A 255046-nucleotide genomic window follows, 5' to 3' on the forward strand; every position below is an offset into this window, starting at 1 on the left:
AGATGTGTTAAAGCTAAAATCAGTTAACAAGACAGCTCTAGAGATGGACTCCTGGCAGACATGATCTGGGGTTGGCAAGGAAAATAGGACTGAACTGTCCTCTTTGTCCTCACTGAGAACAGATTGAGAGGACACAGGCTAAACCCACAAGAAGGAAGTTGAATAATTTGTATAAGATTTCTAATGATTGAAGGCTATTTGACCCTGCCAGGCTTGCAAAGGGTGAGCTAGGTAACATTCTTCATAGAAGCAGGTTGGCCAAACTGACCTTCCAGGGTCACCCCTAGCTTGGCTTGCCTTGAGTTGAGTATAGACCCCTCTGGTTGTATGGGAGAGCCAGAGGGGTCTAGTTTAGAGATAGAGGAGTAGAACCAGGTTAGACAGTGCCTGTGTGCACATGGTAGATGTTCACTGAGGGCTTGCCAAATGACAACTAATACTTTGAATGTGAAAAACGAGGGGGCTGGACCAGATAACCTCAAAGCAATAAATCTGTAACTGATTAAATCATGGGGCTTTAAGACTTGCAATGCGTTTTTTCTCTACTATAAGTATCTCCATTTTACAGATGAGAAAAGTGGGGAGGCAGTGTTTGAAGGGTATTGGTCCTGGAGTCAGAGGACCTGAGTGGGTTCAACTCTCCCCTTTGATGCCAAGTTTTCTCAAAAGCAAAATGAGGTGATAGGATTAAATGGCGTCCAAGTTTCCCAATAGCTCTAAGGCTATGAGGCTCAGGGAGGGTAAATGATTTGCCTACAATTGTCTAATCAGAAAATGTTGAAGGCAAGACTTCAACCCAGGTTCCCAGTGGAATAGTTAGCCCTGGATAAAGGGCATGTTGGGGGAACAATGACCTGGTAGACTGTAGGAGAGGAGCCTGACCTTAGGAAGGGAGGAAAAGGTTCCCCATTTACATTCCAGTTTCTTACTTGTACCAATCCCAATTCTCCCAATACTCATCCCTCCAGAAGATGCCCTGCCCATACTTAAGGCCCAGATTCTCAGTGGCCTATCTGGACAAGTACAGCTCTGTCCTGGTAGTGTTTGTAGGGCGGGTGTGGAGAGAGAACAAGTGACATGGATGCCCATTCTGGTAGGCCAATACCCTAATTCTGCTCCCTCACACAAGCACCTCCAGAGCCCTGGACTATGGGTCTAAAGTACCTCCCCACACTCTTGCTCCACTCCCATACTTACGACCCCACTGTCTATACCTCTTCTGACAGTTCTTTGCCCTTGGTTTTGCATTCTCCCATTCTATATCTTCCTCTTTCCCCCAGGAAAAGAACTAGTTTATCAGATAGAAGCATGACTGGAAAAGAAGGTGTGTTCACTAAGTAGTGAGATGGAAGGATAACTGATAGACAGCCTGCTTGCTCGACCAATATCCATGCAATTTCAAGAAATCCAAAAGAAGGCCCACTTACATCAGGTGGGTCCCCTCCAATGGCCTGTGGGAAGACATGGTTGAGAATTACACAGGATGAAATGTCATGGGAAACTTTCCAATGAACTTGGAGTGGGCAAGGGGGTTCCAGAGTTATGTAGAAGCCATGCTATACATATAAGCTAACAGGCTGAGAAGTTAAGTGATTTGCTCAAAATCATATACTATGAGAGCCAAAGTAGAATCTGAGTCCAACATTCTTTCTACTAGACCACAACACTAATTCTTCCAAATCTGCCACAATGGCTGTTACATATATTACCTATCCCAAGAAAGAAACATAGTCAATACCTTAGACCTTGACTTTAATGGTGAAGTTTCACGCACTGAGGCAAGCTAACATGGGAGACCTTTTTTGCAATATTTGGAGAGATGTTAACCCCCAAATCTTATACCATATTGAAGTCTATCAATTCTAACTAAGAGTAAGGCTGGATTTGTTTGCTTAATAATGTATACTTGTTACAAGGAGAGAAAATAAATGCCTTGATTGAAAAATAAAACTTTTTAAATGGTAGCAATTGGGTTTTCTCTCCCCAACCCTCTCCCACACCCCTATGGAGTTACACATAGACAGAGACAAACATACACATACCTTTCTATTCAGTCTGTGCAGTTCAGCGTCTAGCTCCACCCATCCCCTTGTTCCTATCGGGGAAATAGAAATGAAACAGCTCTTTCCATAAGAAAGAAGTGTCAGTCCCTCCCACTCTATTGCTGACTGACCCAAACCGGGTTAGTATGCCTCCCTTAGAGGGGACTGTAGCTTTCTTGAGCCTGGAACAGGGAGAGCTAGAGGGGGTAAATGCCAGGCTGAATTTCACCTACTACCTATAAGGAGGCACCAGAGGCCTCAGATGGACTTTCTAATCCCATAAACCACAAGTGGAAGGTAGGCCCCCACTCAAACCTCTGCTCTTTGGCCAGGTCCTTTGGTCAAAGGTCATCCTTGCATCTGACCTCTACTTCTGTTGTCACTGAAGACTGTCTCCTCATCTTTACAGGGAAGACATCTGCTAAAGATTGGGATAGAGGCGGTGGCAAGGACGGAGAGAATTCAGTGAACTCCTTTCCCCTATTTCGACCCCAAGCAGACCTCAGGGCACACTTTAGACCATTTTTCAATCCATCTTTGATGCTAGAATCACTTGTTTTCAGCCGTTTCTCTCCCTTTTGGCCTGGGCACTGATGTAACCTTCTTCCTTCTCCACCTGCATGAGGTGTCGGGGGAATGGCAGAATTCTGTCACTCACCTCCATCCTTTCCTTCTTGTGCCTCTCTTTTCTGGAATTCCCCCATTTCCTCTGAGAAAACAACCCTCCTTCTGGTTAGGGGTGTGCATCCAGCCACTGTTGCAGCTCCTCACTGCCACCCAAGGAAGAAGCGTCTCCCCACTACCCTCTATTGGCCATACTTCTATTTTCTCTCCTCCCCACCCCTAGTCAAGAGCTTTCCTTGGCTGGTGGGGGAAGGAGCAGGAAGGTTCATCAGAACTAGCCAGGTCTGCCCCTTCACCATATTAGGGTATCACTGTAATTTCTATTGGGGGTGGGGGGAAGGCTCTGAAGTAGAAGAAATGCTTTTTATTAACTGGAATGTATTGTAGCCTTTCTGCTTTCTAATTAAAAGTTCAATTTTGGTGAGGGGGTGGCCAGGGAGGGCTTTTTTCCTGTCACATTTCCCCCTGAGAAGCAAGTGTGTAGATCATACCCAAATATGGTGTATGCATTATAAAAATCACTCAGCACATAAAGACCAATCACACACTGCATCCTGACAAATCAGTGTCTTCCCCAACCTTCCAAAGCATAGCTCAAAAATGAAAACATGCTGAGATGAGGCTTCAGCAAAGAAACTGGCCCTGAGCAGTACTGCCTGCTCTACACCAATGTTGGAGCTTCTCCCTCCCGGGATCCTTGTGCCCCTTCTAAGTGGGAGCTGTGGGAGCTCTCTCTCCCTCTATAAGTGCAGCAAGCTAAGGAACTCTTTTCTTGAGTGGGCAAGGCTCTGGACCTTAGAAACCTGGCTTGTCACAGCCTTCATCACTGGTCAAAATGGAGTTTTTACTGGGAAGCTAAACCACCTCCCTGATTAATCTCTGGCATTCTCATAACCTAAAGCACATGTCTGTCTGTGTCTTCTCATCATACTAGCTCATGGGTTCATATAGCTCTAGTGTTTACAAAGTGCTTCTCTCATAATTCTAGTGTGTGGGGAACAGGAGAGGGAGGGAAGAAGGGAGATGGAGATGATGATGATGATGACGACAAAGATTATTCCCCATTTTACTATGAGGAAACTGAGCTTCAGATGGGTGACGTGGCTACCAAGTGGCAGAGCCCAGCTGGGAACGTGTGCTTCCTGACTCCAAGCCCAGGATCTTTCCACTGCAAAACAACTCAACTCTTTAAAGAGCCAGAGAAAGGTCTGAAGATAACACTAGACCAGAGAGACATGAGTATCTTCTTTTACCATCTCTCTCTTGGTCCTTCTGCCTCTTGAAAAGACAGAAAAATAATTTTAAACTCCAAACAGCTTCCACATTCCCAAGAGTCTTTGCCCATGGGATGTTTAGGACTGAAGTAGACACTGAAACAAAATTCTGCTTTATTCAGATAGCAAAAGGTTAAGAATCAAATCTATTTTTTAAAAAAACAACAACATTCTGCACAGATCTGAAACAAGGATAGTTGGAAAAGACATCACTGGGTCCCCTTCCCCCAATGCCCCCACTTTGTGGATTCTGGGCTGAATGGACACTGGCATGCGTTGGGTTGTTTTGGCTGTCTTTACTGTCATCCGGATGATAAATACTCACAAAACAAGGAACTCTCTGCCAGGACACACTAGGACTGACAGGAGTGAACATGGCTGGCACATGGATAGGTAGGAGAAAAGAAGTGGTAAAACTCCTCTTTCCCAGCCCCAATTCTTATGGCTATTGATTAGAGCTACTGGTTAGAATGCTGGTTACTCAGAATGTAGTAGACATCAGTCATGGAGAAGGAGATATGCAGTAATATGCATATGGAAATATACTGATGGTAGAGGTCCCTTTAAGGAGGGGATTACAGCCTGGAGCCTTATCCAGGGCAAATGTTGGCTGCTTCCTTAACCATCTGTACAAGCCACTTGTGACACAATAGGAACCATATCTATTAAATTGAATTTCCAGGGCCCAGTTTCCAATGCAGAGGATGAAAGTCATATTGAGAATAAATTTGAGCCTCAAGGCTTTCTCCGGGGCCATTTCTGCCAGAGAACTTTCCATTCTGAATATTCAAGCAAAAACTTCATCAAAGGTTCCTCTGCTTTTAGTTAATTACAGAATTCTAAGATGTCTAGCAGAAAAGGTACCCCTTTCTTCTGTAATTCCCATCCTACATAAAGGAAGCTTATGTAATTTGTACACTACAATCACTGCTTTTCATAAATAAATAGCATTTTCGGTCACCACAGTCTGAGGGCCGACCAGCTCAAAAGGCCAGCAATGGACAGCCTCTTTCAAAGTGCATCCAACTAGAAATTCAGCAATGGTATCGGTCCTGACAAGACCCTCATAGGTTTCTCTAGCATGGTTTCCACCTCTGATCACAAATTCATCTGACAGAGGAAACCCCTTGTCCAGTATTAAAGATCAAACTGACCTCATGCCCTGGTTTGGGCACTCAGAAGACCAAGGTTGGCAAGGTGTTTGTGAAGAAAAAAGAGCAGAAGACATCAGGAGGATAGGAATGGGAGTCAAACCCCAGGATGGAAGGAATTTTCTGGAACGTCACTCTGGAACTAGCTCATGATCACTGGGGATTGGGCACATGTCGATTATCACCACTCACCATAAAGACCTGGGGCAGCCACTTTTGTCTTTCAGCAATCCATGCCCAATCCTCAGAAGCCCATTTATACACCTGAGATTAATTCCCAAGCTCCTCAAACAGACTCACTAAATCAACATGGGTAAAGGTGAGGACTGCGGCTCCCAATCCAGTTATGCCGAAAAAAGCAGCTTGAGGCTTAGAGGACAAGGTAGAGCTCGATCCCCTGAACCCCTCTGGTTGAATGAGGCATTTTGATTGGGTTACAAGAGAGAAATGTGGGACAGAGAAAGGGGATGGTACCTAAGGCCGAGAGCTCAGTCAGGTCATGAAAGTTATGTCTGCATAGTGAGTGGCACGAGGTGCCAAGGAGTAGATGTTCTCAGAGAGACTTCGTGTGCCTTGGGAATAAGGAATAAATCTATTAGGAAAGGGGCCATCAATCTGGGTAAAAATAACCTTACAATCAATAGCGAGAATTGCAGTGGACAGAAGGCTCTTATATTTAGAGGTGGCTTCTGCTGTTGGCCTGTATTTATAATCAGTGATGGCAATGGGTGTGGCATTACTTCTGATCCTGATTTGAAACAAGCTGAGTCCAGGGCCCAGATATGTCTCTCACTTTCACATTAGTCCTATTTCCCAGGTGGGAAAGTTTGGGAAAGTGGGGAGGCCCTATTCATAGGCAAGGAAGGGTTAAGTGAGATACAGCAGGAGCCACACCTAAGGCTAACCCTAAACCTCCAAGCAGAAACTGCTCCTAGGGATAATACAAATGCTCACTTTGCTCAGAAGACATGAGCCCTTCCACGTCAGTGCAGGGATATGCTCGTGGAAAATTTAATTGGACTAGAGAGGCATAAAGTTAATACTTTTTGAAGCATTACCAACTGAAGGAAATACCAGTCAAGGTCGAGAAACAGGACTACGGTTCCACAGGCCCCTGGAGACAGCCAGCATTATGCCTGCTATGGCACAGATGATAGAGCTCAGAGGTGCACACAAGAGAAAGGGAATAACCTCGAGGGAGCCAGGTGACCCAGCGGAATGAAGATCCGACCCCACTACCTTCAAACTTGCAGCTTCTACACAAGTCCATTAGCTCATTCCAGCCCCACCCCCTGCAGGTGACTGGTCCTTTCCCTAGCTGGGGACAATTCTCCCTTGGTCAGGTTCAGGCTCACAATTAGATGTCTAAACCCACCCCAGAACTGAGGAGGCCCCTAATTCCCCGCCCTAGAATAGTTACACTGGAAGCCCTATAAACCAGGCATTACCCTCTCACACTGTGGCCCCTATTCCAGCCAAGTTCTCCCCCGCCTTCTTTACCAGTGCAGTAGTACCCATGATGCAAGTGAGCAGCAGCTTCCTTGACATATTTCCCACTGGTCCCTGGGAAAAAAGTGCCCAGGTCCCAAACAGTCTCTACTCAGACAGATTTTCCTATGCTTGAAGCTCTTCCAGTTATGAGGACAAGTCCTTCTTGACAAGGCGGGTGCCTGGGGCTTTTAAAATAAAACATTTCCCTGCACGTTAACCCTTCAAGGACTTGCCCTGCCAAGGTGGCGCTGCTAAGCCTGGTGAGTTCCCAGGAGCAGGGCTCTAGTCAGCCTGCAGCTGACCAGTGCCCACAAGGAATTTTTGGATGATCTCTCTAGAAAACCTGTCCCAGTGATCCCTGTCTTTTACCCCAAAGCCATTTAAGTGGCTCTCTGGGGCAGCCCCTGGCTTTTCTGCTCCCAAAAGATCTTGTCCTCGTTGGGACAGCTCTGGAGTCTCTTGGCTGCTGTGAGGCACCTCAGTCCATTCACTGAGTCCGTGACATAATCTTGTGGCATCCTGATAGGCTTCCTATAGGCCCGCACAGCTGGCTCCTGGGCCATAAAGAGAGTTCCCATGTTCTCATTCCTGAGCTCAGCACCTAAGGGGAAGAAGAATCTGTAAGTGGCCCGAAGGAGGAAGCCAAGAAGATAACCACCTTCCCTTCTCCCATGAGCCCAAAGCTGGGCTGGTGAAAACCACATAAAGTAGCTCCCAGAAAAGCAGGGCCAGTCCTGCGAAGGCCGTCCCTAACTCCTGCCACCAGGGCATGAGCATCTTGATCACGTCCCATCGGGCCGTCCTTCCTCATCACTTCCCATGTGTGCATCTTTCTCCCTGATACTGAAAACTCCATGAAAGACAAGACTGTATCTTCTGCTTCCATACACCCACAGTCCCCAAGCACGGAGCTGAGCACACGGGCTGCATAGTGCAGATGTCTGATCCAGCTTGTCAGTTCATTCCTAGTTCTCCCCCTGCTTATCCTGAAAAAACTCCAGCTTCAGCCAGTCTCTCCTCCTCCTCTTCACACCTCGACTCTTGGGCTTCTCTTGTTCACTTCCAGGGTCATCAAGCTGGAGCCTTTGGAGCTATTCTAGCTAGGGCTCTGAGGATCCCTACAGAACAGGAATCAACTCTGGGACCCAGCCTTACAGTTAAAGTCTCGGAGGAAAAAGAGGGTCATTGGAAACAATGGGAAAGGCAGGTCGCAACACTGTTAGAGGAGGAAACTATCTTTCAGGCTTGGCTTGTGGCCCAGGCTCCTAAAGAACCCCATTAATAAGGTTAGTTGGTCCACAGAACCTTTCAGATAATGAAGCTTTAGGATACCAGAATCTCATCGATCCCTTTATTTTACTACCATCACAAGTCCATGACACTCTTCCCCATCCTCTCTTACTTACCTACCTGCATCAGAGCGAGGTGGCACTTGGGCACAAGTGTAGACATGGCTGAAGCGTCGGCCTGAAGAGGTCAGGTACCAATGCTGTATGGCGGGCTGCGGGTCATACTCAGTGACCGCCACGCCATTCACGGCTGTCATCATAAGCATGTTGATGACCTCATTGGAGAGCTTGGTCCTCTCATCTGTCTTGATCCGGTTCATGGCGCTGAAGCCCCGCTCACAGCAAGAAGTAGAGATGGGGACACAAACTACCACTGCCACAAGCTGGCTCAGCAGCGGGAACCGGGAGTGCTGGGAAAGGGCATTCTTGCACAGCATGGAGAAGGGAAGGTTCTTGGCAATGGTCTTCAGGCCTAGCCATTCATCTAGCAGGTCTTCTTCCCTGTAGCCTGGTGGGAGGGAGAGCTCAAAATGTCTGGCTAGATTAAGGATTTCACTGTTCCCAAAGTTAGCCAGTTCAATGCCATCTGGCCAGGCCATAGTGTCAAATACCTCCATGTTCTTGAGCTGGGGTGACCGATCAGCACCAAACCTTCGTTGGAGGTATCCAATCCCAGTTACAATCATCTTCTCTCTGTCTGCCTGGAACCGCTGTTCCGCCATTTCCATCCTGTCTAAGGGAATGCCATGGAGCTGACCTTCCTTGAAACTGGTGTTGAACTCTTCCTCTTTGGGCCCCGCCTGGTGGAGGAGGGTTTCCAAAGCAACGTAAGCCCTGTCTAGTGTAGAGTTTACCTCTGTGATCAATACGATCTCTTTCTGGCACACCTCAGACACAGGCCGGTAGATGCTTAGGAAGTCCAGGAGGAAGTGGCAGAACTTAATGAAATGAAAGCTCTTCATCAGCTTCAGCATACCCTTGGCCCTGTGCCCAATCTGGCCCCCAGCTTCTGCCACGCTCTGCAAGTGGCTGGCCAGGGCAGGCCAGCTCACAATCAGTGCATTCAGTGTCCGTCTTTTGCTCGCTACCCACCTGATGGCATTCAAGTCCTTTAGACGCACGATTTCTTGTTCTAGGGCAGCCGCACCCACCTGTAACTCATTCAGCCTTTTGTTTGAAGACTGGTAAAACTTAAACACCGTCCGAATGTGCCGATCACACTTCTTGACCAAGTCAATGCTTCCACAGGCATCCACTACTGCCAGGTGGAGACGGTGGGCCACACAATGGACAGGCAACAGCTGAGGGATGATTTCTTGGAACTTCTCTACCAGACCTCCCTTACAGCTCAGCATGGCTGAACCATCAGTCCCCAAGCCTACGACCCACCCAGGCTTCCGAAATGGTATATCCAGTTCATCCAGGGCAGAAATGATTGTTTCAAAGTAGCCATCCACTGTCTCACTGTAGAGTGGGGCTAGTGTGATGTAGGACTCCTTCACTTCCAGCTCTTTGAAGTATCTTATGTAAATGCCCACACAGGACTGGTCTGAGGAATCTGTGGAGCTGTCCAACAACACACTCACACAAGGGGAATGACGGATATCATCCAGGATCTCCTTCTTCAGTGTCTCAGAGATGTACTTAATGAACTGGGTACAGGCAGTACGGTTTCGATACTTGCCCAGGATCATGGTTCCTGTGCTCTGCAGAAGCTGCAGAACCTTTTCAAAGTCATTCAGTGGCCTGGAGTGGTAAGCGATGGAGTAAGCAGCATTGAAAAAGTGTTCCATGTTTGCCATTAAGTCACTAGAAATCTCTGGCACCGCTGGGACGAGGGCAGCCCGGGGAGCATCTGCCTTGACCTCTGTTGTGTTTACACAAAGTTTATGGGCCTTGCTGACCTCATGGTACTTTAAGGTCTCCACTTTGAAAGGCCCTGTGTACCCCTTAACCAGTCTGGAAGATTTGTCATGGAGGGAAGGGTGCTCTTTGCAAGCTGAGCAAAACAGCGTGGTCTCTTCTGGGTCACTGATCAACCAAGAAAACTGCCCAAACCAAGATTTCTGGATGGAGCGGGGTCGGTAAGTCTTCTTGACTTTCCCAGTCACATCTCCTTCAGTTTCACCATTTCCAGGATTGGGGGAGGAGCCACAAACTTCCACTAAAGGAAGCAAAGGAAGCCCAGCCTCTTCAGCAGAGGCTGGTGTGTCAAGCTCTTTGGTGGTAACGACAGTCTTTTTTTTCCCTTTAGAAAAAGATTAAAATGTCAGTTTTGTTGTCCTGACCTGTATAAAGTCTGCCAAAGAGGTCTCACTTTTCCCCCTAAGATTCCCCTATTAGCTCAGAGACCCCAAACCAAGAAATGTACCACCTGCCACAAAGTCAGAGAAAAAAAGATGAACCCAAGAAAAGGTGGACGCCTTCCCAGAGAATGTCCTTGGCCACAGATTTTTTCATCTGTCTTCCCTGACCTCTAAATATCCATGAAGTTCCCCACAGGTTACTTCTCCAGTCCCTAGAGATTCATCTACCTGACATCCTCCTTGGTGTCATCTGACACCAAACCCAAGGACAAGCAATTAAATCAGTTAGAGGGTGCTGTTAGCCATTCTATACTTCTGGGGGACACCAAGAGAAGAGGCGCTTGAGTCTGACCGCCACAGAATTCTATGCACTGGAAGACATTACTGGTCAGAGGCAAAAAGCCTTACAGATGACATTTCCTCCTCACAGAGCCTAGAGATCTCCACTAATAATAAGAGCTAGTATTTAACGATCACTTTGAGGTTTGCAAAGCCCTTCTTATGTGTTATCTCATTTGATCTTCATGACAACACTAGGAGGTAAGTGTGATGATTTTCTCTATTTGACATATGTGGAAACCGAGGATGAGAGAAGCTAAGTGACTTGTCCAGGCTCACCCAGTTAGTTAAGTGCCTGAAGAAGCATTCAAACAGAAGTCTTCCTCACCCCAAGGCCAGCGCTCTATCCACTGCACCAACAAAAAATAGTTTCAGTTGTGATCTTGGGAGGAAGGCTTACACCGCTGCAGATGGAGAACTGGGGACCTAAGAAGGTTGTCTGGTGCCCTCACAACCTCTTGTTGCTTCCTGTCTGCCTCTTCGAATCAGCTACAAGACCCCTTATAAAAAGTGCACTGAGGGGCACTGGTCCTGGATTCAGGAGGACCTGAGTTCAAATCCAACCTCAGACACTTGACACTTACTAGCTGTGTGACCCTGGGCAAGTCACTTAACCCTCATTGCCCCACGCAAAACAAAAAAGTGCACTGAGCTCAGGTCCTTCAACCCCAATTTCTCCTCATCCTCTTCCACTGGGACCCACCCCCAGTCCCATAATGTGTAATGTTGCAGTTGTGAAGTTAGGACAGAAGCCCTGGTGTGAACTTCCCAGGCCCCACCTTTGGGGGCTCATTTGTTACAGACTCACCTGGGGGGCGACCTTTCCCCCACTTTGGTCCATTGGGATCCTTGATCCAGGGAGCTGCCCTACGCTCTAGCTTTGAGATCAGGTCTGGCTTGGCAGCGGCAGGTCCTGTTCCAAGTATAGAAAGTCACATTGAGATTCTATTCACAAGTGGCTAATCCAGTGGCCCATCTATGATCCCTACACATACACACACACACACACACACACACACACACACACACACACACACACACACCCTGAAACAATACTTGGCTTGAAAACAACCTCAACAATGACCATATCTCCACCTCTAAGTACCCATGAAATTGGGTCAGAGTAGGAGCTAGGGGCAAGATAACTGCATATTCTAAGATTCTAAGTAGTTCTCTATAAACAATGGGAGGGCTAGGCAGGTAAGAGTTCCTCTAGCCATGGAGACCATGAAGAATCAACCTCTTTAGCTTGAAGGATTACCAACAGTACTAAGCAGTAATCTATAAGGGCCACTGGCAAGTGTAAAGTAATAAGAAAGGAGAGGAGAAAAGCAAATGGAGGAAGAGAAAGGAAAAAGCAGAAGATGAAGGGAGAAAAGAAGAACAGAAAAAAGAAAAGTAATAGAACCATATCATCAATGTCACAAATCCAAGGTGAACATGGGAACAGAGCATTCAACAACTACTCAATCTAATGACTAAAAAAATGACAAAAAAAAAAATGACAGAGGACAATACATTTAGTAAGCACCTATTATACAAATACAGGATGGGCCAAAAGTCATGAAGGGGTCTGATATTTTAATAACTTTTTGAAAATTATTTTTATTTTTTGTCTTTTATGAGATTTGATTTTTCACACGTAATATAAATTCATTTCCTATATATACTATATATGATGCTATGGTGTTATAAATTAAAAACAAAAATAAAGAAGTTATTAGATATTCGTGATTTTTGGCCCACCCTGTACAAGGAATGAGAACATTTCTACTCTCAGGGAACTTACTTTTTAACTTTGAGATTAACTCAAAGAGCTATGTGTCAGGCCAGGGTGCTTACTAGTACTTATTTGCCAGGTAGGCAGCTAGGTGGCGCAGTGGATAGAACACTGGGCTAGGATGCTGTGAATTAATATCAGCCAGGATAGGGGTGTGTTTAGTTTGTTTTTGATTAACAATTTTCCATCTCTTCTACCTCCTGCTTCCACCTTTCTCCATTGGAAAAAAAAAGAAAACAAAAACCCTTTACAGTCATGCAAAAGAAATTCCCAAACTGGTCATGTTCAAAAATATATTTTTCACTCTGCACATGAGTATATCACCTGTCAGGTGGGGGGTAGCATGCTTCATGACAGGTCCTCTAGAATTGAGTTTGGACATTGGATTGATCAGAGATCTTAAGTCTATAAAAGCAGTCTGTCCTTAAGGTGCTGTTATTGTATAAACTATTCTGATTCTACTAACTTCACTCTGCATCAGTTTATACACATCTTTCCAAGCTTCTCTGAAATCACTGCTTTCATCAAAGGGGTCAAATTCCCCCCACTGGCAAAATTCCCCAGTATTGCAAGAACCATATTAAATGTTTTTGTTTTTGTATTTTTGGTGAGGCAATTGGGGTTAAGTGACTTGCCTAGGGTCACACAGCTAGTAAGTGTTAAGTGTCTGATGCTGGATTTGAACTCAGGTCCTCCTGACTCCAGGGCTGGTGCTCTATCCACTGTGCCATCTAGCTGCCCCAGAACTATATTAAATGTAACTGGGAAATGTTTAACAATATAAACAAAGACCCACTATAACATAATGTTAATTTGTGGGTTTCTAAGTCAATATGCAGAGGCAGTGACAATTTCTATTTGAGCTTGACACCATTGGCTTTTATCATTTCTTATGAAAACCTGGGTGTTCTGGATTTTGGCTATAATATGCCAGGGAGTTTTCATTTTGGGGTTCTTTCAGGAGGTTACTAGTGGATTCTTTCAATTTCTACTTTGTCCTCTGGTTTGAAGATAGGTAAACAGTTTTCTTTTGTGATATCTTGAAATATGGTGACTAGGGTCTTTTTTTGTTCACAGCTTTCAGGTAGTCCGGTGATTCTCAAATTATCTCTCCTCAATCTATTTTCTAGGTCAGATGTTTTTCCTATAAGATGATTCACATTTTCTTTTATTGTTTAGTCTTCTGACCATTTTATTGTTTCTTGATGTCTCATGAAGTCATCAGCTTTCATTTCGCCATTTTTCAAGGATTTTGTTTTCTTCAGTAATGGTTTATATCTCTTTTACTAAGTTGTTCATTCTCTTCTCATATCACTTGCATAACTCTCATTTCTTTCGTCTACCATTCTTATTTAGTTTTTTTAATCACTTTTTGCTCTTTTTTTAAACACTTTAACTTTTCTGGGAATTCTTCTTGGGCTTGTGTCCAAGTTGCATTTATTCTTTGAGGCTTTACTGACAGATACTTTCATGACATTCTCTTCTGTGTTGGTCTCTTGAGCTTCTCTGTCACCACAATAGCTCTTAATGGTGGGATTGCTTGTTTGCTCATTCTTCCTGCCTACTTCTTGATTTTAGACTTGATATTAATACTGGGTCCTTGGTACTTTTTTGACGTGGGGAGATCAGGGAAGAGATGAATGTCTGGTCTGGGCTTCTATCTTTTATTTTTTGGTGAGGCAATTGGGGTTAAGTGACTTGCCCAGGGTCACACAGCTAGTAAGTGTTAAGTGTCTGAGGCCGGATTTGAACTCAGGTACTCCTGACTCCAGGGCCGGTGCTCTATCCACTGCCAACTAGCTGCCCCTGGGCTTCTATCTTGATATCCTGCTGCTATCACAGCTCAAACCAAGGACCTGCAAATTTTTATTTCCAAAGTAGTAGGATCCAGGTAGGCAGCTAGGTGGTGCAGTGGATAGAACATTGGGCCCAAGACATCCTTACACATTCTATTTGTCTCAGTTTTCTCATCTGTAAAATGAGCTAGAGAAGGAAATGGCAAACTACTCCAATATATTTGCCAAGAAAACCCCAAGTGGGGTTGCAAGAGTCACAAAGTGCAATCCAGAGAGAGATCCATTCATACCCCGCTTGGTCTGACCTCTGCAAGTTCCTGACCCAGGCTTGGGTACGTTGGTTTGTGTACAGCTGTGTTGTGGTGAGTGTCAGTTGACTGCTGCTGGACTCACAATTACTGGGAGGCTCTGTAGGTTGAGAGTGACTGATGCAGGCTCCTCTTTGGTCTGGGACTCCTGCCCTGGTTATTTCACTGCAGGCTTACCCATTGAGCTAAAGGCTAGAATTGAGTCGAGGCTCAGATCCTGGGCTCAGAGCCAAACTACTTTTCAGTACTTATTCCTGCTCAACACTCTGCCAGGGCCCTGATCTTAATTGTTCCATTTTGCCCTGGATTTGTGACCCAGAACTGGGTGATGGGAGACAGAGCTGCCAAATGGCCCCAGTTCCTGAACCCAGCACTGCTTGAGGGATCCCCCTGATCTCTTTCTGTCCCTGGTGCTCTGCCTCAGCCTTGTTTCCATCTCTGAGCTCTAGAAGATGTCCTGTTCCTGCCCCCACTGCTACTACTAGCATTGGCTATTTTTGCTGAACTGGTTTTGGTTTTGGTTTTTTTACCCCTCTTCTTTAATCTGTTTTAAGAGAGAGCTCACTAGGAGAGAAAAGGAAGAATATGGTAAGGAGTGTGGATGAGATAAAAATTGAAGATATCAATAAAATTTTATTTAAAAAATAAAAAAAGGAAATGAGAGATTCTACTCTACACAAGTACCCTCAAATTCTAAATTTATGATGCTATGATTGTCTGGTTGAGTGATTTTTCAGTCATGTCTGACTCTTCATGACCCCATCTGGGGTTTTCTTGGCAGAAATACTAGAGTGGTTTATCATTTCCTTCTCCAGCTCAATTTACAAATGAGGAAACTGAGGCAAAAAGCGTTTAAGTGACATGCCCAGGGTCACACAGCAAGTGTGTGAGTCTGGATTTGAAGTCACATAGGTGAGTCTTCCTGACTCCAGTCCTGGCACTTTATCCATTGCACTACCTAGCTGCCTTTATGATGCTGTGATATCTACTAAATTGAAAGCAAGTGATCAGACTTTAGAGACTACTAAAGTTTGACCTCAGTATATATAAATAAGCCCACTTTAATCTCTAAATCACAGGAAGTTCTATTAAAACATTTTTATAGAACTGAAAAGATGTGATATATCAGAGGCCTCCTGTCGCCTCTAGGATCAAATACAAAATGCTCTGTTTGGCCTTCAAAGCCCTTCATAACCTAGTCCCCCCCCTTTAAGTTTTCTTACACCTTACTGCCCAACACATATTCTTCCATCCAGTGACACCGGTCTCCTGGCTGCTCCATGAACAAGACACCCCATCCCTTGGCCGCAGGCATTTTCTCGGGCTGCCCCCATGCCTAGGATGTTCTCCCTCCTCCAACTACTGACCTCCCTAGTCTCCTTGAAGTCCCAACTAAAACCCCACCTTCTACAGGAAGCCTTCTGCAGCCCCTCTTAATCCCACTGCCTTCCCTCTGGACCCTATTTGTCCTGTACATAGCTTCCTATTGGTTTGCATGTTGTCTCTCCAATGGAGGGCAGGGACTGCCTTCTGCCTCTTTTTGTTTCCCTAATGCTTAGCATGGTGCCTAGCACAGGGCAGGTATTTAATAAATATTGATTGATTGATTTATAGTATACCGGCAAATTCTTTAAATGTCATAGTTATTAGAAATGCACATAATTAAAATGTACATATTGTCCCAGATTTTATTTCTTATAAACTATTCTATCAGAGCTAAACAAATGCACATTAACTAGTCTAAAAAATTCTATACTACCATCATCACCAATAATAATTAGATAACTTTGTGGGGCGGCAGAGGGATAGAACATTAGCTGATATTATAACACTCAAAGTAGGGCTGGGAACCCCAAACCTTAGTATCTAATGGTGTGTTTAATATTTGTAAGTTATCTCAATGCTGGTTATAGGCATTAATCTACATAACTGAATAAGATAACCAACATACAATTCCTTAAAAGAATCACCACAGCCATGCAAAAAGAAAAACCATATTTGTAAAATATTAAATCAGTTCCTTATATCTACACCAAGATGAGAAACAAAGAGCATCAAAAAGTCATTGGTTTCCATATTTTCAGGACATCAATGCTTCTAACTGGGAATAAATCCAAATGCTTTTAAAATATGGAGGACAAATTCACCTTTGTATCTTCAAATAGTATTTTTAAATGGTAGGTATATTGCTCAGTAAGAAAGAGCTATTTAAACGATTAGAAAATGTTGTGGTTCCACAATTTGATTTCTTAAAAACTCTGTATTTTATTGTAACATCAGGGTTTTATAGATTATAAAAAAGATATTTCTAGAATTTGAGAAATTAATAGTTGATAATGTTGAGTGCCTCAAAGACACTGTCTCTAAGCTAAACAAAAGTATACAGTGATAATAGGATCCTACATAAATATATCACAGACAAAAGAGGTTAGTTACAAACTAGATATATATACTGGCTCAATTTCTGACCATTAAGTCATTCATAATTGATTCTCTTGGCCAGTAGTATAAAGCATCTGATGGATTCTCTGACATAAGCCTCAATTCTCAACAAATTGTTGAAGAGCCTATATAATGGGGGGGGGGGGGCGGAGTGCATGCACATGTACATGAGAATATAAGATCTGAGGGGAAGGGGAATGGGGTTAGGATTATGCCCCCAATATAATTAAGTCTAGATACAGAGTAATTCACTACATGAAATCCATTACATTAAAAGCTGCACTGGGTCAATATCAGTGAATCACTAAAACATCATAACAATTAGGAAGATCATCTATTCCAAAGTTCACATTTTACAGATAACTCTGAACATATTCAAATACTACCAAATATTATGAAATGTGTTCAGCAAAAGTTTTTTGGTTTGCTCCTAACCTATGCAAAATTCTGCATGGTTAAACAATGGGATTAAAAGCATTTTTACAAATCAAAGGTGTTTGCTAAATTATGGAAGGTTGTGATACAAAGACAAATTGCCATTACAAATAAAAACATTTTGTACCTCACCTACAGTAATCCCTCCTTAAAATATTAGATGGCACTTTTTTTTACATTTGTAGAAGGAGAAAAAACCCAACTACATACTATGAAACTACAGGATCATAGAATTTGAAAGGTATTAAAGAAAATTGAGTAGCCGTGCAGTCCAGCTAATGAAGCCAGTGACAGCAAACTCCACTACACCACAGTCAACAAGTAGTCATCCAGCCTGTGTGAAGCCCTGTAAGGAAGGGGACCCCAGCACCTCTCAAGGCAGCCCGCTCTCTGACATCCAGCCCAAGCTGGCCCCTGCAGCTCCCTGCCACTGCCACCACACCTGCCTGCTCCGACCAAACAAAACAAGTCCAGTAAATGATTCCTTCTGCACAGGACAGCCCTTCACATACTCAACCATAGCTACCATGTCCTTACCGAGTCTTCTCCAGGCTAAACGTGCCTGGTTCCTTCAACCAATCCCCCCAGGTCATGGGCTCAAGGCTCTTCACCAGCCTGAATTGGGCTCCTCTGGGCCTTTTCCAGTGTGTCGGTATCTTTAATCTGAGGTGTCTGGAGCTAAACATGATGTGGCAGAGAAGGAGGCAGAGGGACTATCACCTTTCTCTATCAGGAAGCTCTGCCCCTCTTAATACAACCCAAGACTGCCTTAGGGCTTTTTGATAGCCACATCTCCAAGAGAACTCTTAAAACTCTCACCTATTTTAGCAACACCATGCTAATGAAGTTCATTTGTATTTAAATGTAAGCCTTCCTTTATCTGAAGTTTTGTTTTTGTCTGTTTTCTTTCACAATCTGGCTAATGTGGAAATGTTTTGCCTGACTATTTATATATAACTTATATTAAATTGAGTTCTCCGGGTTGGGGGAAGAGAATTTGGAACATGAAGTTTTTAAAAAATTGATGTCAAAATTTGCTTTTACATGTAATTTGGGAAAAGAAAAGAAAGAAATGTAAGCCTTCATATTTTGCCTAACTACAGGTCACCTAATGCTTTGGCCTCTCAAGATCCTTTTGGGTCCACTGTGCTAGCTCTTCTTCCCAGCTTTGTGTCACCTGCAAATGTGATGAGTATACAATCTACATCTTTATCCAAGTCACCGATAAAAATGTTTAAAAAAGTTAAACAGGGCCAAGCACATAGATCTCTGGGATTTTCCACTGGTGAGCCACACTGATGCTGAACCATTAATAACCGTTTCTTGAGGCTAGCTATCCCACTGGTTCTGAATCCATCTACCCATATTTTCATCCAGTCCACCTTTCTCCATCTTCTCCACCACAACAGTAGGAGATACTTTAGCAAAAGCTTTGCTAAAACAGAGGTAACCTACATCCACAGTAGGTGGTATCTACTGGTATCCCAAATGGCATGAGGTAAATCAGGCATGACCTGCTGCTGATGGAACCGTGCTAGCTCTTTGGGATCACTACTTCCCTTCCTTGAAGAGTGCCAACTGTTTCTTTAAATGATCCATTCTAGGATTTTCCCAGGAATCAAAATCAAACTCAACAGTCTGTAGTTTGCAGAATTTGTTTTTTTCCCTTTTTTGTTAAAGAGAACTTGCTTTTGCCCAGTCTTATGGTACCTCTCCCATTTTCCATAATCCTTCAAATATCCCTGACACTAGCCCAGGGATCGCACTTGCCCGCTTCTTCAGGGACGCGCCTCATCGGGACCAGCTAAGTGCTCTCTTACTCGTTCCTTATGTGTCTTGAGTGTCCACTGCCTGGGAGTCACTTTTGCTTTGTTATTTCTTGACCCTTGGTAAGTTGATGATGGTCTCTGTGTCTCAGTTTCCTCATCTGTAAAATGAGGAGGAAGGATTCGGCTCTCCATCTGTGATCCTACGATCCTTCCTATCTTTAGGTAGCTAACCTATAGCCTACAAACTCAACAAGGGTCAGTGTAAATAATGCACATGGAAATCAAATGAGCTGTTCTCAAGATTATCCCTGGTGGCCAGCCTTACTATCACACTAGTGTATGTGGACTAGCTCCCAGAGCCTGGTGCCATGCTTTGTTACCAGTAGACACTGAATTACAGCAATCTCTGCTCTGTGTTTTAGTTCGCTAATTCTGTTAGTTCACATAAGAAAAAAAGGTTGGAATGTGATCTTAGCAAACGAGATTGTCTTTCTTCCTGAGAAGCCAGCTGGTCCAAGAGCGTTAAATGAAAGTGGGGCCTCCAAGGAAGAGGCAGAGCACAGATATATGTCATCATCTTTACAAATCTGCTACTGACCAGCTTGGTGATACTTAGGACACAGGTTCCCGTAACTGAACAGCAGCAGTGAGAATGTCCTCAGGGAGCCAGCTGCTACGCTGGCCCTGAACTGAGATGCAGAAACCCATAACCGCAGGGTTTCCGAGGCACCGCCATGTCAGTGCCTCTACTGATAGAAGAAGAGGAATGGAGCAGGAGGGAGGGGCCGCTGTGGCCCTGACAGAGAGGGACAAAACTCACAGGGGAGCCTTTACCTAATGAAGCCAGCAGCTCATAATTCATGCGCATCACATCTCTGTACAGCTCCTTCTGCCGCTTGTCCAGCATTGCCCACTCCTCACGGGTGAAATACACCGCCACATCCTCAAACACCACTGGCAGCTCCTCAAACACCACCGGCATCTCCTGCAACAAAGAGCACCTCAGGACCCCTGGAGGATCAAACACCCTTCAGGACCAAAGGAAGGGACTGATCCAGGAGAGCTCCGTGATTGCCCTTCTCAGAGCCTGTCCTGTCCTCTGACACCACCCAGAAGTCCTAGAAGGTGCCAGAAACTCCCCAGAGTTCCCATGGTCCTAGTTTATTAGCATCAGAGTATTCTGAGGCTTGTCATTAAAGTAACTCACTTGGCAGGAAAGAAGAGAAGTGGCGAACAAGAGTACGCCTTCCTAGCAGCGTATTCCTGTGACACACTCCTGTTTCTAAAATCTTGAGAAGTTCCTTCCCGACCATGATTCCCAAGCTTAACTGTGAATGTGCCCTCTGGAGCACCTCTTAAGTCTCTCCCCAACCTCTTGAAATCAGTGCCCCAGAAAAGTGGGCCTCAAAGCTTTCTTAGAACCAGGAAGACCAAGACAGCACAGACATAGGGGCCTGGATGGAGGGAGCAAGGCTCAAGCTCCATGGCCTTCCCTGTTCTTTTTTTTTTTTTTTTTTGGTGGAGCAATGAGGGTTAAGTGACTTGCCCAGGGTCACAGAGCTAGTAAGTGTCAAGTGTCTGAGGCCAGATTTGAACTCAGGTCCTCCTGAATCCAGGGCCGGTGCTTTATCCACTGTGCCACCTAGTTGCTCCTGGCCTTCCCTGTTCTTAACCAGGGGCCAGCCTCCCTTAGGGGCCATCTTCCTTCTAGACTGTGGATGTTCTTTCAGAGGAAAAAGGAAAAGTAAGAACTGCCCTGGTGCTAGGTACTACTCCCTTTTCATAAAGAAGCCTTACTATATGCTAGACACAAAAACAAGGCAGAGAGCAAGGTAGGGATGCTCCCTTCTTCCCTTAATGAATCCCCTAGAAGGGGCCTTTCCCATTTTGATGCTCCCCTCATGGCTTCTGTGGGAATTCTGAGCCAAGAAAGCTCCTTGATATAATATAACCAAAGCTGAAGGTATAAATGATCACACAGTCATGGATTTCTCCAACTGGAGTCCAACAAACCTTCAACTATACAGTTGAAAGAACTTGGGCCTAGAAGCGTTAATGATTTGCCTGAGGTTCCACAGCCAGAGCCCTAGAAGGCAAGGAAGGTCTCCAGATTCCCAAGCCAGTAAGTACTCTTTCCAGCACCCTGTAGGGCTCCATGCAGACTTTGGTTCACACTGACAACCACTACCTGATAAGACTAAGAACTGGTCCTGGTAACATCACTCACTGCTGAGACACTGAATGCAAATCCCACACTGGCTGGATCATCCATCATTAAGACAGCTGGGGATGCAAAGGGCTAGGCTTTCTCCCTACTTCCTATAACAGTAGCACGGATAAGAAGTTAAGAGAACTGGACAATATGAACACTGGAGCAATCTTTCAAAGGGATAAAATACTTTTCGATAATACTGCCCTCACGTCAACTCTATAAAAGGTGAAAAGACAGAGATCCACTCTGGGAATCAAGAGATTTGTTTTCTATATAAAATGGCATGCTTCACTTTGAAAACAAGAAAAGTTTCAAGAATCATCCTACTACCCCAGGCAAGAATTATACAAGACCTTTGTAACAAGATCTGGCAATGTTTGCCTTTTTGCAACATTGCTACAAAGGAAACTGAATTTTGCTTCTTAGGGTGTCTGTCTCCTAATTCTTCCTCATCCTTCTGCTTTTATCCCTTACTTAACCTCAACATTAAAATATTAAAGTATCTTTCTCAAATTTATTCATTTTAAACTAAATGAGTACAACCTTTTGTATTTCTCTATCAGAAAATGACACGTTGTTTTCACTGATGTGTCTTTCTATAAAAGACTCGCTATCCCTATTTTAATGCTTACTGTTCAGACTGACTTCAAAGCATGTTCCCCGTGGTCCCTCCAGCTAGAAGCGCCTGAGATTCTCTGAGATTTCCTTCTCCCTCCTCCACATATATCTTGTATATGCATACTTTCTGATATACTATCTCCCCATTAGAATGAATGTAAGCTCCTTGAAAGCAGGGTTTGTTTTTGCCTTTCTTTGTTTCCCTACCACTTAGGACAATGCCTGGCACAGAGTAAATGTTTAATAAATGCTTGCTGACTGATGAAAGAGATGGAAAATCATCCAAACTTGGTACCTGACAAAAGAACTCTGTGGAATCGTCAAACAAAACATTAATGCTTGACGAGGTACAGATGTCACTGACAGCATCCTTCTGCCTCGCATCCGAAATACAATCCAAGTAGAGAGCTGGTGCTGTTCCATTTTCAGTGGCTTCTCCAAGCTCAGGTCTGGAGTTTGGCAAAAGCTCAACCAAACTGTCATAATCACCCAGGGATCCTGGTGGGTAGAGCACAGGATAATCGGCATTGAAGAGATGCTCTGCACTGGTCAGCACATCCTCAGGGGTTTCTCTGATGCTCTCAAAACGAGCTGCCCAGATGGGGTCCCTTGCAGCCAAAGCATTAACACAAAATTTGTGGGCTTTACTCTTTGCATGATACTTGAGGGTCTCTACCTTGAAAGGTCCCGTGTAACCCTCTATTAACCTAGACCTTTTGTCCCGAACAGATGGGTATTCCCGGCATGCAGAGCAAAACAAGGCTGTTTGCTCCTCATTCGTGATCAACCATGGAAACTGTTGAAACCAAGTCTTCTGGATGGAACGTGGTCTTAATATCTTTTTGGCTTTTCCTATGGAATCGTCTTCTATGCTGTCACATCCTGACTGACTGAAGTGGGAAACACAGGCTTTCTTCCGTGGTGGCAGATACAATTCAACTTCTCCAGTGGCTCCCTGTATGTCTATTTCTCCCATGGATCTCCTCTTCTTATTCCCTTTAGAGAAAGAGAAAAAAGTATTTTTTTAAAAACTTAATTTATATCTAGTAGAATAATATAAGTTCCTTGAGGGAAGGGACCATTTTTTTGTCTTTATATCCCCAACACCAAGCACAATGGCTGGCACTTAGTAGGCACTTAATAAACGTTCACCTTGAAATGGGCCTGTGGCAATGGGTCTAACACAATCCTTAAAGATCCTGAACAGCAAATCTCGGTAAGGCTGAAAGTGATCCATTTTTTAACTGTACAAGAAGTAGGCCAGAGTCTTTGCTCTAATTCTTTCCCCTTTAAAGGAAAACAATTCAGCAATAAGATGGGCCATAAGGGGGCAGCTAGGTGGCGCAGTGGATAATGCATCAGCCCTGGATTCAGGAGGACCCAAGTTCAAATCTGACCTCAGACACTTGACACTTACTATCTATCTGTGTGACTCTGGGCAAGTCACTTAACCCTCAATGCCCCACCAAAAAAAAAAAAAAAAAGATGGGCCATAACCAAGATTTTCATGCTTGTAAAAGGTTAAAAGACTACTTTTAAGAACAGAAGCATTTGGTATATACCACATCTGTATACAAGTTACACTGTACTGCAGTGCTGACCATTCCCATATGGTTTAAAAACTATTTCTAGATGATGGTTTAGAATCTGAATCTGGGGGTTAGAATCGTAAAATGTCAAATTAGGAGAAAATGTAGCAATAATTTAGGTCAATCTACTTGTGAATATCTTCTGCAACAACCCTAACAGATGGCTATCCTGACTCTATCCAAATAGTTTCAGTAATAAGTAGTTTCCTATGTCCCAAAGAAATCTATTCCATTGCTGGACAACTTGATTCATCAGAAAGTTATCTTTATATTCAGCCCAAATTTGCTTCTTTTTAATTTTGATCCGCCAGCTTCTAATCAGGCCTTCTGGAATAAGATAGATCAAATTTGTTCTCTCTACCACATGACAGCACAACAAATTTTTTTTTTTTTTGGTGAGGCAATTGGGGTTATGTGACTTGCCCAGGGTCACACAGCTAGTAAGTGTCAAGTGCCTGAGGTCGGATTTGAACTCAGGTCCTCCTGAATCCAGGGCCAGAGCTTTATGTACTGTGCCACCTAGCCTCCCCCAGCACACAACAAATTCTTGAAGACAGCTATCATGTCTCCCTAGTCTTCTGTCCAAAATAAATGCCCCCAGTTCTTTCGATTGTTCTCGAAGCCTGTGTCAGACAATCCCACTATTCCTCTCATCCAGGATCTATGTAATTGGCATTGGGAGAGGAGGGAGAGAGAAGAGGGAGTATTTATTTAGTAATGTATCAATACCTGCCCTAAGCAAATCAACAGTCTACAAACTTTTACCTTCTCCCTTGACAATCCAGCGCTATTACAGAAGAATCCATAAAAACAGAGTTGGGAATCCAACTAGGAAGGAAAACCTAGATCCCATTCACTACAACTCAAATCTTAAACAAAAAGCACCAGGATCCTCTGGGTCAACTTCAGAGAGATCTGAAGAAGGCTGGAGAAAGGGATACAAAGAGGACAGTAGGATGAGCAAAATGATTCTTTGTGGGAGGGTTTCTTTAGGGTTCTCTCATTTAGCACCTTTCTTTCTCAGAGCAGAGGCCAATCGCTCAAGGCAGAGGAACACTACTACTTGTGCCATCTCTAGACACGAAACTGTCCCAAAGAGGGAAGTTACCAAGGGGAACAAGGCAGACAATGAAGAATCCCTGAAACTGAGCAGTCAGCTGCTCCTACATGCTTATCAATATCACTGTCATTTACTGAGCCCCCACTATATTCTAGCATATGGCTAGGTCCCAAAGATATCAATGATTTAATCCTTGCTCTCCAGGAATTTAAAGTCTAACAGTGGAGACAGGGTAAGCTGAAATAAAAATTAAAGCAGATGTCAGAATCAAATACAGAACCAATTAGAATCACATAAAATATACACTTACTAATGCTCACATGAAGAAATGGGGTGATTTATAAATGAGTTGCTCTATTTGCAAATTGACTCAAAGGAAATAAAAATTTGATTCAAGAATTAAACGTATTAAAAGAAGCATATTAAACATTAATTTGTTAAAGTTTTACTTTCATAAGTTAAAACATTGGGGCAGCTAGGTGGCGCAGTGGATAGAGCACCAGCCCTGGAGTCAGGAGTACCTGAGTTCAAATCTGGCCTCAGACACTTAACACTTACTAGCTGTGTGACCCTGGGCAAGTCACTTAACCCCAATTGCCTCACTAAAAAAAAACCAAACCCCCCCCCCCAAAAAATAAGTTAAAACATTCATTTTTTAAAGTTTCAATTTCATTAACAATGAATTTTTACCTTTTTCATTATTGTTTAACTACAAAAATACATTTCTTTAAAATTAATGCAATTAACTTACTGTTTTAACTCAATTACATGGATTTTAGATAACTCTCTAAGACCTAAAATCCCAACTGGATTTTCTCATCCAGGCCATATGTAAATCAACACATTGCTACAGCCATATGTGTATGTATGTGTATACATACACACACACACGCACACACACACATACAACAAACATACAGAGACAATTTTTGTGTCCTCAGAATTCAGCAACTTTACAACTTTTATATATATTTTATAATGTATAATACTATATATGTGTGTATATTCATACCCACACCCATACACATACATCTAGTATAGCTGCTGAAGTCTGAGGATACAAGAACTGTCTCTACCATTTTTCTAGCTCCTCCCATCCCCACTGTTCCAGTTAGTCTTAATTGTCGATATACTTGTGGTGTACAAAGTATTCTGTCACTGGAGACCTAGAGAAGCATAGCCCCTTATTTCTATGTTACTTGGTGGTATCTCAGTACCCAAAATGACACAAGACACGGGAGCCATAAGGATACTGACTATGGCCCTGCTTCAGACTGACTATGAAACTCGGTGGAAATAGGAATGCCTGGGGGGAGAGTAGGGAGAGTTATGAGCCCAAGGAGGGATCTAGGAGCCCCAACTTTCCTCTCCTGATCCTCAAGCTCACTAACCTTTTCCAAAGGCAAGTCCAAACTTACCCAGGTGATGATTCAGGAGTTCCCTCCGGCCCGGGGCATCTCCCAGCCATGGTTCTACCCCTCTTTCAAGCTTACAAAACAACTCCGGGTTAGCAATGGAGGTTCCTATTCCAGAGAAGAGAGAATCACAGTGAGGTCTTGAGTTCCAGAGGAAGGTTTTCTAGAAAGAATATTCCTGGAAATTTGAGACATTCTCTGGGAATTGACAGTCATTTCTTAATAGAAGTAGGAGGCAAATAGTGACTTCTCTTCATGGGTGAGTGGTCAGGAAAGGGAGCATGTGCTTTGAGATAGTTGGGAAGAAGAGGAAGAAGGCTCGCCACTGCAAAGAGTAAGAGATCCTGAGAGTTAGTGGACACAACAGAGGTTCCAGGGGAAGTTCTATTCAATCCACATTTATTAATGAGGATTGCTCTTTGCAGTAAAGGCAGTCAACTATACTAGAGTGTCAGAGATTGCTGAGGTGGCATGGTATGACACAGATAAATCACTGGACTTTATCATGATTGTGGCATTTTCATTACTCAGGAAAGACCAGAGAGCTGTGTTCATATGTCAACACCAAACTATGCTACATGAAAATTCCTGATAGTTAAGAAGGGAGAATGCCAGATATAATCTGATCTATACACCAGTCTTTCAGTCAAAGAACATCTACTTATTAGGTGCCTACTATGTATAAAGCATTACGCCGGGCATTAGGTATGCAACAACGAAAAGGAAACTCCCAAAGTCATTTACATTCTATTAATGGAAACAACATGTCCACAGAAAAGTAAACATGAAATATAAACAACATATATGCAGGGTCATTTCTTTTTTTAAGTATTTTATTGTTTTCCAGTTACATGTAAAGATAGTTTTCAACATTTGTTTTCATAGGATTTTTAGTTCCAAATTTTTCTCCCTCCTCGCTCCCCAAGACAAAAAGCAATCTGATATAGGTTATATATGTACGATCTCATTAAACATATTTCTGCATTAGTCATAATGTGAAAGAAGAATCAGAATACAAGGCACAAACCTCAAAAAAGAAAAAAACACACAAAAGTAGAAACAGGATGGTTTAATCTGCATTCACAGTTCTTTTTGCTGGATGTGGAGAGCATTTTCCATCATGAGTCCTTTAGAATTGTCTTGGATCATTGTACTGCTGAGAAGAGCTAAGTCTATTGATCATCACACAATGTTACTGTGTACAATGTTCTCCTGGTAAACTGGTAATAGAGGATGCATAGTAAAGTATGACATGATCTTAAAGGAATAAAGTCAGGAGGCCTAAAGCCCAGAAACAAGCTGAGGTTTGCACTGAATGCTACACAAAACAAAAGGGATTTTTGAACCCTATTTTGGGAGACCTATGCTTAAATATGTGAAAAAACTGGGGATTTAATAGACTTCAAGTTCAATAGGATAAGGAAGTGAAAGATACAGAAGCAGAATTTTGATATAAGGAAAAGCTTCTAAACACTGGAAGCTGTCCAAGAGTGGAATGCTCGGTCTCATGAAATAGTGAGTCCCCCATCACTTAAGGTCTTCAAGTCATAGATAAATGACCTCTTGCCAGGGATGTTGTAAAGGAGAGTCCTGCTCATATACGCATGGAATAAGGGTTGTCAGAGGGCAATCTCAGAGGTCCCTGACAGCACTAATATTCTATGATTTGATGAATGCCTACTATATGCAAGATACTGTGCATACATATGGGCCTCTTCAATGACCAAGGCAAATCCCACACGGAGGAGGAGGTATGACATAGTAGGAAGAACAGCAGAGGAAATGATCAATAATTAAAAAGAGTAAAAAAAGACAGGCAGTAGTAATTCACATCCTTAGAGGTATACACACAAACATGAGTAATAAATCAGTTGGTCAGTATGGACCCCTTGTGTCATATAATAATTATTTATTATATATTTGTGCCAGACACTGTGCTAAGCACCAGAGACACAAAGAAAGGTAAAAATGATTCCTGCCCTCAAGGAGATCACATTTTAAAAATCTTATCTGGGGAGAGGCAATCAGGGTTAAGTGACTTTCCCAGGGTCACATAGCTCATAAACATCAAGTATCTGAGGCTGTATTTGAATTCAGGTCCTGCTGACTCCAGGGCCTATGATCTATCCATTGTGCCATCTAGCTGCTCCAGGAACCCCCATTTTAATGGGAGAAACAATATATAAATAACTATATAGATACAAGATATATTCAAAGTAAAATCAAAAGGAAAGATACTGAGGGGCTTGGGGAAGAAGAGAGAGCAACTGGAAAATCAGAGGGCAGGTTGTGGCTGTGTCAAAGGAAACCAGAGAAGCCAAGAGGAAGGAGAGAGGAGGAAGAAGGGCCTGGGGGATGGCCAGGGTAAAAGCAAAGAGTCACAAACTGGAGTGTCTTGTATAAGGAACACAGTTCCTTATACAAGGCTAATAAAGTACAGGGGAGCCAGAAAGGTAGAAAGGGGCCAGGCTATGAAGGGCGTTAGATGATCCACAGATGACTTTACATCCAGCACTTAGCACAGTGCCTGGTACATAGGAGGTGCTTAATTAACATTTATTGAATTGAGTTGAATTGAATGGTTGATCCTTGAGGTAACGAGGAGCCACTGGAGTTAATGAGGCAGGAGGGTGAGATGAGCAGAATCGCACTTAGGAAAAGTCCTTTGGCAGCTAGGTGAAGGATGAATTGGAATGGGGAGATACTTGAAGCAGGGAGACCAGTGAGAAGGAGAGGTGATGAAGACTTATGTCAGGGTGGTGGCCATGTGAGTAGAGAGGAGGGGATATGAGAAAAATGACAAGGTGTGACAACAGACTGGACATGTGGGGCAAGGGCAAGAGAGCGGTCTAGGTCCACATTGAGTGTGGGAGCCCAGGTGTCTGGGAAGATGGGGGCATCCTCAGTGGTGAGAGGAAAATGGGAGGACAGAAGGGTTGGGGGAGAAAGATAACGAGTTCAATTCTGCCATATTAAGTCTGAGATGCCTAAGGGGCATACAATCCAAAACGTCCCTACTAAAGGATGCAGGAATGTGGGTCAGGAAAAAGACGAGGACTTATTGTAGACACCTGAGGATCACCTACATAGAGGTGATAATAAACCAGGTAAACTGGAGAACTTAATGGAAAAAGCTCAATTTGACCAAAAGAGGTATTACTGAGACCTGAGTGCAATGTGACTTATAGTTATGACCAGCAGGTAGAAGATAGACGTGATCATGGTCAAGGAGAGGCTGCTAGGGGTGTCTGTGCGTATATATTCAGAAATATTTTGTACAGACAGAATTTTTTCATAAAGCCAGGATAGATGTTCCTTAGGAGACAGATGACAGGCTATGTCTCCTAACCCCTTCTATTTCCATCACCTCAGACAAACCTCTCAGAGTAAGTGCCGTTGCCAGAGAGAAGTCTTCAGAGTCAGCTCAGACACTTCACCTCTTGGTGAACCAGCTAACTCTCAAAGCCTAAAGGCTGCAATACAGCTGATCATTTGTATTGGGAGAGGGAGATTCCACACCAAGAGTTCCTTAGACTGATAAAGTCACAGGTCAAAATAAATAAATTCATAGATTTTAACATTGAAAAACGCCTTTGTGCCTCTTTTTTCTTATCTGAAAAAGGGGGAGGAGAGTTGTATTAGCCCACTCTTAAGGTGGTTCTGGGTCTAAAATTCCAGGTCTGTACGGTGTGGTTGGGGGTAAAGTTGTAGCCAAAGCAGTGTACATCATGAAGAATAGTAAGGAAAGTGGGGAATATTCTTACCCTCTCTCTTGCCAACCCCTTAGGTATTCCAACAAATTCCCAGCTAAGCAGCAGCAGAGAAATGTTACCCTGATGAGACCATAGGAAAACAAATCTGAATTCCTACCCAGCGGCGCCACCAGCTTGTCAGAACCACAGATCTCCTTCTGCTGTTCTCCCAGTAGCATCCATTCCTCCTGAAGCAAATACACTGTGATGTCATCGAATGTCACCAGCATCTAGGAACAAAAAAACACTGACTTGAGCATCTACCTTTTACTTAGTTTTACTTTCCTGACCTCCCTAAGCCTTTTCCTTCTGTTCTATGCCACCTATCCTCCATGACGCCCTATTAGTCACTGCCTAGCCCCCGACCCTTGGCTCTAGCCTGGGCCACATCCTTTCAAATATTCTCAATAGTGACAAATTGGCCTGTCAGGTGGGTATACTTTTTGGTAACTGTCTGCAGTCATTCAATACCAAGACTGTTGAATAAAGTAGGTGTTCAAATTGATGAGGGTCAATATTGTTTATGAGTAAGGTATGACTATAGAGGGGAAAAAAAACAAGCTGATTTCATGTGGGTGGCCCATAAAATGTGACTCTGAAGGATATACAAAAGAAATTCCAAAAAACAAGTTTTGATCAAAGGAAGCCTTATTAGAGTAAGTGTATAGCTTCCCAAAGGGATAATCATGGAAGATAGCATTTATAAGTTTAAGTATATTAAAAATCAGTTTGCTTACTTCATTAATATGACCATCCAACTATATCAGAGATGGGTTCATTTGTTTTGCAAGTTCCCAGATGAGCTAGTCTTTTCTCTCTTCTATCCCCTCAACACTAATGTACAAAGTACAAGAGCAAGCCCTTTAATAGGGGCTCAGGAAATAGTGATGACAGCAATATTGTCTCTTCAGCTCCAGTCTCTCCTGCAGAATAACACCATCAGATTAAACTCCCTAAATTTAGTGCCCATTTTCATCATGCTGTTCTACTGCTCGGGAACCTTAAGGGGGCACTAATCATAGTAGGAATCTGAAACTAGGGCTTAGGACACAGAAAGTGGGAACATAATCAGCAAATAGTTCAAAATGAGCAAATCCACAAAAGAAACAGTCGAGAAAGGAAAAGGGTTTAGCAGAAAACACCTTCTGTATACAAGCAATCAATGCAAGCAGATTATCTTTCAGGAAAGAGCAGCAAGCTTAAGATGTCACAGTTTGTAGATGAAGTAACGGGTGAATCTGCATGACTCAGAAAAGAAAACCAAGCTCAAATGGTGACTTATTCACATCCACGTATTGAACTCCTACTATGTGCCAGTCACTGTGCTAATTATGTTGAGGGGAAAGAAACATAATGAAGAAAGAGGACTAATGGCCACAAGGACTTTATAATTCTATACCTAAAAGTTTTCAAATATACAATACAATTTCTGGACTAAACTACTGTGTTGTATAGGCCACAGCAAATAACACTATGGGGTTAGAACTGATTTACAAGAACTGAACAGCTTAAAAAAGAAGTAGAACTCGGGGCAGCTAGGTGGCACAATGGATAAAGCACTGGCCCTGCATTCAGGAGGACCGGGGTTCAAATCCAGCCTCAGACACTTGACACTTCCTAGCTGTGTGACCCTGGGTAAGTCACTTAACCCTCACTGCCCCGCAAAAATAAAAAATTTTTAAAAAGAAGTAGACCTCACATTAAGACTGGAAAATGAGTATGTTAAACAATGAAATCATTCTCCATGTTCCCAAAGACCAGAGGAACAGATGTCAAGAAACAATACACAGAATCTGATGGCAAACTGCCTAGTCCTGCTGCATAGTACCTGTATAACCCCAGACTTCTATAGGCCTTAGTCTCAACTGTAAACTGAATTAATAATAGTTAAGCATTTATACAGATAGCACTTTAAGGTTAGCAAAGTATTTTACATACATTATCTCATTTAATCCTCACAACAACCCTGTGAGGCCGGTGCTATTGTTATCCTCATTTTTATATATGATTAAACAGAGGTACATAGAGGTTGAGTGACTTGCCCAGGGTCACCCAGCTAGTAAGTATCTGAGGCATCTTTCAAACTCAGGTCTTCCTGACTGCAGACCTGGTGCTCTCTCCACTGGGCCACCCAGCTCGCCTCTAGGTTAGATGATCTCTAAAATCCATTCTGTCTCTAAAGCCTCTGTTCCTACTTTGCCCAAATCTTCCAACCAGAAGAAAGGGAAAACCTAATAATAGTAAATACACGCAGAAGAAGGGATGTATGTGCATGTGCATGAGAACGTAATGAATTTAGTGTCTGTGCAAACATATACACATACATCTGTATGCACACATGACTTAGATACACACACATGTGCATCCAAGTGATGTTACTGCAAGGTTCCAAGATCAGGGACAAAACACTGTTCTGCTGGGATGGTAAGATTTGGGGCCAGAGGGGCCCTCAGAAGTCAGCTAGCCCTATCTACTCCCTTTTATAGATGGAGAAACCGAGGCCTAGTGCAGTGAAGTGACTCACCCACATCTCACAGGTAATAAATACAAGGGCTAAAGTTTGAACCCAGAGCCTCTGACTCCAAATTCAATGCCCTTATTTCTACCAAACTGCAGTCGTTGCTGCTATTATGGTATACTATATCTGGACAGTGGTTTACAGTTTCCAAAGGACTTTTCCAGGTTATCTCACTTGATCCTCATGACACTGTGTGGAAGGCAAGGCAAGTATTATTATCCTCTTCATTTCAGAGCTGAGGAAACCGATGGTCTCAGAACATAACTTACTAAGGTCAAAGAGTAAGGGAATGGCCCAACCAGAAGACCACAGGCCTTCTGGTTCCTAATTGAATTCCATTTCCACTATATCACCCGTAAACTACCAGAAGACCTACATCAATTTGCTTAACAACACACTGGTGGCAACATTTTTTTTAAATAGGGCTCTGCTACTAACTAGGCAGGTAACCTGGGCAAGTTATGTGACTGGGCCTAAGTTTCCTCATCTGTAAAATGGGGTGAGACTAACTGACCCTTGATTCCTTCTAACTTTGTTTTCTTTCCTTCTAACTTTTATATTCTTTGTGATTTTAAGTTCTGGTAACAACAAGAACTGACACCCAGTCTTCTCTTTGTTGGTGAATATTACATAAAGGACAGATTTACCTGCAAAAGATGCTCAAGCAGAGGTTGTCTGTCTTTTTCAGACATCTTTTTCATGTCTGTCATAGACCCCTTTGAGCAGTGGACCCCTCCTTGAATGCATAAAATAAAATATATAGGATCGCAAAGGAAACCAATTCTATTGAAATAGTAAGGTCTTTAAAAAACATTAAAGGCTGAAAAGGGATGTGGAATTCAGGATTCTTATCAGAGAGGTGAGATTTTTTTAAAACTCAGCAAAGAAAAGAGAAACAGTAAGAGACTGATCTATGTGCTCATGTGATAAGCCTATGCTGCGGCTCCTGGGTGAGACTTTGTTTTGGAGATTCCACCATTATTAAGAATTTCTCCCCATTTTTCTGCCAAGGTTCTTAACTTCTCTTTTTTTGGGGGGGGCAGGGCAATGGGGGTTAAGTGACTTGCCCAGGGTCACACGGCTAGTAAATGTCAAGTGTCTGAGACTGAGTTTGAACTCAGGTCCTCCTGAATCCAGGGCCGGTGCTTTATTCACTGTGCCACCTAGCTTCCCCACTACCAAGGCTCTTAACCAAGGCCCTATGGTCAAAACTGGATGGCAGATATTCTAGAGCCTAGCTTCTTAAACTGTGGGTCATGACCCTTTTTCACCAGAGAAATTCTTCCCCAACCCCCGGTATGTAGGGATAGAAAACAGTATACAAATCAAACATTTATTGATAATTTTTCTCGACCTCCACGTTCAGTTACATGACTCCATATGGGGTCATGACCCCTAGTTTAAGAAGCTAGGCTCTACAGTGTCAGAAAAAAGGGGAGGACAGAAGTGTTTTAAAGTGAGAAAATGTCTTCTTATTGAGAGTTCAGGTTTACAGAGTTCTGGTAAACCTCAGTTCAAACCCTAGCTCTTCTACTCACTAGGTACTTCACTACAGAGGCAGCCGCTACTACAGTGGGTAGAGGACTGCACCTAGAGTTAGGGAGACCTGAGTTCAAATTTAGCCTCAGACATTTACTAGCTTTATGACCCTGGGCAAGTCACTTGACCTCTGTCTGCCTCAGATTCCTCATCTATAAAATAGGGATGGTAATGGCACCTACCTTGCTGGGTTCCAATGAGACAATATTTGTAAACATGCTTAGCATAGTGTCTGACACATAGCAGAAGCTGTAGAAAGGCTTATGCCTTAGGACAGCTAGGTGGCACAGTGGATAAAGTGCTGGCCCTGGATTCAGGAGGACCTGAGTTCAAATTGGACCTCGGATACTTGACACTTACTAGCTGTGTGACACTGGGCAAGTCACTTAACCCTCACTGCCCTGCCCCCCCCCCCAAAAAAGGCTTATGCCTGGTATGTGATTTTGACAAGGTGCTCAATCTTCCAGATCCCCAACTTCCTCAATTCTAAAATAGGTATTAGAATAATAGTACTGACTTCCTCATGGGAGGGTTGTTGTGAGGATTGACTCTGATAGGGGATGTAAAGTGCTTGGTAAATCACAAAATGCGACATAAAATTGGCCCTTATGACTGATAATTATTCTGAAAATGGCACTATGTCCAAATTATTTGCTCATAAAAAATGATGAAGAATTTAAAATGTTCATTAGGAACTTCAATAACTTTCTCAATGATCCATTAAGGTGGGGAGGGGAGGACTAGCAGGTGAAAGATCCCTTTCAGGAATAAAATTCCATCATTCTAAATGCTTAAGGAAAAGCCTGACAGGAACAAAGTCATGACATGATGTGACATGACAAGGCTATCTTCTTTGGCTCTACTTAATTATAAATGATTTCAGTGTCAACTGATTACTGAAAAATCTCAAAAGCCAGAGGGGTAGGGGCAGCTATGTGGCACAGTAGATAAATCACCTGGCCTGGATTCAGGAGGACCTGAGTTCAAATCCAGCCTCAGACACTTGATACTTACTAGCTGTATGACCCTGGGCAAGTCACTTAACCCTCACTGCCCTAAAAAAAAAAAAAGCAAGAGGGGTTCCAAAGCATACCCATCTGATCACTGGGACTTGAAAAAGGCCCCCCCCAAATGCTAAATTTTTATTAAAGTCTGGATTAAACAACAGCAACAACTAATTAATAGTAGGTTTAGTTTATGCTCAGGACCAAATAACATATAATTAAGTGTTAAACGTTTTAAAGTTTACAAAAAAGTGGGGTACAAACAATGGCTAACTGGTAAAGACATGAATGTAGGCATAGATGCAAAAATGGATAAATATGTCCCACTCCTAATCAGCAGAGATGTGGACTTCAGCTTGCACTTCATTGGTTCACAGAATCGAAGCACAGAAAGCTAGTGTATTCATCTAGAAAAACAACTTATTTAATCCTAGTACATTTTAATTTCAACTCTTTGGGTGAGATTATATCAACAAAGAGCAGTAAAAGTCAGGTTATGTCTGGGTCTCCATCCTCTTCCAACCTATCACAATCATTTGAAATTTATAAACTCCAAGACCTCCCGTTTCTTGGTGATCCAGTCACAGAAAGAGCTAGAGGAAGTCCTTACACACTTAACAAGAAATCTCCATGACAAGGTGGATTTACTGTAGAATTTTACTTTATTTTTTTTTTAAACCTCTGTCAGCTAGTCACAGAATATCAAGAGTTGGAAGGGTTGCCCTCAAACTGAAGATTTAGTCTAATCCTAACACACCTGAAATAAGAATCCCTTCTAAAGGATCCCCAACAAGTAGCCACCCAATCTCTGCATAAAGCCCTCCAGTAACGGGAAACTCTTCCTTTGACAATTCATTTCATTGTGGGTCAGCTTAGTTAGGGAGATTTCCTTTATATTGAAGCAAAGTCTGCTTCCCTGTTGCCCAAATTCTGTGCTCCTGAGTCAAGAACAAGTATAATACCTTTTTCACATGGCAATTGCTCAAATATTTGAAGGCTGTGATGATGAAAGTTGTGGTATCTTTAATCATGGCTTCTAGTACCCTTGCCACCTGGCTACCCTCCTCTGGACCTGTTCCAGCCTGTCAATGAAGTTCCTAAAATACAGTGCCAAAATGGGATCCAAAACTCTAGTTATAGTCCGACTAGGTAAAGTACGGTGGAACTATCATCTCCACTATAGTTTGGTTGGGATAAACTAAGATCATATTATTTTGTCTGCCACATCACACTATTGCCTCACATTGGTCTTGCAGACCACTGAAAACCTCACATCTTTTTCACATGAATTGCCATCTAAACACATTTCCCTGAGTCCTAATTGATATTTTGGGCCAAAGTGCTAGAACTGACAATGAGTCCAATAAAAATTTCATTCATTTCCTTGTGTATATAATTTTAGATCCAGTTTTGTTTCATCCAAAAGTATGATAATTATTCCATCTATTTTAATCCAAGTTACCAATAGAATTGTTCAGTTGGACAGAAGCCAGGGCAGAGTCCTGAGATACCCAACTAGAGACTGCTCTTTGGCTAACACTGATCTATGACTTTTATGCCTGCCTTTGCAAAGTCAGTCGAGCTGGCTCCAAATCTTTTCTCTCATGTACATGGCTTTTTTTTTATCCAATCCTGTGTTTTCACTGATGTGGGGCTCCTAGTGTGGAAACTCCTACCAATACAGATCAGCCACTCTTCTACAACTCAGTGCCTGAGGAACCAGGAGGCTAAGTATTCACCCAGGGCCAAACAATCTGCACATGTCAGAGTCAGGACTTAAACCAAAGATTTCCTAACTCTGAGACTAGCTCTCTTCCAACAAGGTCACCGTGCTTCTCACACTACAGACTGATCTATATATGGCATAAAGATAGGCTGGAAGAACATACGCATCCATAACTTATACATGAAATATCCACTTTTGGTTCAAAGAACAGGTACCCCCTCTCTTCTCTGGGTATACTTTACAATGCCTAGGATCTATGAGGTACTCATAGTTGCTCACTATTGAACAGTTTCTCCTCCCAGTCCTACGCCAATGCAAGGCATGCAGAGTGAGACCCTCACCCTCCAAGACCTGTTGCTGCTTCAGCTCCTCGTGCAAGTTAATGCACATGAAGAGGATGTAAAGTGTTTTCATCTGAGCCTTCCTCAAATCACTGTGCCCATGCTGATGATAGATCTGTGTCTATATCAACCATCGGAGAATAGGAACTTCCTAGAGAGGACCAGATCTTTGACAGATTTCCACTATTCTGCTAGTACATCATCAGGCCCTAAAGCTGCTGCTTATGAATAAATGACACCAAAGAGGGACTATTATCTTTGACTCTGAAAGCAACAAAGCTATCATCTCAAGTGAGCCTCCAGCCTCCCCAATAGCTGTGTGGAAAGAAAATTCTTATGAGATTTGAACACCTGAATGGAATACCTTCTACCAGTACCAATAGGCCTTAGGAGCTGTCCTTGGTTTGCAGGGCAGCTTACACAGGCATTTTATTTTGCAATCACTTTCACTCATTAACTCTCTAGGATAAAAATCTTATTTCAAAAGATACTGAGAAGAGAGTCTTGTCCAAGGTCATTCTTTGAATCAAGATTAGAATCAAACATGAAATTTATAGCCCTGGGAATTTGTAACTGCTCCTAATAAAGGTACTAAGGATTCTTTGCACATCCAATCTAAAAAGTACTGTCCCAGGGCATTTTCATTTATTTCCTTCCAGATCTATATGCCAAGGGAATGGAGCTATGCAAACCAAGATGGAAACCAGTCAGACATGAAAGGATGAAGGTCTGAGTCTAACAAAGGAAGTAATTACAACTTTCAATTTAACTTTTTTTCTAATCTTCTTTTCCCCCTCAGATACACACTAAAAAACCATGTTATTGATACGATGTAGGGAGATGGAATTACAAGTTTCTCAAATATGGGGACTGCTTTGTGCATCTCTAAATTCACAGGACCACAAATCTAGAGCTAGAAGGGGCTTTGGAGGTTATCTCATTTTAGAAATGAAAAAACTGAGGACTCGATGGGTAAAACTTGTCCAGGCTCACACAAGTGTGTTAAATATTTCTTCATAATCTCTAATGAAGAGCTGAGCAGGTACCGGCTATTCAATAAATGATAGATACCTGTAAGTTGATGAAGTTACACTGCGTCAATTTGGCAAATAAACTGCTACCATGGAATATATAATAAACTACCTAAATTAGTGATGGGAGAAGGGGAGAAGTTCAAGAAGGAAAGACTCCCTTAAAATATAAATACTCTCCCTTTAGGATATGTTACAGGATTTCCCTCAGCATCAATATAAACCATACCATCTATTCTCCCTTGCAAGCCGAGTGTCTAAGACCTAAACCACCTTTTCAAAGGTGGTTGCACTTTGGTTATATTATAAGGAGAGTGGGGAGACCGGCAGTTCTTTATATCAAGGAAATATCTCAACTTTTGGAAAACGCGGCAGCAGCAACAAAGCAGAACTTGACTTGGGGAACAGGAGTAGCCGCAGTTCCTCAACAGAACTTGGTTGTGCCCTAAACAGTCCAGATGCCCATGAACAGCTTGCTCCTTCCTCTCCTGTCCCACATCCCCATTCCCAAAGTAGCTCCTCCTTTCTTCCCAAACTTTACAACCTCTCCCCAAGGCACTGGGAGACCAAGATGACCTTCTTCGGAAGGGTTATAAAGAAATTGTCCACCAGACAACTAACAGGGAAAAGGCGTCTTCTCTGTGACCGTAGGATTAGAGCTGAAGAGCAAAGGGCTTAACGTTCATTGAATCGAACCCTCCAAAAGTCACACTGCCTATATTCAAACCCAACGTCTTCTGTTACCAAATCCAAAGTAACCGTATGCTACAATCTGACCTGCTGCCAGCACCCTGAGAGGCAGATCGGTTTTTCCAAACCCTCGTGGGGGAAGGGAGAGAGGAAATTCCTTCCCATCACCCCGCCTTCTCTCCCGGGGAGTCACTCGCCCGACGAGTTCAGCCAGCAGCTAGAGAAGGTGGGGTACAGAGCTGGGTAAACGTGCTGACCACTGCCCTGTTCCCTCTCCCGTGTCAGGGGGCTCGGAGAAGCTGCGGCAGATCAAGGGGAAAGCAGCTGCACATCCAGGAGGCAGCAGAGAGCAAAATCCGATCGGGCCTGTGGGCGGGCGCCTCTTTCCCTGCAAGGCAGGCTCACCCAGCCAGCCAGCGGGGCTCGGGCTTTCCTGAAGTAAGGGAGCTGCGGGAGGAGGAGTGAGGGGGTTCCCGCGCCCCTTCCCATCCTACCTGCCCTGACTCCCTGGACTCCATGGCCCCGCTGTCCTCGGGCTGCGCCGACCCCTCCACGGGACCCCTTCCCCCCAAACCCTCCCGAAGACCCTCTCTTCCTCCCTCCCCGCCCCGAGGCCCGGCCAGGGATTGGGCTCCCTCGGGAGCGGAGAGCGCCGGGGAAGGGGCCCCGGCCCAAGGACTCAGGCAGCCGAGACCCTAGCGGGGGGTGGGGGGGGAAGGGGCGGGCAAGTGACCACGGCCCCGAGGGGGGTACTAAGCAGAAGCGAGTGTCGCGCCCAGCGCGTAGCTTTACGGCATCGGCCGCAGCCTCACGGGAGGCGTAGTTCGGCCCAAGCAGGCAGCCCCTCAAAGTGTTGATTGGCTACGGCGAAGCGCCATCCTGATTGGGCCTAGAGACGTTTTACTCCCGCCCCGCCATCCCCCACCCCCACCTTCGCCTCAATGCGGGACACGATTTTTCGTTGCTAGGTAACCGTCCCCTACTCCCAACACTCTGCTGCTCCGATCCAGCGTCCGCGATTGGCCGCTGGAAAGGCGATGTCTGGAGTGGGCGGAGAGTTTTCTTTTGGTTTGGCGCACCCCCTTATCCGCTTCTGCGCATGCCTTTCTGCTACTAGGCAACCGTTAGGCGTTTTAATGCTGGTGATTGGCTTCCCCAGCCCCATCCCCAGCCTGGAAAATCTTGGAAGAGCCTCAGTGGCCTCGCTCTGCCTACCCGCTCCGAACCACGGGATCCAAGGAAGACTAGATAGCTAAATCACAGAATATCAGAGCTGGAAGAGACCAGCTGGGCTAAACTTCTTATTTTACAGACAGAAACTGAGGGCTAGGGGAGGAAAATGGTTTGCCTACGATCACACAACTAGCCAGGGAACGAAATAAGAAGGACTGTTAATAATCCTCCTTTCTTTTCTCCCCTCCCTTGGAAATAATGATCTTAATGGTTTACAAAGTGTTTCCCTCATAACGAATCCTTAAGGTAGGAAGTTTATTATTACTCTCACTCTGCAAATCAGAAAACTAGGGTTCAGAGAAGGACATGGTTTGCCTGAGGTCACACAGCAGGACCGTATTGCCAGGTAGAAATAAGGAAGCCCTGCGTCCGTCTGTGTTCCTTTTGACAGAGCAAGTTCTTTCCTTCATAACAGCTCATCTGTGATGAGAATTACACACATAGACACTATGATGGGCCCTAGATTTAGAAACTGACTCAGAACAGTAGCTCCCAATTTATTTATTTTTTCAGTCTGGCACCTGACTGTTTGGGGGTACCATTTCACATTTCCTTACTATTACCATGTTAATGTTTGATCTTCAGACTTGCCCCAGTATTACACCTCTCCTTAATTATTTTTCCTTTTTATTTTTCTTTTTTAAGATTAGGTCTAACTAAACTCACCCAGGTGGCAAGTGCAGGGGATACTCATGGGTCCAATACCATCACAGATTGGCACTTTGAAATTCTGTTTCTCACCTGGGTCTCCTGCCTCTCCTTAGGCAGCTGGTCCCTGCCCTCCTCCCCACCCCACCCAGGCTCACATACTGCTGAAAGTCTTATTTTGGATACCCGATTAACATAATCCACTGCAGCCAAGCACTCCTGAGCCTTAAAAGACCTCACGTTGGGGCAGTGGATAGAATGCCGGTTCTGGATCCAGCCTCAGACACTTACTAGCTGTGTGACCCTGGCGAGTCATTCTGTTTGCCTCAGTTCCCTCATCTGCAAAATAGGAATAATAATAGCACCTACCTCAGGGTTGTTGTGGGAATCAAATGAGATCAAAACTGTAAAGTGCTTAGCACATAGGCTGGCAAATAGTATGCACTATATAAATGTTAACTCATTATTATTAGCTGGCAGCAGGAATTACAGTCATATCTACACCACACCTGGCACCTCTTTCCCAGAAATAAATAAGTGGATAGATGATCGATAGATTGATAGATAGAGAGATAGATAGATGATTATAAGTTTTTACTCTTTTCCCTTGTAAATGTCCCCAACCAGTCTCTTTATCCTCACCTTTCTACCCCACTTTTGGCTTGTTAATTAATCACTCTACCAATTTTTATTGAACATGTTCTATATGCTACATGGGACTTCTCCACTATGGAGGAATCCTCATATATCATCAGTATCTCAATAGATCTCATCAATATGGATATTCCCTCCACCAATGCAGATAGCAAATCCTCCATGTACCCCATGCAACACTTGTCCCTGTTCTCTCACAGATTCTCCATAGAAAATTCCCCAGTCTTCTGTAGACCTTCCTCTATTTTTTTTAAATGTTTTGTGGTTACCAAAGCAGCTTTCAAGCTTTCCATCCTTTCTACTTTATCCTTTCTATATAATCATCCCACTTCTTTGCCCAGTCATATATTTCATAAATGATATGCCTTACATCAGTGGTGTCAAACTCAAATAGAAACGGAGACCACCAAGCCATATTAAGGATTCCTAGGGGCCCTATATGTTTTATTATATTTTTATTTATTTTGTTAAACATTTCTTAAATACATTTTAATCTGGTTCAGGTGGTACTCAAGAGTATTGTGAGCCATGCATTTAACACACCTCTGCCTATAGTCACTTCTCTTGCATCACTGGAAATATGCTACACAGTACTTGCATCCATTATGTGTCTCTCCTTCAATTTTTGAATCATGTGACTTTTCAAAGAAAACTGTTCCAATGCCACAGGTGGTGCAAAGCCACATCCATAGAAAACATCTCAAATGCATCTCTTCCTCTGTCCCCATCCTCCTGCTCTGTTACTCCTATTCAATCATGGGCCTAACTCATTGTCCACCACAGTGCCTTTCCCACAAACATGATGGCAGAGATGATTATCAAACCACAAATATGTGATCTTTGATAAATCATAAAGGATGAGAGAACTGCAGAAAGGAGTGGAGAAAGACAAAGTTTATCAATATTTTCAGAAAGAGTGAAAAGTATGGAGTCTTTGAATTATAGAGTAGTCATCTTGACTTTAATTACTGGCAGAATTCTATGGTAAGCTAACAAAGGAATAGTCATGAGCCTCTTGTGATCACAAGTGATCACAAACAGAATGGCTTCATCAAAAGTTGATCTTGTCTTTTTAATATCGTTTCCTTTTTTGACAAGATTACTAGACTTGTAGATCGGGGGAATGATATAGATATACTCAAATTTCAGCAAAGCATTTGATCAAGGCTTTCATGTTGTCTTTGAAGGAAATGTGGAGAGATGTGCCTAAACAAACTGGTTGGGGCTGGTTGAATAACCAACCCTTAAAAGTAGTCATTCAATACCAAAGAACTCATGATGGAAAATGTTCTCCACATCCAGAAAAAAGAACTGTGGGGTTCCTAATGCAGATTGAACCATACAGTGAATATTTTTTGTTTGTTTTTTTCTTTTTTGAGGTTTTTCCCTTTTGTTCTGATTCTTCTTTCACAACATGACTATTGCAGAAATATGTTTAATGTGATTGTACATATATAATCTAGATCAGATTGCTTTCTGTCTTGGGGAGGGGAGAGGGAATGGAGGGAGGGGAGAAAAATTTGGAACTAAAAATCTTATGAAAACAAATGTTGAAAACCATCTTTACGTGTTCTGGAAAATAATAAAATACTTTTATGATTAAAAAAAAAGAATAGTCATTAATGGCATTGGGGCAACCAGGAAGATGGAGTACTCCAGGGATCTGTCCTTGGTCCTTTATCAAAGACTGGGATAAAGGCATTAACAGCTTGCTTATCAGAATTAAAAATGATACCAAGTCACACATTGCATGGCAGAAACAGAATACAAAATTATCTCAATAGTCTAGAATGTTGGGCTGAATTTAATAAGATGAAAAATAACAGATCTAAGTTTAAAGTCAGTGTACGGAATTATACATCTATATATCACAGAGACCTTCTGGCTGAGTATATAGACTTGGCTCCAAATTCTGTCTCTTATACTTACTAGCTGTGTCACTGTGAACCAATCACTTAGAGCCTCAGACAACTCTCTATGACTTCACAGTTCTGTCAGCCTCATTTGAGAGAAGGAGTTCCCATTTTGGGAATTCCTAGACCTTCGGCTAATTATATAATTATAGTAATGTAGTATATTATAGAAAATTGTTTGCAAAAATCTGCCTGTTACCTTCTCTCTTTTTTTTCATTGAAGATCTTGCATTGGGTAGTGTACAAATCATTATCACAAATGTGTTACATGGAACTGGTGGCTCAGGCACCCACAAGGATTCTGGGTTCATACAAACTGGGTTTGATTGAACTAGGTACCTGCATGGTTGTGGAAAAAGAATACAAAGCAGAAGAAGAAAATACCATCCACCTCCAGAGAAAGAACTGATATTGATTGAACACAGACTGAAGCAGGCTATTTTGTGCTTTCCGTTTTTTTAAACCTGAGTCTTTTTATGTAAAATGACTAATCTGGTAATGTTTTACATAATTGCACATGTGTAACCTATACTAATTGCTTGCAACCTTGGGGAGGGGGAAGGGTAGAGAGGGAGGGAATGAAAGAGAGATAGAATTTGGAACTCAAAACCTTAAATGAATGAATGAATGAATAATTAAATAAATAAATGGATATATAGATAGATGAATAAGTAAATAAATAAATAAAAGCTTTTTTTAAAAAGGCAGAAGAGGCAGCCAGGGACTTGAGGCATAGTCTCAGGCTTGCCTAAGAAAGCATGTACCCTCATTGCTATGTGCTCTTAGTTGCTATGGCCACTACAGTGGGAGAAAGAAAAAATTTATGCCAACCTTCCCCATGACTGGAAGTCCAAATAAAGAACTCCAAAGTGACAATCTCAAAAGAAAGAAGTGGAGAGTGTGGTAGGGCCCTCATATATCCTCATATATCATACTCTACTCCTTGGGCAGCAATTCCTGGCTCAATTGTCAATCATCTTTGGCACAACCTCCTAGTCCTGGAGGCAAATAAGGGATTGCTGAATGATCCCAAAGCACACATCCCTTATGACTTCGTCAAAGCAATCTATCCCTGGAAAAATCAGAGCAGGTATGCCCTGCTCCAGGGAAGGTGTCCTTAATTAATCTGTTACATATTTTGTACATTTTTGTCCACCAAGTAGAATGTAAATTTCTTGAGGACAAAGACTGGTCTTTGTCTTTGTATCTTGGAGCCTACCACAGTGTGTGACCCATTTTTGGTGCTGGTTGAGGCAGCTAGGTAGTGCAGTGGCCCTGGAATCAAGAGGACCTGAGTTCAAATCTTATCTCAGACACTGGCTGTGTGACCCTGGGCAAGTCACCTAACCCAAATTGCTTTAAAATACAGTCATCTTGATATATATCTTGCCACTGGACCCAGGTGGCTCTGGAGGAGAGAATGAGGTTGGTGACCTTGCACAGCCCTCCCTCATTTAAATGTAACTCACTGCAAGTCATGACATCACCCCGATGCCATGGTGGTCCTCTTTGAGAATGAAGGACAAACAACAAGAAGATGGTGCTGAATAAATGCTTGTTAAATTAAATTGTTACTAAATCTACCCTTTTAGGCTGAGGGAAGCAAGATTAATCTCTCTTTTATATGACTAATCATCAAATACTTGAAGAGGTGGTGGTGCAGTGGATAGAGTGCCAGGGCCTAGAGTTGGGGGTGAATTCAAATCCAGCCTCAAACATCTAATATCCACATGACCTTGGACAAGTCGTTTAACCTCTGTCTGCTTCAGTTTCCCCAACTGTAAAATAGAGATAATAATACAAGTCCTGTTGTGAGGATCAGATGAAATAATATTTGTAGTAAGGGGGTGAGCAGAATACCTGACACAACATAAGTCCTGTATAAGTGCTAGTTAGCTATTATGACCCAGATTTTAATTGTCTTGTGTTATATTTACTTATGTAGTATCATTTTCACTGGACTAAATTATCAATTCCTTCAAGATGAAGGCTATCTTTGGGGGGGGGGGCAATGAAGGTTAAGTGACTTGCCCAGGGTCATATAGCTAGTAAGTATCAAGTGTCTGAGGCTGGATTTGAACTCAGGTCTTCCTGAATCCAGGGCCAGTGCTTTATCCACTGCGCCACCTAGCTGCCCCCTAGGCTATCTTTTTTAACCTTTTTAAATCAGGAGCTAGCAACATCCAGCATTTTCCTAGTTGTTATATTTGTCACTCTGATAGGTATGAGGTGGTACCTTAGAGTTATTTTAATTTTCCTTTCTCTCATCAATAGTGATTTAGAGCTATCCAGAGGATTTTTAGTAAAAACCAAAGATCCCAGCATCACAGAATCTCAAAGTTGGAAGGGACCTCAGACACAATCTGGTTGAGCCTAATAAGAAATCTCTCTACAACATAACTCATTCATAGCCTATAGAAATATTTTCCAATTTGCTTTCACATATATTATCACTTCACGAGATTCTCACGTCATCTCTGTGAATTACCTGGGTCAGATGTTAATTACTCCTGTTTTATAAGTGAGGAAACTTAAGTCTCGGAGAGGCTAGATGCTTTGCCCAAGGTCATACAGCTAATTAATGGTACACCTGGATCATGCACAGGTTTCCTGAGGCAGCCCAGAACCCTTCCCATTGCTTTGGTTTGTTGATTAATCCTGGATTTCAGAGCTGGCTTTCTAACTCCCCATAATTAGTCGTGGACTAGGGATTTAAGAAATGCCTCTCTTCCTGTCCTACAGAAGGGACTGCTCCTGCCCCAAGGTCCTGTCCAAAGCACAGATCTACCACCTACTTCCCCAGAACCCTCAGACAGAGATCACACACACACACACACACACAGAAGTGCTGACAAATTCACTTTATTAGGGGGTGAGCTGCCCCTGCTCCATAGCTCCCAGGCCCTTCATGGTTCATATGCACAGAAATGGTCATGCAAGCCTGTTGGCTTCACGAACAAAGAGGGGGAGTCTACCATGACATGATTATGGTAGACTATATCTTTCCAAACCCCAAATTCCAGAAACGCAGTCTATATGACAAAGTATATTCCTTCAGCTAAGCCTTGTTAAAAATGCATTTTCTTGTCTTGAGATGAGGACTGTTCCAGACAATACAGGTCATACGGGTGAACTAAGTATGTTGCTGACCAGTCCAATCCCTTCAGCGCTTTGATAAATCCCCTCCTGTGAATGAGACCATGGCAGAGAGAGAGAGAGACAGAGACAGAGACAGAGAGAAGAAAGTGGCAAATGACAAGGTAACCCTAGGTGGCTGGGACAGGAAGGGGCTCTGGGCAGCAAAACTGGAAGGGGAGAACAGGGTGGGGAAAGGGGTTTTGTTTGTTTGGGTGGGGGTAAATAGGGAAAGTCTCCCTGAGATCAGACCAGAACAGACTCTGGCCTTGTCTTCTCTGTACCCCCTGGCCCTGGCATGCTATCTTTGGATGGCAGGAAGGCCCCTCTAACCCAAGCACAAAACTCCAACCGGATCTTGAATCACCACCAAGCACCATCCCCCCTCCACTAAATCACACACACACACACACACACATACACACACACACACACATCCATACACGCATGCAGACTCTCTGCGCCCTCACCCTGGCAGGCACTGCACTGGCAGCTGTGGATGACCGGAAGTACAACAGGCTCTGTATCACCCCCAGGGCAGCGCAGATTCAAGACTCGGACCGGATTCACAGGGTCCAGGAGGTAACTGCAGCAGTCACACACGCTCTGCAGGTATGGCTCCTGGGAGCAAAAGGAGAGAAGCTGAGTGAGAGAGGGAGCCAGATGGGATGGGGATGGAGCATGGGGTTATAGAAGGGTATCAACCTCACCCACACCTCAGACTAGCTCCCCTAGGCCATCTGCCCACCATTACCAGTTCCCTTATTCTCAAAAGAGAAAAAGCAAGAAGCCTGGAGTTGTAACCTCCAACTTTGATTCTCCCCATTGGCATGTTTAGCCAGGCAGAGGAGGATAAGAAACATGCAACAGAGAAAAGGCCCCCTTCAAAGCTCTATGACATCTCCTGGGTAGTATGATCAATCAATAAACATTCACTAGGTGTCTGCTAGCTAAGTGGTGCAGTGGATAGACTGCTGGGCCTGGAGTCAGAAAGATTCCTCTTTGAAACTTCAAATCTGTCTTCAGATACTAGCTGTATAACCCTGGGCAAGTCACTTCACCCTGTTTGCCTCAGTTTCCTCATCTGTAAAATGAGCTGGAGAAGGAAATGGAGAACTTCTCCAGTATCTCTGCCAAGAAAACCCCAAACGAGGTCATGAAGAGTCAGACATGACTGAAATGACTGAACAACAACATCCAGCCTTTGATGGAAGACCTCCCATGAGGGAAAAACCGACTTGCTCTAACAGCAGCCCCTTCTTCTCCTGGATAGCTTTCATCACTAGGAAGTTTTTCCTTATGTCAAGCCTAAGCCTCCCTCTGCATCTTCCATCCTTGTTCCTAGTCCTGCCATCTGGGTCCAAGAAAAGCAGTTATACTCCCTCTTCCACATGAAAGCCCTTCAAATGCTTAAAGACAGTTATCAGACCTTCCTAATGTCCTTTCTTCTTCCCAGTTTAGCCAGTGTCCATACGGACCTGGCCATCATCCTCTGGGCCACCATCCAGCTTGTCAATGTTCTCCCTCTAACCTAGTGCCCAGAACATAGATGAATGAAAGGGTGTTCAAACAGAAAAAGCCATGGTCAGCTGAGGAATGGGAAGTGGGTATTTGGGCCAAATGGAAGCCACCTGTGGATGACATGAATTAGTAAAACAGAGCTTGGAGCCAGAGTGTCACAGTGAGGGAGCTCAGCAGAACCTAAAAGGAGAAAGCAGATGTGGCAACCTGTGCGTGAGCATGTCAAAACACATCAATCAGGGTAGAAGAAGGAGGATGCAATAGGAGAGAACAGAAGGGACCTGAGTTCAAATCTGGTCTCAGACACTTGACACTTACTAGCTGCATGACCCTGGGCAAGTCACTTAACCCTCATTGCCCCACCCCCCCCAAAAAAAAGAACTATTTATCCAGGTGAGAACGAAGGGCCTGTGGTCAGGTCAGAGAGAGCTCAGACAATGAGACAGAGATGATAATGATGAGCTTGAAGAAAGCAACTTGGATTTTTCTAGCAGTTTGACATTTGCAGAGCACTTTTCTCAGAACCTTTTGAGGTATAAAGGGGAGTGTGTGTATATCTGCGTCTGTGTGTGTGTTTTGCCCATATAGGTTCCATGTGTCCATATTAATTATAGGAGTGTTGCTGTGCCCAATTTGTCAATAAGGAAACAGGGTTAGAAAGGACAGATTTATTAAGCCCAAGAATCAGAAACTTTTAGGAAAGGCGTAAAGAACATCATCATTACAAAAATCATTTGGGGTCAAATATCAATCACTAGGGGCAATAATCCTGTTTGGAAAGTCCTTTTCTACCTCAGGAACCTGGCTACTACCAGGGTTGGCCCAGAAATGGTGGAGGGATGTCTGCAGAGTAAAGTGAAATGAAGGCTGGAGCTAGGGGAGAAACCTGGGGTTTAAATCAGGGCCAGATTAGACCTCATCAAAAGGAAGTATGTGGGCAGGATTGAGCCAGGCTGTCAAGTGCTAAGAATCAAGAAGATAATTAGGGTAAGCATCTGAGATATAGTACAGGGCTGGAGCCCAAAAGGAGGCAGGTGGCTCAGTGGACAGAGCACCAGGTCTAGAGTAAGGAAGACCTGAAGTCAAATCCAGCCTCAGACACTCGTTAGCTGCGTGACCCTGGGCAAGTCATTTAACCTCTGTCTGCCTTAATCCACTGGAGAATGAAACATCAAGAAAACCCCATGGACAGTACTGGTGTATTATGGTCCACAAGGTCACAAAAAGTCACATATCACTGAATAACAAGAGCCCAAAAGAAAAGACTCCCCAAACAATGTGGAAGTCACACTTCAAACCCAAGAAAGAATAGAGTGAAATAAGCATAGAGTGTTATTCATCTGGAGCCCATATAAGACCCAGAGACAGTTTAGTTTTATGCCACTGGGTTTTCAGACTCTATATAGTATAATGGAAAGGGCACCAGATTTGGACTCAGAAGTCCTGGGTTCAAATTCCAGCTCTGCAATTTATTAACTGAATGACCTTGGAAAAGTCATATAACATTTGTGAGTCCCAGTTTCCTCCTCTGTAAAATCAGTAGGTTGACTGAAGATGCCAGATCATAAAACCTAACTCTCTCTCTTTCCTCACTACAGTGAGGTGGGTTCCTGCTAAAGTAGAATATGAGCTATGTGGTCAGTCCATCAGTGGCTTTTCTTTGTCACCAAGGAGTGTTCAATCTAGATAAGGGCGGGCAGTTGAAACACTGTAGTGTAGACAAATGGCAAAACTAAAATGTATTTTAAATTGTTAACAATCAAAGGAGTTAGGTTGGATTGGAATAGACAGGGGTCCTTAACCTTTCTTGTGTCCTGGACCCTTTTGGAGGTCTTTCAAAGTTTATAGATGCCTTCTCAAAATAATATTAAATAGATAAAATAAAATACAAAGGGATTACAAAGGAAACCAATCATACTGAAATATAGTTTTCAAAATATGACAATATGACCCCAGGTTAAGAACCCTTAGACTAGATGATTTCTCAGGACATTTTCAGTTCTAAATCATATTCTCCAGCAGTGGTTAGTGGTAGCAGTCAGAGGCCTAGTGGCCACACGCAAACAAAGAGCCATGGTAACTAGCCCCAGATATGAAGGAAAAGGGAACTTCAAAGGTAGATGGATACTTCTGTATACTGTGGTGAATTTGTCCTTTTCATTTTTGATACTGGTAATGTGGTTTTCTTTTTTCTTTTTCTTAACCAAATTAATCAAAGGCTTACCTATCTTATTGTTGTTGTTTTTTTTCATAAAGCCAGCTCTTAGTTTTATTAGTTCAATAGTTCTTTTACTTTCAATTTTATTAATCTCTCCTTTGATTTTTAAGATTTCTAATTTGCTGTTTAATTAGGGATTTTAAATTTTTTTCTTTTTCTAGCTTCTTTAGTTGCATGCCTAATTCACCGATCTGCTCTTTATTTTATTGATGTAAACATTTAGAGATAGAAAATTCCACTCCTTTATACTGTGAAGAAATGACCTTCTTGTGTACTTGAGAAGATCATGGAAGTTAGAGCAGGAGGAACTTTAAAAATCATCAAATTCAAGCCCCTCATTTTACAAATGAAATATGGATATGATCTGAGACATGACATACATGTGATAATGTAAACCTATAAATGTTTTTCAGTGGGGAGAAGAGAAATATTTTCTCAGGGAAGAAAAAGAGGAGTGTGGATGGCAGTTATCACTCTGGTAGAGCAGACAGAAGGAACTATACTAATAGGGTACACCATGAGTTCTTGTTGGGGAACTGGTAGGCAAAGCCAAGGTTAGTGCAGGTGTTCTTGGGAAGAAGAAAAGCAGTCAGATCTAGGTCAAGCTAGAGGGATGAAGCCAATGGACTTGTTCCCAAACCAAAATGGCCACACCATGAGGCATAGGACCCAGATTCTGACTGTAAGTAAGGAATATTCCATTCATCAAAGCTTGTCCTGGATATTTACGGGTCATATAAGAAGGAACCTCTGGCTAAGATTACCTGAATTCTGTGCTAGGTATCTCTGTAACTCTCCAGAGACTGTAGACATTTACCTCTTTACATGAGTTGCTAATAAATGTCTCAAAACCCATTTCCAGGATGGATGTGTTAGGAAGGGGAAAGAGTCTGTTGATTTGGCAAAATAACAATGGCAAAAGGTTTAGCTAGAAGGGCTATACCCTAAAGTAGCTCTCCTGCATAGCTAATTGCCAGCAATTATTTGTTTTGGTTACAGAAAGACCATAATAGAAGAAAGAGTAAGCTGAACAGGATTTAGGCCACCCCACCCCCCTGCCTCAGTCTAAGCCAGATGATTTTTTTCACTAACACTAATTGTCTCTCTCTGTCTTATTAGCATATCCTTTTCCCCCTCCAATTTGGTAGGAATTTCTCAGGAAAACAGAACCTTCTCTGGTTGTATTAGCCACAGTGTCTGGCCCAAGGTGGGACAGTTGTAAGTAATCAGTAAAAGTTGCTGACTCCATTCCATCAATTCTCCTGCCTCCACAAGACACTCTCCCTCGACCATACAGCAGGTAACGCATTGCTTCAGTCTTCCCTTGATAATGTTCTTGTCCTTCTTCCCCCAGTACCTCGCCTCCCCGCCCTCCCTCTTTCTGGAGGACCTGTCACTCACCTCAGGAATGACGTTAGTGCTGGAAGGGCAGTGCCCACTACAGTAGCTCACCTCCACCTGGTGCAGGTGGCAGGAGCCCTTGGTGATGTTTCGAAGCTCGGTGAGGTGCTTGCAGGAGACTGGTGATTCCTCTGTTAGGAAAAGGGAGGGAGGCAGGTAATGGGCATAGAATGAGGGAAGATAGGAGGGTGGGATCTAGGGTGAGAGCCGGAGCAAGATGTAGAAAGGCAGAAGTGTGGCTGGGCCTATCGACAGGCCCTCCCCTGAGGGACATCAAAGTACTAGAAGGGGTTGGGGCTGCTACACCTAGACCAGGCCTACAGACAGGCAGAGCCAGCAGAGCAGGAATGGGGACCGAGGGCAGCTCAGGCACTGTGAAGTAGGCCCTAGTTTTATCTAAGACTTCTAGTGAAAAGAGGAAGAAGTGAGACAATCCAGACAGGACTACAGGGCTCAGGGAGCTGAGGGAAGGGAAGAAGGGTGGGGCATAAAGACAGGCAGACCACGGGACCCCCTGAGCATTCACACTGTACCTGGTGCCTCCTGCTGGCATACAGGGCAGCAACTGTCTGGCCTCTGTACTTTTATCTCACCCTGTAGGAATGAGCAAACACCCGACTTGGAGAAAGAATCCCACCTCAACTCCCTGGCCGTCCAATAATCCCGAGTGAAACCCACATCCTGGATGCCCTCCTCCACAGAGTGTCTCCTTCCCCAGAGAAGCACATTAGCTCCTTCAGAGATGCCTCAAGAGGGGAGAGTTCAGGAGGCCAGGCCTGGCACAAGGAGGTGGCAGTACCTGAGCACAGCTGATGAGGGGACAATTCCGGGTACAAAAGCTCCTCCCATCGATGCATCTGCACCACTCACAGTCTTCCCGCCACTCAGCCCCAGGCTGAAAGGAAGAGGATCATTATGGATCGAGAACCTTTCTCTCCTGTTCACTTGGTCCCACCTGGGACCTCCCAAATAGGCCCAAGTGAGAGGGACCAGGAAGAACAGCTTCTGGCGTATGGTCAAGGAAGCTGTGTTTTAGGATGGGAAGGAGAGCTGCTGTCCAATCAGACAACACGACCTTTGCTCTGGGCTTAAAGAACCTATACCAGTGTCCAGGGATGTGGGGGGAGGGGGCAAAGAGAAACATTGGAGTCAGGGTAGTAGTTGGAAGGGCAGAGTGGGGGAGATGGCACTTTCCTGGGCTTGGCAGAAGGGAGCATCTCACCGAGTAGACGTGTCCATGGTGCCAGCACTCGCAGTGGGCAGCAGTAACACAGGTGCCAGCCTGGCTGCGGTAATGCCCACTCTGGCATACGCAGCCCTCAGTCCGCCCCATGCTGCAGTTGCTCCAAAGTGGCTCCTCGGCATACACCTCCTGACAAGTCTTCTCACATGGGCCCGGTTCCCCTGCTGCCACCTGCTGCCACCTCTCTCCAGGCGGGCACTCTGCCAGTGAGCACCCCAACCCCCACCACTTCCATGAGACCCGGACCAGGAATGAACCCCCCCACCAGTTCAGGGACCTGGGATCCTGAGGCAGACGTCCCCAGAGGCTTCTCTTTTTTCCCATTCCCTTTCAGGGCCCCTGGAAGACTCCCTGACTCTATACTCCTTCCCTAAACCTCCCTCACCATCCAAACAGACAGGTGTCCCTCATCACATCATGTTCACTCCCACCTCCACACCTTCTGTTCCTTCTGCTTTAGTGCAGCTTCCCCCACTTCCCCCACCTGTCCCAGTTCTACCCATTCTTCAAGACTTAGCTCAGGCCTTCCTTCTTCTGTTAAGATTCCCCCAACCACCCCAGCCCTTCTCTCACCTCCTCCAGCACCACTTACTGTCTGTAACCCTAATCATGTGCTATCTTCTACTCTTTTGGAATGCTTTGGTAACTGTACCATGTCCGTCTGTCCATCTGTCTTGTCTCTCCAGCTAAATTACAAGCCCCTGAAGGGCAGAGCCGTGACTTACAGAATAGAATCTAAAGCTAGGAAGGGACCATAGAGGCTTCACTTGCCAAGGTCACAAGGGTAGCAAGTAGCAGAACTAAAATTCTCACCCTGGTCTTTTCTGATTCAATCACACTGATTCCCTCCACTAGCCCATCCTGCCTCTCTTTGTAGGCTACACAGAGATGTGTGTAGAGGGCTCCCTCAGTGGAGGCTGGTGGAATTGAACTGAATTGAATACAATCAAGGCTCCACCCACAGTACATTGGAAAGAGGACTGGGAATAAGATGAGTCCCAGTTCTGTCATTAATGAGGTGTGTGACCTTAGATAAGTCACTTCCATTCTCTGGGCCTCAGTTTCCTCCTCTGTGCCATTAGATGACCTCAAAGGTCCCTTTGCCCTTGAACATTCTATAATTCTCTTGACTCTTCACTTTCCTACCCTCTACTGTTATCCAGATGTTGCACAGCTACTCCTGTCCCTACCCACCCACCCCACTCTGGCCCCTGGCAGGATACTGAAATGAGCAGGAGCCTCCTATGCAGGGACTGGCAGGTCGGGAGATCAGCTAAGGTCATAGGGGTCTGATGAAAGATGACGACTCCTTCCCCACTGCTTATAGAGCAACTTGACGGTGCTCCCCAAGGTTCCCAGACACAAGAAGTTGGAGGAAAGGGCAGGACAAATAGAGAAAAGAGCCTGCCCTGTGGGGATACCTACTGGAAAATAAGGACTTCTCTGGGAAGAGGGAGGCTAGCAGGAGGGCATTACATTCAGGGGTGCCAGCCACGTACATGCCTAAGGGTACAGGCCCCCTCAGGAAGGTGTTCTCACTTTTGTCAGATGCCCCATCCTTTCTGACCCGTCAAATCACACCCATTATCCTGGGTCCAACTCAAGCCAGCCTCCTCCAGGAAGCCTTCTCGACTGCTCCAGCCCACAATGAGCCTTCCCTTCTCTGAAAACGGGCACAAGCATCTTTCCTGGCATTTGGCACCTAACTACTCTGTATCACTCCCCACCTGTTCCCCATGTTGATGTTTTGCCTCCGTAGCTAGACCATAATCTTTTGGATGGGTAGGAGGCTCCCCCCATAGCCTTTGTATTCACCACAGTATTTGGCTAGGGTTGGGCTCCTAGGCTGGTGCTAGGTCCTACGAGGGATAAAAGAGAGCATATAGCATAGGCCCCAACCTCCAGCCTTCAGTCCAGTTGGGAAGACAAGACACGGCCAGATAGATAACTGACAATGGCGGGCAGTAAAGGAGCGCCAGTGGATGCTAGCCCACAGAAGTGTGGCAGCAATGGAGGAGGAAGAGGTCACTGTGGTCAGGGGTCACTGGGTGTGTCAGGGAAAATGTGGGGCCTTGAAGGATAGGTAGAGCACAGGTAAATAACCTCAGTAAGTCAGGAAAGGAGGGATCAGGACCCACACTCCCCAGACACCCCCCCACACACACACACACCCCACCACCACCGATAACTCCCAATGCAGCCCACTCCTACCCCCACCCCCAGTGATACCGGCAACCCTGGCTGCTGGGAAGATGGGGACCTTGGGCATGAGCCAGATCCTTAATAGAACCCAGAGGACTCAGGGCAAGCCTGGGTGGAAGGATGGCTGGGCAGGGCTCTCTCTCACCCTGACAGTCACTGTCAGAACAGTTGAAGAATCCTTCCTGACAGATGCTGGCAGAACAGAACAACAGAGCTCAGCTGAGCACCGAACTCCACTCCCTTCCCCTTCCTCTCCCCACCCTATTCCATCCCTGGTCTTAGCCCTATCCCTTTTCTCTCCCCCCATTTCTCCCCAAAGGCCCCAGGTGCCTTCACCTGTAGTTCCTACTGAGTACCCCACTCCATCCTTTCTCCTCCCCTTCGCTCCTATTCCATCCCTGGCCTTATCCCCACCCCATTTCTCTCCCCCTCTTTTTTTCCCAAAGCCCCAAGTTTCTAAGTTCCTAGATGCCCTCACCTGTGGGTACAGGTCCCACTGAACCTCCCACTCCATTTCTTGCTCCCCCATCCCCTCCCCTCCTACGTCATCCCTAGCTTTAACCTCATGGCTCTTCTTCCCCCACCCCCATTTCTCCCCAAATGTTCCTGGCTGTTAAGTTCCCGGGTGCCCTCACCAGCGGGTACAGTTCCAGATGAGTATGGTCCCAGAAGGCAGCTCTTGTGCCTGCTCCTCTGGGGTCAAGAAGAGGGCCCAGGGCAGCAAGAGTTGGGTGCAGGGGCACTCAGCCAGAGGGACACATCTGCCTGTCTGCAGCAGCTAAAGCAGAGGCATAGCAATGGCTTAGCCCCATGCCCACCGTCGGCTCTGGGAAGGCTAGAGCCAGCTGCCTCCCCACACTGCCAGTACCTGGATGGGGTATTGTCACACACAAACACACACACACACACCCAGGCCCCAGCCCTGGAGCATTCTCACTACACTCACCTGCCCATCAGGGCAGCTGCAGCCAGGTTGGCAAGGCAATTGCACACAGAGGGTGTGGGGCTGGAGGTCTGAGCATCGGCTTGGGCATGATGTGGCACAGGGGGTGGGGCTCTGACCAGGAGGGCACTCTGGAGAGGGAAGCAAGGTAGACCACAGCTTCATGGGAGGAATCACAAGGTATGGAAGCAACTAGGTTTCGTCCCCTTCTCACCAGCTTCTTAAACTAGCTCTGCCACCAGTCAGCCATGCAAATTTGGGGCAAATCACTTAACTTCTCTGTGCCTTAGTTTCCCCAACTCAACAATGAAGAGGTACTACCTTCCTTGCCTATCGCTAAGAGTTACTGAGATAAAATGAGATCATAGCTATAAGAGCTGTTGGAAAGGTAAAAAAAAATCTATGGAAATCTAGATCTCTGTACCTTACCTGTTACTCTAAGCATGACCTTTCCCTGTCCTACAGTGTAGGATCTAGAAGCAGTGAACCTCTGCCCCTGACCCCTCCCCCCAGCTTAGACTCCCCTCCGCCTGCCTCTGCTCCCCCCCACCCCTCACCTTGGCTGCAGGGCCAGGGGTTGCATGTCCTGTGGAGCCTCAGGGGGGAGAGCAGGGGGCACGATGTCCCCAGAGGTGGGTGCCTCTTCCTTTCTGACACGCCTCCCCCACAGCTGACACTGCAATCACTCCACTCTGACCACTCACCCGCCTGGCATAAGGCTGAAATAAAGGGTAGCTTCAGTCAGTTCCAGACCAAGGGGGACACCTGGGCATCCAGGGAATGGGTGAGAAAGCACCACTTAGTCATGCCACCCAGGAGCCAAGGGACCCTCTACGGGTACTCACTTGTACAGGGCTCGGGGTTGCATTCTTCTTTCTGCTTCATGTCCTGGACATGGCATGGGAACCCCTGGAGACTCTCCTCACAGCTCTGGTGCCGCTCCCTGGTACCCCCGCCACAGGAAGCTGAGCAGTCACTCCAGTGTGACCAGGGCCCAAAGGTCAGGCACTCATAGGGCGTGCACACCAAGGACCCATTGACACAGGTACTGTGGATAGGCAGATACACCAGTGGAGAGGGGCTGAGATCTCAATGGCTGGGTCACTGCATTTCCCCTCTTCCCACTCTCTCCACACCCCACCTCTCACCCACCCATCCCCAGGGGCTCCAGGCCCAGTGCATGCATGCTGATAAATGCTTAGCCACTGACTCTCTCTCTCTCTTTTTTTAAACAACAAACATTTATTTTATTTTTTCCAGTTACATGTAAGGGTAGTTTTCAACATTCATTTTCATAAGATTTAGAGTTCCAAATTTTTCTCCCTCCCTTTCCTCCCCCCTCCACAAGATCGCAACCAGGTTATATATGTACAATCCACAAGTGTTCTTTTTATCAGTTCTTTCTATGGGGGTGGATAGTAAGCTTCCTCATTAGTTCCTTGGGATTGTCTTGGATCATTGCATTGCTGAGTAGTTAAGTCATTCACACACTGACTTTCAAAAAAAAAAGTACATGGGACACACTTTTAAGCTTAATCTGCTTTGTTAAACTTTTCTCCATCACTTTCTTAAGTCTAGGCAATCAGCAAGATAACAAAGTAAGCCCTGCTTTGTCTTATTTGCTGATGTCTGAGGTGTAAATGTTCACCTTGAAATTCTAACAATTAGGGGCAGCTAGGCAGTGGATAAAGCACTAGCCCTGGATTCAGGAGTACCTGAGTTCAAATCCAGCTTCAGACACTTGACACTTACTAGCTGTGTGACCCTGGGCAAGTCACTTAACCTCCATTGCCCCACCAAAAAAAAAAAAGAAATTTAACAATTAGCCCTCTGGAGCTTGTTCTAACCAGCTCTGGCACACCCCAGGTTCTAGGTCAGTCCCCCTCCTAGCACCACTCCCACTCCCTTACCAGTTATGGCAATCCAGCTGCAGCTCCCCAGCTGGGGCCAGCTCCCAAGTGGCATTGGAGCTGGGCAGACCACAGCGGCAAGAAGATATAGGCACACAACGCCCATCCTGAAGAAGCTGGCCAAGGGGACAGCGGCAGCCTCAGTGGGAAAACAAGATTTGAGGGGTTAGGGTAGGATTCGGGATGGTGGGCAATACACACACACACGCACACACACACACACTCGGTCATTCATTCATTCATTCATTCTCTCCCTAATGCACAATGGCTTAGGATAACTACAGAAAGTGTGAAAAACTTGGGAGTTTGCTTTCCAGGGTTTACACAAAAACTATATGAACACAATTACAAAACACTCTAAACAAATAGAGATGGATCTAGGTATTTGGAGGGATATTGGTTGCTCGTGGGTGTTTGCTCATGGGTGGGTCAAGTCAATATGTAGATGACAATACTACCTAAGTTAATTTACTTATTTGGTGTCATACCAATCAAACTACCAAAGGATTAGTATATAGAACTAGAAAAAATAATAGCATCATTCACCTGGAGAAACAAAAGGTCAAGAACATCAAGGGAATTAATGGGGAAAAAAGTGGTCAAGATAGGAGCCAAGCAGTACCAAATCCTAAACTATACTGCAAAAGAGTAATCATCAAAAATAATTTGGTCCTTGGGTAATTAGTATGGAAGTTAAACAGTGGAACAGATTAGGTATACAAAATGCAGAAGCAAATGAGCCTAGTGTTTGATAAATACAAAAATCTTATTATCAGGGCAAGAATTCAGTATTCATCAAGAACTGTTATAAAACTGGAAAGCAGTCTGGCAGAAACTAGGTACAGATCAACATCTCATACCACATCCCTAATACACAATGGCTCTCCATTGCCTACAAAAATGTCTCCAAAACTACTTTGGAAATTGAAATTTTAGGGACTAGAAATTCATTGGTGGAACCCATACATGCTTTTTCAAGGAGACTATGGGTATGGAAAACCCCCCACTGCTTCCTTGAGCCACCATCCTAGATAAGAGCATTGAGATAACTTTGAAGCAAAATAGAGGAAATGAAACTTATTTTCATACAGAAAGTATTATTGCCTGTCTAGTAGTGATAGGGGAACTGGAACCAGGACAGCAGCCTTGTGGCTATTAACCTTTAGCCTGGTTCTTCATCAAAAGTAAAGAGCTGGGGGCAGCTAGGTGGCACAGTGGATAGAGCACTGGCCCTGGAGTCAGGAGGACCTGAGTTCAAATTCAGCCTGAGACACTTAACACTTACTAGCTGTGTGACCCTGGGCAAGTCACTTAACCCCAATTGCCTCACCACTACCCCCCCCCAAAAAGTAAAGAGCTGATTGGAGGATGGGTTTATACCTGGGCTGCAGGGCCCTTGAAGGCACTGCACTCTGTTCCAAAGGTCAACACAGCTTCGGGGACACTGGTTGGCACAATTAGCTGTTAGCACTGTACCTCGGGCCTCACAACTCTCCCCTGCAGGCACAAAAGATGTATGTTGGATTACACACTCATCCCCAGTCTCTCTACCATGTCACTCTTTCCTTCTGCAGTCTCTACTTTTGCATTCCTTTCATTCTTCCTCATCCCTAACTTGCTCACTGGCACTGTTCTTAGAGAAGGGAAGAGGAAGGAAGCAAGCATTAATTAAGTGCCTACTGTGTGCCTACACTGTGCTAAGTGCTTTACAAATATTATCTCATTTGATCCTCGCACCAACCCTGTGAGGGAGGTGCTATTATCATCCCCATTTTACAGTTGAGGAAACCGAGGCAAACAGAGGCTACGTGTAGGGCAGGACGTTAAATAGGAGGCCTCCTCTCCTTGTTATTAGCCTGCATCTTAAATACCCAGGGTTCCTGGAAGAGAAGGGTTACCTGTGCATGGATCAGTATTGCAACTTTCTGTCTGAGCCCAGGGTTCCTGGCATCTTTCTCTGGCAGGACCCCTTGTCTTCCGCCAACGTAGCCGGAATCCTCCATTACAAGGTACTTGACATGGACTCCAAGAGCCCCAGGTTTCCCATTGGCAATGGTCTAGTTGGGCAAAGAGAGAAAGATTGCTGGGGGAATAAGTGGTAAGGGGAAAATATCGGGACTTACTTCCCATCCCTATTTCCTGAAAGGAGACTGCCCCTATGCCAAGGCCTTCCTGGGTTTCCTCCTTGGAGACATAGCTGCTTCTGGGGAGGAGCAGGCATTGCTAGTCATTCCTGAAAACTTTGACTCTCCTTCCTAACCCAAAGGGCAGGAGGGAAAGGGAAGGGGAGGAGAGGGAGCTCAGGCCTGGTTCAAAATCCCCATTGGGTGGACCCCGGCCTGGTCACTCTAGAAAGAGACTCCCCCGTCTGCATCCTGGTTCTAGGACCACTTTACTTTCTAGGTCCCCCGTCTCTCCCCATTACCTTGGCAGACTTCGGGGTCGGGGCAGAGGCGCTGCTGGCTCAGAGGGGCCGTGCAGAACTGTGAGTCCCCAGCCCAAGGCTTTCCTGTCTCAGGATCCAGGCACAGGCGGTGCCGATGCTGCTCCGAGGCCAGCAGGGGTGCATCGGCAGGCATAGAGGAGGGTCCATCCTGGAGTCCACTCAGTGAGGTGGGAGCCAGAGCAGCAAGTGGCAAACAAGGGCCACAGGGCGACCACTCTGACCACCCAGTCAGGGGGAGAAGACCTGGGGGCAGGGCATGGGGGTGGGCATCCAGGTCTGCCACCCACAAGCCCTGTTCCCCCCATTAGGGATGCCTCAACTCTAGTAGAAATCACTAAACCCAGGCATGCAGGAGACTGGAGAATGTGGGCGCAGGAGGCGCCCAACGGGGCTACGGCAAGGATGGGAAGGAGATGGTGGCAAGAGGGATCCGGAGTTACCTTGGCAGTTATGACTGGAACACCGCAGCTCCCCGTCCTGGCAGACACTGGAGAGAGGACATTTTCTGGTGGGTGGGGCGAGCTGAGCCTGGATTACCAAGGGTGTCGGGGGGAGGGAGGGGGCACGTACCTGGGGAGTTGGTGAGTGTGTGTGACCCTGGGAATACTCAGGGATGAGACGGGGAAAGATGGGTCCATGGGCCCAAACTCTTAGACATTCCACCCCATGTCTAGGCTTCCTAGACCTTTATTCGATTTGCTATGGCAAGGTCGGACAAATGTCCCGCCCTCTCCCTCCCTCTCCCCATCCCTCTCTTGGCCATAGACCTCTGGCCTGGACTAAGAACCAACCTCTCCTAGTTTCTCCAGCCCAGCCTCAGTCCCAGGTTCTCCATAGGGCCCTGTCTCCATCCCATTCCCCGCCCCTCCCATCACTCACCACTCCTTACAGCCCAGGTGCAGGTGTTCTCCAGGAGCCAGAGTCTGGGGCCCCCCCACTCCACTGCTGGGGCCCAAGACACAGTTACACCGCTCTGAAGGGACACAGCCCCCTTCCTGCTCTAGTAGCCCCTGGAAGAGAGGGAAAGACGAGTTGGGAACTGGATTCAGAGTCTCTGTCTGTCCCAAACTCCCTTGTCTTCCCAGGTAAGACCTATGGGTATCTCAAAGTACTAGAGACAGTGTGTACGTTTGTGTGTGTGTGTATATACACACACACAAATACATATATGCACGCATGTGTATTATATACACACGTGTGCATATACATATATGTGTGCTTATGTGTACATACATGCATAATTTGAGCATCACATCAACCTTGGGAGGTAGATGCTATTATTATCACCCTTTTACAGATGAGGAAACTAAGGCTCAGAGAGGTTAGACCCCTTGCTCAAGGTCACACAGCTAGTAAGGCAAGATTTGAACTCGGATCTTCCTGATTTCAAGTCTAGCTGGTGCCTTCCTGACAATAGCCTTAGGATGTTCCCTCTCTCCTTCCCCAGGGATGTGCCCTTCCTGGTACCTTTCTTCCCCTCACCTTGGGACAGTAGCAGCCAGGCTGACAGGGAGCTAGGTCTTGGCAAAGACCAGGATGCTGGTGGGTGGCACAGAGCCCAGCACAAGGAGAGCCACAGGCCTGGAACTCAAACGGTGGCTCACAGCTCTCTTCTGGGGGGAGAAGAAGTTAGAGAAGCAGAGTTACCTGATGGGGAGACCCAGCGAGAGTCCCCTCCTGGCCCCTGCCCCAAAGCATCACCCAAGAGCACATCCTGATGGATGGTGTCATCCAAAGGAAGGATTCCAGTCGTATGAACTAAAGACCATGGAGGAAACCTTGAAGGTGGGAGAGTGAGAGATTTGGGGTGCCCTGCTCTAGGCACTGGAAGCAGTGGGGCACTACCCAGTGGGGCTGAGATAGTTCCTGACCTCAAGGCACTGACAGTTCCACAGGAGGAATGCAAATGACCCACCACCCCCACACACTGGAAGGGTCCCACTCCAAAGCCATATAAACCCATTGTATCAGGGAAGGATTTGAGGGAGTAGATGCTTTGTGGGAGGACTGTGTCGTGATAAATCAGGAAGAGCTGCATGGAGGAGGAGGTGGGGAGAGGGAAGAAGAAGAGGAGGTAAAGAAGAGTATGGAAGGATGGGAAGGGAATAACCCAACAGGTGAGAGAATAAGAGTATTTCAGTTTGACCTGAAGTCAGGAGATGGGAGAAAACTTGACAGAGATAGGAGATAGAGAATGTTGGAACTTTGCCTGGATATAGCAGAGGCTAGACAGGGGAATGACCATAGTTAGGGATGAGCTTTGGGTAGGAAATAGTAATAACTCCCATTTATCTAGGCTTTAAGAGTTATAACATGCTCTCCTCACAGCCCTCCAAGGTAGGTAATGCAAATGTTATTGTTCCCATTACTCAGCTCAGGAAACTGAGGTTGAGAATGTTAAGGCACTTGGCCCAGGGTCAAGCATCTAGTAAGTCCTGGAGCCAGGATTTGAATCCAGGTCTTCTGATTCCAATGCTCTTACCCATTACACCCCAGTTGTCTTTCCATACCACACCTACTACTATGAGTCCCAAGGGCAAAGAGTAGTCACTGTTGGTATAGTAACTGCCAGGTAGGATGGAGTAGTAGGTCAAGAGGGCTGTCAGGAAAGCCAAGGTAGTGGCTGAGGGCTCTAGTCAGAAATGGGATTCTTCCCCTGGGAGCCAGGAGCCTGGGTAGGCTCTCCCCGGTCCCTACATCCTTTCTCGCTTGACCCTCAATGCACCCCAGTAGCCATTTCTCACCAGAACAATTTCTGGGGTGGCAGGGCCGGAAGTGGCCATCCAGGCGGGTGCAGGGGGTCTTCTGACTCGTCCCCCGGGAGCGTGGTCCCTGGTGCCTGTATCGCTGCTGGACTAGCACCTGGCATGAGCAGAGCGTCCAGCTGCTCCAGCCCGTCCACACACACTCCTCTAGGAGAGAAGAAGAGACAAGGGGTCAGGAAGGCACCTCCTCCAGTGACCTCTTGCATGACCTCCCAATCTTTGCTCCTCTGTCCCAATCACAGCAAGAAAAAGGAAGTGGTAAGAAAGTATAGGATGTTCAGGGGGAGCTCATTCCCTTCCCAAGGTTCACAGCTATGCAAGCTTTCTGCTACATCCCACCACGGAGCAGAAACAGAGTATCCAAAAGAAAAGATACAGGAGAAAGAAAAGAATGTCAGGAGAGTGAAGCAATAAAAATTAGGAAGTCCAGAGTTTTTGATTTTTTTGGGGGGGAGGGCAGGGCAATGAGGGTTAAGTGACTTGTCCAGGGTCACACAGCTAGTGTCAAGTGTCTGAGGCCAGATTTGAACTCAGGTCCTCCTGAATCCAGGGCCAGTGCTTTATTCACTGTGCCACCTAGCTGCCCCTGAGTTTTTGCTTTTTTATTCCCCACCAAAAAGATACTCAAGTAGAAATCATGTTTCCTGAAATGTTCTCTCCACCCTCCTCTCCTCCCTCCTGCTCCTCAGTATTCAACACCAGAAAGAAAGGAGATTGAACGGTCACAGGATCATCCACCTAGAGCTGGAAGGGACCTCAGAGATCATTTCATCCAACCCCTTCCTTTTACAGATGAGGAAACTGAGGCCCAGACAGATTCAGTGACATCTAGATTCACATAAGTAGTAAATAACAACTGGAATCTGAGCTCTGCTTCCCTGACCCTCAATTCAACGTTCCTTCCGCTATGCCTCATTGCTTTTCTATCCTTACCTGGGCAAGGTCCGGAATAACAGGCACGGGTGTCCAGGTGGGGTGTGGTGCCGTTGCAGGAGAGACCAAGGCCATCTGGGGAGCAGGGACAGGAGCCAGAGCGGGAGGCAAGGCCAGGGCCACAGCTTCGGGAGCAAGGTCCCCAGGGCTCCCAGGAGCAGGACACAGGCAGCCCTGGGCAAAGCTGCTGCCCGCAAGGCTGGGCTTGGGTATCTGGGCCTGGGCAGGGCAGGCCCCCATGCTGTGGGGTTGGGGCAATGCAGGCTCTGGTTCGAACCTGGTTTGCACCACCACAAGAAACTGGACAATCTGACCAGGGGGACCATGGTGTCCAAGCCCTGGGCACTGCAAACACAAAGGTCAGAGGTTAAAGGAGCCAGGACAATGGGGGTAACAGTCAGAGGGATCACCACCCTCGGGAGAAAGGAGGTGAAGGGGGCTCCAAGAGGTTTCTGGGAATGGGTACGAGCGGAATCTCAGCCTCTTTGGGCCTTAGCAGCCAGATGGAAAATAGCGAACAGCAATGAGGACAGACTGTGAGGCCAACTACAATTGGAGGGCGGGAATGGACCCCAGGTAGTGACAGAGGAGGAAGCAGAAAAGAGCAAAAGTGGGAGTGGGAGGGGCAGCTAGGTAGCACAGTTGATAGAGCACCAGCCCTGGATTCAGGAGGACCTGAGTTCAAATCCGACCTCAGACACTTAACAATTACTAGCTGTGTGACGCTAGGCAGTGGTGAGTGCCTCACCAAAAAAATAAAGTGGGAGTGGGGTGAAAATTGGGGATATCACACCTGCACATTCCATGTCCTGGCAAATAATGCCCTCTGGGGTGCAGGAGCTGGAAGGAGGAAGGATAGGCATAAGACCCTGGGAAAGCACAGCTGGAACATAGCTTCAGAAGACCTGGCTCCTTTCCTCAAGCATTTCTCCCAGTGTGGTGCTTCCCTGTAACACTCATTGCCAGGCCCTTGCCCAATGTGCCAGCCACACACCTACCCCCCAGGCCAGCTGCACCCATTGCTGCCTCTGCACTTACCACTGCTGACACTCTCCTTGTAGCCAACTGTCCCCAAGGGCCTTGAGGTGGCTGCCATGTGGGCACAGAGGTGGGCACAGGGGCTGGGGGCAGGCCTGACTCTGTGACTGCTCCTCCCGGCACTCTGGGGCCCATGAACCAGATGTGGATGACCTGGGTGGGGTTGAGGGGAAAAGCAGAGATAAGACCTCAGGGACCCTTTTCTAGCATATCTGAGAGGACCTGCAGATGAAGGCCCAGGTGGTACAAGGACAAGAGGCAAGGAGCTAAGATTTGGGGATGTGGGCGAAAGGTCTGGAAAGCTAAGCAAGGACTGGGCAAGCATGGAATGGAAAGAGGATATGCTGGGGAGGGGAAAGTGAGAGAAGGAAGGAGAGAGGAGGGAGGAGGAGGACAGGAGGAAGAGGTAGAAAAGGAGGGGGAGGGGAAGAGGAGGAGGAAGAGGAGGAGGGGAAGAAGAGGAGAAAGATAAGGAGAAGGAGAAGAAGGAGGAGGAGAAGAAGGAGAAGGAGAAGAAGAAGAGGAAGAGGATGAAGAAGGAAGAAGAGGAAGAAGAAGACAAAGTTGTCAAAGAAACCTTCGAAAGTACTCAATGAAAACAGCTGCTGTCATTGTGTATGTTCAATTATTCTGACTCTCCTATAGTGCTGTCAACTTTAGTGTGATGGACTTGGAGTCAGGAAGACAGGAATTCAAATCTGGCCTCAAACACATAATAGCTGTATGACCCATGGAAAGTCACTTCACCTCTGTCTGCCTCGGTTCCCTCATCTGTCAAATGGGGATAATAATAGTACCAAACTCCTCCCTGCCAGGGTTGTTGTGAGAATCAAATAATAGAATACATGTAAATCAATTTGCAAATCTTAAAGCACTGTATAAATGCTTTATTATTATTATTATTATTGTTAGAGCAAAAAAAAGTTTGCTCATCACTGATGTAGTCTGAGCCCTTCATTTTATAGATGAGAAAACTGAGGCCCAGATTTGCCCAAGGTCACCCAAGTAACAGATACAGAATATGAACCCAAGTTGTTGGGGGAGGGGCAGACAATGGGCAAACAGAGACATCAGAGAAGAAAGACATTAGAGAAGAGGGATCAGGGAACTAGAAATGTCAGGAGGAGACTGAGATGTCAGGGGGACAGATGAAGAAAAGCATTTAAGGGAGACGGAGCTGGAGACAAGGGAAAGAATGCCCAAATAAACACAAGGAAAGGGTGGGAGGGAGGGATCCAAAGGACTGAAGAGAGAGAAGAAAGCGCCAGTCGAGCATGGCCCAGGATGTCCCTCACCGGAAGCGGCTTTGCTGCCCTCCTTGCCCACAGGAGCGGCTGCATGAAGACCAAGCTGACCAGCGGCTCCAGGCACAATAGGCAGGTGGGGGGCAGAGCTGGGTAGTGCAGGACAGCTGCCCCGCCTGGCACGTGCAGTTATTACAGTCATCCTGGTGCTGGCTCCCCGGCGCCCAGCTGTACCCATGAGCATCAGTGCACTCACAGTGCCCAACTGGCACACATCCTCCATCTTGCTCCAGGAAACCTGGTGGAGAGAGAAATGGACAGAGTGCTTCTCACCTGTGGAACAGTGGGAAGCTGGCACTAGACAGAGGGAACAGGAGCTGCCAATATCACACACACACACACTCACACACAAACACACATACATCTAGTCATCTCATGGGCACATACCCTCCAGGCAGCGGCAGCCTCGTGTGCAGGCCTGGGCATCCTGACACACGATGCCTTCCTGGAGGTCTGAACAGTGGCGTGGGCATTGGTTGGCACAGTCTGTGATCTTCATGCCTGGAGGGCAGCCTTTCTCTAGAGATGAAGACAGGTAGAATAAGGAGGCATCTGAGCTCATGTGGAAGCTCTCTCCTTCCCTCCTCCCCAGCATGCCCACCGTGAAGACACCTGGGGGAAACCTCATCTCTCCATTCCACAGCATGCCTCATCCTGAGACTATAAGGCCCTTGAGGGAGGGGACCCCATCTCACATTTCTATGTATCCCCTACAGTGCCTAGCATGGGGCTGAGCACAATGTAGACTGTCCATTTATATTGTTATATCTCTATATTATATATTTTGTTTATTATTATATCATTTATTTATTTATTCTTTACATATTTGTTGTTTACATTACATTATTATTGTTGTTTGAACAAATAAAATGCCATGCAATGATACCTGAAGTTTTCCCAACTCTCTCCCTCTGCCATCACAAGATATCAACCACAGCATAGCAGAAAGGACAATGGGAGTCAGGAGACCTGGGTCCTAGTCCCTGGTCCCCTTCAGTTCCCCCTGTAGACACCCTATTTCAGGTCCTCATCTCCTCTAGCTTAGAATGTTATCAAGGCTTTGCAGCTTGGTCTTACACTATCCTCCCTCCCATTTATGTGCTCTTGTCTATGTCCCACTTCTAGTTCTGCCTTCTTCCATCTTGATGCCTTTACTTAGGCCATCCCCCCATACCTGGAATGAACCCCTCCCCACATATAAAAGTCCCTCTCAGCCTTTAAGGCCCAAGTCCTCCAAGAAGCATTTCCTAATCTTCCCCCTCTACCTCTGAAGGTGCCTAAGTTCTTGAAAGGCAGGTAAGCGGCACTGAAGACTATGTGCTGGGCCTGGCATCATAAAGACCTTCCTCATATACTTATTAGTGGTAGGCCCCTAGGCAAGTCACTTACCCTCTCTCAGTCTCAGTTTCCTCATCTGTAAATGAGGAGGTTGGATTTAATGGTCTCTAAGGGTCCTTTCTGCTCTGAATCTATGATCCTAACAGGACACTTCACCTAGACTGCTTCTTGACAGATATCTCAATTTCCCTTGTGTCAAAGTAATTTGTGTACATCTCTTTTGCCTTCTAAGACTGAAAGAACAAGGACTGTGTCTGTAATTTCAGTAGTATAGAGAACACCTCTACTAACACAAGCTGGCATTCTTCCAGGCAACTTATAGTCTTAGACTATTGCCTTAGACCAATGGTGTCAAACCCAGAGAAAAATGGATCCCTGCTATGTATTGGCCTAGAAAACCACAAACTCACATCATCTATAATGCACTGCATTTTTATCTATTTTGTTAAATACTTCCCAATTACATCTTTATCTGGTTGAGGGTGGCTGGCTGCACATTTGACCTCTCTGGCCTGGACCACTGAGAAGGACTTGCCCAGGATCACATAGCCCATAGGTACTTGAACTTGAGTCTTCCTGGCTTCAGGACCAGATCTCTGTCCACTGCATCACACACTGCCTCTCAGTGGAGTGTAAACTCCTTAGATATAGTGGTCCTTAGCAAATCTAACTCTGCATCTCTAAAGGGAAGCACAGCAGCATTTGGGTACAGCTTTGGTTACATTCTGATAAATCGCACTATCAGTTTATATTCTGAGATGGGAGATTTTTGAGACGTAATCACACTTTACAACTTTCCCTTCAGTTGATTGTTTTGCTACCTCTGTTTCCCTTTCTTGTGCTTGCTTCAAAGAAAGATTGGGTGAGAAGCTTCATCTTCTCCCCCCAGTTTTGTCCGGGAAGAAAGAAAAAAGCCCTGGATTTGAAACAACAGGCATTGACAGTGGAAAGGCCAGGAGAGAAAATCAAAGATGGAGGATCCAACAGAGGACAGAAAAGCATCTCCTGGTGCTTAGACTGGTAGAAGGCCCATGCCCTGGGGCCTCTCCTGTCAATTTCCTTGTCTGCCCAAGGAAGGCTGTAATCCCAGCCCAGCCATCCTCCCTCACCAGGGGCTGAAACAAGCTAACAAATGGGGAAACTCTTGGCAAAGTCTAAATCTTTATATAAATGTATTCTTAGTAGTACTGACATTGTGCTAATTATTCTATTTTAAATAGCATCCATGATTTCATTGACATTGGGAACTCCTGGTGGGGAAACTTCCTCTACCAATACAGGGAAGGAACTTCAAGAGCTTCCCAGGGCACTGAGGCTTGCCCAGGGTCACACAGCTAGTACAAGCCCAAGGTGTCACTAGAGCCCAGGTCTTCCTGACTTTCAGCCAGCTCTCTACCCACCATGCCCCACTGCCTACCTAGAATTTAATTATTATTCATAATAACAATAGCTGACTACTATCGAGCACCTTTATGGTTTCCAACGTGCTTCATATTCACTACCTCATTTGAGTTGCTGTTGTCACCTTACCGCAAGGATCAGGGTTACAAAGCCGGACACGATGCTGCTCCCCAGAACAGGGGGCACCCCCATTCTTGGGTGGGGGGCGGGTGCAGCTCCGGCTTTTCAGTGAGCGACCTCCTCCACAGCTCCGGTCACACCAGGACCAGGGGCTCCAGTGGGACCAACCTCCAGCCACTGTATAGGTGAAAGGGGACTTGAGAAGATGAAGGGGATGCACTTCCACATAGTCGGGGATCATAATCACCCTCCAATACCTCCTGCTTGACAAAGATTTCATCGGGTGGTACCTTGCTCTAGATAAGAACCTAGTGGGCACCAAGATAGTAAGTAGATGTCCTGGGGCAATGGAAGTGACATCAGGCATGTCACAACCCAGGCAGGAAGTCAGCCTGGGAGCAGAAGGAAAAGCTGAGGATGGACCTTATGCCCAGACATGGCCCCAGGTTCCCTGCCCCTTTGCATTACTCATGGGATGATACAGCAATTTTTGGTACCCCTTTCTACCTCAAACAGCATCCCCGTACCTGGGCATGCCCGCAGATTGCAGAACCGGCGCTCCTGGTAGGCAGAAAGAATGTCAGGGCACCAATGCCCACCAGGCCCAGGAGGGTGGTATGCCCGCAGGCGACGCTGCTGACCCACACCACAGCTCCGGGAGCAGGCGGCCCAAGGAGCCCATTCTGTCCAGGAGCAGTTCCTCCCAGTGCAGCCTGGGCCAGGGCACGGGGGCATGGCTGGAGAGGGAGGAATGAGCACAAAGACATACACAGAGATGGATGAGTGACAGGATACGAAAGAGGTCAGTTTCATAGCTAGACCCTTCCCCTGTGTCCTATCTCCTTCTCATTCCTAATAGGGTCACTTGGGTGGGTCTCCCCAGCTCAAACCAGAATCCTAACCTCTGGATAGCCACCAGCCTAGGCACAAGGGCCAACCTATAATCACAATGAGGAGCCCAGAGATGGGGGCGCTGATCCCAGCTCAGCGGCTGATCTGCTCCATTACCTTGAGCCATTCAGCTCTATCTCTCTGGGCCTCAGTTTTCTCTTCTGTCAAATAGATTTAATAACCCATCTTCAGAGGCATTTTGACAAGATGATGTTGAGGGTGCTTTGAAGAGTAGATTATACTTAAGGGTATAAACAGGTTGGCAAGAGTTATCTGCTTTCTCATGTCAGGTTGAGAGGAAAGGGTCAGGGTCAGGGTCAGGGGTTGGAGGCGCCTGTGTTAGAAGGATCCAGGAGATGGGTTACCTGTACACAGGGGCAAGTTGCAAGGCCGTTCCTGGAAGGATTCTCCACCAGTGCAGTTGGCCAGGCAGGGGCGGCTCCGGCCACGCAGGGCTGGATGGGCTGGATTTGTGCAGCTTCGGGAGCAGGGGGACCAGGGCGACCATGTGCCCCAGCCACCTGGTGGGGTAAGGGTCAGAGGGTCAGTCTGAGGAGGGGAGTGGACCCTGGGCTCCTCCATCGGGAAAGGGAAAGGGTTTAAGGGCTCACCCACTATAGAAGAGAAGTGATGAGGGGAAAGGTTTACAAAGGGATTGGGAGCCCATTAGAAGACAGGGATTATGGGGCCTGGCCATACCTGGGAGGGCTGTCCCTGGCACTACTGTGGATCCTTCAGCTTCTGTGGGGAGAGGAAATATTAGTGTAGACAATGGCAGGAAGACAGATGGAGGCAAAGACAAGAGATAGAAAGACAGACAGAGATAACAGTAAATGAGCAAAGGAAGTAAGGGAATCTCAGAGATAGGAATGCAGAGGCATAGACAGAGAAAAGCAAAGAGGTGAAGGATGAATGGAACAGAGGAAGGCCAAAGCCGGCTTCCCAATTCACCCGTCTGCATCCTTCTCCTTATCCCCTCCCCACTCACCAGGACAGTCTGGGCTGAGGCAGTATTCAAGATCCTGGCGGGGTCCTTGGCAGTCCTGGCCACCATGGGCAGGTTTGGGGTGGGCACACTTCCGAGTACGGGTGCGGGTGCCCATCCCCCCACAGGAGCGGGAGCAGGGCCCCCACCGACTCCAGGGAGTAAAGCCCCCAGTCACAGGGCAGTGCCTGAGGGAGCAGGTGAGCTGCCCGTGGGCACAGGAACTGAGGAGAAAGGAGGAGGATATAGGGAGATGGGTACCAAATGAGGGAAGAAGCCTGAAGTACCTGGTCCTAGAGAAAACAGATCAGACCAAGCTCCTTGGTCCTCCTTAACCCTCCCCACCATCACCACCACGGGCCCTTGTCATTACTCTCCTCCTCCCCCTCAGGCCCTTCTTCCTTCAATTCATCCACCTCTCCTACCCCACGCTCCTATCTCTCCCCCTCCTAAGCTAGTTTTCCAGGATCTCCCCTCCCACCCCCAGGCCCTCTCACCAGTTGCTACAACCCATTCTAAGGGTCTGGCCAGGATTTAGCTCATCCCCAGGCTTCAGGGGCTGCCCAGTCTCCCCCAAGGTGGGCGGAAGTGCCCTGGAATCTGGGCTATGAGCTTCCAACTCCTGTAGCAGGGAGACAGTCAGGACACAAGGGCATTCCTGAGGAAATGGAAGGGAGAGGAATATAGTTAGCCAGAGTAGGAAAAAAATATCCCCTTCCAAACATGTGTCTGAGGCAAGCTGGAGGAAGGTCAAAGGAACTCAAAAATTTTACACCTGAAGCACCAGCCCTGGATTCAGGAGGACCTGAGTTCAAATCCAGCCTCATTCTTGGGCTGGGGCGGGTGCAGCTCCGGCTTGACACTTACTAGCTGTGTGACCCTGGGCAAGTCACTTTAACCCTCACTGTCCCACAAAGAAAAGAAAAAATCTCACACCTGGAAGAGACCTCAGAAACTCTCTCATCCAAACTGTACCTGAACTCGAATCCTCTCGACAACATATAATAATAATGATAATTATTGTTATTATAGCTAACACATATAATACCTACTATGTGCCGGGCATTATGCTAAGCGCTTTATGCATATATCTCATTTGATTCTCACAATTCTGGGAGGTAGGCACTATTATTATCCCCATTTTGCAATCAAGGAAACTGAGGCAGATAGCAGTTAAGTGACTTGCCCAAGATCACACAGCTATTAAAATTCTGAAGCCAGATTTGAATCTAGGTCTTTCTGACTCCAGGCCCAGAGCTCTAGCCAGGGCACTATCACTATCAATAAACATCTTCATTTCCTTCAACCGTTTCCCATTCGCTATGATCTCAAGACCCCTCAGCAATCTGATTCACCTCTGAGGGATACTCTCCAGCTCATCAATGTCCTTCCTAAAAGGTGGCTCCCACAACTCACACAATAGGATACAGTCTGACTAGGAGAAAGGGGCAGCAAGATTGTTACATCCCTAGTTCTAAACATCAGGCAGCCAGGTCGCACAGTGGGTAGAGTGATAGGCCTGGAAGAAGGAAGACTCATCTTCCTGAATTCAAATCTGGCCTTAGACACTTAGCTGCTTGCCATTTCCTTCTCTGGCTCATTTTACAGATGAGGAAACTGAGGCAAACAGGTTAAGTGACTTGCCCAGGTTAAGTGACTTGCCCAGGGTCACACAGCTAGTGCCTGAGGCCAGATTTGAACTCAGCAAGATTAATCTCCCTGATTCCAAGCCCAGCACTCTATCCATTGTGACATCTGGATGATATTGGTGCTGACACATAGCAGGTACTTTAAAATGCTTCTTTCCTTCCTTCCTGGGGGACAGACAGGAGAAAAGGAGAATGAGTTTACCTTCACCTGTCAAGCCTGATAGCTGACCAATGAGCACAGAATTAGATTAAAAAACGCGAGGCAGAGTCTGCACTCAAACCAAGAAGAAATAAGGCAGTAGAAAACATAGGATGATAATAATTTTTTAAAATAACAATAGTGATGGTTGCTATAATTTTAAAGTGCTTTAAGGCTTGCCAGTCAGTTTACAAAATGATGGGCATTTATGAAGCTTTGAAAATGTCCAAAGCACTTTGTATGTCTTATCTTATTTGATGTTTGGCTGCAAACTTTTACAGAGAAATAGGCTCATTCCTGGGAAAGGGGATGGGGGCCAAGAAGAGGCTAAGGAGGGAATTACAACCCGAGGAGAGGGTTATAGCTACAGGCAATGGTAGCTAGGTGGGAGGGGCTACCTGGCAAGGCCTGGGATGCAGACAGTACATCTGGGCATCTGCCCACAAAATGAGGGGCTAACAGACAAAGACACATCTTTGGACTCAGTGCATTTTGGAAGAACCCACATCGTAAGGGAAATCAGTCCTGAGGGGTGGTGGGAGTAGAGATAACATGATTCCCGGGGAGGCCGTGAGCTCTGACCTGTATGCAGGCAGGGCCATGCTGAAAGGTTCCTGGTGGGCAGTGGCAGCCCTCTTCACAGCCGTCAGAGAAACAGTCCACCTGCTGGGTGACGTGGGCACAAGAGAAGGGGCAGCCCTCATCCGTCTCACATTCCCGGAATAGCCTTCCAGCCGGGCAGCCCGCTTCTATGAGAAGATACTTGTTTCAGCATGTCCTCCTGGTCACCCACGCCCACCTCAGTGCGCAGCTGTCCATCTCTCCCAGGCAGAGCCTGGCCCAGAGCCCACGTTAGTCTCCATCATTGTACTAGTGCCCATCTCAATGCCCATTCATATCCCCAGCATAGGCTGTGTGCTCCTCCCCATTTAGTCCCAGGCAGATCTTAGAACATTCTCCCTAGGGCAGCAAATTTATCATAAGGAAGGGGATATTCCCCACCAGAGCTGGCTCTGATCTTGTGCTGGGCTCCCTTTTCCCCTCATAGGGCTGCTGAGGCCCAGTTTCAAAGTGGAAGTGTAGGTCAAAGACATCCCCCCAAAACAAGAAAGAGATGGAAAGACAGTGGTGGACTGAAGAAGGCCTGAGGACCACAGGGAGGTGTGTGGGTGGGCTGGAAGTTCAGAGAACTCACCTCTGCAGACCTGAATATGGCAAGTCCGGCTCTGGCGGGCAGGGCCCAGGCATGGGGGGCGGGCACAGTCCCGGGAGCGTAGCTGCTCTCCACCTCCACAGGACACGCTACAAGTTTCCCAAGGGCCCCACGGGGTCCACCCCCCCGGACCTGGACAGCTGGGCACTTCCTGGCACCGCAGTATGCCCTCCACACAGGTACTGGGGAGATATGGGAGAAGGGGGAGTCTAGATTTAATGGGCCCATGTCATCCCCACCAGCTAGCTCTCTGTCCTAACCTGCCCCTTTTCCAAACCCTGTCCCCTCCCTCTCAGTCCCACCCCAAACCACCTCACCAATTGTCACAAGGACCCAGCAGAGTCTCTCCAGGCTCCAGACTCTCCCAAGAGCTGACCTGAGACCCCACTGAACGGCTTCTGTTCTCAGGGATGCCTGGGAAGAAGGGTTCATATGTATGAGCACCCTAGATAGCACAGGCCCCTGCCCCACCCTCCCTGTTCCCCGGAGGAGCTCAGCTTGCCTGATTTATCTGTTTTCCCCCAACCCCGCTCTCCAGTGAGGCTGCCCTCACCCTAGATGTGGGCCCCCCTTAGGCTCAGGGGAATAGGAACACCTAACCCCTGAAGCACACCATGGGGTCACAGAGGGAAATGGAGACCTGGGGAGTGCAAAAGTCCAGAAGAAACACCAGGTGTTGTTCTCTCCCCCCATACCATTCCCCACTTGCAACCTTAGACTACATCCTTGGTTGGAGGGTGGGATGGGAAGGGCTTTTGTGGGAGGAAAGGTGAAGGAAGAACTGACCCATGGCTCTGGGCTGGTACTGGCAGCGGCAGTGGGCATGAGGTACACAGAGCCCATCTTGGAAGAGCTGGCCAAGTGGACATCCACAAGAGGGCTGGCAAGCCGAGGGGCCGGAATGGCACATGTTCCCTGGGGACAGGTCCTGGCAGGATCGGGGGCAGGCCTTCCCACAAGGGAGAAGTTCTTGAGCACCCCCACAGTCTGCAGGGGAAAGATGAGCATACTCAAGAGACTGCTACTCCCAGCTTTTCCCCCAAATCTATATCTTGGGTCTGATGCCATTTCTTGGAGAGGGTGGGGCAGTAGGCTGAAGAGACTCTGCTCCTAGAAAAAAGAGAAGAATGCTGGGGGTGGAGGAGGGATGAAAAGGAGAGTAGAGGTCACAAGTCAGAGATAAAGGGCCAAAGAACAGAAGTTAGCACTGAAGTCCTCCTGAAGAGAGGATGGAGACTCCCCCCTCAGGTCCTCACCTGTGCAACGTGTAGAGTTCTCCTGGCAGGGCTGGCTCTCCTGGTGTCTCCCAGGACAAGGCCGGCCCCCTATCTCCGCAGATGGATGGGTACACTCCCTCCTCCGAGATGATTCCCCAGTGCAAGCATTGCAAGGAGACCACGGTCCCCATAGACTCCAGCCGCCATCCACTGTGCCAGAGGAACAGAGGTATCTGGGTCAGGGTGAGTACTTCAGGCATTGGTATCAACAAGGGGTCATTACAGGCATTGTAGGTATCAGACAGTTCAGGTCCCCTTTTGAAGGAAGTGGGATGTAGGACGCCTAAGGGAGCCCACTCAGCTTAATACCTGGACATGCAGTGGGTCTGGGACAGGGCTCCTGCTCAAGTTGTGCTTCGGTTTCACCAATCTCCCCTGGGCACAAAGCCCCTCCGTGCTGAGGGGAGGGACAGGCACAGGCCCGGGATCGAGCACGATTCTCACCCCCACATGGCAGGGTGCATGGTGTCCACTCAGACCAAGAGCACCAGCCTCCAGGTACTGTGAAGGAAGAACGGGAGCAGAAGGGTGGGAAAATTATTGCAAAGAGCCCTGAATTTGGAGTCAAAGGATAGAATTTCAAATGGGCTCCTACAACCCGTGTGACCTGGGGCAAATTGCTAAACCTCTCTGGGCCTCAGTATTGGTTGTTCCATCGTGTCTGACTCTTCATGACCCCATGGACCATAGCACATCAACACGATCCATGGGATTTTCTTGGCAAAGGAACTGGAGTGGTCTGACATTTTCTTTTCCAGTAGATTAAAGCAAACCAAGGTTAAGTGACTTGCCCAGAGTCACACGTCTAATTAGTGTCTGAGGCTGTATTTGAACTCATCTTCCTGATTCCAAGCTCAGTGCACTGTCCCCTGTGCTACCTGGCTGCTTCTTATACACTCAAATGTAAAATGAGAACATCAGACTAAATTACCTTTAAGGCTCCTTCTGATTCTAAATACTATGAGATGGGTGTGGACAGGGCTAGGACCACCTCCCTGGCCCAACAGCTGAGCCCCTTCCTCTCTTATCCTTATGGGTCTTTTCCCCCAAAACCAGGCACTCACCTGGGCAAGGCAGGTTAGTACAATTCAGCCTTCCTTCTATGCAGGTGCTAAGTGAGAGAGAGACAGACAGACAGACAGAGATGTTCAGTCTCAAAGCCATTATATCCAACACAGGACACATAAGGATTTGACCCAGGTTGTTGACATTGTGTGTGAGGGAAGAGTGGGCCACACTTCCTCCCCAAGGAGTCCCCCTCCTATCTTGCCTCTAGGCCCTCCAAGGGAAGGGGCACAACCCCCACCGAGGCACTCTCTGGAGGGCTCAATGACTGACCCTGCTCAATCCCTCTCCTGCCCCCCCTCCACCTCTTCAATCTCCCCCCATAGACAGTGGGTCCTCCTACGTCCCTGTCCCTTTTTCCAGTGGTTCCCAGCCCATTGCTAGAGCTTTCCTCTGCTTAAGTTTAAGTCTGAAAAAAAAAAACAATAAATTGCACCACCATGTGGCTGTACTTAGAAATAGCACATTTTCCTGTATCAGAAAGTATGTGACATTCCCTCCCCCTCTCCATTTAAAAATACAAATAAATGAGTTGTTCAGCCTACCCACTACCTCACAGTGTGTGACCTTGGGAAGGTCACTTCCCTCCTATAAAGCTTCTTGTGTCAAATGGGAATAATAACGGCATGGGGTTGTTCTGAGCATCGAATGAAATAAATTAGATGTGCAAAGTCTGAAAAACAGAGTTCTCCACAGAGCTAATGTCCTGTGACTTGATGCTATTATTACCCTGCTCTCCTCCTGGCCCATGCCCTGGTGCTCACCACTGATTGCAGCCATCAGGTCGAGTCAATATGGAGCCCAGTTGATGACGCTTTCCAGTCAGCAGGTCAAGACAGCCACAATAGCTTGGATCCACGCAGGCAGTGCCATCCATGCTCAGCACCTGGCCCTGAGGGCAGTAACAGCCCGGCTGGCAGTGCCACACGCAGTGCTGGGGGCACAGGAGATGGAAGAGGTCATGCAAGGGTCAGCAGGAACATGGAGAGAGGAAAGGAGAATGGTAGAGGTCAAAGGCGTGAAGGCAGGTACAGACTTGGGCTAGAGGCCAGTCACGGGGACAGGTGGAGATCTTGGTGGTGATGAATGGAGGGATGAGAAGAAGGAAAGAAAAGCAGGAAGAAGAGGATAGAAAAGGAAAGGGTGAATTTTTTGGTAGGGGATGGAGGAATCTGGACCTATGATTTCATGGTAAGGGGAATTCCCAGCATAGAAACTTCCTTTGCCAATGTACGTTGGATCTGTACCTTATAATCTTGGGCAGTTAGATGGCTCAGTGGATATAGCACTTATCTTATAGTCAGGAATACCTAAATTCAAATCTGGTCTCAGATACTAGTTGTGTGAACCTGGGCAAGTCACTTAACCTCACCTTAGAAGGAAGTAGCAAACCACTCCAGTACCTTTACCAAGAAAAACCCCTGGCCAGTATGGTCCACAGAGTCACAAAGAAATGGATATGACTGGACAAACAACCTTGTAATCCCAGAAAGTTGTGTGGGACACTAAGATTGATTAAGGAGCATGCCCAAAGCCATCCAGAAGGTGTGTGTCAGAGGTAGGACCAAATCCAAGTCTTTCTGACTCCGAAGCCTGGAACCACTGTACACACTGCCTGTACAACAAAACTTATTTCTATATCATATTCCACATTGAATACACTGCCAGATGGAGTCAAGGTGCTGTTTGTTTTTGCTAAGGTTTTTTTTTCTTTTTCTTTTTTAATCTTTATTGAAAGAGGAGGCTCATAGACAGGAAGAGGGAGGAATCTGTTTAGAAATGAATGTGATATTGTACACAGTAACAGCAACATTGTGTGATGATCAACTGTGATAGATTTAGCTCTTCTCAGCAGTGCAATGACCCAAGACAATTCCAAAGAACTCATGCTGGAAAATGTTCTCCACATCCAGAAAAAAAGAACTGTGGATTCTGAATGCAGTTTGAACCATACTGTTTCTACTTTTTTGTTGTTTTTTTTTCTATTTTTAGAGGTTTTTCCTTTTTGTTCTGATTCTTCTTTCACAATATGACTAATGCAGAAACATGTTTAACGTGATCGTACATCTATAGCCTATATCAGATTACTTTATGTCTTGGGGAGGGGGGAGAGAAAAATTTGGAACTAAAAATCTTATGAAAACAAATGTTGAGAACTATTTTTACATGTAATTGGAAAATAATAAAATGCTTTTATGATTAAAAAAGAAATGAATGGGATAGAAAACCAAAAGGCATCAATAAAAACTTTAAAATAAAAAATAAATTATATTGTCTTTGCCATATAAGCATGGGGGTTTGGGGTTTTTTTCACTGAATTTTATTTTCAGATCTATATTCTTTCCCTTCCACCTTCCCCTTCCCCACCTTGAGAAAGCAATGTCCTTATTACAAATATTCATAGACAAGCAAAACAAATTCCCACATTGATCACAGCCTTGGGATTTTTAAAAAGAAAAACAGGTAAACTTCCCTGACTTTTTAAGAGTGTCAATTACAACAGTAAGTGGGAGAGAATGCTTCTCCATTTTGAGAGAAGACATATATTGGAGCACCAGGGAGAATGGTAGTTGCACAGGGAGTAAGCATCTCTTCAATGGGTAGGCCAGAGGACCTTTATTAAAAAAAAATTTTTTAAACCACCTCACACAGGGGCAGCTAGGTGTGAATAAAGTACCAGCCCTGGATTCATGAGGATCTGAGTTCAAATCCAGCCTCAGACACTTGACACTAGCTGTGTGACTCTGGGCAAGTCACTTAACTCTCATTGCCCTGCCAAAAATAAAAATAAATTAAATTAAATAAGAAGAAGCACTCATTTTTAAAAATTAAATAAATAAATAGAACTTAAAACCACCTCACAATGATATAGGTCTGGAAAGGACCTTAGAGACCATCCAATCCAACCCTCTCATTTTGTAATTGAGAGAGCTAAGCTAAGAGCAGAAAGGGGAAGGGCAAGGTTTCCTAGAATGATAGCTGGGGAGGGTCATCAGCTTGTGTTGAAGAGGTGTGTTTTAAAAGCAGGGTGGTTTTCTGGGGCAGCTAGGTGGCACAGTGGAAAGAGCACTAGCCCTGGAGTCAGGAGGACCTGAGTTCAAATCCGGCCTCAACACTGTGTGACCCTGGGCAAATTACTTAACCCCAATTGCCTCACCACCCAAAAAAAATAGCAGGGCAGTTTTCAATCCAAAAGCTGGTGAACCTAGGAATAAGTAAAGAGCAGAATGATGAGAGAGCTGTGCTGATAGTTTCAATGGGAAGCCAGAGAGGATCCTAAAGAGGGAAGAATCATTTGGCTGCAAAAACCAGAGGTGGGGTTCTAGGTGGAGCCTGTAGTAAAATAATACTGGTCATTTTTTTATGCACAACATTATCTCATCTGAGACACACAACAAACCCTGCAAAGTAGCTATAAACAGACATTATCATCTCCAATTTGCAGATCCGGGGCCTAAGATATAGAGAAGTTCAATGACTTGCCTATGATCTCACTCCCAATCCTAAAGATTGCTAGGGCTCTTTCCAGATTGATCTGACCCTCAGGGTGTCTTGAGTACATCAAACTGCTCAAAGGTAATAGGAACATAGAAATAAAATGTCTGTCTTTTGCCCAGATGACTCTTCATGCTGCCTTTTTTTCTTTTTTTCACTGGGTCAAGTTATATAGCCATATGACTGACCATGAACCCTTGAAGTGAGTGCTTATGATGGAAAAGGAACTAATGGGCAGTGTAGACAGGTAGTGTCTACAGAGGCTGATCCCTAGTCTGACAAGGCTGTTAGAGCTGTTTGGAGCATCTCCAAGCTATGAGTTTGAGGGGCAGCATGGTGTAGTAGGTAGGGCAGTAGATGTAGAGGCAGGAACAGTTGGGTTTGAATTCTGCCTCAGACACCTATTAGCTGTGTGTCCACTGGCAAGTCACTTAGCCTCTCTGAGTCTCAGTTTCCTCATCTATAAAAGAAGGAGGGGTTGGATTTGATGATCTGTGTGCTACTTTCTAGCTCTAAAGCTAAGATCCCACAATCCTTTGAATTGTCTGATGCTAATTCAAACCCAGAAAATTTGATCTCCCAAATCTCTCAGCTTGTGCAGTCCATCTTGGGACTTCGAGTGAAGAGGTCTGGTTTCCATTCTCAGTGCCAGTCATTCCTAGCTGTGTGACCATAAATAAGTCACTTTGACCTTTGACTTTATAGTCAGTAAAATGGGAATAATACTATTTGCACAGCCAACCTCATACAGTTGTGCTAAGGACAGCCTAATGCTTTGTAAACCTTTAAAAGCCCTTTATAAATGTGAGTTGATCTCATTGCTTTGCCCATCTAGACTATCCAATGCCTGGTAGATGAGAAGTGAACTAGGAAAGACAGGGAGGCAGAGACCCCAGAGGTGGTTTCTTGGAAGCCAGAAAGATCACTGAGTAGTAGTGATAAAGAAGTGTGAGCAGACTTTCCTCCCCAGAAAGGCAGGCACAAGTGGGTTTCACTACACTGAGGTTCCAGGTGCTAAGCATGTGAGAGCCTCTCAAAGGTAGGGGTGAGGGCTCAAGGAAGAAGAGCAGGGACAGGGGGTAGGCGGGAACTTGACTCACAGCAAGGTCATCACAGGACCTGGGGCAGGGTGGGCCACAGTGACTGAATTCAGCACCAGGGATAGCGCTGCAGTTGGACACTAGGAACACAGAACAAGTCATGAAGCCCCTTGCATCTTCATTCTCCAATACTTCCTCTACCTCTCTAGCCCCCTCCCTCTACCCCCTCAGGCTCCAAGTCCTCCATCTTTTAGCCTCCTCCTTCTTCCTTCCCAGGTCCTTTAGCATCCTCCTTCTTCAAGCTGATAGACAATTCTTCCCAGGCCCTTTCCATCCCCTGACCAAGTGTAGAGAGGTACCTGGGCATGGCAGTGCCTGGCAGGCCTCCCCCTGAGCATGAGGCCCCTCACAGTAGTCACCCTGACCCTGAGGCAGAGGTTGGTCACAGAGCCTCGCCCGGCTCCGAAGGCCACCCCCACAGGTCCGACTGCAGACTGACCATGGGCCCCATGGGCCCCAGCCTCCTGAACCTGAGAGGGTGGAGAACAGAGGGGACAGCTTAGAAGGGGTTGGGAGCCAGAAAGAAGGATCTTGGCTGGGACACAGGGTGGATTAGTCAGGACCACCAAAGGCACAGGGCAAAGGGTTCAGGAAGGAACACAACAGACACCAGGCCTAGGTGAGGGTAAAGGGGGACTTACGGTCACAGAGAGACAGGATGCAGGGCTCTTCTTCAGCCTCTGGCCCATGGCAAAGAGAGGTGGGGGGAGTTGTTGAGATAAGAAGCATGATGTTGGAGGGTTTCAGGTGGGGAGACCTGGGGCAGAAGCGATGCCGGTGACGGCGGGCAGGACCACAAGAAGCTGAGCACTCACTCCAGGGGGTCCACAGTGACCATATGGCTCGATCTGGTGAGGAAGAAGTGCATTGGCCTTAGTGGCACTAGTGAGGTGAGCACACTGAGAATGTCATCTGGACAAAACCCAGATATTTCATTCCTCAGCTTCTACCACTATTAAACCTTCCCAACCCCATGAGTGCTTCCAGTGTTCAGCACAATGAATGGCACATGGTAGCCACTCACTAAATGTTTATGGACTGACTAACTGATTATGGCCCCACTTTTAGAATCACAGGATGATGGAATGTTAGAAGTGGAAGATGTTACAGCCCATCCAACCCCAGCCCTGCTCTTGGCAGCTTCCCTCCTTCCTTCTTCCCCCTCCCATGGTGGCAGTAGAGAGAAGTTGTGCTTGCCTTCGTCACATGGCCGAGAGGTACAGTTGGTGATGAGCCCAGAGACACAGGAGCTAAGAGGAGAAAGGGAGTAAAATGAGAGCAGGGAGTAGGAAGATGGGACAGACTCATTCTCAGTCCTGAAAGAGTATGATGGGCCCATAGAGGAGAAACCAAGGTTTCTCTGCTCAGGCATGAGCCTTCTGGCCCAGTCACTAGCCAAGCCCTTTGCCCACCCTTTGCCTTTGATACGATGTTCTAGACAATGAAAAGAGAGAGATTGGGGAACTGGGATCCTCAAGGGATCATGGAGAGAGAGAAATAGAGGCCTCACCAGTTCTCACAGGGTTGGAGGACAATGCTGCCAGCAGGGTAAAGATGCCCACCATAGGCACAAGGGCAATCCTGGCGAGGCACACACATGTTGTTCTGAAATAAATAGGCACAAAAACAAAAAGATTTTTAAAATTTGTTTAATTAAAAAAATTTTAATTAAATAAATAGGCATGGTGTCACCTTCCAGACTTCTGGTTTAGCCTGACAGACCTTCATTCCATTTTGCTATGGGCTCTGTGCCCCTCAGAACTGCCTGACCCTTGGCCTCTAACACCTAAATCCCCCTACCACAGCCATCTCAGCTCTGTCCTCCTATATGCTTCCAGTACCTTCAGAGCAGATCTACATTCTTGACACCTCTCTCGCTATCTCTCCAAGCCCATCTTGCTTCAGGTCCCACCCCTGCCAGGAAGGCTTCCCTGACCACCTCCAGCTCACAAGGATCTACCTGCCACCTTCCTCTGTTCTATAACTACTGCGTGTGTATATGTCTTGGCTTCCCAGAAATTCAATATAAACTCCTGAAGGGATCAGACCACCTGTCCTTTCTTTGTCTTGTCTTCCCTAGAGATCCAAACCCAGGGCTCAGCAAATATTGGTCAGCCACTTGGAATCAAAGAACTATGTTAAAGCAGCCTGGAAACCTTAGCAAACCTCTTGTCTCTACTTCTCATTTTAAAGATAAGGGAGCCTCCAGAGAGTTTAAGTCACTTGTTCTGCGATAGACAGCTAGTTGTAGCAGAGCCTAGATTAGAACTCAGGTCTTCTTATTCCTAGCCCAGTCGTCTTTCCATTAAGCATGCTGCCTGCTAGGTAGCCTCCCTTTTACCCCTCTGCCTTCAGCAGCTCTGCTCCACTTTACCTCCAGTGCCATCTCTCTCTCTCTCTCTCTCTCTCTCTCTCTCTCTCTCTCTCTCTCTCTCTCTCTCTTTCTCTCTCTTCCTTTCCCCTCCCCTATTTCAGGGGCTCACAAGTGTTCCCTATTTCTCAATGGCCCAACAGGGAGTGCTCACCAGCAAGAGGGTCCCAGGGGGACAGTAGCAGCCAGGGTGGCAGGTTCCATTGGCATTTTCCTGGGCACTGAGCTCTGCACAGGTAGCTGGGCCCTCAGTACAATCATGCCATTGCTTTCCTTCTGGACAAACTCCAGGCACTGGCCCTGGGGACACAAAACTAGTAAGCCCGGCCCCAGTCTTTCCATAAATGTGTATTGGACTGAATTAAATTGACCAGCTTCCCCCATCCAGGGTGCCTCTACCTAAGGAATGTACCAAGATGGAAAAAGAAGCCTCTGATGACTACAGAAAAGGAGAGGTCTCACCTAGATATGGTGATGAGGGATATGTCTAAAGGGAAGAAGGGATTATTATGGGAGGGGAGGTAGCAATAGTGACCCAAGTCTCCAACCCTTCAATGGGGGGAGGAGGGAATTCCACTGGAAAAAAAGGCATAATCTAAGATGGCCCTCACCTGTGCAAGGCTGCAGCCCACAGGTAGAGAAGTCAATCGGGCTATGGGGGGTGCCTCTTGTCCGATTCCTATAACCACCACCACAGGGCACAGAGCAGGGAGACCATGGACCCCATTCCATACCAGGGCCTAGAGGTGGGATGAGAATCATTCCAGCCTTCTCCCCCTAGTATGAGACATATTTCTGGGGTGATTCACCTCATCCCCTACCTAGACTGTTAGATCTCTGGTCCTACACAAATGCCTTCAGCTCACCTCCTAATTTCTCAAGGGGAATTTCTCCAGAAGTCATAGGTGTTACATGATGAAACTGGATTTAGAGTTGGATGAGACCTTAAGGGTCCCATAGTCTAATGTGCTTATTTCACGGATGAGAAAAATGAGGCCCAGGAGGGAAGTGACTTGCTCCCCACCGTCTCTCTTCCAGGCCGGGCCTCTAGGAGAGGTTACTTAGAAGACATCAACTGTCAAGGTCTTTGGGGACTTTCAGGGTCTGTAGTGACTTCTATAAGGTAAGTCCCTTGGGAGGAATCTCTTGAAGATGTCTCTAAGGAAATCTAAGGAAGTCTTGAGAAGGGAGTGCCTCTCATAGGGTCCCAGGCCTCTCTTACCACGACATGCTTGCAGGCTGCAGAATTCAGCTTCTACACTGGGACCCTCGCACTCAGCACCTCCAAAGCCAGCTGGGGGTGTTATGCCCGCCCGGAAACGCCTCCGTATGCCCACATTACAACTCCGGCTACAAGGACTCCATGGGGTCCAGGGGCTCCACCCACAGGCCACTGTCAAGGCAGGTAGATCAAGAGTCATATTCCCCTTCTCCCATTCCAGCCCCAACCCTTCAATTACTATCAAATCACACTCTTGGAGGGGCTGGGGAAGGGGGTGGGGTGACACTTTAAACAGGGTCTGTGCCAGCTCCCTTTGTTCACCACCTGGGACCCACCCCACCTCTGCCTCAACTGCGAGTACAGAAGACACAGAAGTACCTGGGCAAGATTCAGAGCTGCACTCCATCTCTCCAGAGATGCATGTACTAGAGAAGGAAGAGAAAGGAGGTCAAGTGAGACCCAGCCCAGCCCCAAATAAATGCTGATTCCCTTCCCTTTCCTTCCCCTTCTCCAAGTAATCCTACTGATGAAACCTTTTACCTAAAAGTTGTCTGACCTGCGGAAGGTGTGGGAAGAGTCCCTGCCTAGATAGACATAGAAGCCCACACCTTGTCCACCTCTCGGCCAACTGAAAGGAAATGGATTGCTCTCTGTACAACTGGAGGTTAACTTGTGTGTTGAATGCTTCTGATTTCTGAAGTGATGGAAACACTGTCATGTTTACCTATTTTTATTTCCTTATCTTCTCTAGGTAGGCAGAGAAAGGTGGGGAGGAATGAGAGCACCTTTACAAATCCTGGGTTACAATCAGGAAACTTTCTGTTTGTCTAAGAGGGATGTAGAGGATTGGAGAATGGACCAATGAGTCCCATCCAGAATATCCAAATGGCTGAAACCCTTGGCTGGGATAGGGTCATTTTCTGGTGTAGAAGATGTCATCTTTTGGGGGCAGCTAGGTGGTACAGTGGATAAAGCACCAGCCCTGGATTCAGGAGGACCTGAGTTCAAATCCAACCTCAGACACTTGACACTTACTAGCTGTGTGACCCTGGGCAAGTCACTTAACCCTCATTGCCCAGGAAGAAGAAGAAGAAGAAGAAGAAGAAGAAGAAGAAGAAGAAGAAGAAGAAGAAGAAGAAGAAGAAGAAGAAGAAGAAGAAGAAGAAGAAGAAGAAGAAGAAGAAGAAGAAGAAGAAGAAGAAGAAGAAGAAGAAGAAAATGAAGTCATATCTTCATGAGGAAGGAGGTAGTGGAGAGAAGAAATGATCATATCCTCAGATCACACACCAAGATAGGACCAACTGGGGCGGCTAGGTGGTGCAGTGGATAAAGCACTGGCCCTAGATTCAGGAGTACCTGAGTTCAAATCTGGCCTCAGAAACTTGACACTTACTAACTGTGTGACCCTGGGCAAGTCACTTAACCCCCATTGCCCCGCCAAAAAAAAATAGGACCAACTGGGAAAATATCATGTAAATGGAAATCTTTCATGGGGATTCATAACCTGTGGTCCGTAAACTTTTTAAAAAAAGACTTTGATCACTCTTTCAAAATAATTAGCTTCCTTTATAGTCCTAATGTAGCTTATTTTATTGATTTAAAAACATTATTCTGAGAAGGGCCTCATAGGCTTCACCAGATTGCCAGGGGGGTCCAGGGCCCAAGAAAGATCAAGGACCCCTATTTTAGAAAAACTTAAGTACACCAAGCTTGAGACTAGATAATTTCCCTCCATTCCTACTTCTAATTACCTATCCTGGGATACTATTTCTGGATTTTTACATTCTTTTCCCTTGTAAATAAGCCCCACATGATGTACACTTGTGGTATTTTGGTAGAGTGTATCAGCTGGGGTCCAAAAGGAATCAGGCATTTCTTTATGACAATAGCAGCCACAAAGGAAGAGCGCAGAGGCAGTTAGGAATGACTACAGCAGATATCTCTGAGCCTAAGAATCCAAGCAGGACCAGCAAAGGGAGGTCCAGGAGGCGCCTTACCTTGAGTTGAAGGCTCAGTGATCCTTGATCATTAGACAGTAGTGAAAAGAAAAAGCTCTGGGCCAAGGAAAGGATCCCTTGGATTGGTTTTGGAATCTCCAGGGGAGCTAAATTGATTCATCCTGGCCTACAGTCCTGGGGCAGAGTCTTTACACTCATGCATTACCTAACCTGTTTTCTGAGACCCCGCACTTCACCATCTCCCAATGCCTACCCTTCAATGCCATACTGGCTCTGGCCAGTGGTAACCTACCAATTATTGCAGGAGTCAAGGCGGGCCACAGCCCCAGGTGGATAGAGCTGCCCATGAAGCTGGCAGGGGCACTGACTAAGGGGCAGGCAGCTGGTGTTGTGCAGGAAGAGGCCAGGAGGACAGGTACAGCCAGAGCCACAGGTGCTCATGCATTCCACACCTGGGTCCTGTGCTAAGCACAGTTGTGGGCATGGCCCTCCCTCCTGCTGACATTGCTCCTTGGAGTGGAATACCATACCCTCAGGACAATGGGCTAGCACCAAAAGAGAGAAAGAAAAAGAGGGTTACTCCCTATGAGGACCCTATCTGAGGGCACTGGGGCATGAGCCTAAGGGAAAGGGACACAAGGGGATGGGAGCCCTTGGACATTTAGCCCTATGGCTAAGCCCTTTGGAAATGGACCCAGATGGTTTTCTCTTGGGGGAAGAGGTGAAGAAATTTGGGACAGCTTCTCATTTTGTTGGATGAAACATCTGCCCCAAAATTAAGGAGTAGACAGTGATAACCCATCTGAACAGGGGCAGGACGATGGTGCAAGAAGGGTGGGAAGACTCCTAAGTAGCGGTGTAGGTATGTTTGCTAGGCTGGTCATGGCCATGGTTGAGTGATGGGAAGGAAAGGCTGAGTAAGAGGTAGGGTTTCCATACCTGAGCAGGGCTGGGTGTGGCAGTCTCGGGTCTGGCTATGGGGCCCCTGGCACTCAGTACTCCCAGAAACTGAGCCAGAGCACCTTCGGCTACGGATTTGAATGCCCCCATCACAGTCAGCTGAGCAGGAGGACCATGGCGCCCAAGGGGTCCAAACACTAGACACTGTCAGGAAGGAAAAGGTTACTCCCAGAGAAGATACCAGAGGGATACAGGAAAGGCTACAGAGGCAGCTGGATGTAGAAACAAAGGGTGGACACAAAGAAAAGGGGAGGGCAATCTAAGAGAGTCAGGACTCCTTCCCTCTCTTCCCACTAGGACCCTGGCCCCTCTGAAGATGGAGGCAGCAAATGTGGCCCAGTAGGGTCCTGACCTTGGCCCTAGGGATCCCCAAGGACACAGAGTGAGAGGGATGCTGGGCACAGTGAGTGGGAGACCTTTCGGCATCATCCTGGCTAGGGGGTGCAGCTGCCACGTGCCCACCCTGCCCAGGAGTCAGCCCCTGGGGGCCAGCAGCCCCTCCCCCATATCGTCCTCCTCTTCTGTCCCTGCCCATCCTGTGCCTGGGAGACAAGTGAGCACCTGGACAAGCAGGGAGGCTGCAGAGCTCTTCTTGAGAGGGCTCCCCAGGGCAGACCACCCCCTCCGACATGGGGCAGAGGCGAGAGCGGTGGCGCCACACAGGGGCTCCTCCAGGGGCAGAGCAGCTTTGGGAGCAAGAGGACCAGGGCGTCCAGGGAGTCCAGCCCAGAAGCTCTGGGGAGAAGAAGAAAAGAACCATGTCGAGGAGGGTCAGGGGAAGGCAGAGAGGGAAAGATGGTGGGAAGTTCAGAGGAAACTGCTACGTTCTATGGGATCATGAGAAAGTTGAAGAGGGTCAGGAGAACCAGAGGGGACATTCCTTCAGACCCTGCCCTGTGCTCTCTGCTCTTCCCTCCCTTGGCCAACAAACGAAGTCATGGGTGCAAAATATTTCTAAGGAAACTCTTTAAGAGGCGGCTACTATTACTAAGGGACAGGATGGTACAGTAGATGGAGAGCCAGCCTCTCCATCAACTCAGAAAACCTGAGTCCAAGTGATGCCTCCAACATATACAGTCTGTGTGACCCTAGACATGTCCCTTAATCTTTCCACGTCCCAGGAAACTCTCTAAAACTCTAAATGGAGGTAGCTAGGCACTGGCCCTGGATTCAGGAGGACCTGAGTTCAAATCCAGACTCAGACACTTGACACTAGCTGTGTGACCCTGGGCAAGTCACTTAACCCTCATTGCCCCACAAGAAAGATGAAAGGAAGCAAGGAAGGAAGGAAGGAAGGAAGGAAGGAAGGAAGGAAGGAAGGAAGGAAGGAAGGAAGGAAGGAAGGAAGGAAGGAAGGAAGGAAGGAAGGAAGGAAGGAAGGAAGGAAGGAAGGAAGGAAGGAAGGAAGGAAAGAAAGAAAAAGAAAAGAACACCCCCCAAAAAAACTATAAGTGGTGGAAGAAAGGAAACTAGCATTTCCTAAGCACCTACTATGTTCCAGACACTGTGCTGACTGCGCTTTACAAATATTGTCTCGTTTGATCCTCACAACAACCCTCAAGGTAGCTTCTATTATTATCCCCATTTTACAGTTGAGGATACTGAAGCAAACAGGTGAAGTGACTTAGCCAAGGTCACACAGCTGGTATCTGAAGCTGTATTTGAACTCGCCTTGATTCTAGGCCCAGCACAATGTGCCAACTAGCTAGAAAAGACGCTGACCGGCATTGGCAAAGGAGATCTCTTCATGCAGGAGTTCCTTGTACCAATGAAATCAGAACCTTGTCCCCCTCCCCTATTCCTGTTATTGGCCACTTCAATCACTCTCAGGACTCCAGTTGTCAGCTCTATGCAGATGATCCCCTAATCTGGAGTTCCAGAGCCTCAATTCCCATCACCAGGTAGATATTCCCTCCCATTCGACCCACCTCCCTCTGAGGTGCCCCACTAAAACTCATCCAACTTATCCAGAATCATGCGCCTTTCCCCTTCCCCCAGAACTGCTCCTCCCCCTACTTCCTGAATGCTGTCAAGGACGCCACCATCCTCCCAAGCTCAGAACCTCCCAGGTGTCTTTGACTCGGCCTCCCCCTCATCCCTACATCCATTCAGTCACCAAGTCCTTCAAAACCTCACTCAGAACAGGTTCCCTCTGCCCTGGACCATTGCAATAGCCTCCTGGGTGCTTTCCACCTTCTTTCTCTGTCTCTCTGTGTCTCTCTGTCTTTCTCCTGTGTCTGTCTGTGTTTGTGTGTCTACTTCTCTATCTCTGTCTGTCTGTCTCTGTGTGTGTGTCTGTCTCTGTCTCTCTGTCTGTCTATCTCTGCTAATCTCGAGAAGCAATGTGGTACAATGGAAAGAGTCCTGGGACCCCTATTACCAGAATATCTATAGCAGTTCTTGTCCTAGCAAAGGATGGGAAACAAGGCAGGGCTCCCTCCATCGTGGGGATGGCTGTACAAGTTGTGATATATGAATGGAATGGAATAGTCTTGTGCCACAAAAATGTGGCTGTGCTCTCTGCCCATCCCCTGGCTTTACCAGCGCCACAGTCCGTGTGACAGGCCTGAACTTCCTGCCCATTTCCCTCACAAGGGGCACCTCCAGACGCTGCCGCTGGGTTGGAAGGAGACCTGAATAGAGAAGAAGTAGGCAGTGGAGAGGTCACAGCCGCCATGGGCAGCCTCCTGTCTTCCCTTCTCTCCCCACCTGCTACCTTCTTGTGTCTTCATGACTTCCATTAGGCAGAGGTCAGAGGTTCTTTCCCTCCTCACACCCCTAATTTCTCTTCACATCGCCTCCAACCCAACTCTCTGCCCTTCTCCTTCCTACCAGTCTCGCCTTCCTTTTTCAACCCTCCCCTTCCAATCCCCACTGTACTCTGTCCCCCCAACCCACTCTTCTCTCCTCACCTTGACCCACACTCCTCCTCTCCCTTGCTCTCTCAGCTCTCCCCTCCTCCACCAATTTCACTTTCTCCCTTCACTTCCTCCCACTCACTGCCCTCCTTCTTCCCTTCCCCCCCATACACACACACACACACACACACACACACACACACACACACACACACACACACACCTGAACCTGGCCCGGGTTCCAGGGCCACAGGAGCGGTCACAGGGACCCCAAGAAGACCATGCTGACCAGCCACAGGGCACAGGACAGTCCCCTGCCTCACAGTGAAGAGCTCCATCTTCACACACACTAAAGGGAGAAGGCAGAGGAGTCAGAAATAGCAAGAAGGTGGAGAAGAACTATAGGTGATAGAATTTCCCTCTTCCAGGACTTGGAAATGCCAACCTCAGCCCTGTCCCTACCCCAAGCCCCTCTGGTGCCTTCTTCTGTGTTCCTTAAGATAGGCAGTCCCAGCCAAGTACACACTCACCATTGGCTGCAGTTGTCCAGCACGAAGGACTCTCCAGGCAGCTTTATCTCTGTGCCCACTGAACAGGGGCACTGGGAGAGTAACAGACACTGGGCATCATGGAGAAAAAGTCCAGGAAGGCATCGGCAACCTAAGGGTAAAGGAAATGATCAGACATGGGAGAGGTATCAAACTGAGGAAACTGAGTCAGTAGAGAACTAGGTGGAAGAGAAGTCTAAAGAATTTGAGGGTAGAAAGGGAATAAGGTCAGCTAGAGTGTCTGGGTATGTCCACATAACCCCTGCCCACTCCCTCATCTAGGAAGGCCTCTCTTACCCTCCATACATTGTGAGCTACAGTTCCCCTTGGCTTTGGGATCCTGGCAGGAGGAGGGGCACTGAGGCACCAGGCCCTGCAGGCACTGCTCAGCACTCACATACATAAGATCTGGGCCACAGTCTAGGAGTAGAATGGTTATGGAATCAGGGAGTGAACACTGAAATAACCCCAGCCAAAACTTCCTAGCACAATAGTCTGTCCCCTGGTACCTGTGCCACCACTGCAGGGCTGCAGACCACAGGGTAGACTCTCCTCTGGTGCCCCAGGGCAAGGAGCACCCCCATTCTTGGGTGGTGGATCCGTGCAGCTACGCTGACGTCTCTGATGGCCTCCCCCGCAGGATGCGCTGCAGGGGCCCCAGGGACCCCAGGAAGTCCAAGCACCAGGTACTGCAGACAAAGACAAGATAGGACTGGAAACTGGTGGAAATTCCCTTTGTATGGCAGAGTTAGGGGAGCTGGGCCTCAGAGAAGGGAAGGGAAGTGAAAGGAATAAGCATTTATATAGTACCTACTATGTGCCAGGCACTGTGCAAAACACTTTACAAATATTAGCTCATCTGAGAAGGCAGGTGCCTACTGGGATAGGTACCTGCAGTCTCTGGCCTCTCCATTCTGTTGGGCACTGCCAAGGGTGGGGGTGGGTGGGCACTGGCTCCAGTCACATTCATGCTGCCCACAGGGCAAAAGCCTCTCACTAAAGTGCTCTGGATAGTAGCCTGAGCTTCCAAACACCAGAACCACCCCCAGAAGGATAAGAGAGAGACAGTGTGGATCTCCTGAATACAGGAGGGATCAGAAGCATTGATCTATGTGTGCTCCCTTACAGTCATGAGGCCAAAGGCCCTAGATATTATATAAATAAAGGCAGAGTCAGGATGCCTCTACAAACAAGTCCTGGGATTAACAACCAGACTGCCTGGTAACCATTCACATTTACCTAAAGTTAACAAGTACTTTCTTCACAATTCACCTCATGAGAAGTCTGGACAATTTCACCTATTGCACTCTTCACTCTTCATGGTACATGCTTCATAGTTGCCCCATAATGAGTGTTTGAAATTGCATCTTATCCAAAGCTGTGTGTGTGTGTGTGTGTGTGTGTGTGTGTGTGTGTGTGTGTGTAAGTGTATCTCTTTTGTAAGGAGTTTACAGAGTAATCCCACTTGCAAATTAATTGCACCTATCTAAGCTTTTACCAGTAGGAACTTTGTCCAGCTGAATAAGGGATGGGTTTATATAAGGGAATTGGCCCCTGAGCTACTGCTGTGTGCCCTTGTCTTATATTTGGCTCCAGAATCCATTGTCTAGCTACACATGTACTTAATGAAAACATAACGGTTCAATTTTCTTAAAACAGGCTTTCAATCTATATGTGCTAATCTGAGCAGGAAAGTGAAATCTGGTTTGTCCACAAAGCTAAGCTGGCACCGCTGTGAATGGGCAGTTCTGTCTACCTACCCTTGAGATGAGTTAATGAAGGTAGAGTGTCTTTCTTTGTCCCTTTTTCCCCCATTGCTCAGTGGATAATGGAGAACTGTAATTTTGCTACAAAAATCATCTTACCTACTGAGCTTGATCTCCTTTCAGAGGACACCTTTGGAAATTTAAAACCTGTAGGCTGAGTCCAGGTGCCACAGTTTGGAGAGGAGGGAGGGGATGTTCAAGATCATATGGTGTTGACTCCAATTATGGGTTTAGCCAGGAGCACCAGGTGTTTTACACTAGCAAGAATTGGGAATCACTTTCAGAAGACTTTGTTTTTCTATGGAGCACAGAAGATTATGGAGGAACAGATTTTTTGTTAAGGACATAATCTAACTTTGTAAACCTCAACCATAGAAATTCAGAATAATAGAATGAACTTGCAGTTTAAAGGGATCCTTTGGCAAAGTGGCAACACTTTTTTTTAGGCAATTGGGGTTAAGTGACTTGCCCAGGGTCACAAAGCTCCTAAGTGTCTGAGGCCAGGTTTAAACTCGGGGAAGATGAGTCTTTCTGACTCCAGGGCCAGCACTCTATCCACTGTACCACCTAGCTGCCCCAAGTGGAATTCTTAGAGAGTGGAATTCAAATCTATGGATCCTGCAACCAAGTCCTCTTCTCTCCCTATTAGAGGTTCTATTTGGCCAGGGCCGTGGGGGTTTAAGGATACCCGGGAGGCTCATCCTTCTTAGAGGATGGAAGAATGAGCGCCCAAAGCCTTTTCAGGAATCCAGGGAATGGGCTATGAAGCATTTACAATGTAAAACTAGGATCCAAAGACCTCCCCAAAGGAATGATGAGGCATTTATCAGGCAATGCTGTGTGTAAAGTTATCCCTGTTTGTGTCTTATGTCCCTCCTAGACTCCGGGAGGGCAGGGGCCGACCGAGTCTCCTCCAAACTAGCAGACATGATAAATGTTGGCTGTCATTTGGGGAAGTTCTAGGAGAATGGGACCGTAATTAACCAAAGAGCCTGCTAAGATATCTGGGGTGGGGCAGAAGGCAGGCTTTCTATAAGGGTTTACCAGGTCTCCTCTTGTTTCACCCCGCCCCCTCCATTTCCCCTCTTTTTCAACAGTAAATACTCAGAAGAGAAAAAGAAAAAAGAAAAAAAGCACCCTATGATGGTGGGTGAAAGGAGGGAGGCTGATAAAGAGCAAAGGAGTAAGTCAGCTCAGAACTGTCCTGGAGAACTTCAGCAAGACCAGAGCGCCCTCTGGCGGGCATTTCTGATGGTGGCAGCAAATGAAGAAAGCCTAGACTTCCCCAGGGCTCCACAAGGAAAAGCGATCCATGCCCCATAGGAAATCCTGCTTTCAAGCATGAGACTAGGTTGACCAGAAAAGCGAGTTGTGCAGGTGTTACAAGGGGCCCGATCCTTCAGGATTCCCAGGGCGGTGAGCCTCTAAAGAGGACCTTTTCCCTGGTGAGATGCTGCATCCGGGGTCATCTGGGTGACTTGGGGCAAGTTACTTCCCCTCTCTGGACCTCAGTTTTTCCATGTATAAATTGAAGGGCTGGTGCTCCCCTCCAGACCCAAATCCTGTGAACCCCAAATGGAGAGAGGGTCATGGCCCTGGGCTTCCTCAGCTGCCAGGGTTCCCGCCACAGGAGGGGAATGTCCTTACTGAGTGCCCACACACCAGGATTACCTGGACAGGCCTGCAAGAAACAGGAGCGACTTTGGAAATCTTCTTGAGCACAGCCACCGCCGGGCAGTGGGGCTCGAAACAGGGCCCTCCGCTGGAAGGTCACCCCCAGTCCGCAGCTTCTACTGCAGCTGCTCCAGCCAGACCAAGGTGCCAACACGCAGTCCACTGCAGGGTGGGAGAGAAACAGGGACCGCATCAGAAGAAGGCCTAAGGATGGAGGCATCAAGGAGACAAGGGAGAGGCCCAGCATTAACAGGGGCCCAGGTTAGGGTGCCCAGGAAGAGGCTTAAGCAGGGCTAGCTCCTCCCTTCCCCTCCCCAAGGGTTCAAAGACACCAGGCTGCCCAAGGGTTCCCATACCACAGTCTTCCTCATCAGAGCCATCCTGACAGTCAGGGTGCAGGTCACATCGACGGTCAGTGGAAAGACACTCACCACTGCGGCAGCTCAGCTGCTTTGGGGAACAGACAGGCCCCATGGCTGGCAAGGTGGGCTGTGTGGCTGTGGGCACCACAAAAGGGAATGGTCTCCCTGCCCATGAAGCAAAGGAGAGAAGAAGACCAATTATCTGTTTGCATTTTGGCTAATAGTCCCCACCTCCTCAGCTAAATTTCCAACCAGTTAGGCATGGGGCTGGCTGAGATAAGACCTAGGAACCCTGCTCTTCTCTGGAAAAATTATCTTGACTAAGGATCAACCCAACTGCCTAGATTCCTTTCTATATACTATGTGCCAAAGTATATGTGTGTGAGTGAGTGAATGGATGGATGGATGGATGGATGGATGGATGGATGGATGGATGGATGGATGGATGGATGGATGGATGAAAAAAGATCTATTTAGCACTTACTAAAGTGATAAAGGTAGACCTTTGGAAAGTGAATGAAGTTTATCTTGGTCAAGACTGACTCTAGGGGCAGCTAGATGGCACAGTGGATAGAGCACCGGGCCTGGAGTCAGGAGTACCTGAGTTCAGATCCGGCCTCAGACACTTAACACTTACTAGCTGTGTGACCCTGGGCAAGTCGCTTAACCCCAATTGCCTCACTAAAAAAAAAAAAAAAAAAAAAAAAAAAAAAAAAAAAAAAAAAAGACTGACTCTGAATGTGTTCAGAGTTACAATTCTGTTTTTTGGGTTTTTTGTTTTTTTTTTAGTGAGGCAATTGGGGTTAAGCGACTTGCCCAGGGTCACACAGCTAGTAAGTGTTAAGTGTCTGAGGCCAGATTTGAACTCAGGTACTCCTGAATCCAGGGCCAGTGCTCTATCCACTGTGCCATCTAGCTGCCCCCACAATTCTGTTTTTTGAGGGGCTAGAGCAAGAGTTCTTCACCTGGGGCCCATGGACCCCCAACAGATCAGTGGATAGGCAGTCCATGAACTTGGATAGAAAAGAAAAATCTTTATTTTCACTAACTTCTCATTGAAGTTCTGAATTTCCTTTAGTTCTTTACAATTATTTAATTCAATTTTTTTTTAATTATTCTGACTAGCAGCTAGGTGGCACAGTGGATAAAACCAGCCCTGGAATCCAGAGGACCTGAGTTCATATCTGGCCTCAGACACTTGACATTTACTTAGCTGTGTGACCCTGGGCAAGTCACTTAACCCTCATTGCCCCACAAAAGAAAGGAAGGAAGGAAGGAAGGAAGGAAGGAAGGAAGGAAGGAAGGAAGGAAGGAAGGAAGGAAGGAAGGAAGGAAGGAAGGAAGGAAGGAAGGAAGGAAGGAAGGAAGGAAGGAAGAAAGGAAGGAAGGAAGAAAAAGAAAGAAAAGAAAAAATTAAAATTATTCTGAGTCTGTCCATGGGTTTCATCAGGCCTCCAAAGAGGTTCTTCACACACACACACACACACACACAAAGTTGAGAATCCTTGGGCCAGAGCCAAAAAGAACCCATTACATACAATAGTCCAGGCTCTCCACGGATACTCTTGTCCCGACTGGATGAGCTCTGAGCATCCCTTCTCCTGACTGGGCAGCATCTTTGCACTTCTGATCATCAGAAGTCATCAGGAAAGCTGCATGCCCAACCCCTCTCCTCATTGGGGAGGTTCAGTACACCTCTCTTCTGACTGGACAGACTCTGGGCTCCTAGGAGAGCCAGCTCAGGTACAAGGGCCCAGAAAGGCCAGGGCCCTTAAGTGACCAGAAGGGACAGAGCAAAAGCCAAAAGGCGGCTGCAGGGGAGGACCACTCCCGCTTCTCAGATTTACACTCCCCCTTGCTCTGTCCTCCATATACTCATACTCTGCCTTTCAGCTCTGCCCTCCTGGTCTTGTTAGAAGCCCCAAATCCTATCCTCACACTTGGTCTCCCTAGTTGTTGAAAAACAACCTGCCTCTGTAACTTCATTTGTTCTCTTGAGCTACGCTGGCTTCTGTCCAATGAAGAAAGTAAGCTGTTGGCCTGAGAGGTAAGACTCTGCTTGTGGCTCTCTGCTACCATCCAATGGACATTGGCTGCTATGACTTCTCAGGGCCTCAGGTTCTCTGATGATTTAAAATAATCAGAGGTTTAGAACTAGAAGGAGCTTAATTATCTAGACCCATTCCTCATTTAACAGCCGGCCCAGGGAAATGAAGACTTGCCCAGGATCGCAGAGGCAGTAGGCATCAGAGCTGGTATTCAAACCCAAGTCCTCTGATTATAACAAATGCAGCATTTTTCTATTGTTCCACAAAAGCCCTAAAATTTACGTAGAGGTGAAAACCTACTACCTGTTTCTCAATCTATTGTAATCTGGCTTCCAATCTCACCACTCACCTAAACTCCTTTCCAAGGTTAACAGTAATGTGTTAAATGCCAACTCCAACGACTAACTCCAATGGGTTAAGAGTAATGTGTTCAATGCTAACTCCAATGGCTCTCTGCAGCTTTTGACATCTTGACTTCCTGGGTGCTCTCTCCATCCTCAATCTTCTTTAATTCTATTGTTTGGATTTTTAAAATTCTTCTTCTACCCATCTGCCAGCTCTTCTCCATCTTCTTTGCTAGAACAACATCCTTCTCCCATCTTTTAAGTGTGGACTCCCCCCCCACTCTTCACCAAGGCTCTATACTGGACTCTACTATTCTCCCGAGACTTTGTTCAGTCATTTCAGTCGTTTCTGATTCTTCGTGACCCCATTTAGGGTTTTCTTGGCAGAGACACTGCAGTGGTTTGCCATTTCTTTCTCCAGCTCATTTTACAGATGAGGAAACTGGGGCAAACAGTGACTTGTCCAGGGTCACAAAGCTAGTAAGAGTCTGAGGCCAGAGTTCAGACCCTCACCACTGGACTGGACTACTACAATAGTCTCTCTCTCTCTCTCTCTCTCTCTCTCTCTCTCTCTCTCTCTCTCTCTGTAGGGCAATGAGGGTTAACTGACTTGCCCAGGGTCACACAACTAGTAAGTGTCAAGTGTCTGAGACCTGATTTGAACTCAGGGCCTCCTGAATCTAGGGCCAGTGCTTTATCCACTGCGCCACCTAACTGCCCCTGCAATAGTCTTTTTTTTTTTTTTGGTGGGGCAATGGGGGTTAAGTGATTTGCCCATGGTCACACAGCTAGTTAAGTGTCAAGTGTCTGAGGCCAGATTTGAACTCAGGTCCTCCTGAATCCAGGGCCGGTGCTTTATCCACTGCACCACCTAGCTGCCCCTGCAACAGTCTTTTAATTGTTCTTCCTGCTCCCAGGCATCTCCCCTTTCTAATCTATCTTCCATAAAGCTGCCAAATCGATATTCTTAAAACACAAATCTGTCCATGTCACTCCCTTACTTAAAAACCTTCAGTGTTTTAATAGCCATTAAAGTAGCTTAAACTTTTAATAGCTTCTGGTTCCAAATCCAAAATCCTTAGCCTAGAATTTAAAGCTCTTCACAGTATAGCTCCCACCTCCCTCCCTAGTCTTATTTCATTTTATGCCTAACACACTCTCCATTGTGGACAAACTGGCCAGCTGCCTGGCTATTTATTCCTTAGACACAACAATCTTTTTCCCTCCTCTTTGTCTCTGCACAAGTCATCTGTCTGGCCTGGACTCCTTTCTCCTCCTGGCCTCAGAGAATTCCTTGCTTCCTTCAAAGCTCAGGCTGAAAAGTCTCATCTACCTTTGTTTATTCTGTTTAGTGGCTTATCTATATACATTTTGTGTTCCTTCCAGTAGAAAGGGAACTCTGGACTTCCAGGGAGGAGCCAAGATGGCGGAGGAAAGGCAGTGAGCTCCCGAACTCATGACACAATCGCTCCAAAAAACATCCAAATAAGGCCATAGGAAAATGCCCGGAGCAGCAAAACTTACAGAAGAATGTGCTGAAATCATCTTCTAACCAAAAACGGCTTGGAAGGTCAGAAGGAGGGAGCTGCTGTGCTGATACAGGAGTTGAGCCCAACCCCAGTCACCCTGACACAGATCCAGTCTCAGGAAGTCCTCACCAGAGAAGGAGACCCCCAGAGCCTCTGAATCAGCTGAAGCACCAGTGTCATCTAGAACTAAGCTCACAGTCTGGTGAGTGGACTGAGCCCTGGGCAGGGGAGAGACTACAGGGGTCTATGTTGGTGCTAAGGCAGAACTTGGATTTTACACCCCTGCTGAGAACCAGGAGGTAGGCTCAAGTAGAAGTGGCCCAGGTGGAGGAGGGGCACAGGCTTGTCGGAGCTAACAACCACAACACACAAAGCTGGTTGATTGGCAAGTTGGTCTGGGGTCATCTAGGACCAGGAAACAGGCTGGGAGAGGGAAGAACCTGATTCTCCTTAAATCATACCACCTGGGACTTCTTAAGCTTGGGATACTGCAGCCTGGAAACAGTGCCCCACTTTAAGGAGCTAAAAGTCTAGTAAAAGAAAGGCAAGATGAGCAGACAGAGAAAGGTGAGGACCATAGAAAGTTTCTTCAGTAACAAGGAAGATCAAGGTGCACCCTCAGAAGAAGATGTCAACATCAGGGCCCCTATATCTAAAGCTTCCAAGAAAAATATGAATTGGTCTCAGGCCATAGAGGTGCTCAAAAAGGACTTTGAAGATAAAGTTAGAGAGGTAGAGGAAAAAATGGAAAGAGAAATGAGGGTGATGCAGGAAAGACATGAGAAAAAAGTCAACAGCTTGAAAAGTCAAATGGAAAAGGAGGTACAAAAGCTCTCTGATGAAAATAATTGCCTAAGAATTAGGATTGAACAAATGGAAGCCAGTGACTTTATGAGAAACCAAGACACAATAAAGCAAATCCAAATGAATAAAAAATAGAGGGCAATGTGAAATATCTTCTGGGAAAAACTGCTGACCTAGAAAACAGGTCCAGGAGAGATAATTTGAAAATTATTGGTCTACCTGAAAACCATGATCAAGGAAAGAGCTTAGACACCATCTTCCAAGATATTCTCAGGGGAAATTGCCCTGAAATTCTAGAAGAAGAAGCTAAAATAGAAATTGAAAGAATCCACTGATCACCTCCAGAAAGAGATCCCAAAAAGAAAACTCCTAGAAATATTATAGCCAAATTCCAGAGCTCTCAGGTCAAGGAGAAAATATTGCAAGCTGCCATAAAGAATAGCACAAGATCTAGCAGCTTCTACATTAAAGGGCCGGAGAGCATGGAATATGATATTCCAAAGGGCAAAGGAAATGGGATTATAACCAAGAATCACCTACCCAGCTAAACTCAACATTATCTTTCAGCTGAAAAAATGGGACTTTAATGAAAAAGAAGACTTTCAGATATTTGTGATGAAAAGACCTGAACTGAACGGCAAATTTGACTTTCAAATACAAGACCCTAGAGAACCATAAAAAAATTGGAGCTGGGGGACATACCTGGGGTCATACAGTGGGCGACTGTCTTGTGTCTGAGGCCGGGTTTTGGCTGGGACCCCCCTGGGTCCAGGGGTGATTATTTGTCCACTGTGTCACTTAGCTAGATGATAACATCTTTAGGGTTAAATTGAGGGGTGAAGGGAATTCACGGGGGGAAGGGGAAGGGCACAAATGAAATCCTACATGAAAGTAACAGGAAAAGGCTTATGGAGTGGGGGAAGAGATGGAAGAGGAGCAGGGCAGTAAAGGAATTTTACACTCATCAGAAAAGGCTCAAAGATCTTAAACTCATCAGAGCTGCCTCAAGGAGGGACTAACAGACATACCCAACTGGTTGGAGTAATCTATTTAATCTGGGCCGTAAATGAGCCTAACACTCATCAGAATTGGCTCAAAGACCTCAATCTCCTTAGAATTGGCTCAATTGGGTGAAGTAATCTCTATAACCCTGCAGGAAAATAGGAGGGGAAGGGGATAAAGAGAGAGGGGCAAAAGAAGGAAGGGCAGAGTGGGGGAGGGGACAGACAGAAGCAAATCCCTTTTGAAGAGGGATAGGATGAAAGAAGATGGATAATAGAATAAATATCATGGGGAAGGGAATAGGATGGAAGGGAAACAGTTAACAATAGTAATCATGAAAAAGAGAAAAAGGGGAAAAATTGTACAAAAAATATTTATAGCAACTCTTGGTAGAGGCTAAGAATTGAGAATCAAGGGAATGTCCATCAATTGAGGAATGATAGGAAAAGCTGTGTTATATGATTGTAGTGGAATGGTCTTGCACTACAGGAAATGACAAACAGGATGATCTCCGAAAAACCTTGAAAGACTAATGAACATTGTTAAGGGCTAAAATTCTAGCTAGTCTGTCTAAAATATCTAATGAGTGGTCGCCAATAAATTATAAGCTTTAGCAAGAGTTAGACTTTTAAGCATTTATTAAGGAGAATAAGAATTTGGTAAAGAGAGAAGAAAGGCCTAGATTCCTCTATCTATTAAAGGGAGAGCACATTTCTAGCTCCACTCTCCACCAGAGTCCAAAGGAAAGAGCGTGAGACTGAGCGCCGGTCTCTTCCCTCCTCCTCCCACTAGCCCGCGTCACTTCCTGATGCCAAAGAAAAGACTCCTGGTCTTGCCCTCAAAGACCTTCGCTTCATGGGCGGAACTCTTCTACAGTAAGTCTCCAGCAGGTGGCGTTATTCCAATCGTTACAACATCAATGTATAGTGAAGTGAGCAGAGCTGGGAGGACATTGTGCATAGTGACAGCAATATTGTTCAGTGAGCAATTGTGAATGACTTAACTACTCTCAGCAGTGCAATGATCTAAGACAATCCCAAGGAACTAATGAGGAAGCTTACTATGCACCCCTATAGAAAGAACTGATAAAAATAACACTTGTGGATTGTACATATATAACCTGATTTCGATCTTGTGGAAGGGGGAGGAAAGGGAGGGAGGGAGGGAGAAAAATTTGGAACTCTAAATCTTATGAAAATGAATGTTGAAAACTACCCTTACATGTAAATGGAAAGTAAAATAAATGTTTGTTGCTAAAAAAAAGAAAGAAAGAAAGAAAGAAAGAAAGGAAACTTCTCAGGGGCAGGAATTATTTCAATTTTGTCTTTCTCTCCCCTGAACCTAATACAATACGGAACTGAATTCAGTTGAAGTGACTTGTCCAAGGTCCCACAGCCAAGAATTCCATCACTGGGCTTGGGGTTTCAGCTCCTGAGCTGTTTTCATCATAACCTCTCTGGTCCCTTCCAGTCTGAACATTCTATGAGTATATTATTCTATAAGAGCTTCCCAAATAATATCTTGTGGCTGTGGTTAACCCTTTACCTTCCAGGCTTCCTCAGAATCTGCTATGGTATAGAGTGCCTTACAAGTAGCAGGGGTTCAATAAATAGTTGGATGAATGAATAAGTAAATGAATGAATAGTGAGTGACTAGAGATCTGGGCTAGAGTCAGGAAGAACTCAAATTCAGCCTTAAACATTTACTAGTTATGTGACCCTGGGCAAGTCACTTAACCTCTGTTGGCCTCAGTTTCCTCACTTGTAAAATGGGGATAATAACAGCACCTAACCTCCCAGGGTTGTTGTGAAGATGAAATGAGATAATAATTATAAAATGCTTAACATAGTGCCTGGCACATTGTAGGCACTGTGTAAATATTAGCCAGCAGCAGCAGCAGCAGCAGCATGAGCACACTCTATAAGATGGGCTGGAGTTGGCCAACCCCCTTTCTTTTCAAGTTTCTTTTTCTCTAGCTAGCTCATCCCAATCTGGATCACTTGCCATCCCCTTTCTCTAAAAGATGAAAATGGGAAAAGAACTCTTGACCTTCCTTCTCACATCTATACTAGCCTACAAATGTATTCATTCCCTCCATCATCATTTACTAAGTGCCTGCTATGTGCGTGTCCCTAGCTCCCAGCCCTTAGCCCCTCCCGCCAGCCCCCCATGCTCACCACAGTGCAGTTCATCAGAGCCATCAAGACAGTCCTCCTGTCCGTCACACACCTGCTTAGGGTCCACACAACCCAGGAATTCACAGGGAACCTGGTCTGGGCTACACCGCACTCGAGGGAAGGGGGACCACCACCCAGTAGTGCTTGAGCCTGTGGGAAGCACATCAATCCCTTTCATTCTGGAAACAAGAGCCACTTGCTTCACCCTCCCTTCCCCCATCCTGGACCCAAGGTCTCAGTGGGGTCAGCTGCCCAGCCCAGCCCTATCTTCACCCTCCCTCACTCCTTATCATCTTGGAGTACTCAGTGTCCTAGGATCAGGAGTCCAGAGATCCCAATTCCACTCTTGGTTCTGCCACTTCTGCCACTTTGGGTAAGTCATCTAACCTCTCAGAGTCTCAGTTTTCCATCTATACAATGGGAAGAATACACACCCACCTGCCTATTGTGAGGAAAGTGCTTCATAAACATGAAAGCATCAGGCAAATTTGGGCCAATGTTGCCATAATGTCTATACTGACCTAAGGGATTATTATTACCTGTGGTGGACAGGGTATGCGGGGTGAGCTGAAGAGTCTGTGCCTTGGGTGTCGAGGAGGCAGGGGACTCCAGCACTGGCTCCTGTGTACTCAGGTAGGGAGATTCAGAAGCTGGAGAAGTGCCTTCTGGGAGGGGGCCATGGCCTGGTTCTGTCCCTACGATAAGCAAAGACTTATCAGCTGGGCTGCGACTCCTGCAAGGAAATGCTTGAGCACCAGCAAGAAAGTGACTGAGGGACAGCTAGGTAGCTCAGTGAATAGAGCACTGGCCTGAAGTCAGGAAGACCTGAGTTCAAATCCAGCCTCAGATACTTTTAGGCTCTGTCACCCTGGACAAGTCACTCAACTTCTCTCATTTTCCTCTTGGAGATAACAATAGCACCTGCCTCATAGGACTGTGGTGAGAGCCAAATGAAATCCTGTATGTAAATCACTTGGCACAACAAATCATTGTAACTTCTGCCCCCCCTTTCTTTTCTAGTCTTTGTTATAAAGGATAATTTCCTGAATGAAGAAAGGAGGGGAGATGGATTTGGAAATGAAGGTGATGTCATAAACAAAAGAAATCAATAACTATTTTAAGTCTTCTTTTAGAAAACATTATAATAAAAGTTAGTGATCATTATTACCTATGGAGGGGATGGGTGACCCCTGTTCAGGATTCCAGGCTTCAGTATCCACTGGACCCTAGGAAGAAAAAGAGTTCAACCCCCATATCCCGCCCTAATTCCAGTTTTCCCACTGTCCAAATATCCATGGGCTGGTGTGTCTCTACCACTCCCATTCTGAGCAGAAGCTCTAAGGAGTACCCTCCCCCATCTCTATAGTCTCACTGCCCTCAACCTTTCCCCCCCCCAGTCATTTATCCCTCTTGCCTATCACTGCTTCTGTCCAAAACCAGGCAGGCACATGAAAACTAACAGTCAACTAACACCATTAGCTAGGCCACTCTGACTAGGCCAGGCCCTCTGCCCTTAGGGGATTCACAGGAAACTTGGGGAGACCAATTTCCACTGTTCTCCAGCTTAGAGATACTTTCTCCTCTACACTGGTACAACTACCTTTTCAACACTAAAATATATGTATGTGGGTATACGCTCATATACACATACATGTGTACATATTGAAATGTATGTGTATATATTTTTATATCTACTTTTTATATCTATTTTTATATCTATATTTTATATCTATATTTTATATGTGTATGTCTATTTGTATATATAACATGTGTGCATATACACACACACACAAATATATCCGTATGTACATACAGATATGGTGGTGGTGGTGGTGGTGGTGGTGGGTGTTCAGTCTTCATGACCCTATTTGGGGTTTTCTTGCCAAAGATACTGGAGTGGTTTGCCCTTTCCTTCTCCAGCTCATTTTACTGATGAGGAAACTGAGGCAAACATGATTAAATGACTTGCCTAGGATCACACGGATAATGAGTGTCTGAGGCTAGATTTAAACTCAAGTCCTCCTGACTACAGGCCCAGTGCTCTATCCACTGTGCCACCTTAGTGTTTTTTATATGTAGATATAGATATAATTTTATAGATAATAGTGTTTCATATATAATGTGTTTATATATGCATATATACACACATGTGTAGATGTTGCATATGCCTAGGTTTTATATCTATGTAATATGGGACATGTATACAAATAGACACACATGTATATGTATGTGTTTGTTTATATATCTTTATAGATCACATACATATTCACCTATATGTGTGTGTTTGCATGTGTAGGTAGAGAGGCAGAAGAAAACACTGCATGTGGAATCAGAGGACCTGGTTCTGAGACCTGGATCTCCTACTTATTATCTATATGACTTTGGGCAAGTCACTTCCTTACTTGTAAAATGAGGAGGTTCATCTAAGAGATCTCTAAGGTCTCATCCAGCTCTATAATCAATCTATGATCTTGTCTCTTGAACCAGACTATCAGCTCTCTGACAGCAGGAACTATTTCTTCATGTAAGGAAATGACTCCTAAAAATTCAGGATTTTTAGGATTTTGACCATAAGGAGGTATCAGGGTGTGCTGAAGCCAGTTCCAACCAGTTCCCGAGAACCGACTGCTAAAGTTTCATTATGAACATTTATTTACTCCTCTGAAGTCAGCAAAAAGCTACAAATCAGAGCTCAGCTTATGGTTTTGTCTATTGTCCAGATTGAAGAAAGTGATGGAGATGTCAAAAACACTTAGAAAATATGTCTTTCATTTTCAGAAAGCTGGTTGTTAAACATTTACCAGTACCCCCTGGATTAAATTAACTGTAAAAGATACAGTCATGCTAGATGATCTCTTTAGAAAGCTCATCTTAGTCCCTGGGATGAATCAGAAAGAAAACTATGTAGACAAGATGAAGAATGATGGGACACGCCTCTAGGTGACCTTGAAAAGTCCATTGCTATGAGTCCAGGAGAGAGACTTGAAGGGGAGCCCAGCTCCTGACAGGAAGGATGCACAGAAGACTAGAGCCAGAAGCAGGGAAGCCAGAGGAAGCCAAGTAGAGCCGAGGGAGTGGGAACACAAGCAGAGAAGTGGGACCATTGAGCCTGGGGCTGCTTGGGTGTACCATTGAAGCAGCATCCTAGGGGAAGGATACAGGCTTTGCTACCTGTGTGACTCTGTGTGACCTCGGAGGAAATTGGCCTCTCTTAGACCCAATTTCCTCACATGGAAAAGGACAGCAATGGGCTAGGTGACCTTTTGCTTGCTTCCCAGCTCTAAATCTATGATTCTGTGATCTTAGCACAAGAATGGGAGGGAGAGATAAGCATTTACAGAGCACCTACTGTTTTCCAGGCACTGTTCCATGCTTTGCAAATGTTATTTGATCTTCATGACAACCCCCAGAGGAAGGTGCTTTTATTATTATCATTCCCACTTTATAGTTGAAGAAACTGAGAAAGACAGAGGGGAAGTGATTTGCCCAGGGTCACACAGCTAGTAAATATTGGGGACTGGATTTTAACTTGGGTCTCCCTGACTCCAGGCCCAGCACTCTATCCATCACACACCAGCTGCTTCCACTACCAGCAAAAGGAGAGCAGAGTAGAGACAGAGTGAAGAAGTGATCAGGAAGGGCTAATCAGGGAAAATTTTCCTGGAGGAGAGAATGTGGTCATGGGAAGCTACACGGGAGCCTCTCCCTTCCTCTCTCTCCCCATCATTATGCCTCTAGCCTTTTGACTTCTCACCTCCTTGGTCCAGGGTGTTGGCCGCACGAGGTGGGCAGAAAGGACCGCTGTGGTATGGTCTCTGGGCCTGAAAGGAAATCGGGGGACCTCAAGTTAGCCCCTCTGGGCCTCAGCCTCCATCCCAGAGCCCTTGGCTCTTCTTCCTATGAATTGGGTCCTTGGTCATAGGGCAAGACTCCATGGATGGGAGATGAGGAGAAGGGAGGGACGAGCTACAGACAGAGGTCGCTGTCCCCAAGAGCTGGGTAGAGCCGAGCAGAAGCACTGGGAGCTGCAGTAGGGTCCCCCATCTATAACAAGACTGGTTGGCCCAGATAATTTCTGAAGATCGCCGTCACTCTAAATCCATGACCCTATAGCTTGGAATGCAGAAGGAAGCCTTTGGTCGTAGGGTCCCCTGACAATGCCCACGAGTAGAGAGGCAGCACCCAGCCCATCCCTGGAAATCCCTGTGGTTGGGGGTGGGGGTGGCACCTGGCAGTACTTGGGAGCAGGGAGGCACAGTCCTCTTCATCAGCTCCATCTGCGCAGTCTTCGACACCATCACACCTCGCTTCCGGAGGGATACACACACCGTTGGCGCAAAGGAACTCCCCTCCTGGACAAGGTGGCACCATCGGGGTGGACACTGCAGAAGGGGATCTTCTCTAGGGTTCTGCTCAGCGACAGCTCCTAGATCTTCTCCCTCCCCTAGCCACACACGCTCCTCCGTACCTGGATCACAGCCCAGCAGCTCCACTCGAAGGAAGACGCTGTGGTGAAAGTCATGGGGTCGGACTCGGACGTGCCTCGCTTGCACCACCCGGCCAAATGTCCTCACTTCAGGTGTGGAGTCATCCTGGTTCCCTGGGAACAACTGTGAGGATAAGAAAAGGGGATGGGGGGGGCACTCAGACCCAGCACAGGCAATGCAGGCCCACCCCCCCCATCTAGTAACAAATTCCCTTTTACCCCAACCTCTTCATAGGACACTTTTATCTTTGGGCATTCATGAACACCTGGCTCTCTCCCAGACCCCCCTCACCAGCCTGGATTGCTCCTTTTCTCGTGTTCCCCTACCTTAATACACTGAGCCAGAAGGAAAAGTTGCCCTGCCCTTTGCTCCCCCTGCCACTTCCAGGCCCCTCCTCTGTCCCCATCACTCTGCCACTTCTCCCTTGGGATTCCATCCGTGTCCCTGTGTCACCTGACCCAGATCCTTTCTACCATAATATACTGGCCACTCTTCCTCACAGAGTTCATACCTGTCTCACATTCTTCCTCCTCAGCTCGAATCCCATCCTCATGCTTGGAGACTTCAGTAAAGATGTTAATGTCCTCTCAAACACCCTGGCTTCCCAAGTCACCAACTTCCTCAGCACCCATCAATCAATCGATCGATCAACATTTATTAAGCACCTGCTATGTGCCAGGCACTACACTAAGCTCCAGCTAACCCATAATGCAAACTCAGTCACCCACCAGTGTGATAATACTTTTTAAATCACAACATCATCCAGTACTTTTCCACTTCCATGGTCTTGAACATTTCATCCTTCCAATCTTGCACCCTTGTATCCTTCCCTACTTGTATCCTCAAGCCTACCCCTTTCCATCTCCTCTGACATTGCCCCTGCAGTCATCCCCCCTCCTTCTTTACTCTTCAGTCTCTCCTGACTTGCTGGCTCCTTCTCTTCAGCCAACAGACATACCTGGCTCTCCCCCAACTTTAAAAAAATCTCTCCTATGATCTCCTCCCATGGCTTTCCCATGTCTGTCCTCTGTCCTCATACTTCCTGACATATCTGCAACATTTCTCCACCTCCTAGACACACTTTCTTCCGTCTGTTTGCTCCTTCAGAGAGTCCCCTGCTAAGTCATTATCTGTGTCCTAACCCCTAACTATAAGTGCTCCCCACAGCTCCATTCTAGACCATCTTCTCACTCTCTCAGTGATTTCAGCAACTCCCATAGGTTTAATTATCATTTCTATGTAGACGACTTCCAGATTTATATATCCAAGCCTAGTCTCTGTCCTGAGCTCATCACCAAATGTCTACTAGTCATTTCCCACCGAATGTCCCAAAGGCATCTCAAACAAACCTGGCCAGAACAAAATTCATTATCTTAAAAAAAAAAACAAACACCTTTCTTCCCAACTTCCCTACTTCTATTGAGGGTACCACTATCCTTTCAGTTATCAAGCTTCTCAGAGTTATCCCCTGCCAAGTCGTAGTTGCCAAGTCTCGTTGATTCCACCTCCTCAACATCTGTCTCACATCTGTTCCCTTCTTTCCACACACACAGCCTGGTTCAGACCCTCCCCACCTCTCACTTGAACTATTGCAAAAGGCTCCTCATTGATCTCCTTGCCTCTGCTTTCTCCTCAAACTGATCCTGCACACAGCTGCTAGAGTGGTATTCTAGCTAAGACACGGGTCTGACTATGTCACTCCCTGATTTAAAAAAGCTCCGATGGCCCCTCTTGTCTCTGCTATGAAATTCCACCTCCTTTGTGTGACATTAAAAACCCTTCGCACCCGGGGGCCAGCCCACTGTGACTGACTTCTTACCCATCACCCCCCTTTCCACTCTCCGCAATTCCTCTGGACTGGCTTACTTGCTACTTGTCATATTCCATCTTTTCTCTCTGGATCAGCAGTCAGCTGCTAAATCCAATGACCTTTTCCCCATCCTCATCCTCCTTGACCTGTCTACAATTTTTGATATCATGATGAGCATCTCCTCCTGGATCCTCTATACTGCCTTGGTTTCTTTTTTTTTAATTTTTTTTGAGGGGGAGGCAGATCGTTGGAGTTAAGTCCTTGCACAGGGCCACACAGCTAGTAAATGTCTGAAGCAGGATTTGAACTCGTCCTCCTGACTCCAGGGCCTGTGCTCTATCCAACACACCACCTAACTGCTCCCTCCCTTGGTTTCTGGGGGCACTTCTCCCTCCTTGTTCTCTTCCTACAGGCTTGACAATTTCTTCTTAGTCTCCTTTCCTAGTTCATCATGCATCTCCCAACCCGTACCCATGGGTCTCCCCGTATAGTTTCATCCTGAACTGTCTCTCTTCTTTCCCCTAATGATCTCAGCAGCTCCTGTGGGTTCAGTTATCACCTCCACCCAAATAACAGTAGAGACAATAACTACACATACACACATATTCTCTATGTAAACATAAATCCAGATGGAGAAGTCTAGCATGAGATTGATAAGAAGAGACTGAAGTTCAGAAAAGAGATTATGGTTGGAATATAAACATATGAAATGAGGCTAAAACGTTTATATGCACACACATGCACGCAGACTTCTGCAGAGGGACTAAAACTCTGATTTCTTTGGTGGATAAAGAACCTCCCTCTAGCACTGCAAGGCAGCACCTGTTCTGCAACCTATTGTCTTAAAAAGTTGCCTGGGGCACTGAGAGGTTAAGGGTCATATAATCAGTAGGTGTAACAGGCCCAACTTGAATCTTTGTCTTCCTGACTCAGAAGCTGCTCTCTATTCATGCCAAACAAGTTCTTACACACACACACACACACACACACACATGTGTATATTTATATATACACATATACGTATTTTTGTTCAGTAGTGTCTGACTCTTCATGGCCTCATTTGGGATTTTCTTGGCCAAGGTACTGGAGTGGTTTTCCCTTTCCTTCTCTGGCTCATTTTACAGATGAGGCAACTGAGGCAGTCAAGGTTAGGTGACTAACCTAGGGTCACACAGCTAGTAAGTATCTGAGGCTGGATTTGAACTCAGGTCCTCCTGACTCCAGGCCCAGTGCTCTATCTACTGAGCCACCTAGCTGCCCCACACATTCACATATGCATGTGCATTTACATATACACATACTTTGTTTATATCTTGAACTCTAGTTCCCCATCACCAACAGGTAGATGGATGTCCCTTCCTGGATGTTTCCTGGCATCTCAAACTTAGCATGTCCAAAACGTTAATCATCTTCCTACCTAAACCCCTTCCAAATTTCCCTGTATCTTTTGAGGACCACCAGCATCATCCCCAGTGCCCAACTCCAACAATGATACCTGCCTCTCCTTCACTCTATCTAGACATTCAGTGGTTTGCCAAATCTGGCCACATCCTTTCTTGAATCTGTCTCCTTCTCGTCATTCACATAGTCATCCCTCTCATTTGGTCCCTCGTCAGTTCTCTCTGGATTGTTGTAATAGTTTCCTGTTTAGTTTTATTTTATTTTACTGTAATAGTTTCCTGGAATAGTCTCTCTGTTCTCCATTCTCCATGCAGCTCTCCAAATAACATTCCTAGGGCACTGCTGTGACTGTCACTCCTCCCTGAAAACTCTCAATAGCTCCACATTGTCTCTAAAATAAAATACAGGCTCTTCAGTCAGATACATAATGTGTTCAGTAATTCCGATCCAGCGTACCTTTCTACTCTTTTCTCATGTTACTACCCTTCACACACCAAACTGAGCCCCAAATTCAACATTCCATTTCCCACCTCCATACATTTCCACCAACTGTGCCCCATTTCCTGTCATACACTCCTTCCTCACCTCCTCCCCCTTAACTTCCTTCAAGCCACAGTTCAAGTTCAGCCTCCTATGGGAAAACTTCCCTGAACCCCTCACCCATTGTTAATGTTCTCTCTCCTCAAATTACATTGTTTTTACTTATCTACGGACATTAGACCTTCATGGACTGTTTCATTTTTGTCTTTGTAGATGCTAGGTGGTACAGTAGATAGAGAGCTCAGCCTGGAGTCAGGAAGACTCATCTTCCTGAGTTCAAATCCAACCTCAGGCATTAACTAGCTATGTGACCCTGGGCAAGTCATTTAACCCTATTTGCCTCAGTTTCCTCTTCTGTAAAATGAGCTAGAGAAGGCAATGGCAAATCACTCCAGTATTTCTGCCAATAAAGCCCCAAATGGAGTCATGAAGAGTCAGGCAGGACTGCCTATGTCACTCTTTTGTTGCTTAGCACTTCTAGCCCTTCCTTCCCCACCCCCAAATAAAGTGTAAGCTCCTCCTGGACAGGAACCATTCCCCACAGTGGGATTGGGACCACATACAGGGCTGTACCTCCTAAGGGAGTCAGTCACCTTGACGAATTGAATGGGGGCAGTTAAACTAGCTAGTTAAGCAAGCCTCATGTAGGCAAGGAGTGAGGGGGCTGACATGAGGGTACCTTGGGCGTAGGCAGGATGCCTGGCAGAACCTCATGATAGTCGTGCCAGCGATGCCCATCGACGCTGAACTGAAGTGAAAAGCTGGTGACATAGGCATCAGAGGAGCCAGCACCTTGGACCACAATGCCTGTAAAGAGGCCAGGGAGAAATCAGAGCTATCAGAGTCCCCAGGAACATACTCTCCCCACTCTCTCCTCCACCTCCATGCCTGTTCCCCTGCCCCTCCTCCATTCCTCCCATCCCTGTAATCCTCCTTCTGGACTTCTGACCCCACCCACCCCTATTCTTCTGCCCTCTCAGCCCTTGTCCTTCCCCTAAGTTCTGCCCCTCCCCCAAGTCAGTCCTCCTACCCTCTCCCCACTGACCAGTGAGGTTCCGGGGCCTCAGCAAGTCCATCTGAAGGAAAGGGGGCTGGGCGTGTAGCTCAGTATAGGTGTCTTCCCTAGGACTCCAGCCCTGAGGCTCCAGCCCCAACACCGAGGACCCTATTCGACCAGCCCAGGCAGGGTGTTCAGGGTGTTCAGATGATGCCCTTAGACTGCTAGAAGGGAGCCTTGACAAGCCCAGTGGGGAGTAGCAAGGGTCTGGGGGAAGGGAGAGATACCTGATGGAGAAGGTTCGAGGGGCTAAAGAAACATTGCATGGGAATAAGACATCTTGGCAAAAATATAGGGAGGATGGGGAAGACATGGGGCAGGATATAGAGAGGAAGCAGGGGGCGCAGTCGGGGAGACATGATGGATTCTGGGCCACACAGCCCTAAGGGACCCAAGGCACTAGTCTGAGGCACAATGATAATCCAAAAGAACACAGCAGAGGGCCATGGGAGCAGTCACACCATGAATACCCCAACCAGAGCAGCAGGTTCATGCCAGGCTCCTCAGTACCCAGCACTCCTATGAAGAATTAGACACTAATCCCAGGCAGCCTGACCCTTGCCCCCATCCCAGGCCAGGCCTCTCCTCCTGGAGACTCCTCGGGCCTCTCCCACAAGCATCTGGTCTTCACCTCCAGGTGCAGGAAGTGGGTAGGTGGGAAGACTGGGTTCTGGCTGGAGACTGGGAGAAAGTGATGGAGTGGTCACATGGGCAGCCGTCCTGTTCTCTCCTGGCAGAGAAAGTGAAACCTGAATGTTAGGGTGGAGACACCTCAGGGCCTCCCAGGCCCCCAGGCCCTAGGGTTGCACAGACACATCTAGAGCTGGACAAGACCACAGAGAGCATCTAATCCAACACCCTTATTTTACAGATGGAAAAAAATGAGAGGAAGATCACCCAGGTAGCTCAGGTTCTAAGACAAGTCTTCTAGCAAAATTCTATTATACCACACTCTCTACCCAATACTCAGTTAACTTTGCCCCTAGATGTGGTTTCTGTTTCTCAAAGCATTGTAATTTCCACCACTAGGTTATCATAACAAACCTGAGAAGTTATTATCTCTATTTTACAGATGAGGAAACTGAGATCAAAAAGTAAGGGACTTGTCTAAGGTCATATAGCTAGTCAGCTGAAGCTAGGAACAAGATCCTACGCTGTGCGTGCATGTGCAATAGCTAACAATTATACCAAAACGTCACCCCTGGCTACCTGCTACTGGTTCTTATTATTATTAACTTTTTGCCTGGGTTCTAAAGCAATCAAGGGAACATATCTGACATTTCCTCATAAAAAGATGGAAATACTGAATGTCTCATTAATTAATAAATTAGATCTAAGAAGAAAAAGCTTTGCTCTGAAAAGCTATGGCCAAAATAAGACCATTTTTGTATTAAAGCAGAGACAATCCCCAAATTGCTAACAATCTGTGAATGAGCACACTCACCTTGTACAGCAAGGCAGGCTAAGGCTGATCCAAATGAATGAAGGAATCAATGAATGGGGGGAGGGAAGTGAAAAGGCAGATTTGTACATGCCATGTCATGGTCTCTCTAATATCTTTCCCTTTTAGTTTGCCATAGCAATTATTTTTCAAAATAAACCCTCAATGGTTTGTTTGCATGAGATACCAAGCAAAGATGGGAAGGGGGTTCTGCTGGTGTTCCCTTCAGCAAAAGGAGAAAGGCGTGGCAGAAGGAGGGTGGCATGGTCTGATCTTGGTGCCCTTCTAGTCAAAATCAGAGCAGTGATGATGACAGCCCAGAAGCCAGGGAAATCTGGGAGTGGTTCTAGGTCCAGGAGAAGTTACTACATGTTGGGATTTCTATCCCCGCCCAGGATTTCTCCATAGAGCTCAGATCTCTGGAATGCCAAGCCAATCTTTTTCCTCTACACCCATAAAGCTTCTATGGGGACTGGGCAGGGGTGAAGGGTCACGTCCCCATTCTAAAATTCTCCTCTGTAATCCCCAGACCAACTCACCAACAGGAATACAGTGGCAACAGGATTCTCCCTTTCCCTCCACCAGCATCCACCCCTGCAGAGAAACAAGAGTTAGGTAGAAAATGGGGAAACCCTCTAAAATCCACCAGGCTCATAGGATCAGAGATGTAGAGTTAGAAGTGACCTCAAAGGGCATCCTTCCAATCCCCTCACTTTATAGATAAGGAAACTCCCTCCTTATCCATCCCTTCCATTCCCAACTATACTCCATCCCTCACTGATAACACTCCCCCACCTCCATCCCTTTTTCCTCCTACTGCCAACCCATACTTTCCCTATGCTGGCTTCTACACCCCACCCAACCATCTACTCCCTCCTTCCCAGGTAACGCCAGCCCCTCCCTGCCCTTACCTGTGGGCAGGATCCCAAAGAACAGTAAGGAGAACACTGAACTGTGCGGTTGAGCAGACACTGGCACACCTGGCACGTGCCCCAACGCCAGCGCTCCCCCACTCTGTATGTGCTTCCCCGGTGCTCACATTCCTCACAGGGCTCTGTTTGACACCTGGTGGGGGAAGCAAAGGAAAATCCATGGCATTCACGAGGGTCCACACAAGTGGGCTTCCCTACCCTAAGGACTCTCTGTCAGTTTCAGGAAAGAAGGAACAAATCACGCTGGATCCAACAGGTGCCTCAGCCCCACACACCAAAAGAACAACATGCAAATATAAACCAATATGAGACATGGAAATGAATATGGTGTCAGAGTTCCCAAACTCAAGATCTTCCACATCTTTCCTCTCCTGCCTTTCAGCCCCTCTCACTCTCACCCCATTCTGCCTAGATCCCCTCTTTATCTTCCTCATTTTCTCCTAATGGACCATCAAACAGAATCAAGACAGGCAGATCACAGGAGCATAGATTTAGATGTGGAAGGGACCTTAGAGAAAGGAAATGACCATTGACCCTAGCTTTTGAGATTTGTCCATAGGGTAACGGATACCCTGGGCTAGTATCTCAGTAGACTAGGAATTCTTTTGGGGAGGGGAAGGAAAATGGGTGCTCGAGTAGGTGTTTGAGTCCTGGTATTTGGGAATCCCCCAGTTGTGGATACTATGAAATCTGTGCCTTGATGTCCCTGTGTTTTGGTATTATACAGGTATTATTTCTAAATAAGGTTCAGTGTTTGAAGGCATTAGTATTGAGCTTCCCGATATTGGAGGGGTTCAGGTATTTGGGGGTTTGAAATGTGTGGGTGACTGAGGTGGAGTGTTTTCGGGTTGATGCTATTCCTAGACAGGGATGAATTACCTTCGGGCCTTTCGATAAATGCCTCGGCACTGGTGACCATGACCCATATGGCTAGGGTTGTTGGGACTTCGGAAAGACCACTGGATGCTCTGGCTCCCACAGGGGCCCAGACACTCAGCCCATGGGGACCACGATGACCAGCCACAGTTCACTAGAGATTAGTTCACACAGGGTGGGGATAAATGGCCCAAAACCAGTTTGAAAAGGTTAAGTCAGCAGAGGAAGGCTCCAGAAGTTAGGAGGAAGGGGTCAGGTCAGGGAGAATGGCCTGGGTCCTAGGGCAGAGGGTCTTAGAAGGAAATACCAGGCAAAGAATCCCATGTAATAGAGGATAGTTTGGGGAAAAGATTCTGGGTTCCTAAGGTGTCAGGGTCCATGAGGTGAGGGTCAAGAGTGGCATATGGGGGAATACTTCTGGGCATGTCTCACCAGCACAGTCAGGGTTAGGCTGGCATCGACGTAGCCGACCATCCTGACAAGTGCAGAGCCGGCAATTGATCTTGACTCTCTGCCCTGGCCAATAGCGGGTGCCTTCCACCAGGCAAGGGCACTGCCGGGGACGCACACACTGCCCATCAATGCCCAGGACCTGTCCTTCAGGGCACCAACAGCCTGAGGAGTAAGTAGGCACAGAAGAACCCTGAAGACAAGTACCATTGACCAGCCCCTGAGGGCTCGAGAGTAGACTGAACTGGTCCCCTGCCCATGAGCACATTACCTGGACTGCAGGGCCGATCAGGCAAGCACTTGACCTGACTGGAGATGTCAGCACAGGTCAGAGGGCAAGGAGCACAGGGCTTAGGTACCAGCTCTCCTGGACATGAAGTGACATTGGGGCAGCCATCCTGTGAGCATATCTCTGGTCAGAAGCAGAAACAAAAAGATATATTGAGGACAGAAAGAGTCCAAAAACACACTCCCTTTCCCCCAACCAATTGTCCCATAAATTTAATAGTAACAATAGCCACCCATATTTCTGTAGTAGTTTCCTCAGAAGGAATCTATAGGGAAGCTAGTACAAGTATCATTATCCCCTTTTTCAAATAAAGAAACTGAGGCTAAGATAAGCTAAGTGATTTGCCTTTGGTCATAGAACTAATCAGTATCAAAGCCAGATTTCATGCCCACGTCTCCTAATTTAAAGTTCTGTACACTTACTACTGCAGCCCATTACCCTAATTCTATCCATTATCCCACTGGTGTGACCCTACCCCTTAGGTGGGCACTCACTGGTCTGGAGGGTGCTGTGAGAGCCCCCAGGCAATGTGGCACAGGTCCGGCCACCATTTTGGGGTGGGTGGCAGATCCGACGTCTAGCCACAACCCCACTACATGGCTCCAAGCATTCAGACCAGGGAGACCAGTCACCCCATACGCCATCCTCTGTGAGAAGGGAGAGAGCCGAGGGAAGGGCAGAAGTGATATCACAAAAGGATGAAGGATATTGGGACCAGGGAGAAGAGGGGAATGAGCAGGCAGGGGAGGGCATGGGAGGAGAGGGCACAGCAAATAGAGACAAAGGAGAGGGAACTCCAATCAGAAACCCAGAGGTCTCAAGAAACTTTCCCTCTCCCTCTTCCCTTCTCTCCCCTCACCAGATTTCCCCCATCCCTCATACTTCTGAAGGCTTCCATAGAAGTGCATTCCCAGCCTCCCTCCTCATTCCCCCAGGGCCCACATTTACCAGGGCAGGCAACAGTGAAGCAAGCACGGGCTTGGTGTTCCAGGCCTAGACAGTGCTGAAGCACTGGGAGACTAGGGGGGAAGCACTGGCGACTGCGGGCCTGCACCCCAGTCCCACAAGTCTGGCTGCACAGCCCCCATGGAGCCCAGGGTCCCCATGTGGCACAGCCCTGCTCCTCAGAGGATGGCCTCAGCCCATCCCTCACCTCACAGTCAGGCTGTCCATCACACACCTGAGGGTGGGGTGGGGATAGGGACAAAATGGCAGAAGGTAAAAGGTCAATGGGTGGGTCAGAGATAGGGCAGAAATGACAAGAGTGACCCCCCACTCTGTCCATGACTCTCACCTGTTGAAAGCTGATACAACGGCCATCTGGGCAGGAATATTCCGGGCAAGGAACCCCAGTCATGTTAGGAGTGGTGGGGAATGGCAGCCTCTCTGGGAAGGGAAGGGAAGGGGATAGGATGAAGTATCAGGGAGGTGTCCCTCTTGTTGATGATAATGTCCACAGACACAGAAGCCATCCCCCTGGCCACGAGCACTAGAGCCCCCTGCCCATAAACACAACATGTTCTGCTTCCCCTTCTAGACCTTCACTGTCAGAGGGAGGAGGGATCAGGGCTAGAGGAATCCATACCACAGTTCAGTTCATCTTCAGCCTCTGGGCAGTCAGGGATTCCATCACAGAGCCGAGCCAGTGTCAAGCATAGCCGGGGAGCTGAGCCACAGGGGAAAAGCCCAGGGCATGGTGGCAGCTGGGTGGAGCCTGTGGGCACAGAGCCAGTTTCCATATTGTTCAAACACCCTCAGGGTTGAAGAAAACCATGTCCAAGGCACAGAGAAGGCTGAAGCATTGGACTCAAGGGGTAGAACTATGGTTGAGATCCAGAAGACCCTTCTCTGTACCCCACCTTTGAGTGACTATCCTGGCTGAAGAGACCAGAGACAAGGCGGTTGGATGGTGCCAAGACAGAGGGTGCTCCCTAAGGAAGACAGTACTTTATGGAAGGACTGGGGAGCCTAGCATACGGTTACTACTCTCTAGGGGTTAGAAGGGCAGGCCACCCACCACAGACATCCAAGCTTTCATCAGAGCCATCTGGGCACTGGGCCATCCCATCACAGAGCTGCATATAGGGCACACAGTGGAGGCTGAGGGCACAGGGCATGTGATGTGGGGGGCAGGGCTGCCCACAGTCCAGCTCATCGGTGCCATCTTCGCAGTCTTCCTCGAAGTCGCAGAGCCAACCCCGAGGTACACACTCACCACTGCCACAGCTGAACTCATAGTGGCCACAGGGTAGTTCTATGGGCATAAAACACCATATAATTTCCCCTGGTTCATTTGCATGAGTTTTATCCTGTCTAAGTAGACTGTAAGCTTCTCAAGGTTAGAAACCATATCTTCTTATCCTGTGGTGGGAAGACTGCACTGGGAACCAGGATGCCCGTTTCTGGCTTAACAGATCTCACTGCTTGTGTTTTGTCCTCCAAGCCCTTCAGTTCCCCATAGCCAGATGAATTGGCATAGAGGGAAGGAAAGAATGCTGGATTTGGAGCTGAAGAAGCCGGCTTTGAGTCCTAGTTTTACCACTTCCTAACCCGTGTGACCTTGGGCAAATCATTTAACTTGTTTTGGCCTCTGTTTCTTCACCTATAAAATGAGGGGGTTGAACTCAGTGACCCCCAAGATGTTTTCCAGCTCTAGGTCTATGGTCTAATGATGATATGAATGTCCCTAAGACGCTGATCAAGTCACTCTGATGCTCAACAACCTTCAAAGGCTTGCTCCCCATGGCCAAACTCCCAGACACCCACAGTCAGACTAAGAACTCTCCAACGTTGCCTCATACTGTGTCCCTTTAGACCCCACTCCTGTCCTGCCAGAGCAGTGCCATTGTGCCCCACCATCACCAATGCACCTGCCCTCCTGTACAGCTTTCAAAGTCCATCTCAAATCCCACCTTCAGAAAGCCTTCCCTCATCACTCCAGCCCAAGGGGATGAAACTCCCATGGCCCTTGCTCTCTGTGCTCTCCATTTTAATGTCCTGTGTGTAGCTGTGGCTTAGAACCCAAGGGGGAGACTCTGTGTCCCTTAGGTCATCTTGTAATCCTCTGGCATGTCTAGCATAGGACCAGCTGTACCATGAGCCCTCAGCGAAGGTACTGATTGACTGAGTCAGCCTGGGACACCCAGGGGGCCTAGAGGGTCCTGGTGGAGGGGGGAGGTTGGGATCTTAAAACTGTCATCTCCTTGGGGCCCAGGCTCTCTCTTCAGAAGAAGCAAAGTATGATGGAAAGAAAACCCAATGGAGAGCCTGGAGATGTGGGTTCTAGTCCTACATCTTCCACTAATTAATAGAACACAGAATACCAGAACCAAAAGGCATTTGGAGAAGATTTAATCTAAGGGTTCTAAACCTAGAACCCATTAATATATATATATAATGTATATCTACACACATACATATGTGCATAGACATACATTCATGCATTCTATGTTGACAATTTTCAATATCATTGGTTTCCTTTGTAATCCCATGTATTTTATTTTATGCATTTATGTGCATTTGATGGAATTTATGCATTTAAAAGCATTGGTCTGAGAAGGGGTTGAGAGTCTTTGCCAGATTACCAAAAGGGTGCATGACACACAAAATATGTCAAGAACCCCTATTCTAATCTAACCCTCTCATTTAGTAGATGAGGAAACTGAGGAAATGACTTGCCCAAGGTCATGTGGCTAATTAGTAACAGGACTAGGGCTCTAATCTACTTCCTCTGACTTCTACTCCAGGAGTCTTGTCATAACTTCATTTCCTCTTGTTTCCAATAGGAATGTTATCACCTCCCCTGCCCATCTTATAGTGGAAGCAGAAAGAGCAAGGGAGATTGGGAATGGATAATATCCTGGAAAAGTTGCAGGTATGACATAAATGCAACTTTCATTACATAATATGTGTCATGTTATTAAGGTGATATTATCATCACTGTACCCCTATTACCCCTTTCACTTCTGAGCTTCCCCAATATGGCCAGAGTCCCCAATCACAGCCCCCTCCTGCCCCAGACTCCCTCACCAGGATGGCTGCCATTGATCAGAGAAGTTGGTCCAGTTTCCAGGTTGCCCATGGAGGGGCCAGTTGGGGTATCAGCAGGAGGAGTAGGTAGAAGGGGAGAGGGGCAGTGCCTGGGCCCCTCATCTGCCCCATCTACACAGTCCCAGGCCCCATCACACAGCCGAGAAGTGCCAACACAGCTTCCATCCAAGCAGGGCACCTCTCCAGGGCCACAATTCTCCCATCCTATGGCCAAAAAAGGAAGGAGCTAGGCCCTTTCTGCCCACTCAGTTCATACCATGCAAACCCCTCTGAATATATGAGCTCTGGGGAGCCCCTGCCAAACATCACATATTTACATAGCGGGTACCAACCTTTGGGTGGGCATCATGGGAAAAGCAGGACAGGTAGGGACTTGTGCTGATTTGGAATGCTAGAACAGATAGTGCCCATGGGAAAAATATAGGACCTAAGAAATGGAGTGGAACCTAGGGCCACAAGTAGGGTATACCCAGTGGAATGGAGCCCAAGGACTGGAAAAATAGAACTTACCCAAGCAAGACTCCTCATCAGAACCATCTGGGCAGTCAGGATGCCCATCACAAAGTTGGGCTAGGGACAGGCATTGCCCATCAACACAGGGCAGGAACCCCACGGGGCATGGGCAGCCATGCTCATCTGCCCCATCTCCACAGTCATCCCGTCCATCGCAGTGCAGTGACAAGGGCAGACAACGGCCTTCACCACAGGAGAACTGCCCCTCTCCACAGCCTGGAGGGGCACAGCCTGCACATGGAGGGGCACTGAGATATCGAGGCTAGGCCCCCTGCTCCAGAGACAGGGGTTCCCCAGCCTTCATCCAAGAAATCTTAGCCCTTTCTGCTCCTAATGGAACCACACACACACACACACACACACACACACACACACACACATACACACACACACCTCTTAGGGCTAACTCTCCTAAACTCACAGCCTTTGGGAGTGGGAGCATGGAGGTGAGAGGGGATCTGTCCCCTAGGAGTATCTAAGGCCAAGCATACATTCACAGAGACATTTATGAGGACACATACTTGTGTAGACATAGACACAGAATTACCCTCCTCATCGAAGCCATCTCCACAGTCATCCTGGTTGTCACAGAGCCACTCCCGGGGCACACAGTGCCCACTCTCCTGGCATGGGACTTCACCCTGGGCACACCCGAGGACCATCTCCCCACACTGAGAAGCTGCTTCCCCACAGTTCCACTCTCCTGCTCGGCACGTGCTAAGGAAGTAAATGAGGTCAGTGGTGCAAGAGAACCATAGAGATTGCACATGGACACAGACTCAATTTCTGTCCTGCCTCCATTTCACCCCCATCTCCTCCTGCTTTCCCCATAAACTCACCAGTTCCCACAGTCCCTCTGAAGCATGGCTCCCAGGGGGAAGAAGTTGCCTCTCCACTCACAGGGACAAGCAGATGGCTCCAAACAGACCCCACCTGAGGGAGCACCAGTATGTAGAAGTGGGATAGGAAAGGAACCCCCTCACAGTTCCAGATCTCCCCTGGCTAGCCTGGTTCAGGGAGCCGTGTGTCACCCCATCCCCAGCTCAAGCATCTAGTTAGCTAGGCCTGGTTAGCTAGGAGGTAGCTGAGACATTGCCTGAGTTAATACTGCCCATTACCACTCCAAACACTAAGGCTGCTCATGCTCAGAGTAGCCCTCATCTCACTCTCTGATTATCCCTCCCCTTTCCCCCAGAGGTGCCCATCTCTTCTGCCCTATCCTCCATGCCCTACCCACCATGCAGCAGAGTGCCCTTAGGACAGAAGCATCCCTCCACACAAGGCACGGCTTGGCAATGCCAGGCAGGCTCAGGACCAGGACTTTGGCAGGTGGGGGTACAGACGGGGCCACAGGCTTCATAGACTTGACCCCCTTCACACTGTATAGCTGCATAGATCAAAGACAGACCCAGGTCAGAGTAGCCCAGGGTCATGAAGACCTGTGGGCACTAGATAAACTAGTAGGCCTCAGGCCATGCGGGCACTGGGTAATCTGGACACAGCAGGCATTGACACTTGGGAATGCTGGGATTATGTATCAGGGATTCTTAAGCAATGCCAGTGTTGTTCTGAGTGGTTCTGGCTGCCCTGGGTGAAAGGAGCAGCCTCAGGAGGGAAGTGGGGGTAAGAGATTATAGGCAGGAAAGGGGAAAATGCACTCACGGCAGAGATCCTGGCTGCGCCAATGCAGGTGGTGCCCGTGACGGGCACACTCCTCTGCGTAGGTAGCAATGGCTGAACAGAGACACTCACAGTCGCCTCCTGAGTCACAGCTACCAGAGGAATGGTCTCAGTATCTGATCCCCAGCCCACCAAATACATTGACATCCCTCACCAGACCTTCCCACCCCCAATTTCAGCCCTTCCTTACCCACAGGCATCATACACACACCACTCATAGTGCTGCTGGGGGGGTACCTCCACATGGCAGGGGGCAAAGAGTGACTGAAGTATCACCCCACACTGGGCTCGGGCCCAGCCCACCCTGTGGGCATTCACCTGCAAGGAGGGAGAGTGAGGGCATAGGTGTATCCCCTCATACACACTTCCCCTTCTATGATACCTAGACTTTCCTCTTCCCATAGCCTCAAGCCTGCCTGACCCTCTCCTTTTCCTCTCTCAACACCACCCCTCCCCCAATCCCATAGATAGTATAGGATTATATGCATTTTTCCCTTACAACACAGGGGTGGGGCATGTCTCCAAAGCTTGGCTCAGGGCAGAGGACGCTGAGACGCCAAGAGTGGGCAGCCAGTTCAGCTGTAGGCTCCAGGACACCTTGACGGCTCTGAAGATCATTGGCGGCATCACCATCAAAGTTTCCACACAGCCCTGACACACGGCCTCGAAACTGAGGGACCAGCTGTATCATAACCCGTGTGCCTGGTAGGGCGAGGGGCAAAGAAGGAGGCTGTTTAGAAATGAGCAGTCTAGGGGCAGTTAGGTGGCGCAGTGGATAGAGCACCGGCCCTGGATTCAGGAGGACCTGAGTTCAAATCTGACCTCAGACCCATGACACTTACTAGCTATGTGACCCTGGGCAAGTCACTTAACCCCAATTGCCTCACCAAAAAAAAAAAAAAAAAAGCAAGAAATGAGCAGTCTTTGCCAACAGCAGCAGGTGAGGTGGGCACTGTAATGTTTGCCAGTATGGCACCTGAAGTCAAAAACTGGGTCTCACCTCTGACAAGGGCCACCCACTTGGGACTACAGGCAAGTTACTTAATGTCTCCAAGCCTTAAGCAATTTGGTAAGACATCGACTAAGACACAACAGCCATGATCTCATGGCATCAATAAAACTGAAAGGTCAAGGTACCACTAAGGGTTATTATTGGGATTTGTAATGGAGATAGGTTGGGATACTTGACGACAGAAAGTTCTGGATTTCCCTTGGAAAGGAGGGCCTTAAAACAGGACTCTTGTAAAGGCGGGGAATGGAACCAGAGATTGCTCAAGATTGATTTGAGGAGGGAAAACTAGGTTTAGAAGTTCCAGCTGACACCCAGGAATCATGCTGGCTCGAAAACTGTGGGGAAAGATGAATAGAGACAGGAGTCAGTGGTCAAGGTCCTAGCCTTAGTCTCAGTGTCAGCCTGAACTGGGCAGGTGATGTAAGGCAGAGTATTTTTTTATATCCCAGAGTGAGGTGAGGCCGACCTAAAGGAGATGGGAGCTCAGGGACTGAGAGTTGAGGACCAAGCAAAGGGTAAGGTCAGGGGTCAAGATTTGGGACCTGACCTCCATCCCAGAGCAAGGAAAGGCCAAAGCGAGCAGTGAGCAGCAAGGAGAGGCCAACTTGTCTGAGGCTCAGCCCGGGGCCCGTGTAGATCTTGGGAGGCCGCACATTCACTCCATTCACAGTCACGGCCCGGCCTGTAGGGTGAGGGACATCGGGAAAATGTTGTGGGGGCTGGATCGTCCTAGATCATCTTTGGGGCCTCCAGCCTCCCCCCATTCCCCAAAAGAAGGAACATTATTACCTATGGTACAGACGAGACCACAGAGGCGATGAAGGCCCAAACACGGACCAGGGAGGGTTGAGAGGAGTCCAGATTGTCAGCTCCCCACCCGGTGCAGACCACTCCACCCTCTGCTCCCACTGCCCTCTCCTCAGGACATATTTGCCCTTCCATGGCTCCCTGCCACCTCCTGACCCCAGGCACCTCTGAGCATATGCACGATGGTGTTCCCCAGACGCACGGTCAGGGCCTTGGTGCAAGTAAGGCCACTGGTTCCACAGGGCAGGTTCTGGGCAGAGATGGCAAAGCTCCCGTCCACCTCTCGTACCAGCAAGTACTCACAGGTCCCAGGGAAGGTGAATGCCAGGCCATCGAACGTCACATAGTGGGGGGCACCCGAAGCCCGGCACCATCCACTGCACTGGTGACCTGTGCACCGCCACTGTCGGCCCTGGCACACACTGAATCAGGGAAGGGCAGAAGGGATCAGTGGGAGGGTGTGGGGTCAGAGAATCATGGGTTACTAGCCTTAAGGGCATAGGATCAGTCATAGGCAGTTATGATATAGTCTCGGGAATACTAGAGCTCAGAGAATTCTGTCAGAACATGTTAGGTCAGAAACCGAGGCTTGGCAGAGACAAGGAGACCAGTCAGACTGTTCCCGGACCTGAATGAGATTCAGAGTCCCCAGCACATCCTTGAGGACTCCCCTAGGTAGTCCTTGGGACTGCCTTGCACCCACCAAGTACTTAGTTATTGGCATATTATCTCCCCTTAAAATTGAGTTCCTCAAGATAACATTTATTATATTACATTATTATAATATTATAATTATATTATAATATAATATATTATATATAATAAACATTTATTAAGCAACTACTGTGTACCAGGCACTGTGCTAAACAATGGGTATACAAAAAGGGGTAAAAGGGGGCAGCTAGGTGGCCCAGTAGATAAGGCACCAGCCCTGGATTCAGGAGGACCTGAGTTCAAATCCAGCCTCAGACACTTGATACTTACTAGCTGTGTGACCCTGGGTAAGTCACTTAACCCTCACTGCCCTACAAAAAAAAGTGGGGGAGAGACAAAAGACAGTCCTTACCCTCAAGAAGCTTACAATCTAATGAGAGCAGGGACTATATTTTTCTTTGTATCCCTAGCATTTAGCACAGTGTCTAGCACCTAGTAGGTGCTTACTAAATGTTTATTGACTGACTGACTGCCCAAACAGAGACAACCAACCCTATTCAAAGGCACGGTAAAATGCCCAGTTGTTAGGAGCAGCTAGGTGGCACAGTGGATAAAGCACCAGCTTTGGATTCAAGGGGACCTAAGCTCAAATCTGGCCTCAGACACTTGACACTTACTAGCTGTGTGACCCTGTGCAAGTCACTTAACCCTCATTGCCCCACGGTGGAAAAAAAGAAAGAAATATAAAAGAAGAAAAGATGCCCAGTTGTCAGGCGATGGGGGCTGAGGTCACAAGATCATAGAGAGAGAGAGGCCAGGCCTCACCAAGTGTTGCAGTCCTCCTGGATAGTCGAGTTGGGTGGGTATAACTGCCCACTGTGTCTGCAGGGGCACAATTCGGGGGACACACAGTGTTCATCCTAGGTAGAAAAAGAGGATGAGGGGGAAGCTAGGTGGCGCAGTGGATAAAGCACCGGCCCTGGATTCAGGAAGACCTGAGTTCAAATCTGGCCTCAGACACTTGACATTTACTAGCTGTGTGACCTTGAGCAAGTCACTTAATCCTCATTGCCCTGCCCCCCCAAAAAAATGCCTCAGAAAAAGAGGACGATCAAAGAGTACTTCCCAGTCAACCCTGCTTCTTTCTCCCTGGGAGCCAGAGAGCAAGGATCACAGACAATGTCCTGCATAGAGACCAGAGCCAGCCCCCAAAGCACCTTCCCTCGGTCTGGACTCTCCCCTACTCACCAGTAACACAGTGCCCGGAGGGCAAATGCAGCCATCAGAAGTATCCATGGGACAGGAGACATTGGCATTGAGACTGTCACAGGTGAAGAGGCAAGAGCCTGGGGAATATATACGCCCTCCAGGGCAGAATGCCACTCCTGAAGCACAATGGTGAGCCGTGCAATTCCAGATGCCTCTGTCCTGGCACACACTGCCAGAAGGGAATGAGAATAAACATTCACTAATATCCCATGCCAGAAAACCCAAGCATTTGGATCTCCCAGTCCTAATCACAGGAACCCAAATCTCTGACACTGATAAAGGAAACCCAGGAATCCAGAACCCACCTTGGCCTTGGGAATCCCAGTACTCAGCCCCTCCTCAGACATGACTGAAAGGACATAGGATACCTCACATCTCAATCTAGTATTCAGAGGTAGCATTCATTCATTCATTAAATTATTTATTTATTCATTCATTCGTTTCTTTGCTTGTTTGTTTATATATTTATTCATTTGTTGTTTATTTTTATTAGAGCCCTAACCCCCAGCTAGGTGGTGCAGTGGATGGAATGCTGGGCTTAGAATCAGGAAGACCTGAGTTCAAATCCAACCTCAGACACTTCCTAGCTTTATGACGGAGTGAGTCACTTAACCTCTATCTTCCTCAGTTTCTTCAACTGTAAAACAGGAATAACAATATCACTTACCTCCCAGGGTTGTTGTGAGGATCAAATGAAATGATATTTGTAAAGTGCTTAGCACAGTGTCTGACACATAATATGAACTTAATAAATACTTGTTCCCTTGTTCCCCCTGCCTTCCATAATAGCTAATACTTCTACTCTCTTGGTAACCTCATCAGCTCCCAAGGGTCGAATTATCATCCCCATGTAGATGACTCCCAGATCAATATAGTCAGCCCATCTGTCTTTTCCCTGAGCTTCAGTTGAGAATGCCTGTGGAAGATGATAACATCAAAGGGATGGCCAGTCCTGGATGGGGCTGAGCTGGAGGGAGAGTACATAGGAGCTGGGAGGTTCATGAAGGGGGAAGTCGAGGTATTTGAGAGGACATTCACATGAATAACAAAGCCCCAAAGGCCAGGGTTTAGAGCAGGACTGTGAGCCAGGTACTGGGCACCACAAAAAAGGGAGAGAAAATGACCTAGAAGCTGTCACTAGGATCCAGGTAGCATGTTACCTCTGGAGGGAACAAATCTCAAAGGAAGAGGGGCTGTGATGGCAGCAGAGGGAGGGTCTGAAAGGGCAGTGGGGGAACAGGAAGTCTGCTCTCCCTCCTTCTGGCCTCTGTGTGTTTGTGTGTGTGTGTGTGTGTGTGTGTGTGTGTGTGTGTGTGTGTGTGTGTGTGTGTGTGAGACAGAGAGACAGAGACAGAGTCAGAGAGAGAGAAACAGAAACAGAGACAGAGACAGAGAGAAAAACAGACAGAAAGAGAGAGACAGAGAGACAGAGAGAGGCAGAGAAGAGGGAAGTTGGAAGATGCATCCAGTGCTGAGACAATGGATAGCCAAGGTCCTAGTGTCTTCTGGCATGGGTCAAGTTTCCATGCTAGAAAGATGATACCCCAAAGAGATCAAAGAAAGAGATAAGGGCCTATATATAAAAAAAATATTTATAGAAGCTCTTTTTTGTGGTGGAAAAGAACTGGAAACAAAGGGAGTGTCCATCAATTGGAGATTGGCTGAACAAATTACAGTATGTACAAATGTAATGAAATATTATCATGTGGTAAGGAATGATGGAAGGGAAGGGTTCTGTGAAATCTGGGAAGACTTGTATGAATGAATGCAGAGTGAAATGAACAGAACCAGTAGAATAACTGATAGAATAAAATAAAGACAAACAACTTTGAAAGCCTTAAAAACTCTGATCAATGCACAAAACAGCTACAGTTCCAGAAGACAGATGATAAAGCTGCCTCACAATAGGGAGGTGATGAACATATTTTTTGGATATGGTCAATGTGAGAATTTGTTTTGCTTGACTAGGCAAATTCATTGCAAGGATTTTGTTCTTTTTTTTTTTTCTTCTTTTAAATGGGAGGTAGGTGGGAAAGAAAGAAAATAAATGCTTGTTAGTTGAATAATAAGAATAAGAATAATAGTTAACATTTAGATAGCACCTACTATGTGCCAGGCATTTGTGAGAAAATTCTTAAAAATGGGTTGTTTTGGGGAGTCAGACACACACACACACACACACACACACATTCACAGGAACTCTGGCTGGTTTTGCAGGGCCAAGCCAGAGTCAGAAGAATTGCAAAGGAAATGTAGATTGACCTTCCTGACTACTAAAGGACGTTACCTCGCCTAGACCACCCCCGAGTCATGCCAATCAATGGACTTGAATGTAACTGGCCAATTAGCTTGGATCAATGTGCAGTGACCCACCTCTATCTGCCGGAGGATAAGAACTGTTGGAGAGTAGGTTCTCTTGCTCTTGGCCCTCTCTTCTCTCTCCCATACTGTCCTCTATCCTAGGTATGTAGGACTTCTGAACTTTAGGAACCATATACTCTCTCTCTTTAGTAACATTTCATATGCTTTAATAAATGCTTAATGCCCAAAATTGGTACAATAGACTCTAATTTCTAAGTAGCAATATATTAGAAACCCTGGCTAAGTTCCCTAAAACTTGGAACAGAGATAGGCACCCCCATCTAATTTCAAATGACACACATTGTACTAAGCACTTTACCATCATTATTTCATCTGATCCTCACAAAAACCCTGGGAGGAAGTTGCTATTATTATCATCCCCACTTTGCAGGTAAGGAAAATGAGATAGACAGAATTTGTGATTTGCCCAGAGTCATGCAACTAATAAGTATCTGAGGCAGGATTTGAACACAGGTCTTCTTGACTCCAGACCTAGTACACTATCCACTGCACCACCTTCCTTGCTTGTTTGACGATAGATGATAGATAGATAGATAGATAGATAGAGATAGAGATAGATAGATAGATATAGATATAAAAGAAGATGAGGATGTAACTGGAAAATAATAAAATATTTTTATGATAAAAAAGAATGAAGGAAAGAAAAACACCAAAAAGAAAAAAATTAAAATAAATTTTTTAAAAAGAAGATGATGGTAGTGCCAGAAGAGATCTAATACTAGGGCCAACTTGTTAGCAATGAACAGCGTTTCCTGAGGCTGAATGGAAGGAGAGGCAGATGGGGATAGTGAGGTAGGAACACGTTGGGGCTGGTTAAAGTGGATGGGGAGAAGGCAGCAGGAAATGGTCACAAGGCAAGGGAGGTTTTGCCTTAGGAAGGTGTGGGCTAGGGGCAGCTAGGTGGCGCAGTGGATAGAGCACCAGCCCTGCATTCAGGAGGACATGAGTTCAAATCTGGCCTCAGGCACTTGACACTTACTAGCTGTGTGACCCTGGGCAAGTCACTTAACCCCAATTGCCTCACCAAAAAAAAAAGGAAGGTTTGGACTCCAGATTTTGCTAGGGAAAAAAGAATTTGTCAGCCACAGAGCAGTAGATTGCCACCACTCTTCCCAGCACCAAGGATAACTGAGCCCCACACCTGAAAGGATGTTGGTTTGAATGGAGCAAGGGGAGAGAGGGATTAATAATCCACAAAGCTCTGGACTTGGGGTAGGCCTAGGTCAACCCAGAGCAGGAGTACAGTATTTCAACAAAGCTTCTCTGCCCCTAACAACGACAATAATAGCTGGCATTTATATAGCACTTTAAGGCTCGCAAAGTGCTTTACAAACATTATCTCATTAGGTCCTCACAACAACCCTGGGAAGTAGGTGTTATTATTATCCCCACTTTAAAGATAAGGCAACTGAGGCAGGAAGCAGTTAAGTGACTTGCTCTGGGTCACACAGCTAGTGTGTGGCTGAGACAGGGGTCACCAGTAAGTCTAACTATCCACACTTCACCTGGCTTGATCTTTATATGTAACACATTAAGTTTGACAAGGTACTTGATATATGCTTTATTTGATCCTAACAACGATCCCTGTGTAGTAAAAGAATTTTTTATAATCATCCCTATTTAACCAAAGCCAAAACTGAGACTGGGTGAGGATAAGTCATTTGCCCAAGGTGACCCAGCTCATTAAGTGGCCAAGCAGCTGGCTCCAAGTCCCTTGAACCTTATAATACACCATGCTAGGGGCAGCTAGGTGGCATAGTGGATAGAGCACTGGCCCTGGAGTCAGGAGGACCTGAGTTCAAATCCAGCCTCAGACACTTAACACTTACTAGCTGTGTGACCCTTGGCAAGTCACTTAACCCCAATTGCCTCACCAAAAAATAAATAAATAAATACACCATGCTGTTCCCCAAATACTCCCAATCCCTGAACACTCTTCAGCTAACAGAATCTAAACTAAGGAAGCCATGAGGCCACACTTTGGGGGCCTTCACCATGGTGATCCAGGTGTCTGAATCTCTCACCCAGGTCCCTCAGCTGCCTTAAATTTTGAGGCCACAAATCTGGCAATATTTGCAAATAGTTGTGTGCCTATCCTGGTCCCCTTGTTCCCTGTACCCCTCCATGAAGGCCTCCCTTACTCTGACCCCTCTCCCACCAAGCCTCCCTTCATCCCCAGCCTTCCCCTTCAGCATGCTGTCCTCACCAGCGATTGCATCCCTGCAAAGTGATGCTGCCTGGAGGATGAGACCGGCCTCCCAACTGGCAGGGACATAGGCTGGAGGGCACACACTGGCCCTCATGATCCCACAGCAGGCCAGAGGGACAGTTGCAACCAGCCACACAGCCTACTAATTGCCCACAGGCCTCTGGTTCTCCACATCTCTGGCCACACACAGGGGCACATTCATGATACTCTTGGCCAACTGGACACGTGACAGCTGAGGATGGATATGGACACAAGTCAGGAAACTAGGGCTCCTTGGATGAAGGACAAAGGTCACCCTGGTGGAGACTGATGGGTAGGAAGGGCAAGGGGGAAAGTCAGGGAAATAGGTAGGGACTGAAGTAGAACTCACGACACAGAGTCTGGTTCCTCCAGGGCCTAAGCACACCCTCCCGGGCACAGTGGCGGGCATAGGCAGATAGCACAGGACACAGGCAATCGTGACCCAGGGCACAGCCACACACTGCTGACAGGCACCGTAGCTGATAAGGCTCTTGTTCCACCAGCCCGTGGCATTGCTAGGGGCATAAGAGGTGAGGGGCTGAGTCAGCTCCTGCACAAGTCTCCCACCATCCCAATGGGCATGACACCTTGGTGCTCAGGGTACCTGGAAGGCTGGGCCTTGGAGAGCGGCACAGCTGGCTTCTGCATAGGGACGGCGCTGAGCATGGGTGCTGCAGGGGTTAAGCGGGATAGCAGCAGCCCCCAAGCGGCAGGCGCCCTCCCCACTCAGCTGGAACTTGCTGGCGAAGGCAGCTACGCTGGATTCCACATCTCCAGCAGGTGTCAGGAAGTCGTCCTGCTGGTTCCAAGTGAAGGTCCCACACAAACCCCTCACCTGGGACCACCAGGAGGAAGAGACAAGTCAGCATGAACCCTCCCAGCCTTCCTCCCCTTCCCCAGAATCCCTCACACTTAGAACATGGCATTTCAGAGTTGGGAGAGGTCAGAAGCCATCTCGGCCAACTCATAACTGAACGGAAAAACCCCTGGATAGCCCGCCTGAAAAATGACTGCTTACATGTAAATAATGGGAAGCCTCCTGAAGCAACCCATGAAACTTCAGGTCAATTCCGATGGTTAAGGAAATTTCCCTACAAGCCAAGATCTCTTACCTCCCACCCATCATTCCTACTTCTCTCCCACTGGGCCAGTCAGGATGGGTGAGATTCTCTTCAACATTAGAGTGCTTTGGAAGGAGTGCTGGATTGGAAATCACAGGATCTGGATTCAAATCCTGCCTCTATCATTTAATATTGTGCAACCTTGGACACATCACCTCACCTCTCAGTATCTCGTTCATATATAAAATAGGGAGTTAGAAGGGACAACTTCGAACGTCTCTTCCATCTCTAAATCTCTCGCCCCTAAATCCTATCTTATCCAAGCTAAGCATTCCCAGTTCTTTCTTCATGTGTCCATCTCCAAGACCTCATTATCCCGGTCACCCAATACCACAGTCATTGCTGTTTGTCAAAGCCCCTCCTAAAATGTGGTATTTCACCATAGGAGCCGAGATCTCCCCAGGGCCTGGGCCCCCTCCCCCAGACATACCTGGCGGGCATAGAGAGGTTCCAAAGTAATGTATGCAGCAGGTTCTAGAACCCCCCAGAGGAGCCAGACACCAGGCCCACGAAGCAGTAGGAAGGCAGAGGAGGCACGGTGGACACGGAGGCCCCCTGGCCCAACCCAAGGTAATGCCACCTCTTGCCTGCCTACCAGCACCGCCCCTGTGGACAGAGGGAGTATCGTTGGGGGTACTGAGAAGGGAAAGGGAGTGTGAATGTGGCATGGAGGGCACCAGGGAATAAAAAAGAGAGGATCCAGAGTGTTTGGGGGACAGAGGGAGGGAGGAAGTTGTGGGGCAGGAGGTATATGGATATATGATGTCAGAGCCAGGGGTACCTGAGTCCCGGAGCTGGACATAGACTTCACCCAGGGTGACAGAGATGGCACGGAGACAGCTCCCAGCCTCACAGACCCCGTGCTCCAGCACCATCAGCAGCTGCCCCTTCAAATAATCCTAGGGCAGAAAAAAAGTAAAGAGAATCCATAGACCTTTCTCTGTTTCCTCCTCAGGCCAAAGTCTGTGCCCACCTACCCAACCCAAACTGGCAAGCCAGCTCTCACAAGAAACACTTCGCCACAGATGGGTGGGCAAGGGCCGCTTCTCAACAATATTCACCAACCCACCACCCCCTCCCAAGAATTCCCTTCCCTTTCAGTTCCCCCTCTCATGCCCACCTGTACCAAGTTGTATTGGCAGCCCCCAACACCCTGGAAGAAGAAACTTCGCCCATCGAAAGTGACGTAGTGCCCATCCCCGCCCACTGCACATTCAGCTGGGCACGGCTTCTGGGAACAATGCCAGCGGCCTTCCAGGCACACACTGAGGGGGGGGAGGAGAAGGTTAAATCAACAAGGATATGCCAGGAGAAGGCAGGAGCAGAACTGAACCCCTTCCACCCTCCATCCCTCCCCTTCCTTCACCTTAGCAGACAGAATGGACCTAGAGACAGAACGACCTGAATTTAAATCCTATCTCAGACATTTCCAAGCTGTCTGACCCTCCACGAGTCCCTTAACTTCTCTCACCCTCAGTGTTCTCATCCATAAAATGGGGATAATAATAGCACCCACCTCAGAGGGTTGTTGTAAGACTCAAGAGAGATCATCTATATGATGGGCTTTGCAAACCTTAAAGTGTTTATATAAATTTAACTATTATTACTATTATTATGGCCGTCCCACTAAAGTTCTTTTTGTTGTAAGTCACTCTGGGCAAAGTAAGGGTCTCCACGGGGAGATCAGAGGTTGCTCTGAAGGCACCCCAGAGCAGAAATGTGAAGGGGGAAGGTGATCATGGAGAGAAGTGTCCAAGCATGGAAAAGTCAATGTGGGTGGAACTGTATGAAGCCAGAGGTCCAAAGAAAGAGATGGAGGTATTGGTCAGTGGCCCTGGCCTGTAAGCTCTGAGGGTCGGTTGGGCCTCACCATGGATTGCACTGCTGGTACACTGTGCTGCCCGGGGAATAGCGTTGGCGGTGGTGGTAGCAGGGGCAGTGAGTGGCAGGGACACAGAAGTCGTCGTCCCTGTAAAGTCCAGGTGGGCATTCACAGCCACTCACGCAGCCCTCTCGGCATTGCCCCTCCTCACGCTCACCCACTGCCCCACAGCTGGGTGGGCAGGAAGACATGCAATCTGAGTACAGCTGTCCTCCCGGGCACAGGCGCTCTGCAGAAGTGGTTTAAGATATGATGCAAGGTGGCACAAGGGATGGCACTCTCTCCCTCCCCGAACCAGGTGCTATCTCAGGGCCAGAGACAACAGTGGGAAGTAATGAAGCTGGCACATGCCTAGGATGGGCATGCTGATGCCCAGATGGGAACAGTGGGGATGTCCAAGCTGGGTCTGCCTTTTGAACTGATGAGCATGGGAAAGAAAATCATGGTGTACACGGGTCTGAGTGAGCAAAAGGTCCTCTGTGGTCTAGTGATGACAGTGCCCATATGGGACAATGCCCAGAGCAGGCCTCCCAAAGCTCCAGGTGTAGCCCAGTGCCCATGTGTATGGCCCAGTGCTGGAGAGGATAAGGAAGGTAGGGAGCGGGAATCAGCAGTGAAGGAAAAGAGTAGAACTTATACCACAGAAGCCAGGCTTCCTCCAAGGGATGAAGACATTGTGCTGGGCACAGTCACGGGCATAGCTGGCAAACGTAGCACACACCGCCTCCCGCCTTTCTGCCTGTCCACCACTTGCCGCACAGTAGGCGAAGAGGCAAGCTTCATGGAACCCACTGGGGAGAACCTGAGAGAGGAGGAGCAATGAGGTGGCAGCCCATGATCCTGTCCTTTGCATAGCCTGCCCGGGCCCTCCACCTGGCCCATTCTGGCTGTCAGTTGTCCACCGCCCCCGGCCCAGTCCCTGATTCAGAGAATGGTGTATTATCAGAGCTGGAAGGGCCCGGGGAAAATGTCTGATTCAAACCTCCAGCCTAGAAGTAGGACAATCCTCCGAGGTCAGTGCTCTGCCCCCAGCCCAAGGTCCCTCTCCAGTGTTTGGTTTGAGTGTTTTCAATTGAACTGCACATGCATTTATTAAGTCACACACGGTGCAGAAATGAACATGCTTGCCCTCTATGAGATCATTCTGCTGATTGCTTCAAACTAAGGGGAAATTCTTGCCTCACCATTACGGAACCCCTGCCTTCTGAGGGAGGCACAGTTCTTGGGTAGAAAACAGGAAAGGTGTAGGGATCCTCCCCAACGAGCTGAGTCTAGCACAGCTCCAAGGGAAGGGAGGCAGTGGAGTGGAGTGCATAATGTACTGGAGTCAGGAAGACTTGGGTTCAAGACCCTTACTAGCTGTGTGACCCTGGGCAAATCACTTGAACTCCCTGAGCTTCAGTTTGCTCATCTGTAAAAGGGGAAGAAGGAAGGCCACGCTTGTCATCATGATGGCCATGATGGGTCTCTTACTAACCTCCAAACCCTGCCCATCGCTCCCTCCCCAAGCCCCGCCACCTGCGTGTGACACTCTCTGAAGACACCATCCAGCAGCTGGTGACAGATGTCTTGACCTTCAGCCTGCAGCGCCCCTGCCCCTACGCCAGCCTCCGAGTCTTCAGTGGGGCCCCTGCAGCCTTGAGCCACTTCCATTGCATCGGGGCACCCCGACTGGGAGAGAAAGCGAGGTTGGCAGAGAAGGGTGGAGGCAGGGCGGCCACTTTTGAATGAGGCCCAGGAACACCCGTCTCTCTCCCAAGCAGCCCAGCCCAGCCAGCTCTGAATATGAGGAGACAGCAAGGATACAGCTAGAGAAGGAAAATCTTCAAGGAATGGCAAAGGAGCCAGGAGCAGAGAGTCTAGCAGTGAATGGGCCCGGCATCTGGTTTTTGAGTCAGCTAGTTGACCATTCCAAAAGCCAGACACCCTTTGTTAGTCAATGTCATGCACCATAGGCCTGACTGGTGCGGAGCTCAGCCTGAAGCACCCTGGGAGATACAATGCCGAGGCCCAAAACCTAGGCTGATGGCCCAGGGCTGTGGAGGGAGTGGGTGGATGGGGAGAGGGTCTGGGGTCAAGGATAAGACCTCTCACCTCTGAGTCGGGGGACTTCCAGGAATTGCCAAAAGTGGCGGCTAATACAGCCTGTCCCCCTCCAGGCTCCAGAAAGTCATCTGCGGGAGTTCGAGGAAGGAGTTTGAGGAGGGAGTTTGAGCCAGCCCTCAGCCTCCAACTTCATCTGCATCTCTCCCCTCCAAGTTCTCTTTCCAATCCATCTGCTGCCCCCACCACACACACACACACACACACACACACACACACACACACACACACACACACACACTCATTCTATCCCTGAGCCCCTTACCCTCAGGTTGGCCATTATAGAGCCCACAGAGGCCCCGAGTCTGCCCCAGGAGTTCATGGTCCACGGTGAGTGAGATAGAACCATCCCTGTCCATCCTCACCACCACACCCAAACCACCAGACAGCACGAGCCAGTCCCCTGGCCACTGCAGGCTCAGTCCTGGACAAGGGGAGATAAAGGGAGATTGGGTGGTTGACTCTATCTCCCTCCTTGACTAATTCCCAGCTCTGCAAGGACAATTTTAGGAGGAAAGAGTGATAGGAGAGAGATAGCATTTCTTTCTCCTGTATCTCTAGTTAATAGAGAATAAATCTGTAGTACCTGACACTTTTAGCAATAGCCTAGTATGGTGAAAAGAGTATTGCCACTAACTAGGAAACACGGGTCAAGTCATTCAAACTCTACAGACTTTACTTTCCTCATCTGGTAAATGGGGAGGTTAAATTGTGAGGTCCTTTCCATTTCTAATGTTCTAGGACTCTTCACAATACTTGCCCATCTGCTGTTCCATTATCTCTTCACAACATCCCTCTGACATAGGCAGGATAGGCTTTATTATCTCCATTTGACCTGAGGTCCAGAGAGGGTGCTAACTTATCCAAGGTCACACAGTGAGTTAGTAACAAAAGCCAAGTCCCCTCACTCCAAGCACAATGCTCTTTCAACTGTGGTCTGGGAAAAGGTGAGAAGGGAACACCTGAGGCCCTGGCTCATCCATCCTTCAGGCTTTGGGTCCCCTGGATTCCCCAGGAGGTGCCCTCCCTTAGCTGGGCAGATGAGGATTCTACACTAGATAATTACATCTTCCTCTTCCCCCAAAGACAGCACCCACCATGCTGAAGTAGAGGCTCCCTCTCCAACACTGGTGCTCCATTCACAGAGACATTGGAGCCCTGGATCAGCACCTCATCCTGTCCCATCAGAACTTGAACAGTCTTGGAGCAAGAAGAGAGGGAGTAGAAATTCATTCATTCAATATTTAATAATATTAATAATAATAATAATAACATATTTACATAAGGCTCACTATGTGCCAGGCACTGTGCTAAGAACTTTACAAATATGATCTCATTTGTTCCTCACAATAACCCTGGGAGGTAGGTGCTACTATTATTCCCATTTTACAGTTGAGGAAACTGAGGCAGAAAGGTTAAGTGTCTTGCCTAAGGTCACACAAATAATAACTGTCTGAGGCTAGATTTGAACTCAGGTCTTCCTAATTCCAGGCCTGGCTCTCTATCCACTGTGCCACCTAGTTAGTTGCTCCCAAGAATGATGAAACCAGGGGAAGAAAGGTCATTGGCTTTAATAATTAAGAGGTAAGAGACGATTCTTAGTAAAGTGATGATGGTAGTTGACAGGCTCTTCCCACCTTGTCCCATCCCACCGATAGTTTTGCCTTTCTCTACCCACCCAACCCCTCACCGGCTGGCAGGAACCAGGCTGAGGGCACTGCCTGCCAGGAATGAGGTAAACAGCCCAGGTAGCGTCAATATCACCCGCCAGCAGGTAGGTACATCGTCCTAGGAAATGGTAGTGACGCTCGTCAAAGGTCCGGTAGTGGAAGCCTGACCAAGTGATACAGGTCGCTGAGAGGCCCTGGTGCTGGCTCCGGAGGTGGCCCACTGCCCCAGGTAAGGGCTGTAAGAGGGCTGGGGACGGATGATTGCCTGGAGAAAATCACCCACCTTGAGCAAAGGAGTAGGAGGGCAGAGAGCAAGGGCAGGGGATGGAAGAGCTTCTGTAAGCCTAGGTTACTTCTCAGGGCAGGAGGGTAGAAAACGGGGGTATGCAATGTATCAGTAGAAGAGCATTGGCACCCTTGAGATTAGGGACCGGACATTTGTTCTGGGGAAAACTTGAGGGTTCATAAGCTTGCCCCTACCAGAGTGTATGGGTTGGGAGGATACTCACCTGTCAGAGGCCAGGAAGAACAACTAAAGCAAAGTTCTGAACTGTCATTCCACCAGCTGCGCCCCCAGGACTGGGCACAACACTCCTCCAAGCTGCCTGCTGAGGCATTCAATAAATCAGACCCTACTTGGCACTGCCATGTGGCAAAACAGTGATCCTTGGTGCCAGTACCTGCAAAGGAAATTATGACTGAAAGAGAGGACATATGGTAAAGAAATAATGGGGCAGGGGGTGGGGCTTGGTGGGACAGGGTTTAGCTTGGACCTGGCCAGTCAACCATGGGGGATCTATATCTCCATCCACTATTCTCTCCACAAGCACACTGATATAACCTAATACGCCAATGCTAGTCTTGATCCCATCTCTCCTGATACATATTTCTGATGTTGGCTCCCCTGTATTTTCTGGATCTTCTAGCAGTTGCAGGGTTGCCTTACCTAGAGAGCAATGAGGACCTCTCCAGCCTGGGCAACAGGCCCTCACAGTCCGGTTCCAAGCTACCGGTCGTATATCAGGTGGCCTGGAACAGACAGCATCAGCATTTCATTTTCCTCAGGCCCACAAGGGATGAGGGCTCAGTACATCATAGCATGAGACTAGATATTGAAGAGCTGCTTGCTAGTGGGCCCCCCTCAACATATCGAGAACTTCCCTCTCTTTCCAATCGTTCCCATACACCATGCCCTAGTCATACCCATTCTATGCCCACATCTCTCATCCTCACATACCCTCTACCACCTAATTGTACATACCTAGAAAGGAGAAGGAAAGTTTGAGGTTGATGAAGGACAGTACTCAAGATAGATAGTCTGTTTCTGTCTAACTTTTTGTCTCTGTCTCTATCTCTCTGTCTCTGTCTCTCTCTCCCTGTCTCTCTCTCTCTCTCTCTTTCTCTGTCCCTCTATTTCTCTGTGTGTCCCTGTCTCTGTTCCTCTGTCTCTCTGCTCTTCTCTCTGTCCCTCTGTTTCTTTCCTTCTGTCTCTCTCTCTCTGTCCCTCTCTCTCTCTCTCTCTCTGTCTCTCTCTGTCTCTTTCTCTCTTTGTGTATGTTTGTCTCTCTCTTTCTCTGTCCTCTCTGTGTCTCTGTCTCTCTGTTTTTCTCTCTATCCCTCTATCTCTGTTTCTGTCTCTCTTTCTGTCTCTGTCTCTCTGTCTCTGTCTCTGTCTCTCTCCCTGTCTCTCTCTCTCTCTTTCTCTCTCTGTCCCTCTATTTCTCTGTGTGTCCCTATCTCTGTTCCTCTGTCTCTCTGTCCCTCTGTCTCTTTCCTTCTGTCTCTCTCTGTCTCTGTCTCTGTCCCTCTGTCTCTATGCGTCTCTGTCTCTCTGTCTCTGTCTCTCTCTGTCTCTTTCTCTCTTTGTGTATGTCTGTCTCTCTCTTTCTCTGTCCCTCTCTGTGTGTCTCTGTCTCTCTCTCTGTTTCTCTCTCTCTGTCCCTCTATCTCTCTTTCTGTCTCTCTGTCTGTCTCTGTCTCTGTTTCTGTCTTTCTGTCTCTGTCTCTCTTTGTATCTGTCTCTCTCTATTGCTGTCTCTCTGTGTATCTCTCTCTGTCTCTCTGTGTCTCTGTGTGTGTCTCTGTTTCTGTTCCTGTCTCTCTCTGTCTCTGTCTCTGTGTCTCTCTCTGTCTCTTTCTCTCTGTGTGTGCCTTTCTGTGTGTCTCTCTGTCTCTCCCCTGCCTTTGTTTTTTTGTTTCTGTCCCTGTTTCTCTCTGTCTCTGTCCCTATCTCTGTCTCTCTCTGTCTGTGTGTGTGTCTGTCCCTCTGTCTCTCTCTGTCTGCCCCTGTCTTTCTGTCTCTATCTCTCTCTATCTCTTTCTCTCTGTGTCTCTCTTTGTCTCTGTCCCTCTGCCTATGTGTGTGTGCCTCTGTGTGTGTGTGTCTCTCTCTGTCTCTCCCCCACCTCTGTCTTTCTCTCTGCCTCTCTCCTCCCCGTCTTTCTCTCCCTTCCCAGTCTCTCTTTCTCCCCTCTCATCCATGCCTCTTGACCCCATTTATTCTCCTCTACCTCAGCCACATCACCCTTTTCTCACCCCCTCACATCTTTTCTCCTCCCTTGAGCTCTCTTGCCAGGACTCATACCTGCCATCTCCCCAGTCCACAATGTCTATGCCCAGTTTTCCCCCTTCCTCTTCTTACTTGTAGATTGGGCAGAGAGTAGGAGTTGGGGAGCTTGTGGGCCCGCTCCTGGCCAGGTCCAGCTGCCAGCCCCGGTGAATATAATGGTAGAGGCTGCTGCAGGGCACCAGCTCTTCCTGCCGAGGGGTCACCACCTCCTCTACCTGGACAGTCTCTGTTCGCTGGCACCAGCGCCTATCCCACAGATAGGAGAAGAGCAGTTGGTACCCCCAATCAAACTTTCCCAAGGATTTCCACCCATGATCCCCCTCTGCCACCTTAGAAAAAATATCAAATTAGAGGGAAATGGAATGCAGAAGGTATGACAAAAGCCAGGAGCAAAAGAAAGGGATCCAGTTGTCTGAGGAGTCATGGAACCAGAGCCGAGGGGATGTCAAGAAACTGAGACAATGGGCAGAAATTTTCTCTGGAGTTGGCAGGGACATGGAATTTTCTGGTTTAACTTTGCAAACCATAGCCCCAGTCTACATGAAGGTAGGATGGCAGGGTGAAAGGGCATATGGAAGAGGGACGCTGACTTTGAGCCTTCAGCACCAGGGCCCAAGTCCCGGGAGGCCCTGGGAGCTAGAATCTTACCCATCAACCCAGGCCCAAATTGCCCAGAAGCAGAGCAGGGCTGGGAGCAGCATGGTACCTGCTTTTCCTGAGACCACCTGCAGAAGACAGTGGAGGGTTTGTGCAGGGAAAGAGAAGCTGAGAGCCTGAGAACTGCTGGATAGATGAGTAGATTCAACAACAGACCCTTACCCTCTATTCTCGAGACCCACTGGCCACCACCTACCCTGAAACCCCAGTGTGTCTGTCCGTCTGTCTGACTATGCAGGCAGCTCTGCTCAGCCTATCCTGTCCTCAACACGACTCACCAATATTCCTTTCCAGGTCAGTCACAAAGTGTTGGAGTCCTCAGGTCTAAGGAGGCCTTTATCCTCATCTCAGCCACGCCTCCTGGGCAACATCTGAGCAGTCCCAGATTGGACCTGACCCTTTGATACCACCAGAGGCCAGCAACTGACAACTCATCCTGGAAACCGTCACTCCCATCTGTTTTTCTACCTCCTAGTGTGTACCTCTGTGTGTGTGTGTGTGCACATGTGTGTGTATTTAGGTGTGTGTGTGTGAGAGAGAGAGAGAGTCTGCAAAATATATACTATAACCACATAAAGGCACACACATCCCAACAGTATGAAGTCCATATTACTGCCTTTTTCTAATAAAAAACTACTCATTCTTCTGAGGTTTTAGTTGTTTTTAACATTGCTGGGTTAGGCTGTTTTAAGAAAGAGATTTCTTTAAAATGTGTTGTGTTTTTTTTTAAATAGTATGTATTTAGGGGCAGCTAGGTGGCACAGTGGATAAAGCACTGGCCTTGGATTCAGGAGTACTTGAGTTCAAATCCAGCCTCAGACAACTAGCTGTGTGCCCCTGGGCAAGTCACTTAACCTTCATTGCCCCGCCCCCCCCCAAAAAAAATAGTATGTATTCAGACCATCTTCCCCACTCTATGTCGTTCTCCCTACTTCCCCAATAAGGCCTCCTTCTTTCCACCCCCAAAAAAAGAGAATGCCTGTCTGTGTGTTAGTGTGTGTGTATGAGAGAGGGAGAAAGAAATAGAATGGGAGACCAAATGTGCTCCTACACATCTCTGACTCTGTGTGTGTGTATATATGTGTGTGTGTGTTTCTTTCTCCAGGTGTCTCTGAGCTGACCTCTCAGAGAGAACCCTAACAGAAGCTGAGACATTTTGGAGGAGTTTCCTATAGGCATTAGGTCAGGAAGAACAAGGACATCGAGGGAGGGGAGGGACAACTAGGGGCTAGCAAGGAGGAGGGGGGCTCTATTGAGAACCGGCTCCTGGTCCAGAGGAAAGCATCCTGGGTCCAGCTGAGATGAGCCGGATGGGATGATCCAAAGATCCGGCTTGGGAAGGGGCAGGAATTAGGAGGTCAATTCTAGCTGCATCCTGGTTACCAGCCACCCACTCATGAATGTCAAAGGCCAGAAGGTGGCCTTGGACTTAAAACTCAACCTCTGGCTTCCCCCATCCCCTCCTTCAAAGCCTGAGGCAGTAGCCCAAGAATTCTCCACAATATTTCTGCCCAGTAACAAGGAGGCCTAAATGGAGGAAAGCCAGGTCAGTGGCCAGGCTAATTCTGGGGCTGGGGGAGGGGAGGGGGGGAGGGGGAGTGGGGAGGGGGGAGGAATGAAATAAGCATCCCATCCCTAGGGACCAATCCAAGGATTGATTCTTGGTCTTCTTAGGGCCCACTTACAAACTACATGCACCCCACAGGAGGCCCTAAGGACAACTTAGGACTAGGCCACAAAAACACATATTCCTGGTCACATATACACACTCCTAATTAGGCATGGATAGGGTCTGTCTGTCTGTCTCACTGCCCCACTCTGTTTCTGTCTTTCTCTAATACAAACACACACACACACATTCCCAGAATCTCTCTCCCTTTCCTTCTCTCGTCAAAGGGGAAGCAGGATATTGTAGCTTACAGTAAAGAAAACGACAGAAGATTTGGATTCAAGACCTAGGTTTCAATCTTAGTTCTGTTACTTCTAGTAACTACCTTTGTGTGACCTTGGGACAGTCACCAAAACTCTATATCTTATTTTCTTCATTTAGTTTATAAAATGAGGGGTTTGATTTTCTTTGTTGTCTTGATGAATTCTCAAGTTCCTTCTGGCTCTAAAACTTAGGACAGAACTTTTCAACCAGCTTCTTTTAGGCAAGAGACAACGATCTTAGGCGCTCGAGCGCATGCACACACACACACACACACACACACACACACACACATACATGCATACACACACCACTAACCTGGACAGTCGCTGTCTCTGCCTCTTTCTCTGTCTCTCTGTCACACACACATACATTCCATTGTTTTGATTGACCTGCCCACTTCTCTTTCTCTATCCCTCTGTCTCTGTCTCTCTTACACACACACACACACACACACACACACACACACACACGTCATTGTGTACTCGTCTCTGGTCTGCCTGTCTGTCACTCTTTTTCTATATTTCTGTCTCTGCCTCTGTCCTTCTGTATCTATCTCTCCCACCCTCCCTCCTCCCCTTCTCTGCCCCACCACTGTCCTGGTCTGCCTGTTTATATCTCTTTCTCTGTCCCTCTGTCTCTGCCTCTGTCTCTCTGCCTCTGTCTCTGTCTCTCTGTCTCTCTGTCTCTCTCTCTGCCTCTCTGTCTCTCTTTCTCTCCTCTCTCTCTCTGTCTCAGTCTGTCTCTATCTCTCTGCCTCTGTCTTTGTCTCTCTCTGTCTCTCCCTCTCTCTTTCTCTCCTCTGTCTCTTTCTTTGTCTCTCTCTCTCTCCCCTCTCTGTCACTCTCTCTCTGTCCCTCTGTCTCTGTCACTCTCTCTCTCTCCCCTCTGTCCCTCTCTCTCTCTCTCTCTCTCTCTCTCTCTCTCTCTCTCTCTCTCTCTCTCTCTCTCTCTCTGCCTCTCTCTGTCTCTCTCTCCCTGCCTCTCTCTGTCTCTCTCTCCCCCCTCTGTCTCTCTCTCTGTCTCTTTCTATCCTGTCCCTCTGTCTCTATCTCTCTGCCTCTGTCTTTGTCTCTCTCTGTCTCTCTTTCTCTCCTGACTCTGTCTTTGTCTCTCTCTCTGTCTCTCCCCTCTGTCTCTCTCTCTGTCCCCCTGTCTCTCTCTCTCTGTCCCTCTGTCTCTGTCTCTGTCTCTGTCTCCCTCTCTCTCTCTCTCTCTCTCTCTCTCTCTCTCTCTCTCTCTCTCTCTCTCTCTCTTTCTCTCTCTCCCCTCTGTCCCTCTGTCTCTGTCTCTGTGTCTCTGACTCTCTCTGTGTCTCCCTCTCTGTCTCTCACATACACTCTCTCTCAATAATACAGTACCCCAATCTCTCCCTCATTCACCCAGTCGCCAGAGTAAACCCTGTGGTATGATGAGCAGGCAGAGCAGTGACTCAAGAAGACAACAATTAGGGGAAAAGGTGATAGTTCCATTGATTGTCTTTTAAAAAAATAAACAAAAATAAACACCTAAGGCGCCAAATCATTTAACAACTATTATGATGGAAACAGTATTGGCAGGTGGGGATACAAAGAGTGACGGTAACACAGCTCCTGCCTTCAATGGGGTTTATAATTTATTAGCAGAGATAAGAAATTGAAGTGAATTCTTCTCACCAAAGCAATGGTACAGAAGAGTTCCAGGGAACTCATGATAGAAGAGGATCTCCAACAACAAGAAAAAAAAAGAAAGAAAGAACTGTGGAGTATAGATGCTGATTGAACCATATTATTTCTTTTGTTTTGGGTGCTGTTGTTTTTTTTTTCTATTTTGAGGTTTTGCATCACTGCTCTGATTCTTTCTCTTGTAACAGGATTAATGCAGAAATAGGATTAATGTTATTATGTGTATATATATGTGTGTGTATATATATATATATGTATATGTATAGAGATATATAGATATAACCTATATCAGATTACCTGCTGTCTAGGGGAGGGGGGGAGGGAGGGGAAGGAGGGAGAAAAATCTGAAATTGTAAAGCATGTATAAACAAAAGTTGAGAACTATCTTTACATGTAACGGAAAAAATAAAATACCTCATACATTAAAAAAAACAAAGAAATTGAAGTGAATAAGTATGATGAACGACAAAATGTGATAAATACAAAGGAGTGCTCCCAAGGGAGTACTCTGAGGAATCTAGGTGTTGAACTGGACAGAGCCCCAGGCCTAGAGTCAGGAAGACCTGAATTCAAATCTAGCCTCAGATACTTAACTATGAAACCTTCAGCCTCTATTTGCCTCAGTTTCCTCAACTGTAAAATGATACTGATAGCACCTACCTCCCAAGGCTGTTGTGAGAATCAAATGAGATAATGTTGGTAAACTGCTAAGCACAGGACCCAGCACATAGTTGGTACTTAATACATGCTTCTTCCCCTCCCTGCTTCCTTCTAAGAAATTTGAGAGGGGCAGCAAGGTGGCACAGTGAATAAAGCACTTACCCTGGATTCAGGAGGATATGAGTTCAAATCAGACCTCAGACACTTAACACTTACTAGCTGTGTGAGCCTGGGCAAGTCACTCAACCCTCATTGCCCCGAAAAGAAGAAAAAGAAAGAGAGACTCACTTTCCCTGAGGAAAAGCCCTCCTGCATCTGAGCCAGACTTTGAAGGAAGGAATTTCAATCAGAAGAGATTGGAAGGAAACACATTTCTTTCAGGTCAGTTTGGGCCTCTGCGGGCCTGAGCAAATTAGAAAAAAGAGTCAGGTTTGACTGGGAAACTGAGGGAATGAAGCAGAGAGGTATGGAATATGACTAGAAATAAATGGATCATAGGGTCTTAGATTTAAAACTGCAAAAGACTTGGAAGGACAATTAAAATATGAGGAAACAGAAATCTGGAAAAGTTAGATGACTTAACCAGGATCACACAGGCAGTGACTAGCAGAGCTGAGATTTCAAATACTCATGGCCTTTGACCCCCTATCTATATTCACATTGTACTATTCTGCCTTAGGTTGGCACCATATTATATTAGGTCTTGAAGGGATTTGTCCTTATTATCAAATGAGATAACATTTGTCAAGTGCTTATCACAGTGGCTGGCACATAGTAAGCACTTAATAACCATACCTTTCCCTTTTCGTGGGTTATAGGCAATTACCCTTTTTTTTTTAGTTAGGGAGAGGGGCCTGACAGATATAGACATTAGGAATGTTATCTCAGCTACTGTGTAAAAAGATGGATCAGAGAAGAGCAAGAGGAAGATCAGTTCAGGAGGTTGTATAAAAGTCCATGTATAAAAGGTATCTCATTGGCAGAGACAAAGTGCTTTCTTACAACATTCCTATGGGGACCACCAGGTGGATGGTGGAAATATGGTAGGGCAGACATACAATCAACGAACCAGACTGTGAATCAAAAAACCTGGACACAAGTCAGAGCCCTGCCAACTTACTTAGTAACTGCACAACACCCCCCCATCACCACCATCACCACCACCCCAGGCAAGTCACCTTAGAATCCTCATTAGTACCATGAAGGGATTAGAATAGATGGCCTTTATAGGGGTCCCTCCTGGTTCTAACTTAGTGGATTTTTTTTTTTAAACCAGATCATCCTCCACACAGCTGCCAAAGTGATTTTCCCAAAGCATGGGTCTAACCAAATCACCTCCCTACTTAATAATCTTTGGTGACTGCCTATTCCTTCTAAAATAGAAACTCCTTCACACAAATAAAATCAGATCTAAATAGTTGAAAAAATCTCAATTGCTCATGGATAGGCTGAGCTAATATAATAAAAGTGACAAAATTAATTTATTTATTCAGTACCATACCAAACTACCTAAAAATTATTTTATGGAGCTAGAAAAAATGATAAAATAGAAACTCCTTTGTTTGACATTTCAAGCCCTTCAGATCAGGCCCATTCCCATCTTTCCAGTCTTCTTATACATTAGTCCCCCTTACCCACCCACCCCCACATACTCTATGGTCCAGCCATACTGGATTACTTAGGTTACACATCCTCAAAGCACCCCTATCTGGGTGCTTTGGCACTGACCATCCCCCATGCCTACAATGCTCCCCCTCTTCCTGGTTTTCTTCAGGCTTCAGCTCAAGTTCTATATTCTACATGAAGACTACTGATCTACTCTCTAGCCCCCAATGGCTAGTGTTCCCAAACTGCCCAGTGTATATAGTCTGCCCTTCTGTATATAGTCTGTACTGTATATGTTTGTATTTGTCTATGTTGTCTGACCCCCTTGAAATGCAAGCTCTTTGAGGGCAGGGACTGTTTCACTTTGCATCTTCAGCTTAGTATAACACCTGGATCATAGTAGGTGATTAATAAATTCGTGTTGATTGACTGATTCACCGGTAGGAAAGTCTCACCACACTCCCTTCACTGATGCTGCTCAGAAACTTATCTGTAAATTTTAGTCATGGAGAATTATCTGGAAGCACTAAGAACTTAGGGCAACTAGGCAGGCACTGGGTAGAGTACTGGGCCTGGAGTCAGGAAGACACCTCTTCCTGAATTAAAATCTGGCCTCAGGCCAGAAGTGTGACCCTGGGTAAATCACCTAACCCTGACTGCTTCAATTTCTTCATCTGTAAAATGAGCTGGAAAAGGAAATGGTAAAGCACCCCATTATCTCTGCTACCAAAAACCCCAAACGGAGTCATGAAGAGTTGGACATGACTAAACATTGCTGAGAATTTCATTCGCCTTGCCTACAATCACACAGCTAGCCTGTGTAAAAGGCAGAACTTGAATCCAAGCCCTGATGCCAAGATTGACTTTATTTCAAAGGCCACGGTGCCACTCTGTGATTATTGTTCCCATTTTAGAGATAACCAAAATAAGATAGAGAGTTAAAGTGGTTTGTAGAGAGTCAAGCAGCTAATAAATAGAGTAGCTAGGGATCAAACCCAGATATTTGGACTTTTGATCCACTGCACAGTAATTCTGTGTCTTCTGATTATACATATGTGTAAAATCCACCCACTAAAAGGCCTCGCCTCACCAAGATACTTAAAATAGAGGACTACTCCTCCCTCTTCCACACCCTTCCCTTACAATGCTCATTCCTCCCCTCTCAGGTTGCTTGGATGTAAGTTCTCCAAGATTGCCCTCCGAGTGCATGAGGGGCAAGGGGGTGGGGGTAGGGGGGTCAGGGTATGAGTTCAGTGAGTGTGACTGGCCCCACCATGAACACCTGCCCTGCTACTCCCATTCGCTTCTGAACTGTCATAGATTTTCTTATCGCTGGGCTTGGGCTCGCGAAACTAGCCAAGAGCAGGATATTGGGGTGAAATCTTGCTCCCAGAACCCTAAGCATCCCTAGGGAAAGAAAAAGGAGAGAAAGGGACGGAGAGAGTGGGACTCCAGGAGAGGAGGGAGACCAAGCTGTGAGAGCGGGAGGAAGGATTAGAAAGGGGTCCACTTGGAAGGTGAGAGGAATGCATTTCAGGCATCGGCCACGAAGCAGCGAGAGGAACTGACTTAAATGCGCCAACCTGCGGCACAGGTAGATCCCAACCCAGCCCTGCGGCTGGACAAGAGGCAAGGAGGCTGCGTGAACGTCCATTCCATCGATTCAGGCTGAGGGACATTCTAGTCCCACAGAGGCGATGAGCTTCAGCTTTCTCCCAGGGGTTTGCCATACAATCCCTCACCTCCCTCCTCTCAAGTTAGCCTGGTTTAAGGCCCCCACACCCCAATTCCCGCTCAGACTCCTTTCCTGCCTGGCTCGAGGGCCCCGCCCCCAGTCCCAGTCCCCTCCCCTAAGTGCCCTCCCAGCCCCACCCCCCAGTACACACACACACACACACACACACACACACACACACACACACACACACACACCCCTCCTCCTCCCCCCGAACCCCGCCCCCAACCCTCTTCCTGACCAGCTAGTGGACTGGGCAGTCTTGGGGTGGGGGGGGGGGAGAAGGGGTGGCGTGTCGAGAAGCCCTCAGTTACCCGAAGTGGTCAGGTGCCCCCTCCCCGCCCACTCCCCCACCCCCAGGGTCCTGCTGACAGTGCCCGTCCCTCTCGGAACTGAGAGAGGGGTGGGGAGATAGGAGGGTGAGACCGGAGGCGGGTGGAGGGTCCGGCCAGAGGAAGGACTGGAAGTGCCAGAATGGGCAGAGGGCACTGACCAGGGCAGGCGGAGCCAGCTGGGAGAAAGGGGAGCCTGAGCTTCCCAGACAGACACAGGACAGACCAGTTAGCACACACACAAAAGGACAGGCACCGCTGTGGAGGACAGATAGACACATCCACACGCACTCGCCCACCCCAGAACAGTCCATCTCCCTCCCTTCCAGCTCCTCACAGTGCCCTCTCACATCCCCTTCCCCCGTCCGACAGATCCTCCCTCCCCTTCCCCTCCTCCTACTCTCCCTCTAGGGGCCTTCCACCTTTTGCCCTGGCTCCTCCCTCTATGGCTCCCTAGCGCCCCTCCCTTCTAGTCCCCCATGCCCTTCCTCCCCAGCTCTCCTCCTTCCCTCCCCCTTCTCTTTCCCTCCTCCTTTCTCCCCTCCTCCCTTCTCCCCCTCTTCCCTTTTCTCTCCCCCTCCCATCTCCTCCCCCCCCATCCCTTTTCTCCCACTTACCATCGCCCATTCTAGGTCCTCTTAGCACCTCTCCCCCAATAATTCCCTTCCCCGTCTAGGTCCTCCATGCCCCTTACACCCCATCCCTAACCCCCTGCCCCTCCCCTTAGAGTGCCTAACCCTCTTTCCCTTCCTCCTCAGTCCCAAACCCCCTACCCCCCTTCTCCCTCCCCATCTCTCTGGCTTGCCCCTCCCCTCCCCTTCGTGTCCCTAACCCCCTGCCCCTTCCCTTTAACTCTCTAACCCCCCTGCCGCTCCCCTCCCCTCCCCAGACTTCTTTCCCTCCCCCTCCCTCTCGCTTCTTCCCCTCCCTCTCCGCCCTGACTCCCTCTCCCGTCTCGGGGAAGTTTCAGAGCCATCAGTCTGTCCGTCTGTATGTCCGTCGGTGGGTCCGCAGCAGAGCTGCAGGCAGCGGGCGCCATTGTGCGCGGAGCGGAGGGGAGCGGGGAACCCCGGACGCTTGGGTCCGGGGAACGTCTGCTCGTGGCTGTCCCGCCAGGTAAGGAGAGAGGCAGTGCAACGGGCGGCTCGGTCCGCCTCCCCCCCCCCCCCACTAGACATACACACGCACAACACACACACACACACACGCACGCACATACTGATGACAGCTCCCGGGGGTGGGGGCTGTTTGCAATAGGGGTGGGGGACGGGTTTCTGACAGGGAGGAAGAAGGGTGTCAGGGAAGTGGGTGTCTGAGGAAGAAGGGCAAGGAATGGGAGAGGAGAAGGAAGGTGGGGATCGGGATCTGAGCACAGGGTGAAGGGAATGGGGGGGGTAGGGGGGCAGGGGTCTGAGGAAAGAGAAGGAAGTAGGAGCTGGGATCCGAGGAAAGGGGGAAGGGAAAGGGGGATCAGAAGGGAGAGGAAGGGAATAAGAGAAGAGGGGAAGGGGGATGGGATGGGGGGAGAGGTCTGAGGTGGGAGGGTCAAGGGATTAAAGATTGAAAGAGATCCTGGGGGGGGGGAGGTGAAGGGAAAAGAGGGAAAGGGATATAAGGGGGGGGATACGGGACAGAAAAGGAAGGGGGAGGGGGAGAGAATGAAGGGTGTCTGGGGGTGGGGCAGTGAATTGGGGGAAGAGAGGGAAGGGTGTCCCCTGGGGGAGAGGCAGGGAATAGAGGTGTGTCAGAGAAGAAGAAGAGTGTGGGGGAAGGGAGAAGGAAAGGTATTGAGAGGTGGGGGCAAGGGGAAAAAGAGGGGGCTTGAGAGGAGAAAGGAGGGAAGAATCTGAGGGGGTAGAGTCTTTTAAGGTGGAGAGGTGGGGCAGAGATTTGGGGGAGAGTGGAGGGAGTTTGGGAGTCGAGTGGGAGGGGGCTGAGATCTGGAGAGAGGGGGTGGAAGGGTGGGGTCTCAAGAGAGGAAGCAGAGATTCTAAAAGAAAGAAAAGGAGGGTGTCAATAGGGGAGGGGGCTGCTGGGATGGGGAGGGCAGGTTTCTGAAGGGATTGGGTAAAGGCTAGGTAGGAGAGGGGGAGAGGAAAGAGGTTAAGTCTGGTTTGGGGGAATGGGGAAGACAAGACCAGAAAGAAAAAGGTGAAGGGAGACCACAAGAAAGGAAAGGGTGGGGCATGGGGGGCATATATATATATATATATATATATATATATATGGGTCTGGAAAGGGAGGAAGGAGAAACTCCCCCAAGGTGAGAGCAAAGGAAGAAAACTGGAGGGTGCAGGGAGAGAGCAAGCAGGAAGGGGGAGGGGAAGAGCCAGTCTCTGGGAGGAGGTGGGGAAGGGAAGACTAAGTACCATAGGAAGGTGTAAGGCAGTCAGGGGGCCAGAGAGGGGAAGGGGAGAAATAGAGGCAGAGAACTGAAAGGGGGAGGGGAAAAGGAAAAAATGGAGGAGGGGAAAAAACTGAGGAGAGGAAGGGGGAGAGGGGGAAGGGAGAGAAAAGGAAGAGAAATAAGAGAGGGGAGGAGGAGAGAGAAGGGGGAGGGGAGCAGGAGGAGTGTGGAGAGGCAGCGAGAAGGGAGAAGAGTAAAGAAAGGGGGAGGAAGAGGGCGAGGGAAGGGAAGAGGAGGGGGAGGGAGGGGAAAGGAGAAGGGGAGGGTGAAGAGGAGGAAGGAAAAAGGGAGGGGGAGAGGAAGAGGGGGAGGGGGAGGGGAGAGAGAAAACAGTACAGTATAAACTGCTTGAGGGAGGGAGAGGGGAGAGAAGAGAGAGCGGAGGCAGGGGATGGGGACCAGAAGGGGAAGGGGAAGGGAAAGGCAGGCTTGGGAAGGTGGGGGAGGGGAGGGAGTATTGCCACCAGAGACAGAGAAAAAGGGAGAGGGTCAGGGGGAGGAGGAGGGAGCCAGGAGGGGTGGAGGAGGCTGGGGAGGAGCAGGAAGGGGAGGGGAGAGGGAAGAGCAGAGGGGGGCCCACAAGGGGTAGGCCAGGCCAGCCCATCAGCCAGCCAGCCAGCCGGCAGGCAGGCAAGCAGGCAGGCAGGCATGCAGCCTGAGAGGAGGGGCAGAGGGAGGAGGAGCTGGGGGGAGCCAGCCAGATTCGGGAGAAGGGAGGGAGGGAAAGGGAGCAGGAAAAGGGGGAGGAGGGGAGGGGCAGAGGAAAGGCAGCCAGAGAGATTAGAGAAGGGGGAGGGGGAGCCTACCCCAAGGGGGAGGGAAGGGGGGAGGGACTGCCGAGAGAAGGGAAGGGGGAAGGGAAATGAGCCAGCCCGGCTAGGGAGGGGGAGGAAGGAAAAGAAAGGGGAGGGGAATATTCACTGCCACTGGGGAGGAGGCCTGGAGAGGAGGAGGGGCAGAGGGCTCTTGGGTTTGGGGTTGGGGCTGGATCGTAGGGTTTAGGCTGTGAAAGGAAGCTAGAACCATCTCACACATCCCGTGAAGACCCTATTGGGAGACTATGAGAGAGGGATCTACCCCTCCCCCAATTGTGGTTACCCCTCCCCCCACCACCACTTGCCCAATAGGACCCAAGAGCTCCCCCCCTCCCTCCCACTAGGCTCCTATTTCACTAGCTCCCAGTGACAGCTGGTAGGGAGCCTGAGCTCCCCATCTCCTCAGCATACTGCACACACACACACACACACACACACACACACACACACACACACACACACACACACTTGACACACTCTCCCCAAGGCCCTGAAGAGTCTCTTGTCACCCTGGGATTGGGCGTGGGGTGGGGTGGGGTGGGGTGGGGGAGAAGCTGGGCAGAGACAACCTGAACAGGGCCCAGAGGGAGGAGCATCGTAGTATAGTCCTAAAGACTCCTTAGTGAGCCACCCTCACTCTGTGCCTCAGTTTCCCCCCAGCTGTAAGCCAGAAAGGACTCCCTTTGACATTTCCAGGGAGATCAGTTAGTGTCTGTGAAGGTGTAGGGGAGTTGTGTGCTGCCGCTGGTCTGAAGGCAGCCCTGTGAGTGTCGAACTTCCCTAGGAGTCAGATGGCAGCACCAGCCCAGGTGAAGGGACAGGGCTGCTTGAGAGCCAGGAAGGGAACCTCTTAGCTCCCAGACAGGTCTTTCCAAGGACCCTATTTCTGTAGAGGAGGGCTTTCTCATAACATCATCATACCAGGACCATATCCCGCTGCGTGCTGAGCACTGTACTGGACCATATGTTTGCGTGGATATACACAGAACTCTACAGTATTGCAACATAACTGCTTTCTGTTGGGCCCCCTTCCCCCACAGAGGAGTAAACACATCTAGGCTTGTCCTGATGGAGGAAAAGGGGAGGGAAGGGGATGGGACTGGACAGGAAGGGAGGGAAGGGGAGGGGAGGAAAGGGGAGGGGCTCACTAATGCAGCCCAGAGACCGGCTGAACCAAGGCAAGGGTAGCAGGGACTTGGGTTGGGGGGAGATAGAACTGATGCCCATTCATCTGCCTGTGACAGGATACCCTGCAGGTCAGCCAGAGATGGCCCCACAAATTGAGCCAGGGGACAGGCCTCATGATGCCCAGGAGCAGCCAGCCCCTGGGGGAGAAGGGCCCCCAGGTGCATACTCAGGTAAGACCAGCAGCAGCGATGGGGGTGAGGCAGAGAGTAGGGAGGGAAGCCACTGGGAGTGGGGGTGAAAAGGGCTTCAGGGAATGATATCAGGTCTGTTGGTCCTGCCCAGTGGTTTGCTGTAAAGCTGGGGCTCCAGAGATTCTTGGGGACCTCACAGCCCTCCCTTCATTGAAGCTTCTCTTAAGCCCCAGAAGACCCCCTATTCTCACTCCTTGAAACCAGTGCTTTAGTCACCTGGTGCCTGGTCTATTCAGAGATCAGGCTGAGATTCACTGTAGACTGTCCTACTAAAGGCCTTGGCTGGAGTGGAACTCAGGGTCCAGTGGAAAGGGCACTGGATTGGAACTAGAAGAAGTGGCTTTGAGGCCTGGCTCTGCAACCTACCACCTGGGAGACCCAGTTACTCGGCCCCTCTGGGCAGCAGGCAAATTTCCTCAGCAGTAAAATGATGGTGTTGGACTCTTCTGATTCTTTGATCTTTGTCCCTGACATTTCCCCCTGCTACCTAGAGTTGGCTGAGGGGCCCCAAAGACTCCTACCCCTACTTCATGCTGATTTCTTTTGGTCACTGCAGAGCCACACCATTAGTCCCTTTAAGAAAATCAGACCTGTCTTCTTCCAGGGGCCCTGGTTCCCAAACCAGAAGATGTTTTCCAAAGTGAACAAGGGGAGGAACAGAACATTGCGGAACAAGGAGGCGGACCCCAAAAAGCAGAGCCTGAGGGCTCTTGCCCAGGTAAGCTGAGCCCCTGTCCCTTCAACCCTTTCTGGTAACCCAGAGTGAACCTTCCTCCCCCTACACACAATTATATCTCTCTAGGAAAAATCGTTGAAATTCCACTGCCTTAGAAAATAGTAATTAAAGGGCATTGACCCTAAACAAAAAAATAAGCAAACCTTTTCGTTCCCCTAGGATCTTCCCTAACAATGGAAATCTTCCTCTTTCTCTTCCCAGTGCTCCATTCAATGGCCTGCCCTTGAAGAGCTTACAATCCAGTTGGGTGGAAAGAGTGATAATTAATATGGGTTGGTGACTTGAGCACCAAGTGCTAAAGAAAATAAACAGGACAGGAATTCCCAGGGATATTACTTTATTTTTGATGCCATGGGCAGCTAGTTTTTCAGTACTATTTATTCATTACACACTTGCTGAATATTTATTGCTAAAGCTCTCCACTCAACAGGACCTGCTGACCCTCATTTCTGTGAGCTCCTTTCCCAACCCTACACACACACACACACACACACACACACACACACACACACAGAGGCAGCTATCATTGGCCCCTAGCTCTCCCATTCCTCAAGTCCAATCATTCACCAGGTCCTTTATTCACTCACATCCATCCCCTCTTCTCCCTTCCCACTGCCATCTCCCTTATGTCTGTCTGCCTGGTGTCTCTTCTTTCATTCAACGAAGCTACATCTGCCAAATACAGGGCCAGATTAAGTATCACACTAAGTAGTGTGGGGGATGCGAGGCAAGCAGCAGACACCAGCTTTGCCCTCCAGACGCTTGAAATGTAGTCTGAGTGAAAAGACAGAGATGCAGAAAAAGTTAAAAACAAGTCAACAGCATGCTAAGTGACACACAAAATACGGAGGATGCGATTTCAGAGGGGGATTATTTTGAATGCCATCGGAAGCCATTGAATGCTTTTGAATAAACAACTGACATAATTAAAAATGACATTTTAGGAAGAGTAACTCAGTGGCTCTTTTTTGGATGGATGGTCTATATATGCAACAGTGAAGTCAATTCAGTGACTATGTAGGAAAGGGAATAAGCATTGATATAGCTGTGCCTGGAACTTTACAAATGTGTTATCTCATTTGATCCTCACAGCCCTGCAAGGTAATTGGTGCTATTATCCCCATTGGGGGGAGGGGGCAATGAGGGTTAAGTGACTTGCCCAGGGTCACGCAGCTAAGTAATTGTCAAGTGTTTGAACTCAGGTCCTCCTGAATCCAGGGCCAGTGCTTTATCCATTGTGCCACCCAGCTGCCCCCATATTATCTCCATTTTACAGATGAAGAATTGAGGCACAGGTTAAGTGACTTGCCTAGGGTCACACAGCCAGTAAGTGTCTTGGGGAAGGTTTGAACCCAGTTCTTACTGACTCCAGGCCCAGCTCTGTATGGACTTCAACATCTAACTGCCTCTACTCTGTGCAAAGCACTGCTTGAGGCATGGAAATACAAAGACACCCCCCCAAGCCCACCCCCAAAAAGCCAGTAACTGTCTAATCTAGATAAGTATAATATAGGATAGGGAGTGAATAATACTTGGGATTCCTATTTGGCTTTAAGGTTTGCAAAGCACTTAATCCATTAGTTGAGCCTCATAACAACCCAGGTGATGAAACAAAATCTTCAATCGACTAAGTGATTTGCCCGTGTCATACAACATCAGAGACTGATCTTGAACCCAAATCTTTCCTGCCTCCTAGGCTAGCAAAGTGTTATACCAGGAAAAATCAGCTAAAGAGCTCCAAGAGTATTTATAGAGACAGAGACCCCCTGAGAGGTTCACAAAAAGCTTCCTGGAGCAGGTGCCACCTCAGTTAAGCCTGAAAGGAAGATTAAGGTTCTGAAAGGCTGGGATGAAAAGGGTGATAAGTAATACAAAGTTTGGGCTTAGGCTAGGGTGGTAGCAGTAGGACCAGGAAGGACAAGGAATAAGGTGAAATAATATTATTTATTATAGCTCTAACTATGTGCAGGCAATAATATATTACAAACAAAAAATAATAATAACAGCCACCAAGTACTTTACAATTCTCATCTCATTTGATCCTCATGACAACCCTTGGAACATAAGTGCTGCTATTATCCCCGCTTTACAATTAAGGAAACTGAGGCAAACAGAACTTGCCCAGGGTCGCACAGCTAATGAGCGTCTAAGGCTGAGTTCTGAATTCAGGCCTGGCGCTCTATCTGTGTCACCACCCAGCTGCCCCTAAAATCAGCATGACAGTGAAGGGGAGATGAAGGAAAAGTCCAATTTGGGTCCTGCCATGTTCTAAGCCTGAATAAGTGATAGAAAGGTGATGCCTTTTACTGAAATAGAAGGTTAGGAAGGGGTGAACAGGTTTTTCAGTAAAGATGAGTTTGGAGCAAAGACAGGACCTAACAGGTGGAAATGTCAGAGAGGAGACAGAAGCATGATAATGTAGAGTTCCAAGAAGACGAGGTCACCAATGTCAGATGCTACCGAGAGGTCAGAATGAGGACTAAAAAAAGGTCCCTGGATTTGTCGATGATGTCATTGGTGACCATGTAGAGAACAGGTTTTTTTTAGATGGGTGAGGGGGATAGAACTCAAGGAATTTAAGGAGAAATTGGTGATGAAGGAATAGAGGCACATTATATAGCCATCTCTTTGGAAAAGTCTGTCCATTTATTCAGCTAGTATCAAAACAACTAAGAATCTGGGTCTTCCTGAGTCCAAATTCTGTTCTTACGGCTGAAAAGGACCTCAGACATCATCTAGTCAAGTAGTGTCCAACGAGAGAACCACAGAACCATTGAGAGAAGGGATATGAAATATACCATACATATACATATAATCTCATTAAATGACTCATAATAAGCAATCATACCTTCTGTGGACAGAATGTCTTGTACACATATGTTATTCTTTTCCAAATGTAGCAAAGTCTGACATCAGAATTCAGATCAATGTAAACTCCTCTTGCTCCCACAATAAGGAGATACCTAGAAGCAGATAGATGGTCTAGTGGCTAGAATGTTATTCCTGGGAGTCAGGAAAACCCGAGTTCAAATCTATTTCAGACACTTATTACTTTGTGACTTGGACAAGTCACTTAATTTCTCTCTGTTTCAGGGTTGGGTTTTTTTTTTTCCATTTTAAAAAGGAGATCATAATAGCACCTACCTCACAGGGTTGTTGTGAAGATCAGATGAGGCAAAAGCAGTGGTGGTAGACTAATGGCGCAGAATGAGGCACAGGTTGTCAAACATCAATGAATTAGTTAATTCTTTTCTTACAAGAAAAGGTTCTGTGAGTTGGGGGTGGGTAGAAGACTACTGGGAAATGATAGTAATGTTAAAAAAAAAACATCAAAAAAGAAAGAAAAGTCTGTCTGGGGGGAAAAAAAAGTCTCAATACCCTTCCTTGTCTTAATCTTCTAGAAGACTGGATGATCCGAAAGGTGAAGGTGGAGGATGAGGACCAGGGAGAGGAAGAGGAGGTCGCATGGCCCCAACACCTCCCCCAGTTACTTCCCAGCGGCCCCTTCCTGCCCGCCGACCTTGGACCTCTGGCGGCTGTGGCCACAGCCTGTAAGCTAGAGCCTGGAGCCCCTGCACCTCTGAGCGGGCTGGCTCTGGCATCTTGGCCCCAGGTCCTGGAGAAACCCTACGGCTGCGGCGAGTGCGAACGCCGCTTCCGGGACCAGCTGACCCTTCGACTGCACCAGAGGCTGCACCGGGGCGAGGGCCCGTGTGCCTGCCCAGACTGCGGCCGCAGCTTCTCCCAGCGCACGCACCTTCTGGCCCACCTGCGCAGCCACCGAGGCGAACGCCCCTTTCCGTGCCCGGAATGCGGAAAGCGCTTTAGCAAGAAGGCTCACCTGACCCGCCACCTCCGCACGCACACTGGGGAGAGGCCCTACCCCTGCGAGGAATGCGGGAAGCGCTTCAGCCAGAAGATCCACCTGGGCTCCCACCAGAAAACGCATACTGGAGAGAGGCCCTTCCCCTGCGCCGAGTGTGAGAAGCGCTTTCGCAAGAAGACGCATCTGATCCGCCACCAGCGCATCCACACGGGCGAGCGACCCTATCAGTGCACCGAGTGCGGCCGCAGTTTTACGCACAAGCAGCACCTGGTGCGCCACCGGCGGGTGCACGCAGCAGGCCCTGCCCAACCTCCACCTCCCCAGCCGCCGGGCACTGACCCCCTGTGCCAGGACGAGTCCGCCGCCCCTCCAGGGCCCAAGGCCTTCGCCTGCACAGACTGCGGGAAGGACTTCGGCTGGAAGAAGAACCTGGCCTCGCACCAGCGAGTGCACCGCGGCAGCCGCCCCTTCGCGTTCTCGGAGCGCGCGCGGGGCCAGGGTGAGCGGCGCCCCCCAGGGGCTGCAGCGGCGGCCCACGCAGCCATGAAGGCTTTTGCCTGCACTCACTGCGGAAAAAGCTTCAGCCAGCGTCCGGGGCTGGTGGCGCACCAGCGGACCCACGCTGGCGATCGGCCCTTCCGCTGTCCAGACTGCGGGCGCGGCTTCTCCCACGGGCAGCACCTGACAAGGCACCGGCGGGTGCACACGGGCGAACGTCCCTTTGCCTGTACCCAGTGCGGCCGTCGCTTCGGCTCGCGCCCCAACCTTGCTGCCCACACCAAGGTGCACAGCGGCGCCCGACCTTTTGCCTGCGCGCAGTGCGGTCGGGGCTTTAGCCGCAAGTCACACCTGGGCCGCCACCAGGCAGTCCACACCGGGAGTCGCCCCCACGCCTGTACGGTCTGCTCCCGCTGCTTCAGCTCTAAGACCAATCTGATCCGCCACCAGGCAGTCCACACGGGCTCCCGCCCCTTCCCCTGCTCGCAGTGCGGCAAGAGTTTCAGCCGCAAGACCCATCTGGCCCGGCACCAGCGTACGCACGGCGAAATCTCTCATCTTGACCCCAGCCTGTCAAGCCCAACCTGGCCTGTCCCCACAGTGGCTGCCCCGACGCTTTTCCTCTAAATAGAACAGAGCCCTGTCCCTCATCAGACAGGTCTCTCTGTCCAACCCCTCAGCACCCTCTCTCACCTAACTAATGGTTAGGTCCCTTGTGGTTTGTATCTCTACTCTCCTTGACTATAACTGCTCTCCTTTCCTACTGCTCAGAGGTTCCAGTGCTGGCCTCCCCCACTTTGGATTCCCTGTCCTCCTTCAGTTTTTCAATATATCACCTCTGTTCCGTCTTTCAGCTTCCTGTAGCTACCCTTCACCCCCCACCACTCCCCTTCCTTCTCTCCCGACATGCTGGATGCTTAGGGCTTGGAGAACACCCCATCTGATCCAGAATAACCTAGAGAGACTCGCTATCAGACTCAGGTCTGCATCTATAAAGTGAGGGGATTAAACTGAATGAACTCTAAGGTTCTTTTCCATCTGGAACATTCGACATCAGCGTGGAGCCTTGGGTGTTGGGGGATGGAAGTGAGTTAACTGACCAAAGGAGAATAGAGGGCCAGGCTGAACCTTGTGGGGAGACTACATAAAGAAAAGAATATATCCCTACTGGTTTGCTCTTCCACGCCTTCTGCTATCCTTCAAAGCTCTAGGCCTCTCCCCTACCCCTCAAAAAAGGGGTCAGGAGTCTGTTCCAAGAAGAGGGGAGAATAGTCACCTGTGTATTTGATGTGTCATTAAAGATACAATCTGAGGCTTGGGGGCCTTAAGAATGGTGAGTGCTGGGGCTTTCTTGCCTTGGCCAGTCAAGGGATGGGGGAAGTTGAGCCTCCTATTTGACAGCTAGCTCCCTACACTTCTCCTGACCTCCTCTGTGAGGCTTCAGGTTCTCAGATAATGGTATTTTTTCTTCCAAAATACTGAGTCAATTCCCTTCACTCACCAAAGCACTTTCTCCATTCCCCTACATCCCAGTAGAGAACAAGAACAATCCAGCCCAAATCATCCAGTTTGAAATTTGCTGCTTTACTAAGCCTAGATAACGGCCCCTGCCTCTAGGTGAGGAGTCAGCCAGGTTTCCTTCCCACTTCTCTTTTAGCAGATGACAAAGGTTAAAAGATGGGAAATGCAGAGGGAGAGTCTCTATGGATCCTCTCATCCTTGACTGCAGCAGCATGGAGCAGTTATCTGAGCTCTGTGCCTTGGGTCTCTCTGCCTGTCTTGGAGCTCTTCCAAGGCCCCTCCCCCCAACCTCTGACCTATTTTTGCCTCCCTCAACTCTAGCTCAGTGCAGAGGAGGTAGGAGGAAGAAGGCTCAGATACCTGTTGCTTCCAGCCGGTGTCCCAAACTCTTGCTTCCCTAGATTGGCAGTGCTCACTCCCAGAGCCTCTGCTTCCCAGGTAGAGAAGGGCATTTGGAACTGACTGGCTAACGAGAGCGGAGCAGAAAAGACAGTGAAGTGAGCTAACTTTTACAGGGTATGAGGACAAAAATAACAGAACTCATATTTGAACAAGCACAGAAGAATTTACATACTTAGGAATGCTATCACCTTAAAGTAGACCCCCTGGGGAGCTAGACACAAATTCCAAGGATGGGGTCATTATTGATCAAAACATCTTTGAAACTCTCAGAGTTGCTTCAGAGTATAGTGTGAGAGAGAGAGAGAGAGGGAGGGAGAGAGATAGATCTAGGACTTGAAGTGACGTCAGAGGTCATTGAGTCCAATCCCCTCATTTTGTAGATGAAGATAAGTAACTCGCCCAATGTCAAACCGGTCAGAGGCAGGATTTGAACCTAGGTCCTCCAGAGCCAATGCTCTTGCCACTGTACAGCCATACCTCCTGAATAACCTCAATGTTTGTCGATCTTCAGCCTCCAAGGATCGTTGTGGTGTGTTTCTATTTTTAAACAGTCAACAAAAAAAAATCATTTGGAGCCACAACTGATGAATAAATGATCTAACTAAGTAAGGGTTGAGTTGTTGTTGTTGTTGTTGTTGTATGGAGTTTGGCATTTTTTGTTTTGTTTTATTTATAATCAACAAGATACAGCCATAAAAGTAAGGCTGTGGTTTTTCTCCGGTGGCTTCTAAATTGGTAACCGAAGACAGTTCTACAAGAGGAGCTTCTAACTTTAAGAGAAGGCAGCATCACTGGCATAGGTGTGTAATCTCTCAGCGTAACAACCTTCAATACTCAAATTTGCATATATAAATTCTAGTATGTTTGTTTAAAAAAAAACAACAATATTTGTCTAGTATAAGGAAGAGAAGAATAGCTTGGTTTCAAGAAGACCTGGGTTCAAATCCCACCTCTGACACTTAGTAGTTGTGTAGTCATGGGCAAATCACTTTATCTCTCTCAACTCTCAGTCACAAGTATAGTGGTCAGTGCTGGACCTGGAGTCAGAAAGACCTGAGTTCAAATCCCACTTCAGACAGGTAATAGCTGTGTGGCCCCCAGATTGAAGTTGGATTCATTGTTCTTTATGGTATCTTCTGGCCCTAACTGCGATGCTATAAGAACCTTAATGCAAAGTTTTATATTTTAATGTAATAGGAAGCTAGAGAAGGGTGAAGTTGGTGAAATCAAGGAAGGCATCATGGATGAGGAGAGCCTTGAGCTGGACTTTTGGAAGGGTGATGATATAGGTGCAAAGGATGACTCTTCCCTTCCTCTTGCCACTCTATCATATTCCTCATTCCCTCACTCTTCAGCGACTTGGGGGGGGGGGCGGGACAGTGAGGGTTAAGTGACTTGCCCAGGGTCACACAGCTAGTGTCAAGTGTCTGAAGTCAGATTTGAACTCAGGTCCTCCTGAATCCAGGGCCAGTGCTTTATCCACTGCACCACCTAGCTTCCCCTCTTCAGCAACTTCTTAACTCCTCTTTTTCTTCAGTTTCCCTCTCTTTACTCATGCTCCCGAGTCTTTCCTAATAGTGCTGCCAAACTCTATTTCCAAGTCCCCATCGTATAGACAGGAAATCTTGCAAACAAACCAAATTCCACTTGCATCAAGATTTATGTCGTGATGTCATTTTATAAGCCCAGTCACTACTAAATTATCATTTTTGTCAAGACTATGAAACTTACATCGTACTGAACCCAAAACTCCCTCACAAATTCAGTGGTGGCTGCTTCTAACTTCAGTATCTCTTAGGGGTTCCTTGCCTATCTTAGCTTCTTTTGTCACCAACTTACATAGTGTAGGGAGTGTGATACAGTGGGCAAAACGCTAGAGTTGGAGTCAGGAGACATGGATTTGAATCCAGGGTCAGCTTCTTGCTATCTATGTGATCTCTAGCCTTTGGTTCCTTATCTATAAAATGAGGGGGGATAAGGACAAGATGGCCCCCAAAGTCCCTTCAAATTCTCTATGATCATTCCATCTACCCCAATCCTGGGTGTGCTCAGTCCTGACTTGTGGCACTAACCAGCAAGGTGAATCGAAAAGTAAATGTGGGGGCAGCTAGGTGGTGCAGTGGATAAAGCAGCGGCCCTGGATTCAGGAGGACCTGGGTTCAAATCCGGCCTCAGACACTTGACACTTACTAGCTGTGTGATCCTGGGCAAGTCACTTAACCCTCATTGCCCCACCCCACCCCAAAAAATCAATATCAATAGTCCAGAGTACTTTCCCTGTACTCCATTGCTCGGATGTATCAGACTTCCCCATAACATGGCATCTGGTCTGTTTCTTGTAACAATTTAATTCAGTCCTAGCCCCTCCAACACTCTGACACTTGAACCACTCCCAACTTTCCCTGAGTCCAAGTGCTCCCCCTCCCCCATATTCCTGGAAGTCAATGCATATTCAATTCCACAGCTTTTCCCAAAGCAAACTACCCACCCCTATTCCAGAGAAAGCAGTTGGGGAGAGCAAAAGAATGTTTTTCGCACTTTCTCCCAGAGACAAAGCCCCAAAAGTAGGCAGTGAGGTCATTGCCACTTGTCTACTTGAAGGTCCTATTCCATAAGGTGCTGATAGTAAGAGACAGACCCATCCATGGTAGTAGACTGAAGAGGAAGGTATGGTGAGCTAACCAGAAGGAAACAAAATCCCTAGAGTTAAGGCCTGAGGAATAAAACGGGGAGTCTTGCTCACATTTAATGCCATAAACCTGAGCCAAGAGATAAAGTACCCAAGGGGCCAGACCTTTCAATGAACCAGAATTTATACCCTGTTTCACTTGGAGAAAGAACAGGCAAATGATTACTTGATAAGCTTGTATCGGGGTCTTAGGCAAAAGAAAAGCCAATAACAGCAAAGAAACACTCCTATGGGGTGTCCTGGTGTCAGTACACACTCCCTCCAATAAATCTGTGTCTTCTCCGTTCCAGCACTGGACAATGAGAGCTCATGCTCAGAGTGTTCCTAATCCCACAATATTTCTGCAATATTCCCAAACAAAAAGGGCAAATCCAGAAGAGTTTGCTAGAGTCTAGAGATTAAAACCAGAAAGAGGACTTTAATTAAAATGTCTGTCATTTCATGATTTTTTACAAAGTAGCTAGTACATACTCACCCCTGAACTAGGCCTGTAGAGGATACAACAACTGACATCTATATAGCATCTTTTTTTTAAAATTTTTTTCCAATTAATGCAATTCTATTTTCTCTCCCTCTCCCATTGAGGAAAAAAAAAGAAAACAAACCCTTATAACCAATATGCATTTATGTGGCATTTTAAAGTTTAGAAAACACTTTATACATATTATCTTATTTGGTCCATATTATTATATTATTACATTATATGTATTATCTTATTTGTGATTCTCATCGTCAGTTAACTTCTAGTCTAGTTGGGGAGATACACGGGGACAAATACAGTATTTTCATTTAGAGTCTATCTTTCTTTGAGAGGTAACATGATGGAGGGGGTAGAAGGTTGGCCTTGAGCCAGAAAGACCTAGATATATGTCTTGTCTCTAACACATACTAGCTAAGTGACCATGGACAAGTCATTTAACCTCTCACTGATCCAGACAGTTCTCTAAGAATGTTGCCCTGGACAGACTGATCTGTACTGGTGAAGGGAGTTTCCAGATTGGGAGTTCCTTATATCAATGAAATTATTGATCCAGATCTCAAAACAATGTGTCTATTACTGTATTAAACAGTGAGGGGGATACAAAAACAAAACAAAACAGTATGATGTCTGTCTGCAAAAAGCTTAGAGTCAAAAAATAAATTAATTAATTTTTAAAAAATTTTTAAAAAGCTTAGAGTCCACTTGGGGAAGTGAAGCTAGCACACATGAAACTGGAAAGTATGATATGGATAGGCTGTAGTTCTGGAGTCAGGAAGATGTGGGTTTGAATCCCACCTCAGACAGTTTCTAGTTGTGTTAACCTTCATAAATCAGGTAATCTCTCTGAGCTTCAATTTCCTCATTAGAAAAATGGAGATAATAATGGTGCCTGCCTCACAGGATTTTTGTGAGGATTATATGAAATAATGTTTGTACAGTGCTTTTCAAATTCAAAAAGCATTGTGTAAATTTGAGTTGTTATTACAAAATAATCTAAAGTATACTATTCAATTCAACCAGTTCCTGATTTGTACATGTAACTGTGTTAGGTCTTATAAATATGTCATTGAAAAACAGTATATTCCCTGCCTTCAAGGAATTTACAGTCTTATGGGGTTAATATAATATACAGAAATATGCATAAGTAATAAGTTAAACAAGCATTTACTAAGTACCTATTATGTGCCAAGCACTGTGCTAAATTCTGGAAATACAAAGACAAAAGTAACATAGCCCCCACCATGAAGGACCTTGTATTCAAATAGGGGAGATAGTATATGACTGATTGATGGATTGACCAAGATGTAGATAATCCATACCAAATGAATACCAGGTGGTTCTGGAAGGAAGAACACTGATGTCTGGGGGAATCAAGAAAGACTTTATTTAGAAGATTGCATTTGGGCTGGGTTTTAAAGGAAAATGGGGATTCCTTGAACCTAGGTATGGGGAAGTCAGTGCAAAAAATATGGGCAAGAACAGAGGGCACAATTATCTAAATAGAGTACTCTAAGAAAATTTGAAGAGGAGGTCACTCTCAGCTAGGAGAATTAGGGAAAGTTCCATGGAGAAGCCGGCACCAGAATTAGATCTGAGGGAAGAAATCATTAGGTAGAAATAAAGAGGAAGTGCATTCCATTCTTATGGGATGACTTTGGTGACTAAATCAAAGAGAAAGTACAGAAATTAGAAGCGAGCTAGTCATTCAGTTTGGCTAGAATGTAGTACACAAGGGGAAAAATATGAGCTAAGAGTCTGAAACCAGATTTATGTACAGTATTCACAGGGTTATTAAGATATCATCACTCGGGGCAGCTAGGTGGTGCAGTGGTTAGAGCACCGGCCCTGGAGTCAGGAATACCTGAGTTCAAATCCGGCCTCAGACACTTAACACATACTATCTGTGTGATCCTGGGCAAGTCACTTAACCCCAATTGCCTCACTTAAAAAAAAAAAGAAAGAAAAAAGATATCACCACATACTTACTGAATGTCCATCATGTCCCAAAACTGTGTTACAGAAGGTAAAAAGAAATCTAAGAAGGACCTAAGACAAGTACCAAGGCAGTAGGTGATAGTATGCAAGTGAATGCTGTAGTAGTTCTGAGGAGAGAAAAATCAGGATGAAGTAGGGTAGTTTGGGATGGCCTCACAGAAGTGGTGGAAATTGAAATGGGCTCTTAAAGATGGGTAGAGTTTTCATCAGAAGTTGTAACCCAAGTCCCAAAGACTGTTGGTATGGGACCCTCTCCTTATTAGTGGAGATCAATGCCATACCCTGCACAAGGGTTGGGTGGCATTGATGGGACAGGTCAAATTTCTTGGAACCTCCTTTGATTGGCTGTCTCTTCAAACTTTGAGGCACTTTAGGTACTTCTGGCTTATAGCTTTGAGGGGGGGAAAGGGGATGATGCTAACCCTACTTCCAGCTGCCAAAGGAAGTCACAATGGTTCAAAAGAGAGATAAAATGCATAGAAAGAAAATAGTTATGCTTACTGTTGTTTTATAAGTTTGTTCTTGAAGACATGAGAAGAGCTGGCAGTGTCCACTATCACCAGCTATACTAAAGATTTAAAGAAATTTCCCCTTGGGTGAAATCTGGGACTCTCTCCTGGCTGAACTGAGTTACTCCCAAAGGTACAGCTCCTTCATTCTGTATTGTCTGGTTTATATTCTCATGTGTATTCCTTTTTTTATTTCTTTTTTGCTACCAATTTGGATAAATGGCTTTTTTGACTAAGTGTTATGTGTGTTCATTGTGGAGCTGGTATTTGGTGGGAAAGGGGGTCAAGTCTTGGATATAAAGCTTGGGGTCCTTCTTCCTCCCAATAATGAAATATGGTCAAAAATTAGATTTTCTAACCATTAATTAAACAACTAGATTATCTAGTCCCCTGGACTAATAATATTTAAGTGGGCAGATAGATATCATTCTATCCTGATGCCCCCTCTTGCCGAGGAAAGCAAAGTGACCAAACCATCTGGACCCAACTTCTTGCTTCTTCCCACCACAAACCCCAGGAATTAGAATCTCTCTGGGGTAAGGGTAAAGTGGGTGAAGAAACTAGAGATGTCTATTCTACTTTCCTTTGAGCCACACAAGGATACTCATGCTCTGGGTGGAGGACAACCCTCAACACCTTGCTATAAAGGAATTCTGTGTGTGACTAATGCAGAAATATGTTTAATGTGATTGCACATATATAACCTATATCAGATTGCTTGCTGTCTTGGGGAGGAGGGAGGAAAGGAAGGGAGGGAGAAAAATTTGGAACTAAAAATCTTATAAAAACAAATGTTGAAAACTCTCTTTACATGTAACTTGAAAATAATGAAATACTTTTATGATTTAAAAACAAAAAACAAAGGAATGCTGTAAGCAAAAGTATGGAGGCTGGAATCCAAAAAGTATATTTGAAAAATGATGAGTAAGTCCCTTTGGTTAAAATGGATCATCCACTAAGGGAGTAGTAGTGAGAGAGAAAATTGGAAAGGTGAATTAGAACCAGATTGTATTTGATCAATAATCATTTATCAAGTGCCTATTTTGTGCCAGGCACTGTGCCTTTGTATCCCTAGGGATACAAAGAATGGCAAGTGATAGTCCCTGCTTTGAAGGAGCTCCCAGTCTAATGGTGGGGAGATAACAGGAAAACAACTATGTACAAACAAGATATAGACAGGATACATTTAGAGATAATCAACAGAAGGGAGACAGGTTCCTCAATGAAGGTGGGATTTTAACTAGGACTCGAAGGCAGTCAGGGAACCAGGAGTCAGAAATGAAAAAGGAAGAGTATCCCAGGCATGGAGAACAGCCAGTGAAAATACCCAAAGTCTCCAGATAATCTCTGAGAGGAACAGCAAGGAGGCCAGTGTCACTGAATCACAGCGAATATATATGGCGAGGAGGAGGATGGGATTAAGGTGGAAAATGACTGGAAAGGGGGCATCTAGGAGGTGCAATAGATAAAGCACTGGCCCTCGAGTCAGGAGAAGCTGAGTTCAAATATGGCTTCAGACACTTACTATGTGAGCTTGGGCACTTAACCCTGATTGCTTAAAAAAAAAAAAAAGACAAAATGACTGAAAAGGTAGGAGGGGGCCAGATTGTGAAGGACTTTGAATGCCAAATAGAGTATTCTATAGTTGCTTCTAGAGGTCATAGGAAGCCACTGGAATTTATTAATTAGAGGGGTGATATGGTCAGATAGGAAGATTTTTTTTTTGGAAGATTAAAGGAATGAATCTTTAGGAAGATTAATTTGACAGCTAAGTGGAGTAGATAATGGAGTAGAGAAAGACTTGAGGCAGGGAAAACAACCAACAAGCTATTCAAAATAGTCCAACCGGGAGGTTGTTTTGAGGCTGTGACAGTGTCAAAGGAGAGAAAAGAGCTCCTCAAGCCATCAAAGGTTTTTTATAAGGAATGATTTGATCAGTGCAATGTTTTAGGACAGTTAATCTGACAGTAGTTATCAGAACAGATTGAGTTGAGAGACTGAAGACTGAGAGATCAGTTCGGAAATAGAACAAACCAAGATAAAGGTCTGAATTATAATGCAGGGCTACAGGAGTCAAATGAGATAACTGTTGTGAAATTATTTTGCAGAAGTTCTGTAAAATCCAACTCAACAAACACTTATTACAAACATCCTATGTGAAAGAGCTAACCCAGAACTCAGAGATACAGAACAGTTACTGATTTTAGCTATAAAGATTCTCTCATTAGGGATTCCCTATACAAATGAACTGGCGTAATCTCAAAAAGTACAAGGCTCTAACCTAGGTGCTGTGACACAAAGATGACAAATAAGAGTCCCTGCTCCTCTCAAAGCACTTTTGTTGTTATTGAGTCGTTTCAGTCCTGTCCGTTTCTTCGTGACCCCATTTTGGGGTTTTCTTGGCAAACATGCTGGAGTGGTTTGCCATTTCCTTTCCCAGCTCATTTTACAGATGAGAAACTGAGACAAACAGGGTTAAGCGATTTGCCCAGGGTCACACTACTAGTTAGTATCTGGGGCTGGATTTGAACTCAGGTCCCCCTGACTCCAGGGCCAGCACACTAGCAATGGGCACCACCTAGGTGCCCCTGTAAACTCAAAAAGCTTACAATCCATTAGGGAAGATACAACCTTGGACATAGGATATGATCATGATTACTAAGGGAGTTTGAAGTGCCTGGAGAAAAGGATATTGAACACGTGGTGGCTCTCTTCAAGTATCTGAAAGGTTATCATGTGGAAGGATTAAATTTAGCCAGAAGCAGCAGTAGTGGGTGGAACATGCAGAAGACGACCCTGTAGGCCTGATTGTCAGAAAACAAAAACAAAAACAAAAACAAAAACTTGCTAATACTTAGAGCTAGCCAAAAGTAAAATAAATTGCCTTAGCAGGTGGTAGTCTTCCAGTGGAGCCTGACCAACCACTGGTCTGGTGTGTCAGAGGGAGGGTTCCTGTCCGCTCTGGGCTGCAGCAGATGGTTGCTGAGGTTCCTTCTGACTCTCAGACTCTATGATTCTGTGGGAGGGCTGGAAGCTAGATGAAGCTTGCCTGGGTAGCTCAGGACCATCGCCCACTCACATAGATGCCGGCATTGCCTTGAAGAGAACACAGCCCTTCTTAAGGAAGCTGCTTGGGCACAGCCAAGCACAAAGAACCTATCAGCTCTTGAAAAGGGTAGCATCCTCTCCTGCCCCTACCTCCCCAGCCCCACCTCCCAAAAAATAAAAATAAAAACTATCTTCCTACAGTCAGGAAGAAATCTCAGGGTTAAGGAACCAAATTCTTTTCCTGGAGACCCAAGAAAAGTCCTAGTTGGGTCTGGCTTCTGTACAGCCTGGAGTAGATTCTAATTTGTCCTGACTGTGATGATGTTACATAATGATATTACATAACCACATTACATAAATCACAGCCCTGCATATTGAAGGAGACCCTTGCTGCCTCACTGCCTAGTCTGGCACTAGAGGGTCAGGAAGTACTGCTTGGCAAAGCAGTTGATGTTTCCCAGCCCTGAAGCTGACCTGCAATGATTCTGGGCCTTAGGAAAGACTGTTTGCTAAAGTCTCTTGTGACTTCAGGTCAAGTTTTCCAGCTGTGCCCCTAACCTTTCTTTTCTGTCCCCTAATTCAGCCCTCTCTTCCCTCCCTGGGAGTCCTATTGCCTGTTCCAATGCCCATCTTTCTTCCCTTCTCAAGGAAGCTTTTGATCTCCGTCATTTCAGTAAATGGAAGTGGAGTCCTTCATTATGAGCTTAGGTTTCTGTCCCTAAGCCCAAGGAACGTATATTTTCTTCTTTTTTTTTCTTGTTTAATTTCCCTTTTTATTATTATGAACTAGGAGCTTGCATTTCTAATGGGAATTTAACACTTCTACCATCTGCCACAGTCCCTTCCTCTTGTCATGGTCCCCTCCCTCTGAACCTCTCTCATTCCCGGTTCTTCACCCTCCAAGTCATGCCTAGCAGACCTCCTATCCAGAGCCCTTCCCTTTGCATCTTGCCCCCATTCACACTCCCCAGCTCTCCTGGTATATACTGCCTGCCCTGCCTAGCTCCACTCACTTGAATGTTTCCCTTTACCCCACTCCAGGTTGATTTCTACCCTTCACCCCACTGATTTCAGCCTCTTCGCCTCTGAGTTTAGTTTAAGGGTGTGGTCTCTCTCTTTTCCTTGAACTCTCTATGGTAGTTTTAAATGGCTCCCACTTCCTTCCTTGGAGAAGCAACCTGGCTCTTCACTCCTCCATTCTCTTCGGTCACTTCAGGGAACACTTTTGATTGGTGAAGAGGTGGAGGACTAACAACAAGGAGGGGCTGGAAGAGATGTTAATATTCTGTTAAGCTCAGTAACTTTTCACTTACTGTTCTAATCTGTACCCTGAATTCCTTCATGCTATAATAAAGAAAAATTGCATAATTGAATGAAGGCTGAGTGTACTACTGAGAACAGGATGGAGAAGGGGAGGAAAACCTAAAGAAAAATCAGGAATCCCCTAAGCTCAGCTTTTGAAGAAGAAAAAAGCACCAAGACTCCTTCTAATGTTCGAAAGTTTTGAGCTTATTTCTATGTTACACAAGCAACATGCCATGATGACTAAGCATGCAGAAGCAGAATTTGGTGTTAGTTAAATACGGCTTACAACAAAGTTAATCCAGGGCATATTTAACAGTATGCTACCTTTTTATTCAATAAAAAAAAATTTTTTTAAGTTCTCCACCCTCTTTAGACATCAGGAGATGCAGCAACCAAAATGAAGAAGCAGCCTAGATCACCAAGTAGAGAGAGCACTGAGCCTGGATCAGAAAGACCTGATTTCAAATCTAGCCCCAGACACTAGCTTTGTGACCCTGGGCAAGTCACTTGACCTCTGTTTGCCTCCGTTTCCTCACCTGTAAAATGGTGAAGATAATAATAGCACTTATCTCCCAAGGTTGTCCTGAGAAACGAATAAGATAATATTTGTAAAGTACTTAGCTGGGCGTGGCACATGGTGGTCCTATATAAATGCTAACTTTTATTACTATCATTATTAAGTAGTCACTGCCTTCCAAGAACTTTCGTCATGAAGGAGAAGGGGATACATGTCCACAAATAACATAAAACATAAGATCACTTGAAGAGAGAGAGAGCAGAACATTAGGAACTGGTGGGACTGGGGGAGACTTCACAGAGGAGGTGACATCTGAGCAGAGTCTTGAAGAGAGACAGATTCTGAGAGGCAAAATGTGGAAAGATTCATTCAAGACACAAGGGATGATGGCCTGCAACAATATACTGAAGTAGGCAAAGGAAGTATTAGGACCAAGGAAGGGCTAATTGTTCATTTTGCCTAGAACATAGAACTTCCGAAAGGAAGGAGTATGAAATCAGGCTGAAAAGGTGGGCTGAGGTCAGACTGTGAAGGCTCTTAAATTACAGACTAGAAGAGTTTATCTTTTATCCTGAAGTCAATGGGGAATCACTAAAGTTTGTGTGAACCCATGGAGTGACAAGGTCAGGCATAGGACTTCATATGACATCCCCATAGGACTTCTCCTTTACTTGGCACTTGCACTCACAGGTGGTATATACCCTGCTGGTAGGCTTACACTTGAATTTCTAAAAGGAAATTATTGCTCAAACCCTTCCAACACCACCAATGGGCTTCCCAACGATAATCAGCCAAGAGCCAAAGCATTTACTCAAATAGCAAAGTAAGAAAAATGGATGCAGAACATTCCAATCCCCCCATAAACCTGGAGTCCATTCTCCCAATAAGACACAACATCTATAGGAAGAGTCAGAACCCAAAAAACAATGGTAGTCAGACACATGCTGATGTGTTGCAAAGGCAATTCACAACTTTTGGTAGTATAGTTCCTGGAAGTCTTTTCTCCCTGCGTAGAAGTTTTATGCACCTCCTTTTGGGTGTGCAGCATCTCTACTGGATTCCCAGGGTCTCCTATATTCCATGCCCTGGCTCTCTTCTTTGCTGCCAGAGGTCATGCTACATGAAATTTCCCCGCTCTGATGACCATATCTCTGTAGCTATGCCTGTCTGGCATGTCTTGTGTCTGCTTCCTGCTGGATGTAGTATCTCGCACTGGTCTAACCTACAACAGCTGATGAGAGTTAGAGTCAGAGATATTCCCCCTTCCCACTGCGGAGGGCGGGGGGAGGTCTCCTTGGCCAGTTCAAGCTTGAAATCTCTTCTTTTTCTCCACTAACTGCTGAAATTCCTCTAGGGCTTGGCTATTCAAAGCCCTTAAAGGTTTAGGTAACTTGTTTGCCAAACTAATCACTGTTAGGACCTTCTTAACTTTCACTTTATGAAGATTTAGAGATCTTTTATAATTTAGTTGGTTTAACACCTCATTAACACCTTCTGACTACATTCTGGGTTTTCTGTGATTATTCCTTCGAATTATCTAGGCAACTCACCCCCCAAATCACTCTGGTAGGAAGTGGCAGAGCTGGGATTTGAACCCAATCACATCCCTCCTGCCCTTTTTCCAGCATATTATACTGAGTATCTATTGACCCTTATGTCTAACATTTCCATTTAAAACCCTATCAGTTCAGATCAAGTTTGACTCCTTAAGGGTAAGTAGCATGTCTTCTACTTTTCTTGTGTATGAAGCCCAATCGTTAAGAGTGTGAATAATATGTGCTACCTCATAACCCTTGTGGAGTCTTGATAAGCCTGCTTCCAGGCATACATATTGGAGAGGTCCTTTCCCTAATTCAAAATATGCACAGGTATCCTATGATTATTTCCTGTTCTCTTAGTTCAAGTAATTTTTTAAAAAAAACAAACTTTAGGCTGCTGAACTGGAACAAACTGTGCACATAAAAGGCTTGAGTGAATGGAAGAACTCTCTCCTGTGGCTTTCAAATGAGGGAAAGAAATTCTGTAAGCCTCAGGGTGGTGAAGCCCCTCCCCTACCAGGTTCCCACGTGGCTGTGAACCCTTGACACTGCTGTTTCTTTGGTCTCTGTTGCATCTGTTCTTTCCTCTTTGGGACAAATGATTATTAGAGATATAAGGGACCAAATTATGACCTTCTGAGCTTCAAAAGTGTGGAGCAGCCATAGGAGGTCTCTGGAAGATTCAGAGCTGGGAGCAGGACCCAGGGAGGGCCTAGACCTATCGAGGAACCTACTTCAGCCAGTCCATTAGTCAATCAACTCATCAGCTGAGAAACTAAGACACAGAGTCCGGCAAGCAAGGAAGCAACTCCACTATCAGCCATGCCACACCCAGGAATTGACTTAGAGAGGAGATTTTTGGTAGCAACCATTTTATATTTGAATCCATATTCCTAGGGACCAAGTGAGTGTGTAGAGGGAAATATGTATTCTAGGTTTGTTTGTGGGTTGGGCTTGGGTTTGGGGGTTTTTTGGGGGGGAGTAGTTTTTGCACTTTAGTTCTTGCCGTATCTTCTCATTAAATATCTCTAAAAACTAATTGATGTTAAATTTGTTTAAGCAGTATTAGGAGACATCAACTTTTTGACTGGGAATATGGTATTTGGGAAATGTTGACTGGCTAAGTTATGTGAGGGGAACACAACCCCCACAACCCATCAGTATTACCTGTCCCCAGAACCTTATGGGGGAAAGCAGTTGCAGCATTCTGGGGAACCTGACCTTCCTGTTAGAGAGGGGTTAGGAGAATGAACCCCAGAACCTGTATCTACTATACTTGGGTCCTCCACAGTCTTTAGCACATTGATTAGATAGTAAGAAAGTCTCAGGCAGCAGTACAAAGTGTACAATTCAGTTTGGGGAACACTGGAGGAAACAGATGATACTTTGGGATCCTCAGATGGATGCTAGCTGATTTCCTTAGGTTATTTTGGCAGCCTTATGGAGAATGAATGGAAGGGGGCAGCTAGGTGGCACAATGGTTAAAGCACCGGCCCTAGACTCAGGAGGACCTGAGTTCAAATCTTGCCTCAGACACTTGACACTAGTAGCTGTGTGACCCTGGGCAAGTCACTTAACCCTCATTGCCCTGCCTAAAAAAAAGAGAGAGAGAATGAATGGGAGAAGAAAGAGACTGAAGATGAGGAGATCAATTAGTAGTCTATTACAAATGGTCAGGCAATGAAAACAGGAATGAAACTAACGTGATGGCTGCGTGGATGAGAGAGGCAGCTGGTGGCTCACTGAGTAAAGAGCACTCGGCCTGGAATCAGGAAGACCTGAGTTCAAATCCAGCCTCAGATACTTCCTAGCTCCGTGATCCTGGGCAAGTCACTTAACCTCTGATTGCCCTGCAAAATGGATCCCCTGGAGGAAGAAATGGCAAACCACTCCACTATCTTTGCCAAGAAAACCCCAAATGGAATTACGAAGGGTTCGACACTACTGAAATGGCCAAACCACATGTGGATGAAGCAAAGGGTATGGAAGTTGTGGAGGTAGAGTTGACAAGACTTAGCAAGCCTCCTTCCCTCTCTAAACTTCTCTATTCTTTTGAGGGCATCATTTTCTACTCCTCATTCTCCCTCACACACACACACACACACACCCTACCCCATTCAATCAGTTGCCATAACTCTTCCTTTCCAAACTATCTTCCACTTAGTGCCAAAATAATGTTCCTAAATTACAGACCTGATCATGCCACTCCCCTACTCAAGAATTATAAGTGGCTCTCCATTACCTCCAGGATAATAAGCTTCTCTACTTGGCATTTAAATCCCTGCACAATCTGATTCCAGCCTACCTTTCCAGACTCTCTTCACACTCCTCCCCTTCACGTTGCTGTACTCTTTTGGTTTGGGTTTTTTTTTTTTGTTGTTTGGGGGGGGTGGTTTAAGTGAGGCAATTGGAGTTAAGTGACTTGCCCAAGGTCACACAGGTAGTAAATGTCAAGTGTCTGAGGCTGGATTCTAACTCAGGTCCTCCTGATTCCAGGAGGCTGGTGCTCTATCCACTGCCCCACATAGCTGTCCCAAACACTTTATTTTTGGGGTGTTTTATGGGTCTTTTGGTGGAGCAGTGGGGGTTAAGTGACTTGCCCAGGGTCACACAGCTAGTAAATGTCAAGGGTCTGAGGCCAGATTTGAACTCAAGTCCTTCTGAAACCAGGTCTAGTGCTCTATCCACTGTGCCACCTAGCTGCCCCCCCACGTTGCTGTATTCTTTTTTTTTTTGCAGGGCAATTGGGGTTAAGTGACTTGCCCAGGGTCACACAGCTAGTAAGTGTTAAGTGTCTGAGGTCGGATTTGAACTCAAGTACTCCTGATTCCAGGGCCAGTGCTCTATCCACTGCGCCACCTAGCCGTCCCATGTTGCTGTATTCTTACCAGACTAGCTACTTACTATTCTCAGAACTTGGCATTATTACATTTCTTGTGTTGGTACCTTTGCAGAGGTTGTCCCCCACTCCTAAACTGTTCTCCCTCCTCATCTTCACCTCCTTTCAAGGTTGAGCATGGGGGCCACCCCCCTCAGAGCCCTTTCCTTATCTTTTTGTTCTCCTTGCCCACTCAGTGCTCTCACTTTCAAGTCACCTGCTGTTTGAGCATCTGTTCACATGTCCTATCTCCCAGTAGAACGTAAGCTCCCTGAAGGCAGGGACTTCTTGTTGTTTTGGTTTTGTTTCCCTGGCACTTAGCACAGTGCTTTATGCCTAGAAGGTGTTTAATGCTTAGTGAGTTTAATAAAATATAGGAGAGGGGCAGCTAGGTGGCGCAGTGGATAAAGCACCGGCCCTGGATTCAGGAAGACCTAAGTTCAAATCTGGCCTCAGACACTTGACACTTACTAGCTGTGTGACCCTGGGCAAGTCACTTAACCCCAATTGCTTCACAAAAAATAAAACAAAATATAGCAGAGATAGGTAAAGAGAGACAGAAACAGAGAAACAAAGAAGATAGAGACAGAGAGAGTGGCAGAGAGAGAGAGGAAAGGAGGGAGAGGAGAGGCTAATGTTGATTTGGAGGTAACTAGAATGGTAATGTTCTGACGCACTTAGAATAGCAGAAGGAAAAAAAGGATCTATTCCATTTGGGACATAGTGAGAGTTAGAGGCTGCAGAGAGAACATCAAGGAGGTGATTTCCAATAGGCATTTTGCAATGCAGGAATTGTTTATTGTTTTGTTTTGGGGTTTTTGTGGGGCAATGAGGGTTAAATGACTTGCCCAAGGTCACACAGCTAGTGTCAAGTGTCTGAGGTCGGATTTGAATGCAGGTCTTCCTGAATCCAGGACCGGTGCCTTATCCACTTCACCACCTAGCTGCCCCCAGGAATTGTGTTGTTTTGGCATTTAGGGTTAAGTGGCAAGCAATCCATAAAATCTTTTTTGTTTTTTTTGTTTTGCCTTTGTATCCCCAGAGCCAAAAACATAGTATGTGATGAATAAGTTTATTCAAGTGGATTCTTTTTATACAACCAAACTATGCATTTGTGGGGTCACCAGTGAGATGGGGTAGCTTTAGGGGTCCAGACCAAGGGAACGTTCTAGAGCACTTTTGTCTGCAATCTTTCTTTGCCCTAGCCCACTACCCTATAGCATATTTATTTGTGTATGTGTCTGGTATATAGTAGGCACTTAATAAATATTTATTGACTGAATGCCTTGAGAACGAAGATTTTCTTTTTGTGTGTGTGTCTCCAACAGCTAGCACAAAAGCTTATGAGTAAGGGGATCACAGAGCTGAAGGAAACTTCAGAGGGCTCCTAGTCTATCTTCTTCACTTTTAGGAAAGGATCCTGAGGCCCAGAGAGATGCAAGAACTTACTTAAGAGAACCCAAGTAGAGTAGGTGCCAGCACTCAGATTCTCTGATTCTAAATCCATCGCTCTTTCCAGTACAACACACCACTTCTCCTCAGGCCGTTAATAAACATTTGCTGGCTCCCAGCCTCCTCCTTTCCTTCACTAGATCTGATGTGAGAATAGACTGTTTCCCAAACCTCAGAGGATCTGCCTTCTCCTTTCCCCAATACCTGTAGGTGGACAAACCTTCAGGTGTTCCGGGGATGACCGGGCTGTAAATCATGTCTTGTTTAGCACCACAGAAATAAAAGAAAATCGCTATTCCAGGAAGTTGATTCTAGGTCTCATTGAGAAGTGGAGTTTGAGGTTTGAGGGTAAGGTGACAGGTGACCGCCTCCCTGTGATAAGACAAGCAAGAAGAGAAAAGCCCAATTATAGGGGATTTTAGACACCCTGAAGTGATTGGAACCAGCTGGAGAGGAGAGGGAAGGAGGAGGAAGACAGGGGCAAGATACCAGAACAGCTGTGTTTTAGTTCATTGTACATTATTGGGTTCGCTTTTCTTAAGACAGGATAAGAGAATAAGACTTTTGATTAGGGGAGTAAGAAGCAGGTGAAATGCTGCAGGGGGCATCTTTGGTGAACAGCCAGAGCTGAACAAACTGAGCTTCTAGGGAGTGGAGGAAAGAGGGGTATCAGGAAGTGGGGCAGGGGTACAATAGAAGGAAGGTACCAATGTTTGGCCCTACTTCCCAGAGGGTCAGCCTTACCCAGTCTCATCAATTCCATTCAACAATGTGCTAGCCATGGAATTGGGCTTCAGAGATACAAAGGCAAAAACCAAAGCTCCCTCAGGGGAGCTTACATTTGACCCAGGAAAGACAATATGTACCAAGGTAAGGGTACACAAAATACACAGAGTAAATACAAAGTCATTTGGGGGAGAGGTAGAGACAGGGAACAGGAATAACTGGGGGTGGAGTGGTCAGGCTACCTTCCTATAGGAAGTAGCACCTTAACATGCTGGGGGGGGCAGAAACCTAGTGATTTGGGGAGGCAAAGGTAAGAAGGGAAAGCATTCCAGACCTGGGAGGTGGGCTGTACAAAGAGAGAGAGGCGTTACCAGAAGTAAGGAGGCCAATCTGGCTGAAACAGTATGTAAAGGAGAGCAATGTGGGATCAATCTGGAAAGACAAGTGGAAGCCAGATGGCAAAGGGCTTTAAACTCCAGACAGAGGAGTTCGTTTTTTATTTAAAAGGTAATAAGGAGGGGCAGCTAGGTGGCACAGTGGATAGAACACCGGCCCTGGAGTCAGGAGTACCTGAGTTCAAATCTGGCCTCAGACACTTAACACTTACTAGCTGTGTGACCCTGGGCAAGTCACTTAACCCCAATTGCCTCACTAAAAAAAAAAAATTTAACAAATTAAAAAAATAAAAGGGATTAAGGAGCCACTGAAGCTTCTTGAAAAGGACAGTGACATGATCAAACTTTTAATTCCCCTCTCTTCAGGAAAGGTGTCCTTTAAAAAAAAAAAAAAAGAAAGGGGGCAGCTAGGTGGCACAGTGGATAGAACACCGGCCCTGGATTCAGGAGTACCTGAGTTCAAATCCGGCCTCAGACACTTGACACTTACTAGCTGTGTGACTCCCCGCAAAAAAAAAGAAAAGAAAAGAAAAGAAAAAATGACCTGGATAAGAGAATGGGAAATGACTCCAATATCTCTGCCAAGAAAATCCCAAATGGGGTTGCAAAAAGTCAGATATGACTGAAAAACAATTGCATGTATATGCATGTGCATGCATGCACACATACACACACACATATATACCCACTCATATGTATGTGTTTGTGTGTATACAGGCATATACACATATATACTTCTCTGCCCCATTAGAATGTAAGCTCCTTGTGAGTAGGGATTGGTTCATTCTTTGTACTTGTATCCCTCTCATGGCACTTAGTAGGTGCTTAACAAATTGAGCTCCTCTCTCCTGTCCCCAAATACTAAGAGAAGCAAGTTACCATAGTATTGTGAGGTCCTCTAGTCCATGAAAAGGTGGAGTTTGTTAACGCCTTCTCCATCCTCACCTCCAACTTCAGCTTTACCCAATCTCTTTTTTATTCCCTCTATGTGATAATAGCAGAAAGTTACCCTAGGTAAATAGTGTTGGACACTTACTCAGGGAGTTCTCTGGGGATGGGGTTGTATAATCTGAGGAGATCTAAAAGGGAGGACCAGTCTTAGGGAATAAGGTTGAGTAGGCTGTTGTCATGATTTGTTTTGGTTTTGGTTTTTGGTTTGGGGGGGGGGGGTTTGCACAGGGCAATGAGGGTTAAGTGACTTGCCCAGGGTCACACAGCTAGTGTCAAACGTCTGAATCCAGGGCCGGTGCTTTATGCACTGCGCCACCTAGCTGCCCCCTGCTGTCATGATTTTGAGAGAAAAGACTATATCTGGATTCTTCTCAGAGCCCTAAAGGCAGAGTGAGTCTGGTTTCAGGCCCTACAGCTTTGTTGCCCAAACCTCCCAGTAGGAGGTGGCCTGGCACATGAGGCTCTGAGTAGCTGAGGCTTCTGGGCCTTAGGCCCGAGCAGGGCCAGAAGAGGGGGCTGGGTTTTATGGGAATCGGGCTGGGCTGGGAGTTCACCTTGAGGTACCCAAGGTGATCCCCACGTGACCCCGATCTTCAAACCCCAACTTAAGTTTTGTTTCTTGACAAGTTATGTACGGTTCTGTGTGTTCACACAGCACTGTTCTAGTGAGGAATGGGATCATTGTTGCCCACAATAAGGTTAAGGCCTAGTGCCGCAATCTGATTGGTCAACTGGTATCACCTGATGGGTTCTTGGGCTGTTACTGTTATTCTGTACATATAGCAACTGTAATAACTGAAATAACTAAAATGTAAATAGAGAGATAGTGAAATACCTTAATGTGATTGGTCGGGAGGGACCTTTTGAGGGATATAAATAGAGGTGAGGGACCTCACTTCAGTGCACTCTCTGGCACATTCAGAAGAGGGCCCATCTTCAAAGATGAATAAAGATGCCTTCAACCACCCTCTGCTGCTGCTTGGATTCTTTGAGCTGCGTTTCTAACAATTTGAAGAGAACCCGGAAGGTCTATTTGTGCCTCCCATTCTGATCTGCCATGGTGCCTAAAATTTTACCATGAGAAATACATTTCTTAGGATTAGGCCCCAGTTAAAATGTAAAATGTACTTGGAGAAGTGGCAAGTTAAACTCTTATCACTCATTATCACCTTGGTGATGATTAGAGCTAAAAGGAAAACCCTTCTGAAAGATAAGATAGGAAAGAGACATTTTACTGGGGTAGGGGCAGAGGCTCCGAGGAAAGCTCTGAGAGGAAGGTAGGAAGTGCTGGGGCAGCAGGGAGTCCCAAGCTCTTCAGAGGAAGGAAGTGGGACCACATAAGGGAACAAAGAGGATGAAGGAGGGCAGATTTGGGGCCCTTGTTTCTATTGGAGTTTGACACATGTGGCCTAGTGTATACAATGAGACATCCTGAGAGCCGGAGGAGTGATGACCCTGACGAGAGGCTGCTCTTACTCAGATTGGACCGTTCATCATTTCAGCGAGGTGGCGTAGTGAATAGTACTGGGTTGATAGGAAAATTTGAGTTCAAATTCTGCCTCAAACATTTATTTGTGGGGGTGGCCAGGTGGCACAGTGGATAAAGCATGGGCCCTGGATTCAGGAGGACCTGAGTTCAAATCCGACCTCAGACACTTGACACTTACTAGCTGTGTGACCCTGGGGAAGTCACTTAACCCCCATTGCCCCACCCCCCAAAAAATGTATTGTGTGACTTTGGGAAAGTCACTTAACCTTTCTCAGCTTTAGTTCCCTCATCTGTAAACAGGGGGAAATTATTGCATCCTCCTCACAGGGTTGTTGTGAGGATCAAATAGTCCACGTAGATGCTAGCTATTATTTCTCCTAGTTGATATGTGAAACAGTTGGAATTCCATTTTCTTCCCATCTGGAAAGTTAGATGATAGGAGAAGAGCATGGGTTTTGTAAAGATGGGGCAGCTTCTTCCTCGGATATATTAGATTGGATTCTCATCTCTGGTGTTACTTGCAGACAAACTCTGAGTATGAGATATGGGTGTTTCCCCAAGACAGGGGTGTCAGACAGGAAAAAAGGCCATATTTAAAGCGGAAGCAGCCTGGAGCAGGCAAAGCTTGTGGATCTTAGTACTGCCAAAACAAAGAAATTTTTGGACTATCACACCCATCCAATACAGAGGGCCAGCTAAAACCACAGGATGCCACCTGATGCCAACTCCAGAATAATTTCAAGGACCAGCAAATAGAGGGATGAGCAGGGTATGAATAGAGAAGACTACCAGGGCAACAGTGTGTTTGGGGAAGCAAGAGACTACCTAGGTTTGCCCACAGGAAGCCCATTTAATCCACAATGTAGCTAAATGTAGCCTCCCCTACTCCAAAGCCTCTTTGTGGCATGGAGGTGACCCTGTCGTCTCAAAAGACAGAAAGACACAAGACCTGGCAGTTTCTACCAACTGAAAACTTAACTATAGTCTAGTACTAACCTTAGAACATGAGCCTAATAACAGAGTATATGTCTGTTGTCTAATAACCAGCCTAGTGAAATGTAGGGAGGTCATTCAAAGCGGATTAGCTACCAAGTGGTGAATTTTTTTTTTTTTGGCCAAGGCAATTCATTAACTCTCTATTAAAGCATAGAGGGGTTGCTATCTACCTTGGTGGAGAGCATTTACATGAAATCACCTCTCAATTGGTAAGCATTTATTAAGCATTTACTTAAGAGTTAGGCACTGTGCAAGACACTGGGGGCGTGAAGACAATAAATGAAACAATAGCACTGGAATGTGATTAGTTAAAATGCTATATATTCTTTTTTAAATAAAGATTTTGATTTAAAGTTTTGAATTGCTATATATTCTTTTTTGTTTGTTTTTGTGGGGCAATGGGGGTTAAGTGACTTGCCCAGAGCCACACAGCTAGTAAGTGTCAAAGTGTCTGAGGCCGGATTTGAAGTCAGGTACTCCTGAATCCAGGGCCAGTGCTTTATCCACTTCGCCACCTAGCCACCCCTTGGCTATATATTCTTAATGAAAAAAAGAATAGAAATCACCTACTTCAATACTACTCATTAACATTTTTAATTGACTATATTGCTAAATAAAATTTAAAATTCAATATACTACTAAATATAATTTTGAAATTGAATATATATCATTTTTAAATTTATCTTGAATTCTGGTTCTGAGGGAAAATAAATTTAATTAAAGGAAGAGGAGGAGGTAGATGGAAAGGTCTATGGAAATTCCAAAGCAGAAAGCTGGATACTTTCCAGGAGGGTGTTAACCAGTTGATAGCACTAATCCTTTATGATGCCTAACTTCTCTTCAAAACATGGCTTTTCTTTTCCTTGATTCAGGTATATTATTAACATGATGTTTAACAGCCATGAATAGGCCCATGGCCTGGTGGGGGATGGGGAAAAGACTCACAAAGGGAAGAAAAGGGAGGAAAAGGGAGGGCAGAGAAAGGAGGTACACTTGAAGTAACTGAACAAGCCTCGAAAGAGAAAAACTGGGGGGGACGATGATTAGGGAGCATGTGTAGAGTTGAGATAAAGAGATTGCCTGAACTGTGACTTGGAAAAACAAAAGGAGGCAACGCAGTGTGTGACAGGATGCCTTTGAAAGGAAAGAGGCGGTAGAGAAGAGATTGTCAACCACCAGGTGGCGATGTCTGCCTAAAATAGATATCTGGAAGGGCGTCCACTCGATTTCTTTTGGGTGCTGATAAAAATGCAAGGTAGGGGACTGAGCAGATTCCATGTATATGTTTCAGGATTTGCCATTGTGTTATTTTTAGCAACTGCTGACCAGAGCTACATCTTTCCACTCTACTGGCTTTCCCCAAGAATTTTGCCTACTACTTGCTCTCTAAAGCAGTTAGCGATCATAACCATTTTCTGGAATTAGTTCTACCCTATAGGAAGCACAACAATGAAGACAGAAAAACAGACTAAGGAGCATCTGAGGCTAACCTTTTCCAGCCCTCTCTCACAGAATTCTCCTTCAGGTACCCCTCAGTCCTGACAAAGTTGACTTTGCTGCCGCTTTCCAAACACAACTCACACTTTTCCACCTCCTCGACTTTCTGCCAGTCATTTCCTTAGCCTTGAAATCCCACCTGTCGTTCAAAGTGCGTCTCAAAAGCTACTTTTTCGACGAAGTCTTCCCAGATTCCTTAAACTGAAAGTGATCCCATTCTCCTCCGGATTTCATAGGACTTTGTAACTCATGCACTTTTACAGTCTTACGGGGTTTTGTTTGTTTGGGTGGAGGGTTATGTTTGGTTTGGGGTTTGCTTTTTACGAACATCTCTTATTCTTATGAGTTTGCGAGCTGATAGTGGGCTGGTATGAAGTCATGTTTATTCTTGTCCATAGTAGTGAATCACCAAAAGTGGGGATTTTTTTCCTTGACAGCGGAATTGACTTAGAGTTAATGTACCACTTAAGGCAGGAAGAAACAGTGTTGGATGCAAGGGAAGTTACCTATTGAATGTTCGAGCCTAGGAATGAAGAGCTAGTTACTTGGCACTGCACTTGAGTGGGGCGCAAACATTCCCTGGCTCAGCTTCTGATTGGTCTGTATTTATCCCCCGAGGCAGCTGAGGAAACCAGCCCATCTGTTTACAGTCAGCAATGATTAAACAAATTCTAATAATTCTCCAGAATTGAAGTTTGGGGGCGGGGAGGATGGTTTTTTACATAGTATAAACTGGGAACCTGCATCAAAGACTCGAGCCTCCTCCGTCCTGCCTCCACCCCCGGCAGATAAATTCTTGTGCTATTCCTTTAAATGCACCAGGACAGGAGAACATCTGAGAACTCCTGGGAGGAGGATCCCTGGCCCAACCCTCTCCCCATAACGAGACCAGAGGAATTTTTTGCAACTGGTCTATCACTCTTCTCATCTGAGACAGCGGCAGCAGTCAGATGCTCTGTTTGCTAAGGAAAGAGCAATCTTAGTCTACTTATGCTAACACGTATGGTAAAGACATACTCGGGAAGCTTCACACAAAAAGCTATTCGCTTATCACGGAAGCCAAGCTAAATGATAGAAATTGCCTCTGGACACCCCTTCCCAAGCATTCCATTTAGCTCTGATAGCGTTAATAAAACAACGCTGTCGTTTCTGGCCGTGGTGATGTAACTGCAGTGATTAGAAGAAAAGATAGGAATGAGAAGATAGACACTCTAGTGCAAGGGGGTATAGCTCAGTGGTAGAGCATTTGACTGCAGATCAAGAGGTCCCTGGTTCAAATCCAGGTGCCCCCTGCTACATGACTTTTACCATCAGAGCAGCTTGTAGCTCAAATGGGTGGAGTCATGTTTACTCCCTCTTTCGTTGCCTTTTTTTCCCCTCGCTGGAGCTTCAGTCATCAAACAAAATGTGACATGGGAATGGGGAGAGTTGCTAAGGTGCTTATTAGAGAATTAGAACATTTGTACGTGAGAATAAAAGGTCTTTGGTTCAAATCCAAGCGTCCCATAATGTTCTTTAATTAGTCAGTTTTACCTCTTTATTAGGTCCTTTTCTTTTACGACTAAATCCTACCCCAACTCCTGTCTTCTGTGTTACTGATGGAAGAAAACCCTCAGCATACTACATAAATCTCACCTTTTGTCCCTAAGAAGCAGCATGTTGTAAGTCCTGGAGTCAGAAGCAACAGTCCTTAGACATTTACTAATTTTGCCACCAATCTCTTTGCCACCAATCTCATCTGTAAGATGAGGATGCTGCCTACCTCACAGGGTTACCATTAGGATGATAGATCTTTAAGTAAAAGAAACCTTCAGGGTCATCTAGCCTAACTATCTTATTTTGCAGGTGAGACATCTGAAGCCTAGAGGAGTTGAGCCTTGCCCCCCAGTCACATGGATAAGTGAATAGCAAAGGCAGAATGTGACCCCTGGTTTTCTGACCCCAAAGTCAGGACTTTTCCCACTGCCCCACTGCTAATGACATCATGTTTAGAGTTTGCAAAAGGCCATTTAGTTCTTCAATTTTCTTTACCTAATAATAGCTAGCATTTACATCATGCTTTAATGTTTGCAAAACATGGTTTCTCTAATTCCTCATTTGATCTACACAACAGCCCTCAGTCAGCCAACAAGCATTTATTAAGCACCTACTACATGCCAGGCACTGTGCTAAGCACTACTGATACAAAGAAAGGCAAAAGACAGCCCCTGCTCTCAAGGAGCTCACAGTCTAAAGGAGGAGACAACATGAAAACAACTATGTACAAAGATATATTCGAGATAACCGACAGAGGAAAGGCACTGGTAGTAAGGGAGGTGAAGAAAGGTTTCTTATAAAGGATGGAATTTTAGCTGGGACTTCTGGAAGAAAGTTGGGGAGGGCAGGATACAGAGATAAGGGGGGCAAGAATTCCAGGCATAGGGGAGAGCCAGTAAAAATGCCCAGAACTGAGCACTGAGTACCTGAGGGAAGGAAGATGTAAGAAGACTGGAAAGATAAGTGCTGCTATTATCCTTATTTGACAGAGAAGGAAACTGAGCTTGGGAGAAATTAAATGATTTACTTATATCTGAGATGGATTTCAAACTCAAGTCTTTTGACTCCAAGTCCAGAGCTCTATACACTACACCACCACAATTTTTCCCCACTTCGACTTCTTATTGCATTAGTATCCATATCATTACATCTTCATACTTCATCATAGGCTATTTTGCATGCTTTTCTGATTGTTCTGTTTGCTTCAATTATGTCTCACAATTTGATTGTAGGCTTAAGGAGGAGCACCACGTCTTTTCCTCTTCAAATCCCCTCACTACATAGCACATGGAGATGTTTATGGTAGAAACAAACACAATTGCTGAACTGAATTGAAAAAAAAAAAAAGCCCTAGGAAATCTTGAAAATCCTAGGGAGTCTTAACATTGTGGTATGATGTGAGAGCCCTACGCTGATAGAGTAGAGAAAATGTGTGATGCTGTGAGGTTAGGGGTAGGAACAATTCTGCCTGAAGCAAAGACATGTTGTGTAGCCTATGAAAACTGCAGAAGCCAAAGACAAACAAGCTTTTAAAGGACTTTAACACCCAGGCAGAGCTGAGAAACAGAGGTTCTTCCAAAAGAATAGATCCCTCTTGGAATGGCTGTTGTGTCCCATGATATGCCTCAGAGGCAGAGCATTTGACTAAGATCAAGTTCTCCATAGGGGATGTCCCAAATTATTAGGTTTACATTTTAGCCTGAAGAATAATTTACTCACTCCGAATGCATGAGTGGGAGTTCAATCTGGTTCTAGAGGACTCCTACCTATTTCTATTATCATCTTCTTAAACATGGAGAACAAAGTCTGTCCTAAAGTAATAGCTTTGCTAAAGTTGAAAAGTCATAGGTGTTTTATAATGAAAGAGAAAATTATTCTAGAAACATAATAAACCCCTAACACTTAAAAAAAAAGTTAAGCCCAGCCTCTGGATTAAATATGCGAAAAGTCAACTAACTTGTAGATTAAGACTTCTGAATGTCCTGCTCTTCTTAGACATAGACTCTTGGTTCAACTTTGCATGATAGTAACTTTGGGAAGAGTAACACAACATTCGATTGTTCTTTGTCCTTTTCATTATTGAAAACTTTGCTGTGCTGTTAGCTGTAAAAGACCACAGAACTGCAGAATTCCATGGAAGAGACCTCAAGGGTCACCTGGCAGAGAGCATTGGTCAAAGAATCATAGAATCCCAAAGGGGACTTTAGAGGATTTCTAGTACCACCTGTGCCTGAACAAGAATCCTCTTGCCAACACCCCTTCACTACATCCTAGATAATTCTTAGGAAGTGGTTTCCTACATTGAAGAAAATATACCAATACATTTTTCTACATTGAACCTAAACCTGCTTCTTATTGATCCAAATCCTGCCCTCTAGGTCCAAGCAGAACAAGCCTAATCCCTCTTATACATGACAGGCCTTCAATACTTATTTATTTATTTATTATGCTTTTATTCATTCCCACCATCCACTGCCCACCCCAAATCATTACAAGCTTCTTCCATTGATCCTCATTTGGTTTTGTCTTTAGTCCCTTGACCATCCTATTTACCCTTCTCTCCAGGTTGTTAACATCCTTCAGAAAACATGGTGCCCAGAACTGAACAGGAAATTCTAGATGTGGTCTGACCAAGACAAAGTAGGGTAGGATTATCGCCTCCCTCACATCAGATACTCAGACAGCCTAGGATAGCAATCGTTTTTGGCTTCCAAGTGTAGTAAAATATGAAAGTTTTTAACAGTCAGTTAGGATAACTGAAAGACGCCAGTTTTTCAAGGACAACCCTTTTGGGGAGGAGATGAACAGTCCGCCTGCTGCGCATGTCAGACTGCCTGCCGGGCTCTTGACTTCCGGGGTGGAGAGAACGGGAGTAGGCCTTTTTGCCTGCTTGGCGGGACTCCTGACGGCGCGGCACAGACGGTCTCCCTCTCTCCAAAGGTGGCCTTTTCAGTTTGGTGAGTTTTTATAAGGAATATAGACTAAGCCTAGACTTAAGACGATTTGTATTGTATTTCTATTTTCCTATCCTTCTAATCAACATCACCTTGTGACTATATACAATAAAGGCTCTATCTAGAAAACCAGAAGCTTCTTCCATTTACTAGTCTGGGAGATAAATTAAGGGAAAAGTTAAGTAGGGGAGATTTATGATCTAATATCCAATTTTAAATCTCACACAAGTCATACTTTTGTTTATATTAACCTTCTAGACCACTAAACCCTCCCTTCCCCAGTATATATCAAGGATGTCATTGACAAAAATAAAGGTTCCATATTAAGCAAAACAGTTTTGTTAACATTTTGGTATCTTTTTGAAGAGAGAGTTCAAGCAGCCCGTGGACCATGTGAGGCCAGTAGTGGCCCAGCATGCTGGGATCAGGTCTTCTCGGAGTCGGGTTGCTTGGGAATGTAGCCCAAAGCGGGTGGTAAACATTTTGGTATCTTTTCTCTTGTGTATGTATAATTCATGCCCTCTTAACCCTGACCAAATGTGAAAAGGGATGCCCCAGAGAAGACCTTATAACCAGAAGTTTGGGGGAAGAGACTGAATAACCACTAGTCATGGATTAAAACATTTATTAAGTACCTACTATATGCCAAGCGCCAATTAGGTGTGCCAAGACCCAAGAGTGAAACAATCCTTACTCTCAAAGAGTTTACATTTGATGAAGGAAATGAATCTTGCCCTCAAGGATCTGACCTTCAAGTGAGGGAGAGGGGAAAAGTTTGTTAGGGAAAACAACCCATACACATCCAAGTAAATGCAATGTACACAAAAATTGGATGGGGAAGATATATGGGCTAGAATAAGCATGGGATTTGGTGTCATAGGACCAAGATTGGAACTCTACTTCTGCTACTTAACAGCTCTATGACATTGGAGAAATCATTTCATATCTCTGGGCCTCTGCCCCTCCAAATGTAAAACGAGGGGGTTGAACTAGATGACCTCTGAGGTCCTTTCCAACTCTAAACTGGTGTTCCAGTGCCTCTGAGGTCCCATCTTGGTTCGGAGTCTATGATTCTTTTTCTAGTCTATAATTTTTAGACATACTGTCCCCCCAAATCCACTAGCTGTCCTCCAAATATATAGATATACAGCCACTTTTCTTTAAATGTTTTTCTCCTGCCCAAATGGAGGAACACAAAGCAGAAAAAATAGTTTCCAAATTTACAGCAGCAGTGTACATATAAGTTGTCTTTGTCCTGTTACCCAGATTGTTTAATGACAAGGAGGCACAATGGTCACTCAATCTATTTTCTTGATTATTCTCTGACCCTTGAACACACCTCACCCATCCCACTCCCATATATCAATTAATTTATCCTGGAAGTAATCCTCCATTTTCCTTGCCTTTTAGAAGAAGGACCCCACTCTGGCCCCTCTAATTGATTCTAAGATCACTTTGGGCTGAAATCAGAGGTGACACTATCAGGTAATAGAGAAGAGGCTAAGATAGGACTCCACCAATCAAGGCACCCCTCAAGAATGCTTTGTTCCTTCCACAAAGGAAGTTTATCACAAGTGATTCCCCACAGTTCATCTTAAATGGAAGTAACAAGAAACATAACAAAAAAATTTTTTCTTCATAATTCTTCTGCTCTCCCTGACGACTAGTGGTTTTAAGCTGTCAATATTATCTAGACATCAACAAACGTCCCACCTCTTGCATTAGGTCTGCCTCAGCTCTAATCAGCAGTGCTCTCTCCCATTTCTGAGTGTCCTGAATACTTAGAAAAGTGACATGGAGCTAAGTCTTGACTCAATACAACTGACAACTCTGTGCCTTTGGGTCATTTAGCTCTGGACTTCTTCCATCATAGTCACAGGTTCTTGACCTTGAGGTTTTGACATATACTCTATCACATATTTGACATATTCTCTATCACATATAGTTCTCAGGGTGCTTCATATAAATCTTTTTTTCCTCAGCTAAGCTCCCTAGGGCAAGGACTAGGATTTTTCTGGTATTTCTGGCAAAGAATTGATCACATAGTATACTTTATTTTGATGGATTCATGGCAGATTCCAAGATGTTCAAATCTTTCACAATTCATGAAGCAGAAACACAGGAGAAACTTGAAAAAGACACCCCCCCCAATCTCCTTCTCCCTAATGCCTATTATTAACTTCATTCTAAAAACAGAAAGATCCCTAACCTGGGAGTCAGAAAACCAGGGTTCTATAGTCCTCTGACACAAATTAAATTATGTGACTTTGGGCAAATCACTTAAATCTGTCTCATTTCTTCATCTGTCAAAAAGGAAATTTTTCTTACATAGTAATAGATATCTTCAAATATTTGGAGGATTATTATGTAGAAAAGGAATTAGATAATTAGATCTAGTCTGTATGAACTAGAATGGATAGAATTTATAAGGGAAAGAGATTTCTACTTCAATTTATAGTAGAACGATTAGAGGTTTTCAAATAGAGGATTGCCTTTTAAGTAGTGAGCATTCCTATAATTGTAAGTGTTCAAGCAAATGTTAACTGGGTGACCACCTCTCAGAGATATCATTGAATCATGAATTAAGAGACAGGATTTTAAAGGACATCTTTTATTATCCTCCCGACCTCACAGGGACTTGCGGAAAGTGATGGGTTTAACAAATTAGCAGAGGCAGGATTTGATCCCAGGTCCGTCATTGCTTTCTTTGCCTCCTTAGTGCACATGGGGTACTTGGTTTGTGTGATAAATTGAGCTAGACAGTTAGTTTCCAGATCACTGGAAAGATCAATGAATGGATTAGGAGTCAGAGGACCCAAATGAGAGTCCACACTTAATAAACTGTGTGACTTTAGGAAATTCACTTAATCTCTCAGGCTTATTTTCCACATCTACAAAATGAGGAGCTTGGACTAGATCAGGGATGCTTAACCTGGGGTCCACGGAAAAATTCCAGGCAGTCCATAACGGGGAAAAAAGTTGTACTTTTCTTTTTTTTGAGGCAATGAGGGTTAAGTGTCTTGCCCAAGGTCACACAACTAGTAAGTGTCAAGTGTCTTAGGCCGGAATTGAACTCAGGTCCTCCTGAATCCAGGGCCATTGTTCTATCACTGTTCCACCTAGCTGCCCCTGTACTTTTATTTTAATTAACTTCTAACTGAACTTCAGCATTTCCTTCAATTATATAAGAACTTTATTGTGAGGAGTCCACAGGCTTCACAAGGATACCAAAAAGGTCCAGGACACAAATAGTTAAGAAGCCTGGAACTAAAACGATCAGGAAAGCTCCGACCAGACCAGGATGTAATATTCATTTCAATAGCGCAGCACTTTCAAAGTCCAACCATTGTAGCGGCATCCGGAAGCCAGCGCGCTGTGTCCTGGGAGATGTAGTTTCCTGAGGAAGAGCATTCGAGTCCAACCACTGGTAAGACCGAGCAAAGCAGGGGGCCCTGGGAGAGGTAAAGGAATGGGTTCCTGTGGCCAGGACAAAGTGGATCGGAGGCTGCGGCCACAACCCTGCTCCAAGAAAGGGGCGGGGGACGGGAAGTGACCCATGTCCGCAGGTAAGATGAATCTGCAGACAGAAGCCCAGGAGAGCAGAGTGCTGTACCTGTAGTCAGGAAGACCTGAGTTAAAAATTCGACCTCAGACGCGTCCTAGCTGTGTGGCCCTGGACAAGTCACTTAACTGTGCCTCAGTTTCCTCATCTGTAAAATGAGCTGCAGAAGGAAATGGCAAACCACTCCAGTATCTCTGCCAAGAAAACCCTAAACAGGGTCATGGAGACTCGAACACAACTGAAATAAAACCTCCACCACCTCACAAAGCGAAGGTGACGTCACTTCCTCTGCAGAGAAAACGGAAGTACTCCACCGGAAGAAGCGGTTGCTAGGGGCCGGTTGCCTAGGCAACAACGGTCGAGCCTTTGTGAGATAGGGTGCTGGCCGAAGGAGCTAGGAGGAGGAGGCCTAGTGGTTTTGTTCTTGGTGCCCTAATAAAGAAGGCGGCCTCTCTGCCTGTGACTGAGGCCGTCTGAAGTCCCTAGCCCGCCCACCCCCTGCTTGGCCAGCGCTTGTCGCTGGACCTGGATGGAGGCCAGAGACGTGGCTCCCGCCTCGTGACCTTGGGCTGGCCCGCTTCATCTCCTCTGAAGTGCGGGGCCAGCCTCTCGTGTCTCTCAGCTCCCTCCTAACAGCTGTGACCCGGACAGTTCCCGGCCTCGGCCTCCTGGGAAGAGGCCGCCCTGGATAGAGCAGAGAGCCGCGGACTGAGAGTCGGGAGAACATGGGCCTGCGGGGCCATGGACTCCTGACCCGCTGCGTGGCCTCGGGTCCTTCCTCGGGCTAATTGTTATCTCCTTTTAACTGAGGAGGAAATGGAGGGGTTGGATAAGACCTGGTGCCTGGGAACAGAGGGAATCTCACTCATGAATATCTGACTTTTGTAAAATTTTGAATGCATTTTTTAGAGTGCACATTACTTTATTCGCTGAAAAAGTAGAAAGAAAACATCTTTTGATGCCTGGGAGAGTTAAGTTTAAGTCTAAGAGTGACCCAAGTTTACACAGTGGTTAGTTGACAGAGCCTGAAAATAATTTTATCTAGATTTAGATAAATTTATAATAATTTTATAATTTATCTCGATTTAGATTTAGATAACTACTTTGAAGACAGACTCATAATTCACAGATTTATCAAGCACCAATTACTATGTGATATCATCTAGGCTAGGCAAAGAAGATTTGTTTAAAAAATGAAACCATCCCTTCCCTCAAGGAAGTAACATTCTACTGCATGATGCAACATGTACAGAAATAAACACATACTAAAGAAATACAAGGTAAGTTTTGACAGGAGAGGAAGCTGGCATCTGGGAGCATCAAAGTATTCATGTAGAAGGTCACCCTCATTAAGGGAAAGTAGGATATATTAGAATATATGGAAGGGGATTATTTGTTGTTGATGTTGTTCAGTCATGTATGACTCTTCACGACCCCATTTGGGGATTTCTTGGCAGAGATATTGAAGTGATTTGCCATTTCTCTAGCTCATTTTACAGATGAGGAAACTGAGGCAGTCAGGGTTAAGTGACTTGCCCAGGGTCACACAGCTAATATCTGAGGTCAGAATTGAACTCAGCTCTTCCTGACTCCAGGACCAGCACTCTATCCACTGCACCACCTAGCTGCCCAAGAGGATCATAGTTATATATAAATCTAAGATTGGAAGGATTCTTAAAAGTCCATCTAGTCCAACCTACTCATATTCAGAGGAAACAAATTCAGACCAGTTGTGTGACTTTCCAAAAGTCAACAGATCCTTGATGTTTGAGTTTTCTATCAGGAAGGACAAACACACCCAACAACAATGCATTCCAGGATACATATATGAGAGAAAATAGTTTAAATGTGTAACAATTGGAATGACGCCACCTGCTGAAGAGCTCCGACATGAGGAGAAGGTGCCTGAGGGCAAGCCATGTGGCTTTTCTTTGGTGTCAGGAAGTGACATTTGCTTGTGGGAAGAAGAAGGGGTGAGGCTGGTTCTCTCTCTTTCGTGAGGACTCTGATGGAGAGTGGAGCTAAAAATGTGCTCTCCCTTTGATAGATGAATCTAGACCTTTCTCTCTCTGTTCACCAAATTCTTATTCTCCTTAGTCCTTAAAAGTCTAAACTCTTGCTAAATCTTATAATTTATTGGCGACCACTCATTAGATATTTTAGACAGAGTAGCTAGAATTCTAGCTCCTTACAAATGAGTAAATAATATATGCATACGTACACATATATGGCAAAATTAATGACATCTGACAAATATTCTTTACCTCCTATATGTACCCAATAAATTTATATTTACTTTAGAACTTTGATAAATCTGGACTCTCTGTTTACGCTATCTTCTTCATTAGTTTCCCTACCTTCAAGATTTTCCTTTTTAAACCTATATCCTATACAGATACGAAAGTGATAATCCTAAAACACAGGTCTGACCATGTTTCACTGAAAGTTCCATGGTTTACCGTTGTCTCTCCTATAAAGTATAAATTCTTCTGTTTGACATTTAACGTCCACCATAGTCTGTAGTCTGGTTCCACCCTAACTTTATATACTTTCTCCCCCCACCCCCAGCACCATATATAGTATATATAGGAAATAAATTTACATTATACATGAAAAATAAAATATTGTAAATAGTGAAAACTAAAAATAATTTTCAAAAAGTTATTAAAATATTACTTTTGGCACACCTATAGTTACTGATTTCATATTAATTAAACTTCTAAAGTCTACCCAACCCTTTCCAAGGCATCATCATCACTCATCTTTATATAACACTTTATGATTTATAAGCTGTTTTCTTCACAACTCTATAGGGTAAAAATAGCACAGATACATACTCCTTTTATGTCATCATACAATTAAGGGATGGGTTATAGTGTAAGGTTGTGGGAATGTTTTCTGGAGGTCCTTGCAAATTGTATAGTGAGGTGTAGGTCCGCTTGAAAGCAGCCAACTGGACTAAATGATTTCTCAAGGTACCTATGAGTCCTATCAGTATTGATACAGCTTTAACTTTGAGTTTTAGTTGCTTTCCCTTCCCTGCAGATGGCACTGGTGCTCTGGAAGGGATGTCCTCATAACTTTCTTTCCCTTTATCTTGTATTCTTTTGCTTAATCTTTTTCCTCAAGTACAGTTTTCCATCGCATTAACAGCTGCTATATTTTATTCTAGGGCTAGAAAACTAACCATCACCTAGATGGTATTATTGCAGAGAATTTAAAAGCCCTATTAGGTGTAATTCCTTTGTTTTTAGACATTAAAGATTCCTAGTTAAAGGGAAATATGTTACTTGAAAGGATTCAAGATTAATTTAACTCATTAACATGAACATTAATCATTAGCTTGAGTTCATTTATCAGTTTCTTAGCTAAGAACATTCCTTGATACAGGACATAAGATAAGTCTTAATCCAGGTAAGGGGGTCAGAAAGGTCTAGAATATGGATGCTAACCTATATAGGGAAAACCAGATGAGAGAGGAGATGTCACAGAAGAGGCTCTTGCACAATCAAAGAGAAGAAAAACACAACACAAATTTCAAAATTTGGCCTAGACTCCTGTCACTGATTATGGATATTTGATACTTATCACCAAAACTCCATCACGCCAGAGACAGATTTCATTTTTTTCCTAGTTAAGAGGAACAAGAAACTGGGCTTTACCCAATGAGATCTCAATATCAAGGCAGAATTGACTTTCTTTACTCCCTACACATTGATAATGACTCTTTAGTGCTTCAAGGTTTACAAAGGATTGTTCTTACAGCCAACTTTGTGAGGTGAGTACAAATATTATTGTGCTTAACATATGAGGAAACTGTGGCTCAGACTTGCCCAAGGGCACACAGTTCTGTGACAATTAAAATTATGAGAGACATAGTTTCTGGGCTATTTAATCATTTTTATCAATAAGGCCAGCAGGTTATTAATAAAAAGATGCTCACTGATTGTCTCTCAGACTAAAGACTAAATGGCGGTAGACTCACAATTTATATACCCTTCTAACTGTAGGTGGTCCATCAAAGAGCTATCAAATCTAATTGGTTGACAAGGTGGATTATATTAAAATGAGGTCTTGGGATATGTGACTTGAGTCACTCAAACTAGTCAAAGAGACTTCAGAAGAAGAATGTAGGCCCCCACCCAAGCCGATGGGAACACAATGGCTTCCACCTAGGTGTGGTCTGGTGAAAGAAATTTAGTCCAAATCTTATCAGTAAAGGGGGAAGCTAGGAGGTGCGATGGATAAAGCACCTGCCCTGGATTCAGGAGGACCTGAGTTCAAATGTGGCCTTGACACTTATTAGCTGTGTGACCCTGGGCAAGTCACTTAATCCTCATGGACCTGCAAACAAAAAAAACAAAACAAAAACCATCTTATCAGTAAAGTCCTTCAGAAAAAAAAAAAACCTGAAGAACTTAGAAGTCGAGAGTACTAACCCTTCCCAAGATATAGACTTAAGTTCTTAAGTTTTGGAGCTAGGACTTAAACTCAGGTTTTCTGAAGACACAGATTTTGTATTCTTTGTATTCTACCACTATAGCTGAGTCCCCACAAGGAAGCTAAGAAAGGCATGATCAGCCTTGTTTTAGTAAATTGGAAACAGAAGCATAAAGAGGCACTTAGCTTGTTAGTGGCAGAACTGAGACTAGAACTCAGAAGTCTTAAGTAACTCTCCTAAATACTAGCCCTCCCCTATATTAGAAATACTAACTTGATCACTAATTATTCCAAGAGCAAGAAGTGGAAAGAGGGGAGAGGAGAATGCCCCCATGTAGCTTCATGGTAGGAAGATGTTCTTGGTGAAGTGTGGTCAAGGGTCTGATCCTGGCCAGATAGATATGGAGAGCTATGCAAACTTGGAATCATACACTCGCCAATTAGCATAAGATAGAATAGGAGTCCCAATGCTAAATGAAAACTGGATTTAGTTAACTTTAAAAGTTTCCAGAGAAAAACATTTAGCAAAAACCAGCATCTAGTATTATTTGTCATAAAGAAACATTGGAAGTTTTCCCAATATGATCAGGAGTGAAACAAGGACGCCCACAGTTGTTCTAGTTATTTGACATTGCTCTAGAAATACAAAAAGAGAAGGAAATTAAAGGAATACATGTTGACAAAGAGGAAGCAGAATTATCTCTATTTGCTAGAAATATAATTTACTCAGAAAACTCTAGAGAATCAACAAAATCAAGCTGATAGCATCAATAAAGTAGTAGGATACAAAAATTCACAAATCATCAGCGTTCATATTAATAAAAACCAGGGGCAGCTAGGTGGCACAGTGGATAGAGCACCGGCCCTGGAGAAAGGAAGACCTGGGTTCAAATCCAGCCTCAAACACTTAACACTTACTAGCTGTGTGATCCTAGGCAAGTCACTTAACCCCAACTGCCTCACCAAAAAACAACAAAAAAAATATTAATAAAAACCAGGAAGAAGAAAAATACCATCTAAAAAATAACAAAATCAATTAAACCCTTTGGAGTTAATCTAACAAGACACATATAGAACACATACAAACACAGGTACAAAAAACAGTTTTCATTTGAATACATGATCTAAATAAATATTTGATGATCTTGGCTAGACCAGCCCAAGATTATAAAGTTTTGATTCTTCCTAAGTCTACAGATCTACAAATCCTAGGCCAAATAAATAGCAACAGAAATACTTTATCGAATTAGACAAAATAACAAAATTTATATGGAGGAACAAAAGGTCAAAAATGGTATATAAATATAATTTAAAACCTGATACCATTTTTTAAATAGAGAAAATATGCCTCTATGTTGAATAGGACAAAGGTAGGAGGAAGGGGCAAAAGTTGCAGAGACAAATTTTAACTCAAAGTAAGGAAAATTTTTGTAACTACTAGAGCTATCAAAAAGTGAACCAGGCAAAGCCAGAAGTAACAGGTCTTCAATAGAAGTATCCAAAGAAAGACTTTTTATTTATGTTGGAGAGGAGATTCTTTTTTTTTTAAGTAAAATAATTTATTTAAATAAAACAAAAACAAAACAAAACAAAAATAAAATAAAACAGTTACAAGAAATACAATCATCTTTTTTGTATGCACACATTTTTAAGTTTAATTTGCATTATTAATACTTTCTTCTGTCTAGACAATCAACAAAATAAGAAATCAAGGCCTATTATGTAAAGATTTCCAATTTTTGAGGTAAGAACTCTCACACTAAAAATTTGACAATTGGCTTTATTTTTTTTTCTTTTTTCATAAAAGTATTTTTAAAATTATTTTCCAGTTACATATAGAGATAGTTTTCAACATTTTTAAAATAATATTTCTAGTTTCAAATTTTTCTCCCTCTCTCTCCCCTCCCCAAGACAGCAAGCAATCTGATATAGGCTATATATGTACAATCACATTAAACATATTTCTGCATTAGTCATGCTGTGTAAGAAGAATCAGAGCAAAAACGAAAAGCCTCAAAAAAGAAAAAAAAGAAAAGAAAAATAGTATGGTTCAATCTGCATCTACATTCCATAGTTGTTGTGTGTTTTTTTCTGGATTTGGAGAGCATTTTCCATCATGAGTCCTTTGGAGCTATCTTGGGCCATTGTATTGCTGAGTCAAGTCTATCACAGTTGATCAAGACACAATGTGTTGATACTGTGTACAATGTTCTCCTGGTTCTGCTCATCTCACTCAGCATCAGTTCATGTAAGTCCTTCCAGGTCCTGGAGAGGGGATTCTTAATGTTGTTTTTCTTTCATTCCCAAAGAGGACCTTGATATTGGGGTGATGTCATGACTTGCAGTGAATTGGATTTAAGTGAATGAGGGCTGTGCAAGGTCACCAACTTCTCTCCTCCAGAGTCATTTGGATCCAGTGGCAAGAAATATATCAGGATATCAGGACTAATGGAGATGGCCCCAGATGTTTAAGGCAATTGAAGTTAAGTGACTTTCCCAGGATCACACTGCTAGTGTCAGGGGAGATTTGAACTCAGATTTTCCCACCTGGCTGCCCCTTCAAAGGGATTCTTAATAGGTATAAGTTGAACTAGATGGCCTCTGAAATCCCTTCCAGCATTAATATGATGTGTCTGTGTCTCTGTTATCCTTAGATTTCATGGTTTGTTAGAATTAGAAGGTACCTTAGAAATGATCTACTTCCCTCCCTTCCCGAATTATTCTGTAAATATTTTGTATTTACTTATTTGTGTGTAGCAAGATTCTATTCTCTGTTAATGATACAATAACAGCATCTATAGACTTCATGGGAATGGCTATTGAAGTTCGTATCATTGAAGTGTATATGGTTGGTGGTTTTGTCCCAGTGAAATGTAAGCTCCTTTAGAGTAAGGCTGTTTCAGTTTCATTTTTACTTTATCTCTCCAGAACCCAGCACAGTACCCAGGACACAGACATTGAATGTAGAGAAATCTGAAGCTCAGAAATTTTAATTAACTAGCCCCAGTTTATATACCCAGTAAGCATCAGGGTAAAAGATTAAACCATAGAGGTCCTAGGTTAGGGCTTTTTCCATATCCATGCTTCTTTCCATCATTTCCACTTTCTACAGGCAAAATCCCTCTCAGTAAACAACGATAATAGCAAATGTCAAAACCTCAGTTATACCACAGAATCATTCATTTCCCATTTTACTGAATCTCTACCTTTGGTTTTTTGGTGTGTGTGTGTGTGTGTGTGTGTGTGTGTGTGTGTGTGGTCTTAATTGACTCAGCCAATTCCCTGGAGAACATGAGGAAAGCCTGGAGCTGTGTTTGTGTATGTTCTATATGTGTCTTGCTAGATTAACTCCCAAGGGTTTAATTAATTTTGTTACTTTTTTAGGTGGTCTTTGAGAAACCTTCCAACCCCCAAAATTTGTGATCTCTTCCCAATCTTCCATTACTGAGGGCCTGGAGGTCATCTACTCCATCTTTGCTTGAAGAATGGGAGAGAGAGGGAAAGTTTCTACCTCCCTGAGGCAATCCATTTGCCTTTTGGGTATCTGTCATTGTTAGAATGTGTTCCCTTTCATCAAGCATGAATCTGCCTCTAAGACTTGAAAGTAGCTCCGATCAAACCCTACATATTCATAAAGGGAAAGGAGAACTGAGTCAGACCCCATACAACAAACTCCACTTACAGATCTAGAACTGAAAATGAGCACACAGGCCATCTGGTCCAACTCCCTCCTTTTACAGATGAGGAAACCAAGATCTAGATAGGAAAAGTCACTTGTGCACAGTCACAGAAATAGAGAGTGGCAGAGCAAGGATTTAAACTGAGGTTCTTTGGTTCCAGGCCCAGAGAACATTCCATTACACAATACTGTGCCACGTAAAGGGGTATTGATCAGGAGAGTTCCTCAGTGGACTTGATGACCTATTAAGATAATGAGCCTTTGTCTGAGGCTTTTTGAAAGTATCTTTCTCCATCCCCCCAAAAAGAAAAAAAGACCTATTTGTACAAAAATATTTATAGCAGCTCTTTTTGTGGTGGCTAAGAATTGAAAATCAAAGGAATGCCCATGAATTGGGGGATGGCTAAACAAGCTGTGGTATATGATGGTGATGGAATATTATTGTGCTATAAGAAATGACAAGCAGGATGATTTCAGAAAGGACTGGAAAGACTTGTATGAACTGGTGTATAGTGAAGTGAGCAGAACCAAGGCAACATTGTGCACAGAGACAATGTTGTTTGATGAAGAACTGTGAATGACAACTATTCTCAGCAATGCAATGGTCCAGGATAATCCCAAAGGATTGTTGATGAAGCATGCTTTCCACTTCCAAGAAAAGAACTGATGTTGATGGAACACAAACTAAATCTTGCTATTTTTCACTTTCATTTTTTTCTTTTATTAAAGTTTTCTTGTACAGAATGACTAATATGGTCATGTTTTATGTAATCATACATGTATAACCCATATCTGATTGCTTGCTGCCTCAGGGAGCGGGGAGGGGAGGGAGGGAAGGAAGGATGGGCTTTGAAACCCAAGGCTATGAAAGGAAATGTTTATAACTTAAAAAAAAAAGTATGTTTCTCTAAGAATATGGATGTGCTCATTGGCACCTTAAGAAGACAAACAAATCATCTGGACTTCCAATGCCTCAATCAGTCTCTTAAGCAAGGCCATCATCACCTCTGCTCTGGTTATACTTTCCTTACTTCTCAGGCTTGACTCTACAGTTAAGCAGTACAGCTTTATACTGTCCTCTACTCTCCTTGTTCTATTCTTGTCCCCTTGTCCTATCACTAACCATGTTTTCCCAAACCCTAACCCTTGAGAGATGTCTCACGTGCAACTGAGTGGTGCTGAAGGAACTTGTATATACAACCATGCTGAAAGTAACCACTAGAGATTGATGGTATTTACTCTCAGCTGGAGCCCAGCTGACCAATTTGTAGGCAGAACTACACGGGACTTTTGTGTTCTTGTCCATTCAGTTTTTCTCCCACTTGTCCAAAAAAAGGATTTTCTTTCCTCCAAGAGATAAAAACTGTGTAGCCAGTTGTGAATTATCCTGGGGATGCACACAGATATTAAATGTGCTCATTTATGAGACCAGAGAGAGGAGTCCAAGCACAATGTCATTCCTGAATCCCCCCTGCTTTTTTAGAAGAGATTAATTGATTTTATGGGTAGTGCCAGTCTTAGGGGTTTACCTTAAAAGTAGAAAGGAAACAAAAAATAAGTGATTACTGTGTGTCAAACTAGGGACACAAATACAAACAAAAAGAAAGCATCTACCCTCAGAGAGTTTATATTCTAATGGAGGAAGACAACTCTCACCTTAGGAATAGGAAGAATGAAGGTGTTTTGACCAGGGGCATGGTTTTTAAATCTGAAAACCAGGAACAGGGCTGAGAGGAATAGAGGCCAGTTTGTGCTCCTGTACAAAATATAGCCTCCAGAAGGAACTCACCAATGGGAGAAGGGGATGGCTTTTACAGAGGGTCAGAAGACCCCAGGAACTAAGTTCCAGTATGACAATAACAGGATAACAGGAGAGTTCAGAAATCTTATCTCTGTAATGTTTTATGTAATTGTACATATATAACCTATATCTGCTTACTGCCTCAAGGAGGTAGGAAGGGAGGGAGGGAAGGAAGGAAGGATAGAATTTAGAACTCAAAAGTTTAAATAAAAATATTTATTATAAAAGAAAAGAGGGGCAGCTAGGTGGCGCAGTGGATAGAGCACCGGCCCTGGAGTCAGGAGTACCTAAGTTCAAATCCGGCCTCAGACACTTAACACTTACTAGCTGTGTGACCCTGGGCAAGTCACTTAACCTCAATTGCCTCACTTAAAAAAAAAGAAAAGAAAGAAAGAAAAGAAGAAGCATGGCTCTGCTGTCACTGTCTAGTTCAGTTCTGTCTGTGAGGGAGCTGGACTGTCATGGGAACTTTGTGTTTTCTCTGTTTATGGGGTCTTGTGCATCCTCTATACCTTCTGCATTTTCTGTGAGGTGAAATTAAGTCTGTAAGGGAGGGAACGTTGTGGAAATTGAGACATGAACATATTTGGAGCGTTCTCAAAGTAAGCTCTTGGAGGGGTCACATAAGCCAAGTGAATGTAGCCTTTCTGAGTCAGCCCTTAGGGATCAGACCCATTCTATGTAATCCTAGAGTTTGAGGTGGCCCTAGACCATATGTGGATGACAGACATTGCTATGTTATGGGTTAAAAGAAACCAGTGCATTTGCAATAGACTTCCACCTTTGAGATTGATATCAGGGAAGAAATCTTTGGCCTGGCAGAAAACATTTCTTGGTGCTTTTTGCCAGAGGCAGAATCTTGGCTAGAACAACTGAGAGTGAGTCAGTTTGTGGAATATCTTCAAATTGAGTTGTAAACTCCTGGTACCCAGGGGCTATGTCTTGGACTTCTTTTGATCCCCTTCCCCCCACCTGCTCCCCAAGTACTTAGTAGAGTGCCTTATACAGAGTAAATGCTCAACCACTAACGTTGAGACAGCTGGGTGGTGAAGTGGATAGTGCTGGGCCTAATGTAAGTAAGACCTGAGTTCAAATCTAGCCTCAGACACTAGCTATGTGACCCTGGGCAAGTTTTAACCACTGTTTGTCTCAGTTTCCTCAGGTGTTAAAATGGGGTGATAATAGCACCTACTTCCCCGTGTTGTGGTGAGGATCATATCACATTTGTGAAGTGCCAAGCACATATAGGCACTATATAAAAGCTGATTTCCTTCCCTTCTCCCTGGTTTGTTCAATTAAATCCAAATGTGTATCACTGAGTATAGATTTCCTCAGCTTCTATTATGAAGCCTTCCAGGAAGGAGTTGACAGTAACACTGGTAGACTAGACTAGTCAGTTCTTAGGGAAATAATGCAAACTTTGTCTTTTGATGAAACGGCTGAGCCTCAGCTCGTGTTTTTCATCCCAAAATGTTTTCCCTAGAGGCCTTGAAACCTTGAAATCCTTAGGGTACTCACTTATTGGCCGAAGGCCAAGGTCAATGATCTATGGGACTCAAGATAAAATGGCACACTACGTGATTTTTGAGGAGTACAGTTACCCAAAAATTTAAGTAGCTTTATTTCCCCCCCCCCAGAGCCTCCTTACCCTCTTTTTCCTGAAAATTACCTACTTCCCCCAATGTCAGATTTTTAATCTAAACTGCTTGTTTATTCTAAGGTGTGTACTAACAACAGCTTTGCATCTAAAAAGGAAGTTCAAGAAGTGAAAAGGCTTTCTTTTGATGTAACAAACCCTAACTCAGCCAAATGGAAGGGTTGGGAACTAGTTGATAGCAGCCAAGACCTCTGGTACATTCCACACTTCCCCCATCAAGGAATGAATAAACATTTGCAAAACTTTATGACAGATTCCCAACACTTTAGTTAAAGTATGGAAGACTCTTGTTCAAATCAAATATATTATTTAATTAAACCATTATCAGTCTATAAGACCTTAGATGGAATAGCAAACAGAACTGCAGAATCTCAAATTTGAAAGCAAGATGAGAAGACACCTGGTTCTACCCAAAGAGGAATCCCCTCTATAGCATCCTGTACACATAATCAAGATTCTGCTTGAAGATCTCCCCAAATGGGGTTAGCTCTTATCTCCTGAGACACCTTAATCCACTTTGAGAAAGCTCTAATAGGAAGTTCTTGCCTTACATAGAACTCAGTCTGCTTCCCTACAAATGATTGCTTCTAGCTTTGTCCTCTGGTACCAAGCCACACAAGCCTAATCTCTCTTCTACATAATAGCACTCGAAAATACTTGACAATAGCATTAAGGTCCACTCTTCTTCAGGCTAAACACCTGTCTTAATTCAACTGATCCTCATCATATGGTAAGGTGACCGATTCCCTTACAATCCTGGTCATCCTTTGCTGAACATGCTCCAGTTTGACAATATCCTTTACCAATCTCATCATCTAGCTGAGCCCTTAGAGACTAGGTCAAGTGATTGATAGATAAATGTGGATCAGTAACGAGGAACAGGAGGGTTCTACAGCACGGAGTATTCTTTGAAGGCAGTCTTGAAAAGGCTGCGCTCACCAGTCCAGTGGTCCAAGCTTGATCAACTCCAAGCTGATGGAATTATTGGCCATATTGCTGAACTGCTGATCCCAGCCAGGGCAAGCAAAAAAATGTTCACTGCAGTGAATGTTTCTTTGGTGCTTCTTTAGGTCATGCATCCGGGTGAAGAGACGCCCACAGTCAGGGCACGGGAAGGGCCGTTTACTACCCGGTACTCGTTGGTGCACACGCAGGTGCTTCTTCAAGCCCTGTTTTTGGGCAAAGTGATGCCCACACTGAGGGCAGAGGAAGGGATGCTCACCAGTGTGCACACGCTGGTGCTTCTTCAAGTCTTGCTTTTGGGAAAAGTGATGCCCACATTCAGAACAAGGGAATGGCCTCTCCCCACTATGCACACGTTGGTGCCTTTTCAAATCCTGCTTTTGAGCAAACTGGCGCCCACACTCAGGGCAAGGAAAGGGGCGCTCCCCACTGTGCACATGTTGGTGCTTCTTGAGGTCCTGCTTTTGGGAGAAGCAGCGCCCACACTCTGAGCAGGCAAAGGGGCGCTCCCCACTGTGTAAATGCTGGTGCTTCTTGAGGTATTGTTTCTGGGTAAAGCAGCGCCCACAATCAGGGCAGGGGAAGGGGCGCTCATTTCTATGCACCCATTGGTGTTTCCTCAGGTACTGCTTCTGGGCAAAGCAGCGCCCACACTCAGGGCAGGGGAAGGGGCGCTCCTTGCTATGCACCCACTGATGGGTCATCAGGGCTGACTTCTGCCTGAAGCACTTCCCACATTCTGGGCAGGGGAAAGGCCTCTCCTTTGTATGGACACGTTTGTGTACCTTAAGCTCATGCCGCCTCTTGAAGTGTTTTCCACACTCAGGACAATGGTGAGGTTTCAGGGAAAGCTCATTCTCAGAGGCCAGCTCCTGGTTTTGTATCTTCTCCATGAGAGCTCTCTCACCTGGAGAAAGGCTGTGGAAGACTCCATTATCTCTCCTGTGGCCACTGGGCTCAGTCCTCACCGAACTATCCATCTGTCCTGGGGACAGGAGACTTGTTTCTTGAGATTTTTTGTGGCTGGGGGACTGAGAACCTGTATCACCTTGTTCCTTTGGGAAATCCCCACTTAATTGCTGTTTCCTAGGACTTTCTTTCCTAGGAGGCTTTCTGACCCCAACACCTATAAGAGAGGGGAAAAAATCAGTATTCCTGAAGGACTTCTAACAAGGGATTGTAGAAAGGGAATTGCTCATAGGACAAAGCATTAGGACTGGAAGGGATCTTAGAGGTCATTCAATCCAGTTGAATCCCTTCATTTTATAGGACAGTGAGTCTTAGTTAAGTACCTTAGTTAAGGTACTTGACCAAACTCACATAGAAATGGCATAAGTGGAACCCAAGTAACCATGTGCTTTGGAGCCAAGTGTTAAATTTTCATTGTGAACACTGACATTTTTGAAATTGGCAAATGCTACAAGTCAGGTCTTAATTTTTTTGTTTTGTTAATTGACTAGATTTAACAAAGTAATAGAAAAGATGTTAATAATGCAGATTAAACTTAAAAGTGTGTCTTAGGTAGATTCCCCTCTCCCCACCCTCCCCACACCTAATTGTTAAACATTTACCAGTGCACCACTGGATCCAAGACTTCTGACTCCAGTCAACAGTACTACCTGTGCTGCAGATGCAGGAACAGCAGAAGTCCCATGAGAGTCAATATTTTATAAATGTAGGTGCTCAATCCATGACACTTGCTGACTGACTGAGTTCCTGGCCAAAGTCAGTCACCTTAAAGGATCATGGAGGAAAATACTCACCCAAGTATGAGCTTTCTGAGTTACCTCTTCTCAACAAGTGCTGATGATCTTCCCAGCTTTCAAAAACCTGTCCCAATGTACAGAATAGCTCTGGTAGGGCTCCCAACCTTCCTGTTGGAAACAAAGTCAACAAGATTTTCAGTATGTGATCCTATTATGCCAAGACTTACTTCCCACAAACACCCACTCTATTAGGTGGCTGTACTTAGGAAACCATTGCACAACCCAGCCATAAGTGATGCCAGGTTATGAGAATAAGAGGTGTGTCCAATGCTCTGAGCACATATATCAACACATCCACTTTGACATCCTCTGACATACAGTGCCTTGGTTTCCAAGATTTCATCCTAATCTGGTTCTTTCCATGTCATCTTTTAACACCTTCTCTCTACTGCCCTTCCCTCAACTAAATCTGTACCTTTAATTCACACCCATGGGGACCTTACTCAGATTTTCTTGTCCCCTAAATGGATGAGTCAAAATTATTATCTTCAGTAAAAGCCTCTTACCAGCCTATCAGATCTATCTCTCACAATGTCTCCAATTCAGACATAGATGAGACAGGTGAAAGAAACTTTCTCTGCCTTTCCTGAAACTGAACCTTCCCCACAGATAAATAAATGCATGAAAAAATCACAACTCACCAGCAGTCAAAGAACTCAAAGTTTCATAGTTCTCTTTCATCACATCCCAGTACAACTGCTGTTGCCAGGTAGCCAACATCCCCCACTCTTCCTGAGAGAAAGTGATGGCCACATCCTCAAACGTCAGGAAGACCTGAAATCACCAGTCACACACTTCTTATTCTAGTCTTTCCGGTGCTCACCTGAACACCCATTAACAGTTCTTATCCACAGCTAGTTGAGGATATTTACGATTCTTTCCCCACATCAGAACTCTTTTTCTTTCTCCTCTTTCCCCACTACACGACAGTCTGTGACAGAGAACCCTGACAAGGACTTGGTCTCCAGAGGCCACTGTTAGAATGGGCTGTTTACTTGGGAAGATTCTGATTTGGTGGAATGAAAGAGAAAACCGCCTTCTACCTTTCTCACTAGCACTCAGTTTGTTTACTTATGTCATTGTCGATTCTATAAGACTGATAAGTCTTAGGTGATTAGATATAGGACAGATAGTTTTCAATACGAAATGGTAGAGGGGACACCATACAAACAATTCACCAGCATGGCAACATGAAAAACTGGTCCAGAGTCTTCACAGCTAGCATTTATGGAGTGCTTTGAGGTTTACAAAGCACTCTACAAATATTGTTTTATCCTCACAACAACACTGGGAGGTAGGTGTTATTATTATCCTCATTTTGTAGGTAAGCAAAACAAGGCACAAAGAGGTCAAGTGATTTGCCCAGGGCCACATAGCTGGTAAGTGTCTGAAGCCAGATTTAAACTCAGCTCTATCCATTGTGGCACCAGCTGCCTCTTATGAAATAAGAGCATCACTGGTCACAAATTTCACTAGCATATTAACATTCATTTAGCCAAATAATGAATTAGGCTGACTGTCAGCCCTGTCTAGAAAGAGGGTTTCTAATTCAGCCACCAAACCTTGGGAGGAATCCTCACTCACTCCCTGAGTCCCCAACAAGATCTGGTTTAGAACTTTCTCATATCCTAGGTGGCACAGTAGAGAAAGCACTGGGCCTGGAATCACAAAGACCTGAGTTCAAATGTAGCTTCAGAAACTAGCTGTGTGACCCTGAGCAAATCACTTAACCTCTTTCTACCTCATCTGTAAAATGGGGAAAATAATAGAAACTAATCCTTACGGTAGTTGTGAGGATTAAATAAGATAACACCTGTAAAATGCTTTGCAAACCTTAGAGTGTTCTGCAAATGCTAGCTATTATACTTTTAATTACTGCCTGACACAGCCTCTCCATTCCCTAATTCACCATACTGTCATCCAAGTGAGCTTCCTCTGCCCTTCTCTGATCCCAGGCTCCGCCTTTGTCTCCTGCATCAAATATAAAATCCTAATGCTGGCATTCTAGAGCTCACAATGTGGCCTGCACCTACCTCCCCTGCTTTCAGACTATTCCCCTTCACATACTTCACACACTGTACCCCAGCCAAACTATACATTCACCCACCTTCCCTTTGAATCTGGTCTTCTCCTACTTGCCCATCTTTCCTCACAATAGCCCCTTCACCTAGAAAGGGCTCTTGTCTCCCCTGCCCTATCTCTACCTCACTTCAAGGCCCAACTTACCCTTCAGGCCCTGCCCCACAAGCTAGAAACCTCTCTTCCTTCTCAAACCTCTCAAAACTTTGTTTTGAACTTTATCACATTGTGCCCTGCATTCTAATTATTTATCTACATATTCTTCCCTTTCCCCTATTAGACTATAATTCTTTGAGGACAGAGACCATGTCTTATTTTGTATTTTTACCTTCAGTGCCACAGTGCCTTTAACATAGTAGGAGCTGTTTGTTGAACTGAATAGAATTGGACCCCCCAGACTGTGAATGTGCCTGTGCAGAATATGCCAACCCTGGCCTCGTCCTTCAGAGGTTAGGAGTGACCCAGGCTAATTCACAGCAACACACATCCACTTTGGACACATGGCATATACACAAGCACACAATCATGGAGATACATACCCACATATTATCACAAAGTCATAGGCATAGTCGGAGTTGAACACATCTACAGAGTTGTAAATACCCTATCCCTTTTCTGCCTAAAAATAGAGACACCAATAAATACTTAGGGCTGTCCTCAGAGACCCACATCCAAATGAGGTACAGCTTAAATCACACAATACTCCATCTCCCCATACTAGAAAAATATTCATGGAGATGAAATCTAGTTAATACAAACCTTAAAGTCAGCCTTTATGGGAAAAATAAATCACAAGGGGGGCAAGTAGAATATGAAAGGAAGAGTATCACTTCTTTATTTTTGGTGAAAGTGGTATGGGGTAGGAACCTGAAAGAATAGAGGTTTGTCACTATTGTACTCTGGGAAACGAAGAGCAGGACGCTATCAGAGAAACCTGGAAAATACTTAGAGGAACTGATGCAAAGTGAAATGTACCATATACCAAGTAATGGCAATATTGTAAGATCATCAGTTGTGAATGACTTAGCTATTTTCAGCAATGCAGTAATCCAAGACAAGTCTGAAGGACTTATGAAAAGTGCAATCCATCTCAAGAGGAAGAATTGATGGTGTCTGAATACAGATTGAAGCATAATTTTTTTTTGGTTCCTTTTTCTTAAGTTTTTTTTGGGTCTTTTTTCTTTCACAACCTGACTAATGTGGAAATGTTTTGCATGACTACACATGTATGATATATTCTTGGGGGGGGGGGGAGGAAGAGAATTTGGAACTCAAAGTTTTAAAAATTGGTGTTGAAAATTGTTTTTACATGTAATTTGGGAAAAAATTCTAAATAAATGGGGGGAAAGAAGCAAAAAAATAAGAATAGAGGTTCGTTCTTAAAGCCTTTTTTTTTTTTTAGTACTAGCTGACTAAATCGCCATCTCCTCTACTACCTGCTTTCCTAATCTGAGTCACCACCTAAATAGCTCCATTGCAGTAGGGAAAGTAATAGTGGTGGGGTCTCCAAAGCAGAGAGAACAGGGAAATCCCTGCAATTTCCTGTCCCTGGGGAGGGTTCTGGTCACACTCATGTACAACTGGAAAATCACCTAGACATACTCATTCATTCAACAAACATTCGACATAGAGCCAGGCCTTCAAGCCGCATCTCACACAGAGCATCATCCCATCAGTCAATCTGCCAGTCAATGGGTCACACAGACACAAACAGAGCCCCACCACTTTCTCTTTTACACTTGCCTCCCCAGAGGGTATCTCCACCCCTCAGTGCCCCAGTGTAATTCAAGGGGCCTACCTGAGCTGCCTCGACCTTGGCCATGGCCCAGGCAGGAGCTGCCTCCTTCTGTTGCCTCTAGACAGGTGGAACTGTACTTGTGCAATAATGACTCCTTCTAGGAACCTTGCCTAGAAGAAATCCAATAACTACCTTCCCCCTCCTTCCTTCCTGGGCTCTGATAGAGATGGGATAAAGGGGAAAAGGAAGCTGAAAGTGGGAAAGGGAGGGGCGGGGCACAGTTCCTGGGACTATTGCGCATGCCTACATCTACTTTTCCATTTCACTTGGGCTGAAAAGGGGAGGGAGGAAACAAGAGTGGATAAGGCTGGAAAGCAGAAGGGAAAGGGGAGGGGGAAGGGACAGATGGAGAGGGGGAAGTTGAAGAGTCCTCGAAGTATAAATAGCCTTTGGGCCAAAGAAAGGGTCCACCATTCCCTTCCTCCTTTTCTCTGGGTACCCTGTACAAAATAAGTGCTCAATAAATATGTGATCATATTCGTGTAATTAAGAGTTTCTGTTTCCTACTGTGCCACGTCACTGAATCACAAAGCTTAGTGTCTGGTCTTAAAGAGGAGCTTGGAGTTGCTCGGGGTAAGGAGAAAAGCAGAGCTCAAAAGCAGGGGAGACTTGCTGGCGGGAGTGTGGTTTGACAGAATGGAAGAAAACCACTCAAGGTTTCTGGAAAGCGAGATGGACGATAAGGTTGCTGGCTCTATGTCCTGGCACTGCACAGAGGGGTTAAGTCAGGAATTTCTATGTGTCCCTGGGCAACTCAGTTTCTCAGTTCCAATGTTCTATGACCCCATGATTTTTTTGTAGCACTTCAAAGCTACCCAGACGTCAGCACTTACCATAGAGAGAGGTACCTAAAAGAGCCTTCTCTCTGTGTTCTTGTCCTAAGTCATTCAGTCCACTTCCTATTCCCTCTTATTGCAGTCCCTCTGAAGAAGCTTCTTCCTTTGGCTTAGTAAGAGGTAAAAGTAGAACTACCTTCTCCAGAAATTTGGAAGAATAGCAAATGTCCTTACCTAATGAGAACACCTTAGTCCAGAGTCTCACCTTCAGTTTTTCATATTCAAAAAAGAAGTTAAATGACTTAACAAGGGGCACACAGCTAGTAACTAAATGTCTGAGGCCAGATTTAAACTCAGGTCTTTTTGACTGCAGTCTCAGTGCGCTATCCTCTATACCACCTAGCTGCCCCAAACCAAAGAGCAAATATCATATGCAATGAGAATACACTGGAACCATTTTCAATAAATACAGGAGTGATACAAGGATGTCCATTCTTCCCAGGATTATTCGAAATAGTTCTAGAAGTGTAATAACAATAAGATGAGAAAGGAATGAAAGGAATAAAACATAGGTAAAGAGATATTAAGACCCTATTTGCTGATGATATTATGGTTTACTTGGAAAACCCCAGGGGATCAGCAAAGATGCTAATTGAGATAATTAATAGCTCTAGTAAAGTTTCAGGCTACAAAATAAATCCTCAAAAATCAACAGCATTTCTATGTAATAACAAAACATAAGAAACAATAATCGAAAAGGAAATTCCGTTCCAAAAAACTACAAATGCATAAAATATCTGTGTATCAAGCTCCCAAAGTACTCAAAAGACTTGTATAGATTCAATTACAAAGCATTCCTTAAAGAAATAAAGAACAACTTAAATAGATGGAGGAATATTCAGTGCTCATGACCAGCCTGTGCCAAAATAATAAAAATTACAGTATTATCAAAATTAATTTGTGCTTTTAATGCTATATCAAATTACCAAGGGGATACTTAACAGAACTAGATAAAATAATAACAAAATTCATTTGGAAAAAGAAAAGACTAGAATATTAAGGGAGGTTATGAAAAGAAGTAAGGATGAAGGACTAGCACTTCCAGACCTCAAACTATATTTTAAAGCAGCAGTCATCAAAACCATTTGGTATTGGTTAAAGAATAGAAAAATCAATGGAACAGACTAGATGAAGGAGATTTAGAAATAATAGAATTCAATAACCCAATGTTTAATAAAGTGGAAAACAAATTATCTACAGAAAAACTCCCTACTTGATAAAAACTACTGGGAAAACTGGAAAGGAGTCTGGCAAAAATTGGGCTTAGTCCAACATCTTACACCACACTGCATAATATACTCTAAATAGATACATGACAATATTAAAGATTATACAGTTGAAAAGTTAGAAGAAAAACAGATACTTCTCACAGCTATGGATAGGAAATGTAAAAGCTAGGGGCAGCTAGGTGGCGCAGTGGATAGAGCACCGGCCCTGGAGTCAGGAGGACCTGAGTTCAAATTTGACCTCAGACACTTAACACTTACTAGCTATGTGACCCTGGGCAAGTCACTTAACCCCAATTGCCTCACCAAAAAAACCCCAAAACTGAAAAGCTACAGCACAGACAATATTATTGCATCTGGGATCAAAATGGAAGTAGTCAAATGGAAAAAATCTTACCAAATTTATCTTGATAAGGATTTGCTATACAGGATGTATAAATAATTAAAAAGTATATATAAGGGGGCAGCTAGATGGTGCAGTGGTTAAAGCACCGGCCCTGGAGTCAGGAGGACCTGAGTTCAAATCCGACCTCAGACACTTAACACTTACTAGCTATGTGACCCTGGGTAAGTCACTTAACCCCCATTGCCCCGCAAAAAAAAAAAAAAGTATATATAAAACTAATAGCCATTCCCCAATAGATAAATGGTCAAAGGATATGAATAGTTCTCAAAAGAAGAACTGCTAAGTATTCACAACCACATGAAAAAAATGCTCCAAATCATTAATTTGTTTGTTTTTGTTTTTTGCTGGGCAATGAGGGTTAAGTGACTTACCCAGGGTCACACAGCTAGTTAAGTGTCAAGTGTCTGAGGCTGGATTTGAACTCAGGTCCTCCTGAATCCAAGGCCAGTGCTTTATCCACTGCACCACCTAGCTGACCCCCAAATCATTGATAATCAGGAAAATGCATATCCAAACAACTCTGAGGCTTCACCTCACACATTGAAAAGTAGCAAAAATTACAAAAATTACAATCAATAGTCATTGTTGGAGAGGCTTGTGGAAAGACAGGCACACTAATATCTTGTTAGTGGAGCTGTGAAATGGTACAACCAATTTGGGAAAGCAGTTTGAAATAACATAAAGTGACTTAAATGTCCATACCCTTTAAATCAGAGATTCCATTATTGGGGTTATTCCCCCAACAAAGCCACTGATATGAAAAAGTCCCCATATACTCCAAAATATTTATAGTAGCACTTTTTGTAATAGCTAAGAATCAGAAACAAAATAGATGCCCATCAGCTAGAGGATGGTGAAACAAATGTTGGTATGAATATAGTGAAATTGTACTGTGCTATAAGAAATTATGTGTGTGAAATTATGTATGATGACTACAGAAAACCACAAAAAGATCTACACAAACAAATGCAGTGAAGTAGAGCCAAGAAAACAATGTTCACAGTAACTACAACAATGTAAATAGAACACACCAACAAATCAAAAGTAAATGTAACAAGATTATAAAGACCAAGTGGGACTCAAATGAAGAGATATAAGAGGACATCCCACACTGAACAGGTTTTCAGGTTTTTTTCAATGTATCAACCAGCTGTGCAGTCTTTTTTCCCCTCTCCCTCCAAAAACAACTGTCTTTCATATAAAATGGTTCTCGGGAAGGGGAAGGAGAAAGGATACATGGGATACAATGATGATGTAAATATATATCATAAAAACTTATTTTTAAAAAAAGAAAGAAATTATACCAGAAGGCATGAGGAAGTTGTAACTATCCTCAAAGATCTTTGGAGAAGCAAATAAAGGAGGTGGTGGAGTTGGTTTTATCATGCCTCAAAACAACAAAAAACTATTCCTTGGTATATGTGATCATTTCACTTTGCAGTGCTGTTAGTAAGCATGAACAAAAATACCACCATTATTACTTTTTGTGCCGCAACGTCTGTTCCAGAGGATGAAGAGATTGAAAAGTTCTACACAAAAACTTGATGAAGTCCTTCGGGGCAAGGCAACATATATCTGCATGAGATAACTTCTTATATCCCTTCTAGTTTGTTTTGTTGTTGTTGTTTTTGGTTAGGCAATTGGGGTTAAGTGACTTGCCCAGGGTCACACAGCTAGATAAGTGTCAAGTGTCTGAGGTAAGATTTGAACTCAGGTCCTCCTGACTCTAGGGCCAGTGCTCTATCCACTGTGCCACCTAGCTGCCCCAAGGCAACATATATCTGAATATATGGTGACTTGAATGGAAAGGTGTGCACTAGGGAGGGAGGCAAAGAATGTGTTTGAAAATATGCTTCAGAGGCAGCTAGTTCGTGCAGTGGATAAAGCACTGGCCCTGGATTCAGGAGTACCTGAGTTCAAATCTGACCTCAGACACTTGACACTTATTTAGCTGTGTGACCCTGGGCAAGTCACTTAATTCTCATTGCCCTGCCGAAGAAGAAGAAGAAGAAATAAAATATGCTTCAGGATTTAGGAACAAAAGAGGCCAAACAAAAGAAACCCAGAGATGTTCAATGACTTGCCCAAAGTCTGGACTGAATTTAACATTTATTAAACAACTACCATGTGGAAGGACTGCATTGTGATAAGTGCTGGAGAGACAAAGACAAGAATGAAACAGCCCTCACTATCAAGAAGCCTCAGACCGGGATACCATGAATATGCTCTTTACAAAGAAATCTGAGGGGGACAGCTAGGTGTTGCAGTGAATAAAGCACCGGCCCTGGATTCAGGAGGACCTGAGTTCAAATCGGGCCTCAGACACTTGACACTTACTAGTTGTGTGACTCTGGGCAAGTCACTTAACTCTCATTGCCACACAAAAAAAGGGGGGAGGGGAGGAATGGCAAGTTGTACATAATAGATTTGCGGTTTCATGTACAATAAAGAAATCTGAAAGGCACTGGGCATGGTGAGCACCAGACAACATATCAAAAACACACACACGGATCTCTTTCACCAGCCACCATATGGTCCAGGCCACCATAGGACTGTTCTGTGACTAAATTCAAGGAAATTCAGCAGCTACATTATATAATAATAATGACCCCTGTAAAGCACAGCACTTTATACTTTTAAAGTCTCTTACCATCCCCACCTATTATCTCATTCGCTCCTCACAACAACTGTGAGGTTGGCAGGGTGGGAATAGAAAAATGAAGCCCAGAGATATTCAGTGACTTTCCCAAAGTCTAGGCGTAATTTAACAAACATTAAGCAACTACCAGGAGGAAAGAGGATATAATGAGAAAATGGGAGTCGTATTAGTCCCTAACAGTGAGATTAAGGAACTAAACCGAGGCCACAAGGTTAGCAACTTATTCTAGGAAGAATTTGAACCCTGCTCTACCTTGCAGGAGGGATTGCTGCACTGGGTGAAAAGTTGGGCTAGATGCCCCCCTAGACTTCTTAAAATCTAGTACTAGCCTCCAAGTCAGAGGGCCTGAGCTGTCGTCCTAATTCTGCTACTTGGCTGCTGTGTGGCTACGAGAAACTCTTAACTTCCCTCCAGTCGTTTCTTCATGTGGAAAACGAGGGCATTGGGCTGGTGGTCTCCAAAGTCCTTTTCAATCCGTGACCTATACTATGTCTGTACAACACTGTGCGTCATGTGCCAAACAGCTCTGCTCTATCTTAAACACTGGCGGGGCAGGCCTGTCTGTAAGAAGGGGCAGCGGCAATCACAGCGGCCCACAGCCTTCTAGAGCTGATTGCTAAGGAGCGACTTGCTGGGAGATTGCAGGCAGCCCCGCCTCCACCTCGCGAGCCTCAGGCTACAGCACTGCTGTATGCTGGGAGATTAGGGCCTTTCTGTAACCACCGGGAAGCCACCAATGAGGCAGAGCGATGCACCCCGGGAGATGGGGCTTCGTGAGAAAGTGGTCCGAGCACAGCGGGACCAAGCCCGTGATCATGCCAACGGCTAAGAGCCCTTTACAAGGGAAAAAGGAGGGGGGAATTTGGGAGGAGAGAAAGGGGGCCCTAGTTGGGGTTGAAGATGACTCCAAGTAGAGGCTACCTTTGACATCACTTCCTCCGCAGTGAAAACGGGAGTACTCCAGCGGAAGGAGCGGTTGCTAGGGGCCGGTTGCTTAGGCAACAGCGGTTGAGCCTTTGTGAAAGAGGCTGCTGGCAGAAAGGGCGAGGAGGAGGAGGAGGAGGAGGAGGAGGAGGAGGAGGAGGAGGAGGAGGAGGAGGAGGAGGAGGAGGAGGAGGAGGAGGAGGAGGAGGAGGAGGAGGAGGAGGAGGAGGAGGAGGAGGAGGAGGAGGAGGAGGAGGAGGAGGAGGAGGAGGAGGAGGAGGAGGAGGAGGAGGAGGAGGAGGAGGAGGAGGAGGAGGAGGAGGAGGAGGAGGAGGAGGAGGAGGAGGAGGAGGAGGAGGAGGAGGAGGAGGAGGAGGAGGAGGAGGAGGAGGAGGAGGAGGAGGAGGAGGAGGAGGAGGAGGAGGAGGAGGAGGAGGAGGAGGAGGAGGAGGAGGAGGAGGAGGAGGAGGAGGAGGAGGAGGAGGAGGAGGAGGAGGAGGAGGAGGAGGAGGAGGAGGAGGAGGAGGAGGAGGAGGAGGAGGAGGAGGAGGAGGAGGAGGAGGAGGAGGAGGAGGAGGAGGAGGAGGAGGAGGAGGAGGAGGAGGAGGAGGAGGAGGCCTAATGGTTTTGTTCTTGGTGCCCTAATAAAGAAGGCGACCTCTCTGCCCGTGACCGAGGCCGTCTGAAGACCCCAGCCCGCCCGCCCCTGAGGGAGGCAGCGTCGGTGCCCCCTGCTTGGCCAGCGCTTGTCGCTGGACCTGGATGGAGGCCAGAGACGTGGCTCCCGCCGCGTGACCTTGGGCTGGCCCGCTTCATCTCCTCTGAAGTGCGGGGCCGGCCTCTCGTGTCTCTCAGCTCCCTCCTAACAGCTGTGACCCGGACAGTTCCCGGCCTCGGCCTTCTGGGAAGAGGCTGCCCGGGATAGAGCAGAGAGCCGAGGACTGAGAGTCGAGAGAATGATGGGCCTGCCGGCCCATGGACTCCTGACCCGCTGCGTGGCCTCGGGTCCTTCCTCGGGCTAATTGTTATCTCCTTTTAACTGAGGAGGAAATGGTGGGGTTGGGTAAGACCTGGTGCCTGGGAACAGAGGGAATCTCACTCATGAATATCTGAATTTTGAAGAACCCACGACTTTATTTCCTGAAAAGTAGAAAGGGAAACCTCTTAATAACCTGGTAGTTATTTGCCCAATAGTGATCCAATTCACACAGTGTTTGATAAATAATAATAATAATAATAGCTAGAATTTATATAGCACCTATTATGTGCCAAGAATTGTGCATAGTGCTTTATATAAATTATCTCCCCTGATCTTCCCTAGAGTAGAAAGAGGGCAGACTCAATAACCTGGTGGAGTTATTTGCCCAATAGTGATCCAATTCACAGTGGTTAGTACATAATAATAATAATAATAATATCTAGAATTTATATAGCACCTACTATGTGCCAGGAACTGTGCTAGGTGCATTATAATCATCTCCTTTGATCTTCAAACAACCACAATTATCTTCATTTTATAGTCGAGGAAATGGAGTCAAACAGGTTAAGTGACTTGTGGATCTCTTTACAGTGATATATTGGCACAGGTTAAAAATACATTTTTAAATAGACTTCTATAAATAACGTGAAAGACACATTTATAGTGTGTTAGAAAGGGACTATTAGGATGTTCGGGATGCAGCATTATGTTCAGAGTTTTCTGTCAAGGAGTACAACCAAGTCCAGCCACAAAACATCCCAGAAAGCTTAGAACAGTTTGGCTAAATAGGTGCTTATCTGATGATCATGATGACACATAATCTTCTTCCACATGTACATTAATGATTTTGCAGCGTGTTTCTTCTATACCTGAATTCATTTATTATCTCATCAATGTGGATATTCTCTGGGCATTCAACCTCTTTAGGGATCTGTTCATCTATAAAATGAAAGAGTTGGATTTGCAGATTTCTGTCTCTTCCAGCCCTAAATCCATGATCCTGTTATACTTCCAATGATCTGTATTGCAACTCGTCCATTTTTTAAATTAACAACTGCTGGATGGATAGTTTGGGTTAGAGACAATATATAATCTTTACAATATGTGCTGTAGAGAACATCATAATTTACGTTTTCTCAAATTCCTGTGAGGCAGGAATATAACACATACCTCTCTTCCCTCTACAACTATTCATTTAAGGAATGGATTACAGTGGAAGGCTGGGGAATCTCTTCTAGAGATCCTTACAAATTGTATGGTGAGATGTAATTTGCCTTAAAGGCAGATTTCTCAAAATAATTATCAATACTCTAACTATAGGTAACAGCTTTAATTTTTAATTGCTTTCCCTTCCCTGCAGATGGCACTGCAGCTCTGAGGTTGATTTCCCCATACCTTTCCTTCCCTATTCATAATTCTCTTAATATTTTTTTTTGTCTTGTACTCATTTTTTCAGCTTATTAATGCTACTGATTTCTATACTAGGGCTGACATACCAGCCACACTGTACACAATATGATTTCAGAGAATCTAAAAGTCAACCCTACCATCCTACCTCCCAAAAAAATCTCCCCTGAGATTTCACCATGGTGACTGAAATTGCACTGATGGGTATAACTTATTTCCAACATTAAAGATCTCTGTTAAAAATGCAAATGTGTTATTCAGGAGAGGTATAAAATTAATATAGGATATTAGCAGAAGCCATTAAAAATTAAACCAGTTATGAGAATGTGTTGTTTGAACCCTGGGTTACATAAGGAATGATAAATATCAAGAATTCAAAGAAAAATACAATGTGGATGGCAAAGATACAGATGAAAAAAACTACAAGTGTACACACTGATAATATCAAACAGTAACAACACTTCTGACAAATTCAACAAATAATGTTGTGCTATATTGTTAAAGCTAATATCCATGGTCTTCATTTTGCTTACCAACTAGTAAATAACAAGGGCTTAGTTTCATGCATAATTATTCCAAACCACCTTTTTAATGTTAAAAGGTTTGTGGGTTTTGTTTATTCTGTGATCAATTTTGACTGGAAAACAATATGTACTTTTAAAAAAGTATAAACTGATATAGCAAGAGAAATTACATTGACCGTCAAATGAGATAGCTTTATTGTAAATTTTATTATTGCACGTTACATAACCAACAAAAAAAAAATAAAGGGTCTATTGGTCTGTACCTATCCCTCTTCCTAGATTACCTTCTCAGTGTTCTTTTCTATATCTTACCAGCTCTTAATTCTTCATGAATGTCTTCCAGCTCCTCCTGTTGAATTTTCATGTATGTCACCTTTCTAGTGTACCTGTTTCTTCTCCCTAACTCGAGTCTGTATCAGGAGATCCTATCTGGAGTATCAATGGAATGAGAGGTCATTATAGATTGTCAGATTTTTATAATTTAGAGGCAGTCATTTCAGGGACTGTTGAGGCACAAGTGTTCAGCAAAATATATTCCTTGTTTTGGACCATAATTGTCATTATGTGAGATAATTAATATAATTATTATTATATAGCTAGCATTTATATAGCGCCTTCTATGTGCCAGATGCTGTGCTAAAAACTTTACAAATGATTTGTCTTTTTGACTTAACATTACAAAAAGACAGATAAGATTAGGTTGCCTAGACCAAAAAGTGCCAAGAAGAAAAAAATTATTTCCCACATAATTAAAACTTTTTTTTTAAATCCATAGATCATATCAAGATCAATTCCTTTGTTTTATTCCAAAGGGAAACATCAAAGTGCTGGTATACATTTAGCAAAGATAAAGCTGATCAGTAACCAGGAAAAACTGACATCTCTCAATGCCAACATAGCTCAGGCAAGTTTCTTTTCTTCTCCAGGTCCTGCTAAGCAGGTAGGCCACCACTCCCACCTTCTACCTAGTGAGATAACTGGCATGCATTTTTCCCCTCAGCAGAAAAGGGTGGAGAATCTTAGAAGTATAGCTCAGTGGGAAATGATGAGTTAGTGGCCTTTGGCACTCTGCTTAATCTGGGAGGATCTGGGAGGAGTGCTCCACCATCCACCCTTCCCATTTCCAAGCAGAGGGAAGGAGGAACCCCAGGGGATGGTACTAAAGAAGTATGAGTTTCAGAGTTGATACGATCTTTCAGTATGATGAGATTCCTGAAGGCATGATAGAAGTCCAGAGGAGTGCAGCCAGGTGGGAAATGAAGAGGTGGCTGTTCTGGGCACCCTCTTTAAATAGAGGATCAAATTGTGAATGACTTAGCTATTCTCAGCAATACATGATCCAAGACCATTCCCAAGGATTTATGAAAAATGCTATCTACCTCCAGAGAAAGAACAGACAGAGTCTGAATGCAGATCAAAGCATGCCTTTTTAAAATTTTTCTTTGGGGGGGGGTTGTTGGTCTATATTTTCTTTCACAAAACTAATATGGAAATATGTTTTGCATGACTACACATGTATAACCCATATCAAATTGCTTGCTTTCTCAATAGGAGAGAAGGAGGGAGAGAATTTGGAACTCAAAAATTTGTGAAAATAAAAATAAATAAATGATCAGCCTGCTAGAAAACTACTAGTTCAAGGGGCAGCTAGGTGGTGCAGTGGATAGAGCACCGGCCCTGGAATCAGGAGGACCTGGGTTCAAATCCAGCTTCAGACACTTAATACTTACTAGCTGTGTGACCCTGGGCAAGTCACTTAACCCCAATTGCCTTACTTTAAAAAAAAAAAAAGAGTCTCTGAGGTCCCTTCCAACACTTTACCTGAGGCAGATGCTCTGTCAGAAGTAGGAAAAAGAACTAGGCGAAAAGTTGGGAGAAAACTACAGGTTCAGAGTGATAGAACTGCAGGCTACCCTATGAGTTGACATTTCTGCCCTGGTTATTTCACTACAGGCTTCAAATGGGGTTAGAGGCTGGAAGTGAAACCCCAGTCCATTCCTGGAGTCAGAAGCAAATAGCTGCTGCTTGCTTCTGAACCTGCTCTTTACTTGGTATACAACCTAGGGCCTATAACGACTCTTTCTTTACCCTGGAAAACCAATCTTGGCCTAGAGCCCTTCCTCATTCAGCCTGAAATTGGTCAGTGAGAAACAGAGTTGCCCGTTGCCACCTATTCCTACACTCTGAACAGATTTAGGCATCTCTATACTAGTTATGGGATCTCCTCTTCTCCCAGTGCCCAGCCTCTTCCTTGCCCTGCATTAAAATACTCCTTAAAGCTGTTCCTGATTAGATCCCATTCCCAGCATCCTCAGATCTCTATCTCCCTATGCCCCGCTTAGCTAGGAAAAGGACTCACCATCATTTGTTTTCTTGGATTTCCCTATCAAAATCAATCCAGGGTACTTTCTAGATCTTTTTGGAAGAGTTGTGGAGCAGAGCTTGGCTGTACTTCTCCCTACTCTCCCACCATCTTGACTCTGCCCCTCTAAGATCCCTGTATGATCCTCAGATCTGCTACAGCAGTCAAGAATCCCAAGGCCATGTGAGGAAAAGGATTCATCAAAGAAAATCTTTCCAGTATAGCCATACATCCATTGAAACCATATAGGTTCCATATGAGACTGGCTATCAAATGCATCCATTTTTAAAGGGCAGCCCTTCACCCATAATATAGGGGTCATAATGGGTTTTAGTTAAGAACCCCCTGGATCCATATTCATTCTCACTTTAAGAAGTGTAGTCTTATAAAGCACCGGCCCTGGATTCAGGAGGACCTGACTTCAAATCCAGCCTCAAACACTTGACACTTATTAGCTGTGTGACCCTGGGCAAGTCACTTAACCTTCACTGTCCTGCTTCCCCCTCCCCCACAAAAAAGTGTAGTCTTACTGGGACAGTTTACATAGACTGGGGATAGAGCCTGGATAAAACCACTATGTGCTGGAAGCAACATGGGACTGAGTCAGAAGACCTGGGTTTGAATCCTCATGCTTTTAGCTATATGACTGTGGGCAAGTTGCTTGACATCTCTGAACCTCAGTTTCCTGAAAGGGTAATACTACCTTCTTTACAAGGTAGTTATGAGGAAGGCAAGGAAAGGTATCATAGTACTAATATCTACCATAGTACTAAAAGCTAATATCTCCCAACATGGGGCAGTCTCGGGCCCCTCCTACTTCCCTCCAACAGAGATTAGTTTTCTCTAAAAGGGGACTAGGCTGCCTCTCCCTCACCCTACCTCCTCCTGCTTGGAGTATGAGTACCCAGTGAGGGCATGGTGTTGAAGTCTAGAAAGTCAGCACAGTTGAGAGAGGAATAAAGGTTTACTGGCCTGGGTTCCTCTTCAAGATGGAGACCCCAGGCAGAACTCACCTATGGAAGGAGGGGCAGGGAATGAAAGGTGGATTTATCAAGGGAAAGAGGCCCCAGGAGCTGAAGGAGATCCCAGGGTGAACCTGAAGCAGATATATGGTGTTAAAGTCTGGAAAGTCAAAAATACAGCTAGTAGTAGGGAATGAATATACTTTGCAAACCTTAAAGCAGTCCAAAACATGAGCTACTTTTTTAGCACTTGTGGGCAACCTACTGGTTATCACTCTCTAGGAGATATCTCTCAACCTGACATCTTGGGTAAGGATTGGCAGAAGTGTGTTTTAGATCTGGAGTTGTAAGATTTGAGGAAGTTCTTCCAGGAAAGTTAGCTGACCCTTCAACTCTATAGCAGAGAAAAAACAACCATGGACAATTAAGATTATGTATTGATGCGCATATCCTGAGTCAACTGATACATAAGAATCCATCACTCCCTGTCATCTCCAAACTTTTTTGAGCAACCAGGGGAAACTATTCATACAACTACAATCCAGGATGTTATACAACTGGTGAAGGTTCTGGCAGAAGATAAATATAAAGTAACTTTACATACCCAAAGTCTTTTTTTGTTTGTTTGTTTTTGTTTTTGCGGGGCAATGAGGGTTAAGTGACTTGCCCAGGATCACAGAGCTAGTAAGTGTCAAGTGTCCGAGGTCAGATTTGAACTCAGGTCCCCCTGAATCCAGGGCCGGTGCTTTATTCCCCATAGTCTTTTTAGACCATCACACTCCCACCAGGTTCTAATGTTGAATTGTGTATTTTTATTTATTGCTTTGTCATCACATCTTAGATTATACCCTGGAAGGTTTTCCCCTCTACAGACCCAATAGCAAATACACAACTTGCCTAGGCAGACTCCTAGCACCTTTACAGGAAAACTGCCTTCAACCAAGAGGATATCAAGCTCTTTGGCCTCATTTTCTTCCTCTTCCCCCTCACCACCTTAGTGAAGAAGGGATAGTCACAGATGAATCTCCACCAAGTGGCAGCAGTCACGGAGCAGCTCTCAGCAATGTTGTAGAAGAGGTTCCTGCTGTCTAACACATACTTGGGGAGAAAGCAAGAAAGGAGAAGGAATCTCAACGTTGCCTACGGCTTGGGAGCTTTTATTAACAGTTTGTATAGGAGTTCTTGCATAGGATGGAACTTCCTGCTTTGTTTTTGGCTTTTTTAAAAGTTCAGTCCCTGTGAACCCCAGTGGTCCAGGCTGCCTTCAGTCAGCTAAAAATAGGTTTTGTTGATCTTTGTCAAACCAGACTTAATGCTGTCCTTCACAATAGTACAAGTGAACATTCCTAGCCACGGCCCTTTTCTGTTGGCCTTCAGTCTGGCAAAACATCAAGAACAATATAAGCTCTGGTGACATTTGCAACTGAAACAAGATCCAGCAACAACTCTAGCAACTACTATTTCAGCCTATGACAGGCCTCAGAACCCAGAGTCTTATCTGTTGGTTTCATCAGAGGGTTCTTTGTCTCACCCACCCAGAAAAATCCTTGTAACAGCAGAAAGCATTCAAGCCCAGCCTGTTCACAGATTTGAGGCAGCTTGGAGTAGTACAAAGAACACTGGACAAAGTACTTGTCTTAAAATCCCAGATCTGCCAATTACTCCATCCATCAGCCAATCAGTAAACATTTATTAAGCAACTCCTATGAGCTAGGCACTGTGCTAAGCCCTGGGGATACAAAGGAAGGTAAAACACATCCCTGCCCTCAAGGGGCTCACAGTCTAATGGAGGAAACAACAGGCTGTTGTATGAACAAACTAGGTACAGGATAAATTGGAAATAATTAAGAGAAAGAAGGCACTAGAACTAAGAGGGATTGTGAACAGCTCCCTGTAGAGGTTGGGATTTTAGCTGTTACCTGAAGGAGGCTGAAGGCATAAGGGAAAGTCAGTGGAAACACGTGGAGTTGGGACACAGAGTGTCTCGTTTGAGAAACTGAATCACAGAGTGTATGGAGGGCACTGTAAGAAGACTGGAAAGTTGGCAGGGAGCAGGGTGGAGGTGGGCTTAAGGAGAGGATTTTTTATTTGATCCTGGAGAAGACAGGGAGACATTGGCGTTTATTCAGTGGGGGGGGTGAGGGAGTTCAGGAAGATCACTTTTACAGTTGAGTGGAGGACAGCCTGGAGTGGGGAGAGACTTGTGGCAAGGAACACCAAAGACAAATTTTGCCTTGTTCCTCCCATGGCCATTCATTCTCAGAGAAATTTAGGCAGAGGAGTTGAAGCTAACTTAATTTGCTCAAATAACATGATCCCAGGTATCATAGTTATTAGCCCTCCCTGGAAACAATGGTGTAATAAAGAATACACCTAACACAGGCCCTGCCGCTTTCTAAAGCTGAAGAATGACGAAGACACAGAATCACAAACTTGCTGTCATGGTTCTACTGTGGACACACACTTATCTACATTCAATCAGTTAGCTGAGAACTTTTATTTAATATGTCAGGCACTCTACTGAGCACTGGGAAACAAAGAAAAGCAAAAGACAGTTGCTGCTCTCAAGGGGCAAGCCACAATCTACAAACGAGATATATAAAGGAGAAAATGGAGCAAAGTAATAGAGGCACTAGAATTAAGGGAGTTTGGGGAAGGCGTTCTATAGAACAGAGAACCCAATTTAGGAATTGGATGAAGCAAGGAAGTGGAGAGGAGATGCTATGGAGAGAGCCAGAGAAAAGGCCCAAAGTCCCAAGATAGACCAGCAAGGAAGCAGGTGTTACTGGACTGAAGAAGAGTCCGGGGGTTGTGAACATAGTTGTGAACAAGCAATACGGGTTTCCCCTGGCATCACCCCATTTTTGTCATAGCCCCCACACAAATACACACAGATAAGATAATGCAGTTACACAGATTCCAAAGGACTCACATATTATATGGAGCATAAGAAGGCATGAGGGTTGTGGGGAGGGGTGAGGTATAAGAAAGGACCTGGAATGGTAAACAGAGGATTTTATATTTGATCCTGGAGATGAGAGAGGGACATTGGTGCTTTCTGAGTTGGGGGGAGGTGGGGAGAGGCTTGTGGCAAGGAGACCAAGCAGCCAGCCATCACAAGAGTCCAGATGTGAAGGGATGAGGGCCTGAGCCAGCATGGTGATGGTGTCAGAGGAAAGCAGAAGGCATATGGGAAAGGAGTTCTGAAGGTAAAAACAAAAGGAAAAATGTTACACGGACAACATCAAGATTACTCAGGGACACCATCGTGCCAAAGGGATAGCTGCCCATAGTCATCTACACTCAGGAAATAAAAGAACTGACATATTGACCCTTCTGCTTCTTCTCCCCAAATTGTTTTCCTGGAGCCCTCTCTCTTTACTCCTCTGTACTCCTTTACTCTTTTAAAAAACATTTAATTTATTTTAAATTTATTAAATAAAGCAAGCATGTCCATTACATAGAATAATTTTTAAAAGATGCATGTGAAACTGCAAATCTATTATGTATAACTTGCTATTCCTTTTAAATGTTTAATAAAGTCATCATATACATTTCTTTTTTCCTTCCCTCCTTTGCTCTTCACTGTACTCTTTACTCCCAGTGCCACTGAGGCAGCCAGCCCTTGTTGCTTCTTCCCCTACCATGGCCCCAAGCAGAAGCTTTTGCTTCTCAACTGGATAACAGCGGAGGTGGATCCAGGCTATGCCAGTAGTGACTTTGAAGACTCCCCACCTCTGCCTACCCAGGATAAAATATCAAATGTTCCTCTCCTCTTCTTCTCCCTTCTGGGTCAAGAGGAGTTGGGGGGGGTGCTTCCAGCCCCTAAAACTGTGGTACATTTTCACATTTACTTTTTTCCCCTCCCTAAGACTGATGATGGTAGAAGGGTAAGGGGAGCAGAGAAGAGATAGGGCTGGAAAATGGAGGCTGAAGAGAGAGAGGAATTTAAAAGAGAGAAATGGAAATGGGGTGGGGCAATTCTCTCTTCCCCTTAGTATAAAAGTCCCTACATCCACAAAAGGGATCCCACACAAGGAAGCCTTAATCAGAATTGCACAGTACATGAAGTTCTCTCTAGTTGCTTCCCTACCCCCTATATTGGGCTGCTAAGTGGCTAAGTGGATAGAATGCTGGGCCTGGATGCCGGAAGACTCATCTTCCTAAATTCAAATTTGGCCTCAGACATTTACTAGCTGTGTGACCCTGGGCAAGTCACTTAGCCCTGTTTGCCTCAGTTCCTTATCTGTAAAATGAGCTAGAGAAGGAAATGACAAGCCACTCGACAAGGAAACCCCAAATGGAGTCAAAAATTGACTGAACAACACCTTCATCCTCAGTGCTTTCCTACTGTGGTCTTTTTTTTCCCTTTTCCTTTTTTGCGGGGGTGGGGGAAGGGGGAGCAATGAGGGTTAAGTGACTTGCCCAGGGTCACACAGCTAGTAAGTGTCAAGTGTCTGAGGCTGGATTTGAACTCAGGACCTCCTGAATCCAGGGTCAGTGCTTTATCCACTGCACCACCTAGCTGCCCCTACTCTGGTCTTAATTCCACCCTGTCTGGTCCCCATTATTGCCTCATGGATACTTAGGATCCCCCCTAAGATCCTAGGTAGGATCCCTACCATTAGGGCCCATGTCCCCCACCTTAACCCCATAATTAAGGCTTTCTAGTCATGCTATCAAAGATCATCTTGCTTACCCAATATATTCCTTTTATCCCAGAAAGTGAGAGTGAGAAAGGCACAAAAACACATGGAAAGAGTCTAGTCAAGTTGAGTCACATTTTACCTATGAATGGATGAATCTGGCCTTAGCCAAGGTCACAGATCAGATCAGCACCTATACCTAAAGAGGAACAATGCCTTAGAACCAAGAGTAGAGAGCTCCAGAGATACTGGGTGTCCATGGCAGAGCCCCTCTCCAGATCCATGGCCAGAACTGAGCTGTGACCCTAAACAGGGCCAGACTCACCTATTCACAGGACTTTACTTTCCCCTTTCTCTTTCTGGACACTGTGACTCTCTTAAATGTTGCTAAGCTTGCACATACTTTTTCTTAGCTGCTACATCAAGTCTTCTAACCCTAATTCCAAATCCAATTCCAAATTATATTAGACTTTCAGGGGATTGAGGGGATTGGAGCAGCAAGTGGTTGTGGAAATTGAGTGAACAACACTGACCCCACCAATTCTGGGTCTAGCTCAGTTTCCTTTCTATTTAATTATGGGTCTGGTCCAATTTCTGTCTGGTGGGAAAACTTTATTCAGTTGTTGGAATTGAGAGAAAACTTTGTTGCATTGTTTGAACCTAGTGCTACATGGCTGGCAAGCTGGACCACCTCTACCTGATGCTTAGACACCCTTAAGACCTAGGTTATGTTGACCAGAAACCCATTCAGATCCAAAGATTGATGCAAAGAATTTTCTCATAATTGGACATCTCAAGAAAGCCACGTCTTATCTGAAAACTGGCCCTGTACAAATCAATCAGTTATTGCTTCCATGTTCCTTTGATTGCATACAGACACTCTTGGAAAGTTGATAATGTTTTCTGCAATTACAAATCAAATTACCTAATGTATCCTTGTTTTTTTTTCTTTTAATTAATGGGTCTTATTTGATTAATTCTTTTTAATGTAAAAAACCCCCTATTTCCTAGTGTCAAAGCTGAAGAAGGCAACTGGTCCTAATTTGTTGAGCAATTGGCATGTTTTGCTTAATAAATTGATATGCTCAGATGCTTGAACCTTTGTTTCCTTGGTCATTTCACCTTTCACCCAGCACAGCATGCAGTCAACTAACACCCCTAGGTCTTCAGATCACCTGTTATTTGGTCACAGCTCCTCCATCTAACATTTGTGAGGTTGATTTTCTAAAAAGAATTCTTGGGACCTTCTTCAGAGTCTCTTTCCAATGGAGCACATGGACAATCTATTAGATGCCCCTCATTCTTGTTACCTGACTGGCCCATCCTTTTTTCTGCTCATATATTTCTTTGATGACAACCTTCACCCTCCTCCTCTTCCCACATTATGCCTTGTTCGTAATGTGTAATGTTTATTTGTATCCCACTTAGAACCCATGTGCATCTATATTACCCTTTGAGTCATCTTTTTTTTTTTTTTAAATGCAGGGCAATGAGGGTTAAGTGACTTGCCCAGGGTCACACAGCTAGCAAGTGTCAAGTGTCTGAGGTCAAATTTGAACTCAGGTCCTCCTGAATCCAGGGCCGGTGCTCTGGTGGTAGGGTACTGCGCCACCTAGCTGCCCAACCTTTTCGTCATCTTTGACTCTAATTTTATAGTTTCCATGACTTGAAGACATACAATTTCACTGGAAGAATGCTGATGTGGAAAAAAGTATGGTTCCTTGTTTCAAGTAGAAGTTTGGGTTTAACAAAAGACTTTTGCAATTTCCCAGAGACTATCTTATTTCCTTCCTTCTTTTCAATTCTGGGCCCAACTCATTGTCTAGTGTCTATATAGGTATACTGATGGGCAAGCTGTATAGATCATCCATCCAGCTGGACAGTGTTGTAGCTCAAGTGCTAACTTCCTTAAGGAAATAATGCAGAAAGCATATCACTATGCTAATTAGCTATCAAGGGAATTTAATTAATTGAATGTACTATCTGAACTCAGAGGGCAGGCAGAGGTTAAGGGTCACATGGCTAGTAAACGTCCGAGGCAGGATTTGAACTCAGGTCTTCTTGATTCTAGGTCCAGCCTTCTATCCACGAAATCATCTAGCTATAAAATATGCTTATGGTAAGTAGTAAATTGCTGTTGAGATAACCTTCTGTTGTTCCAGGAGTCCCTCTTTCCTACAGAGTCCCATACCTACTCACAAGCCTCATAGTGCCACCCTGTGGTTCAGATTCCCACCAAATGGTAAACATGTTTTGGAGCTTGCTGAACACGCTACCCCTTCCCCGTTGATAAACACTGAGTAATTCACTGGCTTGGTTCTCCAAATAGGACATAGTGTAAGAATGATGTAGAAAACCCTCTTCTTTCCCCAAGAAGCATATTCTATCGAGAGATCATCTCTCTCCCTCTAGAAGGTATGGCGCCTGAACTCTTTAATTAACTCATAAAATCTCTCAAATTTGGAATTATCCACAAGGCACGTCTCAGAGCTGATTTGGCCCATTAAATGTCTCTCCTCTATTAGAAGGCCAGATTGTCGAATCATGCTGCAAAGGGGGCTAACCCTGCTCCTCTCCACTACATAGGATTTTGGGGTTCTCCTTTGGGGTTGCGTGCAAGCACATACTTTCTACTGCCATGTGTTTCTGCTCTAAGGGGCCATTGCTACTTCTGGGTGGGAGGTGAGGTGTGAAGAAGAGATGATAAAGCCTCATCAATTCACCCTCTTGAAGGATTTTGGAAGAAGACATAAGGAAAAAGTTCAAAAGTTGAGTTCTCCTATGGCAGGCAGCCCTTTTCTGGTGCAAAGAATTCGAAATTGAGATGTCCATCAACTGGGGAATGGCTGAACAAACTGTGGGATGAGATTATGATGGAACACTATTGTGCTATAAGAAATGATGAGTAGGATACTCTCAGAAAAACCTGGAAAGACTTACATGAGCTGTTGCAAAGCAAAATGTACTGTATACAAAGTAACAGCAATATTGTAAAATGATCAGCTGTGAATGACTTAGCAATACAGTGATCCATGACAACTCTGAAGGACTTATATGAAAAATTTGATAAATTTCCAGAGAAAGAACTGATAGTGTCTGAATAAAAATTGAAGCATAATTTTCTTTTTTTAGTTTTTCTTAAGTTTTTTTTTTTTGGTCTATTTTCTTTCACAACCTGACTAATATGGAAATGTTTTGCATGACTGCACATGTGTAATTTATATTGAATTGCTTGCGTCCAGAAATCTTTGCATAAAATATCTCTGCTAAAACTCTAACATCCAAAGTCTATAGGGAAATCAATAAAATCTTCAAGAGAATCAACACAAGCCTATAAAATTAAAAACAATTCCCCAGTAGACAAAATGATCAAATAATATTAATAAAATAATTATCAAAAGAAGAAATATAATCAACAACCATCTATAAAAGTGCTCTCAAGATTGCTATTAGAGAAATCCAATTTAAAACAACCCTAAGATATAATTTCACACCCACAAAATTGTCAAATACGATAAAAGATGGAAAACTTCAATGTTGGGAACATGAGGAAACAAGCACACTAATTGTTAGAAACGCAGCTCAAAGAATCCAAGCAGCAGCAGAGGGTGGTTGAAGGCATCTTTATTCATCTTTGAAGATGGGCACTCTTCTGAATGTGCCAGAGAGTACACTGAAGTGAGGTCCCTCACCTCTATTTATATCCCTCAAAGGGTCCCTCCCGACCAATCACATTAAGGTATTTCACTATCTCTCTATTTACATTTTAGTTATTTCAGTTATTACAGTTGCTATTTATACAGAATAACAGTAACAGCCTAAGAACCCATCAGGTGATACCAGTTGACCAATCAGATGCAGCACTAGGCCTTAACCTTATTGTGGGCAACAATGATCCCACTCCTCACTAGAACAGTGCTGTGTGAACACACAGAACCGTACATAACTTGTCAAGAAACAAAACTTAAGTTGGGGTTTGAAGATCGGGGTCACATGGGGATCGACTTGAGCACCTCAAGGTGAACTCCCAGCCCAGCCCGATTCCCATAAAACCCAGGCCCCTCTTCTGGCCCTGCTCAGGCCTAAGGCCCAGGAGCCTTAGCTACTCAGAGCCTTATGTGCCGGGCCGCCCCCTACTGGGAGGTTTGGGCAACAAAGTTGTAGGGCCTGAAATCAGACTGACTCTGCCTTTAGGGCTCTGAGAAGAATCCAGATATAGTCTTTTCTCTCACTAATTCAATGGTGGTGAAGTTGTGAACTGAACAAACTATTTTTGGAAAACAACTCAGAATTATGCAAGAAAAATAATCAGTCAATAAACATATATTAAGTTCTTTCTATGTATCAGGCACTGAGCTAAGTGCTATAGGAATACAAAGAAAGGAAAAATACAGGCCCTGCCTTTGAGGAACTCAGATCTAATAACAGAGACAGCATGCAAACTATGTATGAACAAGCTGTATATAGGATATGTTGGAAATAATAAACTAAGGAGAGGCACTAGAATTAAGGGGGACTGGAAAAGGCTTCCTGTAGAAGGTGGGATTTTAGCTAGTACTTGAAGGAAGACAGACAAGTCAGGAGGTAGAGATGAAGGGAGAATGCATTTCGGGGCTGGACCCAGGCTGGTGGCAGTGTCAGAGGAGGGAAGTGGGTATATGAAAGAAATTATAGAGATGAAATTGACAGGCTTTGGCAAGAGAATGAATGGGGGTGGTGAGAGAAGAAAGAAGTCAAGGATGATCATCATAGTTAACATTTGTATGGCATTTACTCTGTGCCAAGCACTTTACAATTATTATCTTATTTGATCTTCAAAACTATAGGGGGCAGGGGAAGGGGCGTCTAGGTGGCACAGTCAGGAAGACATCTTCATCTGTTAAAATCTGGCTTCCAACACTTACCAGCTGTGTGACTCTGGGGCAAGACACTTCACCCTGTTTGCCTCAGTTTCCTCATCTGTAAAATGAGCTGGCGAAGGAAATGGCAAACCACTCCAGTATTTCTGCCAGGAAAACCCCAGGTGTGGTCAGGCAGAGTCAGACCCAACTGAACAACAACAACAACCAACTCTAGGAGGTAGGTGCTATTATTTTTCTCATTTTACAGATGAGAAAACTGAAGCAAACAGGGATTAAGTGACCTTTCCAGAGTCACCAAGCTAGTAAGTGCCTGAGGCCACATTGGAATTCAGGTCTTCCTGACCCCAACCCCAGATCTCAAACCTGGGTAACTGAGAAGATGGTGGTGCCCTCAACAGTAAATAAGAAAGTTAAGAAGAGGGGAGGATTTGGTGGAGGAAATAACAAATTTGGTTTTGAACATGTTGAGTTTAAGAGGTCTGTGGACAACAGGTTGGAGATAACCACTAGGCAGCTGGAGATGTAAGACTGTAGGGAAGCAGAGAAGACAGGACTGGGTAAATGGATTTAAGAATCATCAGCAGAGAGATCCATGGGAACTGATGAGATCACCAAATGAAATAATAAAGAAGGGGAAGAAAAAAAGGTCCAGGACAGAACCCTGTGGACACGGGAAAGTGTCACCAGGATGAATATCCAGCAAGGGAAACTGAGGAGAGGTTGGATTGGTAGGAAGAGAACCAAGAAAGAATAGTCTCCAGAAAATTTAATGGAAAGGATTGTGTATATCCTTTCACCTAAAAATCTAATTTCTGGCTGTACGTACTAGAGGGTTATTGACAAGACCTATCAGTACAACAATATAGTAGTATTAAAAGTAAAACAACTTCTATTGATATCTTTGTTCTTATGTTGCCTAAGTTTTCCCCTACCCATCTCAGAAAGCCATCCCTTATAATAAAGTTTTTTTTAAAAGAAAGATCTTTTAAAAATAAAAAAAAACACATTATACACAATGTTTGACAATGATGGATCCCTTAACCACAACCACCTCAAAAGCACTATTTTTGTTTTTATTTTTTTGCGGAGCAATGAGGGTTAAGTGACTTACCCAAGGTCACACAGCTAGTAAGTGCCAAGTATCTGAGGCTGGATTTGAACTCAGGTCCTCCTGAATACAAGCCCAGTGCTTTATCCACTGTGCCACCTAGCTGCCCCAAAAGCACTATTTTTAATAGTAAAATTTAAAAATTGGATATAATCTTCCTACCTAATAATGAGAGAGTTGAACACAGGCTGCATGAATGCAATAGAATATTACTAAACCATAAGAAATTATGAATGTGGAGAATTCAAAGGAAAACATTTGCATTATTAACAAAGAAGAATCAAAAATATACAAATTTACTGTAATATATAGATGACAATTGTAAATAGCAACAAAATTCAGATTAAAAAAATGTGACTGTTGTTAACCACTTATTTATGCTTACCTGAGGATTAAACACCTTACAATGAAAATGCTCATACCTTCCTGGCTATCTCTATCATGCCCCCAGACACTTCACCTGGAAGCTTACTCCCACCCTGGAATTCATATATCAAAGTAGCCTCTACCTTTGTGCCTCTTGCTCTGGATACTTTCTCCCAAAACTCTGCTTAAGGAAGGCACCAGAGTCAGCCATAGTCTCAATCGTCTGCAGGTATAACTCCTGACTTTCTCTACCATGCCTCAGGGATGAATATCTTCATTAACTAATCCCCTTTTATTTTTCAGTTTCTTTTTGTGTATTGTCTTCCCTCGTTAGAAAGTAAACTCCCTGAGGGTAAGGACTGACTTTCTTCTGCATGTTTTTGTATTTCCTATACTTAGGAGCCTGGCACTTAGTAAGTGCTTAATAATTGTGTATTCAAGTATTTGAAGGGCCCTAGCATGGAAAAGGAGTTACTTGGAGCCAGGGGGCAAAACTAGAAATACAGAAGAACCTAGGAAGTTATTTATAGGTTTCAAATCAACGTAAGGGAAATCTTTGCAACAATTACAGCTATCTTCCAAGATAATTCCAAAGGACTCATGAGGGAAAAAGCTCTCCAAATCCAGAAAAAAAAAAAACTGGAATCTAGATGCAGATTGAACCATACTGTTTCTACTTTTAAAAATCTTTTTTGAGGCTTTTCCCTTTTGTCATTATCATGACTAACGCAAAAATATGTTTAATGTGATTGTACATATATAACCTATATCAGATTGCTTTCTGTCTTGGGGAGGGGGGAGGGAAGGGAGAAAAATTTGGAACTAGAAATCTTATAAAAACAAATGTTGAAAACTATCTCTACATGTAACTAGAAAATAATAAAATACTTTTATGATAAAAACAAACAAACCAATTACAGCTATCTGAAAGGGGGGAGCTTCCTGGCTGCTTCTAGAAAGTAATGGGACAGTACTAACTAGAGGCCCTTAGACCTAAATGACCACTTGCCCGGTGTGTTGGAGGAGGGATTCTGATTCAGGTGTAGGTCAGATTAGTTGAGGCGTTTTTAACCTGGCTTCTGTCAAGTCGCTTCCAATTCTGATATCCCAAGAGTCTATGACACTTAACTCACAGATTTCAGAAACTGCGAGAATACTTCGTCCTAGGCAACTTCTCGCTTTACAGACTAGAAAACTGAGTATCAAAGAGAGCGGTGGCAACTCGTCCCGGGCCACACCATTGACCGGTGTCCAGCAGGGCTGAGGCTTGCCTGGGCTTTTTTCCTATCTCACTCTTTGTCCCTTCTTATCCAGTTTCTGCGGGCAGTCAGCAAGGTCAACTCGTAACGATGTCAAAACTTCAGAGCCTTCTTTTCTTGTCTTAATGAGTTTCTCGTCCCCTACCAATGGCCTGAGAATCTAGGGGAAAGGGGGAGGGGGGAAGGGAATCCTTGCAAAGACTACAATTCCCGACGTCCACTGAAGCGTTGCATCCTGGGACAATTGGAGCCTTTCTGTAACCACCGGAAAGGCTTTTAACGGGTCAGTGAATGTATTCTGGAGATGTAGTTCCAGTGAGGCATTGTAGTCCTACGGCTAGAGCCCCTCCTATGATCACATCTGTGATCGTAGCTCTCCTGCGAGGAAGGAGAAGGGGAAGTACCCTTCAGAAGCTGGGGAAGTACCCTTCAGAAGCTGACGAAGCACACCAAATGAAGCACAGCGATAATACGCCGAGGAGATGGCTATCACTTCCGGTGGTGGAGAAGGAAGTAGCGTCTGGAACGGAGCTTTTAAAGTGGGCTGATTGTTCAGGCCTCAGAGACCGTCTTTCAGTACCCGGATGTTCGGTTCTTTGTCCTTAGGTCTAGAATACAGACAGTGTCTTGTCTGACCACGATCAGCCCCAACGGCAGCTTCCTCCGCGCCACCATTTTTTGAGGGGGGGGGGGGGTGAACGACACAATGGTCGTACCATATTTTTTTCCTAGAGTTTAATCCATTAGATGTTCACTATTTAGAGCTTCACATAACCTTAGGGATCACCTGTGACAACTCTCCTGGCTTTTTCAGATAAGGAAACTGAGGCAAAGAAAAGTAAGCTACCTTGATCAGATGCCAATATAATCAAATCCAGATGATCTTCAAGACAACATTTAAAACTTAAGGTTTAAAGCAGAGGTGGTCGTCTCTATTTGAAAGAAGAAACAGACCCAGCTGAGGTTAATTAAAACAATTATTATGGGGAGATGAAGGGTTAGAAGATGTGGGGAAATTTCAGCGTTGGAAGGGAGCACAGAGTTCATTTAGCACAACTATCTCGTGAAAACCCCCCCCCTAAAATATAAGGTCAAATGGCTAGCAAGCCTTGACGACTTGGGGGGGGGCGGGGGGAGGTTACGCATCGCCCACCAGGGCAGCCTATTCCATTTGGAAATAACTGCTTGTTACACAAACTTACTTTATCTTACAATAAGTCTAAATCATCTTTCCTGACAGCTTTCACTTATTGGGTATAAATCTGCCTTCTACAGCCAGGTCAAATCAAGTTAACAAGAATTTATTGTGTCTATGTGTCAGGCACTGCACCAAAGGCTTGGGATTCAAAGAAAAGGAAAAAAAAAAATCCTTCATTCAAGGGGTCCACAGTCTAACGGAGACAGCTTTGTACAGACATGATATATACTGGATACAATAGAGATAATTTCACAGAGTAGACACTAAGAAGTCTCCTCCTTTTCCCACCTAACTCCTTCAAATAGATCAAAGCCTCTATACATTCATGTGGGGATTAAGAGGTGAATCAAGATCTTGTACAGCAAATTAAGGATACTAGAAGGAAGGTCCTTCCCTCCCTCTAATATTTTGACAAAGGAAAGGACTTTAAATATCCTGCTTTTCTCCTTCCATCAATAACAAAAATACTACAAAACTGGAGGCATTTCTTTTTTTTTTCTTCCTTCCTTCCTTCCTTCCTCCCGTCTCTCTTTCTTCAAATTTAAAGAGGGCACTAGGATGAGTTCTCCCCAAGGAAGGGCTCAAATACTGATCAATAATAAATTTTTCTCCTCTTCCCCCTCCCAGCCTCCCCCCCCCCGTCTCATTTCCTTTTTAGTATACACTTCACAAAATAATATTAGGCCAGCACTTTAGTCTGGAATTTCCAATCTAACCAGTCTCTCTTTAACTCTCTTTAACCTAAACCAATACCCTGCAATGAATTATTTTTACAAAATTCTTAGCAAAGACCTAACTAATTTCTAAAGGGAAAAGACCTGTTCGGCCCAAGAAGGACTTCCCCCTGAAATGAATTAGAGCAATAGACTAAGTGAAAGAAGTCTTAATTTATTTAATAGAAGTATCTCTTGAATTCACTTCGAAAGAAGAATCCTTAAAAGGAGTAGTTTAAAGAGACTGGTCTTAGAAAAATGTTTCTATACGATATTCAAAAGTTGATTGACTATTGTTCTGTTTGATGAATCAAAACTGTTAAATGAACTTTCAGCTGAGCTGTGTAACTATATTTTACCTTACTATAGAATTCCATCTTTGTTTGGAATACTATAATTTGCTGAGTAGAAAAGGCTTGTGTTAGAGAAATTTTCAAAGGCTCAGGGAAACTGATTTTTTTTAATTGTTTCTCTTTCTCTAAACAGAGATTCTTAGAATTAGAATAATTTAATTAACAAATTTTTCACAGGCCAGCTTATACCCAAAATGTAAAGTACCAATTTTTTCTTTGACAGCACGCATTCTTAATAATAGCTAACATTTATATAGTGCTAATTATGTGCTAAGCATTTTACAAATATTATTTTGACCCTTACAACAACCCTGCAACACAAGTCCTTTTATTATCATCCTCATTTTACAGATAAGGAAACTGAGGCAGAGGTGACCTGCTCAGGGTCATACAGCTAGTAAATGTCTGAGGTCACATTAGAACTCAGGTCTTCCTGACTCCAAGTTCAGGACTCTGTCCGTTTAACCACCAAGCTGTCTCGGAGATAATTCTTTTTCTTAGGCAAATATGAAAAAAAAAAATCATTCTCTGAACACACAAACAAATGGTGAGAGAAGGTGGTTAGAGACCTAGAGAAAGCCAGTTTAGTTTTAAGTGATTTTCAATTAAATAAACATTTATCGAGCATCTACTATATGCAAGGCACTTTACTATTTTCATATCACAGTCATTCAGTAAAACCTTAGTTCAATGGAATAATTAGACATAATGAGAATTTAACTAAGAAAGTATAACTTTCCTCAACTTTGTTAGCCTCTTAGGAAGAAGGTGTGAATATAACCCTACTGGTCATTATAACCCTTATTCAAATAAGGCACACTTTGATGGTTACCCACAAGTTCTTCCGAAATGGTTTTCCTTCATGGAAATCTGACTGAAATGTTTACATTATTCATTCCTTTTGTTTAATGCTTAAGTCAGAGACCTGTGGCACCCAAGATAAAGGGGCGCATTGGATGACTTGAGGGCATGGTTTGGCTAGTCAGATTGTTAAGTAGCAACACCTTTTCACAGGCACTCCCGGCTCCTTCATTAGCACCCATTTCCTACCTCTTGGAATTCTTTACTTTCCCCAGAAGTACTGGGTTTTTGTTTGGTTTTTGCCTGTTTGCCGTTATTACGTCTAAGATGGCTTGAGGTGTTTCCATATAAAAAAAGGAATTCTTGACAATGGCAAAGCCTTCCTTTTTACATATTTATTTCTTCCTTGAGCTTCACTAGGCTACCTCACACTTCATCAGTTTCTTGGAGAGTTTGGAAACCTACTGGTGGCTGCTCTGGCCCCTGACACATCCCTCCCTTACCTTATGGAAGGGCAAATAGATGATGACTTAAAAAGCTATCCAAAAGTTTTCCCATCCTTTCATTCTATTTCAATTCAGAGACGTTCTCTTAGTAAACCATTATCAGACCTTAGCAGGAATCTCAAAGTTAGATGGGGCTTCAGAGATCATGCAGTCTAACCCAAAGAGAGCTCCCCAATAAATCTATAAATCTACACCATCCCCAGTAAATCTAGCTTCTCCCTGAAGACATCCAGTGATGAGATAACCACGATCTACTGAAGCACCTAATCCACTTCTAGACACTTGTAATTGTTAGGAAATTTTCCCTTTACATTGAACTAAAATTGCCATCTTTGGAACTTCCACCAGTTGTCCCTAATTCATCCCTTTTGGGGCAAGCAGAATACATTTCTTCTTAGTAGTAGTACTTCAGATACTTGAAGACAGTTATAATTCCTCCCTAAAACTTCTCTTCTTCAGACTAACTATTCCTACTTCTTTCAACCAATACAGCCATAGTCTTCAGTTGCCTCAATATCCTGGTTGTCCTTTACTGAGCATACTCCATTGGGACAAAGTCCTTTTCCGATCTCTTTATCATCTAGCTAGGCCCTTAGGGAATGGAATACATCATAGGTAAATTTGGATCAGTGAAAAGGAATTAGATAGTGAAGAGTACATCCTGAAAGGGACATCCCGGGAAAGACATGTGTTCTACAGTCCAGTTGTCCAAATTTGATCAACTTCAAGCTCATAGAATTATTGACTATGTGGCTGAATGGTTGGTGCCAATCATTGCTGATATGAAAATGGATGCTCACTTCTGTGAATGTGATGAGGCTTCTTTAGGTGATGTATTTGGATGAAGAAAGGTTTGGACTCAGGGGAGAAGGACTACCCACTACTTTGTTGGGTTTTTGTTTTGTTGTTGTTGTTTCTTTCACCCACTACTTTGTGCAGGCTGATGCATCTTTAGGTCCCATTTCTGGTCAAAGTGGTGCCTATCATGGTAATGGCCACACATCAATGTGTAGACACTGGTACTTCTTCAGTTCCTGCTTTTGAATCAAGTGGTACCCATGCTCTGAACACCCTAAGGAAGGCTCCTCAGTATGTACCCAACAGTGGGTCCCTAGGCCTGATTTTGCCCAAAACAAACAAACAAAAACTACTTCCCATTATAGCTGCTTCCCATTATGTACATGACAATCACTAGAGCCTACTTCTACTGGAAGCACTTATTTCCCTTAAAACTAGGAAAATGGTGCAGCATCACCAGAGCTCACTTCTCCCAAAAGCATCTCTCACACTTGAGGCAAGAAAAGAGGTTTTCACCACTGTGCACCCACTGGTACTTTTTCAAATCTTACTTTCAAGTGAAATGGTACTCACACTCAGGTAAAGGGAAAGGGTGCTCATCATTGTGCATATGCTATTATTTCTTGAGGTCTTGCTTTTGGAAAAAGTACCATTCACCCCAGTATAGCTAGATAGCAACTTTACACAAGGAAAAGGGTTTTTACTGTTTTACATCTATTTGGTTTTTTCAGGTAAAGCTTCTGAGTGAAGCATCATCCACACTTAGGGAAGGGGAAGGGGCACTCGTTACTGTACACCCACTGGTGAGTCATCAGGGCCAACTTTTGTTGGAAGCACTTTCCAATGTTCCGGGCAGGGGAAAGGCTATTCATTTGTGTGCCGTCACATCATGTCACTTTCTTAATGGCTTTTTAGAATCATGACAAGGCCAAGATTTCAGGCAAAATTGGGTCCCTTGGTACTTTGTGACTGATATCTTTTGGTATTTTAGTTTCTCAGTGTCAGCTACTTCACCGGAAAGGAGAATGAGAAAAACCTCACATGTATTCTAAAGCCTCTAGTATTAGTCCTCAGAAGCTATCTCTCTGTCATGGGGACATGGGTTCTTTCCCCCAGACTATTTATGGTTTAAGATTAGAGAACTTGTTTCATCTTGTACTACTGGGAAATCCCCATCTAATTGCTGTTTCTCAGGAGCATCCTAAAAAAGCTTTGTAACCACAAAGCCTATAGGAGAAAAAGAAGCCAGTATTATCTACAGGCTTCTTAACCTGAGGTCCCTGAACTTGTTTCCTTCATATTTTGATGATTGTCTTTCAATATAACTGACCTCTGTCATAATCCTATATGTAGTTTATTTTATGCATTTAAAAACATTATCCTGAGATCTCCATAGACTTAAAAGATTGCTGGGGATTGGGGGTCTATGACATAAAATAGGGTAAGAACCCATGAATGGGGGGGGGTCTTTTGGATGCTAGCTGATAAGGGAATCAGTTGTTTGAAAATGCAAGTCAAATATGGGGAAGAGGTGGTTGAAGTTTAGAGCAAATTAGTTAAATGGATATTAAATTCCCTTACTGGGGAAAAGACAGTTTGCCAAGTTTCAAGCAAACCAGTAGCATCATACTTAGTTTACTCTTTTTTCTCTTTCTCAACTTTGCCAAAAGACAAGAGAAAAAAAAAGCATGGACCTGAAAGCAAGGAATAGGTAAGAAATAAATGGGGGCATCTCTTTGCCATAAGTTACAAACAAGCAGTTCTCTTACTAAGGGAGTTAATAACTATGAAGACTATCCCCAAGGGTTTTTGACACCATGTTAAAATTTTTTTAAAAAGGTCCAAATCACCAAGAGCAAAAATGTATTTGCTTCGTGGAAGAGCTGTTGACTAGTTGTATTGGTGTTCAAATTCAGGGTAAGTTCTAAGCCTCACAAGCCTTCATGTAAAATCAAGAATAAACAATCATTTGAAACAATTAAAAGTTAGTAAGAAAAGTATCTAAATGTACTTAGGTGTTTATATTTCTTTAAATTGTGCTCCATCTTTTTTTGATAATTATATAGTTTGTTTTTGGTTTCTCTTTTGAGGAAAAATTATTTTAAAGACAAAGCATACTTGAACAGGGTATATGATGTATAATTTATGTCTTCCAAATAACTATTCCTATGAAAAGCCTCACTGTTTTACACCATAGCCAAAAGTAGCATCACCCATATGGTAGCACCTCATCCTAACTACTAATCGAGTACCTAGGAGAGAAAAACCCCCTCCTCAAAAACAAACATAAAACAACAGTAAGCATAACTATTTTCTTTCTATGAATATTATTTCTCTTTTGAACCATTGTGGAAATTTTTTCTGTTGTTTCATGATCTCTGGAGAATCCACAGGATTAGACGATCATAGTTCATTTTCCTTCATATTAAAATAGTAGTTTAACATGCTTTGGTTTCTCTTTGAGGGTTTATTCATTCTTCCTTCTGGGTGTAGAATCAGCCAATAAACATTTATTAAAGGACTATAATTTGCCAGGCCCTGTGCTAAGCACTGAGGATACAAATTTTTAAAAAAGGCAACTCCTGCCTGCAAGGATCTTACAATCTAATGGAGAAAACAACACACAAAAGGAAGCTAAAAGAGGAAAGGAGAAGATGAAGGATCCTGAGGATCTTCTCATTTTATCTGCTCCTACAGTGGGCTTTTATTGAGGCTTTGTCTCTTGATGTTTCAGCCTTTTTTGGTTTTGTTTTATTTTTGTATTCCCTAGCATTATTCTATGGCTCTTCTCCTCTTTGGCTGGTACACAGAGCCCTGGGATTGGGCTTCTGAGATGTATCAGCCTTCTCATATTGGGGGATATGGTGGCCTCCAGGCCAGGACCCTGATTTGAGGTACTTCCAGAGGGAGAGGACTAGCCCTAGTTGCTTTTCCAGTCCTATTTCCATCAAGTCTGACATGTTGCTTCCCTATAGCCTGTGACTCTAAGCACACCCCCATAAGCTGGCACATTTGCAGCCCTGCCCTATTCCTCCATCCTCTCTCCTCCTTTCTCTCAAGGATCTGAACAGAATCAGTGCCTGCTTCTTCTTGCAGAATCAGGGTGAGGGGCATAATGTTCAGATATAGACACTGATGAAGAGGATCCTTTTACTCAGCCCCCAGTGGTAAGCCAGGGACTTTGCTTTTGTAAACTTTATGCACATAGGACCTGTGGAGCTGAGTGAAGATTGATGAAAATTCTAATTGTAAAAGTTCCTTTGTGTTAATTATGAAGTTTATAACTTTTAAACTTTGACTTCTTTTGTGGAATCATCTGTAATTTCTTTATATCTAGTGGATAAGTCCTTCATTTTGAGGTTATGGGGTTGAAAAAGTTTATAGAAAGTGACTTTCACCATCTTTCTTACAAGCTTCTCAGATAACCTCAATGGACAGAGATGTAAAATATGCCCATTTGAGAGCAGAGCCAAGAATACAGAGCAGCAGGAAGAAATACGAGTTCCCCCTGGGAAAAAAATCCCCCAAAGAGATCTAGAACATATACCAGACCAACTCCTGATTGGGAAATCCAGTGAGTCATTTTTCCAGTCCATGTTATCACAGGACACCAGGCACCAGAACAAGAAGAGGTCCCAGATCCAACATGGAGGTGATTAAACTTGTACATAGTTTAGGAACAGGTGCCAGTTGGAAGTTCTGTTGCTCAGTCCCCGATTCCAAGTCACAGATCCAAAGTGTACTGAGGAAGGTATCTGCACCTAATGATGGAATTCTAGGGTGAAGAGTGGTTGCCGGACCTAAAAGTAAGCAGCTGTGTGGCTCAGACCCCAGGAACATAGCAGAGTATCAGTTCCAGACTCCAGCCTAGACTTAGACCTAAAGCAGAATAATGAGAGCCGGGGAGCCTACAGTACTGTCACTCTGGACCAGCAGAGCTTTCCAGCTGACTAACAGTGGCTAAGTCCAGATGCAGTCTATTTAAGGTAAGCCCACAGGCCTGTTGTTCAGAGCTATACCTATTTTACAACTTGTAGAGCCCAGACCAAGGGAACAGCAATCAGATTTTGTCATGATTCAGACTTTTGGAACGCTTAAAGCTATTCCTGAGGTCCTGGAATAATGCAAAACTCAATACCCCAAGAAAGCAAAAGCAGTCCAGATATTCCTTTCAAAAAGGTGCAAAGCCGGGACCTGAAATGAAGTTGAGAGGAAGTAGCCTGAAAGAATAAAAAGCTATGGGGCAGCTAGATGGCGCAGTGGATAGAGCACTGGCCCTGGAGTCAGGAGTACCTGAGTTCAAATCTGGCCTCAGACACTTAACACTTACTAGCTGTGTGACCTTGGGCAAGTCACTTAACCCCAGTTGCCTCACTAAAACAAAACAAAATAATAAAAAGCTATTATGGTGGGAGATAGTTTAGACAAACCAGAAGAAGGGAACTACTCCAAAACATCTACAAGCAAAACCTCAAAGCAAAACACAGCTTAGGCACAAATTCTACTAGAATTCATGGGAAGAGATGAATCAATTTTTTTAAAAATGTAAATGTCTTAATATTTTTATAAATTAAATGAGAGCACTAGAGGAAAAAATTGGAAAAGAAATGAGAGCCATGGAAGAAAGAATTAGAAAGGGAATCAACAAGTTGGCACAAAGGTACAAAACCTTGTTCAAAAAACAAAATCCTTGAAAATTAGAAGGAACCAAATAGAAGCTAATGATTCCTTGGGGCAAAAAAAGAATATTAAAAAACAAATGACTGAAAAGAAATAGAAGAAAATGTAAAGTATTTCATAGCAAAAACAACCCACATGGAAAGCAGATCAAGGAGAGATCATTTAAAATTCATTGACACCTGAAAACCATAACCAAAAACAAGTCCAAATATTTCAAGAAATCATAGAAGAAAACTGCCCAGACCTCTTAGAACTAGAGGGAAAAGTAGATGAGAAAAAATCTACCAGTCACCTCCTGAAATTGACCAATCGATCAATTAATCAATGAACATTTATTAAGCCCCTACTCTGTGCTGAGTACTGTTAAGCACTGAAAGAAACCCCAAATGAAAACTATTTTCTATGGTATGTTGGCTTGTCCCCCATCAGACTGAAAGCTTAAGGGCAGAATTCATGTCTTATATATATATCTTTTTATCTCTAGCAGCTAGCTAAATTCCTTTCACATAGAAGGTACTTAGCAATAATTGTCTGAATTGAATTGAATGACATTTCTAAAACTCAGGGGTTGCTTGTGCAGAATATGCCTGACACAAGCCTTGACCTCTAAATCTTAGAAGTGACCCAGTCAAGGCAGCTAGGTAACACAGTGGTATTGCACTGGCCCTGGATTCAGGAGGACCTGAGTTCAAATCCAACCTCAGACACTTAACACTTACTAGCTGTGTGACCCTGGGCAAGTCACTTAACCCCAATTGCCCCTCGCAAAAAAAAAAAAAAAAAGTGACCCAGTCACACAGTCATTTTGGTCTTAAGTTTGCAAGCACACAATCTTGGGGACACACCACACACCTATTGTAGATTCATAGACAATGTCACAGTTGGACACACTACATAGTTGTGAACACACAATCCCTTCCCTGCCCTCAGCCACTAATACATTAACACAAATACATGGAGGGCTGTCTAGGTTAAATTGCTGTCTGCCTTCTTCTCCACCCCCACTTCCCACTCAGGAAAGGTTTGTATATAGGCAAAACCTACTTAATATGAACATTAGAGGTACCCTTGATGGGGCAAAGGAAATCACAAAAGGGTAACATTGAACCAGGTAAAGTATTTATGAAAGGAAAAGAGGTGTACTACCCCTTTGTCTTGGCAGGGTAAAAAGATGGGGGTGGGGAGGAGTGTGGGAGAAGATACAGGGTGGGAAAGGGGTTGTAAAGACCTAAATTTCATTACAGTTAGATTTTATATTTGTTTTTAATATTGGCTGACTAAGCAATCCCTCTCTCTCTAGCAACTGTTTCTCAACTCTATGAGTCAATTGCTAAAAGACCCCATTGATGCAGGGGTGATTAACTGGGGTAGGGCCTCCAAAGGAGAAAGGATAGGTAAAATCACCCCAATTTCAATCCATATTTGTTGTTGACACTTGTGGTAAAAAACGGAAGTTTCATCTGAATCATTTGAGAGTTGAGCGCATGCTACTGAAGCAGCTTTTGAAGGACTGCCCTTTTGGGGAGGAGACTGCGACAAATGGCCATGCGCCTGCTGCTGCCCGGAGAGCTGGCCAAGCACGCCAGGTCTGAGGGCACCAACTTCCGGGACAGCAGTTTAAAAACTGAGAAGGAATGGAAGTGGGGATCTCTCTTGTTTTTTAAACTTAGCTGTGGCGGCGCACGCATGTGCTGGTTCTCCACCTGGCAGGCAGTTTGGGATTTGGAGAGTTTTATAAAAGAATATAGACTAAGCTTAGATCTAAGATTATTCATTTGTATTTCTACTTTCCTATTTCCCTAATTGCTATCACCTTTTTGTTACAAACAATAAAAACTAATCCCTCACTGATTAAAGCTCAGAGGCTTCTTTTTCTTAGTGGTCTGGGAGATATACAAAGGGAAAAGTTGAGGGGGGAGTTTAATGCTCGTATATCCAATTTTAAATCTCACACACTAATAAGACGTTCAGCTTCCTTCAGTTGTCATATCACTGAGTCACGCAGCCTAGTGCCTGGGCCTGGAGAACTTTAGGTTGCCCCTGGGGAGAAAGCAGAGAGCTCCAGACAGGCACCTGCCAAGAGATGCTGAAGATCTGAGGGAGTGCAAGGAGGGCGGTCATAGAATAGAAGAAAAGCCCCCAAATTTCTGGGACTAGAGATGAAAGATCAAGTTGCTGGCTTCAGTTCAGTAGCTATGAAGTTGGTGTGGCTCAGAGGTAAAAAGCCAACCCCTGGCTGTTCAGGGTTGCATTATGTGACCTAGAACAAGGCATTTCATTTCTCTGGGACTCAGTCTTCTCTGCTATACAGTAAGAGGTTTGCACTATGTGGTCCCTTCAATTTCAAATAATCAATGACCCTACAGATTTGGGGGAGGGAATGCAGGAGGGAAAAGAAGAAAAAAACCCCTCTGTTTCAGGGAGAGATAGAAAATCAGACTCCAGACTTCTATTTAGTTGCTATGATGTTGTCACGACACAGAGGAGAGGGAAAATGATAATCAGGATTGTCCTGTATGACTCTGGGCAAGTCATTTCACTTCTTTGGGACTACATTTCTTTGGCTGAAAAAAAATAAACGTACAAGTACACTAATTTATCAGAATAGATAGTACATGGACAGCTTCCAGCTCTGATGTCATATGATCCTAGGATATCTGTCAGTATTTTAAAGATGTCTTGATGTCAGTATCTTACACTAAAGAGAGAGGCCTGAAAGAGGCTACACAAGAAGTCCCTTAAACTTCTGTTACCATCTCTTCCTTCTGGAACTCAATCTGCAACCATCCATTGTGGACCTCTCACTGTCATCTCAGTAATTCCCTCTGCAAAGGTCATTGGGAGGGGCAGCTAGGTGGCGCAGTGGATAGAGCACCAGCCCTGGAGTCAGGAGTACCTGAGTTCAAATCCAGCCTCAGACACTTAACACTTAACTAGCTGTGTGACCCTGGGCAAGTCACTTAACCCCAATTGCCTCACTAAAAAAAAAAAAAACCAAACAAAGGTCATTGGGTGTCCATTCTTTGGTTCAGTGAGATGGAAAGAAATAACCACTTTATTAGGTACCTGAAGGAGAAATTATTCCCAGCTGGGGGAATCAAGGAAGTTTTCATGGAGGAGATGGCACTTGAGTTGGTAGTCTGCCAGTAGGCAGAGCTGGAGGACTTTCCAGGTACAAGGAACACTGTGAACAAAGGCTCACAAACACAAAAGGAAAGAACATATTTGGAAGACAGTGAATAATTGATATATGCTCTTAGCTGGAACATAGATTTACATGAGAAAAAGCTTGAAAATGAGTTAGATTGTAGGGGACCTAGAATATCAGGATCAGAAAGTTGTACTTTATTCAGTAGGTAATAGAGAGATGTTGAAAGGTTTTGAACAGTGTTGCAATTGACTCTGTTGCATTAGGAAGAGTAATCTGGCAAATATGGTACTAGATAGAGAAAAGTAACACATCATGATAAAAATACTCCTTATAGGGGCAGCTAGGTGGCACAATGGATAAAGCACAGGCCCTGGAGTCAGAAGTACCTGAATTCAAATCCAGCCTCAGACACTTAACACTTACTAGCTGTGTGACCCTGGGCAAGTCACTTAACCCCAATTGCCTTACCAAAAAAAGAAAAAGAAAAAGAAAAAAAATACTCCTTATAGACATTCAGTTTTTTTCTAATGTTTGATGCTCACCAAACCACTTCCTTATTATTGATCTTGATAGAAAGAAAGGAGGGTGAAATTGAATGCCTTTTTTTTTTTTTGCAGGGCAATGGGGGTTAAGTGACTTGCCCAGGATCACACAGCTAGTAAGTGTCAAGTGTCTGAGGCCGGATTTGAACTCAGGTACTCCTGAATCCAGGGCCAGTGCTTTATCCACTGCTCCACCTAGCTGCCCCAGGAGGGTGAAATTGAGTATTCTAGTCTTGTGTGTGTGTGTGTGTGTGTGTGTGTGTATTTCCCACTGTAAATTAACAAACTGCTATTGTAGTTTGCAAATTGGGACTTTTTTACTTGACAAAAGGAGTGTGACAGGCTGAACTTTGGGATGAATCTAACAAGATAAATTTTGGGGGGCCAAGGCAATGAGGATTAAGTTATTTGCCCAGGGTCACACAGCTAGTAAATGTCAATTGTCTGAGATTGGATTTGAATTCAGGTCCTCTTGAATCCAGGGCCAGTGCTTTATCCACTGTGCCACCTATCTGCCCCCAAGATAAAATTGTTTTTGTTTTTGTTTTTGTGGGGCAATGGGGGTTAAGTGACTTGCCCAGGGTCACACAGCTAGTAAGTGTTAAGTGTCTGAGGCCGGATTTGAACTCAGGTACTCCTGAATCCAGGGCCAGTGCTTTATCCACTGCACCACCTAGCCTCCCCCCCAAGATAAAATTTAATAGTGATAAATAGTCTTTCAGTTGGGTTAAAAAAATCAACTTTTCAGAACAATATGGTCAAATCATGGTTAGACAACAGTTTATCTGAAAAATACTTAATTAACTATGGGTTAATTAACAAATTAACTCATAAGTTGGCATTATTATGTGGCAACCAGAAAAGAAATACAATCTTATGCTGTATTAAGAGAGGCACATGGGGCCGGGGATTATCTATGGAACAGGGAACAGGCCAAGCAAGTGAAGAACCTGCCCTTCCTTAAATTATACCACCTGGGACCCCCTGAAGCTTGGGACAGTGCAGCCTGGAAACAGTGCCCCACTTTAAGAAAGAGTCAAAAGTCAAGTAAAAGACAGACAAGATGAGCAGACAGAGAAAGGTGAGGACCATAGAAAGTTCCTTTAGTGACAAGGAAGATCGAGGTGCACCCTCAGAGGAGGATAGCAATGTCAGGGATCATACATCCAAAGCTTCCAAGAAAAATATGCATTAGTCTCAGGCAATAGTGGTGTCCAAAAAGGACTTTGAAGATAAAGTTAGAGAGGTAGAGGGAAAAATGGAAAGAGAAATGAGGGTGATGCAGGAAAGACATGAGAAAAAAGTCAATAGCTTGAAAAGCCAAATTGGCCAAATGGAAAAGGAGGTACAAAAGCTCTCTGAAGAAAATCATTGCTTAAAAATTATGATTGAGGGGCAGCTAGGTGGCGCAGTGGATAGAGCACCGGCCCTGGAGTCAGGAGGACCTGAGTTCAAATCTGGCCTCAGACACTTAACACTTACTAGCTGTGTGAACCTGGGCAAGTCACTTAACCCCAATTGCCTCGCCAAAAAAAAAAAAATTATGATTGAGCAAATAGAAGCCAATGACTTTATGAGAAATCATGACACAATAAAAGAAATCCAAATGAATTTTTTTAAAAGGAGGGGCAATGTGAAATATCTCCTTGGAAAAACAGCTGACCTGGAAAATAGATCCAGGAGAGATAATTTGAAAATTATTGGACTACCTGAAAACCATGATCAAGGAAAGAGCTTAGACATCATCTTCCAAGAAATTGTCAGGGAAAATTGCCCTGATATTCTAGAATCAGAAGGTAAAACAGAAATTGAAAGAATCCACTGATTACCTCCACAAAGAGATCCCAAAATTAAAACTCCCAGGAATATTATAGCCAAATTCCAGAGCTCCCAGGTCAAGGAGAAAATATTGTAAGCTGCCAAAAAGAAACAATTCAAGTACTGTGGAGCCACTGTCAGGATAGCACAAGATCTAGCAGCTTCTACATCAAAGGAATGGAGAGCATGGAATATGATATTCCAGAGGGCAAAGGAATTGGGATTACAACCAAGAATCATCTATCCAGCAAAACTGACTATAATCTTTCAGGGGGGAGAATGGGACTTCAATAAAAAAGAGGACTTTCAAGTATTCATGATGAAAAGACCTGAACTGAATAGATAATTTGACTTTCAAATACAAGACCCTAGAGAAGCGTAAAAAGGTAAACAAGAAAAAGAAATTAAGAGGGATGTTAAAAGGTTAAACTGTTTACATTCCTACATGGGAAGATGATATATCTAACTCATAAGAACTTTCTTGCGATTAGGGCAAATGATAGGAATAAATTTAGACAGAGGGCATAGGTGGGAATTGATTATGAAGGGATGATATCTGTATTAATTTTTTTGTTTATCTTTTTTTTGTGGGGTGGTTGGAGTTGGGTGACATTCCTGGGGTTATACAGTGGGCGAGTGTCTTGTGTCTAAAGCCGGATCTTTGCTCGGGTCCTCCTTGGTCCAGGATGGGTGCTTTGTCCACTGTATCACCAAGCTGCCCCATGATGACATCATTAGGGTAAAATTGAGGGGTAAACGGAATGCACTGAGGGAGGGGGAAGGGGAGAGGTAGAATGGCATGAAATCCCACATAAAAGAAACAGGAAAGGGTTTATGGAGTGGGGGGAGAGATGGGGGAAGAACAGGGCAGTAGATGAACCTTACACTCATCAGAATAGGCTCAAAGACCTTAATCTCATCAGAGTTGGCTCAAGGAGGAAGTAAAATACATGTGCAATTGGGTGGAGTAATCTATCTAAACTGGGCAATGAATGAGCCTTACATTCATCAGAATTGGCTCAAAGACCTTAGTCTCATCAAAGCTAGCTCAGGGACTGGAATAATAAACACACTCAATTGGGTGGAATAATCTATCTAACCCCACAGGAAAGTAGGAGGGGAAGGGGATAAGGAGGGAGGGGTAAAAGATGGGAGGGTAGATTGGGGAGGGGGGCAGTCAGAAGCAATCCTTTTTGAGGTGGGATAGAGTGAAAGAAGATAGAAAATAGAGTAAATATCATGGGGAAGGGAATAGGATGGAGGGAAATAGTTAACAATAGTAACTGTAAAAAAGAGAAATGGGGAAAATGTACAAAAAATATTTATAGCAACTCTTTGTGGTGGCTAAGAATTGGAAATCGAAAGGAATGTCCATCAATTGGGGAATGACTGAACAAGCTGTGGTATGTGATTGTAATGGAATACTATTGTGCTATAAGAAATGACAAGCAGGATGATTTCAGAAAAAACTTGGAAAGAATCATATGAACTGATGTATAGTGAAGTGACTAGAACCAGGAGAACATTGTACACAGTGGCAGCATTATCGCTCTATGAGCAATTGTGAATGACTCAACTACTCTTATCAATGCAATGATCTAAGACAATCCCAAAGGAGAGAGAATTTGGAACTCAAAACTTTAAATAAAACAAGAGCCTTTTGTCTTTAAAAAAAGAAAAATGAGGGGGGCAGCTAGGTGGCGCAGTGGATAAAGGACTGGCCTTGGATTCAGGAGGACCTGAATTCAAATCCAGCCTCAGACACTTGACACCTAACTAGCTGTGTAACCCTGGGCAAGTCACTTAACCCTCATTGCCCTGCAAAAAAAAAGAAAGAAAGAAAGAAAAAAGAAAAAGAGAAAAGAAAAGAAAAATGAAAAATGAAAAAAGAGAGAGGCACATGATCCAAGCATCATAAACATATTGAGTATTTTATTCAGTGCTTCACTTTATAAAGGACACTGATAGGGGCAGCTAGGTGGCGCAGTAGATAAAGCACCAGCCCTGGACTCAGGAGGACCTGAGTTCAAATCCGACCTCAGACACTTGACACTTACTAGCTGTGTGACCCTGGGCAAGTCACTTAACCCCCATTGCCCTGAAAAAAAAAAAAAAGGACACTGATAAAATGGAGATCATCCACCCAGGATGTCATGTGAAGATATAGGATATTTAGCCTAGAGAAGGAAGGTTTGGAAGGACAGGATAGCTGGGTGCAGGAATTTGAAGGGCTGTCCTATAGAGGAAGAATTAGGCTCAGCCCTGGAAGAAAGAACCAGGATAATAAATGGAAGTTGCAGTGAGGTCCATTTTGGCCTGCTATCAGGGGAGACTTCTTTTTTTTTTTTTTTTTGCCGGGCAATGAGGGTTAAGTAACTTGCCCAGGATCACACAGCTAGTGTCAAGTGTCTGAGGCTGGATTTGAACTCAGGTATGCCTGAATCCAGGGCCAGTGCTCTATCCACTGCGCCACCTAGCAGGGGAGACTTCTAATAGAGATATCCAAAAGTGAAACAGGCTGACTTGAAAGGTGACAGGTTCCCTGGAGAGGTGAGCAGCCTTTCCATGTTATAACTAAATATAGCTCCTTTTGCGAATTGTGGAGTGTTCCCCAAGCATCTCATTTCATATTATTGTGTGGTCTGAACTATGAGTGAGGCCCGGCCTACTTACCAGAAAGGAGATGGGATATTGCAGAGAGGGAACAGCAAGTGGGCCAGAGTGTAGAATAAATGAGAAAGATGAATATGTCATCAGCCTGAAGGCTGGAGCCACACTGGCCAAGGCTGTACAAATGCCATACAGGGTACCTTCTTTTCACCTTACTGCTCTGCCACATTCACCATTGTAAAGCAAAGCACAAGAAATTCCATATTTGTAACAAAGCAACTAGAGCAATGGGAAGAAATAGAATTGATGAAGAGAATATTCTTGGGAATAAGTTGTGCTAATAGCACAAAGGGGGAAGTTGTATAAGTATATTTTTTAAAAAACAATCTTTATTTGTAAAACAAAAAAAACCCAATAGAATATTTTCTCTGATGTGATTTAAAAAAAAAAAGCCTTTTACTGGGGCAGGTAGGTGGTATAGTAGATAAAACACCAGTCCTGGATTCAGGACTGGTGGGATAGATCAAGATAAAATGAAAAAGGGACTTTTATAAGTAAATGATTGAAGCACTGGATGACAGAATGGGTAGAATGCTGTGCCTGGAGTCAGGAGGTCAAATTCAGCTTCAAATATTTACTAGTTATGTGACCCTGGGAAAGGTACAACCTCTTTTTAATTAATTAATTAATTAATTTGGGGGGGGGGCAATGAGGGTTAAGTGACTTGCCCGGGGTCACACAGCTAGTAAGCATCAAGTGTCTGAGGTCGGATTTGAACTCAGGTCCTCATGAATCCAGGGCCCGTGCTTTATCCACTGTGCCACCTAGCTGCACCCAACATAAGTTCTTTTTGCATCAATTTCCTGAACTGTGAAATGGCGATAATAATAACACCTACCTCACTGGTTTGTTGTGAGAATCAAATAAGATAATCAATGTACATTTATTAAGTGCCTGCTATGTACTTGTGCTAGGGACACAAAAAAGGCAAAACACAGTCCCTGCCCTTGAAGAGCTTGCAGAGGTATTATTTTTTTTTCTTTGATAATAGTGTAATGGTGTGGGAAGGGGGAGCCTGCTTGAAGTTAGGGAACCTGCTTCTTGAAAGGCATCATGACATGTAATAGAAGTGCCCTGCTCCCAGATTTGCAGTATGCATAGCCATCCTTTAGCTGGTTCTAGTCTGTTAACCATGTGATAGGGAGTCAAACAATTGATTGACTATGCAGCCAAAAACTGGGCTGTATTCAAAAAGCACTTAACACTCAGAGCCTGGCCCTTACTTTGCTCTGTATTTTTCCTGCTTAGCTGCTGTTTGGGTGAGAGAGCCAAGAATATAAACTGAGGCCAACATGTCACCTATATAGGAACCTCTCTGTTCTTTTCCTTTTTGTATTTGCTCTTTCCTGTTTTAGGTGAAGGAGACGGACATGTCTATGACTTTGTGAACTTTTGAAAGCTCATGAGAGAGGGCAGTTAAGTGGGAGCAGTGGATAGAGCACTGGCCCTGGAATCAAGAGGACCTGAATTCACCTTCACCTTCACCTTCACCACCATCACCTTTCCAGTTTTCCTACACTTTGCTCCCTCCCATGTACTCAACAAGTCCCTACGAAATTACCTTCCATCTACACATATATTTTTGTGTAAAAATTGTTGTATGTTGTCTATCCCATTGAAATGTAGACTCCTTGAGGGGAGGGACTAGGGGTTTGGGGTTCATTTTGTTTTGGTTTTGCCTTTCTTTGTATCCCCAGTTCTTGTTGTTTTTCTGTCATGTCTGACTCTTCGTGATCCCATTTGGGGTTTTCTTGGCAAAAAGACTGGAGTGGTTTGCATTTCCCCATTTCAGTTCATTTTACAGATAAGGAACTGAAACAAACAGGGATAAGTGATTTGCCCAGGGTCACACAGCTAATAATTGTCTGAGGCAAGATTTGAACTCATGAAGATGAGTCTTCCTGATTCCAAGCCCAGTGCTCTATCCACTCTACCAACCAGTTGCCTTATCCCCACTTCTTAGCACATAGCAAGATGTTTTTGACTTACCAACTTGTTATGTGACTTGTCTAGGGTCACACAACAGTAAGTGGGTACTTTTGACTCTAAGTCTAGTGTCCTATCTGCTACCCCATCCCGCCTCTCTGAAAAAAGCGGGGAGGGGGGATCAGGCTTGCAGCTACTGCTCCAAAGGTCACTGTTATGAAAGCCATTGCTTTCCTGAAAAGACACAGTTCAGTCCATAATCTTTTCTCCTAGCCCTCTCCTATTAGTCCACAAGTATGGATTAATGTGTCAGACTACATAGTTGGTGGTAGAGAGATGCTATATTACACCTCTAAGAAGCTTTGCAATAACGAATAGACTTCGCCTAGTTCCTTTTTTTTCTTTTTTGCTGGGCAATGAGGGTTAAGTGACTTGCCCAGGGTCACATAGCTAGTAAGTATCACGTGTCTGAGGTCAGATTTGAACTCAGGTCCTCCTGAATCCAGGGCCAGTGCTTTATCCACCTAGCTGCCCCAACAAATAGACTTTGCATAGACAGAGATGACTTTACAGAGAAGGTGAGACCTAAATTTCATAATTTAACGGTGAAAGTAAGATAACAGTCCTCAGAGCTAAACCTCTCACTTTACAGATGAGGGAACTGGGAGCCTAAAAAATGAACTGACCTGTCCACAATTGAAGATTGTGGCAAAAGTTGAAAGTAAACCCTGTCTTCACTCAAAGCCCAGTATTCTTTCTACTATATCATGATTTTTCTTTGTTCACTTTGGAAGGCACAGAGAGCCTGGGTTAGGAGATAAAGCACTGGGCAGATAGATTTCAGTATGTTTTAGGAGCAGGAGAGAAAGGATGGATGGGGACATGGTGAGGGTAAGCACTCATTGGGAGCTATACATCGTTTCAGAGGACTTAGAGCTAGAAGGAAGCTCAGAAATCACCCAGTCCATCTAGCTTGTAGGGGTCGTGAAAAATTCAACAACAGCAAAAGGTTACGTATACCTATTTTATATACCTTTATAACTGGTGTTGAGTAAAAATTTCCTGGGCAAAAAGGGGTTGCGAGTGGAAAAAGTTTCAGAAGCCCTGATCTAGAGGAAGACTTTTGCTCCCAACATAACAGAGCTAGCTCAGTCATAGGCAAACTTGTGTGGTAGGGGGTTTCTTCTCAATTTTTATCTGTCCCCAACTGGAATCAAATTTCCACCTTGGGTGCCCAAGGTCACCCATCACAGCATGGTAACTGACCTGACATTCGTGACAACATAGACTGTGTAAATCCTGCCCCCTTCAAAAATCTAATTTATTCCTCCCTATATCCATATAACCTCTTTGAAAAGGCATCTATCTTGATGCCTATCTTGAGTTGTCTGAGCTTGCTTTGACATCATTGAGCAGCTATTCAGCTGGAGGACAATGTGGATTGCCCTGGAATTCTACACTCTGAACATCATAGGCAAAAGGGATAGATGAAGAAAACCGAGATAATCTTTCGGGAAGCAAAGATGGGAGACCCTATTGCTGACTCTTAGGGATGATTAGCCATGATATCTTTTACAATTTACAATTCAACATTTAGTAAGCACCTGTTATATGCAAGGAACTGGAAGGGGATTCACATTTAGCACCTCCATAGGAAGGCGCATTCAAAGAATTTGGAGCAAGAGAAAATGCCACGCCTTCTGCTCCACTACCTGACTTTTTTCTGGATTAACCCTAAGTAATTCAGGGTACCTCCTGTTCTCGCTCTGCAGCTGCCATGGGGGACTCTCCTCCCTCTAGCTTAACGTGGAGTTCACAGGTCATAGAGCATTACAGAATCCCAGATGTAGAGCTGGAAAGGATTGTAGAGATGATCTAATGCAACGCCCTCATTTTGCCAGTGAGGAAATTGAAGCTCGGTGTGGTTAAAGTGATTAACCCAATGTTACAGGTCAGATCTTAAAAAAACAGATGTCCCCACCTCTCTGGACATTTTACACTGGCAGGGCTGTGAGGTATTGTGTTCCCTATTCTGTATAAAACGTGACCATAAAATAACGAGGCTCCTTTTTCCAGAAAACAAACACACTAGGACATAAGCAGCCACATGAGTGTTTTTCTTCAAAGCTTTCTCCCTAAGAAGCCACACAGACTCCCATAGTTTGGCCTTTGCTATGAACACATCTGGGATTCCTTTTTTCCCCCCAGCTGTCTTCAGAGCTAATTTGGGAGCCAAGGAAGAACCTTGGCTCATTATTTTATGGTCATGCCACACACTTACAAAGGCATAGCCCCAGTCAGTTCAGAGACCCTGTATATATTGACTGACTAGTTGGGTTTGTCCTTAGCAAAATTTCACTGTAGATTTTCTCTTGTCCTCCTCCCTCCAGGCCTAATCTTTCACCTTTTCCCTCAATACTCAAGTGATTTCACACTGTACCAAGGCTCTGTCTAGGATCTCTCTCACTGCAGTGCCCAGCTGGACCTGTTCTTCAGGAAGTACTCTAAACTCTGGTTCTACCTTATTCCTTGACCCTTCCACCCAAACATCTCCATTACACACCCTACTTGTTTTTTCTGGGGCCCAATCTCTGTTAGGTAACCGACTGGGCAATGCCATGGGTTTGGAGTCAGAATTTTAAGCCCTGACTTTTTTTTTTTTTGCAGGGCAATGAAGGTTAAGTGACTTGCCCAGGGTCACACAGCTAGTAAGTGTCAAGTGTCTGGGGTCAGATTTGAACTCAGGTCCCCCTGAATCCAGGGCCGGTGCTTTATCCACTATGCCACCTAGCTGCCCCTAAGCCCTGACTTTGATGCCAGATCTAGTGACATGTGACATAGGCTGGGCAAGTCACTTAACCTGAACC

The 255046-nt window shown here is 45.3% G+C and overlaps 4 protein-coding genes and 1 non-coding gene across 8 annotated transcripts; 2 read left to right on the top strand and 3 right to left on the bottom strand.

Moving 5' to 3' along the window:
- Positions 1-3826: 3826 nt before the first annotated feature.
- ZNF862 (zinc finger protein 862) lies at positions 3827-39269 on the bottom strand. 3 transcript variants are annotated; one of them, XM_043968868.1, is made up of 8 exons: positions 39036-39269; positions 29811-29922; positions 25944-26048; positions 22172-22872; positions 19881-20031; positions 11325-11429; positions 7993-10119; positions 3827-7183 (listed from the first exon to the last, which is right to left on the bottom strand). In XM_043968868.1, exons 1-8 carry the CDS (start codon positions 39057-39059, stop codon positions 6963-6965), a joined length of 3546 nt encoding a protein of 1181 aa, XP_043824803.1. In that variant the 5' UTR covers positions 39060-39269; the 3' UTR covers positions 3827-6962. The 3 variants fall into 3 exon arrangements, with proteins under 3 accessions (XP_043824803.1, XP_043824802.1, XP_043824805.1); XM_043968867.1 differs by lacking the exon at positions 39036-39269 and adding an exon at positions 38629-39026; XM_043968870.1 differs by lacking the exon at positions 39036-39269 and adding an exon at positions 38629-39026 and having other exon boundaries at positions 7051-7183; positions 7989-10119.
- A 6596-nt stretch (positions 39270-45865) lies between these two features.
- LOC122727854 (SCO-spondin-like) lies at positions 45866-147354 on the bottom strand. The gene is made up of 106 exons (XM_043965731.1): positions 147289-147354; positions 140278-140354; positions 139702-139875; positions 138007-138089; positions 137570-137740; positions 137081-137325; positions 136488-136590; positions 135656-135814; positions 135382-135461; positions 134806-134958; positions 133927-134089; positions 133276-133516; positions 132526-132670; positions 132187-132304; positions 131836-132011; positions 130889-131119; positions 130634-130799; positions 130261-130495; positions 125652-125841; positions 125229-125323; positions 123915-124171; positions 123490-123624; positions 122430-122632; positions 122121-122248; positions 121913-122022; positions 121488-121637; positions 121090-121183; positions 120798-120967; positions 120248-120481; positions 119717-119941; positions 117705-117941; positions 117273-117401; positions 116982-117073; positions 116636-116867; positions 116182-116334; positions 115670-115810; positions 115381-115563; positions 114952-115102; positions 114052-114205; positions 113680-113734; positions 112331-112429; positions 111688-111906; positions 111322-111449; positions 106873-107014; positions 106633-106786; positions 106159-106225; positions 103573-103630; positions 102944-103099; positions 102405-102554; positions 94495-94665; positions 94136-94300; positions 91208-91387; positions 90996-91118; positions 90681-90810; positions 90374-90499; positions 89834-89925; positions 87854-88027; positions 87272-87436; positions 86625-86877; positions 84753-84799; positions 84375-84545; positions 83764-83892; positions 83307-83452; positions 82292-82386; positions 81979-82031; positions 81423-81629; positions 81081-81251; positions 80782-80861; positions 76951-77120; positions 76186-76232; positions 75431-75622; positions 75101-75271; positions 74631-74831; positions 74162-74258; positions 73827-74026; positions 73214-73380; positions 71281-71441; positions 70787-71007; positions 70498-70539; positions 70164-70319; positions 69435-69644; positions 68917-69084; positions 66436-66567; positions 66040-66286; positions 64745-64897; positions 64500-64546; positions 63707-64051; positions 62753-62920; positions 61491-61621; positions 60888-61018; positions 60449-60495; positions 59988-60251; positions 59461-59619; positions 58943-59059; positions 57563-57701; positions 56498-56700; positions 56210-56371; positions 55656-55783; positions 55345-55487; positions 54855-54901; positions 52487-52707; positions 52064-52159; positions 51798-51858; positions 51265-51395; positions 46595-46745; positions 45866-46175 (listed from the first exon to the last, which is right to left on the bottom strand). The coding sequence occupies exons 1-106, from the start codon at positions 147352-147354 to the stop codon at positions 46153-46155; spliced, it is 15804 nt and encodes a 5267-aa protein (XP_043821666.1). The 3' UTR covers positions 45866-46152.
- Positions 147355-149053: 1699 nt separating this feature from the next.
- ZNF467 (zinc finger protein 467) lies at positions 149054-160405 on the top strand. Of its 2 annotated transcripts, none has more exons than XM_043965729.1 (4): positions 149054-149328; positions 152679-152792; positions 153418-153531; positions 156951-160405. In XM_043965729.1, exons 1-4 carry the CDS (start codon positions 149205-149207, stop codon positions 158498-158500), a joined length of 1902 nt encoding a protein of 633 aa, XP_043821664.1. In that variant the 5' UTR covers positions 149054-149204; the 3' UTR covers positions 158501-160405. The 2 variants fall into 2 exon arrangements, with proteins under 2 accessions (XP_043821664.1, XP_043821665.1); XM_043965730.1 differs by lacking the exon at positions 149054-149328 and adding an exon at positions 152001-152243.
- A 23077-nt stretch (positions 160406-183482) lies between these two features.
- TRNAC-GCA lies at positions 183483-183554 on the top strand. The gene has a single exon. It is a non-coding gene; the product is annotated as a tRNA-Cys (tRNA).
- Positions 183555-200532: 16978 nt separating this feature from the next.
- On the bottom strand, positions 200533-208700 carry LOC122727749 (zinc finger protein OZF-like). Its single transcript, XM_043965512.1, has 4 exons — positions 208498-208700; positions 205262-205394; positions 204618-204728; positions 200533-203980 (listed from the first exon to the last, which is right to left on the bottom strand). Exons 1-4 carry the CDS (start codon positions 208519-208521, stop codon positions 202827-202829), a joined length of 1422 nt encoding a protein of 473 aa, XP_043821447.1. The 5' UTR covers positions 208522-208700; the 3' UTR covers positions 200533-202826.
- Positions 208701-255046: the final 46346 nt, after the last annotated feature.

Source organism: Dromiciops gliroides, chromosome 5 (assembly GCF_019393635.1).
Source record: "Dromiciops gliroides isolate mDroGli1 chromosome 5, mDroGli1.pri, whole genome shotgun sequence".
NCBI lineage: Eukaryota > Metazoa > Chordata > Mammalia > Microbiotheria > Microbiotheriidae > Dromiciops > Dromiciops gliroides.

Coding starts and splice junctions, on each gene's coding strand:
- ZNF862 (XM_043968867.1), bottom strand. CDS start 38,706: ATGGGAAGGAATTTCCTCTCTCCCTTCCCCCACGAGGGTTTGGAAAAA. Junction 26,049..29,810: donor CAAGCTGGTGGCGCCGCTGG/GTAGGAATTCAG, acceptor TCTCTGGAATAG/GAACCTCCATTGCTAACCCG. Junction 11,430..19,880: donor TGAGCTGCTGGCTTCATTAG/GTAAAGGCTCCC, acceptor TACTTGGAACAG/GACCTGCCGCTGCCAAGCCA.
- LOC122727854 (XM_043965731.1), bottom strand. CDS start 147,354: ATGCACTCGGAGGGCAATCTTGGAGAACTTACATCCAAGCAACCTGAG. Junction 121,638..121,912: donor GCGCAGCCAGGATCTCTGCC/GTGAGTGCATTT, acceptor TGATCTATGCAG/CTATACAGTGTGAAGGGGGT. Junction 90,811..90,995: donor TAGCTCACAATGTATGGAGG/GTAAGAGAGGCC, acceptor CTTTACCCTTAG/GTTGCCGATGCCTTCCTGGA.
- ZNF467 (XM_043965729.1), top strand. CDS start 149,205: ATGTCCGTCGGTGGGTCCGCAGCAGAGCTGCAGGCAGCGGGCGCCATT. Junction 149,329..152,678: donor GCTCGTGGCTGTCCCGCCAG/GTAAGGAGAGAG, acceptor TGCCTGTGACAG/GATACCCTGCAGGTCAGCCA. Junction 153,532..156,950: donor GCCTGAGGGCTCTTGCCCAG/GTAAGCTGAGCC, acceptor TTAATCTTCTAG/AAGACTGGATGATCCGAAAG.
- LOC122727749 (XM_043965512.1), bottom strand. CDS start 208,521: ATGGCCAAGGTCGAGGCAGCTCAG. Junction 205,395..208,497: donor CCAAGGTCGAGGCAGCTCAG/GTAGGCCCCTTG, acceptor TGGTGATTTCAG/GTCTTCCTGACGTTTGAGGA. Junction 203,981..204,617: donor CTCAGAAAGCTCATACTTGG/GTGAGTATTTTC, acceptor CCTCTCTTATAG/GTGTTGGGGTCAGAAAGCCT.